This window comes from Globicephala melas, chromosome 6, assembly GCF_963455315.2.
Source record: "Globicephala melas chromosome 6, mGloMel1.2, whole genome shotgun sequence".
NCBI lineage: Eukaryota > Metazoa > Chordata > Mammalia > Artiodactyla > Delphinidae > Globicephala > Globicephala melas.
Genome location: NC_083319.1, coordinates 19,946,785 through 20,205,804, shown reverse-complemented (window position 1 = coordinate 20,205,804; position 259,020 = coordinate 19,946,785). Strand labels below are relative to the sequence as shown.

At 53.1% G+C, this 259,020-nt stretch overlaps 3 protein-coding genes across 7 annotated transcripts; 2 read left to right on the top strand and 1 right to left on the bottom strand.

Moving 5' to 3' along the window:
* The first annotated feature begins 36,408 nt into the window (after positions 1 to 36,408).
* COL27A1 (collagen type XXVII alpha 1 chain) lies at positions 36,409 to 181,000 on the top strand. Of its 5 annotated transcripts, none has more exons than XM_060300574.1 (61): positions 36,409 to 36,500; positions 44,582 to 44,652; positions 48,830 to 50,562; positions 58,388 to 58,441; positions 62,703 to 62,756; positions 72,839 to 72,892; positions 74,398 to 74,451; positions 84,018 to 84,062; positions 84,682 to 84,735; positions 85,169 to 85,213; positions 88,144 to 88,197; positions 89,063 to 89,107; positions 97,038 to 97,091; positions 99,532 to 99,576; positions 107,309 to 107,362; positions 108,024 to 108,068; positions 111,314 to 111,367; positions 112,637 to 112,690; positions 113,327 to 113,380; positions 116,189 to 116,242; positions 116,393 to 116,446; positions 118,056 to 118,100; positions 119,286 to 119,339; positions 121,016 to 121,060; positions 125,485 to 125,538; positions 127,403 to 127,456; positions 127,679 to 127,732; positions 131,226 to 131,279; positions 136,565 to 136,618; positions 137,152 to 137,196; positions 137,281 to 137,325; positions 137,619 to 137,672; positions 138,786 to 138,839; positions 139,702 to 139,755; positions 140,931 to 140,984; positions 142,831 to 142,884; positions 146,926 to 147,033; positions 150,560 to 150,613; positions 150,725 to 150,832; positions 152,275 to 152,328; positions 153,335 to 153,388; positions 156,980 to 157,036; positions 157,226 to 157,279; positions 157,840 to 157,893; positions 158,176 to 158,229; positions 159,041 to 159,094; positions 159,177 to 159,284; positions 160,046 to 160,153; positions 160,983 to 161,090; positions 164,749 to 164,802; positions 165,292 to 165,354; positions 165,742 to 165,795; positions 165,938 to 165,973; positions 166,093 to 166,110; positions 166,343 to 166,378; positions 166,639 to 166,665; positions 169,390 to 169,455; positions 170,328 to 170,496; positions 171,511 to 171,620; positions 177,980 to 178,198; positions 179,018 to 181,000. In XM_060300574.1, the coding sequence occupies exons 1-61, from the start codon at positions 36,445 to 36,447 to the stop codon at positions 179,162 to 179,164; spliced, it is 5,535 nt and encodes a 1,844-aa protein (XP_060156557.1). In that variant the 5' UTR covers positions 36,409 to 36,444; the 3' UTR covers positions 179,165 to 181,000. The 5 variants fall into 5 exon arrangements, 4 of the variants coding, with proteins under 4 accessions (XP_060156557.1, XP_030714768.2, XP_069901794.1 ...); XM_030858908.2 differs by lacking the exon at positions 36,409 to 36,500 and adding an exon at positions 37,663 to 38,181; XM_070045693.1 differs by lacking the exon at positions 36,409 to 36,500 and adding an exon at positions 38,577 to 38,607.
* A 13,238-nt stretch (positions 181,001 to 194,238) lies between these two features.
* Positions 194,239 to 197,845, top strand: ORM1 (orosomucoid 1). Its single transcript, XM_030858387.3, has 6 exons — positions 194,239 to 194,365; positions 194,760 to 194,902; positions 195,158 to 195,228; positions 196,044 to 196,151; positions 196,296 to 196,399; positions 197,700 to 197,845. Exons 1-6 carry the CDS (start codon positions 194,249 to 194,251, stop codon positions 197,763 to 197,765), a joined length of 609 nt encoding a protein of 202 aa, XP_030714247.2. The 5' UTR covers positions 194,239 to 194,248; the 3' UTR covers positions 197,766 to 197,845.
* A 3,364-nt stretch (positions 197,846 to 201,209) lies between these two features.
* On the bottom strand, positions 201,210 to 244,855 carry AKNA (AT-hook transcription factor). The gene is made up of 22 exons (XM_070045691.1): positions 244,717 to 244,855; positions 239,334 to 239,723; positions 235,351 to 236,390; positions 233,558 to 233,632; positions 227,926 to 228,082; positions 227,097 to 227,251; positions 224,114 to 224,173; positions 221,967 to 222,094; positions 221,286 to 221,493; positions 219,850 to 220,004; positions 219,573 to 219,749; positions 218,502 to 218,748; positions 217,528 to 217,634; positions 216,686 to 216,897; positions 214,684 to 214,846; positions 211,540 to 211,716; positions 210,764 to 210,879; positions 209,958 to 210,104; positions 208,415 to 208,510; positions 206,718 to 206,834; positions 206,258 to 206,450; positions 201,210 to 202,328 (listed from the first exon to the last, which is right to left on the bottom strand). Exons 2-22 carry the CDS (start codon positions 239,608 to 239,610, stop codon positions 202,085 to 202,087), a joined length of 4,251 nt encoding a protein of 1,416 aa, XP_069901792.1. The 5' UTR covers positions 239,611 to 239,723; positions 244,717 to 244,855; the 3' UTR covers positions 201,210 to 202,084.
* Positions 244,856 to 259,020: the final 14,165 nt, after the last annotated feature.

Sequence of the window (259,020 nt, the reverse complement as noted above, 5' to 3'; positions counted from 1 at the left end):
CGGCTTTCAGTTGTTCTTGATGACCAAGTCATCCCACTCAGTGTGTGTGTTGGGCTATGTTCTGGTAGAGTGATTTCTCAGATCTGATGGGCCTTTTGAGACCTTGTGTCTGTTTTATCTAGAACATCTACACTTCTCTTGGGACCAGACTTCCGGATAAGCCATCTCATTGCTGCCCGAGATTCCCTTTTGTTTGGCTTAGAATCCACTGAACTCATGGAAAAGAGCAGAACTGTCCACAGGCCCTGCCTGCAGGGACCGTGGGATCCATTAACAGTTTTCCAGATTTTTCTTCCTTTCTAGATTTCCTCTACGCAGGTGACAGAAAGCTGTCCAGTGTGTGAGGCGAAGCTGCACATTCAATTTGAATGTGAATTAAGCACATTCAGAGCACCCACTGTGTGCACCCACTGTGTGCCAGGCCACAAACTAGGTGCTAACGATCCACTGTGTCGTGGGTGTTGTTTGGTTGAAACTAGAGAAGCTGCATCCTCTCCCAGGAAGTCCTCCTGGATTGGCATGGGAGCCCTCCTCTAAGGACCCACACCCTCCCACAACTACCAGCCCCAGGACCTGAACCCATCTAGTGGGGGCAGTGATGGGGCAGCAACATCTGTCTGCCTGGGAGAACTCTAAGTTCTCTGATGGCAGGGACTGGTTGGTGAATCAGGGCATGTCTCTTAAACTGAACTACCCATAGCAGCTGGAACCGAATGCCATGGGAACACCAGTGAGGAAAGTGAATCCTGACCAGAGAGCAAGGGCTGGGGAATCTGGAAGGACTTCCTGGAGGAGGTAGCATTCAGACAGGCTTTAAAAATGGGTAGAAATTGGAACAGGCAGAAGGGAGAGGAAGAGCATTTCAGGCAAAGGGAACAGCACGAACAAAGGTCCAGCAGTGGGACAAGTTGAAGAGCAAACTGTTGCTTAGTGGGATCATACTCAAACTGCCAGAAGGTAGAAATTTCCATGGAAGCCCTGGTAATGGTTCTGGCTAGAAACTCATCTTCACTCACTCTTCCAGATGAGCAGAGCCTGGGGATGATGCCCTAGTGCCCCTCGTAATTATTCAAGCTCTTCCCAGGAAGCCCCACCCACCTTATCAGCATGAGGCCGCTGAGTTCCTGCCTGGGTGGGTGCCAGGCCCCACTGCTGACTCGCCCCTCTGGCAGCTGAGGAGCTGGAACGCGAAGCTGCAGCTTCCACATAAGCCCAGCCGCCAAACCCTCAAAGCTGGCCCGCTGGAGCAGCAGGAAGCACGTCTCCTGAGGCCACAAAGTCATCATTCCCTACTCTGCGACCCAAGGGAGACACACACGCGTGCGTGCACACATACACATGCACACACACACACACACACACACACACACACACACACACACGGAGCCTCAGTGTGTGTAGAGGACAGTGGACCAGAGGCACCCAAGACCCTGCTTCCTCCAGGGCTCTGGGATTTCTGGGAGCAAACACTGTCCCTGCCTCCCTGGGGGAGCGGGAGGTGGAGACACAGCCCGGCCCCCCACCCCAAGACGCTGTCCCTGAAACAGAATCATATTCCCCCACCAAGCCTAAGAGGATTTGATGAGCACCAGTTTCTGGGGCCCTGCACCCCTTCATTTCTGTCAACCTCATCTCTCTGGACCCTTCTCCTTTCCAATTTCCATAAACTAGACCCTGTCCCATCTCCCCAGAATTAAAAGGGGCTGAATTCTCTCAGTCTTACCTCTCTCTTTTGGCACTCCTATTACTAGCTTCATACTAGTACGTCCACTACTACTTCTACCACTATTGCTACCACTGTTTATTAGTACAACCAGCACTTCTACTACTACTACCACCACCAGTCCTTGCAGTACCAGTACTTCTGCTACTGCTACTATTAGTGCTACTGGTACTTCTTAATACTATTGCTACTACCAGTACTGTGACTATTACTATTATTCCTTATATCATCACCTCTACTGCTACTACTGGTATTTATACTACTACTATTTTATGACTGTTACTACAACCACCAACTTCTATTAGCAGCAAACATGATTAATCAAACACAATGGGCCGAGAACTGAGCTCAGCTCTCAATGGATGTAATTTCATCACAGCAACAGCCACTGTGGTATTCATAATCTCCCTACTTTATGGATGGGGAAACTGAGGCTTGCAGAAGCTAAGTAACTTGGCCAAAGTCACAGGGACAGTAAGAAAATGAGACAGGTTCTTGACCAGCAACTTGACTCTGGGGGCCAAGTTTGAGACCTAGACGTCTTCTTCTCCCCGTCCTTTGATGGTTTTCTGAGTACATCTTGGATTATCTTGAAGCCTCAGGAAAGGATTCCCTGAAGTTGAAGAAGGAAAGGGGCCCTTCCCCTCTGCGAGACATCTAGAATGCTGTGAACAAGGTACAGAGTAGGTGCTCAGTGCCTACATCGTTTGAACTAATTGGATTCTCGTAACAACACTGAGGTCAGGACAAGGGTCCAGATGTTACAGCTGGGGAAACTGAGACTCAGAAGTGCTGTGATCTATCCAGAGGTTAGAGTTGGGACTGTACGCCAGAACTGTCTTTTCATGACCTCGAATATGACGTGAACTCTTCCTCCCAGCCATGAACCCTTCGATGTGCATTGCACTTTCCAGTTTACAAAACTCACACATCTATTATGTTATTTCTCACAGTGACCCTCAGAGGGAGTGATCAACTCCGTTTCATGGATGAGAAAGCTGAGGCTCAGATTGCTAAGGCAGCTTTTGAAGCACTCCTGGGGGGTCAGTGGCAAATCCAGGATTTGAATTCCCCACCCCCCAGAGCCTGAGAGTAGGGGCCTCCCAGCTGGGAGAATCCAAGAGGCCTCTCTCGGGACAGCCATCCTGCCTCACTTTGTCCAGCCACTCCAGCCCCTGTGGTGGGTGAGCCCATGGCCCCTAGGGGCGGAGAGAACTGGTTATTTCTAGCCTGGTACTTAAGGGCTGGCCAGGGAGTGGGGTGTGGGCTGGCCAGAGGCTTCTGTGTTCCTGAGAGGGTCTGGCCTTTGCTGCTGAGACCTAGGCAGGACGTCAGGGATTGCTGTCCAAGCCATCTAGGCTAGCCAAAGCTGGGCAGGCCACCCCTCCCCCAAAAGGTAAGATGTAGGTAGCCAAGACACACACAGGCAGCTCATTCAACCCCCTTCAGCTCAGCTGGCCCCGTCCTGGGCCGTGGCCCAGGCTGGGTACTTCCTGGGCTGCTCCCGAGAGATGGAAAGAGCAGGCAGCCATCCTGATAGGGGCCTGAAGCAGCCACAGAGGCCTGAAGATCGATTAAAAGCCAACACGTTATGCTCTGAGCACCTACTCTGTGCCATCCTTCCTCCCAGCAGGTCTGGGAAATTGCCACGCATCACAGATCCCTCTCCCCCTTGCATGTGGAATGCTATTGCCACCCTGACCCCTTGCAAAGCACTAAATACTTCCTGCCTCAGGACCTTAGCATGTGCTGTTCCCTCTGCTGAGAGCACCCTTCCTTTAGCTCCTCACATGGTTGGCTCCTCTGTCTTCAGGTTTAAATTTAAAAGCTCACCTTTCAGTGATGTCTTCCCTGACTCCCCTGGCTAATAAGTTCCCTCCAACCCCCCCACTCCCCCCCACAACTTGTCTCTCACCCTCCTCTGCTTCCTCCTCATAATTTGAATTTAATTTTTAATCTACTTGTTGATGGTCTCTCTCCCCCATAAGGGCAAGGACAAAGTCTGTTTTATTAACCGTCATGTCCCCAAGGTCCAGCAGACAGCCAGACAGTTTGGAAAAACATTCATCACATGAACAAATGGAAAGGAAGTGAAGCCATTTGCCACGTCCTCACTGGGGGCAGCATCAGTTGAAGATGTGGCTCTGCCTCTCTCCAAGTTGCCACCATGCCCCCGTAAGCAAGCGCAGTGATCGCACCACATTCTCTGCAGCAGTTCTTCCTCAGCCCCAGAGGCATGTCCTTTACACGTGGGGCTCCGCGCCCTCACAGGCCCTCCAGCCTCTGTTTGCATATTGCCAAAAGACAGCGAGCTCACCCCATCCATTGCAATATTAGGCGATCCCTTTCAATGCCGTGTGACCTTCCGGATGACAGAACAGGCTGTTCTTCACAAGTTCTCAAATGCTGAAGAGGAAGAATTTCTGTCACTAGCACAAGGCTTTGGACTTTGACAATGCACTTTTCTGTTCGTTCATTTATTTCCTGAGCCCTAACCACGGGCCAGGCCTGTGGTCACCAAGTAGGGAACAAAATAGCCTTGGTGGCTCAATGATGTTTAAGGTCTGTGATGGCCTGTGAGCCATAGAACAGCGCTGGTGGTGGCGGAGGGGCACGTGCCGTAGATCTGATGCTTCTGAAACCTCATTGTGCACGCATACCCCCCGGGGATCTCAAGATGCAGATTCTGCTCCAGCGCATCTGGCCAGAGAATCTGCATCTCTCAAGCGATGCTGCTGCTCTGGTGCATGGACCACACTTTGAGTGACAGGGTATAGACCCAACTGACAAATAAGAACGGTGAGGCCCAGAGTGAGTAAGGGACTTGCCTAGAGTCACCCAGCCCGGCAGCAGGGACTGAGGAGGGAGCGTCCGGCTCCCCCAGCCAGGGCTCTGGAATTCACAGTGCAGGCTGGACTCAGTGTGTCTTTGTGAGACGCGGCATACCTGGACTCACCCAGGCTGCCCGCCCCTGCCCATGAATAGTGGGCCTCTTTCCTTCCTGCACCAGGCTGGCGGGCGCACGCCCACAGACGCCCCCTCCCCTGCACACATACTCACACACACTCACACACCCTGGCCAGCCCGGCTGCCCTCCCTATTTGGGGAAAGTCAACAAGAGCATTTGAAAAGTCTTTCTGTGTGGAGAATCTGTTTGTATAGGGGGAGGAAATGGAGAGCTGGCCAATAGGTAGAAATATTAATGAAGCTTGTTATAAAGGGCCCATTCACGGCTCTCCGAGTAAATAGGGCTCTTGTCGGGCTGCCACGTTATCTGCCAAGTTCAAGAATGTGGTTTGAAAAAATAGAATTTAAAGGGGTGAGGTGGAGCCTTAAATGGCCAGCCTGCTGGAACTGGAGCCAACGACAGGAGGAGCCTCTGCTGAGGGGCTGGGGGCAGCGGGGCGATGTGTCTTGGGGTGAGGGGTGAGGGACTGTCCAGGAGAAGGGCGGGGCAGGAGCCGCTGGTGTGCGGAGCTCAGAGAGCATCCCACCCACCGTCCACCGCCCACCGTCCACTGGCGTGGAAGGCCTGGTGCCGTCCCTGCTTCCCGTTGGTATCTGGCCCGGGGCTTGCTGTTCTTCTGTTCGGCCCCCCACATGGTGATGCGGGTCAGGAATGGGGTGTTTTAATCCCAGCTACCTTAACTCCTCTGGGAATTTTGCCCCTTGGGGTGTTGGTAATGGGGTCTCTGAGTGGCAGGAAGAGAGCTTTTTAGTAACTTTCAGCCGTACTGCAGCACTGCTCCACAAAGCACAGCCATCTTCCCCGCCCCCTAAATTCTACCTTGCAAATTGGTACCCAAACAACATATGAGAAAGAGTATAAAAGACTCAGACCCTCAGTCCACTCAGCTCACACAGGGCAAATGCTGGGCTCAGAGAAGGAGAGTGACCCACTCAAGGTCACGTGGCAAGTCTTTAGCAGAACTGGGGCTTTCTTCCACCAGTTCCCTGTTGCACCAGGTCCCCAGGACTGCGGTTGGTGCCTGGCCCAGAGGAGGTACCTTGTCATTTCAAGTGCACAATGTTTTATTTTTAGCCCCTGACTTAAAGCAACTTATAAACAAGGGTCCTGTCTTATGCCCAATTTGCCCCTGGCCAGCTGTGCGGCCTTGGGCAGATGACTTTGCCTCTCTGAGCCTCAGCTTCCCTTTCCATTGTAAAATGGGGTTATTGAGACCAACCCCTCCTGCTGAGAAGACACAAAGAGAGGATGTTGGTGCGTTGCCCGGTGCTGTGCCGGGCCCTCGGTGGGTGGCCCAGGACAGTGGTTGTGTTTCTTTTTCTGTCCCAGCCTGCGGTACACGAGTAGAGTCTCCAGGAAGACTGTTCCCTGGCCTCTAGGTTTCAGGGCATGGTTTCTTCTTGGGTCCTAGAAGGCTGCCCCGTGCTGAGGGTCATAGGAAGCTGGTAAATTGGGAGTCAGGGGCTTCTGCCACGGGCGATGTCAGGCAGCACAGCCACACCTGAGTGTGAACTATCGCGAGGGTCTGAGAAAAGGCCCTGCAGGAAGCCCTGGCAAGAGGCTGACCTTCCATCCCCTCTCCGAAATGGCTACCCAGAATCCACCTCTGTCAGACAAGGGTTAACCTATGTGTGGGAGAACATTTACATTGGCTTTTCTTTACAAATAAAAGGGGGGAAATTCCTATAAAGCAAAAAGGAAATAATCAATGCAAAAACTGAATGGAAACATTTTTTAAAAGACTCTGCCAGGAGCTTGCTCTGTGACCTTGAACAGTGGGGAACTTGAGGATATTTGGAACGCAGGGCGGCAGCAACACCCCTTTAAAGGAGGTGGTGTGGGCGACCGTCACAAGCACAAGTTTTGGGGCTCACAGCCTCAGGTTCAAACCTGGACTCTGCTCCTCACCGGCCGTGTGACCTTACACAAATGACAGACCTCTCTGGGCTTCCATTTCTTTGATCTGTACAAGAAAAGAGAAGAGAGGGTTAAAGTGTGTGAAGCCCTGGCACATCGCGGATACTCGTTAAATGTCAATTTCCTTTCCTTTCTGGGCCTCTTGGCAGACCAAGGGGAAGCGTCTGACAGGGCTCACCAGCCAGACCTGAGGGAGACCCAGCTCTGCAGGCCTCGGCGCCCGCACAGCAGCTCAACAGCCTGATGCTATGTCTTCACAGCCCTTTACAGTTTGCAAAGCACTTGTCTACTCACCATTAGAGCCTCGCAAGAATCCTGTGAGGTGAGTAGGGCAGTGTTCACTACCCACTGGGCTGGACTGAGAGAGGGTAAAGGACTGGAGCCCAGAGCTCTTGGGCATGGCCCCAATCTGTCTTCATCTCTTCATTCCTTCAGCAAATATTGGTTGAGGATTATGTGCCAGGCACTGTGCTGAGCATGAGGGATACCGTAGTGAGTAAAAATCGATACAGATGGATGGATGACAGCTGGATGGGTGGATGATAGATTGATGGTGGATGGGTGATATTTGGATGATGGATGGGCGGTGGATGGGTGATGGATGGGTGATGGATGGATGAGTGAATGAAGAAAGAGTGGCAAGTTCCTTGAGGACAGGATCCTTGTCTCTTCTTTCCACCACTGTGTCCCCAATACTGAAGATGGTGCCTAGCACCGAGGAGGAGCTAAAACTTGTCACGTGATATCTTCTTTGGTGGTGTGGACACAAGAAACAGGCTACACAGATTTCTAGCTGTGTGACCAAGGGGAAGTTACTCAACCTCAGTGTGCCTCAGCTTCTTTATCTGTAAAATGGGACTGACAATACTTTATAGGTTGTTGTGAGGATCAAATGAGTTAACACATGAAAAGTCCTTAGAACAGAACTGTCTGGTGCAGAGTCAGTACCATGTAAGCATTGGTCATTATTATTTTTCTGGTTTTACTCCTGAATTCCCTTCTGTCTCCTTAGGAAGATGATAAATTCTTTGAAGGCAGGGCTCTGGGTGCCCCACCTGGGAGGCCTCCTAGTAGAAGCGTCTGTTGATGCTGTGCTTCAAAGAGGGGAAGCTGTTGAGTCCAAATCAAGGTCAGAGAAGTCCAGGGTCCACACTCCACCGGGGCCAAGGGTAGAGCCGGCCCCTGGCTGAGGGGGGCAGGACGGCAGGATGGTCAGAGCTCTGGGCTGGGAGATAAAAGGTCACATGTCCATTCTGGCCTTGCCATGGCCCTCCCTCCTGGGGCCCAGCCTTCTTTGAGCCTGGGTTTCCTCTGTTAGACATCCAGGGAGATAATCTGCTGTGAACCAGCTGAGTCTCAGACTGAGGAAACACGAATCAAGCTATCTTCAGTTCCTCATCCTCAATTTTCCTTCCTTTGAACGGATTTTTCCGAATCGGAAGAATTGAGCCTTTGCTGGCCTTGGAACACACACGCACTCTCTCGCGCAGCCGAAATTCTGTGTCAGCATCAGCTAGTGGTTGACGATGGTACCAGATGGAGGGCTCGTTAATGCCACCGAGCAGGGCCCAGGGTCCCCCCGGGTCAGCTCCCCGGAGCACACAGGCTGAGTTTTCTCTCTGAGGGCCGCCGACAATCCCACCTTGTCCTAGCCCTGCGATTTACAGGAGCCAGTGGTTGACACAAGTTCCCGCCCGGCGTGGGCTCGTGGGACCGTGGGCTCCACCAGACGCCAAGAGCCACAGAGAGCGCTCCCGCCCGCCTGCCCCTCACTCTGTAAGTGAGTCACTGGGGTTTGGAGTGGGCCACCCTTGGGGTGGCTCCTTGTTGGAATAAGACAGTCACCTTTGAACAGAGCAGGCAAACATGACATGCCAAACCCTTAGCTTGGCAAAGCTTCTGCCCAGAGGGCACCGAGGTACCTCCTTCTAGCCAAGGAATGGCAGGCACTGGGCTGGCATGGCCCTCTGGGAGCCGTGATCCCAGCTCCTCCAGATTGAGAGGGGGAGACAGAGGCTCAGCCCGAGAGGGGAGTCAATGAGGCCATGACACATAGCTCTGTCAATGGCAGAGCTAGAACCCTGGAGACCAGGTTCACGGGCATCTCCTGCTCCCCTGTGGTTCTTCTGCTAAAGGAAAGGGAGCAGCTGAGGGCCTCCCTGGCTGCTAAAGTTGACTCCTGGCTGGTCTTCTGGGAGCCAGGAGGGTGCCTGGACCTCTGGTTTTAGGGACAGATTCCTGGGTCTCCCAAGTTTCTAGGGAAGCCAAATTGATGCCCCTTTTGTATGACAGGAAGAGAAAGGGATACGGCATGGAAGAAAGGCCTGGGCTTTGCAGCTGGGCACACCTGGGTCCTGATCTCGGCTCTGTCAGGTACTAGCAGGATAAGCACAGGCCACTTACTCACCTCCTCTGAGCCTCAGCTTCCTCATCTACACAACGTGGTAACTTGTCACCTACACGGTGGGTCATGATGTCAAGCGTCTGGCACATCGTAGGCACTTAATAAATGGTAGCTATGGCAATAGCTTAATAAATGGTAGCTATGGCAATAGCAATGAGTTCCGCTCCAAGTGGCTCAGGCAGCCTCAGTGGAGGGCATAACTGGGACAGGACCTGGGCTTTTTAGGTGATGGGGCACTAAGGTGATGTTCAGGCACGGGAGGACTGGAGGACTGTCCTTTCAGCACAGGCAGGAGAGCCCTGGGGCTGAAAGCCTGGGGGCCTGCCTAGGTCACCAGCCTGCAGGAGAATGAGTGGCAAATCTCAGCGCTCTCTTGGACTCAGGCTCCCTATCTGTGCAGCGGGTGTTGGAACAGCAAACTGAGGTCGCTGCTGAAAACTCCAGGTTGGCCCAGCTGGCAGGGTGAGGACGACACCCACACTGGGCCCGCTTCCTGCCTCAATGGATGTTGTCTGAGGAGGTAGAGACTCAACCCAGGGCATCCAAGACAGGAGGCAGGTGAGCGGGCGGGTAGGAAGGGACCGGACTAGGCTGAGCCTGGCAGAGCAGGGCTACTGTGGGTAGCTGTGAGGGCCCCGTCTTCCTGGGCCAGGCCCAGGCACTGAGGACCAAGGGTTCTTGGCAGCAGTGTGGAGAGGGCCTCAGCCCCTCCCTCTGACGCTTAGCGTCCTGGGCTGCAGCCACCCTGGCTCAGGGCTTGGACCCACTCCCCTGTGTTAGGTCCAAGCAGCCTGCAGGGTCTCCAGGAAGCAGGGGACACTCTGGGAGGCCCTAGGCCTAGTGGGCCAGGCTGCCAGAGGCCTCTCTGCTGCACAGTTAAGGCCACACTGCTGCAGTCACCTTCCTACAGTGCAGCTCCATGTCTGCCATCTCCTCAGCTCAAAAACCCTCAATGGCTCCCCAGTGCCTGGAACCAGCTTCATATTCTGGGGTCTCTGTGGCTCATGGAAGAACTTCAAAGTGTCCCAGAAGCCTTGACTTGGGTGCCAGACATCGGGCATATACATTTGTGAGGGGTGAGTTCTGGAGTTTCATCAGATTCACATAAAAAGCCACCGCCCCAAGGGCTGAAGCCCAGGCTCTTGGTCAGCATTCAAAGCTCTCTCCAAGCTGGCCTCAGGTCTCAACATCTGCCCCTTCTTGTCCCTCCACTCCACTCCCCGCCCTCCCTTCCTCGTCTCCCCTTCTGGAAGTTTTCCCGGCTACTGGCCCTTCTCCCAGGCCCCACAGCATCATCGAGGCCCCCTCCCTTACAGCGGTTCTCAGAACCGTCCTCTCCTCCACCCATGGCTTTCACGGGGCTTAGACTTGGCCCCTGCCTGCCCGGACCTTTGCAGTAGCCTCTTGTGTGCTTGCCCTGCCCTCCCCTCCTCCAGCCTACCTGCCAGCCCTGCTGTGTCACTCTCCTACCCAGATCCGTTCTCTGTCCCAGATGAGTTGGATGACAGGGCAGAGGGGAAATGGAGAAGGAGGAAGGGGAGGAGGGAGAGGAAGAGGAGGGAGAGGAGAAATGAGAGAGAAACAGGCAGGGAGAGAGAGAGGCCTTGCACAGGAGAGAGACATGCAGGAGAGGCAGAAACAGGGGGAGATACATGGGAAGAGACTGACAAGAGAAGAAAGGGAGGGAAACAGGATATAGAGACACAGGGAGCTATGTAGTGAGAAACAGAAAGAGACAGAGAGATGCAAAGCAAGGCCAGCAGAGACAGGGATAGAGAAATACAGAGACCGCAGCCAGAGAGGGCTGGAGCCAGGAGCCAGGCAGAGAGAAAAGGAGATTGAGCCCGGAGGTGCCCTCGGCCGGCGCTAGAGAAGTGGCTTTCCAGTGCCTTCCACCCCTGGAGTCCTGCTTCTCCTCCCCGGCTCAGAGCAACTGACCCTCACTGGGGAGCAAAGGAGCGGGGCCTGGTACCCGATCCTGCTGCCTGGTGGCTCCCCACCCTCCCCACACTGGAGGCTCTGGCCTGGCTCCCTAAGGCACATGTAAAGGACTCCCCCATCATCACCCTCCAACTCTCTGTCCCTTAAGAAGTGACCGTGGGCCGGGCTGGGGGTATCACAGCGTTTTAGAATTTAGGGACCTCCAGGTTCAGAAAGTCCAACTGGCTGCCAGATAAGCTGTGTGATACTGGCCCAGGACCTTAACCTCTCTGGGCCTCTGGGGGAGTCAAAGGGCAGATTCAGTGTTGTCTGTGAGGGACATTGAGAGGGCTTGTGTTACACCCTCTCAACCCACCTGCTCCCAACTCCCTCCCAACCCCAGTCCCACTTGAGGCTGATCTTGTTTCACCGTATCTATGACCACTGCTCTGGAAGGCGGGAGAAGAAAGAGTTGGGGTGAAAGCTCTGGCTGTTTCCCTGGGGAGCACGCGGCCCCGGGCTGATCTCACATTCCAGCTTCACCTCTGCGTTGGTCTCCGCCTCAGCATCTGAGATGGGAATTAAGTTACCTGTCGCCAGAAAGAGCCTGGTTAACTGTTCTTTGCCCAGGAGGATGGCCTGGTCCTTGCAAAGCCAGGGTCCTGTTGGGAAACTTGGCAGGAGTATGGAAGAACAACAAAAATAATTGTAACAATAGCTAGCATCCACTGAGCTCTCACCTGCTATTCTGATTAGCATTGTCCATCCTGGTCTCAGTCACAAGACCATGCGACATGGGTGCTCAGATTCTCCCTGCTGAGAGTTAGGGAGATTGAGGCTTGGGGCCAGTAAATGGTGGTGACATTCAACTCCAGACAGCCAGACTTCAGAGCACTCTTGTCCCTTTAAAGGGCATGAAAAGAGTGATGCCCAAGCAACACTGCTATGGGCCCAGCCCAGGGCTGGGGACCAGGAGGCAGTCCCACCTTTAAGTGCTCACCACCCAATGAGAGCAAAGACAGTTACCCAATGGGCAGAGGACTTGCCCCTTAATGAGCACCTACTACATGCCAGCCTCTGTGGAACGCAGCTCAAGTAGAGGCTCGGCACATTGCCTGGGTTTGGATTCGTGATATACGACTTATCAGCTGTGTGACCTTTGGCAAGTTACCTAACCTCTCTGTGCCTCGGTTTCCTCATCTGTAAAATGTTTCCTTGAGTTGTTGTGAGGATGAAACATACTGATTCTTAGAGGGGTCTCAGAGCCGTACCTGGCATGTGCTGAGGGCTTAGGCCTGTTACCCACCATCTTCTTCATCACCATCATCATCTTCTCTATCAGCACTTTTTGGAGACCATCCTGTTTAATCATCCCAGTCATTCTGTAAGGTTGGCATGATTATCCCCATCTTATAGATGAGGAAACTGAGGCCCAGAAAGGTAAAGTGACTTGCAGTAAATTAGTAAAAGGCTGAACTAAGATTTGAACCCAAGACCGTAGAAACATGGCCTGTGTTTTTAACCATCTTGTGTATCAAAGAAAAAACGCTTCCTCTCTTTTTCTCTTTTCCTCCCTTCCGTCCTTCCTTCCTTCCTTCCTCCGTCCCTCCCTCCCTCCCTTTCTTTTCTCTCCCTCTCCCTCTCTCTCTTTCTTTCTTTCCTTTATTCAAGGAATATTTATTGAGCATCTTCTACATGCCAAGTCCTGTGCTGGGGCTGGAATTCCTGTGCTGACCCCGGAGACCAGAGAAATGTTTTCTGCTCCATTCTGACTGGCTGGACCTGGGCCTCCTCCCACCTCCCTGGCTGCAGCTGCAAAGGGAAGAAAGCTTTGATTGGGCCCTGAAAGGTGGGTGGGGGACAGGCATGGGAGGTATCGGTTGGGAGGCAGGCTCCCTGCCTGTGACACACAGCCTCCCTCTGTGTCCCACCGGCTGTGTTTACCTTCATGAGAAAGTGCACTTGTCCAGCCCTGGGTTAATGAGGTAAGACTTCATCTAGTGGATCCTGTGGAAGGATGTCTGGGAGGAAAGGGATGGGCAACAGGGGGCACGGAAAGAGAAGACTCAAGGCCCAGGAAGCAGACGCCTTTACCAAGGTCTGCTTGTGCCTGTGGGGGTCCCTGGGGGGCCGGAGTGAGAGGAGCCTGGACCAGTCCTCAGTCCTCTGCAAGGTGGGGTGGGAGCATGTAAGAGGGGTTGCCAAGTCCTCCAACGTGGGTCGTCTCAGCCCCAATCATCAGCCCTCTGCTCACATATCCCTTCCTTCTAGAACCTTCTCAGACTGGTTCCAGGGCCCTCAACTGGGTTCCCACAGCCCCTTGAGCCCCTACTGATCGCTTGTCACACGGACCAGAACTGCCCGGTTATTTCCCTGCCCCATTCTCACCTCTGGGCTTTAGTGCTTCTGTTTCCTCTCCTTGGAACTCCCTGTTTAGCTCCCTCACCTCATCCAGGCTCTCTTCAAATGTCACCTCCTCAGAAGGGCCTTCCCTGACCACCCTATCTAAACTAGGCTTGTGGTGATTTTAAAAACATGGCTGCAAATTTTCTGACCCTCTTCCTAGCAAGAGGTGGGGTCTCTGTCCCTTCTCTTTGATTCTGGGTGGGCTTGGGACTGCTTTGACCCATAGTGTACGGTGGAAGTGACACAATGGGACTTCAGAGGCTAGGCTGTGACAGGCCATGGGGCTTCTGCCTTCTTGCTGGAACGCTTGTTCTTAGAGCCTTGAACCACCCTGGGAAGCACCACCACTCTGAGGCCGCCATGCTGTGAGGAAAGCCACGCCGCGTGGAGAGGCCATACGGGGGTGATCTGGTCAACTGTCCTGGCCGAGCCCACTTTCCAGTTACCTAAAGCCAAGACACCAGACATGTTATATTAGCTTCTAATTGCTACTGTGTTTTCAAATTACCTCCAACTCAGTGGCTGACGATAATGCAAATTTGTTCTCTTAACACTTCTGGAGGTCAGGTCTCAAATGGATCTCACTGGGCTAAAATCAACCTGCTGGCTGGGCTGCGTTCCTGCTGGAGGCTCTGGGGGAAATCCTTGCCTTTTTTCAGCTTCTAGAGGCCGCCTGCATTCCTTGACTCATGGCCCCTCTTCCACCTTCAAAGCTGACAGAGTAGCATCTTCTAACCTCTCTGACTATGGCCCCTGCTTCCCTTGTCACATTTCTTTCTCTGACTTTCTTGCCTCCCTCTTTCCCTTATAAAAACTCTTACTACTCCGTTGGCCCTGTCTGAGTAACCAAGGATACTCTCACCCCTTCAAAATCCCGAATTTAATCACATCTTCAGAGCCTTTTTACCACATAAGGTAGCATACTCACTGGCTCCAGGCATTAGGACATGCCACATCTTTGGTTGGGGGCAACGGGCACTCTTGTGCCTACCACACACATGAGTGGAGATGCTTCCAGACGAGTCCAGCCCCCACCTGCTCACACCCCCCCACGGCCATTTGAGTCTTCCCAGCCGAGGCCCCAGACCTCAAGGAGCTGAGACAAGCCCTCCCCGCTGTGCTCGGCCCAAATTCCTGACCCACAGAATCTGTGAGCATAAAAATGGTGGTTGTGTGAACCACCGAGCTTGCGATTGTCTTTTACACAGCAACGGGGAACTTTAACAATCCTCATTGTTCTCATCGTGTTCAAACCACTTAGCGTGCTTTGGTTGTTTTCACAGTACTTATAAAATTAGCTTACACGTTCATGGGTTTCCTGATCTATTTTCTGTCTCCCCTAACTGGAACATAAGAGCAGGGGAATTAATACTTGTTGCTATGTCCCCGACACCCAACCATGCCTACCAGATGCTTGTTCAACAAATTCACGTCACCCCCATCAGACTGTAAGATCCCTGAGGTTAAAAACTAGTCTGTCTTGACAAACACTGGTTTCCCAGAACCCCAGCTGGGTCCCAACACAGCGGAGGGGCTCAGTACACGTTGAACAAGTGACTCTCTCTTCTCCATCTAACTCCTTCCTCCTCGAGAATCGTGAAGTCAGAGGGAGTTTGGAAGGCACCTCTGAGTTCCTCTTCCTGGGACTCACAGAATCAATTGCCTACAGCGGCCAGGTGGGAACATATATAAACTGGGCCAGTTGAACTGTAAGGCAGTTGGGAGTGCTGAGGCCTGTGGCCGTCTGGAAATTGCCCTACCACCCAAGGCATTTTTCTAAGAGATGGACACATGAACAACCAATCAAAACATGTCTCATCTTGTTATTTCCTCCCCCTCTCTGGTCCTCCCTCCACTCCCTGCCCTGCCTTGCCCTGTGCCCCAGGAGGCTCACCTCTACATGCTGCACAGCCTCACCTTGGCTCCCTTGCCCCCTAACTTCTGAATGGGTTTGCTTTGTGGGGACACCACTCTCGGAGGGCAGGAGGGGAGAGAGGCTGGGGTATCTGCAACCTCTCTGCCCTGAGCTACTGTAGCTTTGCGATGGCTGCGTTCCTAAGGCTGCACCTCCTGCCCGGCTCCCCTAACCCATTCCCTCCCGTTGCCCCTTCAGGCTGGGATGGCAAGAGCTTCTCACTGCCCCCGGCTCTTCACCAGCCCCGCCGATTCCCGCAACCCTGCCCAGTCCTCTGTGGATGCCTTGTTTTGAGTATTTCCAAGGAGGAGTTCCATTCTATTTTTTTTTTTTTTTATCACTGTCACTAGCAGTAGTATCACTAGTTATCAGCTAGTATTTTTGCCTGGAGCGTTGAATGCTGTCTCAGTTGACCCCTTTAGCAGTGTGCGCTGCCTCCTGCCAGGATCCTGAGTGTGACAACATCTGTAGACCTCACTTGGCCCTGGATTCTGATCCAGTCTCCCAACCGGGCCAGAAGTTTCCCCTCAAGCCCCTGCCAAAGAGTCATTGATTTCTGCTTGCGCTGCCCCTCACCTCCGCCAGGCCTGGCTGATTACCCCCCCCCCCATTTTTATCCGTACGTAGTTTGAAACTCAAGTTCCTTTTCCATGTGGGGTGAAATCTCCCTCTGGAGCTTTTCCAAGGCCATCCAGACCACGTGGACTGTTGTACAGGACAGCCCTTCAAGGGGCTGTCCACCCACTGAGATGACTCTGCTTCAGGTCAAACTCCCCTGGTACTTCTCCTGGGCCTCAGAGGACCTCCCGTCTCTCCCCTGTCCCCATTCCCACCTATGCCCCAACCAAACATACAACATAGAAATCTGTTGATTTTGTTCCTGGATGTTGGAGGCCAATAAGAGGATGAAACATGTCCCCCGCCCCTTGGGCTGGATTGGAATTTTTGGTAACAGTAACTGAGTCACATTTCCATTAACAGAAGACAATTTTCTCATACACTTGGCTTTCATCGATGGTGGTCAGTAAAGTTCCCCATATCCTGATCTTCTTTACATATTCCCCCAAGGTCAAGGGCAAGGCTGCCAGGATTCTATCGTTGTTCATGTCGTTCTGTCATGGCCCAGCCAAAGTTGGGGGGAGTACAGCTCTGGACGCTGGTACCCTTTCTGGGTACCCAGAAGTCTCTATCCCTCTCTGGGCCTCTTTTTCTTCTTTTGAAATATCAGGCATTTAGATTGGGTGGTTTGAAAAGAAAACCAAAGTCTGGCATCCTCCGTATCTGGGCCTTCTTTCCCACAGCACTTTATCCCAGTGGTAAGGGCCCCTTCGCATGTGCAATGATCTGACTAATGCCATCTCCCTAGTAGGCTGTGGGCTCCACCAGAGTAGATACCTTTGTGTATCGCCTGACAATAGTAGGTACTTAGTAAATGTTGGTTAAATGAATGACTGCCTGGTTAAATTTTAAAATACCATCTTCAGTTCAGCGTGTGGAGAGTGCAGCTCAGCTCCACAGATCACCTGGGAACTCCATGGTGGCCCCCAGCCCCAAAGGAAACACTGAAGAGCTTCCTTGAAAAATTTTAAAAAAAAAAAAAAAGGAGTATTCCTTTTTCCTTGCGGCTCACCTGGCTGCCAGGCCCCCTGAAATGCCCCAGGAATATTCCCCCGAGGCTGCCCTGCTGGAAGAGCCCAGCACTCTGTGAGCAGCTGCGTCGGGTTGCCTTTTCTTCCTGCTGCCTCCTAATATTAACCTGGCGCTGGGTCTCCAGCCCCCACGCAGTGATGGGAGGCCCTGGATGGAGCCAGAAAACAGATCCATCTGGAAATAGAAAAATAATGCCAACACTAGCGGTTTTGTCTGGCCTCCCCAGTGGGGTGTGGAGCAGGCCCATGAAAGGGGCTTTGAGGGCCGGTGGGCGGGGGAGGGCCATGGAAGGGAGCGCCTGTGTACCCAGCATCAGCTGGGTACCTGTGCCCAGGCCCCCAGGGCAAGGGACAAGTCTGCAGGGATCAGGGGCTGTGTCACAGCTGACTCTGGGACCAACCAGGACTCCACAGTGTTCCGGCCCGACCTTGAGTCTGCGTGACCTTGAGTGAATTGCTCGGCCTTTCTAGGCCACATTGCCCCAGTGTTTCAAGTGGGGATAATAAGATCTATACCTAGGAATTGATCCCATGGCCAGAGCGCCCAGCCCAGTGCCTGGAGGAGAGAAAGGGCTGAATAAATAGCTCCAGCGGTGACTGTAATTTCTGACTTCAGACCTTGGGTGAGCCCACTGTGCCTCTGTCTTCCCATCTGGGCAGTGGGCCGTGGCCCAGGGTCCTGCGGCCCTGGAAGCCAGTGAGGCGAGGTGCAGCAGCCGTCTGCCCCACGACAGAAGGGGGCATCTCCCTCCTGCAGGGAGCCCACCTGTGTGCACAGCGCCTGCGCACACAACTCAGGAGTGGCCGGAAGCTCCCCACAGCCCGTCGCCAGCTTCCTGGGAGAGCCCGTGAGCATCCCTGGGCCTCTGCTTGCACTGCTTGCTCTTTCCATGATTCGGGAGACTGGACATTGGCAGCAAGGTGCTGCTCTCAGAGACTCAAAGGGCCTGGGATGGGGGCAGAGAGAGCCCCAGGCTGGTCCCCAGCAGCTCCTGCTGCTGGTTTAACCTGTAGGGGGCTGTGAGACCAGGAGCCCCAGGTCTGGGTTTATTTTCCCATGCTTGGTGTGTTCTTAGGCAAGTTATGTCTTTCCTTGTTGATGTTTCCCCTTCACTCACTCACTCACTCACTCACTCACTCAGCAAACATGTATGAAGCATCACCTCTATTCCAGGCTCTGTTCTTGTCATTAGAAAGATCAGTAAATGACAAAGTATCTGTCCTTCTTGGGGGCAGGAGGAGGGGAGGACAGCACTGGAGGGGAAGCAAGCTGGGGTATGAGGAGGAGGTGACAGTGTAGTTTTGGACAGACTGAGTTTGCAGTATCCATGGGACCTCCAGGGAGTTGGCTATATGGACATGAAGCTCACGGGAGCCAACTGTGCTAGAAACAGAGCACTGAAGAGAGGAAGGAGCTGCCTGGCCTCAGTCTCCCCACTTACCCACAGTCCTCTGTGCTGGTGATGATGATGGTGGTGATGACGAGCATTTATTAAGGGCTGACTCCGTGCCAGGCAGGCCGCATATCAAGTGATTTGTGTATTGCCTTTCATTTCATTATCAGAACAACTCTGAGGGGTGAATCTGATTATCTCTATTTTCAGAAAGAATTGAAGCTGAGAGGTGAGTGTCTTTGGCAAGGTTCCCTAGAAACAGAGCCTGAGACAGAGAGACCAGATGTGTGGTTTAGTGATAAAACCTGGAAGGCAGGGAGGGCAACCAGGGGGAGCAGGATGGGGAAGGGAAGGAGTGAGGATGTGGGTTCTGCAGTGCAGACAGCACGACGGGCACCGGCGGGCTTTTGTACCAGCAACTCGAGGAGGCCACTGACGCGCGTTACTTGGGCTGGGTGCATAGCAGGCAGAGGGAGCAGCCTGTAGTGACGTCATCTGAGCTCACCAGGCTGCAGCATCTGGGGGCTTCTGAGGGGCTTCTGGGGCTCACCAGGGGTCTGGCTGAGTGGGAAGGGCCCTCCTGGCTAGAGGCTGAGCCTGTGTCTTCCAGCTCCTCTCCTGGCCTGTCCTTGGTGTGTGTGATGGTGTGTGTGCTGTGTGTGACCATGTGTGTGCACGTGTGTGTTCTCTTGTCTCTCCTTGGCCCATTTCTCCTTCAGTTTCTCTGCCTGTATCTCAGAATCTCTGACCCCTCTCTTGCTCTCTTCCTGTGATGTTTCTTTCCTCCTTTTTTTTTTTTCGACTGTGCCGTGCATCACGCGGGATCTTGGTTCCCTGACCAGTGATTGAACCCGTGTCCCCTGCATTGGGAGCTTGGAGTCTTAGTCACGGGGCCACCAGGGAAGTCTCTCTCCTCCATTTAAGACATATATTTCTCCCGGTGCCGTCTGTCCTGCTCTTTTTCTGTCCTCTCTCTTCTTGTACATGGCTCTGTCTTCTCTCTCCCCACTTCTCTTTATGTTTCCAGTTTCCTTTCTGTCTGCCTCTCTGCATTCTGTCTCTCTTTGTCTTTTCCTGCCTCCATCTCTGTCTCTCTGCCTCTTTCTCTCCTGTCCCTGCCCATGGCTGGGCCTGACACTGAGGGGCTGAGAACTAGGGACACCTGCATCACTTCTCCATCGGGTTTTCTCTTTTCTTTTCTTTGGTTTTTTCTCCTTTCTTCTGTTTCTTTTTCTCTTTTTTCTTCTTTCTTTCTCTTTTCTTTCTGTGAGTTTGGTTTTTAAGATCCCACATAAACGTGAGATCATACAGTATTTGTCTTTCTCTGTCTAACTTATTTCACTTACCATAATGCCCTCAAGGTTTATCCATGTTGTCGCCAATGGCAGCATTTCCTTCTTTTTTATGACTGAATAATATTCCACGGTACATATAGAGATGCAACCACTTCTGATTGGCTTGTGTTCCACCCCATCCCCAGCCGTCCTTGAGCTGTGATTCCGGACCAGAGCCCACGCAGACAGCAGCCTTTGGCCAGCTCTGTTCAAGATGGTGGGAGGGGCTCCATGGAGAACAAAGACAAGGATGATGCTAGACCCCCAGTTGGAGATATGTGGTCATCAGGACCTGGCTCTGTAGGAGGGGAAGCCATGCTTGTATTTTCAGATCGAGAACCAAGGCCTGGAGGAGGTGGGTGGAGGGCTTCGGGGGATTGGTGGACAGACTTGTTCAAGGTCTCATAGTGAATTTGGCAGGTTCAAGGCCAGAAAGGGCTCTGGGACTCCAAGCCCGGTGCTTTTTGCACAGCTGCCAGAGGCCTCCTCATAAGTGTGGCTGTTCTCTCTCCCTAGCAGCTCTCAAGACCCTTCCCAGGGCTGCAGGCAGGGCCAGGGAAGCATTGAGCCAATCAGGCCTCTCCCAAATACCCCGCCCCTTTCCAAACCCCTCCCTCTCAACATAGCCACTCCAGCCAGCTTTAATTTCCAAGACCTCACCTCCTTGCCAACCCCACAAACCATACCCGTGCCGTGACCCATTCCTCTGGGGTTCTGCTCTTATCTTTGTTAGCAAGGAGCCAGCCAGCTGCTCCAATAAATCTTCTAAGGTCAAGTGCGAATAAGTGTGCATGGGACGATGAGCTTGTGAGGTACTAATTGGTGCTGTGATCTGTGTGCTTCTTCCTTCATCCCCGGTTCAAGCAGCCGGTCAGCCCTCAAGATGCTCTGGCGGCTGGAGTTTTGGGAGAGCCGAACGCTGGGGCTGCTTGATGTAAAGTCTTGTGTGAGCTCAGAGAGGAGATAAGGGTCCCAGAGGGGTAGGGAAGAGGCGAGGAGGAGGAGAAAGTTGGCATTGGTGGGTTCTCGGGTTGGTGGGAAACAGATAAAGCCTCAGAGGGGTTGCTCCACGGTGTCCCTAGGAAGACTGGATGCAACACATTGGTTTCTTAGCTTCCTATGTCCAGAACCTGCCACCAGGTCACTGGACGTAAAGGGACATCTGGCACAGACAGTGTGCGCCTCAGTGGCCACAGATGGGAGCAGAAGGACAGAGAGATCTCCCAAAATGTATTACTCTGCATAAGACCCCAGGACCTTTGCATGACCAGAACCAGGATAGGGGGATGTAAAGGAGCCCAGTAATGACCAACACTGAATTTCCTGCCAGTACGGTGATGCACGGACTCAAAGTTGGAATTTAGTTTATTCAAAGAAAATAAAGGAAGGCCATATTTCTTGTACCCTGTGTTGTGGAATGAGATTTAGCCTTTGTGTAAGAAGAATGAAGGATCCCTCTCTCCCCTCCAGCTAACACAGTCTATCCAGAGACCTCTGTCTAAAGGAGCATCTCCTACAGACGGGGTTTCCAACAAGGGTAGGCCACGGAAGGGCGTATTTTGAGGCTGACAGAGTCTCTGAATCACCCAGATATGGATGAAGCAAGCTATGACTGGGTCCAGGGACAAGCCCACCTTCTCTGGTTTCTGAGTCACTGGGGAGCACACTGCCTGAGGAAACAGCTACTGCCTCTCTTTCTCTCTGTCCTGTGGGAATGGATGCTGATGGAGGAGACCAGGGCATTGGCTACCACAGCAGCTTCCTTGTCCACACCTGGTGATGTGGGCTGGGTGGGGCTGGGTGGGATTAAGTAGGGGCCAAGTGGGGAGTTGGCTAGGAGAAGGTCAGAAGGCAGGCCAGGCTCTGGAAGCCTCGGGGCCAGGAATGCTGCCCATCACAGAAAGAGGAGAGGTCAGGCAGCCACACAGGTTGCCTTTGCGCATAATCCGGGCTGGGACTGAATGCCCCCTTGTGTGAGGTCCTTTTCTACGCCGAAGTAGGTCACAGAGTTGAAGAATCACAGAAATCTTAGCCTCAGAAGCATGGAATCATAGAAGCCAAAAGGCAATGCCAAGTAGGATTCCAGGAGTTTAGAGCCTCAGAGCCCTGGCATCGAAAGGCATGAGAAGTCTAACGCTTTGGGCATGAAATTTTATGGCTCAAGTGATCTAGGAACCACAGAACCTCGCACTTGGATGACCCTTGGAGGTTCTCATGTCTGATATACTCCCCGGTGCAGCGTTCCCTTCTAGAAAGTTCTAGAAGGTAGCAGTCTTCTTCAGATAGGCAAGGAGGTGACAGCAAGGCAGGACGGGACACAGGAGGTTTCCATGTGGGATGGTTTTAGGAGTTCTGGGTTGGAATTCCTGACCCAGAATGTCTGTGGCAGTGGCCATCGCAGAGTCTGAAATTGCACCATTATCCATTCTTTCTCTGGATCTAGAAAGTCCTTTGGACTCCAAGGATCTGTTTTGCTGTAAACCACTTCTCGGATCAGAACTGCCTCTCAGGACCTCCTCTACATGGGCTCTGATGAGCGAGGCAACTCTAGATCCAGATGGGACCCTCCCTCCAACCCAGCACCACCTCTGGGTCCTCCTTTTCTTTACATTGACCACCCAGCTCCCAGCAGGAAGCCAGCTGGCTGGGAGAGGCGATTCCAGCAGTCCTGAGGCTGGCCACGGTGTACAGTGTGGTCCCGCCTCTAATCCCACCACCTCCTGGGGGCAGGCGACGTGGGCAGCAGCCTATAATTTGGGGGTGGGAGATGGGACGCCCAGGTCAGCTTCGACCAGGGGGTCCCCAGAGGAAGGGAGTGGTCCAGGGGTTTGGAGAATCAAAGCCTTCCTCTCAGCTCCCTTGGTGACCATGAAGATAAAAATATTTATGGACAATTTTCCCCTCTCTGGGGACGGCCGGGCACAGAACAAGGCTGTTTTTTTCCCTGGCTGTGGCTGACCTCTCAGGATGGAGGGAGCTCAGACAAACACAGGTTGTTTACGGGGTCTGCAGCAGCCCCAGAGACGCATGCTGCACACAGTTTCCCCTTTTCAGCTTCTGGCAAGTTGCACAGAGGAACAAGGGTGGGTTTCTGTCTTCTGTTAGCTTAGTTCTTGGTGGGGCTGGAGGGACTTTTTTTTTTTCCCCTGAGAGATGGGGTGAGTGCGTTATGGTGAATAACATGTTTCCCATAATTTGCCTTTTGAAAACACAAGGAAATTTGCATATGTGGCTGCAACTGCCTGGACAGAGAGCCTTCTGGTCCTTCCTTTCCCCACCGTGTCAGGCTGCTCAAACTCAATAAACACTTGTTGACTGAATGAATGAGTCATAGAAATGGCAAGCCAGAGCTGGAAGGAAGGCCCCCTGGAGATCCTCTGGGCCAAACTGCTCAGGTTTCAAGCAGGGAAACTGAGGCCCAAAGAGGGGGAAGGGATGGAGGCTGCGTACAGTGGTAGATTTCACAGCTTATGATGATGACAGTAATAACAATAATAATTATTATTATTATAAATCTTTTCTGGGCGTTGGATGTTTTCCAATTTACCAAAAGCTTTTCCATTGGCCAGACTCCCAGCAAGACTGTGGAGGAGGCAAGAAAAAGATTAGAATTCTCTGTGTCATGGACCAGAGAAAAGAAGTTCAAAGCTATCAAGCAACTCACCCACTCATCCAGAAAGGGGTGAGGTGGAGTTCAGGAACAATTTCAGGCTTTTTTTTCCATTTGGGTGTGAAATCCACCCCAGACCCAGCCTGACATTAAATCCCAGCTCTGCCACACGTGAGCTGTTGAAACAGCTCACTGCACCCATCCAAGCCTCAGTTTCCCCATCTGTAATTTGGGGCTTGCACTCTCGAGAATGGCACCAGAGAATGGATACAAAGCCACCTTGGAAATTGTTAAGCAAACGGGAGGTCCCATTGCTAGAATTATGATGTGTCAGTGGCTCCTTCCATCCATCCAAGGGAGACAGCATTCTGATTCCAGCTCTTGAGATAAAAATAGCTTTAAGGGGAGGGGAGCAGCTCCCCAGGATATCTGGGCAGGATAAAAATAACCCTCAAGAACAGCTGGCTGCTTTTCTTCACTTTGGTATTCACCCACAGTCTTCTGATCTCTTATTCGGTTTCCCAAGTCGACCTACCATCCTAGGCAAACAATCCTCCTTGTTCTGGGGCCAGGCGGTGGCAAATAGAGTCCAGGCTCTGGGAGTAGAGGCTTTGGAAGCAAGAAATGTGGGTCCCATCCCACTTCTGTTTACAACTCTCTGTGTGGTTCCAAGCAAGTCGCTCTCAGAGTCCTATTCTTCCTCCATACAGTGCTGTCCAATAGAACTTAACTCCAAGGATGGAAATATTCTATGTCTGCACTGTCCAATACAGTAGCCACTAGCTGCATATGGCTTTTGAACCCTTGCATTACTGTCAATTTTCCCCTTTATGTCTGTTAGTATTTGTTTTATCTATTTAGGTGCTCTTATATAGGGTACGCACATGTTAATGAGTGTAATATTCTCTTCTTAAATTGATCCCATCATCATTATATAGTGTCCTTCTTTGTCTTTCTTTACAGACTTTGTTTAAAAGTCTATTTTGTCTGATGTGAGTATTGCTACCCCCACTTTCTTGTCATTTCCATTTGCATGAAATATCTCTTTCCATCCCCTCACTTTCAATCTATGTGTGTTTTTCGCCCTAAAGTGAGTCCCTTGTAGGCAGCATATTGTATAGATTCTTGTTTTTTTATCCAATCTGCCACTCTATGTCTTTTGATTGGAGCACTTGCCTGATGAACCCTTGAAATGTGGCTAGCATGACTAAGAAACTTAACTTTTATTTTATTCTTTAATTTTAAGGAATTTAAATTTAAATAGCCACATGTGGCTAGTGAGTACAATATTGGCCAACGCAGGCTTTTAAATGGAGATAGGATGAGCACCTGCCCCGAGTCCTGTGGTAAGGATTGATAGCCTGTACGTAGAGCCTGGCACGGAAGAGATGCTCACTGCTTGTTTACACCTCCCTCTCCCACACCCCCTTGAAATGTGGATTTTTACAAGTGTCTTGGAGCTGAAGAATCCCCCTTTGGGAACATGCAGCTCCTCTTTGAAGACTGGTGGAGAGGTGAATGGAATGGTGGGAGGAAAGGGGCTTCTGTGCTGGGTGGGCTGGGAGAGCAGGAAGCATGTCCAAAGCGGATGACAAGGCCAGGTCAGAGTTAAGGACAAAAATGACTGCACCTGCCCATTTCTACCTCCACTTTTTTACTTTCATGGGCACCAGTACTCAAAAGGGGTCTATCTTAGAAATTCCTTTTCTTTGCATAGACGTGATTCAGCTCATGGACTCTAGAATCAGATGGTTCCTAGGTTAGAATTTCAGCTCTATCAGTTACTAGCTGTGTGACCTTGGGCAAGTTGCCAGCCTCTCTGTTTCCCATCTGTAAAATGAGTAGAATAATTCCTACCTCTGAGGGTTTTGTGAGCAGTCAGTGAGCTAATGTGTGCAAAGCTCTGTGCAGTGGGTCCAGCACATAACAAGTGCTTAAGAAACAGAAGCCATGGCCAATTTTGTAGAACTAAAGCCCTTTAACTCCCACCCCAACTGGAGTCCAGTGAGATGCCTGAGAAGCCAATGATGGGGTATCTCCAGAAGACCTCTTTTTGGGTGGTCGTCATGGTGAAGAAGGGACCAGGCACAGGAACAAGTCCTTGTACCCTCAGATGGCAGGTAACCCATCACACGGAGCTGGAAGCCATCCTGAAGCATCTAGCATTTCTGTCGATCCTGCCAAATGGCAGTGTCCTGGGACCCAACCAGAGATGGGAACTCTGCTACCTCTCGAGGTAGGTGATACAAACTGATAGAAAGTCTTTCCTGGGATCCAAGGGACGCCTGTCTTTCTGTGATGTCCTGCCCTTGGTTTTCGTACAGTCTCCACTTTCCAAATTCAACTTCCTTCCATTGCTGCCTCAGGTGGGAAGTGTCTGCTGATTGGTCCTAGTGAAAATACCCAGCGCAGGGGCTGGCTCACCCGGATCAAGGACAGGCTTAATCTTTGTTGAGCTGGAGGAGCTGAAACTCAAAAGCTCCAAACCTGCCCCCAGTTAAGAACAGAGGATGTCTTTCATCAGCGTGTCTTATTTTGTGGACAAAGGAGCCGAGGGGCTGTTGTTTTATCCATCTGTTCATCCACTCCCTTGCTGAAAAATAATTATTGAGCACCTACTGTGTGCGAAGGAACACAGAAATAAATTCCTGTCCCCTAGGTTTATAAGCTGGAAGGGAGACAACTGTATCAACGGTGATTATAACGGTGTGGTATGGGCTATCATGTCAGGGATGGAACCAGGGTGAGGTGAGTAGAGCACTTATCTGAGGAACAAAATTTAATGCAATGCCAAAAACTCAGTCATCAAGATAAATAATATTTTACTGTAATATTTTATTTTATTATTATTATTTTTTTGGCCTTGCCGTGAGGCTCACGGGATCTTAGTTCCCCGACCAGGATTGAACCCAGGCCACGGCAGTGAAAGGGCCGAGTCCTAACCACTGGACCACCAGTGAATTCCCTGTAATTTTTTTTTTTTTTTTTTTGCGGTATGTGGGCCTCTCACTGTTGTGGCCTCTCCCGTTGCGGAGCACAGGCTCCGGACCTGCAGGCTCAGCGGCCGTGGCTCACGGGCCCAGCTGCCCCGCGGCTTATGGGATCTTCCCGGACTGGGGCACGAACCCGCGTCCCCTGCATCAGCAGGCGGACTCTCAACCACTGCGCCACCAGGGAAGCCCCCCTGTAATATTTTAAAAAATCAAAATGCATGCAAAAAGATCATGATGAACAAAAGATAAAACTTTTAAATGAAGGCAGGATCAAAATGACTGATTTTTCCTTTTGCCTCAGGCTGTAATATGGCTTGGCTCAGCACTGAATTATGGGGGATGTCGGAGGGCTGCTGTGGGACAGAAAAGGCAGGCCGGTGATCCATGCGCTGGAATGAACTCATATCGGCTTCCCAACCCTGCACTCAGAATCTGGCAGATGCTGAGGATCCGGGTTTTCCCCTCCCTTTCTGGAGAGCCGATTGTTAACTGTCTGCCAGCAACCCACTATATCCAGCCTGCATTGGGGTGGGGGTGGGCCTTTAAGAAAATTTTCCCAGAAAAGGAGATACCTTCCAAATTTTGCAGGATAAGAATCTAGAAAGGGAGAGAAAGAACATCCCTCTAAAGAAGGAACTCCATATGTAAAGCACCAGAGGAGCGGGGGAGAATGTGTATTGTTTTTAGGAAACCGCAAGGAGCACCGTGTAGTTGGAAGAGGTGATGCTGCAGAAGAAGGAAATTTCAAGAAGGCAGAGAAGGTCACAGCACCAAGTGATGCCCCAGGATTGAGCAAGACCTGGGATTGTGCTGGGGGAGGAGACTGCAGATCCAGGGGAAGAGGAGGATGCTTCCTACTTCTGCAGTGTCCAGACTACCAGCCCAAGCAGGAGACCTCAGGGGTGAGCTAATAAATAACAAGATCTCTGGGGGAAAAAAGCCCTGATTTATTACATTGGCCAGTTTCAGAGGTGTAAGTACTCCCACCCTGGCCAATTTCAAGCTGCCAGTGTATGTCACTGAATGTCCAGTTAAGCAGAGATGTTCCGTAGCACATCATTATGTAGTATGTCCACCCTCCGCTTACAACAGATGTCAGTAATTTCAAGAACACAGATAAGAGTAAAATGCACTAAGGTAACTAGAAAGAGATGAGTTTTGAGTGTTAGTTACTTTGTTTTTAATATAATTTGCTTTTAAAATTTTAAGTTTATGCAATTTACTTCTTAATAAGAGCTTGACAGCAGCTCACAAACTTCCTGAAAATTTAACCAGCTGCTGTCCTGAGCCAGTCTGAGTAGGCATGAGCCGGCTCCAGCGCACCAGTGGGAGAAGAGATTTTGGTCCTTACTTGCGGCGTGTCCATGGCGGGGCGGTGCTTTCTGACTCCCTGGGCTTCATTTTCCCCACTTGAGAGATTGGATCGGCTGTATCATGAAGTGCTCCTTGCCCTGACTCTCTGTGCACAGCGACATGGATGCACGCCTCTGGGTGGCTTCCCGGGATGAAGCTGCAGTCCCTGGGACATCAGAGAGTCCAAAGCAATCAAGATTCTCAGATTTAAAAAAAAAAAAGATTCTCAGATTTTTCACCCAGGAAAAAGGACAGCCCGGGGCCAGTTTTGGCCCCAAGGTTTCATGTCTTCACCACTTCGAGAACTACTGTTTTATTCTGAAGGATTGGCACCTAAACCATCTGAGAATATCACAAAAATAATGATAGTAATAAATACAACCTATATTTGTTATACTTTTACCATGTGCCAGACACTGTTCTAAGTGCTTTATATATATTAACTCACCGAGTCCTCATTATGGGCACAAGGTTGGTAATGTTATTATACCAACTTAAGAGATGAGGATGCTCAATAAAAATAAATAGATAAATAAATAAGGACTTTGGGATTAGCAGATACTACTATATAAAAAATAGATAAACAACAAGGTTCTACTGTATAGCACAGGGAACTATATTCAGTATCTTGCAACAACCTATAATGGAAAAAAATCTGAAAACTAATATGTATATATATTCTTTTTTTTTTTTCGCCAAGGAGCCAACACTTTATTTGGGACTGAAGCACTTTAATGTACACCTGAAACTAACACAACATTGTAAATCAACTATACTTCAATAAACTTTTTAAAAAGTTGAGGATGCTACTGCTATCACAATTCAAAAGATGGAGAAATGTACAAAAGAGGTTACCAAGAAGTTAAATGGCATGCCCAAGACCACACAGCTAGGGATTTGAACTGAGATATGATGTTAGCCATTACCGACGTGTTCAACAAGGGCAGCCAGTGAGAAGAAGCATGCTTTTGCAACTCAACACAACAAGCAGAGACCCATTCCCTTGGGGGGAACATCCAGCCAAGGCCAGCTGTATTTGATCGCAGGGACTGATGAAGTGGGAGAAAGGAAGAGTCACCACGGAGGCGCACATTAATAACCCTAAGTTCACAGAAGAGGAAACAGGCTCAGGGAGGAAAAGAGGGTTGCCGAGGTCCCATAGTGCTAGTACAGAGTGGAGCTGTAACGTGGGCCCAGGGGTGTCAACTTGGCCACAGGCTGCAGCCGACCTCAGGTGCTGGGCAGGCATGGGGTTCATAAAAAATCACAACCATTCCCAGATATCCAGATAGGTGAGATTCCAGATAAGAACCTGGTTGAAAAACTGCAGGGACTTCCCTGGTGGCACGGTGGTTAAAAATCCGCCTGCCAATGCAGGGGACCTGGGTTCGAGCCCTGGTCCAGGAAGATCCCACATACAGTGGAGCAGCTAAGCCCTTGCACCACAACTACTGAGCCTGTGCTCTAGAGCCCACGAGCCACAACCACTGAGCCCGTGTGCCACAACTACTGAAGCCCGCGCGCCTAGAGCCCGTGCTCCGCAACAAGAGAAGCCACCGCAATGAGAAGCCCGCACACTGCAACGAAGAGTAGCCCCCGCTTGTCTCAACTAGAGAAAGCCTGCGTGCAGCAACAAAGACCCAACGTAGCCAAAAATAAATTAATTAAAAAAAAAAAAAGAAAAACTGCAGAAAATAAGGAGAAAATACCCCTCAGTGAATAAATTGCCCAGCCCCGGGAAAGAGGAGTGGTAATCACCCACCTCTGATTATCACCATTTTTTTTTTTACCCTTGCAAATGCGTGTGTGCGGGTATTAGTACATAGGGTCCTACACTAATGACAGCAGTTAGACAGGGTTCGAGGGCTGACAAAGTCTCACAGGGCTCAAAACAACAATGCTCACATACCTGCAGTGCCTTGCAGGAGAACAGTGCAATCTAGCAACTGCACTAGGGTGAGAATATTCTTCACAGCCGAAGGCTGCCTCACAGCAAGGGCTCTGGAGAGGTCAGGTGTGAGCCCCAATTGTCCTCCCTTTGAAGGGCCAGACCAGGGTGCACTTTTTCTCTCAGATCAGTGACCACTAACTTGTACATGGAACGCCCCCAAACCAGGGAACCCCGAAATGGAGTGTCAGCTGGGGTTTCTTATCCCCAGCCGGTCGTGTAGGCATATTCTTGCTAGCAAACCAGCCCCAAGGGCAGAGGCTTCGGGGATCTCACCAAGACCGGGTACAATGCATTAGTCTCACTGTTATCAATCAACAACACTGAAACGTGAAATGCCTCCAACTCATGGGGACAAAGTAACACTATTCATCAGTATGGTCATCAGTATGACCAGTGGTCAATGTCCTATAATCACGGGTCCTTAAGCAAGGATGAGAGAAGCATATTTAACAAACAACAATTCAGATAAGCTGAAAGGATGGACCATGCTTAGAAAAGGCTCCACTTAGGAGGACAAAACTTTACTGCCCCAGAGGAGGCACATAAGAAAAACTTAGGGGTTCTCAATGGTCATCAGCTTAGTGTGAATGCTGTGGTGCGTTACCAAAAAAGCTAATAGACACTCGGGTCACATTAATAGAAGCATAGAATATATATCGGGGGAGGTGATAGTCGTGCTCAACTCCATGCTCGTCAGATGCCACCTGGACTTTTGAGCTTTGCTGTGGTCACTTGGCAGTAGTTGGAGGAGATGATGCTGGAAGATATGACACTGGTGCCAGATGAATCGTGCCAGATGAGGCAACGAGAATGCTGGGCCTGGAGAAAGGATGCCTTGGGGGTGGGGTTGTTACTTTCAGAGTGATTTCCTCCATGGAGTCAGGCTTTAGTTGACTTCGGAGCTGCTCTTCTCAACAGCCATTGTATAGGGGCTCTGGCTTGATGGCACGCGTCTGAAGAGCTCTTTGCAGAATTGGTTTCTCGGGTGGAAGGCAGAGTAGCGTGTGTGTGTCTCCTCTGGCTTCACTTTATGATGAGGAGAAGAATCCAGAGGCATTTGCGTCGGTCATCTTTTCCTGGAACTACCCACAAGCAGGAATGTATCACATCGCGTGGTCTGGACATGGGGTGAAGAGGTCGCCAAACTCTTGGAGTGCAGGTTTCAGCTGGTGCAGGGGATGACGACTCCCTAACACAGCTGTCTCTCCAGTGTGTTTGACAGCACATCTGCCACTTAGGAGTTTGCTGAGGACATTGTGGAACTGTGGACTGGACGCATTTTCAACTCTTTCAAATTCACTCAGTGGGCCCCTCCCCAGCAGGCTCTGATTGACTACTCCTTGGGCTGTGAAGAGACCCCCCCCCACCCTGACCTCACCACACACACAGGTCCTGGTATATTGTAATGAGCACTTGGGACCACAGTTCTAGCCCCATTTCTGTCACCTCGCTGCGGGGTGAACTTGGGCAGGACCCTTCCCTTTTGGCGTTTGGTTCCTTGTCTCTAAACTGGAGATGCAGCTATCTGTGCTGTTTCATGGGGTTGTTGTGTGGAAACTTGAGATGCTGGCAATGAAGTTGTTCTGTGCTATTATTGTCGTTGTTGTCATTGTAATCCCCTGGCCTGTCTGGTACAGACCAAAGTTCCTGTTCCCCTGCTACATCAGCTAGGATGCTTTCAGCTGGCAGTGAGAGAAAACCCTTCTAAAAGTGTTTTAGACATGAGGGACACCATTGTTTTGAGAAAGGGCAGTCCAGGCGTGTGTGCCTGATTCAGCATCTCAATAATGTCCCGAAGGACCTCGTTTCTTTCTGCCTATAACTCCTCTCACATCTCAGTGGCTGGTTTGTGGCTTATGTCTACACCCAAGCCACTCACTGGCTTAGTAGAAGCGGGAGTCAACCCTTACAGCCTGAGAGGGATGCAGTCTCCACTGAAGGATGAGGCAGCTTAGAAGTGGGCAGATGAAGATGGAATTCTCTTAGCGAATATGAACCAAACAGTGTCCGCCCCAGTCATGGGAATGTCCTAGCATGATGGTCAACCAGTCTCCAGCCCTGCTTCTGCTCCCTCCATTATTCCCTCCCTCCCTCCCTCCGTTACCTCTCCCTTCCTCCATTCCATCCTTGTGCATCCAGCATTTACTGAGGGCTGATTGTGGGCTGCCACTGAGTGAGCCCTGGGGATTCTAGGGAGATAAGGCGTAGCCATGGCCTTGAGGAGGTCCAGCTGAGTAGGCGCATGAGATAAATATACACCTGATGTGAGATGGCGGGATAGGGGCAGGGCAGGGCACGGCTGTGGGAATCCAGGGGGGGACCCCGTGAAGAAGCACATTCCAGCAGAATGGGTGACGGGTGAAGGCCTGAAGAGTCTCAGCGCTCATCAGCTGCTTGGTCTTCACTCCTGGCTGCAACGATGGCCCAGAACTCATCACAAACTCCCTGTTCGGTACAGCCAATGGTTCCAGACAGATAGTCAGAGAGAGTCCAGAGACCTTCACTTGCCACAGCTCTCACACCTGGAAAGCGGGTCTAATTCTTCCAACGCTGACTGAATGGATGGAAGGATGAGGAGGTAGGTTTGACTGTCCACAGTTAGACATCAGTGTAGGAGGCCTGGCTTCTCACCCCAGCCCCCCCCCCATTGATTCTGTGTGACCTTGAGAGCATCAGGCACCCTGTCTCTGAGCCTCAGCTTCCCCACCTGTAAAATGAGGAAATTGAGTTAGGTGGCACTAGGGGCTCTTCCAGGACTGAATTTCTTTGGGGATCCCATATTTGGGTCAATATCAACCCCCGCAAAATTATCTTTGGACATCTCCCAACCCTCTGCCACGTGGCCCAGTCCTGAGGAAATAAAGCCAGACTGGGGAGCAGGGCGAAGGCCCCGGGGAGATGGTCTGGGATGCCCAGACAATGGGATCACGTGCCCAGAGGATGTGCTGTCTCTTGGACAGTGGCCCAGGAGCTTCCCTGGCTTCAGCCCTCATTCCTCTTGGTGGAATGATTGTTTCTGGGGTCTTGGCAGCCGACAGGCCAGAGTGACGTGGCCCTAAATGCAGAACCCAAGCCCTGGGAGACAGGCGGGCAGTGGTGACAGCCAATACCAGCTCCGGTTCCTCCCCTGGGGAGGAGGACTAGACTGGCATTGCCTGGAGGGGACAAAGGGAGGGGACACTCTTGCAGGCTGCCTCTTTCTCCAGCTTGGAGTTCAGGTCAGTTTACTGAAATGCTTTATCCTGGGTGCCGGGAACACGGCAAGGAACAGGATGGAGTATGACTGGTGTATCTGCAGCCCCTGAAATTGGGCCTGCCGCATGGCACGTGACCAACGAATCACTGTTGATGAGGGAGGATCCTGATGTAGGAGAGAGAGCAGGTGGCTAATCTAGCAAACTTTACTCTCACGCATGTATCCCTCCCTCCCTCCCTCCCTCCTTTCCTTCCTTCCGTCACTCACTCAGCATTTATGGAGTACTTCCTATGTACCAGGCACCGTGTTTCGTGCCGGTGTCAGAAACTCAGCAGGGCAACTGCTCATAGCAGGGACCACAACTTGTATTTACCTGTTACCAGTGCCCAGCTCTGGGCCTGATGCACGCCAGCGTCTCCTGATTGGCTGAGCGACCAGGGAACGAATGACTCTGTTATTAGATGTGTACTCTGTGCACACGTCCTATGGGACATGCAAGCCCGATGTGAAAGGAAGGCCCATCCCGGTGTGCCCAGCCGTGTCAGGCATTGGAAAATTGGGGACTAATACGTGGCATCCAAGTTCTGCTCCCAGTTCTGCGGTACCAGTGAAACAAGAATGAGTTGAGGCAGGACTTCCTGACCTGCGTCATCTGCCTGTCTCCTTGCTCATCTCCTCCTGCAAACACTGGAGAACAGGAAGCACAGCCTGGCGCACAGTGGGTCCTCCGGAAAAGCTTGGTGGATGCATCAGTGAAGACTGATACCAGGGCAGTGTACAACCCTCTTTTTGCAGGCAGACTTCATCTAGTGATTTAGTCAAACATTTATTGAGCCCCTACTAAGTGTCCATCGCGGAGGCTATTGAGATCAACAGTTTCTCTCAAGGCAGATGCGCCCCGGAGAGCAATGGGTCCATGGCTGCTCCGCTTGGGCAGAAAGTAAACTATGTGCCTTGGAAAGTCCTCACCAGGCCGGGAATTCCTATCCTTCTGCCTCGTCCCCAAAACATCTCCATGGGCCTGCAGGCGGTGTCCACCCAGGTCCCAGGCTCATCGCCTTCTGCCCCTTTCTGGCTGTCTGGTGAGCACCCCATCCCTTTCACAGGGTGGGTAATTGCTCAGTCAGTGTCTTCTGGATCCAACTTTCATGAAGACTGTTTGTGCCCAGTCGCTGGTGCTGTGCCAGGAACCTACTTGGCAGGAAGACTGGGTGTGAAGAGGCAGTGGAGGCAGGAAACAAGGTCCTTTCCCTAGAGTTCTTAACAGTGTCCATATCTGCTCTTTTCAGCTGACCACGAACTCCTGGAAGGCCATGAGCCTCGTTTCTCTTCCAACCTAGGGAAACGCAGGTAGCCCTCAATAATTAGTTACTGCATTGGATTGGATATTTACAGCAGTCTCCTACTCCCGAGCTCAAAGGGCCCATGCTGAGGAGCATGTTCAATGCACCTATTTTACAGATGAGGAGAGTGAGGCTCAAAGGGGACACCATCAATCTTTGTGGGCTTTGGGGGGTTTCCCATGGGTCTTTTGGGCTTCTCTCATTAAAGCAAGGCTCCCTGGGGCTCACCATTGCATACTCAGATTTGGGAGTGAGATTTGGAAAGAGCTTAGAATTCAGCCACTGACCTACTGCCGGATCTTTGAGGAAATGCATCCCCTTGCCTGGAAATGTCTTTCTGGCCGGTAAGTTGCACATCATCACCCACACGGTGCAGTGGGGAGAACTGGATGGTTTCTTCACTGGGCTCCCCTCACTCCTCCTCCAAAACCAGCCTGAAATCTGCTCCCACCATCTGGGCCCTTTTGTGACTCTTTCACTTGAGCTGTCTTCCCCAGTGGCTGCAGGTTTATCCAATATACACTTCGGGACCCAAAGGCCACCTCCTCCTGGGAGCCTTCCTTGGTTTCTCTCCATCCGTTAGTCTGCTTGACAATTCAATTCATCTGTATCTCTCTGATAGCATCTATCACATTCTTCTTGTGTTATCTTTATGTGATTGCAGGGGATTCTCTGTGACATGGCAGTGTCTGATGTCTCCTATCCAGGCCCCCTTCCTTGACCCAAGTTGCTGACCACATAACAAATATGTGTGCCCAGAAAGCAGGACTATGTACAAATTTCTTTGTTTTCACTCCATAGTGGCAGACCCTCTTCCTCCAGCTTTGTACAGGGGTTTGCACACTGTAAGAGTTAAAGAAATTCATTTAAATTATTAATGGTTTGAGCATCTATTGTATCCCAGGCTCCATGCTGGGTGTGGGGACACAGTTAGATCTGACCATGACAATACCATGTGACGTGTGCTACAGTACGGGTGTGGAGCAGAGCTTTGAGCTGCACCTAAAAGGACAGAGAGTCTGTGAACAGGCAGAAAGGGGGTTTCGGGGAGAGAACAGCCTGGGAGGAGGCAGCATGGACAAGACCTTGAAATACGCCAGCTTGTCCAGAGCCTGGGTCCAGGCATCAGAGAGAGTGGAGCTCACTGCGAAGAACATGAAGTTGGAGAGGCTGGCAAGGATCTGCTCAGAACCCTCTAGCGGCTAAGATTTAAATCATCATGCTCAGCTGCAAAGACAGGAATCAGACTACCTGGGTTCGAATCCCACCTCCACTACCTAACAGCTTAGCGATCTCAGGCAAATTCCTTAACCTTTCAGAATCTCAGTTTTCTCATTTGTAAATGGAGATAACAGGCCTCCCATAGGCGGTGGCACTTAGAACAGTGCCACACCTGGCTCAGGGGAGGCACGTGAGCTGCAAAATACTGGGGGCTGCCAAAAACCCTTAGTAATGGAGTTTTACATTTAAGGGGGGGGCAAAAAACCTCTAAGTGATCAAGATACATAATATTTTAATGCAATACTTTAAAAATGTCAAAAACATATCCCCCAAAATCCACGATGAACAAAATACCAAAATTGTAAATAAACGCAGGATCTCCCTAGTGCAAGGGATGCAGCTCAAAGTACATCAACGATTATCGGACTGGGAGTTCGCAGCCTTCAAGAGCCGTGGGCTTCTGAAAACCTGAAGAGAACCGGTGGCCCCTCTCCCCCAGAAGAACGCACAAACAGGCACAATTTGTGCAGATTTTCGGGTGTTCCTGCACTTCTGGAGCTCGGCCAGGTGGAGGTTAAGAGCGCAGCTTCAACGTGGACGTGCCGGGATGGTTCCATGCGCCGTCCAGCCGCCTGCGGGTTCCCCAGCACCGCGCTGGGCCTCCCTCCTGGCAGTCACCGGTGCTCTGCCCCCTGCAGGAAGCAGCGCGCGGCTACGCGGCTTCTTTTTCTGGCTTGCTTGGCTCGCGCGTCGGCCCTCCCACCCCCTTCGGCTTGGGACTTTTCCTAAAGTTGCTGAAACCAGACACCTTGCTCGACCGAGCCCGCGTGCAGCTACGGTTTAAAAGGCCGCCTTCAGCGCCCCCTCCCCGCCCCCAGCGAAGACTTCAAAAGGCCCGGCGGGCGCCGCGGCCCCTGCACCTATGAACCGCCCCCCGCGCCCGGAGCCCGTGCCAGAGTCCGAGGACGCAGAGCGGCTGAAGTTCGAGCGCAGGCGGACCGGGCGGGTGGCGCAGCCCGGCGCGCCCATGCCCCTCCCGGTGCCGCTGCGCTCCGAGCGCCCGCGCCCGGTTTAGGGAAGGGGACCCCGCCCCCCCCGCCCCCGCTCCCGCGCCCGCGCCCGGGGCTGCGGGGACCCATGAATACAAATGCCGTTAGGCGCCCGAGGAAGGACCGACCGTTCAGCCTCGCATCTAGGGACCCAGTAAGTGGCCCGGGGCTCCTGGAGCGCTGGGGGTACGGGTGTGTGTATGCGTAAAGGTGCGCGCGTGTGGGGAGGGGGTGCACGTGCGAGGAGTGAGTGTGTTTGTGCCCGCGTGCGATGGGCACTAGCGGAAACCTGTGTGCAAGTGGGGGGTAGCGCGCGTGAGTGTGTGCGCTTGGGCTGTTACGTGTGCACGTGAAGATATGTATGAGAGGTGTGCACGCGGGTGTGTGCGTTGGGAGGATCTGGCTAGGCTAGGCTAGTATGCATTTGTGCGCGTGTAAGCACTCATGTGCATGCGTCTGCGTGTGTGGAGTCCGGATGTGCGCCAGAGTCCAGACACCCCAGGGTGTGTTTGTGTGAGCCCAGGAGGAGTGCGTGGCTGTGCCTGCATGTGAGTGAGTGTGAGTGTGTGTCTGAGTTTGGAGCAAGTGTAGATATGTGTGGGAATGTGTGTATGCACCAGGGAACAAGTCGTGGAAGTGGAGGCGGAGGGGGATTCTGATGCCAGGGCTCGAACTGGGGTTGTGGGTGTGTGAATTTGCCAGGTGTTTGTGGCGGCATCAAGGTGTGCAGTTCTGCGCTCCCTAGTGGGATCTGAGGGAGCCTTTGGTCTACTCTGGGGTGAGGAGGTAGGTTAAGCTCCCATTTCTTACTGCTTGGAGAGGAGAGAGAGAGGTGACCAACATTGAACAAACGCACCCACTACGTGCCCAGGAAAGTCTGTCCTCCAGGGCGCCCTGAATCTGGGAGGAAAATAGGTGTGTGTATGTGTGTGGTAGAACACTGGTTGTTGTTTTCATGAGAGTCTGGACACTGAGTCCTAGTCCCAGATCTGTCCCTGGAACTCCGGGTTCCTTTCAGCAATAGTATCTGTCCCCTTTCCCCCTCTATCTTTGCCCCCAACTCGGGGACCCCCAGTCTCACGATCTAGAGGTCCCGAATCTCCGAACTGTGATCATCCCGCTGTACAGTCTTGGCCAACTCTTTCCTCTCTGTGAATCTCAGTTTCCCCGTCTTTACAGGGGGGCTGGGGTCGTGGAGTGTCTCAGCGGGACAGTCGTGGGCCCGCGGAGGCTGTGTCCCCGGCTGCGGCCGGCAGGGGGCAGCAGGGGGCAGCAGAGGGCGGCCCGGCGCGGGGAGGAGAGAAGGTGGAGAGCCACCGCGGGCCGAGACTTTAAATCGCCTTCATTTCCCCCAAATCCTTCCTTTTCCTCTCCTCCCCCAGGCCGGCGGGGAGGCAGCTTCCACTGCCCTCCGCGCGCCCTCGCCCGGCCTTGCTCTGCCTCCGGGGACCGCCAGCAGCCCGCCTCCAAAAGTTTGAATTTTGTTTTTTTTCCCCTGCTTCTTCTTCCTTTTCGGTGGAAGCAGAGAAGAGCGAGGCAGGGGCGAGCGCGGCGCCGGGACTCCTGGGACCATGGGCCTGGCGCGGGCGCCCGCGGAGCCCCGGCCGCGCTGCCTGCCTGCTCGGGCGCCCCTGGGAGCGGGGCTGCGCTGGGGGCGTGGGGGCCGAGCGCTCTGAGCCCGCCTGGCGCGGCGGGGCGGGGGGCTGGCGGCCCCATGGGGCGCGCCCACACTTGCCCCCCGGGCTCGGGAGCATGAAGTAGGGGCCCGCCATGGGAGCGGGATCGGCGCGGGGGGCCCGAGGCACAGCGGCGGCGGCGGCGGCGGCGCGCGGGAGGTGAGTACCGGCTCGGGGACGCCCCCTCCCCAGCTTCTTGCGGCTCCGGAGGCGGGGGTTCCCCGCCGCGCGGGACGCTTCCAGCGGAACGTCAGCTTCCTGCTCCTTCCTTCACCCCTGCGAGGCGGGCCGCCAAGGGTTAAAGCGGGCAGCGCCCCCGGCCCGGCGAGGGTTGGCGAGAGCGCTGCCCGCCCTTCCCTGCCTGGCGCGGCTGCCCGATCGCCTTGGGGTGGGGGCCGAGCTGGGGAGGGTCCCATGCAGAGCCAGCCCCGGGAATCGGGATTGGGGGGTAGGGGTGGCGCCTGGAGCGGCGGGCGGGCGCGGGGGGGGGCGGAAGGGGGCTTTTTGGATGCTTGGGGGAGGGGGGATCTCCATTTCTGACTGTCTCGGTGTGTTCCAGTGTCCGTGTCCACAGGTCCCGAGCCTGTAAGTCTCCGTTTCTGTCGGTTCTCGGGAAACTTGTCTGCAAATTTCTAGGGCTGCGGGTCTCGGCTTCTGCTGCTGTCTCAGTGTCTGTGTGTCTTTGCACGTCCCCTGTTTCTGGAAATCTCCGCATGTGTGTCAGTCTGTTTGGGTCTGTGTGTCTCAGTGCTTCCCTGCTTGGGGAGGGGCGGGGGGTGGTCCTCAATGCCTGTCCTGCGTGTGAGAGAGGAAAAAGTGAGAGCCAGCATGTCAGGGCATAAAGGGCCCTGGGAGATGACTAATTCGAACCCCTCGTTGCACAGATGTGAGACTCAGGGCCAGAGAGGGGCAGGGAATCTCCAGGGAGGGGCTGGGACCCAGAGGCTCTGATTCCCAGCCTGTGGAGTAGGAGTTGTAAAGGAGTGAGCATGTGCCGGAGGGAGTCACCGCGTGTGGGTGTGGGTGGCAGTGGGCAGGATGGGAGCAGCCCCTCAGGGCCCTGTGGACTCGTGCTTACGGCCCAGAGAAGCGCAGAACTTGCTCCCTGTCCGTCCTGCCCCCAGGACCGGAGGACATTCCCAAGACGCTGGTCAGGGCTGTAGCTCCGCCCTTGGCCACCATGCCCTGCCCACTCTGTGCTGGAATCAGGGGGGTGATGCCTCCCCCTCTCTTTCCCATGTCTTGGAAAAAGTGGGCTGGCTGAGATTCCCCCGCCCCTCACCGCCACACACACACACACACACACACACACACACACACACACACACAGCACCAGTAAGCACACTGCTGACTCATTTTCTCCAGAAGACCCTGTGCCAGGGCAGATGCCAGCGGTTGGGTAGAAAAGTGGTACCAGGCAAGCGCCCCACAGTGGGGCCCAAGCTTTAGGTAAGTGGGCAGTGACACTGCGGCCCAGCCCCTGCCTCCCCATCCACTGCAGTGCCCCAAACCCTGCGCCCTCTGGCCCGCTGCGTGCCTCCTAGCTTTGCTCCCAGCCCAGCTTCCATGACACCGTTAGGGAGCATCCCTGGCCTCTCTTTCCTTCCCCTTCCTCCCTGTACTCAGAACACCCCTCCTCCCTCGTGCTTCCATAAGCCTGCCATCCGCAAGGCTCAGCTCAACAGCCGTCAGCACCCCTGATGCCGCACTGGAGGGGGCTTGCCTTCCAAATGTGACCCACGGTCTGTCCCTCCCCTGAGCACACTCCACCCATTACTTTATTGGCATAGGCTCTTCCTCCCTCTCTGTGTTCAGGGACCCTCTGGATACCCCACAACCTGCCTGGCACACGAAAATGCCATTTCAGTTGATGGCGGAAATGGAAGCAAAACATAAACTCACACCCACGGGCAGAGAGGGTACTTCAGTCAAGCCGTGCAAATCCTGCCTCTGCCCTGTGAGCTGGGGCAGGCACCTTGTCTTTCTGCTTCTCCTTTTTCTCATCCCCCCAAACGGGCATCCTCATTCCCAGCCAGAAGGGTGTTTGTGAGTATTAGTGGGCCTGTGCTTGTAAAAGGCTTTTAGGACGGGGCCTGGCATGTAGTAAGTGCTCAATAAATGGCAGCTGTTACTTATATATCATTATTCACTTCATCTTGAATGGATGTGTGAAACAACTGGAAAATTCTGGGCCGCATCCTATCCAGACAGATGCCCTGTCTGTGTTCCCATGGACGAGGTGTAAGGTGTGAAGAAAGCCTGGGCGTGGCTGTCTGGGCACGTGGGGCCTGGCCAATCCATGGAGACAGGTGGGACAGGTTCGTCCCCCTTCTGTTTCCTGTGGTCCTCTGGCTGCATCCTTCCCAGCTTACTCCATGGGATAACAGCTAAGCCCAGAGACCACGGGGCTGCTTTCCTTGTGTTTCTGTGCCCTGGGTCTCAGCTCTGAGCTCACAGTGGATGTTCAAATTGTGTGGGTCTCTGAGCGCCTGTATGTTCTCAGGTAACAAGGAAAGAGGAAAAACCACGCACACCAGCTGCAGGCTCTGGCCGGCCTCGTGGTCCAGGAGTAACCACGCTAGGTGCATTGGCAGAGGGCTTTTTGCAGGAGAAAGGAACACCTGGGTTCCCTTCTTGGAGGGCCGTGTGACCAGGCTGTGTCTTCAAGGTCAGGCTCCCTAACTCGTGGCTCCCGTTTCGGCCGCCTTCTGCCGTCTCTGGCCGCTGAGCTCTGGTCTTCCCGACATTCTGGAGCCCTGGCTTCGCCCAGCCAAGGCCCACGAGTCAGCGGTGAAAACAGAAGTCTGGAAGAACAAAGCTCTGAGCCAGTGCAGGCACTAAACGTTATTAGCAGTAGCCTAAACAGGATTGGAACGGGAGCAAATGAATCGGCAGGGCCTCCCTCTGGGAGCCAACTTTCCAGGCCTGGAGCTTACTTAGATGGCTGTTGGCTCCCCAGGCTGCATCTCTGTTCCTGTTGGTGAAGGCTGGGACTCTGGTGTCTGGCAAGTAGGAAGTCCCTGTAAGTCTCCGATTTCTTCTCCACGGGAGACGAGTCAAGTGAAAAGGACTGTCTTCTAGGTGGTGGAGTCAGATGATGTGGGTCGCTGACATTGCTGTGTGGCTTTGGGCAAGTCACTTCCCCTCTCTGGGCCTCAGTGGCCCATCTCTATAAAGAGGGGCTGGGACTAGAGTCTGGCCTCTATACTCTCGTGCTATACTTCGGCAGTTTCTGGGTCAAGTGCACACAGAATCCAGGTCTGAGAGGGTCAGTTGCATTTGTTGAGGTGAATGAAAGGGAGACAAATATTTTTGTAACAGGCCTTTTCAGGGCCGAAATTCTCGAGTCAGAAACCGCGGTGTTAGGAAGCTTAATTGAAGAGAAGATTCCGATCCCATCTCCCCTGTGAGTCTTCTTTCTCCTGACCTTTAGGGATGACAGATATTGCCCCCAATACGTCCTCTTATTCTCTAGAGCGTGGCCACCTTGGCATAACCCCAGCAGGAAAAACTGACCGAGAAGGATGTGCGTCGTTCTTGCACCTTCTCCTCTCCACCTGGCCTCTCTTTATCAGCTTGGGGAGCGTCCTAAGAAGGGTGGATGTGACGACACAGGGAGAGACTCAAGGAGTGAGAGCTGGTGCCTGGAAAGGGCTGGGAAGAGAGGAGACCGGAAGGAAATGGAACAGAGACTAGTAAGGTTGCAGGAACACTGGAGAGCTAGGGGCGGTGTCTTCTGAGGAGGCGTTCTCAGGAAAAATGAGTTCCCTGGTCCTCAAGTTCAGGCACTGCTGACCGACGGAAAGTGCAGTGAATTTCCTTATCGCAGACTTCTCCGAGCCTTTGCTATGCAGCTGTGCTTTGGAACTACCAAGACTGGGATGTAGGAGATGGCTCTTCCCCACTACATCTGGCCCCAGTTTCCTGAGTAGCTACTTGGCGGGTGTGGGAAATAGTACTGAAGAGCTGTGTCCCCAGAGTCTTCCCATGGTGACCTTGAGGAAGCACCTCCCGTCCCTAGGCCTCAGTTTTTGTCAAATCAAACAAAGCTGCCTATTACTGTTCATCACAGCTGATGTGTCTGCCAATTTGCTTCAAGCGGGCAGGTCATGCCAGAAGGGTCAGCCTCTACCCTTCTCCCGAGACAAGACCAGGGCCGCTAGGCACTGACCTTTAGTGATTGCTAGTGATGCGCTGGAGGTGAGGCCCATGGAGGCAGGGAGGACAGGCCTTGTGTAAAAGGCATTCTACAGCAGTGGCAGCAGATTGGAGAGGATGAGGAGGGAGCAAGGATTATCTAGAAGCATCCCTGGAAAATGTCAGAGGTGGGGTGGGCCTGCTGGAGTTAAAGCTTTGGGAAGATACTTTGTGAAGTCCAGAGTCCTGTAATACCAGGTAACATTCATTCCTTCTGCAAAAATACTCTGAACACTTACTACATGCCTGCCAGGTGCTGGGAAAACAAGAGTGAACAAGACAGATGTGGTCCCTGCCCTGCAGGGACTTGGGCTAGAAAGGGAAACAGAGAAATAGACAATGACCATACATGGGATACCTGGTGACGTATGTGCGGCAGGCTCTGGGAAATGACACCAAGGCTAGAATCTAACACATGAGTGGAAACTGACCAGGCAAAAGAGTAGTGTCTAGAGCACTTCAGATTAGCATGTGCAAAGGCCCAGAAGTGGGAGAAGGCTTTCAAGGGACCGTCAGCGTCTGAGTGCTGTTTGAGCTAGTTCACCTTACGCTCTAACTCTCAATTGAACAATGCTTAAACAATGAGGGGAGTTATTACCTCCCATATCAAGAGGCCCAAAGGAAAAGCAGTAATAGGGTTGGCCAATTCAGCATCTCAAGTGTCATCAGACACCCACTGTTTTTCCATGCTGCCGTCCTCACATGCTTGTGCGCCTTGTTACCTCATGTGCACAAAATGGCTGCAGCAGCAGGTCCTCACTCAACAACATGCACAGGCCAGAGGAAAACCTTTTCCATGTCCCTTTGAAATTCTTTCTTAGAGGCCCTGACAGGCATGCCTCACACCTCATTGGCCACATTTGGGTCACATATGCACGCCTAAGCCAGTCATTAGCATGGCAGATTCCCAGAGTGGGCTTAGACGTATCCAGATTCATCCAGTATCCTCTGAAGTTCAGGTCTCCCTGAACTAGCAGAAAGGGGGGTGGCTGTGGGTAGGTAACCATCAGTGTCTTCCACAGTGTCCAGGTCAGGATTACCATCGATCCTAATTGCAATTAAATTGGAGTACTTGGTATTAAATCAGAGGGTGTTTTCCAAGGCTCCCAGGGAGCTGGGAAGAACCCGGGACTCCAGACATCCACCCTGGCAGATGGGTTTCCTGGATTACGTGATTCCCCAGAAGCACATCATCCTAGGCTTTCTCTTGAAAATGGATCCTGGGCCCACGTGTCCCAGCCTTTGCCCTCACCACCCACCTGTCGGGGCTCTCTCTGCCTGCATCCTAGCTGGCCGACTCTGGCCACGTGCCGCCCTCCCCTTTGCCTGCCTCGGGATCAGATGCCCTGGTGGCTTCGGGTGTCGCCAGTGGCTGCTCCCACAGGAAGGTGAGATCGGATCACTGCCTCTGCCCATCTTGGCAGGATCCCCTGAGCAGAGCATTAACCCTTCCGGGCCCCAGAGTGCAGGGGCAGCAGGGTTGGTCTAAGAATAAGAAGCACTTTGGTGGCTGGCAACAGGCCGAGCCCTTGACATGCATGAGCTCATTTAATCCTCACGCCTGACTTGCGAGATAGGGAGTGTCAGCCGAGTTGCAGAGGAGGAGACAGACTCAGGGAGGCGGAGGGACTCATCCAGGGTCATACAGCTGGTAAGCAATGGGGCCAGGTCTGCACCCGTGGGGGCCTGACTCCCCGTCGTCTCCCCTTCTCTCCTTCGCTCTCTCCCATTTCCTATCAGCATGAAGCCAGGAGGCAGATTCCTTAGCACACACTGGTCCTGGCTAAGGGGTCTTCTCCCGCCCTCCGCCGTGAGTCTGGAGATTGACTTCTCATCTTTCCTGCCCTTTGCAAAGTTTACCCGTCATCTAAGCAGAGCAGCCTGGTCTTCCCACTGACCTTTCAGCCCTGGCTCTGCTGCCCGCTGGGCCTCAAGATCTCAAGGCCACAGGACAGATGGAGAGACTGAGGCCCAGAGACGGGGAGCGGCAGGGGCTGTTCCCTCGTTGCCCAGTGAGTCGCGGCAGACTTTGAGCTGGACCCTGGGTCTCCTGACGGCCCAGGGCAGGGCTTCCTGCCTACTAGTTCCCGCCCGGTGACCTTGGTTTATTGATCTGTGAAAAGCGAGGTTGTATTTGTACTGTGTAAGCGGGTCCTACCCCAAGAGGCTGTGCCTGGACCCCCGGGAGCGTGGGCTGGTCCGACGGAGCCCTGGAGCCTGTGCCTCGCTTCCTGCCTCCCCTGGGCGGGACTGGGGTGGGACTGGGGCTGGGTGATCCACTCCCAACTCCCTGGCTGGACCTGGACCTGGACGTGAGAGGTGGAAGCTGATGTCACATCTGCTTGTGTCTCCTGGTCTCTAGGGGGTTTCTCTTCACCTGGATCTTAGTCTCCCTTGCCTGTCACCTGGCTTCCACCCAAGGAGCTCCTGAAGGTAAATCTCTCTTCTCTTTGTCCAGGGGGAGACAGAGGAGGACAGAAGGGATCTGAGAATGCAGGGGTAGGAGACATCAGTTCCCCTAATTGGAACTCAGTGCCTCGACTTTCTCGTCAGTAGAATGGAGCCAGTCATTGGCAGATTTCTCTCTGGGCTTGAGAGAATCATGTTTGATGTTTTGTGAAGGGTAGAAAGGGCTCAGTGCAGAAATGTGGAAAGGTGATGCTTTTGTTCCTCTCCAGGGCAGAATGTAAGTTACTTTGGGTCAGTAGGCTGCAGTTGTCCCTCTGTCCAATGGGTACCCCCAAGAAGTGCTAACAAGAGGCACGAAGGCCACCGCCATCACTGCCCACGCCTGTGACCCGCCCTCCCCTTCCTGTGAGATGCCGCTCTTTCCGGCTATCCCTGAGGAGCTGTCCAGAGGGCCCAGGCAGCGGGAGGCTGGCTACACCACTGCCCACGGAAACTGAAACGTCTCCCACATCTGTTTGTCAAGCGGCCACAATGCCACTTAAAATAGCAGCCCCTCCCCCTCCTCCACGCCCGCCCAGCACGGGCAGGCGGCCGGGCACTCCCAGAGCCCCTGTGGCCTGACCTGGCCACCGGGCAGGGATTGGGCTCCTGGAAGGGGAGGGCTGTGCCCAGAAGAGACTCCTGCTGCCCAGCAACATTTTGTGCAAATGTCATATTTTCCGAGCTTGCTCTTTCCCCCACAGAGTAGGTGAACAGCTGTCCAGAGTCCTGAGTCAGGCACTAGGGGGGTGGCGAGGAGAGGCTGGAGCAGTGTGGAGCCCGGTTTACGTAATAAAGGGATCTTGCTGTGGCCAGCTGGCCGGGTCCCTCCATCTTGGTTTTGGGCTGAATTCATTCCCCTGTCCCCCAGCTCCTCTCCCCTGATGGGATTCTGGATGTGTCTCCACCCTGCCTTCCAACCAGTCTAGGGGCTCCAGCGCAGGATAGGATAGCGTAGTGACGAAGGAAGGACAAAGACCCGGGGGCCAGCTGGGCCTTTTATTATAAGCTGTGTGACCTTGGGCAAGTTACTATCGCTCAGTTTTCTGACCCTCCTCTGTAAAATGGGGATAATAAACAGTACCCGCTGTATAAATGATTGAGAGAATAGAGAGAGATAACCCATGTAAAGCACATAGTAAGTGCTCAGTAAATGTTAGTTCTTCTTCTTATTGTTAATTATATACTACCTGACAAGTTTGGGCAAGAGCAGCCCTTCTCTATCCCCGTGGAGCCCACAGTGGTCAGAGGCTCCTGGAGGCTTAGCAGTGACCACCTGTGTCAGTTCCAGGTAGCAGAGTTGGGGACTTGGCCCCTGAGCTGCAGGTAGTGTGCAGGGGAGGCCTGGAGACTGCCTGGTGTCAGCTTAAAAACCCACGTGGAGGGCTTCCCTGGTGGTGCAGTGGTTAAGAATCCTCCTGCCAATGCAGGGGACACGGGTTCGAGCCCTGGTCCGGGAAGATCCCACATGCCGCGGAGCGACTAAGCCCTTGCGCCACAGCTACTGAGCCTGCGCTCTAGAGCCCGTGAGCCACAACTACTGAGCCCATGCGCCACAGCTACTGAAGCCCGCGTGCCCTAGAGCCCATGCTCCGCAGCAAGAGAAGCCACCGCAATGAGAAGCCCGCGCACCACAACTAAGAGTAGCCCCCGCTCGCCACAACTAGAGAAAGCCCGTGTGCAGCAATGAAGACCCAATGCAGCAAAAAAAAACAAAAACAAAAACAAAACCCATCTGGAGAGGATGATAAGGGAAACCTCCTCGGTGCCACCTGGCCCGGCCGGTTGTCATCTTCCCTGAGGGAGCGCAAGCGGCTGTAAGTTGCAGGGTGCAGGGAGAGATGTGTGCAGGCCTGAGAGCCTCTCAGGGGCTGCCGAGGTGGGACAGGGAGCAGTGACTTTCTGTCATTACAAGTGGCTCCTCCCTTTTAAGTTGTTTATAGTGAGAAGTATCTTACGATAGTAAGAGGCTTTCAGTGATTAAACGTATAAAGTATGCTACTACTCACAGTCCTTAAACAGTGTGGTTTATTTTACCTTAGGACTTGGGGACAGACAGGTGGGAGAAAGGAGAAATTTGAAGGGAAGTGAAGGCCCTCGGGTCCTAGGGAAGAATAAGAGTCTTCAATCCAAGCCAACGTGAAACAGCAGCCTACAGCTACAGAGTTCTTAGAACATTCTTAGCACTTTGTGGCCACCTCCAGGTCTGGTTTCCCTTGTCTTTCAGGCAGGGGAACTGAGGCCTGGGGGGCAGGAATAGACTTGGCCAGAGGTACCTGATGCAGGGGTGGGTGAGGATAGATAATAAGGAAGACCTCCGTTTCATCTCCCAACACCTCGATGAGGTAGGCACTCTTTGCAGCCTCGTTTTACAGCAGAGAGAACTGAGGCTCAGGGTCTGGACTCACAGGTGGTCTTGTCTGGCTCTGAAGTCCAGCCTTCTGACTCCAGAGCCCGCTATGGAACCATTATGCTGCCATGTTACCAGCACTCAGGTTCTCAGCTTTTTCCAGCCCATTTATCTCTCTGTCCATCCACCTGTCCATCTCACAGTGGTTGACCTAGGGTCTACTAAGAGCTGGTTGCATTCAGCCCCGTGCACCCCCCTCTTGCTCCAGGTGATGAGGGAGAGAGCATTCCACACTCAGGGGTTAGGATGCTGAGCTCAGAGGAGGTGGCCTGAGGACCTTTCCCAGAACCCAGTTCCAGAGGCAGCCTCTCCTTTCCTGCTGAGATGGAGCTCCTGAGCAGGCTTCTGCAGACACTGGCAGCTCAGCCAACTGGGGGAGGTCGAATGACCCGACGAGAGGCAAGGTCAGGAAACCTTTCCATAAACACCCTGGAAGCCCTCCTTTTGCTCTGGCAAGCCCAGTCGGCATAATTACCAGGCGGATGTGACCTGGCCAGACCACGGTCCCATGTCCAGACGCTTCGCCAGAGGACAGAGTTTGCAGGGATGCCTCGATTACTTCCTCTGCTCTGTCCAAGGCCACACAGGGAGGAAGGGAGTCATTGGAAATGTCCTCTGCCTTCTGTGTAGACAGCAGCTCCCCCAGTCTGCTCCAGCCTGAGAGAGACTTCGGGGGTGGGAAGGAGACTGGGTGAAAACGATGGTGAAACTAGTCAGGTCCCCTGGACAGCCTTCCCAAGCTCTGGTGACATGAACATTCCTGTCGTTCCCTCACTTATGGGCCAGCTTCCTGGAGGATATGGCTTTCAAGGAAGAGAGAAGGGGAAACAAACCATGGTGGGCAGGCTCTTATACCCTTAGTTCTAGCATTTGGTGATTATCGTGATGTTTAATATTAATAGCTCTCCTTCAAAAGTGCTTATTTTGCGCCAGGCCTTTTTTTCCAAGTGCATTCTCATTTAATCTTCACAACGTCCTTCTGAGTTTGGTGTTACTATTACCCCATTTAAAAGATGGGAAAACCGAGGCACTGAAGTCACAAGGCTAGTAAGTCGTGGGATTTGAACTCAGGAAGTTTGGCTCCAGAGTCTGTGTTTTTAGCCGCTACAGATGGTCCCTAACTTACGATGTTTCGATTTTATGATTTTTTGAGTTGATGATGGTGCAAAAGTGAAACCGTACTTCGAGTTTTTGATTTTGATCCTTCCCCAGGCCAGCAATATGCAGTATGATACTCTCTCGTGATGCTGGGCAGCGGCAGCCACAGCTCGCAATCAGCCACGAGACCATGAGGGGAAACAACCAATACACTTAAACCGTTCTGAACCAGTACAACCATTCTGTTTCTCACTTATAGTATTCAATAAATTACGTGAGATATTCAGCACTTTGTTATAAAGTAGGCTTTGTGTGAGATGATTTAGCCCAACCGTAGGCTAACGTAAGTGTTCCGAGCCTGTTTAAGGTAGGCTAGGCTAAGCCGTGATGTTCCGTAGGTTAGGTGTATTAAATGCATTTTTGACTTAGGATGTTTTCAACTTACCTTGGCTTTATCGGGATGTAACTGTATCATAAGTGGAGGACGGTCTGCATATGCAGGATCACGTAGCCAGACGAGGGATTGGTTCCAACTCTGTGCTATCAGCCACAGCCATGGGGCAGCAGGTAGCAGCGGGTGGACTGTCCTCACCGTCTGTGCAGCCGGAAGCAGGCCCTGACTGTGTCCTCTCCCCCTCTGCCCTCCCTCTCCAGATGTGGACGTCCTCCAAAAGCTGGGCCTCAGCTGGACGAAGGCAGCGGGCGGCCGGAGCCCCCCGCCCCCAGGGGTCATTCCGTTCCAGTCAGGATTCATCTTTACGCAGCGGGCCCGGCTCCAGGCCCCCACGGCTGCCGTCGTCCCTGCCGCCCTGGGCACAGAGTTGGCACTGGTGCTGAGCCTCTGCTCCCACCGGGTGAACCATGCCTTCCTCTTCGCCGTCCGCAGCCGGAAGCACAAGCTGCAGCTGGGCCTGCAGTTCCTCCCCGGCAAGACAGTCGTCCACCTGGGGCCCCGGCGCTCCGTGGCCTTTGACCTCGACGTGCACGACGGGCACTGGCATCACCTGGCCCTGGAGCTCCGCGGCCGCACCGTCACCCTGGTGACGGCCTGCGGGCAGCACCGGGTGCCTGTCCCGCTGCCGTTCCACAGGGACCCAGCACTTGACCCTGAGGGCGTGTTCCTTTTTGGGAAGATGAGCCCACACGCAGTCCAGTTTGAAGGTGCCCTGTGTCAGTTCAGTATCTACCCCGTGACGCAGGTCGCTCACAATTACTGTACCCACCTGAGAAAGCAGTGTGGACAGGCTGACACGTACCGGCCCCAGCTGGGACCCTTCCTCCCCCGAGGCTCTGGCACACCCCTCACCTTCCAGACCGACCTTGCCCTGCTGGGCCTGGAGAACCTGACCACTGCCACGCCAGCCCGGGCGTCACGGCCAGCAGGCAGGGGGCCCAGGGTGACTGTGATGCCTGCCGTGCCCGCCAAGCCCCTAAGGACTAGCAGCACAGGACCGCACCAGCCCTTCACGGGTGGAGGCCCAGCCCGGACCCTCCTGCCACCTGCCAGGCTGTCAGCCAGTGAAGGGCTGCCTCCCGTGCCCCCAGCCTCTCCCGCCAGCTCCACCAGGCCTGTCCAGCCACTGCAGAAGAGCACAGCCACCAAAATCCCCAAAAGTCACCCCACCAAGCCTTCGGGCCCTTCTCCTTCGATGGCCCCTGTCAAAAGTCCCCGCCCCACCCGGAAGGCAGCTCCGCCTTCCTTCACAAAGGCAGCCCCCCCAACCAAGAAGCAGGTGCTACCCACTTCCCACCCAGCTCCTGACAAAGTCTCCTGTCCCACAGTGAAGCCTATCCAGAGGAACCCTGTGACACCCAGACAGCCAGCACCCAGCACCCGGCCCCTACCTCCTGCTGCCAGCTCCTCTAAGAGGTCTTTTCCCCCAGTGGCCCAGGCGGAGGCCAAGACGAGCAGTCATGTCAGTGAGCTAGCCCCTGCCCGCACCAACACGCACACACCTCCCCGACCCGCCGGCCTGCCCCCCTCACCTGCCCCCAGTCCTAGAGCTTCCAGGACTGCTCGGCCCCAGGCTACAGCGATGCCTCCCACCCTCGCTCCTGGTTCAGCCCCCAGTGGAAGCAAGAAACCCACTGGACCAGAAGCCGCAAAGAAAGTCAGATCCAAGAGCAGCCCCTGGAAGGCCGTCCCTCTCAGACCTGGGAAGGCAGCCAGGGATGTCCCAGTTAACCATCCGACAACTGGGCCGAGCCCCAGGCAGCTGCGGCCCAGCCAGCAGACCACCCCGGCCCCGGTGCTGGCCCCGGCGCCATTCCTGTCCTCCAGCCCCCAGCCCATGAGCACTGGCTCTTCGTTCTTCCACCTGGTGGGACCCACACCTTTCCTGCTGCTGATGGGACCTCCGGGGCCCAAGGGAGACTGTGGTTTACCGGTAAGACTGGGTGGGGTGTGCCTGCTGCCTGGAGCTTGAGCGGGTGACTGGGGCAGGTAGGCAGTTGCTCCTGGTCGGGGCAGAGGAAGTGAAGCAGCTTAGAGCAGGGAGCTGCTTACAGGCAGGGCCTTGACTCCAACCCGGGTCCCCCATGCCTCCACCTCGGCTGTATTCATGACTGCACATCCTGCCCCAGATGTGTGATCCCCTGGGGTGGGCTTGGGTCGGGTGGCCCTCTCCAGGTAAGAGCAAACCCTGGGCTTTGGTTAACCCAGGCCCCAAGTCCCTCTTTGCTAGCCTCACTGTAAAGGTTGAGCGGCTTAAGGAAAACCACGAACTGACTGGCCCCAGGTTACGCAGTGCCCAAAGGCCTGAGCCCTGGAACAGGGTTCCTCCAGCTCACCAGCTTGTCTGCGAGTTTCAGGCGAAGGTCGCACACGGGTAGGGCTGAGTGTGTTTTCTTTTGCACGTGCAGCATTGTTTAAAAATGTTTAATAAGTTATTAATATTTTTTTAAATGTGAGAGATTTCTTCTAGAAGACTGGGTGACCTCTTTCTTGGAAGAGGGAGAGATGCAGTGGCCCGTGGGCTGCGGCTGTGTCAGGGCTGCTGCCTTAGACAGGACAGGCCCCCTCCTGTGTGTGCCTGTCCACACGTCTCCCGCTTGGCCTTCAAACCCAGTCCTTTCATCTTGTTTCTGTTACCTGCCTGGCTCCTGTAGACATTTGATGTGTGGCTCCTGGTAGAGGAGTTCGGGGTGAGGAGGGTCAAGGAAGAGAGAAAGAACCTTCCACGTGCAGGAAACGGTCTCAGGGTCGATGCCTCCGGCATGCCTGGGACGGTCTCCAGGGGCAGCGACCTTTCTGCAGCTGGAGGCCAATTCCTCCGGGTGGGGAATGATAAGATGGAGTTTCCAGAAAGCTCGGGCCTCTGCTCTGTTCTCCTTCCTTGGAGATGACCACCGTGTGGGTTCCTCCTTCCCGGGGCCGGATCGCCCACCAGGCTCCGTGCTTGGGGTTAGGCTCCCCACAATGTGGAGACAGTGGCAGATACTGGGAATTCCCAGGCCTTACAAACACACTTAATGAGTTTTAATAATCATTAGGAATAATATTTATTCAGCCTGTCTCCAAGGGGACCGAGAGCCCGTTTTTATTATAACCATATTGTAGAACTTACGGAAATTGTATGCATTGCTTTGCAATTATGTCAACATTCTGCTCAAGTCCCGTGCTCTGAACTTGGCAGGGTATGGAGTGGGGAGCTGAGCGAAGCAGGAGAAACCCTTTTCACCCCTCCAGGCTACCCAGTCGAACTCGGGCACCAGGTACCTTTGGCCTGTGATAGCTCAGCTTCCCAAGCTGTGGAGGGGTTGGCCTCACTGGCTGTGAGGTCAAAGGGGGTGAAAGGTCCCCCAGCCAAGTGGAGGAGGCCAATCCTGTCCCCCAAGGCTGTGTGTGACGTGGAATGAGGGAGGCCGTGTCCAAGCCAGCAGAACTGGAGCAGCAGCAGGCTTTCAGGGTGTAGACTCTGCCGCTGGGCCTTTCGGGTGCCTGAGCCTCCTGGGCTTTGGTGATGTGGGTCAGCAGGAGGTGAGGCCTCCCGCCAGATCTGGTCTTGAACTTCCCCCTTTATCAAAGAAGGTGCTGGAGTTGACCTGTTCAGGGGATGGGTGCTCAGGGACCATTCAGTTCACCCTCATCATTGGGCGGGTAAGGAGCCTAGACACTGTGTCCAGAAAGGGCCAGGATTCGCTCAGAAGCCACACAGCACGTGGGAGGCAGAGCTGAAGTGTACGCCCCAGCTCCAGACTCCAAGATCAGCACATTCCAGTCCCCGCCGCACCCCCCCCCCGACCCCGAGTGTCTGCTCTGAGACCCTAGGACTCAGGGCTGAGAGGCTGAGGGCTTCAGCGCTGTGTCAGGCCCTGTCCTTGGTCTCAAGTGAAGAGTTCAATGTCTAAAAAATCTTCTGTTTCTGTACCTATCACGTTCATGAGTTACTTCCACACACGTGGCATCTCCCTTTAGGACCTTGTAGAAACTGATCCAGGCGGGTAGGATGTGTGCACTAACCCCTCCTCTACAGATGAGAGGACCAGGGTTGGGGAGACAAAAGACTTGGCCAAGGGCACGCAGCATGTTCTTGCAGGAGGAGCTGGGATGCAGCTTCAGTGAGGACCATGGCTCTTCCTCCTTCTCCAGCCCAGAACAGATGAGGGCAAGAGGGAAGACATCAGTGTGCCCGGGTGCCATGCTGCCTCATGTCCCGTGCTGTCCCCTAATCCCACCCTCCCCCCGGCTCGGAACCTAGTCTCACTCCAGTAGGAACCAAGAAGCTTCTAGAAGCTTTGTCCAGTCCTCTGTGGCAAACTGGTGGCGAACTGGTCATTTATATTTCACCAGATATCAGAAATTATTAATTGAGGTGGCATCTTTGAACAGCAGTGACAAGAACTCGTGTTTCTTCTGTTTTCTCTTATCCCCGCCCCAAACCCTCAGGTACATTCAGGATCTAACCCCAGCAGAGCAGAAGCTGTGCTGCCCGGGACATGGGGCTTAATTGTCCCCAGTCTGGGCACACGCAGACCTGGGTTTAAATCCTGGCTCCACTCCTTACTAGCTCTGCAGTCCCGACCCACTCTAAGCTTTGGTTTCTGCAGACGGTAATAGCTCCCAACTCCTGTGAGGAAGCCGGTTGAGGAATCTCCAGGGCTGCCTTGGAGTTTTCGACTTGCTGGGTGATTTGGGGAACTTCTTTCCTCTCCCTGGGGCTGTCTCCCCGCTATGACCCAGTGTTGGGAGAGCTCCCTTCTTGGAAATGACTGCAGGACCTTTCAGAGCCCGAGAGGTGTTCAAGGCTGTGTCTGGCCAGTTCTGCATGGTTCTCGAGGGGCACGGGACAGACTGGCAGAGGCTGAGACAGAGCTGTGGGCCCAGGCCTGCCAGGAGTTGTAGCACTGCGGGAGGGAGCTCTGTGGGAGCCCCAGGAGCAGGGGGAACATGGAAAAGCTGAGCTTGGCCCCGGGTGACTAGGGGCGGGGAAGCTGTGGTTCACAGAGGCTGCACAGAAGCTGCACAGAAGCCCCACGCCCAGGAGGAGGCGAGTCAAGGCCTTATTTATTCACGATCAGGCTGCTGGCATTTGCACACCCTTGCACTTTTTCCAAGCGTTACCTCGGGGAGACCCGGCCGAGCGCCTGGCCCACAGCAGATGCTCCATGACTATCTGGGAGATGAATGAAGGAATTTGATCCTTACGGAAAACAGGTTGTCCTGACACGCAGGCCAGGCTCTTTGAGGTTACACAGATCTTTGCTGCCGGTGCAGTAAGGAGGCGCTTGTAGTGCAAGAGCACACAGACTTTGGATTTGGAATGACCTGGGTTTGAACCATTCCCTTATCCAGCCATCTTTTCATTCTTTCAACAAATGTTGAATGAGTGCCTTCTAGGTGCTAGGTGCTGTGTGACCTTTGGCAAGTCACTTAACCTCTCTGAACCTCAGTTTTTGGCCTCTGTAAAACAAGGGTATGGTACCACCTACCTTTCCAAAGTTGTGTGGGTTGTCTGAGATGAGAGGCGTAAAGCACCCAGCTTTAGAATATGGGTTCCAGTGGATGTGTGTGGCTGATTGTTGATGTGCAAATGGTTGAGGTAGGGGCATTGTTGCCCTAAGAGAACCAAGAGGTTCTGGCACAGGAGGGCCTTCATGCCGTTGGCCGTTAGGAATCAGGGCTAGATCTTGAGCAATTCACCCCTTACACTGGTATCATCTAGAATCCAAGAGAACGGAGGGGCATTTTGCTTTGTCTTTGCATATGATTTTTGAGCTCCTGCTGCGTGCCAGGCTCTGTGCTAAGCAGTTTGTGTGACCCCAGGCAGAGAACAGGGTAATCGAGGAGAGTTTAAGGAAGGCATTATTTACAGAGGTGTTGGCATCATCAAAGGAATCAACAGGGGCTGGAGAAGCACATGGGGTCCAACGTGAATTACAAGGGGAGGGGAAGGTGTTGCTAGAAGCCAGTGAGAGTTAAAGCATGAACAGGGGTCTCGGACAGGAGCTGGGACCAAACTATAGCACAGCAAGGAGGGAGCAGGGAGAGAAATACCCCACCCGCCCTCTCCTTCTACTGGAAGAAGAAGCTTCTTGCTGGGGTCTCCCATTGACCAAACTCAGCCAGAAGCAGAGAGCGGGGAAGCCTGGCAGTGCAGCCTGTAGAGGTCAGCTTCCCAGGGCACAGAATGGATCTGGGGAGCAAATGGAGAATAACCAGCACGCGTATACATTATCTTGGGGGAAAAAAAAGGGGGGGTATTGTATTCCTATTTTACAGCTGGGAAAACTGAGACCCAGAGGCATAGGGAGATGAAGTAATCTGCTCAAGGCCTGTCCCAGTAGGCCCTTCCCTAGGACAGAGACTGAGGAAAGCTCAGTGCCCTTTGGGCTAACCTTGGGAATAATCGTGAGCTCAGATGGTTAGAGATGGGAGGGCCTTTTGAGATCTCCTGCCTTCCCTACCAGGCAGCAGGCACTGAGCAGAAACCCAGAGAATGAAAGGTCATTACTCAGGGTCACCTGGCTGTTAGCAGCTCACTCAGGACTGGACTCAGGTCTCCCAGATCCCAGGCCTGCGAAACCTCTCCTTGCCTGCTGCCAGGGGCCATGCCAGCCAGGACTTACTTCCTTCTGCAAGGCTTGGCAGGCGGGCTATTGCAGCTGGACACAAGGGTGGACTTGTTCCGGGGGATGGGGTTCCCCTAGGCCTGACTGTTGGAGGCCAGGACCCTTGGGGGAAGCCCAGAGCGGCTGCCTGGTTGTTTCCATGGCTCTGTTTGCGTGAGCCCCGAGCCCAGGCCTCGTCCACCTCCCCCAGACAGGCCTGCAGCCCCCGCTCCCCTCCCCCTCAGCTCCAGGCCCTCTCAGAGGCCCCGTTGTTTGCAGCGTGGAGTGGAAAAATCCCACCCTGGCCTTGTGAATCATCCCGGAGTCACCCGCTCAGGCTTCGGGCCCTGGAAAGAAATGGCAGCGTTTTTCCACTGCACGGTGAGCAGGCAGGGTCTCGGATCAAGCGAGAAGGGCAGGGGGCACCCAGCCTCACTGCGTGTGGGAGGGTCAGGCCTGCCTGGGGCCGCAGCTGGGCTGCTGGGCTGCCATGTCAAGGAGTCCAGCTGTGAACTGACATCACCAGGCGGGGCCGTGGGTCCTGCCTGGCACTTAGAGTCTGTTTTGCAGATGTCAAGGATGAGGTCAGACTCCAGGCTGGATGCCAAGAGGGTGTGTCCAGGCCACTGCAGTGGTGGCTGTCCCAGGGCCCACCGGGGAGCTACACCCACGGAGACTGCCTCTCCCTGAAGCCCTGCACCATCTTTCACCCCTCCGGGCCTTGGCCACCTTCTCTGGGAGATGGACGTGATCTCACCGTTTCTCTCCCATTGGAAAACCTAGAGGAGGACATCACCACAGAAATTCAGGGAACGCCAGTGTTGGGAAGGTTCTGGGATAGTCATTTCACAGATGCCCACACAGGGGAAGGGACTTACCCGAGTTTGCGCACCTAGTCACGACGCACCTGACCGAGATTGCCTGTGAGGAAGCTGCCCAGGATGAGAGAACAAGTCAAATGATCCTTGGTTGAATCCAGGCCCTACCTGTTAGCTGTGTGGCCTTGAGCAGATCACTTTGCCTCTCCGAGCCTCTCTGTGGTTTCTCATCCGTGAAGAGGGTTCAGTCATGATAAAGGTACCTGCAGTAACGCTTGGCCTCAGCACCCCGCACCTCCCCTTGATTCTGGGTCACCTGGAAGAATAGGGCCGAGGAGGACCTTCTAGGAGGGGAAACCTTTGCTCTCCCCCAAACAGATGCTGGGGAAGGTGACTTAAAATTTTGAGTTGGGGAGTTTCCAGCAGCTTGCTTAACAGAAACAGCACTAACTTGCTGGGCGTTAACTGTGTACCAGGCACTAGGATTTGCACTTTTTACAGATTACCTGTCAGCTAGGTGCTGGTACAGCCTCATTTTACAGTTAAGGAATGAAGCCTTGGAGGCTGGAGGGAGCTGGCCCAAAGCCACACAGCTAGTAAGTGAGGGCGCCCAGTGTGGACCCAGGCCCCTGTCTTATACTGTATTCTACTACTTCCCAGGGAGGAGCAGAGAGTAGGCTCGCCCTGAATCTGCAACCCCCAGAGGTAGATAAAAGACTAGAAACTGTCCACCCAGCCCCTGGGCTCTGGATGGAAGGAATGCTGCCTGCTGCCAGTTTGGCCAGAGGTACCTGGAGGCTCAGATGGCCAGGACTTGCACTAGGTCACGCAGAGCCTCCCTCCCTCCGGCCGGGGCTCTTTCCAGTGACCCTGGGGCCTTGGTACCCATGTCTGCCTGTCTGGATCTCTCTTCTGATTTTTATTTATGGACGAGCAAGCACGTGGTGTTCACAGACCAGAACTGTGAATCAAGGCTGCCCAGCGTGAGATCTGGATTAATTACCAGCCAAATCATACTGGGTTTTCAACACCGATTTTAACTCTGGGCAGGAAACCTGGAATCTCGTTGATGGTTATTTGAAACAAATGAATTCCCCAGGCCTCACACATCCTTGAAAGCCTGGCTTCCTTTGAAGGCTGTGTTCAGTTCTTTACATCAGGCACTTAGTTAATCCTCATTCACTCCTTTGGGGTAGACAGGGCAGTAGCTGTGGTAAAGGAGAACTGTGGAGACTCAGGCTGAAGGCCTTGCACCAAGTCTCCAGCTATTAAGTGGCAAGACCAGGATTTGAACAAAGGTCAGACTGCGGTTTTGTAAGTCTGCTGGGCTGACTTGCTTCCTATGGGAAGGGAAGAGAGGTGAGGCCAGACAGGTGCTCCCTGAATGCCACGATGCGGGGTTAGGCCCGTCTTATGTGGGAAATGGGGAGCCATTGAATGTTGTTGAGCAGGGGGAATGCCTTGGGAAGGTGAACCAGGCTGTGTGGAGGAAGACTGGAGGGGGGAGAGGGGGGAGGCAGGGAGACAAGTGAGCGGGCTGTTGCACGTTCTCAGGGCGTGGTGATGAAGGTTGGACCCGGCTGTGACCGCTGGAATAGGTGCAACATTTGAGTGACGATTGCATACTAGGCATTGTGTTATATGTTTACCATCTCATTTTATCCTCACGATAATCCAATGAGGAGGGCATTATTACTCCATTTTATTGGCACAGTCTGGTTAAGGAACTTGCCCAAACCCAGCTGGTAGGTGGCAGCACTGGGATTTGAACCCAGGCCTGTCTGATGCAGCAGTCTTTGCTTACACCCTTGATGCTACACTGCCGCTCCGTGGTGCAGAGATGCTGATGTGACCTTGGACAAGTCCCTTCTCTGCTGAGGCTCTGCAGATAACTTGGCTGAACTCTGAGATCTCTTGCTGAGCCTTGGGGAGAGAGAGATGACTCATATCCCACTAGTTCCTTTGAGGAGACCATGGTCTAGTGGGAGCAACGGGCTTCTAAGCAGATAATTCCCCAAATATAATACAGTGGCCTTTAAAGCAGAGGGAAAGAAAGGGCTTGGCCCAACTTAGGGGAGGGATCAGGGAAGGCTTCCTGGAGGAGGCGACACCCTAAGTTAGTTGAGTGATAAAAGATGAGCGCTTCAAAGACCAAGAAACAGCAGCTGCAATGGCCTGAAAACCCCAAAGAGCATGCATTCCTCAGGTAGGTACCTCAAGGGATCCCTCTTCTCAACCATAGGGTTTCCATGCCCAGAGCTCTGGATAGGTTTGTTGAATGACTACATGATTCCATTCTCTTCTGCCACTGGGCACTGATGCTGTCTTCTTGCTTTTTATTCAGGGTCCCCCTGGGCTGCCTGGGCTCCCTGGACCTCCTGGTGCACGGGGTCCTCGGGTAAGTGATCACGCGCTGTCCTTTTGCGTTCTGGTAGGCTCTGTGTCCTGTACCCCATCGCCCCTGAAGTCTCAGCTTTGCTGTGTGTCCTCATGCTGCCTGGCACCCATTTTCCACTTTGTCCATTGGAGTGGACGTAGGGCTCTTAGGGGGCACTGTGTGGCCAGACGTGGCATGGGACCGTGAGAACCTCTTGAAGAGTCTATGCTGTCTATTGTGGGTATCACCCTTGGCAGCCTGGAGTGGAGAAGGGGTTTCTGCCCATCCCCTCAGCTGATGGGCTTTAGTGTTTGTCCAGGAAAAAAGCTGACTTGGGAGAGGATGACACTTGCATCCATCTTCCCGTCTCTGCTGGGACAACCTGGGGTAGCGATGCTGACATAGGCAACCAGATGGGCCGTGCCAGGGATGGGGTGAGCTTCCCATGCTGAGAGGTTCAACCAGAGTCTGGAGAATGGCTTGGCAGGGCTTTGGTGGCTGGTAGGAGCTAGCCGGAACCTCGGAGTGAAAAACAGCTCTGGTCTGTTATGCCTGGCATGTCACTTAATGCTGTCTTATTTTGATCCTCTCTCCTTCCAGGACCCCCATGGGCCAGTGTGACCACTCTCATTTTAGGGATGAGAAAACCAAATTACTAGGAAATGGAAGAGCTAGGACTGGAACCCAGGCTCTTAATCATATAATACTGGGACTCTTAGGGGTCCTCTTGGAGAGAAATCTGTCGTTTTCCCAAGAGGGCTCAGACCCATGGCGCCTGGCATCTGTGCCCAGGCTGAATCAGCCTTTCCCACGCTGGGGGCCTGGCGAGGCCCTGGCAGAGATAGCTGCCTGGGGCATATTTTTAGCTCTGAGCCCAGAGGATGGTTCTGGTTATGCAATTACTCGAGCCCTAGTTCCCTCCAGACCTGGCCCTGTGCTCCCTGGGCCCAGGGCTCTGGAATCTGCTGTCTGAAGTGGCATTTCCTCCTGGCTTTGGAGTCTCCATGGGGCACTTGCCCAGAGCTGGGGACCACAGAGGTATCATGGACAATGCTGGCCAAGGGACCTTGTAGCCTGGGACCAGGATGAGGCCCCTGGACGTAGCAGTCTGCCTGGGCCTCCAAACTCCTCCTGAGCCCCTAGCCTCTGTGCCTTTGTTTGGACTGTCCTCTTGACCCGGCATGTCCTCCTTGGCAAATTCCTCCTCCATCCATAGCTCAGATCAAATGCCGCCTCCTTTTCTGATGATCACCTCCTTCCTGGCGCTCCTGCGGCACTTCACTGCCCCTCTGGCTGGCATGGGTCCCTTTGTCAAAGCTCACACTGACCGCTGAACTCTGTCACCTGGGTGGCGTATGCAGGATCTCATCCCGTCTTCCCAGCCTTCCCAATAAGTAAGTTCCAATACTATCCCCATTTTACAAGTGAGGAAACTGAGGCTCAGAAGTGTTCAGTTGCTTTCGATAAGTTCAAACACAGAGTAAATGCCAGAGCCAGGATGGAACCCGGATAGTCTGACTCCAGAGCAGCAGACAGTCTGACTCTTAAACTACCTGTTGCGCTAATTTTTCCATCAACTCAACTGAGCCTCTCTGGGCCAGAGACAGGCGCTGTTGACTTTTCTTTTTCACCCAATGCCTAGCAGAGTACCCTGTGTGCAGAAGGTGCTGAGCAAATGGTTGCCGATGGGTTCTAGTCTGGGAGTCAAGAGCATTTCCCCCAAGAAGCTGTGTGACCTTAGGCAAGTCCCTTCCCTATTCTGGGCCTCAGTTTCCACATCTATAAAACACTGGATCATGGTAAGGCATTTCCATCCAAAGTTCCTACCAGCTCTGAAATTCCACAAGTGAGGGAATGACTCTCCTGACATCCCTCTCAGGCTTTCGGAGTACTCCCCACTCCCTGCTGCCCATCACCCTGTTTCTAGACTGGAAATTCCATAGATCATAAAATGCCAAAGATAATAGAATGCGGGGATTAAACAATCCCAGTTCCTCTGTACAGATGGTGGTTCTGGGGCTCAGGGAAGGTCAGGGCTTTATCTGAGGTCATCCAAAGCTCTGTGGCTGGCCCCTTTCCACCTCTGCATACTCCCTCGACCCATCGAGGGATGCTGGGGAATCCCTAGGCCCTCCCTCCACTCGGCTTTCTGGGCTGCAGCATTTGTAGAGTCGGTCTGCTTGGCTCTCAGTCAACTATGTGATTCATTTCTCTGCAAGGCAGTGGCTGGAGAGGAGTGGAGGAGTGGGGATGGGAAAGCAGGAAGCCCTCACCTTCACAAGCTGCAGATGGGGTAGCCGAGCGCTCTATCCCTCCATCTTTAGGGCAGCTGGGGGCACAACTGGGGAGAGGTAGTCAATCTTGACATTGCCTGGCACAGCCCATGCCTGGTTCTAGGATGCTAGATGTGAAGGTCCCCTCCTCAAACACCCCCGTCCAACCTTTTCCCAATTCAGGCTGAGCTCTAAAGTTAGAGCCCAGGAGCCCAGGCTGGGGTGAAGCTCTGAGGTCTTCCAGATTCCTTAGACACCATGAGTCCCTGTCATTCATGGAACTGATGGGGAGACTGAGGCTGGGGAGGGGGAAGGCTCAGAACTGGGACCATATTGCATCTAGGTGCCAGGAGACAGCGTTTGGTGAAATATTGGGAAGGGGCTGGAGGGTTGATTATTTTGGAGGTCACCCATGACACCGTTATAAATTCCCCAGACTGAGTGAGCCTCTCAACTCTGTTCCTCCTCCACATGGATGGAGAAGGGGAGGGTCCCAGCTCAGGCATGGAGGAAGAGGGAGGTGCCTTGGGCAGAATGTGACAGGCTGCAGCTGGGAAGTTGGCCTTGAAGAGAGAAGAAGGAAGCAAATTCATACACAGCCAGATGAGTCAAGAGGGGGCAGGGACAAGGGCAGTGTATCTAGAGGCTGTTGTAGTAGGGGGCACCCCTCGAGGTCCCTGTCTCCATCCCCAATGCCTCAGATTATTCCTGTTGGACAAAAGACCTCCAGAAAGTACTCAACTCTTAGGACTCTGTTTATATTACTGGGCTGCAGGACGCTAGCCCAGGGCCTTTGCAGAGGAAGTGGACATAAGGCCGCAGCTGTTGTAAGGGAGATTCAAATATGGCCTGGGAAAATCCAGTGCCACGAATAAGCCTTGGACTTGAAGCCAAAAAAACTGGGTCCCGGCCCTCTCTTGGACGCTACTCTGCTGTGTGACCTTGGCCAAGACTCTGACTGTCTGAGTTCAGTCTTCCCAGCTGCTTCGTGGTCCCTGGGGGACCCTGTAAGCTCAGAGCATGTAGGAATCTAAGGGAGAGCTCTGACTACGTGTTGGGGCCACAGGAGGGATGCCCGTTTGTTCAGAGCAGCCAAGTGCTCCCTTGGCTGGGCTCGCAACTCCAGAGGCTCATACGGAGTCCAGTTGGAGTCTGAAGTCTGGAGAGGTTCCCTTTAGCAGGAAGAGTCCCAGAAGGTTCCTTGGAGGAGGTGGCATTAAAGCCAGGCCTTGAAGAATGGGTTGGATTTCAGCTGGAGGGGATGGGTGGGAAAGGCATGCCAGATGATGGGACAGCATGACAAAATGATACACAGGGCTTCCCTGGTGGCGCAGTGGTTGAGAGTCCGCCTGCCGATGCAGGGGACACGGGTTCATGCCCCGGTCTGGGAAGATCCCACGTGCCGTGGAGCGGCTGGGCCCGTGAGCCATGGCCGCTGAGCCTGCGCGTCTGGAGCCTGTGCTCCGCAGCGGGAGAGGCCACAACAGTGAGAGGCCCGCATACCGCCAAAAAAAAAAAAAAAAAAGTGTTACAGAGAGGAAGTATCCATACCAGGCATGGTCAGGGCAGCAAACAGCTAAGTGTGCTCTGAGCCTGAGGAAGCGAGTGTGGGAGGGGCTCATGGGGCCAGGTGGAGAGCGTACAGAAAGGTGGTCACATTCAGGGATTGAGGGCTTGTGCTCTGAAGCCACGCATCTGAGGTTGAGATCTAGCTTTGCCCCTTAGCAGCTGGGTGACCTGAGAAAGTTATAAACGTCTCTGAGCAACAGCTTCCTCATCTTGAAAATAGGAATCGTGGTAGCACCTACCTTGTGGGTTAATAGGTTAAAGTGAGATAATGCGCGGAAAGTGCTTAGCACGGGGCCGGGCGTCAGGGGAGCCTCTCTGCAAGCAGCTGCTATGGCCAGACTGCTGAGACTTGACTAGGGAAGACCCAGCAGATGGGTGGGCGGAAGTGCCAGGCCCTGACCCCTATTTTCCCCTCATCTCTTTTTTCTTTTCCCTTTCAGGGTCCTCCTGGGCCTTATGGAAATCCAGGCCTCCCCGGCCCTCCTGGAGCCAAAGTGAGTGTTTGCTGTGGGGTCTGGAGGGAGAGCCGTGGGACGGATGCTGAGGTTAGGGCTGCATTGGGGGAGCTTCTCTTCTTAGAGGCTCCTGGTGGTTGGGCCTCAGGGTCACTGTGGAGGCCTCAAGCACTCCCTGGAGCCTCCCAGGTGCCAGGCCCTGTACCGGGCTGGAGACACAGTGAGGAGTTAAGAGTTTAGCTTCTGGTGGGGAGGGGTTGAGGGGGAGAAGGGCAGCTGGAACCTAAGGTCCTCAGAGGGAGTGGAAAGAAAGGTCATTTGCTGCTAAATAGGGAGGGCTGTGAAGGTCCAGCTCGAATGTACGTGTTACTGGGTCATAAGACACACCCTGGGGAGGCATGTCAAGTTTTGAGCTCGGGAGGGACGTGGAAAGATCATGTTTGAGAAAGACCCCGGATGCCATGTGGAAGATGGACTGGGGGGTGTGGAACCAGAGCAGAGGCAGGGAGACCTGGGGTGATACAGGCCAGCGTAGGGGTGTGGGAGGAGGGGAGTGGGCACCTTGACAATGTGGAGGTGAGGTAGGGAGGACTCGGTGATGGGCGAGAGGAGAGAGATGGTGACTCCCTGGTGTTAGCCTAGGTGACCAAATTGAGGAGCCGGAAGAAGGAATGTTGCATCTGGGAATCTGTAGACCGGCCCGGTGGAGATGATTCGCAGACATTCTGAAACTCAGGAGACTCTGAGCTGCAGATAGAGCCCTGGGGGGTGGCCAGCACAGAGAGGCCACCTCTGGACTTTAGATGGGACCAGAAACCCACGTGACTGGCGCTCTGATGAGTGTCGGGGGCTCCAGCCCCGGGGTGCCTTGGTGCCTTCCAGGAGCACCAGCAGAGAACAGAGCTGTCCAGGGTGGCGCGTGGAGTGAGAAGCACGAGGAAAAGTACGGGGCCAGCATTATTTAGGTTACAGGGAGAAGGCTCGAGTGATGGCTGGAGAAATAGGAGGAGAGGAAGGAAGACACAGGCTCGGGGAAGCCAAGAGCACAGCAACCGTGCCGAGAGAGTGTGGGGCAGGCCAGGACAGGCAGAGGGTCTGCCCCGCTGTCAGCTGTGGGGTGGCCAGGTGAAGAGCACCCGTGGGCCCTGGTTGGCCTGGGCTCAGGGTCCTTCTTTGCTAACGCATTACAAAGGGCTAGTGGCTTGAGGAAGGCCATTAACTGACTGGCCCCAGCTCATGCAGCGATTGACGGTTGAATATCCTCCAAAGGCCAGGCTTGACTCCTAGGGCAGAGTTCCTCTGCCCACCTTGTCCGGAAGTTTGGGACAAATGTACACAAGTGGCCGTGGATGTATGACGCTGTGGCACCAGAGCGCCAGCGCAGAGCCCTTGCACACGGCGGCGGGAGCCCCTGCCTCCCCCCTGTAGGTGTGTGACTTCGGCCAGGGCTGGACTGGGGTCCTAACTTGGAAGGCGAGCACAGAGGCCTCAGCTGCTTAGGGGCCAGCAGCTGCCTGGAGGTGCTCTGGGTTTTAACAAGGCAAACACTGATGGTAGTAAGCACCGTATATTGGACCCTTACTGTGGGCTAGGCACTCTGCATGCACTTCATGTAGCCTGTCTCATTTGATCCCCACAAAGACCTAATGACCTCATTATCATTGGGTGATAGGTGGAGATATTGCACCCATTTACAGATGGGGAAACTGAGGCTCAGGTGGATTAAGACACTGTGTAAGAAACGGCAGTGGCACCTGCCCCCATGGGTCAGGCAGAGAGGGGGGAGCTCCTTGGAAGACTTCTACTTTGCAGAGGCCTCCGGTCTCCAAGGCCGTGGCGTACATCGAGATGCTGAGGATTGGCCGCTGTTTTGATTGCCAGGTTTGCTCAGGAACACGCCTTTCTTGGCCTGCCCCGGGCCTGTCTGGTCCTCCCTCCCTGCCGCCCCCAAATGTGACCCCCTGCTTCTGTGGCAGATGCTCCGTCAGCTTCTCCCTGGTCCAGGCTGCCCCACACTGCAGCGCCTCAGCTCCAGTCTGGCCTGCAGCCCACCCCCATCCTGCCAGCAGATGTGCAGAGGCCGGAGGAGGACCCACCAGCTGCTGTTCTCGCCACCTTCAGAGCAGCTCTGGGTGTGGTGCGTGAGGTTCAGTAGTCCTGACACTCCTGCTGCCACATGGAGCTGGGACCTGTGGACTCAGGGCCTCACGGATAGGCTTCCAGCTTGCTTCTGTGTAAACGAGTAAGGGTGAGGGTTCCAGAAAACACACTGGAATGGGAGTCTTCTTCTCCCATTAGAACTTGCATAACATGCCAAGGGGAAAAGTCATGCCCTTTACCTGGACACTTGGTTGTGAGTCTAAGGAGTGAGCAGAGGTGGATCCAGGACAGATCGGTTGGATGGGAGGCCCAGTCTGCTGGGCTTTGGCCCTGGGCTGCTCTCAATCTGTGGCTTGACCAGGACAGGGTTAAAGAGAGGCTCTTCCCGGATGGAATTCCTGACTTATCCAAGATTGGAAGGGAATGTCGTGGATCTGCAGGAATAGATGTGATTCTGGGGAGAGGGTCCTCGCTGTTTACCAGATCCTTTCTGGGTCTGGGAGGAGACCCGGTGGGATTGTAGGGCTGGCCTCCTCCAGGCTCTGTGCTGGTTCCTCCTCTTCCGCACGGTGTTGGCTTTGGGAGCTGCCTCTGGGGCCCCCATCCATTCATCTTCCTTCAATCAACAAACATTTATCGAGCACCTACTATGTGCTTTTGTTGGAAAAATCAGCCAAACAGGCAGGGTCTGCGTGGTGGCAGGGAGCCTGCCCTTCGTCCGCTGGGTCGCTGTGTGGTCGTTCCTGTGCTGTATTTATTGAGCCTTTGGGAGCTTATGGCCTTGTGGGTTAAAGATCCCCCTGCCAGACTAAGGATGGCAGAGATTGGTGGATTGAGGAATCAAAAAGGGGAGACAGAGCACTTCATCCCTCTTGAGGTCACAGAGGAGCAAAGACCCAAAGGGCCAATGCCTTACTGGGGTCACTTGCAGTGACCAGCAGTGGCGGGGCTGTATTTCGGGTCCTTGGGTTTGCCAGTCGGAAGACACTTGTCAGGGCTGCACAGCTGGTACAGGCCAGAGCCAGGCTTCAACCCCACATGCCTGCTCCAGAGCCCAAGGCTTTCCCCATGTACCACATACCCATATGCCCCACGTTCAAATCAAGAAGAAGGTTTGTCAGGTCCCGCAGGGAGTCAAGATCAAGGACTTTGAGAATGAGGCAGAGAAGCCAGAACCCTGGGTGGATGGCATTAGCTGACCTTGGAGGCCCAGGGTTGAGTCGTGTGTCCAACTGACCCGTAGTTATTGCTGCAGGAAAGCACGGTGGTTAAGAGCACAGACTCTGGAGCCGACGGTCGAAGTTCCCGTCCCAGCTCTGTCACCTTTTATTTGTGTGACTGTGAGCAAATTATTTGAACTTCTCATGCCTCAGTTTCCTTATCTGGAAAATGGGGTAATAAGAGTAGCTGCCCCCTTGGGTTGTCATGAGGTATAACTGAGTTAAGAGCAGTGCTGGCCTGTGGTAAGTGGTCAGCTGTAGGCCAAGGTGCCCGGCCTACAATGGGGCACAGACAGGGACGGTCGCTGCCGTTGTGGAAATAAGCTGACCACTCCCTGAAAAGGGCTCCACGTGAGAGGCACTGGGTGCTCAGAGACCCCACAGAATGGCGATTAACCTGGTCTGGGAGGTGAAGCCTGCCTTCCCAGAGGGTGGGAAGGTTGAACCAAGGTCTGAAGAGCAGCAGGCGACCAGGCAAAGGGGCAGGAGGAGGCTGGGGAGGGCAGCAGGCCTGGTGGGTGTGCTAAGACTTTTGGACTTTATCCAAAGAGCAGCAGGAAGGCATGAGGTTTTTAGCAGACGTGACACGATCAGATGGGGTTTGTGAAGGCCACTCAGGCAGCTTGAGAATCTTGGTCGGTGGCCAGCAAGTTGAAGGGTGACCAATGGGGAGGCCTGGAGCTGCCCCGATGGTGATGCTGATGCTGAACCAGGTGAAGTCAGATGGGATGCAGGGCCCAGGTGGGGTAAGAAGCTCTGGACCAGAGTCGGGCAGGGCTCCAGCTGTGCCTGTGCTGGGCGACGAGGCACCTGGCCCCACTCTCCCTGGCAGCCGGCCTCCTCTGGCCTGCTCGGTTTGCAGTGAATTACCCAGGATTACTAGGGGCCCTTGGGCACCCAGGGAGAATAGGTGGGCAAGAGGGGCCATGCTCAGTAACCCAAGTGACTGTTAGCAGAGCTGCTAGAAGCTGAGGTGGAGCCAGCCCTTACAGGATTCTTGGGCCTCAGGCCCCAGCCTCCCTTTCCTCTTCCTCTGATGACTGAGGTAGGGCATACTCATTAAAGAAAATGTGGAAAAGTCTAGAAAGTATCAAGAGGGAAGCAGGCCTCTTGCAGTGGCCTTGCCCAGTGATAGGCACTGACTGCATTTTGAACAGCCTGTGGGCCAGGGACTGGCCAACAGCTTTACCTGCTTTGCAGGGTGGATGTTATTACCCCCATTTTACAGATGAGAAAACTAAGGTCCAAAGTGGCTAAGTAACTAGCCTGTTTCTGATAAGTGTCAGAGACAAGATTTGAACCCTCTACTGTCTGACTCCAAAGTCCATAGTTTCAGCTACAAGTCTATTCGCTCCATAGCTCTTTAGCACTGTTGGTTAAGCAATATCTATCTATCTATCTATATATATAGAGAGAGATATATCTATATATTTATCTATGTATCAGTATATATACACACACATATATACACGCATACATATATATACGAATAATTTAAAATATGCCTTGCCCGTAAGTGCTATATAGTGTTTAGCTGTAATTTTATTAACAATTGCCTTCTAGAAAGATTGAACCAATCCATGCCACCGCTAGCATTAGAGGAGGTTGTTTGAAAAAGATAATTCATTATTGTTTTCAATTCACTTCACTGCATTGATCATCTTTGAGAAGAATGTTTTTCTTACATTTGTTTTTCATTTGCATTTCACCATTTATGGATTTGTTTATTTTTGGGGTTGGGATGTTATCTTTTTCCTAAAGATTAATTAATTAATTAAATTTATTTTTGGCCGTGTTGGGTCTTCGTTGCTGCCCACGGACCTTCTCTAGTTGCAGCGAGTGGGGCCTACTCTTTGTTGCGGTGCGTGGGCTTCTCATTGCAGTGGTTTCTCTTGTTGCGGAGCACAGGCTCTAGGCACGCGGGCTCCAGTAGTTGTGGTGCGCGGGCTCAGTAGTTGTGGCTCACGGGCTTAGTTGTTCCGTGGCATGTGGGATCTTCCCAGACCAGGGCTCGAACCCATGTCCCCTGCCTTGGCAGGCAGATTCTTAACCACTGCACCACCAGGGAAGTCCCAGGATGTTATCTTTTGTTATTGACTTGTAAAAATTATTTGTGTTTATATATGAAGGCTTATTAAGCCTTCATCTACCTTACAAGTATTTTCAAATTTATTGTTTGCCTGTTAAGACTATTCATGATGATTTTCACAAGTGAGAGTGTTACCTATTTTTTTTTTTTTTGGACTAACAATAATAACTAACACTTATTAGGAACTTACAATATGTCAGGTAGTATGGAGAGAGCTCTACCATATGTAGAGTGTATGGTTCTTTACTTTAATACTTAGACATTTCTTTCCCATAGTAAGACCAGAGAGGTATTCACTTATATTCCTAGTCATTTTATAATATCATTTGTACTCTTAAAATCTTAAACCATCTGGAATTAATCTTCATGGGAGTGGGTATGAGGTATAACTTTATTTTTCCCCCAGTAGTTCATCATTTATTAAATAACTTATCCTGCACTAACTATTATATGATAGACCAGGGTCTCTTCCAGGCCATTCAGATATGTTTCATTACTGCGTTTGTATATTGCTAGTAAAATACTGTTTTATGACATTTATTAGCTTTATGCTGTGCGTCTCCCTCGTCCACTTTGAAAAAATTGTTCTGGCTATTTAATATGTCAGATAAAATTTATGCCCATCTTAATAATCTCCTTAAAAAACTCCCTTGGGGTTTTTCTTGGAATTGTATTAAATGCGTTTATTAATTTGTGAAGAATTATCATCTTTAAAATATTAACTTTTCCTATCTAAAACCATGGCATATCTTCCCATTTGGCTGAGTTTTTAAAACATCTCATAATAAACTTCTATAGTTTTTATTGCATAAATCCTGCACCTTTCTTCCTAAGTTTGTTCTTAGAAATTTTATATTTTTCTTGCTGTTATGAATGGAATATTTCCCCCATTATATTTTCTAGCTGGCTCTCAGCTATTGAAAAGAACTATTGACTTTGTATATTTGGACTTTTGTGTTTATTTTATAACCATGCCCTTTACTGAATTATTTTATTAGTTCTAACAGTATTTCAGTTAGTTCTCCTGGGTTTTCTAGACAGGCACTCATATTACTTGCAAAAAAAGACATATTTTTGTCTCTTTTTCCTCAAATCTTAGTAATCTTATTTGTTTTTCTTGCCTTATTGCCATGGCCAGAACTTATAAACACATGAAATGGTAGTAGTGATGGTGAAAGAAAGACCTAGTGAATCTTCAGAGGACCTTCCAGGGCTGGGGACAGATCTGACCCAATCCCAACCCTAGAGTTGTCTCTTGAGACTCCATTCATTCATTTTCTCACTTGAGAAATATTTTTATGATGCCTCCCCTGGGCTGTGTACTTGGGATCTTGTGTCTTGCAAAAGACGACTTGCACAGAGGACTTCTGGCCCAGAATTTCCAGTCCTTCATGATTTGTTCCTTCTTTGTCTCAGCCCCTCTCGAGGCCTCATCTACCCAAAGCCTTCTATTCTCTCCACCTTCTCAACCCTACCTGCAGGAAAGGAGCTCATAGTTTCTATCCCTGCTATATTTTGTAGCATTTACGGTTTAGGATATACCTTCCCCACCATCTTCTAGTTCCTCAAGTCTCTGTTAACTACTCCAGGCAGAGTCTACTCTTCTGTACACAGAGAGGGAAAGGGGCTTGTCCAAGATCACACAGGCTCGTTGGCTGGAGAGCTGGGTCTGGCACCCAGGTTCTCATCCTCACCAATGTGTAAACAATTAATTAGACCTTATTATTCCTTATATCTCTTACTGGAGAATTTGAAGGAGTCTGGCTGGGAAGATGGATAGTCTTCTCCATCCCAGAAGTCACATCTTCACTTGACCAAGGGTGCCTTGAGCATTTCTGGAGCCCAGACTTCATCTGGCTCCCTCCTTGTCTTCCTCCAGCCTTAGCGTGTCTGATTTACCCTCAGTCTGGGTCAGGTGCCCCCCTACTTCCTCCTGTACTCCACTTACCACTGGATCATAGTTGTTCATCTGCAGTGTATTGAAATGTAAAGCTCTTAGGCTCTGGAAGCTAAAGCTCTGAGTCTAAATCCCACTTACAAATTGTGTGACCTTGGACCAATCACTTACCCTCTCTGTGCCTTAGTTTCCTCATCTGTGAAATGGGGAGAGTGATCACTGCTACGTCATAGATTTATGTGTTGAAGGCTTAGAAGAGCACTCAGGAAATGCTAGTGCAGATTATCATTACTGGTCTCTGGTTTCTCCCTTGATTGGTCCCCACAGGCATGAGCTGTGTCTTGATCCCCACCGTGGTATTCCTTGTGTGCACTGAAGATGGGACTCATCGTAGATGTTCAGTAAATACCTGTGTTTGTTGATGTTGTACTCGGGCAGCGATTGCGTCCCAAGCACTGTGCTGGCTGCCGAGAATGCAGAGAGCAGTGCATAGTAACTAAAATGCCTGGATACGGACTCTGAGCAAGAGAGCCACTCTGGCATCCCTTTGGGTCTCAGTTTCCCCTTTTGTAAAATGACAGAACAGGATGTAGACCGAGGTGGGCAAGGTCAGGGTGGGGAGAAGCTGCTGTCCTTTTTTAGCCATTGGAATCCTGGGTAGCCCTGGGCCTGACCTTGCACATGGACATAAAAGACATCGGAACCGGGTTTGTGAACAGCCGAGGGTGGGAGAGTGTCAGCAAGGGGCAGCTGTAGCATGAGGCAGTAGATCACAGAGGCGAGTCCTGCAGAAGTGACCTGGAGGGACCCAGGTGGACAGAGTTGGGGTTCTAGCAAGGAGGGGCTGGCCTGCAGCCTGGGGCAGTGGGAGAGCGTATGGGAGAAGTATCTAGGCTCCCCATTTGTAAACGAGGACTCTGGAGTCAGATAGACCGGGAACCTAGTCAGACCTAGTGAGACCTTGCCTCTTATCTGCACGTCACCCCGGGCTTTGACTGAGCCTCCCTGAACCCCGGTCTTGGTCCTGCAGTTCAGTAAGTGGGTGTAAGAGGACTGGTGAGGTGCTGCATTGAGTGGGCCTGGCACAGTGTTGGGTGCATGTTAGGTGAGCAGTGGAAGGCCGCCCTCCCTCTTTAAGGCTCTGTCCAGTTTGGAACGCAGTGATTTCTCATGGAGAGTGACTGAGTCAGGATTTGGAAGGTGTGGGTCCTGACGCAGAAAAGAAACAAATGGGAACTAAAGTTGGCCAAAACAGCCTGCCTGCGTGTCACGTCCATGATCCCACTGGCTCCTTGCCAAGGAACCTGGATGCCAGCGGGTATGTGTGCTCGTGCCTGTGTGTGTGTGTGTGTGTGTGTGTGCATGCGTGTGCATGTGTGCATGTATGAACATGCAGCCGTGTGCATGCCTGTGTGTGTGTGTGAGGCACATGTGTGTGTGTGAGCATGTACCCATGTGCATGTGTGTGCGTGCCTGTGTGTGTGCGTGTGCGCTGTGCAGCCCACATTTTAATGGTGAGGAAACAGAGGCTCAGAGAAGTGAAGTCACTTGCCTGAGGTCCTACTGTGAGTCCGTGGCTTCACCCCAGGACTTCTGACTCAGGACCCAGATGGGGGAGGGAGCTTGGGAGTGAGGGTGAGGGACAGGGATCAGGGCCTCGTGGAAGTTGACAGCAGGGGGACTGACTTTCCAAGGGGCTGTCTCCTGAGTAATTTAATCAGATTGGTTCAAACAAGTGGGCCCACAGCCAGGAACCCTCTTCAGCCCTGTATGAGATGTGGTTGTTGGGCCCTTTCCTGAGCATGTGCTCTTAGGAGCCAGGATCCTTGTGACGGGGACGCCTCCCATAGGCTTGGCACAAAGAATGCTTATCTCTGACTGGGGACAGCCTGCTTGTCGGTGTCTTCCCTACTCACTGCCTATTCTAACTTGTCGGGTCCCGGGACGTCCTGGAACGCAGAGCTGGGAGTCACAAATTCAGGGTCTTAGCTCTCGTCTTAGCTCTGCCGTTGCCTCAGCTTGGGGCCCTGGGCAGTCCCTTTCCTTCTCCCGGCCTCAGTTTCCCCGAATGTGTTCACGGGGTAATAACACTTCCGTTGCTCACTTCATCGGGCTCTTCTGGGAACCTGGTGAAGTGAGGGTTATTGCAAACTGTGAAGGCCTGTACACAGATTAAACGGCTGCTGATGCACTGGTCCTAGATAATTAGAGATGGTGAGGTGAGCATCAGGGGACAGGAAAATCAGAAAGAATCAAGCTTGCCTCTGGGACACATCTCTCAGAAGGTCTCTGAGAGCCCCGGGGGAACACGTCACCTGTACGTTGGGCCCAGGGACCTACAGGTTGGTTGCGGGGGACGCAGTCAAGCTGTATCTTGAGAATGCTTATGGTTTGGCTAATGATGATTGAGAAGTGGTTTTCCAGTTGAGAGTGACTGCTTGAGAAAGGACCCGGTGGTAGGGATGTGCAAGGTCTGGTGAAGGAAGGACTGTGGTCTGGGGATGGGGCAGAGGGACCCCGTCTGTGGGTTGGGCTGGTGGAAGGAGAGCAAAGTCTGGACAGAATGGCTGGGACCAGATGACGGAAGACTTGGGACACCCAAGGAGGAGTTTGGACTTTGTCAGTAGGCATGGTGGGGAGCTATGGGAGGTGCTGGAGCAGGGAAGGGATGGGATTGGAGAGGACCCTGTGGAGGAATGTGAGTGGGGTAGGCGGGGAGGGCATTTAAGCAGGGGACAGGGAGTTGAGCAGGGTTGGTGGGGAGACACCCTCTTTAGACAACATGGCGGCCAAAGTAGAATTGTTTTTGTTTCAGGGACAGAAAGGGGACCCCGGGCTCTCACCAGGAAAGGCTCACGACGGGGCAAAGGTAGGTTTCCAGGGACCCCAGTGCTCAGGGAAGTGGGGGAGTGGACAGCAGGGAAATCACCGTGCTCTGGGGCGCACCCTCCCGACAGAGGTCACTGCGTGACAAACGCTGGAGATGGGAAGTAGAAAAGGATGGGGTCTGTTTTTTCCTCAAAGCCCTTCAGCTCTCCCTACACCAAACCCAAAACCATTCCCTTCTGCCTTCTTCCGGTGTGCAACCAATAAAACCGACAAAAAATGTTGCCTGTGGACATACCTTTGGTGAATGTCCTTTTGCCTAACGCCCTGAGTGGATTTTCTGTAGGGCCTGTTAGGTGACCCTCGACATCCAGAAGCTTCTTGGTAGCACATGCCCAGGAAGCTTCCAACAGACATTCGAAGGCCCCTCTGAGGTTGTTAGTACGAGCAGACAGGTCTTGAACTTCCGGGACGTGGGAAGGCAACGGACTGGAGACTCAGGGCTCCCTAACTCTGAAGGGCTGAGACCAGAAGGATCTCCCATGGAAGAGAGAACGCTTAGGCCAAAGGACTTCATCCATCCCTGAAGCGTCCACCCTGTAAATGAAACAAGGGGCCTGGAGGGAGTGCAGGACCGGCCGGAGCAGGGGAACCCGAAACTCCAAGTAAGCTCATCCAATGTCCCAGACATCCATATGCTGGAAGGAATCCTCGAGTCTGTCTGGCTTCCTTCTGGACGCAATCCAAGAGCCCTCCTGACAGCAGAACACTGCTTCTCAGCCCAGCCTCCAGTGCGCGGGTCCTCAGAGCTGGCAGCTCCGGCTGATTCCTCTGAGGCACAGGTGGCTCATTCACGCACATCTTCATGGGAAGGTTTTTCACTCAGCAAAGTCTTACGGGGTGTAAACATCCACATGCACCCCCATCGGATCCTCACTGGAAGCTTCTAGGCCAGGCAGCTAGGCCTGGCTTGCCCAGGAGAAAGCAGAAGCTGCAGCTGTGGGCAGCTTGCTGGAGGCCACGCAGCTGATCCGATGCAGAGCAGGTTCTGCAGCCGGGCCTGACGACATGCAGGGCCCGGGCTTCTCTCTTCTCCTACGTTGTCTGCTTCTGGGTCTCATGGTGGTGGCAGAAATGCCCCCTACTGGGTAGCCACCATGCCCAGCAAGGGTGGGAAGGAGGGTGTCAGGAATGCAGAGATGGATTCCTGATTGGAACGGGTTGCATGTCCTTCAGGGCTGCATGTCCTTCAGGGCGATGGTTTTCAAACATGGTTTTAACAGCGGAACCCATTCCCCAAATGGTACCTTTTGCCAAAGTCCAACATATAAAACAGATTAAATGGAGTGACTGAGTTAAGTGGGGAGGGGCTGGGTACCCGGCCCGCCCAGCTGCCCTCAGCCTGCTCAGAGGCCCTGAGTCTCCTCTGAGGCCCCTAAGCCTCCATGAATGCTGTTTGCAAACAAGTGGCCGTGGGAGGCCACACTTGCAATTTAATGAGTGTCCGCTCCCGTTCCCCCACCTCACCCCCTTGTCTGTGTTTTTCAGGGCGACGAGGGCTTGCCTGGGCTCTCTGGGAATCCAGGACCTCTTGGACGAAAGGTATACCTTGGTGTCGATGCTTTGCCTTGCCTGGTGGGCTTCCTAGCAAGCGGGGTCTTCATGCAGGAGTGCTGTGTGCCGCCCGCCTGCCCACCTGCCTCTCCCCAGCTCCCTCAGCAGGGGGCCGGTGGCCGGAGGGGAGAGAGGTTTCCGAGGGTCCGTGCTTGCCAGAGGGTGGGAAGCACCTTGGCTTGGAGGAGGTCCCGCCACCATGGTTAAGGAGGTGTGACAAGAAGTGACCCTTCCTCTCAGGGCCCAGCTGCTCCAGGGAGGCCATCCTAAGGGTGCTCGTGCTGGTGGAGGGAATATTGTCAGAGCCGGGAGCCCCCACTGGCCCAGCTCCTCCTCCCATGGGCGGAATGGCGGGGGCCCGACGCATCCCCTCTCTGAACCTGAGCCTCCTCCCATCTGGAATGACCATGAGCCCCCTGGGGCTGTAAACCAGGAGCAAGGCCTGGAGCATGGACGTTCAGAGAGTGGGCTCTGGGGTCGGTTGAATCTGGAGTCTACCCGCGGCTCCACCATTTCCTCGCTGTGTGACCTGGGGCAAGCCTGACCTCTCTGGGTCTAATATCATCCCTCTGATATACCGCAGGCCAGTGTTCTATAGAGGCAGTGAGTTCTCTGTACGTTCTGAGCTGTTGTCATCTGCCCCCACCCCATCACTGCTTCAGTCAGGCAGGGGGAGTTACCTCTAGTTGCCTTTGGGGGAAGGTCTGCCATTTTCCTAGGTGGTGGGTCTCTGGCTTGTAGTGCCCCTAGATTCCTCTCTGGCTTCCCAACCAGGGTGTTCCATCCTTCAGACTCAACTCTAGTTGTGTCCAGGAAGCCCTCTTGGAACCCTGACCTTCGGTCTAGGAGACCCTACTCTGCTCAAGGACCCATAGGCTATCTTAGCTGCGTTATTTCAGCCCCAAGACCAGCTTCACCAACAAGGATGTGTGAATCTGGTTCATCGCTCTCCCTACAGAGCCTAGCACAGGGCTTGCGCATAGTAGGTGTTCAGGAAACGGGGGAGGACAGTGCAGGGCCAGGGTCAATTGCTTTTTGCAGGAAAATACCCCATTGCTGATGGGTTTTCCGTAGATACATTGGCCTAGGGCCACGTCTTAAGCTTCTACCCTGACTCCCAGCTGTGGCCACAGCTGCCGTCTTTCTCGGCCATCTGGTCCTCATCTGGGCAGCTGTGGCTTCTCCTGGCTCCATCCTGCTTGTGCTCTGAGGGTCCCTGTGGCACAAGGGGACTTGGAACATCACTCCCCCCCTTCCCTTCCGCTTCTCCTCCACCCTCCGTGGCCAGAGCAGGCCACACTGCAGACCTGAAGAAGCGAGACCCAGACAGGAGTCCGTGGCTGTCTGAGCTGGGGAAATGTGGTCTCTTCTGCCTCAGAGAACGCAGAGGGACTCCCTCTCCCCACTCACTTCCCCTCTGGGCTCCAGCATTTTCTGATGGATGAGGTGTGGAGGTGTGAGTGGAAAAGTCTCCTTCCAGTCATGGCTCATAAAGCAGCCAGTGGTGGTCTCGCTGTGTACGGGGGTAGCAGTCCAGCAGAGGAGGCGGGAGATGCAAAAACAGACTGGACCGGCTCCTGCCTGGGGTTCCAGGCCTTCCTGCTCTCAGCAAATGTCCAGGGAGGCCGAGATCCCCCAACTCAGGGGAACCAGCTCACCTGAACAGGGAGAGACATCTTTTCTAAATTAAGGAAGAGCTTCCACGTGATAGGAAAGCTATCTGGCAAAGCCATTTCCACCAAGGCCCTCTGGCCCCGGCCTAGGCAAACATGGAGGAGTTTGGTGTGTGGCAGGCCAGTGTCACCTGCTCACAGAGGATGGTGGGCAGAGCATGGGGTGCTCAGGTCCTAAGGCAGGGACCCCTGACTAGAGGTGGGGGTCAGGGAGGAGGACCAATGAGGCGGCAGCCGGGCCTGGAATTGTCACTGTTGTGTCTTTGGTGACAACAGTAGCCACTTTGCCCTGATCCTGTTGGGTGGTTTTTCTGCCTCATCTCATGTGGGGGGGCCTTGAGCGAGAAGGAACATTGGTGGGTGAGAGGCGAGGTCTGTGTCCCCTTTGCTCATCAGCACATTGAATTTTGGTGTCACCTCAGAGTGACACCAGTAACCCTAGTCATTCATTTATTCAACATAACGGATTGAGTGACTATTGTGTGTCAGGCACTGTGCAGACCTCTGAGCTGACACATAGACGAAAATCCCTGTTTCCTCAGAGCTTGCAGTCTTGTGTGGGGAGACAGACAATAAAAACAGTAAAAATACGAGGTGTGTTAGAAGATGAAAAGGGCCATGGAGAAAAGTAGGCAGAAGAAAGGGAGTTTGGGTTGGGAGTTTCCCATACTGACCACCGTGATAGGAAGGTTTACTGTCCCTCATCACATTGTTTCCTAACAGTAACCTCTGGGAGTTAGGCAGTATTATGCCCATCTTACAGCTGAGAAAACTGAGGCCCAAATAGGTCTCATTCATTCATTCACTCTTCCAGTCATTTCACAAAGATATACCCAGGTACCTGGCCGTGTGCTGACACTGGTGTTAAACGCCAGTGAGATCACTGGGGGCTCATGGAGAGTGAAGTCTACAGCCCCAGTTCACAGCCCCGCTGTGCGTGAGAATCAGCGGGGGAGCTTGCCCACCTCCCCACAGGGGTTCTGGTTCAGTTGGTCTGAGTGGGACCCAGGCAGTAGATTCTCACGTGCAGCCACGGCTGAGAGCCACTGGATTAACAGAAATAGCTGTCGGGGTCACTAAATGGCAGAGCTGGGATTTGAACTCAGGTCTCCTGACCCTTAGTCCCTTTCCCTTTCCCCAACACTGATTGAAACAGCTTCTTAAATAAAGTGGGCCCATCAAGTGGAAAAGAGCCTCCCCGCCTGAGAAGGCTTCTTTCTCTGCATCTGCCTGCGATGCTTGCTAAGGGACTTTGCTGAGCTGATTCCAGGTGGGGGAGCAGGTGCACAGACCGGGTCAGACACGCCTGGATGGAATCCCAGCTGTGTCCCTCTCCTGCTGTGTGAGCTTGGGCAAGTGGCCTCAGTTGCTTCATGCAGTGGTTGGGAGGGTTAAATAAGATGCTCTGTCCTCAGCACCCAGCACAGGGCTGGCACAGGTAGATGCATACGTATTTGTTGAATGAATGAATGAATGTGTGATCACGGTGAACATGAAGAAGCAGTGCTGCAGAAGGTCTTGCCCACCTGGTCCCATCACTCATCTTGCTTAGTTACCAGTTAACCACCCTCCACTAACCAGAAGGCTACCAGAACCCTATTTGTACCTTGTGAGGGCAGAATCCCATGCTGCCCCTAATCTAACCCTCCTGCCTTCTCTCCTATAGAGCAGCGCTTCTCAGCTGCCCCCCAGGGAACAGTTAACAATGTCTGGACACATTTTTGGTCATCACAAATGAGAGGGGGCGCTACTAGCTTCTAATGGGTAAAAGCTAGAGATGTTGTTAAAGACCTTACAATGCATGGGACAGATGCTCCACCCAGAGCAGAACCTTATCCAGCCCAAGGTGTCAGCGGTGCCGAGGCCAAGAAACTCTGCTGTATAGAAACCCTCACTCCATCCAATCCTGTGTGCCCTGGGCCTTCTGCCTCCCTGCATTTGCTTCCGCTGGGCCCTCTCCTGGCATGCTCAGACCAGTCATCTTCATGGATCTGTCCCTTGATTCCATTCTCGAAGGCCATCTTCTCCAAGAGCATCTCCCCAGCACCTCCAGGCAGAATTCATACCTCCCTCCTCACACCAGCCCATTTTCTCAGCCTCTTTAGGACTCTGCACTTTCTGGCCAGCAGGCAACTCACTGGTGTCCTTGGCACATTTGTCAGACGAGAGCAAGTGCACAGAGGAGGACCTCTTCTTTATTTCCTCATGCGGGGCTTAGCACAGTGCTGGCCACAGACATCTGCTCCGTCGTCCCTCACCTCCCTGCTTCCTCTGCCTCCTCAGACATCACTAATCGCTCTTTCTTGCCAAGCCTAATTCAGTCTCAGAATCTTTCTTAACACATAACACATTAGACATGACTAATGGAATGAAGTTGGTACTCAAGTTGAAACTTCCTCCTGGCTCCCTCCTGCAACCCTCACCCTGCCCACGAGCCCTCCACATGCCATCTGAGTTGGCCACTGTCTGTGAGATCTGTGCTAAAATGGGAGGGCAGAGGGGGTCATCTGGGAATTTTTGCAGGGAGTGTGATTGACGCTGCCTGAAATGATCTCCTGCCTTTCTGCAGAACTGCCAGTTCTACCTGGATGTAGCGCCCCTACTGAGAACCTTCTCTGGGCTCCTCTGCTGAGCTGCTCTGGGTTTCTGGGGTCCATACCCTCTCCATTTCTGAGCTCCTCTGCCCCTCTGCTCTCCAACGTGGCTTCTCCTTCAAGCCTCAGCTCACCGTGCCGCCTCCCCTGCTTGGCTGTCTGCTCTCTCCTAGCACTCAGTACTTCTTTGTTCCACTTCATATGTGTTTAATGCCCACATCCCGTTCTAGAAGGTAGGGAGTGAGTTTGCTTTGTTTATCAGTGTATTCTCAGTGCTCATATAGGGTCTGGCTCATTGGTGGGGGCTCAGCAAACCTTTGAATGCATGAATAACCAGATGAATGAATGAGCCCTACCGAAACTGTACCTTCCTGCCCTGACCTGCCTCAGGTACCCACTAAGTAGAGTTTGGCGTCAGATGCCTAGCTATACTGTGAAGGACCGTGCTTCTGGATAAGCCACACATCACATTTCAGAATCCTATAATTTTTGAGCCAACAGGATGCTTTGAGCGGCCAGCTGGGGAAACTGAGGTCCAGAGAGGAGCAGGGACTTGGCGAGTATGCTGTCGTGCCTCACTCTGTTTCTTGGCGTGTGTTTCTTCCTCCTGACCCTTTCTGTTGAATGGGGCTCTCGGTCCTGCCCCTAGTGTGGCCTAGGGGCTGCCAGGGTGGTAGAGAAGTCCAGTGGGAAGCCTCACGGAGTGCTGAGTGAGTCTGGTGAGCTCCATTCTGCTGCGAGAGAAGCCGGGACCTCGTGCAGGCCGAGGTGGAGCCTGCAAGAGCAGCTTGCAGGGGGGATCAGCTGAGGTCTAGGTGTACGTTGGTCCTCAGGACCCCCAGGCAAGGACGGGACCCCCCTCCTCTCCCTGCCCAAGGCCCAAATAGCATCTCAGCCGATGGGGAGACTGTCTGCAGCAACAGTGAGGTGATGTCTGGTTTCGCCTTGTGCGTTGTAAGCAGTGATTAATCTGGCTCTCAAACCAAAATACAGCCCGAGTTCTATTATAAACATGGGTGCTGTGGGGACCCGCCTGCCCGGCAGCCAGAGGCCCCTTGCCGATTGCGTGGTCCCTGGAGCTCCCCTGAAGCATCTGCTCTCCCCTAGTCCCAGTCAGGCACTTATCACCCACGGGGATATCACTGCCCGTGGGTCTGTCTACCTTGTGGTCAGTGTCTGCCCCGTAATTACCCAGGGCCCTGTAGAAGGTGATGGTTTAGATTCTTCCAAGTCCTGTCATTTGAAGCTATTTGGCTAGCCCCAGCTTGATAAACACTGTTAAGGTGCCTCCAGGGAACATATGAACCTCCCCCCGCCGCCCCATGCCTTGGCTGTGCTCAGTCTCAGCGGCTCCCAGTCTGCTAAGAGGAACAGGGGTTCAAGGCAGTGTTCAAGGCCCTTCAGGGTTCATGGTTTGGGAAGGACCTAGGAATCGTGGCCTTCTAGACAAAGCACAGCCCAATGGGTCTGGAGTCGTGCGGGACGGTCTGGGCTTGGCCATAACTCGCTAAATAGCCTTGGGTAAGTCCCTTCCCTTCTCTGAGCCGCAGTTTCTCATTCTATCCAATGAGAAAGGAGGTCGTCAAATTGACAGCTTAGGTTCCTTCCAAGTCAGGTAGTTACTCCGGAGTTCACGATGCTGCTGTCATCCATAAGCTGAGACCTGGTGGCGTGTGGTCTGTAAGGTGGTCCTCGCCTAGGTGGCCCTGTGGCTCTTCTAGGGGGGCCTTGGGCCTCAGCAGTGTGTCTCATCCATGAGTTGGTGGTTGAGGACACGAGGATTCACAGCCGGCTTCCTCTGGGAAGCTGTGTGGCCTCAGGGGAGTCTCCACCTCTCTGAGCCTCAGTTTCCTCATCTGGCAAATGGGCATGGCAATTCCTACCTCTCGGGTGATTGCAAGTTGCTGACGAGTTGATGTATTTAAGGCTTTAGTGCCGGGCCAGGCATAGGGCAGGTCACTGTCCATGTCCCCGAAGGTCATTTGTTTCCTTTTAGCTATATCCTGAGTAAAAGATTTACTTGAAATCTCCTTCTGGGATTTCACTGGCTAAAGCGCTGGTTTCTAGCAGGCTTCTTTGTGGCTGCACAGGAAGCCAAAGGAGCAGGTGATGCTCAAGGGCTCCCCGGACCCCTTTCACGCTTCTCTTGGGATCCTTGCTCCATTATTGCATTGGCTCCATTATGGCACTGAGGCAGGCAGAGGATGGCAGAGAGAGGCTCAGAGAGGGCAGTCACCTGGGCTGAGTCACACAGCCTAGAGCTCAAGGCTCCGCCCAGCTCTTCATGGGAAAAGACTTTGCTTGTTCTTCCTCATCTGCAGGCTTCAAGTGGAGAAAGGATGGTGATGGCCATTATATGTGTCCTGTCCATGACACATCCCTGCTCAAAACCCTCCTGTGCTTTCCTATCATCTTACTGCCTGGCATGCTCTGGCTTCCTGCTTCTTCTCTGACCACACCGCCCCTCTGCCCCTTACCGCTCACTCGTTCTGCTCTCGTCACACGGGTCTCATTATTCCTTGAGAGCATTCTTGCCTCAGGGCTTCTGCACCTGCTGTTCCCTCTGCCTGGAATGCTTTTCCCCGGAGAGTCCGCCCTGTGTCCAGCTTCCTCACACAGAGTAGCCTCCCCTGCCTGACCGCCTGCAGTCACCACCCTCCCCAACACTGTCATCCTCTGTCCTCCAACTCTGCTCACTTTTCTTTGTAGAGCTAGTCGTTGCCACACATTATCTCTTTTTAAAATTTTATTTTCAGTGATGGTAAAAAAATACATCACATACAATGTACTATCTGAACCGTGTTCGTGTGTGCAGTTCATTAGTGTTAAGGATATTCACATTGTTGTGCAATCCATCTCCAGAACTTTTTCATCTTGCAAAACTGAAACTCTACACCCATGTAAGCAAACCTCTGCGACATTACCCTTTTATATTTATTTGTCTTTATATCTACTCAATTAGACTGTAAATTCTGTTAAGGCAAAGGATGTTGTCTTCTTGTTCATCCAATGCCCAGAATGGTGCTGGAGCATAAAATTTCAGTAAATGTTTGTTGAATGAATGAATGAAATATAAAGATCATGGTACCAACAGCAGCTAGCCTTTACGGGGCCTTGAATTCATTGCCAGATACGGTGCTAAGTGCTTCACACATTATACCATGTAATCTGTACACCGACCCTTAGAGCCCCATTTTACAAGAAGAAACCAAAGCTCAAAGAGGTGACATCAGTGGCCCCAGGTATCCAGCCAGCCAGTAGTGAAGCAGGATAGGGATCCAGATTAATTTGAAACAAGAGATCTTAACCACTCTGCATGCTGGCTGCTGGCTGTGGCCTGTGCCTCCATTTGCCCATTGGGGAAAAGAACACACGCCCCTGGGTGTGTGTTAGAAGAATCTCAGCCAGCCGTAATGCGTCAATCTCATGGGCCCCAGGTTTGAGATGCAATCATAATGCTGGGCTGTCTCGAGGCGTGAATAGGTGCAGAAAGAATGCTTGTAAATTCCCCAAACCTCTTGGATCAGACCAGCGCTGCTGTTTATGATTAAGAGCGCTGCTTTCTGGGGGTTTGCGGGGGTGCCGAGTGTGTGTGCCTGTGGGTATCTGTGGACATGCATGAACTGTACATGCCTGGGGGCGGGGGACTGCAAGGCTCTCCATGTGGCCTCAGGTGTCAGAAGGACCCAATGGTGGGCGTAAGCCTGCTGCTCCTTAGCAATGGGATTTGGAGCAAGTGGCTTCCATTCTCCGAGACTCAGTTTTCTCCTCTGTAAAATGGAGATGATAACCCTTAACCCCCTTTCCCCACACCTCATCTGGCTGTTGTAAGGGCTAGAGGACTTCATAAAGGTGTAATCCCATGTTATTTATTTATTTGTTTATTTATTTTTGGCTGCATTGGGTCTTCATTGCTGCGTGCGGGCTTTCTGTAGTTGGGGTGAGCGGGGGCTACTCTTCATTGTGATGCGCAGGCTTCTCATCGTGGTGGCTTCTCTTGTTGCGGAGCACCGGCTCTAGGCATGCAGGCTTCAGTAGTTGTGGCTCACGGGCTTAGCTGCTCTGCGGCATGTGGGATCTTCCCAGACCAGGGATCGAACCCGAGTCCCCTGTATTGGCAGGCGGATTCTTAACCGCTTAACCACCAGGGAAGTCCCTGGTGTAATCCCATGTAAACAGCAGTGCGTAGAGGGGGTCCACAGGCATCGCGTGTGTGTGTGTGTGTGTGTGTGTGTGTGTGTGTGTGTGTGTGTAGTCTAGAGTCTCATTTATCAACTCCTGGGGGAGCCCTAGAACTCTTGAGTTCCAGAACACCAGAGCTGAAGGGGACTTGGAGTTCTAACTCCCTCATCTGAGGTCCAGAGAAGGACAGTAACCCATCCAGAGTTGCACAGTAAGTCAGAGACCGTGTCTAGGTCAAGTGTAGGGCTCCCCTTGAGAGGGGGTCTAATGGAGATCACCCCGTCTCCTCCACCCTGTCTGAAATGGAAGCCCCTGCTCCATCTTATTTCATAACAGCCCTAAGCTGATGGAAGCTTGAAGTCCAGGGTTTCCCTTCAGAGAGCTCCTAACGCCTATGAAATGGCTCAGGTGGTCACCCCAGCACCACCTGAAGGCACACACTCGTTCTGACTCTCTTGATCTGGAGACCTGGCTTTGGGGACCATGGGAATTGGACCAGGGTGACAGAGGGTCACGGTCGGTACTGGAATGTTGCCAGAGTCTTTCTCAACCATTGAGTGGCCTCTTTGCCCCTGGAATACTTGCTGGGACCAGTGGGAAGAAGGAAGGCAGCTATTTTCGTTCATACATTTGGTCAATGTGTGGGAGATCATTTCCGTTAGGGGGTTAATGAGAAGGTCCCGACAGAAGGTCCCAGCATCGTGGTGGTTGAGCATAACCCAGACCTTAAGGTCCTGATCAGTCTACCCATCCACTAAGACATCCCTCCACCCCTGCTTCAGACGTTCCCACCTTCGCTCTGGATTTGGAAAGAATGGTTTGATACAGCATCACCCTCTCGCAGTTGCCGTATCCTAATTTAGCTCCCAAACCCTGCCCAAGGAGTGATCAACCCCCAACGTCTTCTGGTCTAAGAACCATTGGTGGCGGAGAGGGAACCACAGGAACCCCGATGTGCATATATCCGTTCTGGGAGTATTTATTGAACACGTCCCCGCCACGGTGCATGCAGTGCTGAAAAGGCAGGCGGGGAGGCTGGGCCTCTGCGATCCATGGGCCCAGATGTGTCTTCCCAGCCTGATTCAGTCTCTTCCCCCCGCAACAGGGACACAAGGGCTATCCTGGACCGGCGGGGCACCCCGGAGAACAGGTGAGGGCTGCAGCCTCTGCCCCACCCTGCTTGCCCTCCCTCACTCCAGCCCCTGCCTGTCCCTGGCCTCCTCCCTGGGCCCAGCTCCATGAGTGAGCTCCAGAGCCAGGAGGTTCTGCCTCCCATCCTGCTGGGGCCCCCACTCTACCCCACCTCTCAGCCAGCCACATCTGCCGCCTGAAAGGGCTGGAGTCCATGCCGGCCCGGTGTTGGCATGAGCCACTCGACTCCAGTTAGAGCCATGAATAGCTGGCCTGTTCCGGGCGATGTTAGGGGATATTATACACGCCGCCACGGGGTTTGCAGGAATTTTGGCTGCCCCGGCCCAAGTCAAGCAGCAGCCGCTGCCAGCATGGGAGAGCCAGCCAGCCAGGCCTCCTCTGGGCCTTATTCCTGGGCTTTGAGCACAGAAGGTTTTGTCCCTCCAAGCTGGTCTGACCGGTTTCTCAGAGGGGTGGGCTTGGGGGCCCAGCAGGCCGATGGCCTCCCCTTCCTCCCATTTCATCTCACATTCCTGCCCTTCTCTTTGTCCATTGTAAGCCCTGGTCCCCCCCCACCCCCCAGATCTGGAGCTGGGCAGGGTCTCTCCTTTCCTTACGTTTCTCTTGTTCCTTTGCAGGGGCAGCCGGGACCCGAGGGCAGCCCAGGGGCCAAAGGTTACCCTGGCAGGCAGGTGCAGTATATGGCTTCTGGAAGCTCTGTGGCCGTGGTGGTGTGGAGCTGGCCACGGGTGCCCCCAGGCAGAGGGAGGTGGCAGGCTGGGGGCCAAGCAGCTACACCTGCTGGGTGGGCCCTGAAGAAAGGGCTGTTCAAGGGGGCTGTACCGAGGAACCTTCTCTGAAGGCAACAGGGCAAGGATGCCAGGAAGAAACAGAAGAAAGAGGAGTTCCGGGGCTCTGGGGGTGGGGCTCCAGAGGCTCCCCCTGAGCCACCTCCCTGGGACCCCAGGGTAGCTGGGGGCTCAGTTTGAAGACCACGAATGTAACCCCACTCCCATTCTACAGAAGGGGCAGCTGAGGGCCAAAGGAGACAGGACTTACCCTGGGTTGTTGGCAGCAGGTAGCACGTCTCCATATGTCCTTGCCCCTCTGTCTTTTGTGTTTCAGGGGTTACCTGGACCTGTAGGAAACCCTGGCCCCAAAGGCAGCCGGGTAAGTGGGACTTGGCAAGCGCTACCCGGCTGGAGCCCGGTGGGCATTAGCTGTCCCTCCAGTGGGCCTGGTGGGAGATCAGGGTTGCAAAGCCTCCACCCAGGGTCTGCTGGGGGCGTTGGGGTCGAGGCCTCCCACCTGAGCACTCCCTGGACCGCAGAGGGGCAGCAGGATGGCCATGTGGTAGGGAACCCTTAAGCCAGCTTGGTCCCCATGGCCAAGTAATTGGGCAGCAAAGGTCTGCTGGGGGCTCAGCCATGGTCTAGCTGCTATAATCAGGCATTTGCTTGCCGTGTCCCCCAGCACATCCCAAGCGCTAGGGAACTAAAGCCTGGGCCAGTTTGTCCGTCACTGGAATCCTCCCTCTCTCCTGCTCTCACCTGAGGACGGGGTGGACCACCCTTTTGGGAGGGCAGTGCTGCCCGATGGGTGAACGTTGCCTGGGCCTGGAGGCTGAAGGAACATCTGCTCTCCCCCTCCATCAAGGCCCCTGGAACAAACCCTGAGTAGCTAGCAGCCTCAGTTTGCCCATCTTTTCAATGGGAGTGATGTCCATTCCTACCTCTGGCATGGTTATGGGGATACCAGGAATTTGGAAGCAAATAGTGCTGAGGAGGGGCCACCCGATGGGGCCTCCTGGGTGGGCTGTGGGGCAGCAGAGAAGGTTTGGGCGAAATGAATGGGGGTAAATGGAGTTTGGAAGACTAAGAAATGATCTGCTGGAATTCTCTCTTCTATATACAAGGAAACTGGGTTCATGGTGGGGATCCGACAGCCCCAGTTCCCACAGCACGCCTAAGGTGGGGATGGGATGAGGACCCAGGTATTTTGAGGGCTGGGCTCTCTGCCTCTCAAAGAACGCTCAGCAAGTGGGTCACACAGTCCTGCGTCAGGCCAGGTCAAGTGTGACGCGTCCTCCGCGCCTGAGCCAAAGCTATTTATGGCTGCAGTCTCCGCCCGAATCCCTGGAACTGATGGGCGGCTGTTAGGAGACCGACTGGGAGGTGGGGAAGTTCCCCAGGACATCATGATGGTGACGTTGATGTTGATGATGTTGATGTTGATGATGATGATGATGATGATGATGGGGCGGGGTGGGGTAGGGGTGGTGAAAGGCAGCACCCGAGGAGGCTCCTGTCCTAGGATGCTGGGCCTGCCTCCTTTCCAGCTGTTCCCACAAGCTCTGAGCCCAGGGAGAAGGTCTTCCCAGTTCAGCCCCAGGTCTCTGATCTGCCAGGAGGACAGGAGGAGCGAGACAGGCTAATGACATCTGGGGCTTGCAATATGCCATGCTGTGGCATCCTGAGGCCACATGTGGGGAGATTGCTGGTCTGGCCCCAGCACACCCGTCTCCAGGGTCACAGGGTCCTGAGCAGCCTGGGTGAGCCGGGGCCACTCAGACTGCCCTCCCAACTCTGCCACCACCGGCCTCATGTTTATGAAGCAGGCAGAGCACAGACTTGGGGGCAGGGTGACTGCCTTTGAGACCTGCTCTGCCATTAACCCGTCATGGGAGCTTGGGCACATCACTGGACCTCTCCAAGTCTGTCACCTGCAAATCTGGGATATAAACCCTTCTCGGAAGGATCGGTAAATGTCACTTGTTAAGATGATGCTGAGAAGGAGGCCCTATGACCTCTTGAACTTCTAGAGAAGGAGAAATGGTTGTGAGCCTGCGATGGTTGCTTGTTTGCGGGAGATAATGTAGCAAAGTGGTTAGGAGCCGGACTGGGAGTCAGATCGCTTGGATTCAAATACCACATTCTGCTACATTCCAGCTGTGTGACCCTGGGCACATCACTTCACCTCTCTGGGCCTAAATGGTCTCACCTCTACAGGAGGCTAATAGTTCCTACCTCCTGAGGGTGTGATGAGGGCGCAGTAAATGCACTAATGCTTGCAGAGCACTGAGAAGTGGGCCTGGCACATAGTTTGTGCTCACTCAATGTTAGCTTTTGTTATAGCTCTGAGTAAGTCATTTCACAAACATCTAGAGAGTACGGTTAGGGATAGGCACCCTGGGCTAGGCCCCTGCTCTTGAGAAGCTCCCAGGCTAATGAGGCCATGAAATGTGGACACCACTAATGAAGATACAGAACAGGAAGTGGTACATCTGTTAACTGAGGTGCGAATATGGCGCTGGGGTGGAGGGAGGAGGTGACTTCTGGTTTGGGGCGTCAGGGATGCTGGCCAGAGGAGAGAGCCTCAGAGCTGGGCTTGAAAGCGTTGGCTGTGCAGTCGTGGGGCTGAGAAGGGCCTGCCTGGCGGAGGGCACCGGGTGGATAAGGGCTGGAGGCGGAAAAGCTGGACTCCACCCCTCACTAGTTGTGCCGCTTTCTCTCCAGAGCCGTAGTTTCCCTTGCTTAGTGGGGGGAGGGTGGGCAGTCAGCAGGGTCCTCAGAAGGGTTGAATACAGTGGCACACATGCTTGCGGGATGCCAGCACGCCTGGGTGACAGCTGCTGTCACCACCGGACGCACTCAGGGGCCCAAGGGTGGATTCGAGCCCCGCGTCCATGGGGGGCCTTCGAGGCCTAGAAGGAGGCACTGCAGAAGCCGAGAGCGCCCGCCAGCGTCCCTGGGGGTGGGTAGGGCTTGGCGCCACCCTAGCATCTAACCCGGCAGAGAGCTTCCTTCCCGCAGGTCCCAGAGCCCCCGGCGCGGGGCGGGCCTCCCCCTGCGAGCGCCCGCGCCCTTCCCTGGCGTGAGGGTATGTGCCTTTGGACTACATCGTGGAAGCCAGCACCATGCAGTCCATGGGCATATACACTTGCCTCAAGGCCTATGTCATCGAGGAGCTGCCGGAGCCGCCAATGCCTCCAGCGAGGAAGAGGAGCCGGGTGCCAGAGGGCAACGAGGGGGGCTGGGCCGGGCCGGGCCCGCCATATCCCACCACTCGGCCCCTCTGACCTCCCCTCTGCTCTTTCCTAGGGCTACATTGGACTCCCAGGGCTCTTCGGCCTGCCAGGGTCCGATGGAGAGCGAGTGAGTATGCTTTCTTTGTTTACCTCCCACCCGGCCACCCCGTCTGCCAGGTGCCAGTCTGGAAAAGTCACAGAATGCCTCCTGGAGGAGGTGCCCCGGAGTTGGATAAAGGGACAAGTCAAGGCAAACGCCTTCCTGACACAGGGAACAGCATGTGCAAAGTCCAGGACATATGCTGACTTGGCGAGTTTAACAGCACAGTCAAAGCGCTGAGTGTGAGGCAGGAATGGGGCGAGACAGGCTGCGGGGGGCACCGGGGAGCAGTTATACGGCACTCAGGGGCCAAGGTCAGGAGAGGGACTCTGTTCTGAGACCGTGGGGAGCTACTGAAGGGCTTTCAGAAAGTGAGAAACGGGCTCATTTCCTATTTCCGATCAAGTGCCTACAAGCTACGGCCCGTGGGCCAGATCCCGCCAGGCACCAGTTTTGTAGAGCTTTCCGGAACACACCACGCTCATCTGTTTATGTGTGTCTGTGGCTGCCTTTGCTCCCACAGGCCTCTGGACCTTCCTCTCTGTTCCCTCCCCGCCTGAGCCCGTATTTGGGAACTCAATAATCTCATCAACAAGCTGGGTAAAGAGGATCTTAGGGAAACAGGAGCATTTATCGAGTGTCTGCTGAATACCAGGGCACTGGCTGCTTTCCTTAGGAATCTCCCCAGCTCACGTCCACGCGGGCCCCGACTCTATAGCCTCTGAGGACCGCCCATCTGGTGTGCAGATAGCTGGAGCTTGCTGTGTTTGTGGACCAGACGCCAGGCCCTCTGTGACGTCCTCTTGTGGGTGAAAGAGGGGCTGGTTTGGGGCAACACTGCTTGTCTCCTGCTGGAATCCTGTCTTGACTTCTTCCCTGTTTCCCCCTACAGGGTCTACCCGGCGTTCCTGGCAAGAGGGGCAAGATGGGTAGGCCGGTAAAGATTTTCCGTGTCTATTATGCAGATTCTATGGGTGAACCTGACCTCCCACTGGCCACGCGGCCCCGTCCACCCGCGGCCTGGGCATTCTTCGCTTCTCTCTGCTCTGCCCTTGCTCTGCTTTGAGTGTGTGGGTGTGCGTGGGGGGCTGTCTGGGCCTTGTGTCCTGCTGCCAGAACACTGACTGGGGCTGGGGCCTCCCGTGGACGCTGGGCCCCTCTGGGATGCAGCCTCTCTGTGCATCCAGCAATTGCCCTGCAATGTAGTTCTGTGTCTGGGGGCGGGGCTTGTCTGGGTCATGAGTGTCCTCGCTGGGGGGCCTGTTCTAGACTGGGTCTAGACTGGGTATCTGCGCTCCTGTGTCAGAGAACACTCAGTCTCCGTGTTGTCCTGGTGTCACCTGTTTTACTCGTGTACACGCAAGGTCAGAGAGCAGTGGGGTGTTGGGTAGGCCCACAGGAGGCATGACCACAAGAGGGGCTGAGCAGGACCCCCGATCCACCAGGTCAGGCTGAAGGAGACCCAGGACTGTGACTGAGGCATCTTTCTTTCTGGCCCGGCCCATGCTGGTGGCTTAAGGCTCTCTGCTTCCGCCCTGCAGTTCAACTCCTAGGCTTAGAACCATCCTCAGCTCCGGGTCTAGGCGTCCCTTTGCTTGTGGTTGATGGAGAAGGGATGGCGGGGGAGGAGGTTAGACGGTGAGAGGCAGCTGGGAGGGAGCCAGGAGCACCCAGGGTGGCCCAGAGGGGGTTGTCTGTGATTCTAGGGTTGGCATGCGTGTTCATGGGCACCTTACCTGTTGTAGTCTAGGGATCTGGGTCCTCTGGGGGCCAAGTGGGGGATTCAAAGAAAAGCAAGATCCAGGTCCTGGCCTCAAGGAGCTGACAGAGGGGGTACCTAGGACAGTCCGTGGCTGACAGCCCCCCTGTGCCTGAGGGCTGATATCTGACACTTAGATGTAGACAAGGAGCAGTACCTGATGCTTCTGGCTTCAAGGCAAGGACTTGCCCAAGGTCACACAGCAAATTGTGAGGGCTGGCTTGGCCTCTGGATCTCTTCCTCAAGCCAGGAGACCTTTGGCAAGGAAACTCATTCATTCATTCACTGAAGTTGAGTGTGTGCCATGGACCAGGCACCGTGCTTGGCGCTGAGCAGTGAACAAGACGAAATTCCCCTTCTCAGGGGCAGACAGACAAACAGACAGTGACTGAATGGGGGAATGGAGGGTGAGTGGTTGAACGTCAGGTGGTGCTGTGTGTTAAGATGGAGTAGGGTAGGGGGACCGTGAGTACTTGGGGTATGGGATGTTGGATAAGTTGGCCCAGGAAGTCCTCCTCTCTTCTTGAGAAACCTGAAAAAGGTGAGAATGGGAGCCATGTGGCTCTCTGGGGAAGAGCATTCCAGGTTGAGGGAACAGTGGGTGCAAAGGCCCTGGGGTAGGAGCGTTGCTGGCTCTGAACTGCAGTTTTCCCATATGAAAAATGAGGATAATAGCTTCTAGCTCGTGGGGTCATTGTGCTTGGTAAGTAGTAAGAACTCAATATAATAGTGGCATTCACTGTTTCCATTCGTAGTTGTTTGGGTGGCCGAGGATCTCTCTGGTCTGTGTGACTTTGAGCCAGTGGCTTTACCTCTCTGGATCTGTTTTTCCAAAGTTTAAGTTGCAGAGTGGGAGCAGTTGACTTACTTAGAATATCTCAGTGGGGCCCTGTCCCATCACCCAGGCCTGCCTCCAGTGCTACCCATGGGGGATTTGCTCAGACTCCATTCTGGGAGCCCCACAGAGGGCCTGGCATTGCCACTTTACAGATGAGGAGACTGAGGGTCAGGGGATGAATGACTTGGCCAAGGCCTTGTGCTTCTGAGAGTCAGAGCTGGGTTAAAATGTAGCAGCCCCTCTTGTCCCAGGGTGTGGCACTAGGGACAGCACTACAGCCAAAACAGACCAGAAAAAAAAAAGGCAACACTTACTGAGGCCCTTTTACCTTCATGGTATTTGAACCACATGTGGTTCTCCCATTGATTCTTTGAGGTAAGATGGATTATACCTATTTTCCACACGAGGAAACCGAGGCTTCAAAGCCATTTGCCCAGAGACCCTCTGAGGACTTGCCAGACTTCAACCCCCCTAACTTACAGCTCATTTCTGCTTCTTTGCTCCGTGCCTTGTGTCTTTAACTTCCTAAGATTCCACCCTGCCCTCCATGATGGGTGTTCCCTGGCAATGGGGTGTCAGGCGTGAGCGCGAGAAACCGACCCCGTTCTGCCAAACAGCCCCATGGCCACGCAATACCCCTGAGGGCTGTGAAAGTCTCCTTGACTCTGGTCCAGCCGACATGGCCAGCAAATGGGCAAGGTCTGCGTCGGATGTGATTTAATTTGTATGGAATATACTTCATATCACTGAGTCCCTAGGGCTTCGTCTGTGCCTTTGCCTGGCCGCCTAGTCTGCTGTGCCCTTGGCCCACACGCTGCTTGAGCAGACTTTAGGGTCATCCCCCTGTTATGTGCTCCTGAGCCCTTGATCTGCCTGATGGGGTTGGGGGCTCCTTGTGAATGGGTTTTCCTGTTGTCAAAGCTTTGGGCCAGGAGATTTCTAGGCACTTACTAACAAGAGGAAATGACAGGAGAATGAGCTGAATTCCCTCATGCCAGATCCCAGCTGGCCTCATTTCTGGCAGGCCTGGTGATGATTTTGCTGGAGTCCATTTCTCTCCAGCAAGCAAAACCTTAGGCCCATGCACACGGCCTGCTGTGTCAGGCTGGGGAGGAAGGTGTGTGGGAGTCTTTTGCTGATGGGAGCTGAGAAAGACAGCAGAGGTCAGAGCACATCAGAGCTGCAGGAACATTCGTGATGATGTGGCCCAACTTCCTCATCAGACAGACAAGCAGCCGTATCTTGGAGAGGCCAGTAACTTGCCCAAGGTCACACAGCACATGGGTGGCAGAATCAGGACTTGAGCCGAGGACCCTTGCTTGTTCGTGCAGGGCGCTCTCCCCATCACCCGTCTCCTCTCTGTGCTCACATCTTCAGCCTCTGAAGGAAAGCTTAGACCGCAGCTCTCATCGCACATCACCCGCTGGAAAGTGAAATGTGTTGTGGTTTCCTGAGGAGGGGACCAGATACAAGATGTTACACAGTTGGCTGGAGTTGAAGGGGTTTCTCCCGGGCTATCGCAGCTCGTCTGGGGCACAGTGCGTGACACGCACAGCTGGGGACCCAGCCATGTCTTTCAGCCAAGGGTCTCTCATGGGGCCTAGGAAGACGCCGCGGCAAATCCTCTTGTCCGGCACCCTGTGGCTTCACTATCAAGCCCGCTGGAATGCCTGGCAAGACCAGCCCCTGCTCACAGCTTCTCTCATGGCCTCTGGCCAGGCCTGCCAAGGCTGGTCTTGTGTAGTGAGTCAGGCGGGCAGACCCTAAAGCTTAGAGCTGGAAAGGTCCAGCCTTGGCTCCAGCTCCCTCGGTGTGTGGCTTCGGGATAACTGGGACTTGTCCGAGGCCACATGCCCATCCGGGTTGGGACAGGGCTTCTCACATGGTTCAGTTTTGACCTCAGGCTCTTTCCACTTCTCAGCCTATGGGGAACAGGGAGCAAAGTGGTTTTCAAATGGGGAAACTGAGGACAAAGCAGATGAAGGTTCTTCTTGGTGGTGATGCTGTGAGCTAGGGCTGTGATCCCCACGGTCCCAGACTTGAGCCGGAGCTGCCCCAGGTCTGCCGGCAACCCTGGAATCCTGCTCTCCCTGCCTCCGTCCTCCTTGCCCGCCGAGGTGACTATTTGTGGGTGGATTCCCAGGTGAATATCAGAAGGCAGGGCGAGAAGATGCTCAGCCTCATGAGAAGAGGGTGTTGGATCTCAAGGGGTCTTTCCCTGTTGGCACACTCCGAGAGCACGCATCTTCTAGAAAAGAATACAGGCTGTTGTCAAGTGCAGTAGGAAGGATGCAGGTCAAACCTGTGCAGGAACCTCCTGACTTTGGAGAAGGTAAACCCTGTAAAGAGGCCTCCAAGGTCCTTCTGCAGACTCTTCCTAGAGGTTGTTACGGATTCCCACTGTTGGTACCGAACCAGCGTGTGATGACGCATTCGAGTTTACCAGAGGCTGGATTACAAATACCTCACCTCTTCCTCAGCCCAGGGGGAGCTGGGCAGGTGGGTTGTCAGGTGGGTGGGACAGGGCTGACCATCTTGCAGGCCGGGGGGCTGAGTCTTCAAGATGTAGCAGGACTTCTGATCCTGGAGGCTGCATGCATCCCTGCCCCTACATCCCACCTTCCGGAGCAGACCGTTGGGTAGACATTGGCTGCAGGCAGGGGTTAGATGAGAGGGCTCTCAGAGGCCCACTCAGCCTCTGGCATCCTGCTGCAGATGTGGTTATGAGGACCATTCCTTTTTTCCTCGTCTATTCCTCTGAATTGCTGTAGCCAAGAGAGAATGTGGAGTCTCGCCCTGGATCCTGGTTCTGTCTCCTCCTGGGCCTTGTTCTGCTCAAAGTACGAGGCATTCAGTTCCCCAGGGGGGCCCGACCTGGCAAAGTGGAGAAACCACGTGGCTGGGGCCCGGCAGGACGCCGAGCCCGTTCCTTAGGCCGGGCCAGCCTGCTGCAGCCAGGAGCTCAGGCCTGCACAGGAAGGTCCTGCTGCCGGCTGGGCCGGGAGTACACGCCATGCACAGGCGGGCACGGCCAGACAGAGAGAAGCAGGCCGGGTGGAAGTGGTGGTGCATGTTCATCTCGGCGGCTGCCTCTCTGGGATCCAGAGGAGCAAGCGTCAGGGCCGAGAGCAAGTGTCAGAACTGGGATGTGTTGCTCAGGGGTGGAAGGATGCAGCAAGCTAGCAGCCTGATGGGGCCTTGGGCAGGTTCTGCGCCTCCAGAAGGAGGTGCTGAATGTCAGGAACACCTAGGGTCTTTCCATCCTAGACCATCTATGATTATTCCAATCATAGATCTGTTCCAGCTCTTTTAAAGCCCTTTTTTCCAACTATTGTGTTCTTAATTACCCTAGAGGTCATCTGCTTGGCTTCTCCGAAGGAAGGGAGACAAGGTGGAGACGGGGATGAGGCCACTGAGCACGTACAAGCAGAACCAGTCCTGAGCCTCAGTAATGCCGTTCCCTCGAGAGACCACAAGCTTGCTCTAGTCTGGTTGTGTATTCATGGTCCATTCGTAGCTAAGAGATTGGGCTCTGGAGTCAGACTGCCTGGGTTCAGATCCCAGTTCTGCTATTCCATAGCTGTGTGACTTCAGACAAGTTCCCTAACGTCTCTGGACCTCAGTTTCCTCATCTCTAAGATGGAACCAATAATAAGCCCTCTCTCATTGGGCTGTTAGAGTTTGCAGTTTCTGTCATTGCTGTCACCCCCCACCCCCACCCCGTCGTCACCCACTGGCTATACTCAGGCTGCATTTTGTCCACATAAGTGCCTCTCTTGGGGGTTTTGACCATTCTGATGGTCTCTCCCTTGCTTATGCCTCAGAGATGTGCCCTCACCTTGCTGCTGCCTCCATGTGCTGCCAGGGACTTGCCCGGCATCCAGCATCTTGGTTCATTGTCTCAGTACCCCAGTTGTACAGCAGAGAAAACCGAGGCTTGGAGAGGCCTGTGGGTGGTAGAGCCAGGATTGTCACTGGGTTGCACTGGTTCTAAAGCCTCACAGGGGAAGCTGGGCCGGCAACTGAGTCTGAGAGGAGTCCTTGAGCCAACCTGGAGTGGCCCTGACTGCAGACCTGTGCGTTTGAACCTGCCTGGTGGCTGCTAGGTATGATTATATTGGGCATCGCAGCCAGGATTGGTGCCTGGGGAATGCCGTCAGGATCTCTCTCTTCCTGGTGGCAGCGAGGCCGGGGGGCGGGCATTCCTGCACCTCAGGGAGCAGGCTCCTCCCTCCCAGGCCTTGTCCAGGGATTGGGCCAAGCTGAAGGATTCTTAGAGATCACACCCCCCCAGCCTGAGCAGGACAGAGGCCCAAGTGAGGGTCTGCCCGCAGTCACACAGTCAACCTGGAGGCGAGCCCGGGCGAGTCTCCAGACATTGAACTTGGAGAGCAGAGCATGGACTCCCCAAATTCTGCCCCTTGTAGGCCACGTGGAGTCAGCCAGGTGCCCGGCTAGAGAGCATCCCCCTTGTCCCCTGAGGGATTGTCCTCTCGTGCCAAGCCCCCAAAGGCAGAGGCAGTAGCTCAATGCCTTCAGAAGCCTTCCCTGCCCACTGCTCACCCAGCTGATGTCTCCTGCCCCAGGAGGTGAGAGGGCTCTCTACCTTACAGTATGCCTGAGAGGGGCTGGATTGGAATTTGCCGGGGGACTCCAAGGATGTGGGAAGAGGCACCTTAGATACGGTCAGATGTGGCCCCACAAAAACTTGATCTGAAGGTGCATGCAATTGCACACGCACACGCACACACACACACACACACCCCTACCTCTGCCACTCTCTAAAACCAGTCAGGCACACACTGGAGCAGCTTCTGCATGCCAGGATTTGCCCATGCTCAGCTCTGCCACAGACTTGCTTTTTGTCCTTGGTCAAGTGACATTTCTCTCTGTGAGCCTCAATTTCCCCATCTGTGAAATGGGACCAATAAATAACCTTTCCCTCAAGGGTGAATGTCAAAGGCAAGTAAAGTTTTGCATACAAAGTCACTGGCTTGGCCCAAATCTCTTTAATATGTCCTCGTTTCCTCCTTTGGGTGTCTGAATGAAGCCACGCCTCCTATACGGTCCATATCAATGCCTGCCCTTCCGGTCCGTGAGGGCTTCCTGGCAGAGGTGGGATTTGAGGGGAATAGTATTCTGGCCAGGGCAAGACAAAGGCCTAGATGCACACACAGTTCAAGGTCTCTTTGCTCAGCCAATGTAGACTTTGTAATTGGTTTGGGTTTTGTTTTTAGCTTTGGTCTTTTTAGTTTAATCTACTTACTGGATTCCCCCAGTAGCGGTAGCGTTAGAAACCAGAAACAAATTATGCTCCATGAAGAATCTTTTCTGTTTGAACAGCTCAGGCATCCACTTGGTCAGAAAAACATGTGCTTTGTTTTTCATTAAATTTCCCTGGAAAAACAGTGATTTGAATTCAAGGAGGGGAGAACAGATTTCCCTGGATTCCAAGCTCGAGGACTTGCTTTTCCTTTTGAAGTAGAATGGAGTTGTTCCCCCTCCTCGGCCACCAGAAGCTTCCCCACAGCTGATGTTTTTCCAGCTGCCTGTGTCCCCAGAGAGCGTGGAGTGGGGTCACGGAGGGGGCTAGAGGGCCAGATCTGTCCGGGCCAGGCCTCCGGGCTTCTCTCAGCTGCCGAACCTCACCTGTGGCCGCGGTGCTGATGTCCCCCATCCGTGTGACTCTGTATGACCTCGACACATACCCTTTCAGAGCCTCATCTTCTTTATCTGCAAAATGAGGATTGTGGGTCCACAGGGTAGCTTTTAAAGAGCACGTCACAAAAATGGCAGAAGGTCTGAGCTGGGAAATGCTGCAGAGGGCTTTCCTGCTTCGACCAATGGGGAAACTGAGGCCCACAGGGGAAGGAGTGACTCTTAAAACTCTCAGCAAGTCAGTGACTGGTCCAGGCCTAGACCCAGCTTCCTGACCCCAGACTCCATCAGGACGGGGTCTCAGCATGGGCGCTGGCATTTCCATGCCGGAGAGCTGGGTACTGTTTTCTTTTCTGAGACTCTGAGGCCATGGGAAGAGGGCTCCCTGGCCATGGGCTCCTCCACAGTAGCTGGTCCTTGGGATGTTCTTTACGGGGAAAGTTTGTTGAGGGCCCGAGGTGACTCGGGACTCCACAGCCTGCCCAGATCCTGGAACCAGGGAGTGAGGTGAGACTGCATGGATGTGTCCTGTGTCCCCTGGGAGTCTGGATCAAAGCCACCCGCTGGTATAAACACTAATCTGCAGATGTTTGCTCTCTCTCATGCCCTCAGGGGTTTCCTGGAGACTTTGGGGAAAGAGGCCCTCCGGGACTGGATGGAAACCCCGTAAGTATTTCATGTCTTTGGGTACAGGAGAGAGATTTGGAGCAAACACATAGCAGGTTTTAGGAACCTAAGCTTTTAGGTCAGCCAGCCGGGCCACCCATGAGCCCATGAGCTGGGCGCTCCTGGACAAACTGCGTGATTTCTCTGAACCCCAGGGTCCTGTCTGCCATGGATGCCCTGTGTACCCCCTGCCACCAGGAGAGCCTTCCAGCCCACTGAGCCCCGGGTCCCAAAGTCCTGGGCTATGTCCCATCCTCAGGGACTCAGGAAGGTTCATGGGTCACTCTCCACGGGGGAAGCCAGAGCTGCTGCCATCTTACAAAGCACCAGAAATGTTTATGGGATGGGGCCTGGGAAGCAGACGGTTTGCAGGCCCTGTATGCAGGGAAGAGCCTAGTTCTAAAGGAATCTCCAGCATAGGCATGTTTATAGCGTTTGTAAATAATCGAGGCCCATGAAGGAACCAGGTCAGCCTGCCCTGGGGAGCTGAGCCCGCCTCTCCCTTCCCGTCCCAGGCTCCAGCTGCTGCGGGGGGAAGATTGTTCTCTGCCTCGGGGTGCAGACCATGTCCAGAGCTCTTTGGAACACCTGCCATGTCCCCCCGATTCTCCTGGGGTTTCCAGCCTGCACAGCTGTGCCCGGAGGTGGCTGCTAGATCCATACACAGCACGTGATTATGTGCCCGTGTCAATTCCACACATGCTCCCTGAGCCCCACCCAGCTGGGGCTGACCTCTGGGCTCCCTGCGGGGCTGAAGCCCTGGCCTCGGAGCCACATGGACCTGGGTTTGAATCCTGCTGCACCGCTTGCCAGGCGTGGAAGCTTGGACAAATCAGTTCACCCATCTGGATCTCGGTTTCCTTATCTGTAAATCACGGGGTCCGATGCCGGCCTCAGAGGACTGTTGCGAGAATGAAATGAGAGAGGGCAGGGAGGTGTTGGGCCTATGAAAAGCGTTCACTGGATGGAGGGGTTGTAAATATTAGGTAATAATGGGGCACGTCTCCTGCCCTGGAGGAGCTCATGGCCATCTCCCTAGTCCATTGCACGAGGTGAATTGAGATGGGTGGGATCAAAGAGGTCCCAGGTGCTAAGGAGGAGGGAGAGAGAAGCAGGGAAGACTCCTGGAGAAGATGGCGTTGGAATTGGGATGAGGAAAGAGGTGGGAGGACACTCCAGGTGGAGGAAAGAGCACTGGCAATGGTACCAGGGTGAGAAACCAGAGTCTTTCCCTCAGTGTATCAGTTACTGGATTAACCACTATAACATGTGACGTCATCCTGGAAGTGCCCTTGGGGAGGGGCAGGGATGTCTTTGTTCTCCTGGCCCAGAGGAGCAGAAAGAGGACCTGATGAGTGACCTTGAACAGGTCCCTTCCCTTTCCTGAGCCTCGGGTCCTTCATTTTAAAGCCAAGGCTGCTTCCCCTCCTCCTCTTCTCGTGGCTGTAGTAATGACCTCCCGTCTGGGATTGCACCAATGAAGGAAGACAAACGCTCTGGAGGATGTTGGTTATTACTAATCACCATTTCTAGAGACACCTTTGCATTTTGAGCTTGCTCTAGACCCCTCTACCTGTCTTTACTGGTGCAAGCCATTGAAGGTCCACTTTTTCTTTTTTTTTTTGCGGTACGCGGGCCTCTCACTGTTGTGGCCTCTCCCATTGCGGAGTACAGGCTCCGGACGCGCAGGCTCAGCGGCCATGGCTCACGAGCCCAGCCGCTCCGCGGCATGTGGGATCTTCCCGGACCGGGGCACGAACCCGCGTCCCCTGCATCGGCAGGCGGACTGTCAACCACTGCGCCACCAGGGAAGCCCTGAATGTCCATTTTTAGAGATTTGAGAAACAGAAACTTGCACACTGCCACACACGGCCACATCTCCTGACTCCCAGGCAAGAGCTGTGCAGCCTCTCAGAGGCCCTGGGAGGTGGGAACCGGAGAGCCTCCTTCTGGTGGGAGGTTGGGGTGGGGAGGTTCTCTGAGGGCCCCCAGCACCTCCTGGCTGAGAGAGAGGGAGGCCAGCCTGGTGGCTCTCAGCTTGGTGCCCTCACCACTGTGTTACTTCCTTGAACTTGACCTTGGGAAATTGCTTAACCTTTGGAGCCTCAGTTTTGCCGTCTGTAAAGTGAGAGCGAAGTGAGATCTGGGTCAGGCATCCCGCGCGTCTTTATCGCCACGATCAGGATTCTGCCCATTCTCACACCTACGATTGGAAGGTATTGGATTTGGAAATCCAACCTCCCCATTTTACAGATGTGGAAAGCTGATGGCGGGGGGGGGAGGGTCTCGTTCAAACTCCAGGCCAGGCTCAGTAGAGTCAGGAAAAAGGAGTGGTCAGCTCCAAAGGATTCCACCAGGTGCCCACGTGGAGGATGGTGTGGAGGGCGTGGCCTGGAGAGAGACAGAGCAAGTAACCACCTTTGTCTCTCTTTCTTTGCAGGGAGAACTGGGCTTACCAGGGCCCCTAGGAGTCCCTGGCCTCATCGTAAGTACACAGATGCCTGGGGACGGGGAGGGCCAGGATGCCGGGTGTGGGGAACAAGCCACAAGTCCCCTCAGAGGAGCTGGGACAGACAAGTCTAGGAAGGGGGCTCAGGGAAGAAAGGCCTGCTGTGTGGCTTCAGATGGATCACCTGCCTTCTCCCAGCCCCTTTCTTCATTAGTTAAATGAGCATGGGTGCTTGGAGCATGGGACTGCCATGTACTTTCACACCTGCTGCCTGTCCATCGCTCCGCAGCAAGGTCTAGGCAGGTGGTAGTGTGCCCATTTGACAGGTGAGGTGCTTCAGGTCCAGACAAAGGAAGTGACTGGCAGAGGAGCTGAGGCTCTGGGCCATGCTGGACAGTCTTCTCCATCCATTTCAGAACACTGACTTTGGAGCCAGACCACCTGAGTTCAAGTCACAGTTCTGCCACATCCCGGCTGTGTGACCTGGACCAATTCACTTACCCTCTCTGAGCCTTAGTTCCTCATCTGTAAAATGGGTGTGGTGGTGGAATCCTCTTGGGGTGCCTGTGAGGATTAAATGAGGCATTGCTTGTACTTCTTCGGCACAAGGTCTAGCACTCAGTAAATATTCATTTATTATAATATTGTTAAATATTCTTTATTGTTACTGCCTCCTGGTGTGCCCGGGACCGAGAGGCCTGTACGCGGGGAGGTCAGAGGCAATCTGACCTCTAACTCCATCCGGTTGGGGTAGCCTTGTGGAGTGGTGCTATTAGCCAAAACAATGGCTCCCTGCTGGGCCTTCAGAGACTTAGTCTTGACCTTGGGCCCGGCCCCAAGAGCCAGTGACAGGCCCGAGCCTGGAAAATGAGTCTAGGAGCTTCCCTGAGGGTCTGATGCCCCCTCTCCTCTGTCCTTGGGGTCATACCTCATGGGGTGTGAGTCTGAGGGGCTTACACAAGTGGACCGTTCCCTAGTTTCACAAATGGGCTGCCAGCTTTGGCTACTCCAGCAACTGTGCCAAGAGATTCTATTGAGAAGGAGGCTGGAGAAGGCCCTGGAGAGTTGGGGGGCCCCATTGTTCAGGGGTGACCAGTCCTGGCAAGAGGGCCCAGAGGTTCCCATGGGCAATGTGCTCCTGCTCAGGTGGGTGGGAGCAGAACCAGGGCAGGGTCGGGGTGGAGGTCAGATCAATCCTGGCCTCTCCTCCTCTGGGCTCTGTGGTCTTCAGTTACGGCCTCACTTCCCTGAGCCTCAGGGATCCACTCTGTAAGATGGGATCTTCACTCCTGCTCTTGTTAGGATCACAAACACACCCGGTCCAGTCCAGTCAAGTGGTTAAGAAGGTAATCCCTAGACCCAGATCACCTGGGTTCAAATCCTAGCTCTATCGCTCATTTAATTGCAATTCTGAGCAATTACCCCTTCCCCCCCACTCCCGTGCCTCAATTTCTTCATCTTTAAAATGGGAATAATATTAGTACCTCACTTGGGAGAATGTTGTGAGGATTTAAGGAAACTAGTACATATATAGTGCCTAGTACATAGTAAGCACTCAAGGAGCACTAGTTATAATAATAATAATAATAAATTTAATAATAATCATAATATGAATGATTTTACTATTGTTAATAATAAAGGACTGTTAACATGTAGTGATTCAGTAGTGGTAGTACTAGTAGTAGTGTTTTACACACACACATAATGTATTTTATGCCTGGTAGCAGCCATCTGGAGTGCTGCATGGAGAAAGATTTCAAAGTCACATTGGAAATTCGTGGGAGAGGGTGCTGCAAATCGGTGATGTCTGCCTTGGCTTGGGGTGAGGAAGTGTCAACACACGAGTCCTACGTTTGTCATCCCTGATGTCCTTTGCTGAGCACCTTCTTTGGCACAAGGCACTGACCTGAATGCTTTGGAAAAAGAAATATCTGCGATGAGTGTTAGAGAACCTGACGTTAATGAGGATCTCAGAAGTCTACCGGTCCAACCTTCTCTAAGCTCAGCAGGGCTCCCTTCTGGAGCATTTTGGTCATACGGTCATTAAACTCCAACTTGAACACCCTGGTGTTGGAAGCTCCCTCCTGTGAAAGCCCGTCGGCGTTCACATTGTGCAGGGGTTTCCTGTGTGTTGAGCCCAGCTCATCTCCCTGCCCCTGGGAGACGCTGTTCAAGACGTGAAGCTGGTTGTTGTCTGTGCTTCCCAAGGCCCCTTCTTCAGGCTATATGATCCCCGTCCCCAAAGCGTTTCTGAAGGGATGTTTGCGTACCTTGGCTGTCATCCTCGGCACGTGTGCCTGTCTGCCATTGTTGGCGCCCACTAGGTTGGATGCTGAGAGGGCCAAGAATATTGCTTGGCCAAATGCACAGATGCTGGAGACTGTGCCGTCATAGCCCTTGGCCTTCCCGACTCTACAAAGCTCTTTCCCACCGATGCTCCCCTTTGCTCTCCACAGTTAGGGCTGCCAGATAAAATATAAGACGCCCAGTGAAATTTGAATTTCAGATACAATATTTAGAACACATTTATACTAAAATATCATTCATTTGTTTGATTGTTTATCTGACACTCAGATTTTAACTGGGCATCCTGTATTTTTATTCACTCAATCTGGCAACCCTGTGCTCAGTATCTCTTAGGAGAGTCCCATTGGGCAGATGGGCAGACTGAGGCCCTAGTTCGAGGTCACACACAGGGCAGGAGAAGATGGAGGCATGATCAGAGGCCATGTCCCCCAACTCCTAGTTCAGGGTACTTCTCTTCCTGCCCCCCTTCTGAGAGGCCTGAGCTAGGGGTGAGCCCTGGGTGTCCCTGCATTTCTCAGGCCCTGCACCCCCTCATGATCCCCTTTCCAAAGAGCTGCTGTCCACCCCCCACACCTCCAGCCCGCCTTTGCCTTATGTCTTTCTCTGGCCACTTTCAGTCTCGCTTCCTGTTTTTAAATCCCCTTTGTTGCCAAGGTGACATTCCTTTCTCCTTGTGCCTGGGGGTGCCACAGGGCTAGACCTGCACCCACCAAATCACCACCACTCTCCTCCAAGCCAGTGCCCTCTCCCACCCAAGGCACCCACTCCTGACCTGGATTTTGGGGGACAGCAGCTTCTGTGCTTGGGGGAAAAATTGCTTCCCCAGAGAGTTGGAGAGGAAAGGAATTTTCTAAAGGGAAGAGGGATCGTGAGTCACCTACGGTTTTCCAGAGGATGTGGGTTTTTAGCTGAGCAAATGGGAATTCCACACAGTGACAATCATGTTAGCGGGGATTCAGATTTATACAATGCCTTCTGTCTAGTCAGCTGAAGCGATTTGCATGCAGACTGAAGTCGAAACTTCCACGGTCCCCCGGGTCCTTGCAGGCGGGAGGAAGGGTGAGGGAGGACAGATTAACATGTATGGAGCTTCTGTCTGCTCTGTGTGTGCTTGACACGCCTTAGGCTGGGAGCCTCGAGCTGCTTGAGGCGGCGGCAGCAGCCTGGTCACCCTCGTGAGGAGGCTGAGTGGAGCCTGAGGTCGCCAGCGAGGGACGGTGTGACCCCAGTCTCATAAGCCGCTGGTGGCCCTCTGCAGAGACAGCCTGGAAACAGCCCCCTTTGAGTAACTGAAACCCTTTGGCCGGGCTTCAAGCAAAGTGTGCCTGTTTCCAGAATCTGCTCAACAGAGAAAATTTCTGTCTTTTTTTCTTCCGAGCGACACAAAGGGAATTTTGGCTTCTCCATTTAATGAGACCCAAAGAATATGTGATCTGGCCAAATGCCAGCATGTGGGATATCGTGGACAAGTCTACCATACTCTGTTACTAAATGATCATCTGGCTTTATTTCTTTGTCTGGAAATCAAGGTCAGGAACCCCACTAGCTGGCATTTACCAACCCCTCGTGTGCTGGGTCCTGTGCTAGGTATTTAATTATCATAGCAGGCCTCTGAGTGGGAAGTGGGATTACAATCGTACAGTCAAGGAAACCGAGGCTCAGAGAGGCTTAAGCACCTGCCCGAGGTCACCCAGCTGTTAAGCTGGAGCTCGGTCTGTGTTCACAGCTCGTGAACTTCACCGCTGCGTCTAGTTCCACACAACTTCTGGGCTGAATGGAGAGAGTATGTTAGAGTGTGGACTGGGCAGTGCCAGCGGCTGTTGTGTGTGAGAGGTGGTGCTTATTAAGACCACACAGGAGCCGGGACTGGCCACAGCTCCCAGGTCCTGTCCTCAGGCTGCTGACCCCCTATCAGAGTTTCTGGAAAGAGGCCTCGTTGCTTTAAAAGGCAGTTCCAGGCAACGCTGTGGCCAGATTTTAACCTAGAGGGTTTGTAAATGAGAGTAGTGTGCAGGTTTCTTTTTCACCCACTGATTTAGCCACTTTTAGTGAGGGCTTCCTCTGGGGCACGGAACAGGCAGTGGCCACATAGGCACCCGCGTCAGTGGTCATGGGTATGGAACAGGCCATGAGCGAAAGCCAGGTCAGGCTCAGACATGATGGCAGGGGCCTGACCTGGCCTGTGGGCTCAGGGAAGTGATGCTGGGGGTGAGGGCAGAGGACAATGTGAACTCAGGGCGGAGCGCTCAGTATAGGAAGCAATGGCCAAGGATGGCCCGGCTGCAGAGGGACAGCAGGGCAGGAAGGTAAGGCATGTGCGAGAGAGGGAGGGAGGGAGCTCTGCCAGCACCCGTGAGGGTGGGTGATGGCAGCCCCCTAGGTTTTCTTTCAGGGGTCCTGGGCAAACGCCAGCCTGGATGCCTGCCGGCACATGGGACGCCGGAGTGGGACTCTTGCCTGTTTTTGAATCTCAAGCCTGTCCTCACACCCTGTCACTTATGAGTGAGCGCAATGAGGAAAGGCATCCTTGGGTCCTTTACTGGAGTAAACAGAGTCAATCCCAGGCTTGTGAGCATGGTCTGTGGGCCAAGACGGACAGACAGACCTGTTCTGGCCCTGCCTGTGTCCCCTGCTTGTTGCATGGTCTTGGGTTAGTTGCTTCACCTCACTCTGAGCCTCGGTTTTCTCATCTGTGAAATGGAATGGCACTAATGATGGTGCTGACCTCATGGGGTTACTGTGAGCAGTTGGTGAGCGTCTGAACAGAGCTGATGAGACTGGGAAGTGTCTGGCGTGGTGCCTGGCACACAGTAGGAACTCCTTCGGTGGTCACAGATGTGGTTGGTTGCTTGTGTTCTTGCTGGGAGTCAACGAGCTGAAGGGCAAAGTGTGTGGAGCAGGGTCTGGGAGTTTAGGCGAACGTGGGAACAGGTTCCAGATTACAGGCATTACTTGCTGTTCTTTCTCGTGGGACGTGATATTGTGTGTCACTTGGCCAAGCTGCCCAACGACAGTATCGAGCGCGGAGCAGACTGGTATCTGCAGGCTGAACTGGGGGGAATGTGGCCTGAGGTTTTCTCTGTTCTCCCCCACATGCTTTTATAGTCCAACGTGGGGATCCTGCCCACATGAAGAAGACCTGCCCTGAGCAAGCGGCCACCTTCTCCCCGTGTGCCCTCCAGCCAGAGCCCCTTTTCCATGGGTTCTTGGGTGGGATGCCTCCACCACACACAGACCCCCCTTGGAGAGGCTCGCAGGGGTGGCACGCACACGCCGGGCTGTGTGATACCTACGTGGGCATCAGTCGGGCCTGTACCGAATTCACCCTCCACACAACAAGCCGCCGTCAGGTCTGGAGCGGGGAAGAGAGAGCCTGTGTTCCCGGAGCTGCTGGCTGGTCTTCTCTGCTCGAGGCCCCGGCCCCCATTGGAGCCAACTGCGCTAGCAGGGCCTAGTCTGTTTATTTGTGCACCACGGGGAACGCTGGGTGGCCACCCCTTGCTCCCTTCCTCCAGGAAGAGAGAGGGCGCGGGGAGCCGCAGCCAAAGCCTCCCGCTGAAATGCTCTTCTCTAAGGGGCTGGCTTTCCTTCAGTCCAGCCTCTCCCTGGCCAGCGATCCTGGCTTCTCCTCTCCGAAGATTACTTCAGAATTGCTTAGAAGCTCTGGGGACAGACTGCCTGGTGTGAATCCCAGCTCTGCCCAGCCCTGTGATTTGCTGAAGCCCTCGCCTCTCAGAGCCTCAGTTTCCTCATCTGTAAAATGGGGAGAGTAGCAGACGGATCATGAAGGGCTGTCGTGAGGAGTAACGGAGTTGAGGCATGTGAAGTGCGTAACACAGTGCTTACCAGCCAGTGTCGTTTGTATCGCTATTATCACCTGTTAAACTGAGAGCCCGCTTTCTTAATAAGATTACTTGATGGGAACTGAAAGCAGAGTTCCTTGGCAAAGGCTCAGCTAGGTTTGGTTTGGCCCAATCAGGTGGGTTCAGGGGGGCGGGGGGTGAGAATCCGCATTGCCTCAGCCAGGCCTTGCCGTTGCCGTCTGTGCACTCCACGTGTTTCCCTCTGCCTCTCTCCCGGGCACATTCCAGTGCACAGGCTGCGCAGGAGTCAGCAGGAATGTGATGTTTCATTCTCTGCCGGCCTCCCTCTGAGCTGTCTCCAGGCAGCTCCCACAGGAACCGGTTCTTGAACCTGGGCACCTGGAGCAGCCTTTGTTCCTCAATGCTTCAGAGCATTTGTCAGGGGCCTCTGTGGAGCCTGATTCAGGGATGTGGGAAACTGAGGCCCAGAGAGGTGAAGCCCATTGACTGGGCTCACACAGCAGCCAGACACTCAGATCGGCCACAGAGGATGGACGAGGGAGAGAAGAGGTTATTTCAGGGGCTCCCTTTCTCTGGGGGAGGGCTGACTGTGATGGCTGTGGCCGAGGGCAGTGGTGATGGGGGAGGGCAGGAAGTGAGCACGAGGCTTCAGGGAAAGAGGGTGGGCTTGTTTAGAGAAAATCCATTCACCCCTTCCCTTTAGACCAGGGTTTCTCACCTCAACGCTATTGGCGTTTGAGCTAATTCTTTGCTGTGGGGCCTCGACGGAGATGCCAGCGGCACCTCTTCGGTTGTAACCACCAAAAATGCCTCCAGGCAGTGCCAGGTACTTTCTACATGTAAGTCAATTACTTCTCCAAACAACTCTAGGAAGCGCAGAGTATTAGTCCCTGTTTTAGATGAGGGAACTGAGGCACGGAGAGGTTAACCCTCGAAATCGCACAGTGAGTGAGCAGCAGAGGAGAGGTGGGACAGGTGGTCTGGCCTCGACATACCCTCACTGCCTCCCGGCCTTTCCCCAGCCCTCAGTGAAGGGCCCCCCATGAAGGGAACGTGACTCTCCAGGGTCTAGGAACTCCTCTGCTCCCGCCTTGAACAGTCTGATCTGATCCGACGCTGGGTCTCCAGCCTGTGGTCCAGGACCTACCCGCTGATCTTAGTGTCCTACGGGGTCCATCTGCACCTCGGGTGTCTGTGATTGACAGCCCCACTCCTTCCTTGCTGCTGTCCCAAGGAGGTGCCCAGCTTCTGGAAGCAGAAAGTTCCTGCCCCTCACGAAGCTAGAGGAGTCGAAGCCTCTGTGTGTGCTCACAACAGCTTTCAGGGCGAGGGATCGTTATCCCCATTTTATAGATCAGGAGATCGGGGTCCACAGAAGCCCAGTGAAATGCCCTGAGTCCCTTAACTAGTATGGGATGTAAAGAATCTAATAGGAGGTGGAGAGGAGTGGTGAAAGGGGCAGCGATCAAGAAGTGAACTTGGGAGAGGTCCTCTGTGAAATTCACTCCAGTACTTCAGTGGAGATGAACGTGCCTAATTACAAGATCAACCCAGGGGGATTGCGTCCTCGAAATCCTTCCCAGGCCAGCCTCCTGTGAGCCACCTCTCATGGCGTCCTCTTCTCTTTCTCTTCCCAGGGCGACATGGGAGCATTGGGTCCAATTGGCTACCCAGGACCCAAGGGCATGAAGGTAAACAAGACCTGTCCCTTAATTCGAGTCTCATCACAGCTGGGCACCCCCTGACTCATTTCAGCCCAGAAGGAAGGCTACCCTGATACGGTGTTGGGGGGCACTCAGAGGGGGGCTGGGGTGGAACGTGGCAGATCAGGGGCTCCGTGCTTCTCAGTCCTGAGAGCCGGTCATCGTCCGCATGTCATTTATGCCAGACATCTTCGTTGGACAGCAGTCCTCCAGCTGAGCATGAGTCAGACTTGGTTCTGGACTTCAGGGCACTGAAAGTCCAGTGGGGGCCGTTACCAGGAGCACAGAAACTCTATATAATGGCAAGCCAGTGAGTTTAGGACATCCCTGAGTGGGATGGGCATGCAGGAGAAAGGTGGGCTAAAATTGCCCAGACCACGTTCCAGGGATGATTCCATTTGGCCAGCAAGCGTGTGACACGGCTCATGAAGCCCATCTCTCCCCATCGGCACCCTTCTCCCCTGGATGTGTCCAGAGCACTGCGATTCGCCAGTCAACTGCCCCTTCTCGTGGTCCTTCAATCCGCACCACTGCCCTCTGGGCTGGGCCCTCCAGCACGGGGTCTCGCAGCAAGCCAGTGGGTTTATGCCAGGGCTCTTGTGGGGTTTTGAACGTCCCTCACAGCTGAACCCTGGCCTCTGTCTTGCAGGGACTGATGGGAAACGTGGGGGAACCCGGACTGAAAGGTGATAAGGTGATCTGAATACTCCCTTATTGCACTGTGTTTTGTCTGCATGCGAACCCCCTCAGCCTCGACGCTGCTGCTGATTTCTTGCCAGGTCCACTCCCCTGCGCTCTTACTGCCTCCCCTCTGGCCCCGCTAAATCTGCACTCCCCAGCTTCTTCCTTGTTAAGTCTGGGTGGGACCCAGGCTGATGGCTCTGGAGGCACGCAGACCTTGGCAGACAGAGTGTGGGGGGCTCTCGAGATCCGGGTCGGGGGTAGGGTAAGGCAGGTCTCCGAATTTGGGGAGCAAAGCTGAGGCCAAAGCCACAGAACACGGGGTGGGCGGGGAGGAGCGGTGCTGAGATGATGGGCCCCAGGGCAGGGCTGGTGGGGGGTCCAGAGACCCCTCCCAGGCATAGGAGGAGACAGATACGCATCAGCCGCCCAGATGAGAAGAGGGAGCCCCATCCCAGGGTCTGAAAATGCAACGGGAAAACCAGGACAGGCCCCTGAGCTCCCACCTGCTTTCCTGCCAGCTGCCACGTGCCCTCCGCAGCCCTGCTGCTGAACTGACCCCGGGCCAAACCAAAGCTGGAGGTGGGTAGATGAGACCCCGGGGCCCAGCATGGGGCAGCACCTGGCCTGGGTCCTGCAGCATCTGAGCCAAGAGACATGGAGGGCAGGGAGTGGTGCCCCTGTGCTCTGCCCTGTGGCCATCTCCCTGCCCTCCCCTCTGCCTCAGGGAGTGTGGGAGAGTTTCTGGCAACATCCCAGGTTCCAGAAACCTGAGCCAATAAGAGCTGCGCAGCTGCTCCCAGGGCCAGGCTGCCTCTGCACCTGTCTTCAGGTGACTCTGCTCCTCCTAAGTCCGAGGAACAGGAACAGGTAACGGGCGCTGGGCCCGCTCTGAGTGCTCTGCGGGGCTTAGCCCGGGCATCCTCCACCCCTCTGTGAGGTAGGAAGCTTGCCGAGCACAGACAGCTGGTAGGTAGTGTCAGGATTTGAACCCAGGCACTGCCGACAGAGACCTCCACCACGAAGCAAGACAGGTCGGAAGGGCAGAGCCAGTGAGGCCCTTAGAAGTCACCTCCTCCAGCGCCTACATTTCACAGCCAGGGAAGCAGACCCAAAGAGGAGAAGAGACGCAGCGAAGGAAACTCAGTGATCTATTGGAGCCAGCCCAGACCCTGGACTCAGAAAGTTAGAGCTGCTGGGCAGAAATGGGCACCCCAGATTGTCTCACCCACTCCCACCCCTAGGTACCTAGCCGTGCGGTGCTCAGTCTTCTCATCTGTTTCCCCCTTTCCCATCTCCTCCCGTCACGCCCAAGCCTCCAGCTGCAGCTCCCTCAGCCTCGCGGACTCAGCTCTGCCCCCTGGCCGTGCCCTGCTGCCTTTGCTAAGCCCCCTCTTCCACGGCCCTCGCTCTGGAGGTGCAGGGTCTTTCTGCTGGAGGTGGGGCTTCCCCACAGCTACCTGTTTACCCTGCGGTGTGAGTCGTCAGCACTCTGGAAATGTTGAAGTCGTGGAGGAGGGGAAGGAAGTGGGGGAAATAGGAGTGTAGGCAGGGAGCTTTTTATAGGCCCTTTGCAGAGCTGGCCTCCAGCTCACTGTTTCTTCAGGAACATGGCAATCAATGTGTTACGTAGAACTCGGCTGGCTTGCTGACCGCTGGTGCCTGGGACATCGAGAGAGGTGAAAGCACTGGGAAAAAAAAAAAAAGAGGAGAAAATTATTTTCCTGCTCGCAGATCTCAGGAAAATCAAATAAGTCTTAAGTGTTGAAAAAAAAGAAAAATAAGAAAAGCAAAAGAAATCTCTTTTCTGCCCCTGTGGCTGGGGCAGGGTCTTAATATTTCGGGGGGCAGGGTTCAGATCATCCCCTCTTCACTCCCACCCTACCCCCTGGCCCTCCCCTGGGGTGATAGAGACACCCTTTCATGTTCCGTGGTCATCCTGCCCAGAATCCCAGATTGTCCGTGACCCAGCCTGGCCTCAGTCCCACTTACAACAACCTGGCTCCGTCTCCCCCCATGGCAGCACATTCTGGAACCCAGGCTTCTGCGCCAGGCCCAGCCTTCTCCAAACCCATTGTGTTGATTTCTTAGGTGCCTTTGAAACTTTTTTTTTAAAACCATCTTACTCCTCCTTTGGACATTTAAAAAAAATGTTCCTTGGTTCCTAAAATTCTGGGATATTGTACAAGATTTTCCAAACTGGAAAAACCAAAGTAAGTTAACATTTTTTTTTTATTTAAAAAAAAATTCTGGCTTTTGTTCTACCAAGGGAGTTCTGCTGGATCATGGCCTTAGCGGCACGACATGAGTTCTCTAAGATTCTCCATTCTTCCTGGGTTTTTCTCCCCATTCCTCCAACTGCTCCCGGGGCTGTGAATGTTTTCTGAGTCCTGGGGCCAATGTACCAACATGGGAAGCTGGAAATGATGAGGGCTGTGTGAGACACGTCCAGCTCCAAGGAGAAACGTCTCCCAATCTGGTTCTGCGACAGCTCATTTACCAGGACGTGGCTGAATACAGGCACGGACTAGAAGAGGCCTCCGACAGCCAGAATCAGTGTCACCAAGCCCACGCGGTGTGTCATCTTAGCAAAGAAACACCCAGACCTAACTCGAGGCCAGTTGACTCGTCGTTTACGCATAGTCTTAACTAGCCAGGTGCTCCGGTTTCTCATGCTATAGCTGATTAAAAGCAGCTAATTAGCAGTAGACCGAAGCAGATTGCTGGTATAGCAACTCCCACGGAAGGACGAAATGACAGTTCACAGCCTGGTGGTGAAAAATATCAAGCCACAGATGCAAGCGCTCAGAACCTTCAGCGGCGCAGGGCCGCAAGCGCTCAGAACCTTCAGCGGCACAGGGCCACTGTCCAGGCTGCGCGCTCCTCTGTGTGACACCAGCTGATGAGGAGGTTGAAAGATCGTGGCACAGCCCCTTTGACCCTCAAGTGTCTGTTCTCCTGACAAGGCCAGCTGACACTGGGCAGTTTAGTTTTCTGTTAGTGGAATGTTCAGCCACCTGAGCAACCCCAGGCAGACCTGCACGTAAGCTGGCTCTGTCCCCGCAGGGCCTAGCTTCCCTACCGGGGGCAGGGCAGGGCTGGGAGCTGCCCTTTGCTCTAACAAGGTTGCTGCTGGGCAGATCGACTTTGGGAACAGCCTCAGCAGAGCTGTACCCTCCCAGTGGGTCTGGACGTCGGGGAGACTTCCAGAACCCACCGTGGTCTCCATCGTAACCTTCTTTGCTGGTGTGTATTTAGGGTGAACAAGGGGTTCCGGGTGTGTCAGGAGATACCGGATTCCAAGGAGACAAGGTAATTGCAGCAGATTTGCCCCCTGCCCCCTGCCCTGCCCTTCTCTGCTCTGGCTTCCTTCCCAGGGCCCGTCAAGGGCCAGGACCCGCCTGTAGGATGGCTTCCTTTCACACAATCCTGTCTTCTCCATCCTCCGTCTACCCTCTCACTGTCTTTTCCCTGGACTTCACAATGGCCTCCTGACTTAGTCCCAGGCCCCAGCCTCTTCCCTCCCAGGCTGCCTTCCTCACCACCACAAAACTGTCCTGAGGGCCCAGCTCTGCTCTGTGCTCGCAGCCCATCCATGGCCCCCTACTGCCCCCAGAGTGGTGTCCCGGCTTCTTGCCCCGGCACCCAGCCCCCCGGCGCACAGGACACTCTGACACTTTCCTGCCCCTCGCCCTTCTAGCCCTGTGCTCCAGCCCCACTGACCTGCCCGCTGCACCTCAAGTTTGCACACACTGCTGCCTAGCCGGGTACACCCTCCGTCCCGCCTGTGCACGGCCCAGCCCCGCCGCAGAACCCCGCGTGGGTGCCGTCTTCTCTACCTGCTCGGGAAGTGACCGTTCCCTTCTCTGCCATTCTCATTCCCTGCCCATCACCTGCGGTAGCACATTTCTCCCCTGGCTGATGGGGATTTGTGCTCAGCCCCCTGCCAGACAGCAGGTTCCCAAGGATAGGGCCCCCGGCTGGCCTGGAGGAGCTCAGCTGAGGGTCCTGCACAGACTGGTGAACATTTAAGACACGTCTGAGTGAGTAGCTGGCCTGACTGGCTGAGGAACCCAGGCAGCCTGCCGAGGCCGGCTCCTCTTTGCCTGTGTCCGGCACCATGTGGCCACATCTGGACCTCACCCAGCCAGTCAACGAGACCCAGATGTTGGCCAGCTCTGCCTCTTCCTCTCCCCTCCCTCCTGGCTGGCCTGTCCTGACCCAGCCTCAGTGTCTCCGGGTTGCGAGGCACGCAGGCCCGGCTGCCTCTCCAGCTGGGCCCCAGGCTCCAGACTTCCCCAGGCATCAACGGTTCTTCAGTGCTTGCTTGGAGGCCCAGGGTCCGGGGTTCCAGGATGACCTGGTGAGGACAGGAGCTGCTGTTTCACCTTTGCATCCCCAGGTCCCAGCCTATAGGGCTGCCAAGCTGGAACTTGCAAGCAGGGAAAAGGACTAGGGAGCTCATCCTCCCCCTAAATGTGGATGTTCTCCAAGCCTCAGGCCGGCAAGGATGACCAAGCAGCCGTTCATCTGGCCATTTCCGGTCCTAACTAACCACAGTTTGCTCTGCATCTCTTTCAGGGGAGCCAGGGATTACCAGGGTTCCCAGGCGCACGGGGGAAGCCAGGGCCTGTGGTAAGTACCTTCTGCTCTGAGATCTCCAACCTCACACTCTCCAAATGGTCATGGAATATGGCCAGAGATGCTTTCACATCCAGGATCTCCTTTCCTCTCGCAGCAGCTCTGGGAGGCGAATAGAGCAGAGCAGAAATGGAGATTCACCCATTTTACAGATGAGGACACTGAGGCCCAGAGGGGCAGGAGTACACCCAGCACCATAGATAGGCATCAGTCACTGGCAGACCTCTGGTGAGAATCAGGGCTCCCAATGTCTCATAACTAATAGTAACATTATTAATAATAGCAGTGGGTGTCGTTGATTTATTGAATGTTACTGTGCATCAGATCCTTCCTGTGCTATACCTCTCTGAAGTCTGCCAACAACCCCAGGAGTTAGAGACTTATTATTGCTCCCATTTTGCAGATGGGGAAAGTGAGGTTCCAAGGTGAAGTGACTTGCCCTGGATCCTGTGGCTAGCAAGTGTAGGAGATGGGGTTTGAACCGTAGCTCCTTGCAGGTACCTAGGCAGATTTCACTCCTATTCTCCTGAGTTTTCCAACCACCCCCAGCCAGCGGGCTAATACAGGAGATCCAGGGAAGGTAGACCCTCACTTAGCCCTGCCTCCTCCACAATCTCTTCTCTTCCATAGGGCAAAGTTGGAGACAAAGGATCCGTTGGGTTTCCTGGGCCCCCTGGACCCGAGGTATGCAATACCCTATTTCTCTGTGTCTGGCTGCTACTGGGACTGGGTGTTGTGCTTGGGAAACCAAGGCTCAGAGACAGGGAGAGACTTGCCTGGGGTCACACAGCAGATGAGAGATGGGGCTGAGAATAGAAATTCCTTTTCTGCCTCTGTGCCTCCCGGCTTCCGTAGAGGCTCTCAAAGGCAGTGGCACAGAAGCTGGCCTCAGACAGCCTCCCCGGCTTCGTAGCCACCTTTACAGTTTCCAGAACAAACGTCAGGAAAACCCTCTGAGCTCTACTGCCTCAACCCTTCACGGGAGCTCCCCACATTCTTTACACTGAGGTTTGAGGCATCCAACCCTTCTGAGCCCTGGAACTTTTCTAACTGCCAGCAGCCACCCTGGAGAAGTGCAGGGCTCACGGCTCATACGGGGGAGCAGGGGACAAGTGTAAAACTCTGGTGTTCAATGGAGAAGGAGAAATAGTGAAGGATGGATAAAGCAATTAACATAACAACTCTAGTTGAGTCAGTAGAACCTGAGAGTTTCTGATACATGTGATAACCAGCACAGGTACGTTAAACGTTCATCCCCTGGCATTTATGTACAAAGGAGCGAGGCAGCTAGTCGAGCCCCTTTTGCTCTCCCCCCACCCCACCCCAAACCCCAGTACAGGGACCAGCTCTGGAGAACAGGGTGGACAGTGCTAGGGCTACTGTCTGTCTCAGGGGGTCTAGCTCAGCCCTAGCCGCCACCCCACCTCTACACACCTCCCTGGCCTGGGGCCTTGCACATTCGTAAGGTCTCGGAGACAGAAGTCTAGTTCTGCCGGGTTCTCCAGATCCTTCCAGAGATCACTCCTGGTATCCGCCGGATGGAAGGGAGAGTGTTTCCTGAAAGCTACAAGTTCTACTTTCTCTGTTGACTTTGGCCATGACACAGTCCTATCTTTAGACGAGTGGACTTGGCCTCTCTTCCATGGACCTGCTTCCTTCCCCTGGTCACTGGAAAAAGACTTTTCTGAGAGTCTGGGTTTCCCAGCAGTCTGGCCAGGGCGGGTGGAAAGCCTGCTGCCTCACATTAGGCACCTCCTCATGCCAGGAGGCCGCGTAGTATCTTTTGGATGAGAACTGATCGAATGGTCACCACAACCAGGGAGGGAGATATTGCTACCACCGTTTACAGATGAGGGAACTGAGTCACAGAGCAGCGGAGTGACCTCCTCAGGGTCACTCTGCTACTTGTAGCAAAGAAGGTCTTTATTTGCTCTTTGGCTCCCTCCTGGGGCCCTGGACAGACGGGGGTGGGGTCTTCCTCCCCCATCTTTGCGTTCTGTTTGGATTGGCGGACTCAGTATCCAGAAGATGGCTCGGCGCAGCTGAAGACACAGAAGCTGACGAGCATGTCAGCGCCTTCCCGGGTCTTTGCCTCTTTTCAGCCACCGACCGTGGGTGCAGCTCCAGCTCCCTAGCCCCCGTGTGAATTAGCTCTTGCACTCATCAGTGGGTCCGAGCTGTGTGAGTGCTAGGATTTGATCGGGATCCTGACCTTCAAGTTCTCCCTGGAGACAGGCCCACCCCAGGCAGACTTGTTTTGTTTTCCCAGGACACAGGACCCAAAACCCTCTGGAATGCAGATTTTTATTGAGTGCGTACCAGGTGCCAAATACTGAACTAAGCGCTGCACTCACCTTATTCTCTTTAAGCCTCGGAACAGCCCTGTTAGATGATTTTATGGTCGCCATTTTAGAGGTGAGGAAGCCGAGGCCCAGAGAGGCTTAGAAACCTGTCCGGGGTCACACAGTGAGTCGGGGCAGAATGGGACTTAGAGTCTTTCAATTTGAAGAAAAAGACATGGGGCTTTAGCTCCATGTGTGTTCGCTCCAAATTCAGGACCGTTCTTGCCTTTGCTAATGAGAAGCGTGAGAGAAGGCTTGAGCTGGAACTTAATGGGAGTTACCAAAAGCTCAAAAGAGGAAGGGGAAAAAGCCACTTACAAAGGCGGAGTGGGGGAGCGTTCTGATCTCAGGGATTCATATAAGAAGGCTTTGGTTTCTGGCTGGCAGAAACCAAAGGGAGTAGTGGGTCTGCCCTGAAAGCAAATGGGGTTCTAGGCTGAATTAACAGAGGTATTACAACCAGAACAAGGAAGGGGATGTTCTTATACTGGCCTGTGCTGGTCAGTTCACACCCAGAGAAGCATGGGTGTCCTAGGGATCAGCAACATTGGAAGCTGGGCAGTTGGAGGAAGCCAGACTGAGGGGCCCTGGGCCCCTGACTAGAAGGGACAGAGAAGGGCAGGCCTTTTCTGTTGGGGAAGGGAGGAGATTCTGCTCCGTGTCAGGAAGAAGCTTCCATTGTAAATGGATGTACTAGTCATCCACCTAGTAAATCTCAGTGGGAATTTCAGCTTCCGACATGAGCTGAGGTTTACTAGATCCGTCCTTTTCGAGCCTTTCAAAGTCACAACAAACCCAGAACACAGAGGATCTCTGCAGTAAAGGATGGCATTTCTCAGAGCAGAGGACGGCTGGCTCTGGGGCCCTGGCTGCCCCAGGCTTAGGACTTGGGAAAGTCTGGATTGGACGAACTTGTATGTGCTTGTTCCCGTGCTGAGACCTTCCTGCCTTGTCTTCCTTAATTTTCTCAGCACCTCTCTGAAGTGTAGGGACTGATTCTTTGTTTTAGAACTGTGATAACTGACGGCCCAGCGTCACATCCCCTGCAGGATGAGATGGAAATCCAGGTCGGTCCCCCTGTAAGACCTGTGGCCTTGGCATTTCCCTTCATAGTCCCCCTGGGTGACTTCTACCCTCTGCTTCCGTTCAGGGATTTCCCGGAGACATTGGCCCCCCTGGGGACAACGGCCAGGAAGGCATGAAGGTGAGTCCCTGCCCAGGGGAGCTCCGGCTGACGAGGATGACAGCTCTTTGGAAACCGTGGGCCTGCTTGCAAGCCAGCAGGAGTCTTGCCAGCCTGTGATGGAGATGGAGGTGCTGCCTCTGAGACCCCTTTTTGTTCCCTTCTCACCAGGGTAAGCCTGGAGCTCGAGGCCTGCCGGGACCCCGTGGGCAGCTGGGGCCAGAGGTGAGACCGTCTGGCCCTGCCCCCTGCCCATCCCTCCCAGCTCCCAGCCTGCTCTCTCCTGGGTCCTGGAGGCCTTAGATGAGGGCCAGGGCCCCTCAGTCAGGAGACACAGGGCCCAGGGCCGCCTCAGGCTTGCCCTCCAGCTCACCCTTTACAGCCCTGCCCCGTGACCTTTCCAGGGTCCTTCTCTGCCCCGGCCTGACTGGCGGGTCACTCCCACCACGGCAACCCCATTGCCCTGGGGTTTTCTCTCTCGGAGCCACCGCCACTGCTTCTGCTCACAGCAGCACAGTTTATTGGGGTATTGATATGGGAGGGAAGGAATCGTCAGCTCACGTGAGGTCCTGAATCTCAGGGGAATAAAGACACTACGTCGGGTTCCATGGTTAGTGGCAGGCAGCATTAGGATTCCAACCCAGGTCTGCTGAACCCAAAGCCCATGGCATAGACCCTGTAACTTCTGGGCTCCTGGGGGCCGCCTCCGGCCTCCCCAGAGAATGACAAGACTTGTGCAGCTAGTAAGTGGCAGAGTGAAGATGTGCTGATTGACTCATTCATGATGAAGGGGATTGACAAGTTCTCTGGGCCTGTTGGAGCATCAGGTGAAGGGCTGTTGGATGCCTCAGAGGCTGGTCCCAGGTTTTTCCCGTGCACAAGGCCCTCCACTGCACACCTTGGCCTCAGGCCTCAGGCCTCAGGTCCCCCATGACACACAGCCCTGGGTGAGGGTGCAGGAGGCCCAGTCTCACCACGACCACAGGCAGGCATCTGGCTGACATGGGTGCCTTCTCAGGCTGGTCTGGGTCTGGCATGCCATACGGGCCAGTCTGGAGGCTGCCTGAGCCTGTGGGAAGGCCTGAGGCATCTCCACAGGCGGGAAGCTGGAAGGAGGGTAGGAGGGAAAGACGGCACCAGCCCCGTGCTTCTGTCTACACTCACGTTACCACGTTACCACTCATATGCCTGCCACTTGCTCATGTCTTCATTGATTCACCTGTCCACTCATACATTCATTCGGTCCTCCATCTCTTCCCTCTCTTGTGCCCACCTCCCAGCCTTCATGCACCACACACCCACTAGACCCTGGGCACACTCATCCTGAGTGATGTCGGGGGCATGGCTTCAAAAAAGAATGAGACATCGTGGCTCTCCTCCAGGAACTCAACTTAGGCTACTCATCAGAGTTTAGTATGATCCTCTCTGCCCTGCACCCTTTTACAGGTGGGGAAACTGAGGCACAGTGAGGGTAAGTTCTTTCACCGAGTAAATGGCAGAGCTCAGAATAGAGCCCGTATCTTTGAGCTGCCGTCTGGGCTCTACTCCCACGGCATATGGTAGGGTTTGGCTCTCCTGCCCAGCACGACCACCAGCCCGAGCGAACCACATTCACGGGGCAGCTGGAGCCCCATTCACACAGAAGCCCCCATGTGGCCTGGCCTCTAGACCTCTGCCCTGGGTGGGGCTAGGCAGGGGCCCAGGTGCACCATTTCTAGGTCCAGGAGAGCTCTCCTGTGCCCACCCCTTCCCCTCCTAACAGGTCAAGTTCTCCAAGGCAACCGCTGGGTTAACTTTCTCCTTTTTGTTCCTCTCTCGTGTCTCCCGACTCTAGGGAGATGAGGGACCCATGGGGCCACCGGGGGCCCCTGGCTTGGAGGTGAGTGTTGCTGGCTCGGGGGAGGTGGGATTTGTCAGTGCTGAGCCAGCTGTGTGCAGGTGGGCAACATCTGGGTGGTGCACTGGAGAGAAGTTGTCAGTGAGGGCCTTGGCCCCCCCCAGGGATGGAGCTAGGACAGACCCCAGAGGAGAGAGACAAGGGGCAGGAAACTGTTCTTGCGCACCTACTGTGTGCTGGTGCTTTGCGCATCCATTTCCGTTCATTTGATTCTCCTGTGAGAGAGACAGTGCCTTTCTTAGTTTCATTCAAGGCCCTCAAGGCTCAAAGAGCGAAGGGCTTAGCCCAGTATCTCATAGCCAGGAAGCGAGGAAGCCCTGCCTGGAAACTGACTCTGCATTCTATCCTCTGCTCCAAGTGGGCTTCCAGAAAGAAGGTGTATGTCCTGCCCCACCTTCAGTCGCGATTGCATGAATTGGCAGGTTGTGGATTTTTTTGGTCTCAGGACCTCTTTACATTCTTAAAAATGATTGAGGACCCAAAATGCTTTTCTTTGTGTAGGTTACATCGATATGAGTACTTAAAACTGAGAAACTTTGGATCAATTCATTCAAAACTAATAACAAACCCGTTTCATGTTAACAAAAATCATCGTTTTTTTAAAAAAATAGCTATATTTTCCAAAGCAAAATCATCTAATGAAAAGAGTGGCATTGTTTTACATATTTTGCAAATCTCTTTAACGTCTGGCTTAATAGGAGTCAGCTGGATTCTCCAGTCTGCCTCTGCGTTCCATCTGTGGTTGATACCACGTGTCGTGTAGCCTCTGGAAAACTCCACTTACATTCATGAAAATGAGTGACACGGGCAAATGACAGCTTAATATTCTTATGAAAATAGTTTTGACCTCCAGTGAAATCTCCAGGGAAAGGGTCTCAGGGACCCCCAGAGGGCCCCGGACCGCACCTTGAGGACCACTGGTGTGAACTCTCCATTCCCCCTGTGTCCTTTATCTTCTGTTCCAGTCCCTTCCTTTTCCTCACTCCTTGAAATCAGGTTTCATCACCCCCATTAGCAAACAGGACCAGCGGGGGAAGGGGGACTTCCCAAGGTCACACAGCTGTAGACCCTCCCTGCCTCCCCAAGGACAGTTGGCAGCCTAGAGACATAGGGGCTCTGCATCCCTGCCCCCTCCTGGCTTCTCTCACTCACCTCTCCCTGTTGCAGGGTCAACCCGGCAGAAAGGGGTTTCCTGGAAGACCTGGCCCGGATGGCTTGAAGGTGAGGGGACCTAGAAGTGACTGGGCAGGGAGGAGAGAACGCCTGGGGAAGAGAGGAGAGAGGGGGAGCCAACCTGTGAGGCCCCAGGATGACCCCTGAATGCCTGGCCTGTTGTGAAAAAGGGAGGAAATGGTCCCCGTTTATCACAAAGTATGTATGGCTAACGGAGAGGAAACAATGGACACAACCTCAGTGTCTCCCAGTGGGGCAGCGTTCAAGCAATGGGGTACAATGTAGCCACCAAAGATGGCGCGCTGGAAGATTTTACAAGTCGGGAAAATGCCTGTGCATTGCGGGGGGCGATGGCGGGGGTGTAGGAAGCAGGTCACATAGCGGAAGAGTGCATTATGAGCCTGTGGCGGGGGCTGGTTACACTTGTTCCCGAAGGCTCAGAGCAAAGGCTGGAATGTGGACGGGGGTTATCTCTGGGTGGCGGGATTACAGGAGATCTCCATTTTCTTCTCTGGGCTTCTGTATTTTCCCCATCACGTACCATAAACATGCATTTCATTTATTAACAGTTCTTTTAAAGTTATCACAAAAGAACTGGCCCCAGTAGGAGAGTGTGACCCTCAACACATGGGCAGCTTAATGCCCTTCCAGGCACTCCCTTTGAAGAGGCTGGATTTCCCCAACCGTCCTGGGCAGGGATCCCTGGGCCAAGTTTACAGCTGGGCCAAGCGCACAGAGGGTGAGGGCAGAGCTGGGGGACCCAGGCTGTCCGTGTCCCCTCCCCTCAGGGGAAATGGCCCCCGTGTCTGTGTCTGTCTGGCCCCTCTGCGGGTCCCAGGTGTGAGGTCTGGGGGAGGAGTTGGGGTGGAGGCTGAGGCTCGAGCCGGGATCACAGTGCACCACATCCAACTGTAAACCAAACTCCTGGCTGGTCCAAGCTCACGTCCTGCCCTCGGAGGTCTCGGCCTTTCTCCCTCAGACCCCCGCTGTCTTTCTGTGGTGGGAGCAGTGACATAGCCTGGGTGGATCTATCCCGTGGGTCTGCTCACCAGTGTGGCTACGGCTGCAGAAGAAGCAGGAGCCGTCCCAGCAGACGGACGAGGCTGCGAATGGCCACCTGGTATGAGAGCTGGAAATAGCCTCGGAGACAAGAGTCTGATTTTCCTTATTTGTAGCTGGGGACGCCGAGCCCAGAGCAGAGACGAGACCCACCAGAGTCACTTGTGAGCTGGTGGCAGAGCTCTGGTGGGTTAGGTCCAGTACTCAGGCGCCCTGACTCCCCAGTTCCCTGCGCGTCCTGCGGTGGGGCAGCCTGGTGCAGTAGGGATGGGGATTTCCATCAGTCAGACCAAAGTTCCAATTCTAGCCCTGCTTCCAGCTCACTGTGTGACCTCCAGAAGGTCACTTCACCTCTCTGAGCTTCAGTTTCTATCTCCACAAAATGGGTTGATGAAGGGCCCAAATGAGATACAGATCTCGTGCCAAGTACTCTGCCCAGGGCCACTCTGAGGGAATGGTGACTGGGGTCATCCCTGGGGCCAGAGGTTCTGTCCCAGTATCCCTTGACCCTGCCACTTGTTTGGAGTCTCCAAGGCCGGACTCTGGAGTTGAGTTTCCTGGTCCATCCCCACCGGTGGGGACTAAGGCCACTCAACTGGGGTGTCCCCCAGGAGGCCTAGACTCCTGTCACCCATGCCAAGTGACCCTCCTCTGTGTCTCTGCAGGGAGAACCAGGCAATCCCGGACGGCCGGGGCCCGTGGGTGAGCAGGTGAGTCACCACTGTCTTGGAGCATATCGCATCCCTTTACTGAGCGCTTACACTGTGGGAAGCACACACACGCACCTCATTCATTCCCCATCCCAGCTGGAGAGGTAGGTTCGCTCATCTTCCCCTTTCATTGACACGGACAGACTCTGGCTCTGAGGGAGGTGAGGTCACTGAATGAGAAAGCCATGAATCTCAGTCACAGCGGTCACGCCCCACGCCCTGATTCTGCAGATGCTCTGGGGGCATTCGCCCAAAGACATTACGTGGCTTTGCTCCCAGAACGTGAAAAGTGGAAAAGCCCTTCACGGTCGCTGTTCGTGCTCAATTTAACGGGGAAGCTTGAAGACCAGAGAAGCAGAGCCACTTGCCAGGGACTCTTGGTCCAGGCATCCCTAAATTATAAAGAAGATGAAATTCAAACCAGTGGGTCTGGATAGTTGGGAAGTCGGGTCAGGGTCTGAAGAGCAGAGGAGGTGACAAGTGGTCATTGAGAAGGAGGTCCAGGGCCCTCGGTGCTGGAGGCTGCTGGGTGGATGGCCGGCCTCCGTCCCCCCTCTGCAGCCCCGTGCCTCCTGAAAGCATCACCTCTGGGCTTGTAGGCCGGGTTGGAAGGTAGCAGTCTCCTCCACTCCTTTAAAGGAGGACCCCACCTTCTGAACCCTGTGAGGAGCTGCCTCAGGCTGGAAGGAGCAATGAGGCTGGGGACCCAGAAGAATTTGTCTCCACCGAGAAACACCATCAATGGCGTGAGAGTCACACGCACGATGAGCTTCCTCACCAGGCCTGCAACATCTGTTGGGGGGAAGAAAGGAACTAAAGCAGGGGGAGGACTGGATTTTTGAAACCTTTCCAGTGTTATTCGAGTGTATTCTGTGGGAAGCCTGGGAGATTGGAAGGGCGGCCGTGGCCTGGATGTATTTCCTCATTGGAAAAAAACAGGCAATACGTTCAGCAAATTTAATTTCATAGTTATGCTCATGGTAGGGCCCTCGGGAAATAGATACTCGGAATCCTAAGATGGCAGGACACGAAGAGTCCTTAGAAATCACTCTATCCTGGGGTCCTAACCTTTTTTGTGCCTTGGACCCCTTTGGCAGGCTGGTGAAGGCCATGGACTCCTTCTCAGAATAGAGAACTTTTAAATGCATAAAATACAAAACAAAGGACTACAAAGGAAATCAATTATATTGAAATACAAATGTGACAGTACGTTAAAATGTGATCTCCTCAAAGATCTGTTTCTTTGTTCTTGCATTAAATAACGAGATCTAACGGCGGGGTCCAGTCATGACCTCAATTTTGAAGTGGTGACAAGCCTTGCCGATACATTTTGAACTCTGCAGCAGTGACGGTAACGTGACACGTAAATATCTGTGACCATTACAGGTGCTGTGGGTGTGTTGCCTACACTCATATTTGCTAAATTTCAACTAGGTTGGTGAAAATAAAAGTTGTAGTTTTTCCCATTCAAGTTTATGGACCACCTCCGCCCCCCGCCTCCTGAAATCCATCCGTGGAGCCTTACGGGGACCCTAGGTGAAGACCCCCTAGATCCTGGTCCACGTTGGCAGGCTGGGATTCATGGAGGAGGATGGGCTTGACTTAGATGACCAAGTAAGGTGGTGGCAAAGCTGGGGCAGGAGGAGTGGCAACCTGGCCCGGGCAGCCCCGGGCTCACTTGTTCAGTAGAGCCCTCAGCTAGCTGCCCGGCTGGCTGAGCAGGAAAGAGAGACCTGTCGAGCCATGAGGCAGGAGCCCAGTGGCTGCCATTAGGCATGCGGGGTACCATGCCTGCTGTTCCCTCGGCCCCCTCCCGAGGTGGGAAGGAGCAGGCATTTCCTGTTCATGGCAGAATCAGAGGATCCCCAGGAAAGAGTATAAGGACCTCCTTATAACCACAGTGTCTGCTGCATTTATCAGGTACCTGTTAGGTGCCAGGCTCTGTGCCAAACACTTTCCTTACCATCCCCGGCAGTTCCTCCAGCAACCCCATGACAGTCGGTAGTATTGGCCCCGTTTTGCAGATGAGGAAACCAAGGCCCTGAGAAGTTAAATAACTTGCCCGAGATCTCCCAGGTGGTAACATAACCGTCAGAGCCCAAGTTGACACTCAGGCCTGCTGGATTCCCATGACCTGCCCCGAAGAGTCTAGAAAACCCTTGACCTGAGCTCTTGCGGTTTTCCAACAGCTAGTTAGAGTGCAGCCAGCCTGCTGGGCCCTGTCCCAGGTGCTGGGTGCACAAAGATAATTACAAGGCATGAGCGTTGCCTTTAAGAAGCTCTGTCCAGGTGGAAACCAGCCCTCTCAACACCTAACCCTGAGATGTCTAGTCCAGCAGAGGACCCACGACTGTCTTGTTCCCAATTGCATCCCCGGCACCCAGCAGAGAGTCATATGAGAGCAGGGAGGGAGGGAGAAAACCCCCATAGTCGACAACAGGCCTTTATCTGTAGACTGCATAAGGACCGGGCCAGCCTCCCCCCCCCACACACCGGGGACTCAGATCCTGTCTGTGCCATGCCCACTGTAGGTGACGATGTTGCCTCCCCCCCGCATGCCCTCTTGCCAGCTGCGAGGAGCCAACTGTGCCCACAGCTGTCAGAGCTGCTTCTGCACCAGCCCTGCCAGGTGGAAGCCCTGGGCCTTGGGGGCGAACTTCCCTGGACCAGCCTCAGCTCCACCCGCGGGACAGGGTGCCAGGATGTTCCGGGACAGTGCCCCAGTGGGGACAGGGTGTCCTGGGATGGGGGCGGGGAATGGGCTGTATGGCCCTTATTCATGAGGATCCCATTTGGTTTCTTCATTGAAGTTTATGACCTGCCTGCCTTCCAGGACCCAACAACTCATAAATTTAAAGTAGCTATGAAATTTCTGTTTCTCTGGGCCAGCTGGGCAGGGGCCTCTTAACAGAGCAGCTTTTATTCCCTTTACTCGGCATCCTCTAAATGTCTGACTGCTCCCTTGTTGGGAGCGCAGGCCTCTGTCTTAACCCCGTGCCCTTTTAAAATAAATTAGAATAGGATGGGAGGGATACTTGGTTATTTTCTGTGACCTATTAGCCACGATCTCATACCTTGAACCTCACCCCTCTCACCTCATACTTCAACCCCGAAGGGTCTGTGAACTCAGGGAACTAGGCCCCCGTGTATGGTGATAGTGTCGGAGTGCCAGGCAGATCTGTGCCCTGCTCATGGCCACACGTGTTGGAGTGACTGACAGGTGCATGGGCTTTGGAGCCACACAGACCAGAGTTGAATCCTAGGCTGCAGCTACGAGACACACACAGTCCCGGTCTGAGCTGCCACTTTAAAACTGTCTCTGAGCCCCGCAGAGCCGACCCTTTGGAACCGGATGCTTTTTCTTCACTCTGGTTGCCTGGGTGGGCCAGCTTCACTGCCTGAGTGTACAACTTCGGGCTTGTTTCTGATCAGGTTCAAGGTCTCATTTCTTTCTGGATACAGTTTGGGGACAGGGAGCACGTTTTATGGGGCAAAGCCACTCGTCCCTCAGTCTTCCCGAATTCTCCCAGAAACCCTTGGCTACAAACCTGGGCTCTTCCAAAGCCACTTTTGCAGCCCTGAACCACACTAGACCCCCGTCTGCTGGAATTCTCCTTAGCAGAGAAGAGAGTGGGGTCTGGGCTGGGAATCGCCTGCCTTCCGGGGTTACTCCTCTAACTAAGCCTGTCGCCCTCACTGAGGATGAGCCAGTCGCCTGCTCCTGGCGGCAGCGAGCCCTGCAGCCACCTAGGAGAATCCTGGAACACAGAGGCCAGTTATCACCCAGTGGAGTTAAACAGAGCAACAGGAACCACAGTGTGTGTGCGTGTGTGTGTGTGTGTGTGTGTGTGTGCTCATTCACAAAGGAGAGGAAGCCTTTCACAAGACAGTAAAAAGGCCTTCACTTCCCAGATTTCAATCAGGTCTTTTTGGCAAGGGCTGTTAGGGTGTTTCTTCTATCCCCGCCAACAGGTTTGTTTCTCTCTTTGAAACAGCCCCAGAGCCCCGAAAGATGGGGACAGATTTCTCATAGGCAGGCCTCTTCCCAGCACCGCTGAAGGACCTTCCCCTGCCCCGCCCCGCTACTCCCCTATCCCACCCCCTCCCCAAAGGTGGCTGCCTCCCAGCTTCTGGTGCGGGAAGAATGTGTGGCTCTCCCAGGGATGCTGGCAGCAGCCCCACCGCTTGGCTCCAAAATCAGAACCATCTGGTGGAGCGAAGGAAGTCAGGACAGTGCCCAGAGAGAGGCAACTCTCTCCTCGGTGGCAGCCCCACGCCGGCTGGGTTACCCGGCACGGGGCAGGAGACACGGGGAGACAGCTCCGGTGGAAGAGAGATGTGGGCGAGTTGCCTTTGAAACTCAGCACATCTCTGGATTCACGTTGCTTCCTTCTTTCTCTTGCTTTTATACACATTTCTTATAGGGACTTCTGGGATTCATTGGTCTGGTCGGGGAGCCAGGAATCATGGGAGAAAAGGTAAGTCGTGTTGGTGGGCATATCTAAGCAAATAGAGCTTGTGTTTCGAAATTTTTAAAAGGTGAAGGGGCCGGTTGCCCTGGGGGTGTCAGACCTCCCTCCCTGGCCTCTCCTCGCTTCCCTGGCCTTCCAGACCCTCAAAGAGCCATTGTTCCATGTCCCAGCATCCCCTGGGGCTTCCGCCATGTCCTCCTGCCAGCATCCTCAAACACAGTTAGATGTCTGTGTGACAGCCATCTACGTGGTCTGGGCCGCTCACAGCTGCGCGCTGGCACTGCGTGGGGCTGGCAACAGAAGGAGGCAGAGTCATCTTTCAAAAAAGGAGCCCAGTTCTTTAGTTGGCCTTGTTAATGCCAGCAGCTTTGTTTTACAGACCAGATAACCAAGGCTCCAATAGGGGAGGTGACTTGCTCAAGGTGACCCAGATAGGAAGTGGCAGAGCTGGGATTTGAACCACATTCAGTTTCCATGGCCACACTTTGCCCCACGTTGGCTCCCAGCCCATAGCTTGTGGCTTCCCATTTCCCATGGGCCCTTGAGGGGAAGGTTTATCTGATTCCCCAGGGAGGCGACCTACGGGAGTTGATATTATTCCCATTGGATAGATGGAAAGACTGAGGTCCTAATCTGGCCCCACCTAGCTTCCCAGGCTCATCCCGTGCCCCCCTCTTATCATTCCCTGTGTCCCAGACCTTCTGGTCACCTTCTCCTCCTCCTTCTCTTTCTCCTCTTCTTCCTCTTATTTTTTTAAATTTAACATCTTTTTGAAGTAATTATATTCACAGGAAGTTGCAAAAAATAGCACAGAAAGGCCCTGTGTAACCTTCACCCTGTTGCCTCCATGGTAACATCTTTGATAACTTCAGTGCAATATCAAAGCCATCTCTGGCCTTCTTTTGTTGCTCGAATGTTCCATGTCCCTCCTCACCTGCAAACCGTTACCCATGCCGTTCCCCTGGCCAGGTACACCCTTCCCATCCCCCTATCTTTGCCTAGATGACTCTCAGTTATCCTTCAGCATTCTGAGGGAAGCCTTCCCCACCACACCCCTGCACTCGGGGGGTCAAATCCCCAGGTGAAACACCTTAGCACCAAGACCCACTCCCTCCCTTCACTTACCCCAGTTTGCATCTGTTTTGGTGATTTGTGTCAGTCTCCTCGTAACACTCTGTCTCACTCCGTGTGAGCAAGGTCTGTCTGTTTCTACCCACCATCGTGTCTTCAGGGTCTAGCATATCACGCCAGGCACATAGTAGATGCTCAAGAAACGTTTGCTGGCTGTGCGGATACAAGAAAGAGGGCTTCACACAAATAGAGCCAGGATCCAAACCCAGAGCCGCTGCCTTCCGGCCATAGCTCCGTCTGCTACACCTGCCATCCCTGCCCGATCTGTCTGGATTGGTCAAGAGAGACTAAGCTGCATCTCTGATTCTCCTGCATCTCATCTGGGTTGGAGCAGGGGGTGGGGAGAATAAAAGAAATGCCTTATATTGCCATCTCTGCCTTAGCAAGCCCAGCCCAGGGGATGCCAGGCCTAATGAGGACCACAGAACGTGGGCCAGGATCAAAGGGGATGACGTGTTCAGCACATCCTTGATCTGGACCAGCCCTGCCCAGGGGAAGACCCCCGTGTGTGTGGCACACCACAGTGGGTGCTGAGGCCTCCTAGGACTTGCTGGGGTTCTTGGCTTCTGCTGACTGAAATCTCAGGACTCCCCCCTCCCCCGTCACCACCCTGGGTGATGTGGCTATAGACCTTGGACAAGTCCCTGCACCTACCTAGTCTCTGGAGTGCCCTCTGCACCCTCCCCCCATAGAGCCACCCCACTGCCGTGACCTCCCTGAATTGCTGTCTCCATCACAGGGTGACCGGGGCATGATGGGACCCCCAGGCGCGCCCGGACCCAAGGGGTCGATGGTAAGGAGCAAGTCTGCATCCCCTTGCCCTCTCCTGTCACAGCCGCGGTGACAGCTCTGCTCTCCTCTGCCTGCGTCCGCGTACCCAAGGTGTTCACGACGACCGGCTCCTTTACCTTCCAGGAGGCCCTGGGATGGGGCTGAGCCGCGGCCGAGGCAGTACTGCAGAAGGAAGAGGCACCTTCCAGAGCTGATTCCTTCTTTTTCATCTCTTTCTTGGTAGGGTCATCCTGGAACTCCAGGTGGTGTTGGGACCCCCGGAGAGCCTGGACCTATGGTAAGCAAAGCCCTCATGTTCCCTGAGCTCAAACCCACTGTCGAGTCATGGTGAGGAGTCCAGGTCTCAAAGTCAGACAGACCGGGAATCCCAGCTCCCCAACTCCCCGGCTGTATTGTCAGGGCAGATCATTGAACTCTGCACCTAAATTTTGCTCATATGAAAAATAGATGAAATGATCACGGTCATGATAGTGTGATTGCACGGGCGAAACGAAACCAGGCAGCTAATGTTCATTACACAGGGATGGTCATTGCAAGGGAGTGTCATGGTCATTGGCACCTCTGTTGCTTTGTTCATGCACTCAGGAAATACTGTGTCCCATGTGCCGCTCCAGGAGCTGCCGTCAGCAAGGCAGAACGCTGTCCCTGCCCTTTAGGAGCTCGTGTTCTGGTGTGGCGGAGAGAGAAGGCAGTAAATAAGTGACAGCTTCTATGGAGAAAGCAGGGAAGAAAGTGGGAACTGAAGGGCCAAGGATACGGGGCTCCTGGGCTTCTCATGATGACAGGCACCAGGGATACTCCTGAGGATCCCAAGGCGGGGGGCTGGGGGGAGGGTGTGGCCAGGAGCACCCGGATCCAGGGGTCCCTCCTACTCCCCCGAGGGTGAGGTAGGGTTGGGGGCTGGGTGGCTCTCACCCTGAGCACATGGAGCTTCTGGTCCCTCCACCTCTGCTGGTGGAGGACGGAGGGAATTGGGGCAGGGCACTCACTTGGGCCAAGTCTGAGGCTCAAGGCTGGGAGCCCACTCTGGGGCGAGGGGATGGGGGGGGGGCTTCGGGCAGGTGGAAAGGGTATGGTGGGAGGGGGACCGGCACAGGCAGGATCCCGGGGCAAGCCTGGAGGGTGATGAGTTCAGGTGCCTTCACAGGCTAGACTGAGGGGCTCCCTGGGGTCTGAGGAAGGAAGAAACGGGAGCCTTCGATGGTTTGAATCCAAGGGAAGTGCGTCCACACCAATTCTCTGAGCCACTTAGGGAAGCAAGGCCAACTCAGTTCCCAAACTTTTCTGTGCACCTGCCGCGTGCTGTGCCCATGCTCAGTCCTGGAGTTGGAAAAATGCTACAAAATAGATCCTGCTCTTAAGATTCTCACTGTCTAGTCCTCTCACTCATTAACAGACTTTTACTGAGCACCTACTATGTGCCAGACAGTGCTAGGTGCCCAGGGTAGGGCCGAAGCCAGAGAACAAGGATGCTAGGGGTCTATCATCCAATTCTAGCTGTGCCCCCGGACCTCAGCCTCCCTGAGCCTCCCTCTAGGCTTTCTTCCTCCCGTGTCCAACCTCCTCCCCATTCCATTTCCTCAGTGCTTCCATCTGTTCAATGGTTTGGCTCCGACTTAGTGAAATCAAACAGTGAGCTGCCGTTTTCAGATCCCAAGGTTGCCATTGACCCTCCTCTGTTGCACTGTGGGGCTGGGCCCTTGGATCTCTTGGGGCTCCTTTCGGACAGCCAGCTGCCCCCAGTGCCACTGGGGAAGCAGGATAGCAGGGAGGTCCAGAAAGCTTCAGAATCAGACACATGTGAGTCAAATTCTGGCTCCCCCTTTACTAGCTGTGTGATTGTTGGCAACATTTATAGCATCTCTGAGTCTCAGTTTCCCCATCTGAGTCAGCATAATACCCCCTTCGTTATGAGCTTGTTGTGAGAAATGAATGATACCGTGCATGATGTAATGCTTAGCAAACTGCCTGCATATACTAAGTGCTTAATGAATGGTAACAATAATAATTACTATTACTATTTGTTAGATATGATAATTACCACTATTATTAGTAAGACTGTTACTATGAAAGTGACATTTCTGATGATACCGTTCACGTCTGATTGGCATTTTCCACTTTTCCAATCACTTTAACATCCATGTTCTCCTACAGTCCACTGAGGTCAGCCAAGGTTATCATCTCCATTATTTGGAGGGGAACAGTCAGGTCCTGGGACCACCAGTTTCTGACCTCCTCTCCCTTTGAGAGAGCTGACAGCAACCCTTTACTGAGGACCTTCCAGGTCATTTCATCTTCCTAGCAACTCCAGGAGTCAGGGACTCTTCTTATACCCATTTTATAGATGATGAAACTGAGGCCCGAAGAGTTTAAGTCACTTGCCAAAGGTCACAGAATTAGTAGGTGGCAGAGTCAGGGTTTGAACCTAGTTCTCTGGTGGAACAGTGTGCTCTTTTAAGCACTCTACGCTGCTGCCTCTGAGTTGAGACTTGGCTCCTGAAATTTCCCAGTGACGCATTGCATGCCTTCTGCAGTCTGAGATCCCTCTATAAAATGGTGCATTCTCACCCAGTCGTCATGTTCTCCCTCAGATCTGTCTTTTTAGGGGGCCGAGCCCGGGTCCACACCCTGCTTGCTCTGCTGACAAGGGGTCAGGTTGGGACCCAGCGCCTCACATCAGCCCTTTAGCAGTTGAAAGGTCTGTGCCCCCTGAGGCCCTGGGAAGAGAGAAATGGGAGCAGAAAGAGGAGTTTTTCCTGAGGCCCCAAACTGAGCTGGGCCTCTCCCTGGTATTCGGAGGGGGGATGAGGCCGTCTTTTCTTGTAAAAGGAGCACGCCCAGTCTGAGAATCCCGCGGAGCTGGGAGGCTCCTGCAGCTGTTGGAGGGGTCCTTGGCCAGCCATGCGGCTAAGACGCAGCTTGACGTGTGTAGCTGGGGGCTGGAACCTGGGGAGAGAAACCAGGCAGCGAGGCGGCCTGCTTCCTCTCTTCACCTTCTTTCTCTCCCTTCCTATCCTCTGTCCTCTTCAGTCCTTCCCTTAATTCCTGTCATCGGCCCGCCCTGGGCCAGGTGCTGGGAATTCAAAGAACAAAACCAGCCCTGTTTTTTCTTTCCCTCCCTCCCTGTCTCTTCTTGTCATTCCTTCACCAAACTGAGATAACCCTGGCGGGGTTTCTTCCCCGGGACAGGCCCTGCTCCCTTCTCTTTGCCTCCCCCACCGACTTCTCCACCCAACCTCTCCCCCTCCCCCCTCCACACGTGCTTCCTGCTCCCCCCACCCCACTTCAGGGCCCTGGTCTGGTTCTGCCCTCTCTTACCCTCCCTGGCTCTTCCTGCCCTGGGCAGACCCTTCTGGATGCTTGCAGGTAATATTCAAGGTCAGGGTGGGGGGACAGAACTTGGGACCCCATATTCTCCTTGCTGATGGAGAGAGAAAAGGGGAAGTGGGAGTTGGAGATTTTGGTCAGGAATGTCCTCATAGCCGCCAGTTGTTGATTTTGAGATAAAGAAGGAAGCGGCTTATCCGTCCAGGATGCCTTCTCCCTGCTGCCGGATCCCCAGGTGCTGACTCCTGCTCAAGGTGGCAGCACGTCCGCTGCTTCTCCTGGGGGACAGATCTTCCCACTAGGCCCAGTCCTTCCATCTGGAGCTGCTGGGCTCGGGAGTGGCCGCTCGTGAACAGCGCCTGTTTGAGGCTGCAGGCCTAGCCTTCGGTGTTGTACCTGCTCCCTAAAAGGGGCCTTCTCCAGACTCTTTCTCCTCCCCACAGGGTCCTCCAGGATCTCGAGGCCCGCTGGGCATGAGGGGAGCAAAGGGACGCCGGGTAAGTGTGGCCCAGCCCCCGGGGGCGGACACCTGCTGGAGAGACCCCTCTTGGTCCTTGCCCTCCTCCCAGCCCTGAGATCTGTGACTTTCACAGATCTCCTCCTCCCAGACCTGGCTCTCCGTGTGGGACCCCCACCCATCTTTCCCAGCCCATTTCTGAGCACCACGCCTTGCCGTCCAGCAGGAACAGAGGGGCTCTGTGGTGCCGATGCTTTGACCATTCGTGTGTTTGCTCATGCATTCATTCACCTACAATTTAGCACCTGCTCTGGGCCGGCCACTGTTGGAGGCTCCGTAGATATCACAAGAACAGAACAGGCAGGACCCTTGCCCGGCTTCATGGCTCAATAGAGTAGGTCAAACAGACAGTACAAGGTCATTAGCACGTTGATGGTGGAACCACAGGCAGCTTGGGAGCCTGGAGGAGGCACCTCGCCTGACCAGGGTACCAGGGAAGGCTTCAAGGAGAGGGTGATGCTTGAGCTGATGCCCGGTTCCAGGCAGAGGGAAAGCCTTAAGGTGAGAAGGAACGGCATGTTTAGGGATTCCCCACTAGTTCAACAGAGGGGCAGGAGAGAGGGATAAGACCAAGAATTAGCAGGTGTCAAGCCAAGCAGGGCCTCAAACACCACAGCTAAGCCTATGGGCTATGTTCCCAGGGTAGTGGGGAGCCGCAGAGGGTTTTATGCAGGGCTGGCCCTGAGCACGGTAGCTAGAGGTAATCACTAGTACTTACTCTGTGCCAAGCACTATCACGTACATTGACTCAGCTACTCTTCAGCACTACCCTATAATGTAGGTGCTATTCTTAATTCCCATCTTACAGATAAGGAAACTTAAGGCACAGAGAGGTTAAGTCACCTGCCTCAGGTTGCACAGCTAGAAAGTGGCAGAACTGTTATTTGAACCCAGGGGATCTGACCCTTTCGCATACTGAAGGCGGGGAGGGCAGATGGAGTGGTTTCCTGCCCCCAGTGGGTGTCCAGGTGCCAGGCCAGGCAGCCTTGTGAGAAGAAAACAAGGTGGCACAGTGGCCCAGGCAGCCCAGGCCTGATATTCAAGCTCATACCAGGGGATCCGAGATGATTATTCTCTTCTTGGCTGAATTTCAGGTAGTTTAAAAATTTCCCCTGAACGAGGTGCTCTGAGCAGTCTGCCTCGGAGAGGCGGGCCTTAGAGGCATTCCCCTGGCCTGGCAGGACCCCTCCCAGTGCCATGTCCTGGTCTCTGCGAGTAGCCGAGACCCTTTGGCAGCCGGGTTGCACCCTGACCCTCTGCACATTCCCTCCTGCCCGGGAAGCCAGGTTGGCTGGAGGCGGAGCTGTGCTGGCCCAGGCCCTGCCCCGCACAGCCTGCCAGATGCAGAGGCTCAGGCCTCCGTCAACTCACTGAGCCCCTCACAACCGTCGGACCACCCTTCCCGGTGGTGGCTTGAAGAATGTATCTCCTGCTTGAGGAAACCCAGGCTCCCAACCACATCAAAGTCTCCGGGGCTGCAAGGGGAGCTTCAGGAACATGAGCCCCGCCCCCTGCTGGGTTTGGCAGGAATGCAAAACCTGTGGGACCCACCCCCTGGGTCCCCTGCCTGACAGGCCACCTTTGGCCACTTCACAGATGGGGTCACTGAGCGGGGCGGTGGTGGGGGGACTAGAGAGGCACCCGCTGAGCCTGTGAAAGACCTCAGTTCTGGGCAGGCCCCCTGTGCAGCTCCTGGCTTGCCCTGGCACCATAGCAAGGCCTTGTTGATCTCCAGGCCTCAGTTTCCCCGCGTGTGCTGTGGGAAATGAGCTTGGAGGTCTGCAAGGCCCTGCCTGCTTTTCTGCCCATGTGCAGGACGGGCCCTGCTGCCCAGCCCATTCCCCCCAGCCCCCTGCCCTGGGAAGAACGAGCACTAAGGGGTCGAGGCCAGGGCCAGGATGGGGCCCCAGACCCTCAGCTCTTGGTAGAGCTGTTGACCAGGGTCTGGGTCCATGGGCCACGAAGAGCTGGGGCTATGGGGTCACACAGGCATAGCAGCAAGTCTCAGCCTTCCCAGTTACCAGCTCTGGGGCCTCAGGCCAGTTTCTTAACCTCTATAAGGCTTGGTAGATGACATTAGGAGCAAGTTGGAAGGAACCAGACTTTGAACCCAAGTCAGCTGAATGCCCAGTTTTTTCCACCACTACCTGTCATTGTTTATCAGTGTGGGAGTGAGCTCCCTGTCACAGGGGGTGTGCAGATTAGAGCCCGGGGCAGGGTGTTGGAGAAGACAATGTCTAAAAGCCCTCTTACCCGGGAGACTCCGCTATCTCCCTCCAAAACCCACTTTGAGGGAGTCGTGAGGATTCTGTGATCCAGGTGCCTGACACTGAACTCTGCTCCTGTGAGTGGGACTTAAGAGCTCGGCAGACCTGGCCTTGAATCCCAGCTCCTCCCCTGACCTCGGGCAGTCGATTCGCCCTCTCTGAGGCCCCAGTGTTGCCTCTATAAGATGGGTCGGCAACAGAACCGACCTCTTTGGATGGCTGTGGGGATAGAATCCCTTTGCCAGCACCTCAAGTGGTAAGCACCTGGAAGGGCAGCGGTGTGTAGCAAGGGCTGGGCACACGTTCACTCCCTTTCCATCCCTTTTTCACAAGAGCTGCGATTGGCCAGATTTTCTGTCCCCTGGGGCTCCTCCCAGCCAAGCCAGACGCCCAACCTGGCTGGGAGGCAGCCCCGCTGTAACTGCAAACATCTTCCCGGGGAGTGGCTACAAGAGAACAGATCTGTGGCTCTGACAGAAACCCAGACCTGCCTCCAGCAGGGTGGGCTGGCCCGTGTTCATTTGGGGAAGGAGGGGGCAGGACTGAGGCACCCACAGGACAGAGGACGAGCTGCAGAGTGGCCCAGAACAAGGGTTAGGCTGTGCACTGCCCTCGTGCCTCTCCCTGCACAGCGGAGCTGGGGAGGGAGAGTGGCTGGGGCCCCTTTGCCTCCTCCTCCTTCCAGGGAGGAAAGGTTAATCCTGTTTCCCCCCAGCCAGCCCCAGCTTCTACCTGAGCTCTCTGGTGGTCCGGGGGATAGCAGAGTCTCCCAGGTAAGAGGGATTTTAGATATTGTCTCCTCTAACACCATGTCCTGGCCCTGACCTGCATACCCGCTGTGACAGGGAGCTCACTCCCACACTGATAAATAGTGACAGGTAGTGGTGGAAAAAAAATGGGCCTCTGGCTGACTTGCATTCAAATTCTGGCTTCTCCACATACTAGCAGGGCACCCACAGGCTATTTCCTTATTTGTTAAATGAGGAAAATAGCTTTCACTATTACTGCTACTGCTGCTGTTGTCGATGTTATTACTATTATTATAGATCTCATAACCTTCCTCCCAGCGAGGCTTTGATTCCCAGGAGAAACAGGGTGCTGTGTGATTCAGGCCAAGCCCTTGACACCTCTGGGCCTCCGCTCCACTCCCAGAGCTGTCCCTTTCCAGGAAGGTTAATGCCTCAGGTAGAGACAGAGGTCAGGGGCCAGAAGCCATCTCTCAGGAGGGCCCGGATGCCCACCATCAGCTCAGCTTCTGTCCCGGCTCTCGTGACCTGGGATGCCCTACATCCTAACCTGTGTCTGTCTCCACAAGGTCCCTGTCCATGAGTCAGGGGCGGTAAGTCTAACACGTGGTCTGACAGGGTCCATCTGAGACTGAGGCCCAGAGAGAGGAAGGGGCTTTCCTGGGGTCACACAGCAAGTCGGTAGCAAAACCAGGACTTGCACCCACACCCTCTAATCAAACCTCATCTTGAACCCGTGAAAATTCTGAGCCTCGTATAAGCTGCCTATTATGAGGAAGGGAATGAATCCAGGTTTGCCAGGCCATTGCTCTGCGCCCCTGCCCCTGGGGAGCCTGCAGCCCCCTCTGGAGGAACCAGATATTCTGAGCACTTACTACATGTCAGGTGCTGAGCTGCCCGTGTGCGTTATCTCCTCCTGCCTTGAGGGGGCGGTTTCTCGTCCCCATTTCAGAGATGGGATAACTGAGGCTCAGCCAGGAGCAGCCACTTGTCCCTGAGACACAGCATTTCCTGAGCAGCACTGTGCCTATGCTGGACCCCTAATAGATTCTGGGCCAGGGCCTGAGAAACTGGGCACAAAGACTCCCAGCCCGTGGTCTCCTGACCCAGGGTGATTTCATCAATGTGGTGCTATTTAAGGCTGCAGCGTCGAGCTGAAGCAGCTGATAAGAAGAATTGTCACTTTTTCTGGTTCAACTATTAATTGAAAATTTCCTTGTTCAATATTTAAATGATTTCTCCATGTTGCTTTTTCTCATCCCTCATATCCCCTATGCCCAGACGCTTCCCTGGCCCCCTTGTGTGCCTGGTCCCCTCGCTCCCAGGCTGGGGCGGGTCAGCCTCCTTCACAGGATCCTCTTTGTCTCCCCAACACGGCCTCTCTGGCCCCCTGCAGAACAAACACCACACTGTTCTCCATGGTGGACCCCAGGGGACCCCATCCCATCTGTGTCTCTCTGGGAGGCCCATGGAGGGGACACGAGGCAGTGGGTAGAACCCTGGAGGGAATACCAGCTGCTAATGTGCTAAGGGACCTTGGACAAATCACTTCCCTTGCAGGGCCTCAGTGTTCCCATCTGTGCAGTGTGGGGAAGAGGGGATTCTGCCTGCCCCAGGGGCCTCTGAGTTCTCAAAAGACCAAGAATCCTGTCTCAGAGGTCAGACCTGAACCCAGAACTCCAGGGAACAGCTGCCCTGTCCTTCCCCCCTCCTCATGTGAGCTGGGCCAGATTAGCTGCACATCTGGCTGGAAGGAGGGCTGTTCCACATATCTGGCCACGTGTAGACCCTCCCCAGGTCGTCCGTCCTCTGCCAGTTTCCCCTAAGGGCTGTGGTCCACAAACTGCTTCTGCCCCACGTGTGCTCTGGGAAGAGCAGGCGACAGCAGTCTGAAGACCTGGCTGTGGGGACTTGGCCTCGTGTCTCTTGGCTCTGCCCTCAGTTTCTGCATCCGTGGAATGGGTTGGCTGGCTGAGCCCCAAAGTTTCTTTAAACAGGGGTTAAGTGCACCACCAGCCCCACTCCAGGATGGCAGGGCCCCTAGCCAAGTCCACCCACGCTATGCCCTGCGCAGAGCCATCTCAGCAGGCACACTGCACTGGGTGACCCACCTGAGGGTGGGGGTGCACAGGAAGTGCGAGGTGGAGGGAGCCCCCCGCTTGTGCAGGGCTCTGGGCAGCCCCGCCCTCCTGGTTCCCAGCCCGAGGGAGACCCCTACTGTCCACTGTGCTAGTCCCTTTTTCCTATTCCAGGGACCCCGAGGACCAGATGGACCAGCTGGGGAGCAGGGGTCCAAGGGTCTGAAGGTACCGACCCCCGTGGCTTTCCCTTCCTCTCACCTCCCGTGCTGGGTCAGGAACCCAGGAACCCCGGCTCACAGCCTCCTCAGGGACAGACCCCTTTGGGACAGCAGGGCATCCCAGAGAGGCTGCAGGGCACGTTCCTGAGAGCTCATCCGGCCACTCTTCCTGATGCTGGCAAGCCCCCAGCATGGGGGCAGGGAAGGGAGAATGAGCGATCAGACTGAGAGAGAAAAAGCACATGAATGAGACAGAGTGAGGAGGAATCACGCATGGCCTCTGACCCCCAAGCCCCTCCCGGGCCCCTGAGAGCCGAGACTGCTTCTGACCCCTTCAGGACCCTGGGGTCCTTGGTTCTCGGCCCAGAGCACCTGGTGACTGTGGCGAGCCCCTCCCCTGAGTTTTCCCGTCTGCACACTGGGGAGGGGGGGATGCCATGACCCCATGGGTTCCTTATATCTCCTGTGGGAGCGGGCGTCCTTCTCCGTGAAGGGTCCTCCCCAGCACCCTCTCCCAACCTCATGCTTTGCTTCCTGCAGGGCCCCGCAGGACTACAGGGCAGACCAGGCCAGCCTGGGCAGCAGGTATGTCAGGCCGAGGCTGCCAGCCCCTCTCCCCACTCCCTGCTTCGTCATACATGCTCTTACAAACCCCAAATGTGCTTCCAGGGCGTGGCTGGCGAGCGAGGGCACCTGGGCACACGAGGCTTTCCTGTAAGTAGCACCGGTTCATGAAATTCTCTCCGTGGGACTTCGCGGGGAGAAAATAACCACTTTAGCCAAGTTCCCATCCTGCTGTGGAAATCCCGAAGGTTCTAGCTGCCCACTCCTGCCCTGAGGACTCTCCAGTATGTCTCCTCCCCTCTGGAACTCAGTCTCCCGTCTGTCACAGGGCAGAGGGTGGGGTCGGACCCTCATTTGCTACGACAGCTTGACTGAGACCCAGGGGACAGGCAGGGTAGAGAAGGCCATGGAGGGACTAAGGTCACCTTTGTTTGTCCCTGCAGGGCATCCCGGGTCCCTCCGGCCCCCCAGGTACCAAGGGCCTCCCAGGAGAACCGGTAAGTGCCCTTGCCCTCTCTCTTTGCATCTTTGCCCCTGGCAGGCTGGTCTCAGCTGGGTCACCCACCCGGGGGTGTGGGTCCTGCAGTCAGACAAGGAGAGGGGCTGGAGAGGGACAGTGCCGGGGCTCTACCGCCCCGGGGGCAGGTCAGGGAGAGAGCACTGGCCAGGGAGGTCAGGAGCTCTGCGTTGAGTCTAAGCTCCCTTGCCTTCCAGCCTCAGTTTTCATGCCAGTAAGATGGGAATAATTGTTCCTACCTTTACACCCTGTTGTGAGGATGAAATAAGAAGATGTGTGTAGAGTGCTTGGCACAGTGAGAAGCGGAGGGAACGGAGTCCTTCAGGTCTCCGAAGGAGGGAGGGCAACATGAGAATAAACTAACACGCTGAGTGGGCACTGCGGAGTCCAGCGTGCCCGGAGTGGAGAGAGCTGGACCTCAGGGAAGGCAGGAAGAGGTCGCAGGGGCCAGTCACCCGAAGCTGCGGACAGAGTTTGCTGTTTGTCCCAATGGCAATAGTGAGCTATTGAGAGGTTTCAAACAGAGGAGCCCTGCAGAAGATCTCGCGGGAAGGGTGGGTTTGGGAGGACATCCCGTGTGTTGGGGAGCCCTGTGAGGAGGCTGTGGAGGGTGCTTCTAGGGGTGGAGAGGAGAGCACAGTCTCGGGCCCCAGGAGGAGGAATCTGGGTGGGGCAGGGGGAGGACTGGAGGCCGCGCTGTAGCCCCACGTCTGGAAGCTCAGGTAGACGCCCTTTTGAACGATGGACTGACCACGACTGAGTGGGTGAAAGGTCATTCCAGGCAGAGGGGACAGAGTGAGCAAAGCTTGGGAGCCCGAAGGCTTCTGAGCAGGGAGGCCGCCCTGGGTCTTAGGTAGGTGACTAGGAGAAGAGGCGGAGGGGTTGGTGCGAGTGCACTGGACAGGGGCTGCGGGGAGAGCTGCAGGCACCAGGACCCTCAGCGAGGGGTGGGTGAGGGCATGGGCTGCAGAGTCCCGGATTCTACGGGTTCTCTCCCTCACCCGCTTCTCCAGACTGCATTATTGAGCCTTAGACCCCAAAGAGGGCCCAGGCTGGCTTCTCCCAACTGTCTGTGTGTCTGTCTATCTTCCAGGGCCCTCAGGGACCCCAGGGGCCAATTGGCCCTCCAGGAGAGATGGGACCCAAGGTGAGTGCGGAGGACCCTTGTTCGTCCCGTGGTGCTGCTGGGGAGGTAATCAGCCCCTCCCGGCCGTCCTCCTCCAGGGCCCCTGTCCTGTGTACTGCAGAGACTGATGGGGAGAGGCCCTGGCAGAGAGGGTAGGTCCACCATGATGCCGTAGGGTGAGGGGCTGGGCTCCCAATCCCGGGGGCAGCGGGTGGGATGCAGCTGTGCCAGGACCGGCATGGGGGTTGGCGGTGCCTCTTTTTCGGCACCATGGAGAGCAGCAATGCCCCCTGCCCCAACCCTGCTGGGATTTCACCCCGACACAGAGGTTTGACTGCAGAAGCAGTCCTCTTAAGGTCATGCAGCGAGGAGCTTGGAAGGGGCCTCAGACACCCGTGCCTCACCCAGAGGAGAAAACAGCCCCAGGGTTTATGCAGGGGCTGCAGCCATGCCAATGGTGGTAACTCAGGATCCCTCCCGCCCTTGTCATCCTGGCCCAGCTGCAGAGAGAAGGGCAGGAATCCCTCGGTCCTGAATGCAGCATCCGTTGGCTTCCTCCTCTGTTGTTACGTGAATCATGAAATTTTCCTCCGCATGCTTGCCAATGGGCTCCTCCTGGGCAAACCACACTCGTGGGGAGGGAGGGGCTCCAGCAGTCTCTGGGCAGCCCCGGCGCTCAGCAGCCTGAGCCCAGTCACCCCCATCTGACTTGTCCCAACTCTAAGCTCCCAGAAGGCTGCAGCCTGCTCCCAGCTCTGTGTCTCTCACGCTGAGTGACCTCGGGCATGTCCCTTGCCGTCTCTGGGCCTGCCTCAGTTATCTCCTCCCTTACAACCAGGGCCCAGCCCTTGCTCTAGGAAGGACCAATGGCATTTTCTTGCAGGGGCTACCAGGTGCAGTGGGAGAACCAGGCCTTCCTGGGGAAGCTGGAATGAAGGTAAGGTGGGATGAAAGAAGAGAAAAATGGCTTGTTGAAACCAGCTCCCAGCTGGCGGCCCCATCGTCTCCGTGGAGGAGAAACAGGCCTTTCTTGTGCCCGGGATAATGGGTTCTCTGTGCTCCCGGCTGGGGAGCAGGGCCTGGCCATGGCCACAGCGGATGGCCCAGCCAGCCCGGAGCCCCCATCCCTGCCCCCTGTCTGGCAGTGTTTTCTCTGGCACCTGCCCCACGCTGGGACGGCCATACCTCCTGGCCTCCTGCGATACCATCTGCATTTCAGCACTGGTGCCCCTCATTACCTGCAGGGAAACAGGAGCCCATGGATCCCTGGGCTCTGGGGAGAGACCCCTCCCTGCGCTGCTGTTGGAAGAGGACCTGCTCCCTATGCAGGCCCCGGAGGCCTGGGACTGTCAGTCTTGACGTAGTTCCAGAATCCTTTGCTTGAATAATGCAGGAAACCAACCCATATATAAAACAGGTAGTAATGGGATGGTTCTGGCCGCGGCAGGGCTGGGGGCCCGGAGCTCTGCCTCCTCTCTGTGCCCTCAGACACCAGCAGGGAGAGAGTGTAGCTTGGAAATCCCCACATGAGAAGGACCCTTCTGGGGTCTTGTGGAGGAGCTGGGTGACATTTATTCTGGTTCATTTAGGGCCTCTTCCTTCTTTGGGTTTCTCTCCAAGGTTCTCAGGGAGGGAGAGAAAAGAAGGTGGTCAGCCTCAGAGTTGCCATCTCTGCATCCGATATTCCCTGGAGCCAAACTACCCAGGTTTGGATCCTGAATCTGTCACTTACTAGCCTCGTGAGCTCGGGCTGGTTGCTTAAGCTGCGGTCCCTCTGTCTCTTCCTTTGTAAAAGGAGATATCTCTCCTGGCAGGGTTGTTGTGACCGTTAAATGTGTGAAATGAAAAGGCACTTAGAACAGCACTATGTAAGTGTGAGCTGAGCTGTGATGGTGGTGGTGATGCTGGCGGTCGTGATCTTGACCTGTCCAGGGCTTCTTGGGAACAGAGGCTCTGGTTGGCATTTTACAATCTCTCTCCGGTCCTGGGGAGAAAGAGCTTCCTCAGCTCCACTCCCCACTCCTCCCACGTCAGAACCAGTGAGAACAAGAAGGTGAGGGCTGGGGCTGGTCCCATGCCCCCACCCATGGACTTGTGTTTGGCTTCTCCTAGGGTGACCTTGGGCCTCTGGGCACCCCTGGGGAGCTGGGCCTCATCGGGCAGCGGGTAAGTCGAAGCAAATTCATTCTCCCTGGAAAGTCCCACCCCTCCCTGGCTGTCTGGAGGGGGGAAGGGCTTTACTCAGCTTCCCTGAGCCTCAGTTTCCTCAGCTGCAGAAACAGACTGAATCTCTGCAGCCTTATCCGGTCTCCCTCGGCGGGCCAGCATCTCCACAATGCAGAGGCGCTCCTCAGAGAAAAGCATTCTGTGGTCAAAATGTTTGAGATTCTGTGTGCTCGGTGTTCCCCCTTACACGTTAGCAGTAGCGTTTTCAAGGCTCTGAGAAGGCCTGCAACCAAGAAATTGGCGTTTGGGGAGGGTTAATCCACAGTCTCCAAACTTATTTGACCTCCAAGTGCTTTTATTGAAAAACACCTCTTACCATCCCTAAAACTGTTCCATGGAAGGTTATCTGAAAGGTTATCTTCCCCTTTACCAAAAGAAACCCACGGAGTTTGGCTTCCTCTGAGAAGGTTTGGGATGCCTCTGTGTCCACCTGTCTATGCTCTGTGCCTGATTTATAAGATCCCTGTCTGAATGGAGACCCCAGGGTGCTGTGAGAGATACAGAGCAGGCATCCTCTAGCATCTTTCAGATGGGGAAGGTGCAGCCCAGGAGTGAGGGGGAGTTAGTGTGGGGGGGCTTGGCTCATGGAGACACCAAGCCCCCAGTCCAACTTCTCATTTTTCCCTTTTTCCAATGCCTCGTGTTACTCCCTGCCCGAAGTTAAGAGGCTCCTCAAATTGAGTTAAGACATCGAATGAGAGGAGAGGGCCACAGGGCAAGAGAGGATGAGCATGGAGCTTGAAGTCTTCCGATGGCAACCTTGTCTGTCAAGGAAGATTGAGCAGTACAGTTTCTTGGAGTGCCATGTTAAGAAGGATCCTGAGGCTCCTTCTGGGCTCACTAGGAAAGAGAATGACGTGCAGTCACGTGATGCCACTGTGTGCCAGGCACGTCACAGCAGTGAGTAACAGAAGGCCCTGTCCTCATGGAGCCACGTTCTAGTAGATAGATTAGTGATGCCTGCCATGGGCACAAGAGGGGTGGAATCTACACACCTGTCCTCCCATCTTTGCCATTCCTGCATCTGATGACTTCTGAGGCCCCTTCCAGCTCAGATGCTGAACAGCTGTGAAAAAGCAGAGAGAGACACAAACTTAACTTGACAGCTGTTTAGATAACTGAGGCATCCAAGGGCATCTTTGGAGCTAGAAAGGCAAGCAGGGAACCTGGCTTAAGGTCAGATGGGATTCAGGGTCTTGGTATCATTCCCACACTTGCTGGCAAGAAAGTCTGAGGGATGGCCTCACTTTCCTCGTCTGAGAACTGAGATTCCACCAAGGCACTCCATGAGGGCTCACTCCAGATTCCAGGAAGAATATATCTAATGGCTACTATCTGTGGGGTGCTTATACTGTGTCTCATAGGAACCCTTAAAAGAAGGGTTCTCATTTTCAGATGAGAAAACAGACACCCATAGGGGCTAAGGAGTTTGCTTGTGGCCAGACTACCAGTGAATGGGAAGCCCAGTGGAGGCATCGAGATCTGTCTGACGTCAAAACCTTTTCAACCAGTAGGCTGCTCTACCTGCCCGTTCCAACCAGCCCACCTAGACACAGGACCAGCACCTTCTAACTCGTGCAGCCCCTACCTCACCCCACCCTGCACACAGAACAGGCTGTGGCTTGGGGGTCTGCTCCACTGTTTACTGGCCGTGCCAGGCCTTCCAGGCCCCTCCTACCTGGAGATCAGGGGTTGGGGTCTTGTCCCAAGGAGGAGGAGGACGTAAAACACACTGGGACCCCCTCCCCAGTAATGCCTCCTCATCTTTCCCCACTACCCTTTCCAGGGAGAGCCAGGCCTCGAGGGTGACAGTGGCCCCGCAGGGCCTGACGGGCTGAAGGTAAGCGTCCTTCTGGTGCAGAGTCTGGGGGGGAGAGAATGTTCTGGAACTGCCTTCTCCCTCTGCCCCCACTGTCCTCCCATCCAAGTCCTAAGTTTTCCCCCAGAAGCACCATGTTCCCATAAGCTCTGAGGTCAGCCCTCCTACTCCCAGGGAGAGCAGGATGGATGGGGGTGAGCCCTGTCCAGCACCCGCCCTCTACCCTGCTCAGGCAAGACCAGGGGCCAGCCCCACCTTCCACTCCTCACTGCCACCCTTCTTGAAACTGCAGCTTCTCTTGGCTCAGAGTGGTACCTGAATCCCTGCTCTGTGCCAGGCCCAGAGCCAGCAGCTTTGATATCTGTTATCTTCCAAACATCCTAAAAGATCAGGAGAACAATAATCACCACCCATGACCTGTAGCCACTATTTACGGAGAACAAGGCACATGTGTATCAGGGACTGTGCTAAGCCCTTTGTATGTATCATCTCAATTAGTGCTATGGGGTAAAATCTGTCTTTGGATGAGGAAACTGAGACTCGGAGAGGTTAAACCGCTTGTCCAAGGACACACTGCTAGTAATTGGCACAGGCAAGACCCAAGCCTCGGCTACCTCTCTGCACCATGCGCCCATTCTAAAGGTGAAGAAACTGAGGCTCAGGCCGAGGTGTATTCATCTACAGTCTAGCGCTATGAGTGGAAAATCCAAAATTCAAACCCAGGGCTCACTGGCACCAAAGCATGTGGGCCTGACTCAGCCCTGATACATTCCATAGATTCATCTGTCAGCCACAGATGCTGGGGCCTTAAGGAGGCACCAGGGCTCCCCTGAACCCCTGGGCAGGTTCACTCTCTGACTTACCAGCCCTGGCCTAGTCCTGGACCATTAGGTGGGTTTTCCCCAGGGCTGACCTGTCAGCTGCCCAGCTCAGGATCCCAAGTGCCACATCCCAGCATTCCCTTTGTTAGCTATTGACTCTCCATGTGACCTCAGATAAGCACCCCTCTTATCTGAGCCTCTCTTGCCCCATCCCCAGACCTCCACCCATGTAATTGCCCTGGGTCCGGGGCTTCCCCACCTCCCAGGATGCCTCTGTGACAAGCCCCTGTCTGGCTTCCCATCAACCTGTGTTTTGCTTGCAAGGTCGAGAGCGCCCCCTGTCTGCCATCTGTCTACCTTCTCTCACCTCCAGCCCTGCTGTATCCCAGGGTGTAACTGGGTCTGGCTCCGGAGACCCAGAGCACTTGATGGCTTCTCCACACCCTTTGCCAAATGTCTGCGTGAGTCGTGATGAATGCTGACGAACATTCTGGCTAAAATGCTTGGTGTACTCACCATCCTTGCATCACCTGCCTTAAGAGCTTTACATGAATTGACCCATTTCATCCTCCCAGTAATCCTCCGAGCTGGGTTCATTACCATCCCCACTCGACAGATGAGGAAACCGAGGCACAGTGCGGGGACCTCCTTCGCTTCTGGGCAGCCACCTTTCTTCTCCTTGGAATCTTTGCTGAGGTGGGATGGGAGGGGGTCTTCCAGACTTGGGTGTCTCACACAGTCTTTCCTGCTCACTTGTCATGGCTCCTTAGCCCTGGCTGCTTCTCTCACTCCCTCCAAAGCCAGTGCCACCCTAGACCTTGGGCCGGAGTAGTCCGGCAGATGTACGGCATCCTCCCAGGTCCTTGTGTGAATCCAGGAGAGAATCTGTTTCCTTTATGGTATGTGTCCAAGCATCACCTTCATGGTGAAAACAACCTCTCGGACATGCACAGCACTTTATAGTTTATGCTGATTATGTCTTTTGAGATAACCAGCTGATGGTGGCAACAGTGGTGGTGATTCCTAGTAATAAGTAATGTTTATCCAGCGCTCGTGCACTGGATGCTGTGCTAAGCTATCATTTACATGGATTAACTCTTTCACTCCCCACAGTAACCCTTTGGTGCGTATTTTGCAAATGGGGAAACTTGCCCAAGTCACACAGCTATTGAGAGGTGGCAGTAAGATTTGAATCCACGAGTGAGGAAGGTATTGTCCCCTGAGCAGAGAACCTTGGAATTAGAAGGAACCAGAACCCAAGGTCTCACCCATGCTCTGCCATGGACTCACATGTGGTACTAGGAAGTCTGTACCTCTCTCTGGGCCTCAGTTTCCCCATCTGTAAGTAGGAGGGTTGAGCTAGGCAACTTGTAAGGCTCCTCTGAGCACTGACAGATGTCCTGGGTTCTGGAATTCCCTAGCCCTCCACCCCCAGACCCCATTCTGCATGGGATCCACAGGGTCGCCCACCGCAGCTGTGTGGGGGCCCAGGCTCTGGGGGTCTGGGTAGTCTCTGGAGCCTGCGCCCCTGCAGGGCCCAGGCTAGGGCCCCTCACAGAAATCCAGCCCAGCCACCTGGAACGGGCTGCCTGCCTCTGAGAGCTAGGAGAGCAGGTGGCCAGGTTGACAGGCCAGAAGGAGAATCCTGGAGCCAAGAGAGTCTGCAAGTGGGCCATCAGGGCCGGCCCCGTCTCCCTGCCAGGCTGAGTTTGGAATCTGAGAATCTCCGTGCGAAGGGACCTCAGACACCAACCTGTCCGACCCTTTCCTGGTGCCCAGATCTGCTCTGCACTGGCCCACACCTCAGCTTGGAGCTTCCCTCCCTCATCTGTGTCATCTCTGGACACCTCTCACTGGGACGTCCTCCTGGACCAGAGCTAGAAACTACCCCGGCCATCCTGCACCCCAGCTGTTCACGCCCAGAACCTGGGGCCCCAGCAGGACCAGCGTGTGGGCTGTGCTTTCCGCGGTCCGGTTCCCAGGCTCCAGCTGCTTGCCCTGTGCACCATGCTCTTTCTCCTGGACGCACACCAGTTTATCAGCGTCCCTCATAAAGTGTGGCACCGGAAAACAAAAATAGCAAAGACGCTCTCTGCCTCTCTGAACCTCTCCTCTGCCCACCCCTTCCTCCTACCCTTTCCTGGGGGCCTCTCTGTACCGTCACAGCTCAGCCACCTGCAGACTGGCCACAAGCCCCAGTGGAGGTGGCCTTGTGATGGGCGCTGCCCCGCTCCTCCCCCACCACCACTGCCCCTGCTGCACCCCCTGCTCTGCTCATGGGGCCGAGGGCAACAGCCCATGCCCCATCCTGGCACAGCCTAGCCTTCCAGAACACGGCCTGGAATGGCAAGTGCTATGTAAGCATTCGCTGCCACCCACTCAACAGGGGGAATGTACCGCAGCCAGCGAGAATGCGAAGGATGCAGGGCAGACAGCAAAGGGAGCGCGTACTCACAGTAAACAGAGTAAGACATTAAAAAAAAAAATAGGTGGAAACATGCAGTGCAGTTGGATTATGCCTTTAAAGCTAAATTTACTAACTTCATTGCTGTGGAACAGTTGTTCCACTGCTCTGAGCCTGGTATGTAGCGATAGAGACGATTACCTTCTACTTATTATTGTAAACTGTTTGTGTAAGTGAGGGTTGAAAATACAACTCAGAAGCATGGAAAGAGTTTGTTCCAAGAGGTAGAATCGGGTGAATTTTTTCCTTTATAAAAATTTCCTTCAGCTTCTTGGGACATCCCTGGCGGTCCAATGGTTAGGACTCCATGCTTCCACCGCAGGGGGCGCGGGTTTGATCCCTGGTCGGAGAAATAAGATCCCACATGCTGCGCGTGGCGCAGCCAAAAAGAAAAAAGAGAAGGAAAAAAAAAGTTAAAAAAATTTCCTTCGGCTTCTTAAGACTCTTATCCTCCCAGTGTGTCTACAGCATTGGGGAGAAATCGTCCTACTCTCCCAACCTGTTTCTTTCCTGTAAACTCCACGGAGTGGGCGTGGTCAGGGTCGTCTCTTCTCTCTGAGCAGCTCCCTCCGTGGCCCAGGCATGGACACTAGAAACTGTCACGTGCTGCGTGCTGTCTCTACCAGGCTGACCCTTTTGGCAGAACCATCGGGGGAACCCAGGGGCGGGTCTGCCGTGGACATCCAAATGGAGCCCTGAGGTTTGGCGCCTCTGATGGACTTGGTGACATTTATTCTCTCTTTCTCTCTCTCCCCTCCTCATGCCTTTTCAATCCAGGGGGACAGGGGTGACCCCGGGCCCGATGGTGAACGTGGCGAGAAGGGCCAGGAGGGACTGAAGGGCGAGGACGGGCCGCCTGGCCCCCCTGGCATCACTGGCGTCCGGGTGAGTGTGCACAGCTGTGTGCCAGCACTTGGGACTCCTGGGTGAGAATAACACTTGGGCCTGTTCAGGCAGTTGGGTGGGAGGTCTTTTGACAGCTGCTGCCAGAGGGTCTTGTGCTGTGATCCTTCCTTCACATGAGAGTTTCACGGAGAACCAACCTGACTGTGTCCCTCCCCGGCCTAACCTTCCCACGCCTCCCGAGTGCCCACAGGAATAACATCGGTCTCCTTAGCCTGGTTGCCGTGCCCTGCACAAACCTGGCCCCTGCTGACCTCGTCCTGCCCACCCCCACATTCAGCCACACTAAACTTAGCAGGAGAGGCGCTGACCCAATTCTCCATCAGCAGCTTGCTGTGTGACCTTTCACTTGCCCTTGCCCTCTCTGGGCCGCACCCTTGGTATGATGAAGGATTTGGAAGAATGTGCACTGAGATCATTTTGAGGTCCAGTGTTGCAGGGGCTCTTTCTCAGTGAACTTTTGAGCATCATGACTGTGGAATGGACAGCAACACGTGGCAGAAATAGCCCTGACCCAGAGGCCAAAGGCTGGGTTCTTGCTCGAGCACCCACTGTCAACGTGACTTTGAGCACATCACTGCCTCTCTCTGAGCCTTGTTTTTTTTTCATCTGAAGAGTTGATGAAACTTTGGATAGGAAAGCACTTTATAAAATGCACCAGAAATATAAAAAATTATCTTTATGAATTTGGAGGAGCAAGTGACTGGAAGCTGGTGGTGGCGGTGATGGTGATGGTGGCGATAGAAGTGATGATGGTGGTGTTAGTGTGGTAGTGACGGTGGTGGTATTATTGTTGGTGATGGTGATGGCAGTGGTGGTAGCAGTGTTTATGTCTGTATTTTGCTGTCACTGCCAGTCCTCATACACTGGAACTGGAAAGAGGTTCGCTGGGGCCAGACTGAGTGTGTGCCAGGTGACAGAGGTGATGAGAGGCCTGTATTTGAGTCTCTTTGGCATCAGGGCTGCAGAACAAGAATCTCCCACTCTGTGGCCTGGAAACAGTGAAGGATTTAAAAATAGAATTTTATGAGCCATCAAAGCCTTTCCAGAAATACATCTGTATGGATGGGGGCCCAGCAAAGGTCTTCATTCTGGCCGCACAGCCTCACCCAACTGGGTGCTCTAGCCCTTATTCAGGGTTTCCCTCACCATCGGGGATGCTCTCAGCTGGAGAGGAGCTGTCAGAACAAGCGGCCAGCCGGCTGCCCGGTCCTGGGGGAGACTTCTGTCTCCCTGACCCTGTAGTGGATTCTTGGTCACTGACTTGCTTCTCCTTCTGACAAGGGATCAGCCATTGCAATCACCTCATTCTGCTGGTAAATGCCACCAGCTCCTGTAATCATGATTCACAACTGCCCAAACAGGACCAGCCTAGGAAAAGGGGTGTCCCAGAAAGTAAGAATCCACATTTCATTCTACCTAGCTGGGTGACCCGTTGACAGGGTCTTCATCCCCCTGAGCCTGTTTCTTTAGCTCTAACATAAATAATCCCTTCCTCCCAGCCCTGTGGCCAGAATTGGATGAGATATGATACGGAGTTCGGACATCGTGTCTGGCTCATCGTTGGGGCCATGATGATTAGTTAGCATTTAATTACTGGAGGAGCAAAAGACCTTGAGATTGTCAAGTCCAATGCTGTCTGGTAGAAACAGAATAGGAGTTGCATGTGTAATTTAAAATCTTCTAATTGTTATATTTTTAAAAAGTAAAAAGAAATAGGTAAAATTCATTTTAATAATATATTTAGCACAATCTATCCAAAATACTAACATATCAACGTGTGATCAATGTAAAAAATCATTAATAAGCTATTTTGCGTACTTTTTTTTTGTAAGTCTTTGAAATCCGGTGTGTCACTTACACTTAGAGCACATCTCAATTCAGATGCTATATTTTCACTGGAAATACTTGAGCTGTATTTAGATTTCATAAAACATACAATTGAAAATGTAGATTCATATCCCAAGTTGTTCCAAAAATGTTAGAAGTTTTCCAGTCATTGAATTACCAGTTTTAAAATTTAAAGTTAATTAAAATTTAATTGATTAAAAATCCAGTTCCTCAGTCACAATAGCCACATTTCAAGTGCCCAGCAGCCACGTGTGGCTAGGGGCTACCATATTGGACAGTGCAAGGTTAGTTCAAGACCTTCATATTAGAGGTGGGGAAACTGAGGCACAGAGAAAGGGAGGGACTTGTCCGGGGTCACGTGAAGACTCAAGCATCAGGATGCAGGGCACTCTGTGCTTGGTCCTTTCAGGGTCACTGTTCTTCCTACCCCTCCTCCATCACAATTAGTCAGTACTTCCTCTTAGAGTGCAATGCTTATTCCAAGGTGAGATTATCACCTCCCTCATCCTATAGCATGTGCCTCTGTTAATGAAGCCAAAGGGATTAAATCAAACCAGCTCTTTAGTGCTTACCAAGAACATAGATATTTTTCCCAGCTCCCTTTGAGGTTTAGGCTTTGAGGGGACTGTCCTCTGCAGGCAGTCTGGATGTCCCTTCAGGTCAGAAACACTGCCTGCCCTACCCACTACATCCCAGCCCAGTGGGGCCTGGGGTTAGGACTCTCTTCTCTCGCTCTTGCGCTCTCATCTCTCTTGCACTCCCTCGCGCACACTTACACTCACTCAGCCCCAGTGAACTGAGTTTCCCTGACAACTGTGGAGACAGTTGGGCCCCCTGGGGCAAGGCAGGGGAGAGCAGCACTTTGGGATGCCTTTGGGGGAGGGAGCAGAGTGGCCTCTCAGAGGGAGTGACCTGGGTGCCCCAGTGGGAGAATAGGGAAGGCTGGCTGACCTTCCTGTCACAAAGAGCCACTTTGAGGAACCCCTCCAGCCTCAACCCCTGAGGGAGGGGGCCCTGTCAGTGGGACATGGCCTCAGGGATTGTCAGAAGTGACACACAACATCTCAGAGATAAGGGCATACCTAGGAAACCTCTCCTGCCTGCCTGTCATCAGTGGGCACCCTGGACACAGAATCAGACAGATCTGCAGTTGAATCAGGGCTCTGCCTTGGACCAGCAGGACCCTGGGCAAGTCGATTCACCTTTAGGAACCTAGGCTGTCACCATATACAGGAGGGGCTCCGAATGGGGCCTGAGGCTCAGGGTGGCTAGAAGGGTGGGACAGTGCCTGGCACATGGAGAGGGCTCAGTGCAGAGAGCTGCTCCCATTGGGACAGCCTGGGCACCAGCAGGAACCATGACAACAGTGATTTATCGAGTACTTATTTACTATGGACCAGGCACCTTGCAAGCATGATACTGTATCACCAGGTTGAATCCTCAGCTCTGTGAGGCCAGTACAACCACTGCCCCCACTTTGCAAAGACATAGACCACAGGGGGTGTGGTCATGCTCAAGTTCACACGGGTATTGAGTGCAGAATCAGTCTGAACCCAGGCGGTCTGCTTCCAGAGCGAGCGCTCCGATACACTGTGGATCTGCCTCCGTATTCTCTCAGTTCTCATCTTTCTCTCTCTTTCCCTCCTTTTCCTTCCAGGGTCCTGAAGGAAAACCAGGGAAGCAAGGCGAGAAGGGCCGCATGGGAGCCAAAGTAGGATTCCCCCGCCTCCTGCTTGGGTCCACCATGTCCCTGCCCTGCAGCCCCCACCCTTCCCTCCCCTCTGCTGGGGCCTGCTGACAGCCTGTCTCTCCTCTACTGCAGGGTGCCAAGGGCTACCAAGGACAGCTGGGTGAGATGGGCGTCCCTGGAGACCCCGGACCCCCTGGCACCCCAGGCCCTAAAGGGTCCCGGGGCAGCCTGGGACCAACGGTGAGAACTCTCTGGGTGGATGGGGTAGGGGTCGGGCATGGAGCAGAGGGGGCCGAGGGCAGAGAGGAAAGCATCGCCCGCCTCAGCTCTCAGCCAGACGCCTGTGTCCACTGTCGCAGCCACTTCTTTGGAATCACGGATCCCTCTGGGACCTACAGAAGCTATAGCCCCTCTCCCTGGAAAAGTACACACAACACAGTATTTCTGGCGATTTGAAGGGGTCTTTGGGTCTTCTGAAGCCCTTTATAACCCCCTATTATCAAGCCCTGCTACTGGGGTGTAGAGAGGGGACCAGACCCTTGGGAGGATTTTTATTGAACAAGGAGTTTTCCCACTGGAAAGAGGTTCATGGGGGTCACGGTGAAGCTGCTGCAGATCCCTGGGTGGCTCTGAGGGGGGCCCGGCCCGTTGCCGGCCTGCCCTGAAGGGAGGGTCCCTGAGGGGTTTTACTGCTGCAGGGAGAGGAGGGCCCCAATAGGAAGCAAGGGAGGGGGCAGACGCGGCTGATGCAGTGTCTCTGAGCTGCCAGTGCGTACCAGTTAACAGCTGTGCTGGTCTGTGGCACTTGTAAGATTCCGTGGTGTAAATGTTCCTACGGTGGCTGATGTCAAGCTGCCAATGCGATGTTTTTTGTTTTTTGGGGTTTTTTTTGCGGTACGCGGGCCTCTCACTGCTGTGGCCTCTCCCGTTGCGGAGCACAGGCTCCGGACGCGCAGGCTCAGCGGCCATGGCTCTCGGGCCCAGCCGCTCCGCGGCACGTGGGATCTTCCCGGACCGCGGCACGAACCCGTGTCCCCTGCATTGGCAGGCGGACTCTCAACCACTGCGCCACCAGGGAAGCCCCAATGCGACGTTATTGAACGCAGACTTGGGAGGGGATGGGTAAGAGAGCTCCATGATCTGGTATAGTCGGCCCCCGAATCCGCGGGTTCCCATCGGCAGAGGGGCCTGGAACCGATCCGCTGCAGATTCTGGATACCCAGGGACGACTGTGTTTCCGCCACACAGATTCAACAAACAGAAATAACCTCATGAGCATAGATAACAGTAAAGTGTAGTAAAATAACTAGGAAGGGATGAGTTTTGAACATTTGTCGTCTATGTTTTTAATATAATTAATTGATTTATCTGTAAGTTCATGTAATTTAATTTTTCACCATGGTTTTGTTTAATAATTGGCTCACAAAATTGGGGAAAATTTAGCAATTGGCTCTCATGAACCACTGGAGCTGGAAGAAGGAAGGGCTGGTGGGGGAGGAATGCTCCGGAGAGGAGGGGACAGATGCCACTTGCTCTCCACCTGACTCTCCGGCCTGGGTTCTGGGCAGAGTGGATGTGCCAGGCTGCTGGGCTGAACTGGGCTGGAGCCTGTGGGAGAGAGTGCCCGCGTTCCTGCCGTGAGAGCGGCGCTCTGTACCAACATGGGTCTTCTCCTCTCGCAGGGTGCTCCAGGACGGATGGGGGCCCAAGGAGAACCAGGACTGGCTGGTTACGATGTAAGGAAATGTCACCTCCCCCTCTCCGGAACTCTGCCCTGCAGGCCTGGACTCAGGCCACCTCGGCTGCCGCGCCCACCTCCTCCTAGCTGAGGGCTCCCCTCGGGCCACTGCAGGCAGATTCATGGTCCCCTTCGCCCCAGGGAACACCTGGGCCCACAGACCGGGGTGGGGTCGAGAACCACCTGTGGGCCAGGCAGGGGTGGGGTGGACAGAGGAGGACCTCCCCGCCAATCCCCGGCCTCGCCGAGTCCTTCCTTCCCGCGGTGGGTGCCGCGCACACCTCGTGTCTGAGCTTCACCGCTGCTCTCTGTGGAAGGGGTGGGTCTTAGCCCATTTTCACATCCAAGTTGGCAACTCCCCCCTTAGAGGCTGCTGAGCCAAAGCCATGTTACACGTCTGGGAGCCTAGGCCTCAGCGAGGCACGGGGCTTGCTCAGAGAAGGAAACAGGCTCGGGGAGGCTAAGGAATGTGTGTGCAAGGCCTGACCCCTTAAGTTTGAAGGTGAGATCCAGTGTCTGAAAGAGATACTGCAGGGAGGGGAGGAGAAGCGGAGGGGAGGAGAAGCATAGGGCAAAGGAGAGGGAGACCGGAGAGTGGGTGCAGGAGCCCAAGGGAGAAGTCTGCATGGGCAGTTCTCGCCCCGGCCTGGGGAAGCCCTCTGAGGCAAGCATTTTGCCCCCTGCCTCTGCCGCATCCCAGAAGACACAGCTGGTTCTCGCGAGATCTGGTCCCAGGTCTGCCCCAAGATGGCGTGGGCAGAGCCTTCAGCCACTCAGGCGGACACCCCTTAGGGTGTGTCTGGGACCGACATGGCATGTCTGGGAGGCCAGGGCTCAGAGAGGCACACGGCCTGCTCAGATTCACACGGCGAGGTGGGACAGAGCCGGGACCTGATCGCACAGCCCAGGGTGTTTCCATCTTTGAGTTCTTGTCCTTCATCACCTCTCCCTCCCGACTCCTCCCTCCCCCATGCTCTCACCTCCTGCCGTCTTGTTTCCTGCAGGGACACAAAGGCATCATGGGACCCCTCGGACCTCCTGGACCAAAGGGCGAAAAGGTGGGTGTCTGGTCCTGGGCGGCAGCTGCTTCCTCATATCCGGGGTTGGCAGGGGCAAGCCCCTGGGTCACTGCGGCTGGGCTAGCGTGGGTTCATGGCAGGCTCATCCCTGCTCACGCCTTGGCCAGCTAGGAGGCCAGTGTCACCCCAGCTGTGGCCGGCAGGCAGGAGCCATTAGACCTACATTCAGCACAGGTATATTGGGTGCCTGGCACCAGAACAAACGTGGACGCAGTTCCTGCCTTCCTGGAGCTTCTGGTTGAGCCAGGGGAGATGGACGTCAGTCATGTAACAATGCCATGCCATCATCTGTGTGAACATGGGCATTGAAGCCTCACTTGTGAACGAGATCACCCAGTGAGAGCCAGGAGGGGGCTTACGATGGAGAGTGAGAAGTACCTGCATTTCGAGGCCAGGAACCGCCCAGGCGGAGGGAAGACGTGTCCAGGTGCCATGCCTTGGCTCCAGATTCGGTAGAGGACAGGAACTGGTAGAAGGAACCTTGCTGATCACCGTGGCCCGCCTCACTATGCAGGTGGGAATGCGGGGGCCCAGAAGTTTGAGGGTCACATTGCAAGGCAGCACCAAGCTGGCCCAGGACCCAAGTCTCTGATTCCTACATTAGTGGCTCTGAGCCCCTCCTTCCTTCCCTCCCCCTTCCCCTGATGGGTCAGCTGGAACGGGCTCCTAGCAGGCGCCCCACTGCTGTCTCTTCGCCCCCCTGCTCACCAACCCGCCTTTCTTTTGCTGAGTCAGCTCCCCACTAACTACATCTCGCTGTTGGGTGAATCACCCTGGCCTGGTTTGCCGTCCAGCTGGCCCCTTCCTCCTGCTTGGAGAACAGATCTGCAATCAGAGTTGGCCACAGGCTCTGACACATCCCACAGGAAGCTGCAGAAAGTGTCTCTCAGAACCCCGAGTCCCTCCTCGGCCCTCACGGTCTGCCGGGGCTGGTGTAGGAGGGATTAACAGGGAGCCTGAAACAAGAGGGTGCCTGCACTCTGGGTCGTCTGCATCCCCAGAAGCAGTTCTTGTGGCTGCTGAGAACTGGACACTAACCCCAGATCTGCCCTGATTCTGGGCCTTGGGCAGGGCCCCAGCGTTCCCCGAGCCTTGGTTGCCTCATCTGTTAAGTGGATGGGTACCTCGGGAACACGAGGCTAAGGAGGACATCGCATACATGTCAGCCAGATGCACTTTCTGACATAAGTATTATTATGAGTGAGAGCATCATTCATCTGCTAACCAACAGGTATTTATGGATTTATAATGATTTATTTAGTATGTCCTCGGCCCTGAGCTAGGGGCTGTGGAATGATGCCCTAAAGAGCTCAAAAGTAAAAATACTCACAGGACTGAATAACCACAGCTGGATGGAGCTTGGCGGCAGGTGTGGGGGGTGGGGAGAGAGCAGGTTCCTGGGGAAGACCCCCGAAGCAAAGCTCTCCAGCCAGGATTTCTCCATAATCATTACCATGACCCTGGCACAGAAGTGTAAGGGTCCCGCTTGACAGGTGGGGAAACTGAGTCTCCACGATGCTTCAGGACTAGCTCAGGATCAGTGGGAGGTGTGGCAGGACCAGATCCAGACTCTGTCCGATGCCAGGCCTTGCTTTTCCAGCCAGAAACAGACACTTAGATGAGCCAATATATTGTTCAACTTGGAATTTCCCTGTGGGGCATGTGTCTGTCTCCAAAGGTGGCGGCCAGAGGGACTGGGGAAATGGGATAAGACTCTGAGAACAAGGAGAGAGATGGGGAATGGGGGGACCCCGCCAGCTTTCAGGTGCTAAAAAATGCATCCCCAAACTTCAGCCACATGTGGGGGAGGGGGGAGATCTGTAGAGCTGGCTTTTGGCCTAGACATCCCCTTGAGTCTTGTGTGGCCTTGGTTAAGACCCTTCCTTCCCTGGGCCTCATTTTCTCCATCTGTAAAATGGGACCAGTGGTCACAGCAGCATAGAGGTGCTATATGGAGTTCATGAAACCATGTATGAAACATACTTCATGAAGTACCTGGCACATGGAACACACTAGGTAAACACTGCCCCCTTCCCCGACACCCCCCAGCCCAGCTATCTCCCTCCACCGTGGGATGGAGCCCCGGGACAAAGAGCCATAGAGAGTGGTCAGGGAGGAAAGGGAATCCCCACTCCTTGGGCCACCCACCCCCCCTTCCCGGGTACGACTGGTTCTAGGCCTCAGGCCAAGTCCCTCATGCCTTCGATCTCTGCCCACAAGAGCCACAGAGGCCCTGGGCCAAGGCGTACAGCCACCAGCCCTCTGGACTGATTCGGGCCTGGGACAGGCTCCAGTCCCAGGGATGGCTCTCCTCTCCCCTGCCTCTCAGGCCTCCCCTTCAATCCCTGCCAACAGCGAGGGGGCTCGGAGGTGCCTTGGCTTGAGCCCCCTGCCCAGAATGCACCCCCATGGGAGGTGACACTAATTGTCTGGGGCTGGAACGTTCTGAGCCCTGAGGTTCTGCCACTTGCTGTCCTGCTTACACCTTCCTTGTAGCTGACACATGGTGTCCAGCCACCTGTCCTGTGGGTAGCCCAGGGCCCGGCGTGGCCTGCCGCGGCCCAAGGACCTCGGCTCTAAACTCTGCTCCTCCGGCGGTCTTCCTGACCACCTCCATGCCACACAGCCTCCCTGCTGTTATTATTATCAACAACAGCAATTTCTACTGAGCCCCTACTCTGTGTGCAGCAGCACACCTTTGCTCACTGGGTCCTCGGAGCAGTGCTGCGAGGCATGACAATCCCGTTTTGCAGATAGGAAACTGTCACATGAACAAGACCTGCAAGTTAGCCGACTGCTGAGTGCCGTCCGGGGCAGCCCAGGGCCTTCTCTGGGGCTCCCATCAAGGGTTGGACGTTTGTCCTGAAGCTGGTTCTCGGCCCACTTTCTCCCAGCAAGGGTCAGAGAAAGGGAACTGTGTCACTGGGGGCTGAATGACTGAGCAGCTCACACCATCTCTTTGTGCCTCAGTGTCCTCATCTGTAAAATGGGGAGAATGATATCACTTACTTTGTAGCGTTGTTGGGAGGATTCAGTGAGTGCCTGTGTGCGGCCGTGGCAGTGCCATGCCTGCCAGCTGTTGGAATTATTGTCACTGCTGAGGACCATGCAGGGACTTCTGCGTCATTTCATGGAATTCCACTCCACTCCGCATGGGTATTGCCATTGTCCCCTTCGCCCCTCCTCACCCTGATTCCGCAGCTGAGAAAGCTCTGAGATGGGAACGGACCTGTTGAAGGTCTAGGCAGCTGGTCCCCTGCAAAGCTGGGTGTGACCAAGGTCTCTGCTTAGCTACCCCATCTGACAGGGGCATCGGCCTGGCGGTGTCCAGCAGCGGGGAGGGTAAAGAGCCCTGTTCTGTGTTCTGCATTCCTGGTTCCATGCCCAGGTCTGCCTTTGACCCCACATCTTCCCCTTCCCTCTCTGGCCTCAGTCTTTCTGTCTGTAACCCTAAGTCGGCTGGACCTCGTCTCTGATGAAGGCCCTTTTGGCCTCAGTGCAGAGTGTCTGGAATTCCCAGAATTCACCAGGAGCAGGAGGTTTGTCCTAAAGCTAGTTTTGTGTCCACAGGGGGAGCAGGGTGAGGATGGCACGGCCGAGGGGCACCCCGGGCCACCTGGAGATCGGGTAAGACCCCCATCCCCACTGTCCATCCCGTGGACCAATGCCAGGGTGGAGCCCCGACCTGGGAGGGGGCGGGGAAACTGAGCAGGGGTGAGGCTGCTGCGAGCTTCATGAGGTTGTGGCCTAGGAGGCCCAGGTGTGGCATCCCCTGCACCCAGTGGCCCATTTTTCATTGTTGTCCTTGTCGTTTAGGGCCCCGTGGGTGATCGAGGAGACCGCGGGGAGCCAGGGGACTCTGGATACCCGGTAAGTGTCAGAGCTCCTACCTGCTGGCAGCATCGGGAGTGTTATAAGAGGGCATTCCTTGGCCTCTGTTTCCTGCAACCTAGAATTAGAACAGCCTTTGCCAGGAAACAGGCCTGTCCTTCCACCATTAGTGCCCAGGCTTTGAGCACAACCCTCCCCCTCCCCGCAAGGGCTCAGGGCGTAGTTCATGCTGAGAGGGGAAGGGTCCGAGATCTTTCCTGAGGGAGGGAGAGGATGGGCGGGGGAGGGAGACCTCTCCCCTCCAAGAACCTCAGTGTCCCCACCTGTGGCCGAGAACAGCTCTCCCAACAGAAGCAGTGTGAACAAGCCACTGAATGAGCACCAGAGCCCCCCTCCAAGCTCCGCCCACCTGCCAGCCCCCAGGCTCTTCACCGCCCCACCCTCATCCTCCCTGGCGGGGTCATTATTTCACCCATTTTGCAGATGAGGGTGCTGAGACTCGGGGACAATGACACATGGCTAGGAAGAACAAGGGCTTTCTGGGGTCCTCCTCCCCCCCCCAGAATGAGCCCCCTCACCTGTCTCTCCTTGACTTCCAGGGACAGGAGGGTGTACAAGGCCTCCGTGGAAATCCAGGCCAGCAGGGCCAACCCGTGAGTGGTGCTTGCTGTCCCATCCCCCTCCTGCCCTGAGGGGGGCGGTAGAGGAGCAGCGGGGTGATTAAAGAACTGGGCCTTTTAAAGCTTAAAGGGACCCTCCCTGCAGGAGCGCCTGGGGCAGCCCATTCTGGTTTCTCCTGCCCTGACCCTGGGGGCACCCCCAGAGCCTGCACCCCCAAACCCCTCCCCACACCTCCCCCCTCCAGGCGGAGACTGGCCACCCTCCCCAGGAGAGAATCCTGGGGCTGCCTTGCGTCATCTCACCTTGGTTTGCAGGGGCATCCGGGACCCCGGGGACGGCCGGGCCCCAAAGGATCGAAAGGGGACGAGGTAAGAGGCCCTGCCGTCCACAGGGAAGGGAAAGAGACTGGCCCAGGCACACAGCACACGGGAGGGAGGGCTGGGGGTGCTGTGAGAAAGAGAGGGAACCACAGGGAGGGGCCCTGCAGGGTGTGGCCTGGCCAAGATCCCTTCAGACAGCCTGAGGGAGGGGGGATGACCAGCCTCATTTATAGGGCCTCCCGGAGGGAGACCACCTGTCAGGTCAGCCAGCGGTATTTGAACCCAGGGCTGTCAAGATCCAAAGCTGGCCTCTCTTTCCACCATGCCGCACTGTAGAAAGAGAAAACTGGGAGAAGTGAAGTGAGGGGGTGTGGAGGAAGACACGGGGCTGGTGATGCCCGTGGAAGAGTTCAGAGGCGGTGGAGAGGAGTTTCATGCCTTGCACCCAGGGCTCCTGCATCCGCCTCCACTGAGGCTGGGCCAAGGCTGCCTTAATGCCCTCAACTTCCCCCCAGGGGTGCACCCCTCCACCCGCAGAGCCACCCCCCACCCCTCAGGGAGAGCCAAACCCATGGGGATTAAATAGACCAGCCAGCCGTAGGCTTCGCTCCCACCAGGAAGTTGCCAGGGTCCGGAGCCTCTGCAGCAGGGTTGCCAGTGAGGGCCCAGGACCCAGGGTTAGTGACAGCCTCGACCTTGGGCTTCTGAGTCAGGCTGCTTGGGCCCATCTGCAGATTCAGATGCCAAGGCCCAAGAAGTGGAGGGGCAGGGCCCGGCCACAGAAGGGCCCCCTTCCAGAGCGCCTAGTGTTCTGCACCTCCTCCAGGAAGCCCTCATCATGTGCCCCTTGATTTTTCAGGGACCAAAGGGAAAGCAAGGCAAGGCTGGGGGGCCAGGACGGAGGGGGATCCAGGTGAGTGACTCCCAGCTTCTCCTCTCCCACCCACCTCCCCGCCCTCCCCAGAAGCCCTCACCAGCTTCTTATTTACCGCCAGGGCCTGCAGGGGCTGCCGGGGCCTCGGGGCGTGGTGGGGAGACAGGGCCCCGAGGGTGTCGCTGGACCAGATGGGCTTCCTGGCCGGGACGGTCAAGCAGGACAGCAGGTGAGCAGGACTTGGGGTTAAGAGACAGTGTCTCTATATGAGATGAGGTGTGTGCGTGGTGGGGTGCCGTAGGCCATGGGCCGGGAGGAGCGCGTTTGGAAACTTGGATGGGCAGAACCAGCATATCCAGAAGCCTCCTGCATGGGCAATGGCCTCATCCCTTGGGACCTGGGACCTGGGACTATGGCCCATCTCACTGTCTCTCCTCCATGCCAGTACCCAGAGGGTCATGCCCTGTCCAGCAAATAGAGCTTCCGGTTTTTAAGACCCTTCCCTTCCCCACCCATTTGTCCCGCTGGTCCAGCCATCCTCACACACAGGCAGTATGACCTCCATCCCTCAGTTTAACCTCCAGCTTCACCCAGGGTTCACCCAGGTTTTTGTTTTGTTTCGTTTTGCTTTGTTTTTTCTTTGGCTGCGTTGGGTCTTCGTTGTTGCACGCGGGCTTTCTCTAGTTGCGGAGAGCGGGGTCTTCTCTTGGTTGCAGTGTGCGGGCTTCTCATTGCGATGGCTTCTCTTGTTGTGGAGCACGGGCTCTAGGCGCACGGGCTCAGTAGTTGTGGCACATGGGCTTAGTTGCTCCGCGGCATGTGGGATCTTCCCGGACCAGGGCTCGAACCCATGTCCCCTGCACTGGCAGGCAGATTCTTAACCACTGTGCCACCAGGGAAGCCCTTCACCCAGGTTTTGAGTCATCCTGCCTCCTTGGCTGCCTATTTCCTGAAACATGAAAAATCCTCCTCTGCCCTCTTTCTTCACAGGGGGAGCAGGGAGACGATGGGGACCCTGGCCCCATGGGCCCTGCTGGGAAGAGAGGAAATCCAGGTGTGGCTGGCTTGCCTGGAGCACAGGGGCCCCCAGGATTCAAGGTCAGACACTTGTTAATCCCCTTACCCGCCCTCCACCCTTTCTGCCTTGGTACTAACTATAATGACACCGACTGCAGTGCTGATGTGAGCGCCCATGTCCCAGGGCCTGTGTGAAAATGGAGTCCTCTTTCTCAGGGGTCCCTCCCCAAGCTTAAACTTGACTTAAAGGATAGTTTATCCAGAGAGCTGTAATACTGCCCCCTACCAGGCCCTTGACACTGTCAACTATTTGTTGAGTTGTCCATGGGCGCCCTCTTGTGGGCCTTTGTGGAACAGTGCATGTTGCTGGCTCTGAGACCCTCCAAGGCATCTTTTTAGAAAGTTTCCTCGAGTGGTGGCGGAGGCAGCCAGGAGTCAGTCTGAGCCCAGGGCTAGACACTGAAGGGAAGATTGAAACGAATGAATCAAACGGGGCTCTCGCCCTCTCTGAGCTTGAGGTTTAGTTGGAGAGAGGTTGGAACCTTCCATAAAGACAGCTGGCAGAGGGAGAGATGGCCTTGGCCCGTGGAGGATTTAAATGAGCAAGGAGGGCCAGCGTGAATGGAAGTGTGGAGGTGGGGACTGCATGGTCTGTTGGGAAGAAACAATGAAGAGGAGAGGCGTGTGGGAGAGTGGATGGAAAGTGGCCCTTGAATGCCAGAGTAAGAAAAGAGACTTTCCCCTTAAGGAGGATGAAGTTTTGAGCACCCCTCCGCCACCCCCCAGGCCTATGCCTGTTGCCCCAGCACCCGGAGATGTTAACTGACCCTGTGGAATGGTTGTTCAGCGCCTCCCCTCTCCTCGAGCCATTTTCTCCCTTTGATTGGTCATCTTGGTGTATTTCTTTAAGGGTGAAAGTGGGTTACCCGGGCAGCTGGGTCCCCCTGGCAAACGAGGGACGGAAGGCGGAACGGGGCTTCCTGGGAACCAGGGGGAGCCTGGATCCAAAGGCCAGCCGGTGAGTGAGCCCCAGGGAACACACGTGTTCACACACACAGACCCAGAAGCCACCTTCCTGCTCTGTGACGAGGGCAGACCAATACCCTCTGTGGGCACAGATACCATTCTGCCTCCCCTGCGTGCGGGCTTGGGGGTGGAAAAAAGCTGAGAAATGAGATATGAGCGGTCCCTTCAGAATGAGGAGAGGTGATTCCAACCGGAACTCTAAATAGCCTTCAACAGCCTTGTATCTATTAGAGAAATTGCATCTATAGTTTAAAAACTTCCCACAAAGGCTCGGATGACTTCACTGGTAAATCCTAGTAATTGTTTATGGAAGAAAAAAATACCAATTCTGCATAAACTCTTCCAGAAAATTGAAGAGGAGGAATATTTCCCAACACATTCTATGAGGTTAGCATTACCTTGATGTCAGTGCCAGATGAGGACATTACAAGAAAAGAAAACTACAGACCAATATACCTCATAACTATAGATACAAAAATTGTCAATACAATTTTAGAAAAATGAATCTAAGAATACATTAAAAGGATTGTACATCAAGATCAAGTGAGGTTTATCCCAGGAATGCAAGGATGGTATAACATTTGAAAGTAAATCAATGTAATTCAGCATATTAGCAAGTGAAAAAAGAAAACCCAGTTAATCATCTCAGTAGGTACAAGAAAAGTAATTGATAAAATCCAACTCCATTTCTGATAAAATTTCTCAACTTGGTAGACCAAGGAACTCTCTCAACTTGATAAAGGGCATCCATGAAAAATCTATATTTAACATCATACTTAATAGTGAATGACTGGGACTTCCCTGGTGGTGTAGTGGATAAGACTCCACACTCCCAACGCAGGGGGCCCGGATTTGATCCCTGGTCAGGGAACTAGATCCCACATGCATGCCACAGCTAAGAGTTCACATGCTACAACCAAGGAGCCAGCGTGCCTCAACTAAGAAGCCGGCAAGCTGCAACTAAGGAGCCTGCCCGCCACAACTAAGACCCGACCCAACCGAAAAAAAAAAAAATAGTGAATGACTGAATTCTTTCTCCCAAAGGGCAGAAACAAGTCAAAGATATCTGTTCTCACTACTTCTATTCAACATTGTATTGGCAGTTCTAGCCAATGCAGTAAGGCAAGAAAAGTAAATAAAAACATTCATATCAAAAAGGAAGACATGAAACTTTTCATCTGTAGACAAAATGGTTGTCTACGTAGAAAACCCAATAGAATCTACAATAAAGCTACTAGAATAAGGGAGTTTTAGCAAGATAGCAGGACACCAGCTCAATATACTCGAATGACTTGTGTGTGCTAGCAAGAAGCAATCAGAATTGGAAATCTAGAGAGCAATACTATTTACAATAGCATAAAAATATGAAATCCTTAGAGATACACATGACAATAGGTGTATAAGACATGTACACTGAAAAACTATAAAGCATTGTTGAGATAAATTGAGGGAGATCTAAATAAATGGAGATATTTACTGTGTTTATTGGTCAAAAAACTCAATATTGTTAAGATGTCAATTTTCCTCATGTTGGTCTATAGATTCAACACAATCCCAATCAAAATCCCATCAAGTTTTTCTTGTAGAAAATAACAAGCTAATTCTAAAATTCATTTGGAAATGCAAAAGACCTAGAATAACCAAAACAACTTGGGAAAAGAAGAACAAAGTTGAAGGACTAACAGTAGTTGATTTCAAGACTTACAAAGCTATAGGAATCAAGAAGGTATGGTATTGCCATAAATATACTAACGGATCAAAGGAACAGAAAAAAGAGTCCAGAAATGTATTCATTCATATACAGACAACTGATCTTTGACATAGGTGCAAAAGTAATTCAGTGGATACGGAATAGTGTTTTCCAGCAATGGCTCCAGAACAATTGGATACTTCATACTGTGTACAAAAGTTAACTCAACGTGGATCATACACCTAAAAATAAAACCAAAAGGGCTAAAACTTCTACAAGAAAGTGTACAAGAAAATCTTTGAGACCTTGGGTTATAAAAAGATTTCTTAGAAATGACACCAAAAGCATGATGCATAAAAGAAAATCTGATAAATTGGACATAATGAAATTTAAAACTTTTGCTTCTCAAAAGGACACTGTTAAGAGAATGAAAAGATAAGACACATACTAGGAGAAAGTGCAAAGCATATGTCTCGTAAAGGATTTATAGCCAGAATATATAAAGAACACGCAAAACTCAATAGTAAGAAAATAAGCAGCCCAATTTTAAAAATTAGACAAAAGGTTTGAGTAGACACTTCAAAGAAGCTATACAGATGGCAAATAAGCACATGAAAAGATCAGTATCATTAATCATTAGGCAAATGCTCCTTATAACCACAATGAGATGCTACTGCACACCTTTGAATTTGAATGGAGAAAATTTTTAAAGACTGATCGTACTGATCCTTGGCAAGGATGTGGAGCAATGGGAAGTCTATACTCTGCTAATAGGAATGTAAAATTGTACAACCACTTCGGAAAACAGTTGAGCAGTTTCTTTAAAAGTTAAGCAACAGGGCTTCCCTGGTGGCGCAGTGGTTGAGAGTCCGCCTGCCGATGCTGGGGACATGGGTTCGTGCCCCGGTCTGGGAGGACCCCACGTGCCGCAGAGCGGCTGGGCCCGTGAGCCATGGCCGCTGAGCCTGCACATCCGGAGCCTGTGCTCTGCAACAGGAGAGGCCACAACAGTGAGAGGCCCACGTACCGTGGGAAAAAAAAAAAGTTAAGCAACAGAGCTTCCCTGGTGGTGCAGTGGTTGAGAATCCGCCTGCCAATGCAGGGGACACGAGTTCGATCCCCTGGTCTGGGAAGATCCCACATGCCATGGAGCAACAAAACCCGTGCGCCACAACTACTGAACCTGTGCTCTAGAGCCCGTGAGCCACAACTACTGAGCCCATGCTCCATGAAGCCACATGCCTAGAGCCCTTGCTCCACAACGAGGGAAGCCACTGCAGTGAGAAGCCCGCGCGCCGCAACGAAGAGTAGCCCCCGCTCGCTACAACTAGAGAAAGCCCGCACACAGCAACGAAGACCCAACACAGCCAAAAATAAATTAAAAAAAAAAAAAAAGTTAAGCAACAACGAACCATATACGCAGGCCTCTGGAATTATAACCTTATCTGAATCTAGCACACTCCACAACATCTGTGTGACTTTGAGCAGGTGCCTGCCCTCTCTGAGTCTTTATTTCCTGGTCTGTGCATAGGCACATTGTGTCTCCCCAGGCTGATGTGGGAACACACATGCATGGTGGTGCATGCAGAGTGCCTGACACAGAGCAGGCCCTCGGTTTTTAGGGGTTACTTTGAGGGGCCCATTCCTCAGTAGAGCCTTTGGGATGGGTTGGGAAGTCTACAGGTCCTTCCACTGTCTTCCTTGAAGACCTGGGACAGGAGATCCTGAGTGCTCTAGAGCATCCCCTGTGGAAGGCCTGAGCTGGCCTCCACTTTCCCATTTGACAGAGGGCACAGGCTCCTGCCCCGCTGGAGTCCAGGCTGACCTGGCGTCTGCTCTGTGAGCCATTCACACTCATCTGATCGCTTCGAGGTGGAGTGGCTGATATCCCTGCAAGAAGGCAGGCCCAGGGGTCCTGCATGACTGCCCAGGCACCCTTCTCATCCTGTTCTCCCCACAGGGTGACTCTGGTGAGATGGGATTCCCAGGAATGGCTGGCCTCTTCGGACCCAAGGTACAGATTCCCATTCTACACTGTTCCTCTTGGGGCCCCATCCATCCACCTGCTTGTTCATTTATTCATTTATTCACTCAACAAATATTTCTTGAGCATTTGCAGGGTGGGCTGGAACACAGCCAGGGTCTAGCATGAACACCTGTGTCTCCCAGCACTCACATTCCAGCAGACCTGGGTTCTAAACCCAGCTCCACAATTCAACTGCTCTGTGCCTCAAGCAAGTTACTCGGTCTCTCCAAGCCTCAGTTTTCTCATCTATAAAATGGGTATAATAACAGCAAAGGGTTGTTACAATTAAGACCAGAGACCCACACCATTTAGCACCGAGCCAGCTCTCTGGCACATTTGTTACTCTTCCTGGAGCCTCTCGGGTGAGGCATCTCTTGACACGGAGGGCAAAGGTTGGCCAGACCTCGGGTGGCAGAGCGCTGGAGCCCTCGCCCAGTGGCCGCCCAGACACAGCAGCCCTTCCTCTGCCTTCTGCAGGGCCCCCCAGGAGACATTGGCTTCAAAGGCATCCAGGGCCCTCGGGGGCCTCCTGGCTTGATGGTGAGTCGTCTCCCTGTCTATCCCAGCAGGGACAGTTATCCGAGGCCCAAGGCTCCCAGCCATCAGCCGGGGGGCCGCCACTCCTCCTGTTCCTTCGGCATCGAGCCCCTCTGCCCACAATCTTCACTCCTGTTTCCATACCTTTGCTCATGCCGTTCCTGCCAGCTGGGCTGCCATCCTTTCCCCTTTCACTGCTCCCCCCGTCCACTGGTGGCCCCCCCCACAAGGCACATAGGACGGGCTCAGGAGACGCATGGCCTGGCCCCCTTGAGGACGTCTCCCTTCCATCCCCTTGGGACACTCAGGCTGCCCTCTACCCTCCTGTCCCTGTGACTGTATTCCCCAGGCTCTGGGACAAGGACACACAAGCCTTTCTCTCTCCTTTAGGGGAAGGAAGGCATCATTGGGCCCCTAGGATTCCTGGGACCTTCAGGACGCCAGGTATGTGCAGGGGGCTGGCCAGGAACACCGCTGGGGCGAGACTGTCTCTGTGACCCAGGGCCAGTCTGAGCCTCAGTTTCCCCATCTGGGACGTGGGGCTTCCCCTCTGAGCCCCCTCTCACTGGGCCATGGTTTATTGCAGGGTCCGAAGGGTGACAAAGGCAGGCGAGGGGACTTGGTGAGTGGATGGGCTGGGGACACTGGCAGGGGGTATGGCAGGGTTGGGCTGGGGCAGGGGGCGGGCATGGCTCAGCCTGGTCCTCTGACTCTTTCTCCCTGCTTCTGTCCCCCCTCTAGGGATTGCAAGGTCCGAGGGTGAGTGGGCTGCGGTATGAGGGCTGGGGGGACAGGGGAGTGGGAGGGACGGGCCCTCTGGTTTCCCCTGCCCATGACCAGGCGTGTCCTTGGGCACGTTTTTCCCTGTGGGCCTCACTCTGCACCTGGGCCACCATCGTGCCCGGGTCTCAGGTCTGCTGGAGGAGGCCCGGGCTGGGTGGGGGGATGAGAGGCCTTTGACCAGGGCCTCATTGTTCTCCTCTTCCTCCAGGGTCCTCCCGGTCCCAGAGGGCAGCCCGGCCCACCGGTAGGTAGCTGTGTGCCCGGTACCCCTTGAACTGCAGGGCAGCAGGTGGGATTCCTTTGAGTGAAACCCAAGGCTGTGCTGGCAGCCTTCACAGGACTGGCCCTGACTTCACAGGCCAGGCCAGGCCTCCGGGACAGTGTGACACAGCCCTGGTAGGGCCAGGCAGAGACCAGCGTGGTGGGTTCTCTCACGCCCCGACAGCCCCCGGGACTGCAGCACCAGGTCCCCGTCAGATACAGACCCAGCCTCTTCTTTTGCAGGGTCCTCCAGGGAGCCCTATTCACTTTGTAAGTTGGAGAACATTCTCTGTTGCCTGCGTGGGGTAAGGCCTGGGGGGTGGTGTCGGGGGCAGGTGGCGGCAGTGGACCCCTCTCTGGCCAAGGTGGCCCTAAACTGCCCACGTCCTTTTGCCGCTCCATACTGGATCCTGGACCCTGAAGCGGCAGAAAGAGCCCCGGGCTGAGAGGCAGGATACCCAGCTTTTAGTCAGAATGCACCCCTGACTATGAACCCAGGAAGACCTCCCACCGCTGGCTCCGGGGTCCCGTCGGTACACTGTACAGATCCGTTGACAACTCTTTAAGGTTCTGGTACCGATTCCAACCTGTGTGTGTGTGTGTTGGGAAGGGGGGTTCCCCGCACCAACAAGCAATGTTGGGGACACACCAGCTGGGTGTCCTACAATTCAACTCAATCCTGACACTACTTGGAGTTAGCATCAGATTCCACAGGTTGAGGGCTCAGTCCTACAAGATTGCTGCTGGCCCCCCCATCCCCCAATCCCCATGTCCCTCACCATCCCCCCCTCGCCGCCCCCCTTCAGATTTGCCAGTGGCAAATCCAGGTGTCACCTGTGCCTCTGGCCAACTGGCTGTAAACCAGAGGTTCCCACCATGCCCTCCTGGGGTTCCGTTAATTTGCTAGAGCGGCTCACAGAACTCATGGAAACACTTTACGTATTAGATTGTTGGTTTATTATAAAAGGCTGTCACTGAGGAGCAGCCAGATGGAAGATGTGCATAGGGCAAGGCACGGGGAAGGGGCACGAGCTCCCCTGTTCTCCCCGGATCTCCGTGTGTTCACCAACCTGAAAGCCCACTGAACCCAGTCCTTTTGGGATTTTATGCAGGCTTCATTACACAGACATGATTGATTAAATCATTGGCCACTGGTGATTGACTCGACCTCCAGCCCCCTCTCCCCTCCCTGGAGACTGTGGGCCGTAACTGCAAGTTCCAACCCTCTGATCACACGGTTGGTTCCAGCAACCACAAGCCCCCATCCTTAGGTTACTTACTGAGCAGTCCAAAAGTCACCTCATTAATATAGCAAAAGAGACCCTATTCCAGGAGATTCCAGGGCTTTTAGGAGCTCTGTGCCAGGAACGGGATTGGAGACCAAATATATATTTCTTATTATAAATCATAATATCGCAGAGTCCTTCCAGCTCAGATTCTGAGTCCAAAGAGGGCCGGCGGGCAAGGTTGCAGGGGGGGCCCCTGTGTTCCTCCCTGGTGGGTACCCTGGCCTGTATGAAAGCATGGCCCCCTCCCAAGCCCTCTGACAATTCCGTCTCCATTTCACCACGGTGATGATTGACTGTTAGAAGCAGGCCCTGACAGCGTCCGGGAGCGGCCAAGGGGAAGGGCTGAATGGGGGGGGAGGAGCCCTCGGGCCGTGAGCTGCTCGGAGCCCCTGTTCTCCCCTCTCTGCTGCTCGCTGCCCATCCCTCTGCCTCGCCCATAAAAATGGAATGACAGCCCTGGCCTCTCCCTCTACACTTTTCCTTCTTTATTCAGTAAGGAAGCCAGCTAGGGGGAAGTGAAGAGATCTAAGAAAAACCTTCTCCCTCTGAAAAAATGGGAAATGAGAGGGTTTTGAGTTTTTTCGAATACTAACTAATATATTCAGTGCTTGTTACATGCCAGACAGCATTAGAAGTGCTTTTCACGTATTAACTCATTTATTCCTCTCAACAGTTCTGAGAGAGTTTTATTGTCATGCCCATTATCAGGATGAGACAACTGAGGCAAAGACAGGTTAAGCAACTTGCCCAGATTGTGCAGTTAGTAAGTAGCAAGGCTGGGATTTGAGCTGGAGAAGTCCCTCCAGAGTCCTCGCCCCAGACCCCAATCCTGCGCTTTACTCACTGTCAGATTCTCCCCCTCACTATTTTCATGGCAAGACCATGGCTATGTTTCTGGCAAGCCCAGTGCCAGGGATGGAGCTACAAGTGTACGTGAGACAATTACAGTGCAAGCCAAAGGGGAGACACGGGGACTGTAGAGGAAGGGGTCCACACCCAGCCTGGGGGCAGAAACGTCAGGAAAGAGTTCCCATGGCAGCTGGCGTCTATAGGATGAGCGTAGGGCAGGGTTTCTCAGCTGCAGCGCTGTTGACATTCGGAACCAGATGATTCTTTGCTGTGAGTGATTGTCCTGTGCGTGGTAGGATGTTCAGCAACATCCTCCACCCACTACACGCCAGTAGCATCCCCTCCTCCAGCTGTGACAGCCCCTGAAGTCTCGAGATATTGCCCAACGTCCACTGGGGGCAGCATCTCCCCTGGATGAGTACCACTGGGATAGTAAATGGAATGGTGGAGGGAGGGAAGAGGCAACGGGAGCAGCATGTGCAAAGGCCCAGTGGCTAGACAGAGCATGGTACTTAGGAACTTAGAAGTACAATAGTGTGTCTGGTGCACGGAGCACATGTGGGAGAGAGAAGAGAGGCGGGGCCAGAGACCACAGCACTCAGTCCAGGTCTTAGAGCCATGCTGAGGAGTTTGGACTTAATCCTGAGGGTGTTGGAGCACTATGGAAGTGCCTGGAGGAAGGGAGCAGAAGGGCCTGTTTGCAAGGGGAAGAAGGACAGAGTTGCACCAAAGGCATGCTGTTGGCCACGATCCCACCGGGGAAGCGGGGGTGGGAGGGCTCTCGCTCAGACCCTGGAGCACCCGCTTGGTGGGTGTGTGGAGACCAGGAGGTACACCCTGTCTTCTCCCCGCACAGCAACAAGATGACCTTGGGGCAGCTTTCCAGACGTGGATGGACGCTAGTGGAGCACTGAGAGCAGAGGTACCACCAGGGGCCCTGCCCACATGGGGTCCCTTCCTGGGGGAAACGGAAGTGATGGCCCATGTGTGGTCAGTGCCCTCCACGTGGCCTGCACTGAGTGATTCATGGCCAGAGCAGGGGCCAGAAACAGGCCTGAGCCCTTTCTCTTTCCTCCAGAGCCCTTTCCTCCTGAGTCAGGAAGAGATGCTCAGCTGGGTCCAGAGCCCACAGCAGCTTCCGTGGTTCAGTCCCACAGCCCGCCAGGAGCAGGAAGTTCGTTGTCAGTCCACAGGCTCTGCTAAGACCCTGGCCGGTGATCAAGTCAGCCCCAGGATATGAGGCTGAGCAGGGCCTCAGGTGTCCTCTAGTCAAGCCCTGTCAGGAGTGCCCTTTGCTTCTTTGCCTCCTTCCCGCGATGGGGAGCTCACTATCTCCCAGCTCAGACCTTCAGACATTTCCATTTGTGCCCTGAGCAGCATGCTGGGGAGAGGTGATGCCGAGGTGACTCTCTCAGGGCTCATGACCCAGGGGGAAGGACAGATGGAAAGGCCCGTTATCTTCCTTCCATTCTGGGGGTCAGTGGAAAGTCCTTCACCAACCCCTTCCCGAGGGATTTGACTTGACTCCTCGCTCACGGGGACCTTGCTGTTCTGCACAGGAACCAGGCTGACCCTCTACTCCTCTCAAGCCTCCAGGCCCTCCTGGCAGATCTGCCCCCACCTGTCCCTGGTCCCCAGTCTCTTTATTTGTTCAGTGGAGGGAGACCCAAGTGTGCCCCCTGCTGGGAACTCAGATGTCTCCTCAGTAGCAAGAACCTGGGGCTGTGGAGGCTCGGACCTCCGGCCAGACCAGGACCTCAAGAGGCCGATGGCCACCCTCTCTCCCCACGACAGGGTTACAGCCATCCGGACCGGCTGGTGCTGGACCAGGGAGGGGAGATCTTTAAAACCTTACACTACCTCAGCAGCCTCATCCAGAGCATTAAGACGCCCCTGGGCACCAAAGAGAACCCCGCCCGGGTCTGCCGGGACCTCATGGACTGTGAACAGAAGATGGTGGATGGTACGAGCGCCGGTGCGGTCTCAAGCGAGGGCTTCCTGCCCCAGGGGTGGGGCAGGGTGGGGCAGGGGGTTCCGGGAGGAGCCGGGGGGATGGTGCATTAGAGCCTCCACTCCACTGGGCCAAGTTTCTGTCCTTGGGGAGGCAGTCATTTATTCACTCAACAGACAGTCACGGAGCCCCACGATGTGCCAAGTGCTTGTGCTTCCTGGGGTGTGGGGATATAGTGGGAAACACAGAGGAGTGGTCCCACCCTTCCAGAGCCCACAGATCTGCAAGCTGTCCCATTTCCGTGCAATGGGACAAGAGCTGTGGCAGAAAAATCCCCCAGGGCCAGGAGGGGACCCCATCATAGCTTCCCTGCAGAGCCAGGATTCCCCCTTTCTGTCCGCACCTCATCCAAGTCTCTTCTCTCTCTGTGAGCTGATGTGGTGCTGTGGAAGGACCACAGTTTTAGAGGCAGAGAGACCGGAGTTTGAAGGTCAGCCCTGCCTCTGACCAGCTCTGTGAGCTGGGCAAGCCACCCTTCTCTCTGCTGAGCAAGAAGGTGGCCGGCTGTCCTACTCTTTCAGCTCTGGGGTCTTTGGCTCCCTTGGAAACCCAAAGGGGAAACCAAGTGCCGGCAGAAGTGCCTGGTTGATGGGGTAGAAGCCCTGACTCCCACCAAGCTCTAGGAGGATCCCTAGCCTTGGCGGCGAAACCGTTCAATTAAACGATCCCTAAATCCGTTGGGCAAGTGACTCAGCCTCTCTCAGCCTCAGTTGTCCCCTCTGTAAAATGGACGCTACCCAAGAGCGACATAGGCAAGGGCTCCACCACGTGGCCCCTCCGGGGCCTCTGCCCAGAGGGTTTCCTTCCATCTCTGCGGCTCATAGAATCCCTTTTCTGCTCACCCTCCCCGACCTCATGTCCAGCTGGGGCTCAGCGGGTCCCAGGGTGTGGGGTCCACCTGCAGAAGCAAGCCCCGGGTTCCTCCCCACATATACATATGCCACCCCCGTCCCCTGCTGCCTGCAGGTACCTACTGGGTGGATCCAAACCTTGGCTGCTCGTCCGACACCATCGAAGTCTCCTGCAACTTCACACATGGTGGACAGACGTGTCTCAAGCCCATCACAGCCTCCAAGGTACCCATCTGCTCCCCAGTCCCCACTGGATGGCCCTCTCTACACCCCCCTGCCCCCTGCCCTGGACCACAGCCCACCCAGGTTTGGGACTGAGCCTTGACTATCTTGCTACATGGCCTTGAGAAAGTCATCTCCTCTTTCTGAATCCCAGTTCCTCATCTGTACACTGGGGATGAATTGTTCAAAATCCATGGTTTCCAAACCCTTCTGAGTTATGTGATGCCAATGGTTCTTTCCTTAAATAGAACTTTCTGCCTAATATCTAAAATGGCGGAGTTAGCCAAGCTGGCCTGGCTTGGACAGCCGTGACCATCAGCACAAAATAAGTCAGTGCGATGCTCAGCTGGGATATGTGTTCCGGGGTTGTATACGCAAATACGTAACTCATGTTTGGTGCCCACTTAGCATGTGCCAGTCTCCGGGCTGAGAATTTTCTCTGTACCGTCACCCCCATTTCTATTAACGACAACCATAGAAAAACTAATTTGTGTGCAAATTAAGTCTAGTTTCAATAAATTTGATTATTTACATAAGTGCAGCAGGAAGAGTGATTGACAGCATAGGCTCCTTGCTGCTTTGCTGGAACCTTTCATAACGAGTCTCAGATTGAACTTTTAAAAGCCTCTCCAGGCCAGGAAGCCGAGGCAAGAACTTACCATCCTTTGCCTGGAATACTTATAGACTTGGGTGAATTCCTCTCTTATTAAAAGTCCTCACAATATCCTGAGATTCCTGTACCTGCCAGGAAGTGACCTTCCTTACTCACCTGGTAAGGCTGCTGGGAACCCTGTAATCAAGGTAACAGACTGATTTTTCTAAGGGGCTTTATTGGCTCCATAAAGTCAACCTTAGTTCCTTAAGTGATCTGGTCATATCTGAGTCTCTTTATGTCTCTCTCAAATATGACATTCCATTCATAGCCTTGGTGATAACCAGTATTTCCAATTGTGTCCTGTTACAAGGAGAATAGATTCTCACTGAACTTATGCAAATAATTATACTGCCATGAGAATACTCACCAAGAGCTTCTGAATTCTAGAAGGATCAGGTGGGAGAAACAGCAATTGTTTCATCTTTGTTCACAAAGGTGTACTTCACCAAATGGCTGTAATGCATTGCTAGCTTAAGAGAAAAGTTTTCCTTAAATGTGGAAACAGAGATTAAAAGAACTGCCAGTGTTTCCAAAAAAGCATAAAAAGTTATAATCATCCCCATCAGTTCGTTCAGTCCTATGTAATTGATCCTCGATCTTGATCTTTTGTTAGTTTCATGAATCCAGTTTTTCCTTAGAGTTCTATAAATTCTTACCCATTCAATGGTATGATTTAAAAGTTATCAGAAACCTGTACTTGTCAGAGTCCTTTCCATGAATCTCCTTGAAGATGAAGCACTTTTGCAAAGGAATAAAACAATAATTATAAATGATAAAAGAGGAAAACAATAATTATAAATGATAAAAGACTGACAAAAGAATGACATTTTAAAATGCCTATGGTTAAAGATCTGATGGGAGTTCATTATGATGCAGTTGACAAGGAAATTTGGTTATTTCTGTGACACACAACATTTTAAGTTGATAGCTGGGGTTATAGATGGATAACATAACATATCAGACTTTTAGGAATTTCATATTATTTCTGGAACACCATATTAATAACATATACCCATTCAAGGATATCCATAAAGAGAAGGTGTATTTCTTATTTGACAATGTTTCCCATGTGATTTAATACATCAAATAAGCCTAATTAGTTTAATGTTTCTCTTTTTATAAGGAAAGAGATGGATCTTTTGAGATGTTCCAACGATCCTCTGGAAAACCCCAGTTACTTCCAAGTCAAAAAGTCTTCATTTAGAACTTGATTTTGGGAAGTCTGTCAAAAATATCAAAGGTTTTGGACACTTGACTAAATAGAATCACAGATCATTATGAAAAAGTGCTTAATTATCTACTTAGCCAAAGTGACAAAAGATTTTAAAAGCAAATACAGATGGTTACATCGTTGTGAGAAAACTTAGCTCTTTTGATATTGAGAAGACTGTGTCTTCTAGGTAACTAAAGACCTCATTAAGGCAACATGAAGCACAGGAAATTATTTTGATAAAACACAAAATCTTTGCTTTCTAGCCAGATTACTTAAAAGGTAAAGAAAAACTTTACATAATCTCTTAACAGGAGCAGACCAGTGCTCCAAGAAAACTTTGTCCTTATAGCAGATGAAGAAAATTACATAAGCACATTATTGATATTAAAGCTTATGTAAAAAAAAAAACTCTAATAGTAACAGTCCAATTTTAGCCAACTTGACCACACAAGGTAAAATTCCTTTTCTCTCTCCTGACAATATGCTTAAACTACCTCCAAAATCTTCATTAGACAGTAGACAAAGTCAGCCATCATCCCAAGCTAATTTTCTTTTGTAATAGAGATAACATGGATTTATTTGACTAGTAAACCCTGTAAAGTTATTTATCTGCAGTATATTTAATGCTGATAACTATAAAGACATACCTATTTTAATTAAAACAAACTTAGACTGGCTTTTATTTACCAAAGATTATCCCAGATCATGTGAACTTGAAAAACATTTGGATTAGTTTCTATATTTCTGAGTTTTAGGAATACCTAATTCATAAGTGCTTTTTTTTTTTTTTTTTTTTTGGTACGCGGGCCTCGCACTGTTGTGGCCTCTCCCGTTGCGGAGCACAGGCTCCGGACGCGCAGGCCCAGCGGCCATGGCTCACGGGCCCAGCCGCTCCACGGCATGTGGGATCTTCCCGGACCGGGGCACGAACCCGTGTCCCCTGCATCGGCAGGCAGACTCTCAACCACTGCGCCACCAGGGAAACCCATAAGTGCTTATTTTTAAGCCGGTTAAACGGAGCTCTTTTACAAATTAACTTTGGCAATACCATTCAGAGGTAGAGAGAAAGAAAAAGTCACAAATACATCCAGAGACTTACATAAACACACAGAGACACTGAGATGCTATAGCTTCCACTCCAAAATTTTAGCCATGAATCAGGTACGACAATATAAAACTTACTAGTCTGTAAATAACGTTTGACTCCAAATTGTGTCTGACAGGCAGAACAAAGTTACCTGCTCCAGTGGCTAATGCTTTTTACTAGTATTTGTGGAGATGACTTTTAAGATGTGTATTTGTTCTGGACAAGTAATATTAAGGAGGCTGTGGACTAGCTTTTGAGTAAGAGAGCTTTTATAGCAGTTTGTATTTTAAGAGGCCTCTTCCCTCTCATTTTTTTTCTTCAGCCTCAGGCAATTGTGGGTAGAGTTTTAGTTACCTCCTGGGGTGTTTCCATTTCAAAGATTTAATCTTCAAGGGACAGAGAAAAAAATGTAAATTTTCTTCCAGGAGTTTTAGTGCCTTTTGTATGGTTTTGGCAGTTCCAATAAAATGTTGTAGTACCACCCTATAATTAGGGGAGTGTGCTCTAAAAATAATTCTCTGCCCATCAACAGGACTAGCATCTTGGCAGTCATGGTAACAAAAAAATAATAATAATAATTCTTTGGGTCAAATGGGGCCTCTTCAGAGTTGAAAATGAAGAGGGGTCATTTAGATCGCCACGACCATGGAAATGGTAAACCCACTGGACCGTGCCAATTTTGCGCAGCAGGAGATGGGCCTCATCTTAATGTTTTCCATTCACTGTGAGCCTTAGCAGTGATCACTGTGATGGAAGGATGCAACCATGCCAGGAGTAAACATCCAAAAAGAGTAAGGGCCCTGGTAGGATACCAGTGGCTCTAGGGGCCTTTGCCTTCCCTGATCCCTCTTCCTCATCCTAGATGCCTGGATGACCCCGTCAACTTTTCCCTCGGCAGCAGGGACGCCTTATAAGGTGTGTTTCTTAGTTCTGCCGAGGCGAAAGCCGAGGGGGCTGAGGAAACAAGCATATAGCCCAGATGGATCTTTAAGAAAACTATGGATTTTAGGGTCTTTGGAGGTACTGGCCAGTCGTTGAATTTTGGCAGCCTTGAGTAACGATTGAGAGCCTGTAACACACAAACAAACAAAAATACCAAAATAGCCAATTAGTTCCCCTCTCTCCTTCCTGCTACATAAAATATTTAAGAAAAATTTGAATTTCAGTTCAAGTATAGTTTTTTATCTCAGTTTCTACTTCCCGATTTTCTCCTGTTATCTTAAACTGACGTGTTGTTACTGGACAATTTTGGATGGCATCACTGTGAACCGTCTTCATAGCTCGCTGCTTTCCTTCCCAGGGTGTTCCAAGAGACCTCTCTGGGACTGAGGTCTGCTTCCACGAGCATGATACGCACGGGGTCTTTGGGAAAAGCCCTTAGGCCTCTAGTGTCATACCAGAGCCTTGGCTTGTTGGTATATCCCCAGGATGCTTCCATGGGGTTTTGCGTTTATCAAGGAGCTGGTGCACCTCCTCAGGGTTCTTAGGAGGTGCTGGCATCCGATTTTTAGGCCATTTATGTTTGCCCAATAATTTTTTTTAACATCTTTTTTGGAGTATAATTGCTTTACAATGGTGTGTTAGTTTCTGCTGTATAGCAAAGCGAATCAGTTATACATATACATGTATCCCCATATCTCCTCCCTCGTGTGTCACCCTACCACCCTCCCTATCCCACCCCTGTAGGTGGTCACTGCCCATTAATTTTTTTAGGAACATCACACCAGGGATGGGACCCATAATATCCCATTGGGTCAGGGATGAAGAATGACAGTAATGAGTGACGTTTTGACACAGAAACCATAGATCTCTTGTGCCTTCCTTCTGGAGGTCCACTGGTTTCCAGTTGCAAGGCTATTTCACTCTTCTGGATTACGACATGTGGTCCAGGCACAACCGCCAACTCAGTGGTCCTAGGTGGAGGTCTCCTGTCCTCACCTACAGGAATATTTCCCTCCTGCCTTCAGCCGAGAGCCTTTCCTTGGGCAGTGACTTAGCCTTGTGCTCCAGTCCACTTTCCTTAACTCTCCCCTTGCGTCATGGAGGATCCTTAATTAATCACATTAATAGTCAATTAAGGCCTTTATAATGAGTGGTCCCAGTGGCTAGTCAGAGCCTATGGCCTTGATCACACTGCTCTGGGGGGATCATTGGATTCTCATGGCAGCCATGACTTTTTGGATTGGATACCATAGCAATATGCAAAAGCACTTAGCAGTGAGACAGACCCCCAGCAAGCAGTGCTCCTTCTGCAGATGGTGATACCCACCTGAGTTAGGTGGTTACTAAGCAAGTTGCAGGTAAAGCGCATCCCATCCATTGATTGCAAGGGCGGTCGTGCAGTCCTGCCAACTACACCAATCGTTGTGTGCTGGTCTCAGCCTATAAATAACCAGTGCTGTGGCTGGACCAGCCCTCGCAGTTCTTATTACGATTGCAAGATGCCTTTCAGCAATAACCACCAGGAAACTTTGCAAAACTAAAGTTTTATTATTTACAGGACCTGCAAATTGCACAGCCCACCTGGGGCCACACTACGGGGTCATGGAGAGAGAGAGAGAGAGAGAGAGAGAGCGTGCGTGGGCCTGGGGTTCTGCTTTTATTGGGGTGGGGGGTGTTAGGGTTTTGCAGGCTCATTCTTTAGTGGTGAATTTAAAATATAAGGGCCAGAATTTAAAGCATGGGGAGAGAAAAAACAAGTAGCCCAAACGGTCAGTTATTGAAATCAATCCAGAGCTTTAAAACAAAGGCGCCTCAGTGCCTGGAGGTGGCCTGACTCTTTATCTGGTCCTGTGGCTGGCAAGGTATTTATTTGAGATAGTCTGTCTTTGAAGTGGATGCCTCTTTGAATGGATGCCTCAGCAATCAAAGCTTAAGTCAGGCACTTGCACCAGAAAAAAAGAGAAAACCCAACTGTCAGGACTTACCGTACAGCCACTTAAGCCCGAAACCCTGTCCTGTTGTTTGTTGTCAGGTCTGCCCTTTCCAGCTGCCTCACCCTACGCCGCCTGCAGCTTGGGACTTAGAAACGTGGGGAAAGCACTTCTCATTTCCACTGCCCACTAAGAGCCTCTCACTCTTGGGCAAGATCCTCTTCCTCTGTGAGCCTCGGTATCCCAGCTCAGCTCCAGAGACCCCTCCCATACGGTGCATCAGGACCCTCGCATTTCTGGCTGGAATCAGGCAGACCTCAGTTCTTTCCCTTCCTTGTTACTCCTTGGCCGTGGGACTGGCTCACACAGACCTCAGTTTTTCTGTCTTGCGAGTGAGTACAGCTCTGGGAGCATGGCTGGGAATTGCTTACCAGGAAAGGGCTTATCCCTGGACCTTCCAGAGGAAGGTAAGGAATTCTGAGAGCTGTGGGCAGCCCAGCCCCACCCTGCCTCACTGCCGCATCTCCTCCACAGGTGGAGTTTGCAATTAGCCGGGTCCAGATGAATTTCCTGCACCTGCTAAGCTCTGAGGTGACACAGCAAATCACCATCCACTGCCTTAACATGACCGTGTGGCAGGAGGGCACCAGGCAGACCCCAGCTAAGCAGGCTGTGCGCTTCCGGGCCTGGAACGGGCAGATCTTTGAAGCCGGGGGTCAGTTCAGGCCGGAAGTGTCAATGGATGGCTGCAAGGTAAGTCTTGGGGCCCCTTACAGGCCCCTCATGCATAGACAGGTAGGAAAACCTGTTCTTCTATGGTAACAATTTTATACTATAGTATATTAGTATGATACATATAATGTTTACCTTTGAGTTTTATAAAATTGCTTTTATTCACTTTTCTCCCTGGGAAACTTCTGAGGGAAGGTCTGGGCTGGTAAAAATTCTACCAGCCGGTAGATGCTGTGCTTACTTCCAAGGCTGCTTATAGAAGGATGCATCTGTACTCTTCCCTCTGCCCCTGCCCTGCCAGGCTAATTTCTTCTCTTAACATTCTGGTTGTCTTCAGAGGCCTAAAACAGGGTGGGTTGTAGGGGAAGAGGGAGACAGAAAGTCATTCAAAAAACCAGTTTCACAAAATTAGACAAAACCAGTAATGCACAGTGTTACTGAGGCTGAGGGGAAACCAACACTCTCACACAAAGCTATTTGGAAAAATTAAAACTAAATGGGTAGAGGCTTTCGGAACAGCAGCTACATGTATATTTCCAATATATATCCAAAGCCTTACAAGTGTACCTATCCTTTGATCCCGCAAATCTTACTTCGAGAATTTGTTCTAGGGAAATAATTAAGAATGTGCACAAAAGTTTAGCTACAGTGATACTCGTGACCGCTTTTCTTTTAAGAATCAAAATGGCGGAAGCAATCTAAATGGACACATACAGGTCACTGAAACAGTGAAATGCCACGTGGACATTAAAAATTGTGAAGAAAGATGAGGGAGAAACGCACTTGATATATGATGAGAACTATGATGGTATACATGTCCCCGTTTCCCTCTACCCGCAGGTCCAGGATGGCCGCTGGCATCAGACACTCTTCACCTTCCGGACCCAGGACCCCCAGCAGCTGCCCATTGTCAGCGTGGACAACCTCCCTCCTGCCTCATCAGGGAAGCAGTACCGCCTCGAAGTTGGACCTGCGTGCTTCCTCTGACCTCTGACCTCCTGACTCCTCTCGGCCTCGAGGGGGAGGGAAGAGGAGGGTACCTAGGGGCAGGTGGGCCCCTAGGAGAGGCAGCTCACCTGCCCAAGGATCCTTGAGCAGACCCCAGCTGTTGTCTGCCCAGTAGAAGAGGCTGAGGGGTAGCAGGGCACGGGGTATCCTTGGGAACGACTCATCCCAGCTCAGCCCCAAAGACCAACCAAAGAGCCAGACAGAGCAAGCCGGGTCCGCAACCCGCCTGAGCCCCGCGGCCTGTCTCCCAGCTCTGCGGCCACCCCCTTCCCTGCTCAGCTTCCTTCCCAAAGAGCCCCACGTTCCAGCCAGCTTGAGGGAAGGGGGCATCTCGTCAGCTGGCCCCTGCCAGGGAGCTTTGATGTGCAATATTAGAGAGGAGACATGAAAAAAGGAGAAAAGGAAAGAAAGAAGTATATATATTTTATTTAAACAAACGCAAAGAAGGTGCGTTACTATTTTTTTTTTTCACCTGGGAAAGAGGTGAGAAGGTGAGAGAGAGCAGCCAGGGGGTGGGAAGTGATGGATGCCGAGAGGGAGAGGTGAGATCCTCGGGGCTGGGGGTGCCCACGTCTGCTACCTCCCACTGTGAAATCGCTCGTAGTGTATGTGATTTTTTTAAGGAAAAAAAAAAACCTATTTAAGATTCTGAAGGTGCTACCAGTTTTGCCACAGACTTTGAAGAAACATTTGGATGTGGGGTATCATCCACGTTTTTCTCTCTCCTCCAAATGACAAAGTTTGGGGAATTCTTAAAATTTTCCTAGCATCACCCTTGTGCTCATTGCATAATCTGTTAAGGAGGGCGGGGGGAAGAAGGTAAAAGGAAAAAAAAAACAAAAAGCAAAGCATAAAAACAAAAAGAAAAAACAACCAGAAACAGAAGTAGAAAATATTTACCTTTTAACTTATGGACTTTGAAATGCTTGTCCTCTTAAGGCAGGGGGAGGCCTGAGGATGAAGGATTTTAGTTTGGCCTTCCTTGGTCCTGGAAGGAAGTTAGGCTTGTCTTGGAGGGTATGATCTAGACTGGAGAGTCCTGACCTTGCAGATTTGACCTTGAAGAAACCAATTAGGAGAACGGCACTGGGTCAGGGCTGGCCTTGGAGGTGGCATGTAAATATGGACCCATCTCATGATGAAGCCACAGACCATCCCCTAAGGTCCTCCCTTCCTGGAGCTTGTCCTTCCAAGATGCAGTCGTCACTCTTGCTTTTTCATCGTCGTTCAGTTCTGCAGAAACCCAGCGCCATTAGCTCCAAGTATAAATGTGGGCTGAGGAGAAAGGCTTATTACGGGAATCTCCGGGTTCAGCGTGGCAGGGCTCTTCAGGGCAATCTGAACTGTCTTGCCTCAGCGAACCAGTCAGCGTCCAGGCTGGATTTTGCAGTCATTTTAACTATGGAATTATTTTTGTAGAAGGGGAAATTTTATGTGAACGTCTATTTGTGTCTTTTTTTTTTTTCTAAAGTGTCTCTTTGGGAATTGCATTCGATTTTCATTATTTAATACCTCACTCTGGCCCACCCTCCCCTCCCCCCCACTTCCTGTCTCCCTCCCCCACCCCGCCCGCCTCCACGCTCCCTGGAAGTGTGTTTTTGTAGCAGCTCGGGCCTCATCTCAGTGCTCGGTCTCCCCAGCCGCCAGTCTCCACCTGGCCTCTGTCCTGGCGTCTGTCTTGTTCTTGGGTTTCTCTGCTGTCCTTGTTCATGTCTCTGTCCACGTGTCAATGTGTTAAAACCCAAGTGGGTTCCGTTTCTCCTTTTCCCTTCTGGATTTTAAATAAATATTTAAAACTGAGGCAATGGAATGACACATCTGTGGCCGTGTGCTTCTTTGAAAAGGCCGGAGGGAAGTTTCTGGCAGGGCTGAGGGGGTCAGGGGAAGAGGCTTAGAGGATGCCCTGTTTATGCTTCTCCCCCCGAAGGAGGGGGGAGGGAGAGATACAGCGCCTTGTGGGGGGGGGGCCTAAAAGTGAGAGAGTGGGTCCTGTAGGGTCCCATTGGCCGCTTAAGACATCAGAAGGGCCTTCTCTTGCAGTTCCGGAGGCTGGAAGTGTGCTGTAGGCCAGAAATCCAAATGTTGGCAGGGCCACGATCCCACCGAGGCCTCTAGGAGAGGTTCCTTACCCTGTCCTGAGGCGCCAGGCGGTCCCTGGCTAGCAGGGCAGCACCTCAGTCTCGGCCACTGTAGTCACATGACGCTCTCCCTGTGTGTCTCTAATCCCATCTATTTTTAAGGACACCAGTCCTATTGGATGAGGGCCCACCCTAATGACCTCATCTTAACTTGATTACATCTGCAGAGACCCTATTTCCAAATAAGGCTGCCTTCACAGGTAACGGGGAAGCATATCTTTTGGGGGGACACAATTCAACCAATAACACACAGGGAGGAGGTATACTGAGGTTAACAGGAGAGCCTATTTTTTTTTTTTTTAACTTGGTAAAATCCACATAACATAAAACTGACCGTTAACGACATTTAGTACCTTCGCGACGTTGGGCAACCATTACCACTGTCTACTTGCAGAACATTTTCATCATTTCAAAAGGAAACTCCATACCCGAGAAGCCATCGCTCCCGGTTTCCGCCTGCTCTTACCTCTGGAAAACCACTAACCTGCTTCCTGTCAATGGCTCTGCCTACTAAGGATATTTCATATAAATGGAATCACAATATATGACCTTTAGTGAATGACTGCTTTCATTTAGCATAATGTTTTCAAGGTTCATCGTTATAGCATGGATCAATACTGCATTCTTTTTTATGACTGAATAGTATTTCATTGTATGGGTAAACCAGATCTTGTTTATTCATTCTTCCATCGATGACATGTGGGTTGTTTCCATCTTTTGGTGATTAAGGATAGTGCTTCAACAGGAACAATTCTTACCCGTGAGATTCTTGAAAGAGGCCCCAACAATACCTGCTTTGGAAGAATTGAGTGAAAATCTGGGAGACAGAGTTAACCAGAGTTAGTGAATAAATATACAAGATAACTTTGCATTTCGGATAAACAAGAAATATGTTTTTAGCATAAGTATGTCCCGTTCAATATTTGGGACATACTTATACCTGCTGGACCTGAAACCCCTATTCCTGACTCTTGGTTCAGAGTACTTTCTTCCTTAGCTTGTTCCTCCTCCCCTGGGACACTGGAGAAATCAGAACTTTTCTGCCCTTCTCATCTAAGAGAAAGAAGAAATCACGAGCAGTTGCGCCACATTTTAAAAACGTGTTGTCGGGCCTCCCTGGTGGCGCAGTGGTTAAGAATCCACCTGCCAGTGCAGGGGACACGGGTTTGAGCCCTGATCTGGGAAGATCCCACATGCCGTGGAGCGACTAAGCCCGTGCGCCACAACTACTGAGCCTGTGCTCTAGAGCCCGCAAGCCACAACTACTGAAGCCCGCGCGCCTAGAGCCCGTGCTCCGCAGCAAGAGAAGCCACCGCAATGAGAAGCCCACACACCACAACGAAGAGTAGCCCCTGCTTGCCGCAACTAGAGAAAGCCCGTGCGCAGCAACGAAGACCCAATGCGGCCAAAAAATTAATTAATTAATTAAAAAAAAAAGCTAGCTGTAAGTTTCTAGGTCATCAGTCCACAGGCAGCTGGGTCTTCTCTACCCTCCCCACCCTGACACCTACCCCAGACAGTGAGCCCTGGGAGCCGCTGCCCTGCGGTGTCTCCAAACTTCCACCCGTGGAGCCCAGTGTTCATGGTCTGGAAGAGCTTGGAGATTCCCATGCCTCCAAGTCCACCCTCCTGTTTGACAAAGGTAGCAACTGAAGTCCGCCGAAGTACCCGAGGTCACCTGGTGAGGCCAAGGCAAAGCTGTGATTCAGCCCCAAGACGGCTGACGGCAGTGTTATGTGCGTGAGGCCAGTGGTCCTCAGTGTGGCGCCCTGGGAGTACCAGCACAAGCAGCACCAGGGGCTGGTGACCAGCACAAAATTTTCGATCCCTTCCCAAACCGACTGAATCACAAACCCCGAGGGGCCCTGCAATCTGCGTTTTAACAAGCCTCCCTGAAGACTCTAGTACAAGCTCAAGTACCAAGAATCATGACCCTGCACTATTTCCTTAATCTGGAAAATGACTTTCCGACACTGAAGAAAAAAAACAACAACAACTTGGAAATGAGATGAGAATGTTCTTTTCATTTCTTTGACTGACAGTTAATCAAAAATGAAATTGAGGCAGCATGGCCCATTTCCTGAATCATTTCCTGAGGTCTGCCGGATATCACCACAGCCAAAGAGTTTGCCCATCTGTCCCATCATGCTTCCCGTTTTGCAGAGGGGAAAAGGTCAATCACTGTAATGTCTGTCTTCCCCATAGGAAGCTCTGTGAGGGAAGGAGATGTAGCTTGTTCTCTGCTGTAGCCACAGAGCACAGCACGTCGAAGGCACTCGATCTTGTGGAAGGACTCCCCGCAAGAACTACCGTTTTTATTTCCCTGACACGTGTTTATCAGCGGCGCCTTCCTTTGGTCAAGCCGTGTGTGGGCACTGGAGTTAGGATGGATCTGAGAGCCTGTCTGAGGGGCTCTGAGTCCGGCAGAGCAGCTAGAGAGGCTGGACCCTGTGTGGTTAAGGGTTAGGAAACCAGGGAGCAGGAGACCAAGTGTGGGGTTAGGGAAGCACAAAGGGGGCACCACAGAGCCTAGTGTCAGCTTGGGGAGGATAGTCAGGAGGTGACACTATAATCAAGGTCCCAGAGAAACAGAACCAATGCGATGTGTGTGTATGTGAGCATGTGTGCGTGCACGCCTGTGTGTGTGTGTGTGTGTGTGTGTGTGTGTGTAAGAGATTTCTTATAAGGAGTTGGCTCACATGATTATGATGGCTGATGAGTTCCAAGATTTGCAGGGTGAGCTGGCCAACTCCAGACCCAGGAGAGCAGATGGTGTAGTGCCATTCCAAAGGCTGGCAGGCTCAGGACCCAGGAATGACCAAAGGCAGGAAAAGACAGATACCCATCTCAAGCAGTCAGGCCAGAGGAATTCTCAGTTACTTGGCCTTTTGATTCTATTCAGGCCCTCAGTAGATTAGATGCGGCTCGCCCACACGCGAGAGGGCTATCTGCTTTGCTCAGTCTACCCATTAAAATGTTAATCTCCTCCAAAACACCCTCACTGACACAGCCAGAACGTTGAGCCAAATATCTGGGTACCCCGTGGCTCAACTAAGTCAAGATAAAATTAACCATCAGGGGCTTCCCTGGTGGCGCAGTGGTTGAGAGTCCACCTGCCGATGCAGGGGACGCGGGTTCGTGCCCCGGTCCGGGAAGATCCCACATGCCGCGGAGCGGCTGCGCCCGTGAGCCATGGCCGCTGGGCCTGCGCATCTGGAGCCTGTGCTCCGCAACGGGAGAGGCCACAACAGTGAGAGGCGCACCGTACCTCAGGGGAAGGGTCAGGGGAAGCCTGGAGTACTGGGCTGGGAATAGGACAAGCACAGGTTTGCACAGAAGAGCAGGGTTTGCACTGGCCAGGTTACGTTTGTGCTGTGATGGGGCACTGGAGTGGAGTTGTCCAGGGGCAGCTGGCTGAGCTGGGAGGACAGGAAAGAGGTCTGCGCACCATTCGGGGCTCTGGAGAGGCAGCAGCTTTGACGACATGGAAGGTGAGAGAGTCAGGAAGAAGGGCCAGAGGGGAAGGAGAAGAGGGGCTATGTTAGAACCATGCTGTTCAGCAGTCTCGGTCCGGTCTCCATCCCAGGAGGCCTCTGTGACCTGGCTGGGGAAGCCCCTGAAGCTGGGCCAGCTCATTCCCAGCAAGGGTAAGTAGGAATTCGTCAGGGACACAAGGCAGCTCTTCCCCAGCTGGCAGCCCCACGGTTCCCAATCTCCCGTTGCACAACCCAGTGTCCAGAAACAGCCACGGTGGACTTCCAGGGGGAACCCCAGGCCTGTGTTTGCTCTGTCCACGGTGAGGCAAGCCCCAGGGACAGTCACATCCCATGATGACCGGCAGCCTGGTGCTGGGAAAGTGAGAGCGGGACGGGCAAGAAAGGGAGAGGCTGGCAGGTGGATTCTGGTCTCAGCTTCCTGCCTGTGACATGGCCTTGAATGGGTCATTCTCTCTCTCTGGGCCTCAGTTTTTCTCCCAGGAAAATGGGAGTGACATGTCCTTCCCTGCTTTCCAACCACAGACCAGGCCATTGTTCCATAATAGTTGGACGAACCGGGTGAAATTGAATGATACTCAACTGCTTTCTGACCTATAAAATCCACAGTTTCACAAACTCATAGACATGGAGGACAGACTTCTGGCTGCCAAGGGGTCGGAGGGAGGGAGAGGGATGGACTGGGAATTTGGGGTTGGTAGATGCAAACTATTACATTTAGAAGGGATAAACAACAAGGTCCTAATATATAGCACAGGGAACTATAGTCAATATTCTGTGATAAACCATAATGGAAAAGAATATGAAAAAGAATGTCTGTACGTGTATAACTGAGTCTCTTTGCTGCACAGCAGAGATGGGCACAACTTGTAAATCAACTTCAATGAAAATAAATAAATAAATAATTTAAAATCCACAGTTTCATATGGTTCAACCCTTAATAGCACCTTTCAAAATAATAGTGGCTGCAATGTCTTGCACGCTTTCCATGAACCAGGAGCCGTGTTGAGTGTAATCCGTATTCATCTCACGCACAACCCTCAGGGGCAAGTTTTATCACCCTGGCTCTTCCGATGGGGGAACTAAAGTCCAAAGAGGTTACATAAGTTGCCCAAGATCACAAAACAGGATGTGAATTTGAACAAATATTTTTTGGTATTTCCTCAGCCCAGACACAAAGTTCCTAATTTGGACTGTTTGCTCTGCCCGTGTATTTTTGTGGTGGCTCACGTAGATAAGATCACGAATTAGTTGTCAGACACAGAGCTTAGCCCTGGCCTTGTATAAAATGGCCAGAAATCTGTATAAAGTGGTTTTCTCAGAAAGTGAATCATTTCAAAATGGTGCATTTCCCTAATTATAGAAACCTCATCTTTTCACCCTGTTACCTTACCCTCCTGGGCCACTGGTTTTCTCAAGTATCTAATGGGGAAAATATCCTATTTTCCTGAATCTAATATAGACATAATTTTGCATTTTGATGTCTTTAGAAGTAGGATGTAACCTGCAATCACTGAAGTATTTATATAATGCAGGAATCTGTCTTTCCTTCCTCACCACCCCAGCTTGTCATTAAACAGATGATGATGGTTATTATAATAGAAGGACCCTTAGAAGCAAATTTGTTTCATCTGATATTTAGTTCGTCTAAGTGTGAACTGATTGACTATGCATAACAATCCAATGAAGTGGAGTTTATTATTATTATCCACATTTTACAAGTAGGGAAATTGAGGCACAGAGAAGTTAGGTAACTTGCCCAAGGTCACACAGTTAGCAAGTGGTAGAACCAGGACAACTCTTTACCAGCGTCGTACACTGCCCTGATTGCTTTTCTGTCTCTTTCCTGCCAAACTTCTCTTGACATTGTGCCAGGGACAGATAGGCAGGCTGGGGAGGGCTGCCCAAGACTTCAATTCATGGAGGTACTAAAGCATCCTTAAAATGTAAGAAGATAGAGGAAATTGTACTGTGTCAGGGTGAGTGCTGGGTGTGCTTGGAGAAGCTACTTGGCTAGCCTCTTGGGAGGAGAGTGAGAAGCCCCTCAAGGGGCAGCCTGAGGCTGAGGACGGTGAGGACGACTCACTGCTTCCCAGGAGAGGAACTCCGCTTACTCACTGTAAGGGAAAACTTTCATTTCTCTCTCCTCTGCTCACTAGACTTCTGGCCACCAAGCGTGTGGATTTTCTCCAACACCAAGTGGTTCTCTGACTCTCCAGACACCAGCTGAGTGTCCTAGGCCTCAGTTCAGTGCTGACACTGTTACTGAGCCACACTTGGGTCTACTTGCCCCACATGCAGCAAAGCCAATCTACTGACACCGGGCTGTGGTGAAGCAAAGTCCAGCGTTTATTGCAGGTGCCAAGCAAGGAGAATGGGCAGCTCATGCTCAAAAGACTGGAACTTCCCAATGGCTTTCAGGCAAGGGTTTTAAAAGAAAGTGTTAGGGGAGAGGATCTTAGGATGTATGATCAGCTCGTGGACCTTCTTCTGATTGGTTGATGGTGAGGTAACAGGGGGATGTTTCAGGAATCTCTATCATCAGCCTTCTGGTTCCAACTGGTTTGGGGTCTACATGCTTGTGGTCAGCATGTAGTCTCCATCCTCCACCTGGGTGCAGGCTTTAGTTTCTGCAGAACCACTCAAAGATATGTATCCGATTGTTATCTACATCCCTTCAGGAGGACTGCTTGAGCCTCCTCTTTGGAACTCGGGGAAGGCTTAGGAAGGTCCTTCATTTCAGCAAGCAAGAAACAGGGGACAGGGCTTCCCTGATGGTGCAGTGGTTAAGAATCCGCCTGCCAATGCAGGGGACATGGGTTCGAGCCCTGGTCCGGGAAGATCCCACATGACGCGGAGCAACTAAGCCCATGTGCCACAACTACTGAGCCTGCGCTCTAGAGCCCGCGAGCCACAACTATTGAGCCCAAGTGCTGCAACTGCTGAAGCCTCGCCCCTAGAGCCCGTGTTCTGCAACAAGAGAAGCCACTGCAATGAGAAGCCTGTGCACCGCAGCGAAGAGTAGCCCCTGCTCGCCACAACTAGAGAAAGCCCACGCACAGCAACGAAGATCCAGTGCAGCCAAAAATAAATAAACAAACAAACAAACAAATAAATAAATATTAAAGGAAAAAAAGAAACAGGGGCCATGAAGAGGCTTTTGTACCGAGCAAGACCCTGCAGGGTCCTGCTCAGTTTCAGTCTCCCCTTTTCTTTGTTACTCCTCAATCCCAAGGGGAACAGGGGCTGCACAGAAAGGAAATAAAATTTTGGATAGAGAGATTAATCATAAACTCAGTAAAGAAACTCGGTTTTAGGGGCACACGGTTTCAGCGCTAACCAGAGTTGAGTTAGCATCAGATCCTGCAGATTAAGGGCTCAGTCCCACAAGACTGTCCCCATTTCAGATGCCAATCACAAATCCAGGTTGTCACCTGTGCTTCTGACTGACCAGCTGTAAATCAGAGGTTCCTACGACCCTCTCTCTTTGGGTTTGGCCGTTTACTAGAACAGCTCACAGAACTCAGGAGAATCGTTTACTTACTAGATTCCCAGTTTAGTATAAAAGGATACAACTCAGGAACAGTCAGATAGCAGAGACGCATAGGGCAAGGTATGTGGGAAAGGGTATGGGGCTTCCAGGCCCTCTTTGGATTGCAGTAAAATAGAAATGAAGTTTTTCTTCTCCTGAGAACAAGGAAAGTAAAGGGAACAGAGAAGAAACATAAACGGGCCTGAAAGAGTTAATCACTCCTAGCTTTACTTGAACTGTTACTAATCTCTAGTATCTGTAACTAGATCTGTCCTTCACAAAGCTAGCCTCTATGGGAATTACATCCTTCACAAATCACTTCCTAACTCTCTGTGTGAATTATGTCCTGCATAAATCACTCCCTAACTCTCTCTGTGAATTCTAGTGTTTATTCTCCCTACACACTCTTGTAGCAAATCACCCCTTGTAGCTGTTTGCATTTCAGAAAGAAGGTCACAGGCTGATAACCCAGAGTTATCGGATTGCCTGACGCCAGCGGTGATTGTTTTGAAATAATGCAAGAAGAAGAATGCAAGACCGTCACCATTTTGATCCTTATCACTCACTTCGGACTGTGAACTCCACCTGTAAGAACCCCTGTAATTCCCCAGGAGGGGGGCACAGTTCTTGAGGCTGTGTTTTCCCCTTTTGCCTGGCAAAGGAATAAAGCCACCTCTCTTATCTTCCAAAATCTCTGTCTCCGTAATTCTGTTCGGCATCGCGCACAGAGAGTCGTGATTTTGGCAACAGGATTGGCCACCTACTCAGCACCTCCACATGTTCCCCAACCTGGAAGCTCTCCAAATCCCATCATTTAGCACTTTACTGAAAGCATCATTACGTGAGCATGGTTGATTAAATCACTGGTCATCATTAGTGACCAAGTCAATCTCCAGCACCAGTTCCTTTCCCAGAGGTGAGGGGGTGGGGCTGAAAGTTCCAACCCTCTAATCACAAAGTTGGTTCCCCTGATAACCAGCTCCCATCCTGAGTCTATCCAGGAGCCCCCACCCAAGAGACATCTTATTAGCATACAAAAAGACAAGTATCACTTTGAAGAGCCCAAGAGTTTTATGAGCTGTGTGCCAGGAAAGGGAGGTAGAGACCAAGTATGTATTTTGTATTACAGTAAGTCCCCTACATATAAATGAGTTCTGTTCCGAGAGCATGTTCGTTAAGTTCCATTTGTTCGTAAGTCCACAAAGTTAGCCTAGGTACCCAACTAACACAATCGGCTATATAGTACTGTACTGTAATCGGTTTATAATACTTTTCACACAAATAATACATAAAAAACAAACAAAAAATAAAGAAAACACTTTTCATCTTACAGTATGGTACCTTGAAAAGTACAGTAGTACAGTACAACAGCTGGCACCCAGGGGCTGACATCGAGTGAACAGGCAAGAAGAGTTACTGACTGGAGGAGGGAGAGGGGGTGGGAGATGGTAGAGCTGAAGGATCGTCAGCAACAGGAGACAGAGGGCAAGCTGCAATGTCACTCACGCCTGACATGGATGGAACGCACGTTCGCATCTTTGAAAATTCGCAACTTGAAGGTTCATATGTAGGGGACTTAGACTTACTGTATATCGCACTCACTGTCTGCGGTTTTGCTTCAAGAGGCATGCAGGTTAGGCCAGAGCTGAATTGCTCTGGGTAAAAGCAAGACGGAGTCCTGCTCCTTACCGACCCTCCCTGTTCACCCTTCCCCCACATAGGCAACCCTAGCATTTCTTCGCACGAACAAAGGAAGGCCCAAAGACCATTGGTCTAAATAACTAAACGTTATAAATCAAAAGTTTTAAAATAAAGCTGACTCTTTACAATTTAAGTTTTGGAAATTTAATCAATGGATTAAGTCTTGTTCAAAAATTTTATAAAGCTGTAAATTATTCACAATGCTAGCATTCAACCTCTAGCTGCTGATTTCAAGAATCAGATTCACGCCTAATGGGTGTTCCATCTACCTACACATGAATTTAACAGGAATACGAATGATTTCATATTGCCAAGTACCTCTCAGCTACCATGTGCAACTCTTGCAAATACTGCCTATTTCTAAATCAGGAGGGCCTCCCCAAATACACGTTGCAAAAAACCAAAAAATGGATTCTCAGTACTATTGGGAAGCAAGAGCTAATGTGGCAAGAACTTACTGCCTTGACGCTGAGAGGGAAGAATGAGAAAGTTTACTGCCTTTTCTCTTTCTGTTGTTGAACCCAAGTTCGTACGCCCCACGCACAGTGAGGCCAAAATGAAATGTCAGAGTCTGGAGCAGGGAAAGGTTTACGAATCGAGGAGGTGTCAACACAGAAGATGGGAGACCTAGACTTGTCTCAAATCCATCTCATTAGCTGGCTGGGGCACAAGGTTTTTAAAGGCAAGGAGGGTAAATGGGAGAGGGTTGTTTTTTTTTTTTTCTTACATCTTTATTGGAGTATAATTGCTTTACAATGGTGTATTAGTTTCTGCTTTATAACAAAGTGAATCAGTTATCCATATACATATGTTCCCATATCTCTTCCCTCTTGCATCTCCCTCCCTCCCACCCTCCCTATCCCACCCCTCTAGGTGGTCACAAAGCAGCTAGCTGATCTCCCTGTGCTATGCGGCTGCTTCCCACCAGCTATCTGCCTTACGTTTGGTAGTGTATATATGTCCATGCCTCTCTCTCGCTTTGTCACAGCTTACCCTTCCCCCTCCCCATATCCTCAAGTCCATTCTCTAGTAGGTCTGTATCTTTATTCCTGTCTTATTCCTGTGTCTTTACTCCTAGGCTCTTCATGACATTTTTTTTTCTTAAATTCCATGTATATGTGTTAGCGGTTGTCGGATGCGTGATCAGCTCATGGACCTTCTTCTGATTGGTTGGTAGTGAGGTAACAAGCGGATGTTTCAGAAATCTTTATCATCAACCTTCTGGTTCCAACTAGTTTGGGGTCTATGTGCTTGTGGTCAGGATGTAGTCACCATCCTCCACCTGGGTTGGAGTCTTAGTTTCTGCAAAACAGATCAAAGATATGCATGAGATTGTTACCAACATCCCTTCAGGAGGGACGAGGAGTCCTGTGTCTCTACAGCCCTATGATTAACTGCTTGAGCCGGCTCTTTGGGACTCAGAGAAGGCCTAGGAGACTAAAGCCTCCCCTCCCCCATTTTGTTTTCTTTCTATAAAGAAGAGACTTGTTTTGTTTTTTTCCGTTTTTAACCCAGGAGGGCCCCCGCAGGGTCCTGCCCAGTTTCATTACCTCTAAGTCCACTCAAGTCCTCCCTGAATTCTGAAGTGGTGTCTGTCTACTTTATCAGCAGTAGCATCACCCGCAAAGCCTCAGGACCTTTGGATATAATGTCCAAATGCCTGATATTTCAAGGATAGAGTACAAGATGGGAAGCATTTTTCCCCTGGGGTCTGAACACGGTTGGTTGTGACGAGGGAAGTTTCGGGTTATGGGTCACCCTGTGCCAATACCAGGTACCAGACCCCAAGTGACAGAGGTGCTTGTGTGTTGCTGAACGAACTTTGCATGTGTGCGTCCTTGTATGTGTGTGTCCGTGTGTGTGTGGTATGTGAGGGCCGCTAAAGCTCTGGGTTGCAGGTAGGAGCCCCAGTGGCCCAGGTCTAAAGTGGCATCGTCCCCACATGGTGTTCAGCATCTCCATAAAACAGTGTCTTGAATCTGTGCCCAGTCCCATCATCTCACACCTGGACCATGCCACTGCCCAACTGCTCTGCCAAGTTCTCCTGCTCTTGCCCTCCCCATCCCCTGACTAGTCTGACTAGTCAACCCCCCTCCACCTCACTTAAAATTTTTCCGTTTCTCCCCAACACCCCCAGACTCCACTGCAAACTCCTCGGCCTGGCTTCCGCGCTCTGCAGCTCGGGTTCCCATCAACGTCCCCGAGCATCAGCCCCCATCGCTCCGACCCCATCACAGGCTCCAGCCACACAGAGCATATCCTGGTCCTTCACATACCACACTCTCCCTCACCCGCACTCTTCCCTCTTGAAGAGCTCCAGTCATTTTGCAAGACTCCAATTAGAGCAATGCAAAGTCAAAACACTAACTGAGCTGGCAAAAAAAAAAAAGAAGAAGAAAAGAAAAGAAAAAGAAGGGAAATTCCAATTCTGACAAGGACGTAGAGAAAGAATCATTTCTGCATTGCTAGACTGGTGCAGCATTAAAAATCGTTAGTATTCTTTGGTTTATCACGTTTTTGTTTTCTCTCTTTTGGGGGAGAGGTTTTTGAAAATCAACTTAATTGAGGTATAATTGGCTTACAGTAAAATGCACACATTTTTGGTTTCCAGTTCAAAGAGTTTCACAAATACACATACGTGTGTAAACACCACCACAATGAAAATACAGAACATGGTCATCTACTTCAGAAAGTTCTCTCATGCCCCTTGGCAGTCAGATGACAAGGCAACCACGGATCTGATGTCTACCATTATAATTCGTTTTGGCTGTTCTAGAACTTTGTATAAATGGAATCATACAGTCCGTGCACTATTGAGTCTGGCTTCTTTGGTTCAGCATAATGTTTTTGAGATGCATTCATGCTGTTACATGTAACCGTAGTTCATTCCTTTTTGTTGCTAAGTAATATTCCATTGTATGAAAATGCCACCGTTTGTTTTTCCATTTTCCTGTTGGCGGATATCTGAATTGTTTCTAGTTTGGGGGCTATTTTATTTATTTATGTGTGTATCTGGGGGGCAATTTTAAATATTGCTAAAGTCTTGCATTTTAAAGACATATGTTTTTCTTTCTCTTGAAAGAAATTTGGATGCTCTCTGACACATATCATCAGAGGAAAAATCACAATATAATATGCTATAGACAGCTATATTTCAATAAACCTGGAAAAAATAAAATAAAGTGCTATAAATATAAAGGGAGGACATGCTCAAGGAAGTTAGAATCCAAGAAGTGAATGAAAGGTTATGCATCCATTCAAATTACAACTGCTGACTATACTGGCACATGAAAAAGTATTCAAAATACATGAAATGAATAAGAATACAAAACTGTAAGCTTATCATAATAGTACTTTTGGAAAGTATTTATTTATTCGAATACAGATTTGACCCCGTCATGTAGAAATGCAAATGGACAATGGAATTATTTATGCCATGGTATATACTGAGCGTCTAGTACTTGCTGGGCACTGTCCCAGGGCTGGGAATATATGGGTGAAAAGAGAGGCGAGCTCATATAGCAGGGGGTGGGGATATCGCAGAGATAATTTCCTGTTTTAGATACTGAGAGGTGATTCAAGTAAAACATTTACTGGAAATAGACATTCAACTTAGAAGCCCCTTTCTTCTGGAAAGGTCCCTGCCTCCAGGACCGGGTTGGGGGCCTCTGGACTTTTGCTCTTTCACAGGTGTCACAACACTCAGTTGGAATTGATCCCACGTTTGCCCTCACCTCCCACCCCTCAACCCCTCCCCCGCTCATTCCCCCCTCCCCTAGCTCACCTGGGAACTCTCTAAGTTGCCTTCAGCCCATGATTTATGGCTGGGTCCTTCTCAAGTCTTGGCGCTTAGTAGGACAGGAATTGAATGAAAACAGGAGAGTTTGCCGACAGGCCCCTCTATCAATATCTAAACACATTAACTAATATCAGGCCGGCCCACATTCACCTTGCTTTTGAACAGCCAGACCTTTGGACCCTTGTAACTCCTCCAGGTCAGGGACCCAAATTAGACTTGCGGGCTTTACCTATAGCTGGCTTTGTGGGATGGAGGGAAGGTTTTGTGTAAGACCTTTTCCAAGAGCTCACCAGATTGTGTCATAGCTTGCCTCCAGGGCCCCGCCCACAGCTACTTTAAAGGTCACTGGCACCCTCCAGCCACCAGTCTTCCTGGCGGCAGGTGCCTTGTGGTTTCAGCATGGTGCTGCCCTGGGCCCTCGCCGTCCTGAGCCTCATTCCTCTGCTGGACGCCCAGAGTCCGGCGTGCGCCAACTTGACGGCGGTGGTGCCCATCACCAATGCCACCCTGGACAGGGTGAGTGCCCAAGTCCCTGAGTGCCATGGGCAGCTGCTTCCATCTCTGGGCTTCCCTTTGCCCTCCTGATGCCATCCTTTTCTATCCTGGGTCCTGGGGTGAAATTCTGACCAGCCTCTGGAGGCATTTCTTTGCCTCCAAACTCCGACGCCTCTTTGCAAGGTTCCTCAACAGGGAACAATTCTGCACTGGGCAAGGAGGGGCTGCCCAGGGGTGAGGGTGGGGTGAGGGGAGATGTCTGGTCCTCCAAGTGAGCTCTTGCACGTCCACTCCTCATCTGGGGTCCCAGTCTCCTTGTTTGTAAAATGAGGAGAGAGATCTGCTGAGTCTCATCCCAGCTGACTCTCAAGGATTGAGCTCCAGCCTCCATCACCAGTTCCTGGCTTCTCCCCAGCTCTCTGGCAAGTGGTTTTATATCGGCTCAGCCTTCCGAAACCCCGAGTACAACGAGTCGGCTAGATCGATCCAGGCAGCTTTCTTTTACTTTGAGCCCAAGCACGCGGAAGACAAGATAATTCTCAGAGAGTACCAGACCATGTGAGACCCCACACACCAATTCACCCTCAGCCTCAGCTTCCGGCTTCCATTCCCAGCTGCAGAAAAACCTTGAGCGAGTCCATCTTCCCTCCCGGCCTCAGCCTTCCCGTTGATGGACTAGGCGGGGGGAGGGGGGGGGATGGGGGGAATTGACTCCAACTGCCACCTGACTCTTGGCCCTCAATGACTGAGATGGGTGACCGTCCACTTCTTGACCATCTTACTGCTTTTCTCCCCTCTCCTGTCTGACTGTAGTGGGAACAAGTGCGTCTACAACTCCAGCTCCGTGACGGTCTATCGCAAGAATGGGACCTTGTCTATATACGGTGAGGCCCAGCCCTCAGGTGGAGGGCTGCTGTGTGGAGTGGGGAGATGGTGGGTTGTCCAGCCTAAAGACGGGGGCCTGGACTGAGGCCCTGGGGGCTTTGAACACAGAGAACACAGGACAGGCCCACCTTTTATATCTCTGTGGCCCCAGTGCCTGCACACAGCAAATAATCAGTAATAACTGCCAACATGGTTGAGCTCTTACTATGTGCCAGGCACTGTTTGAAGTGCTTTATATGGATTAATCCCCTTAATACTCACAAACAACCCTAGGAGGACATTACAGTGACCAGATGAGGAAACAGAGACGTCAAGTAGTTTCCCCGAGGTCACACAGCTTATAATTAGAAATAGGATCTAAACCCCAGACTGGCTCCAGTCCTACCTCTCTGTCTACTACTCCTTATCTTCGGGGAGCTAAGGGTGGGAGCCTGCATTGGGCAGGCAGTGACTTCGCCCATTTCCCCACCATCACTGCAGAGAGGGCTCCTAGTAGGAGCACACAAATGCTGACGGAATTGAACGGACACCACTTTGCAGCCCCAAGCCTCCTGTCTGGGCTTGATTTCCTCATCTGTAAAATGGGGAGAAAGGCTCTAACAGCCATGGTCCATGTGAGGCTCCTATGATTCCACACATAGAGAGTGCTCAGTGCAGAGCCTGGCACACAGGAGGAGCGAGTGACCAGTGGCCTAAGACAACCCCTGGTCTTCACTGGTTGGCTGTGTGGCCCTGGGCACACCCAGGTTCCTCCCCCGTGAGACAGGAACTGTTGTGCCGCCCCCGTGGTCTCATCAGAGGCTCTCTCCTCCAGAGTCGGGTAAAGAACACTTTGCTGACCTGCTGCTCACCAAGCACCCCAAGACCTTCATTCTTTCTGCCTCCTGGAACGGCAAGAAGAACGTGGGCATGTCCTTCTATGGTAAACACCTCAAACTCCCACTCCACCCAAGCCTCACCCCAGGACCACCACTACTCGGGCGGGACCCCCAGCACCCCAGCCCTCCCTGGCCTCCCACTTAGGTCCCCCATCATCCTCACCCGGCCCCCTTGCTCCATCCTGTAGCCGACAAGCCAGAGGTGACCCAGGAGCAGAAGAAAGAGTTCCTTGATGGCATCAAGTGCATAGGCATTCACGAGTCAGAAATCACATACAGCGATGAGAAAAAGGTAAGTGCAAGGAGGACCGGGCAGTGGCCACCCTGAGGGTGGTCCCACCTTGGGCAGCCTCAGAGGCCCAGAGAGGGAAGCTGTCAGTCAAAGCTGCACAGCGAGGCAGGATATCCTGTTTAAGCACCTGCCTCACTGCAGGGCCCCCGGGTGATGGACGCGTGCCCAGGAGGGAAGTCACTGGGAATCAGGGAGGACGCCTGGAGCAGGTGGGGAGGATTGTAAAGGCTAACAGGAGGGGAAGAGCATAGCCAAGGTGTGGTGAACTTGGGAAAGAGACACGCACACGGGGAATGATCACTTACAGCTGTCTGCCACACCCCCAGTGTTCTAATATCTGTGTGATGGGGAATCAGTCTTGTGGTTTTAGGTGTCACCCAAACTGCAAGTCCAGGGCCACCGTCCCAATTTTTGAGCATTATCTGTATAATCTTCTTAATACTTTCCTTTAAACCTGTGTTGAATGCAAGGCTTTACATGGTCTTGTCCTGTGTAATAATATCTGAAATCACAGAGCTGATTTAAACTGGTTACGAAAACCAAAAACTGGTTACACGTTTGTGGATACATGTGAAATACTTTCATGATTATTAAAATAAAAACGTCTCCATCTAGACAGATTTGTGCCACCAGAGGTCATTTCCCGTGACCACCAGTGGCACAAATCATCCCCTGCTTTCGGGAACCCCGGGAAAAGGCGTATGAACACAGACACTGGAGTTGGTCCCGTGGCCAGCAGCCTGCTGCCCCCGTCCACTGGCCGGGGGACCTCGGACAGGCCGCAGGTCACCATGACCCTCACTCTCGTCATCTTCAAAATGGTGTGAGGGGGCTTCCCTGGTGGCACAGTGATTGAGAGTCCGCCTGCCGATGCAGGGGACACGGGTTCGTGCCCCGGTCCGGGAAGATTCCACATGCCATGGAGCGACTGGGCCCGTGAGCCATGGCCACTGAGCCTGCGCGTCCGGAGCCTGTGCTCCGCAACGGGAGAAGCTGCAACAGTGAGAGGCCCGCATACCGCAAAAAAATAAAAGAAAAAAAAATGGTGTGAGGAATCCAGGAGATCAACAGAAGGGCATGGCAAGTCATAAGTGCTCAGACATGCCAGGTGTTAAGGGTTTGAGCCTCCATTTCAGAGGTGAGTAAGCTGAGACTCAGAGAGAGAGAATCACCCAGAGAGAGAGGGTCACCCAGCTGAAGCCCTGCTTGGGCTGGAGCTACAGTCCAGAGCTTACTTCCCTCTTCCCCCAGAAGACCCCCCGGCCCCCCCCCCCGATCATGTGTTGTCTTCTCCCACCAGGATCTGTGCGGGCCACTGCATATGCAGCACGAGGAGGAAAGGAAGAAGGAAGAGGAAGGGTCCTAGCATTGGGTTAGGACCTTGGGGACTCTGCGGGCCCATCCTCAGCCTCCGGCTCACCCTTCGTATCTCAGCTCTTTCCCTCAGTTGCATCAATAAAACGTCTGTTGTGGTACAGTCAGGTTGTCATTTGCTTGTTCGTTTGTTCATTCGTTCATTCATGTTGTGCCCGCCTCAGTTGAGCCGCGGCCGACCACTGCCCTGAGTTGATCCTTGGTTGGAAGGGCCTTTGCTATCATTCCCAGCACCTGTGCCAGGATGGATGACTATATGCACTGAGTGCTGTGGGAGCCCAGCACAGGGAAGCTTCCTTCTCCAGTGGGGAAGTCTGGGAAGGCTACCTGGAAGGGGCATCTGAACCACTCTAGAAAGATGAGGAGCTTGATAACACCTGCTGTTCCCACTGCAAGCCAAAGATCTGTTTAAGGAACATCGAAGCGGAGGCCCCTGAAGAGGAGTTCAGGTAAATAGAGCGTGATGAGGACCCAGGAGTGTGGTGCTGAACACAAGGGCCCTTATTTATTATTTATCTATTTATTTATTTTTAAAAGATGAATCAGTTTGGTTTTATTTTCGCTCAATTCATGAGATATCGTCAAAATTTCACCATTCATATCAAAATTTCTCCCAGGTGTCACCAAGAAACTGATGATCAATATTTTTTAAAAGAGTTTTCAAGAATCTTATCAGATCATATCGCGTTTCCTAAAGTAAATCCTTTCAGGAATGAAGGAAAGTTTCTCCTCTTAAGTACATGAAATAGAGTCCCTGTCACTTGATTATGAAGGTCACAGGGGTGCCCTGTTACCAAGTCAGGAAGCAGGCTGGCCCACGCACGGCAGCATCCCCAAGTAGCTGGGTCTGGAGGGAGAAGGAAAAGGAAACCAAACCTTCATCCTGAACCAATTAGGGTGCTTTCCACAGAGCACAAAATTCCACAGTTTTCTGCTTATCATCTTCATTTTGGTCTTGCTTACATACAAAACAACCACGCTCGCCTGCCTAGTCTTCATCTGTAAGTAGATCCTCATCCGTCCTTAAATCAGGCGAAGTGAATTGCGGACACGTCCGAGCGTATGGACTGTGCCAGGCTTGTGCTCACCCACAGAATTACCTACCTAGAGCCCAGGGCTCCATCAGAGAAGGGAGTCTGCCTCAGCAAACAGTGGATACAAAAAGACAGCAGTCTGAGCAGAAGGAAAACACTGAGCTTATTCTACCTCAAAACATCACTGGGGGGGCTTCCCTGGTGGCGCAGTGGTTGAGAGTCCGCCTGCCGATGCAGGGGACACGGGTTCGTGCCCCGGTCCGGGAAGATCCCACATGCCGCAGAGCGACTGGGCCCGTGAGCCATGGCCGCTGAGCCTGCGCGTCCGGAGCCTGTGCTCCACAACGGGAGGGGGCACAACAGTGAGAGGCCCGCATACCGCAAAAAAAAAAACAAAAACAAAAACAAAAAACATCACCAGGAGTTAAAATAAAAGACGCGTTGTTAGTCAGAAGTCCATGCAGGTGAGACAGGAGGGAGACTCGTGTAAACACGAGCACGTTTGGACCACCGTTCATTTCTTTCAGACTCAGCTGTATGTTTTCAGTTTTTCACCCAGCAAGGCTTGCCCAGTTTGGACACTGTTGAGGAGGAAACTGGTTTTAACGTCAGCACGTCACAGACAACCTCCCTTCCTGACGCCCCCTACTCCCCACGTGTCCCCACGTGTCTTCTTCAGCTCTGATCTAAGCCTGGGCCCCTGGGAAGGGCATGGGGCTCGTTCACACTCGGGAACAAAATGGAAAGATCAGTCTTCACTTTGCGAGGGAGCTGGGACGATCCTGACGAGAGTGGACATGGTGGGATAAAGGCATGGACAGGGCAGGAGTGAGGAGACCGCAGTTGGGGAGCAGCTACCCTGAGGGCACCTGGTGAGCCAGTGAATTGCAGCAGAGGCCACAGGCCCTGTGGAGCGGCTCTGGAGGTCCTGGTATGAGATTGCAGGGGGACTCTCATCCGAGCTCCCTTTACTGTGTAGGGCCCTTATTTAGATGTCAGCCTGGCCATCTGGGGAGGCGAGTTAGGAGGGCCCAGACCGGAGGCAGGAAGACCTACACGGAGGCTGCTGTGAGCATCCTGGAAGAGGCGGGTGTCTGGGCCAGGGCAGGGGCAGGATGGGGGAGACTCGGAGGACTTGGGGCCAGGCCAGAGGGGCTGTGTCTCCATGAGGTGTCCCCAGAGTGCCCACCTGACACCCAGGAGGAAGGTAGGATACCTAGGGTAAGGTTGGTCCCTCGAATCCAGCCATCTTGCAAATGTGCTTGGAGCCCTCGCCATGGGGCCACGTCTGAGGCTGGCCCACTTAGAGGCATAAAGAGGACTGAGCGTCTGAAGCCAGGATTCCAACAAGGAAGGATGGTCTCCTTCCAGACACAAGGGCTTTGTGACGGTCACGTGAGGGAAGCAGCACCACACAGGTGGCAGAGAAACTGGGCTGAATGATTGGAGTAATTCTATGTGCAAGCGTCCTAAGCCATTTGGAGTGACAGGACCATAACCCTGGCTCCTGACACCCAGTCCTGTGGCTCACGGGCCAGTGTCCTCCAAAGAGCCACAGAGCCAAGACCTCAGCATCCTTTGTTCAAAGCTGCAGCCATGCTGTGCCCAGGGCACTGAGGCTGGAGACACTGCTCTGCACCCCCCCCCTCGGGCTCCCCCTTCCCATCCACCTTCCCATGAGGTTGTGGATCTGGAGGCTCAGAACCAACAAGAAATCTCCCATCTCGGCAAGATGCTGTTTTCAACTCTCCTGAGAAGGATCAGCTGGAAAATGAAATAGAAATGAGTCCTGGAGGGCCGGGAGAAACAAGTGAGATGAGAGGTGGGGAAGACTGAAGAAAAGGCCAAGGGAAGGGGAAGCAGGAGCTGGGGAGGAAAAAGTCATGGAGGTTTAAGGAGGAAAGAACAGTGACAAAGTATATGGACTTTGGAGTCAGACCATCGTGAGTTCGTGCATTCGGAACCTCGGTCTCCTCATCAATAAAATGGGCGCACAGTGGGTCACTTAGCTCAAGGATTGGCATCTAGGAGGCGCTCAGTAAATGGCAGCTGTGGTTGCTGTTTGCTGCCAGAAGGAGCACTGGAAAGAGAGTCCGGGCTCGTGCTCTTGCAGACACCAATTTGCTGTGTGTCACATAAAAGAAGCCTGGTCAGACGGCCTCTCCTCGCAGGCCCCTGCAGTGGAAAGCTTTATGGTTCTGAGGGGGAAAGCTGGAGAGACAGAAGGCACTGAAGGGAGGTAGGCAGGCAGTCTGGAGATGTGCACCCAACCGGCCCCTCGGGGGAGGGCTCCGCTTGGCACCAAATCTTTCACCCCACAAACTTGACTTTAGAAACCACAAGGGGATGACACACACCACAGATGTGGGCGGCTTTGGGAATGTTTTTGGTTTTGGCTTTCATTTCTTAAGATCAATATTCACTCTTCTTTATTTGCTCTCATAACGAAAATAGATTTTTTAATGTCCCAAATATACAAATATCACTGACGCACACACATACCAGAAAAGCTGAAGTCTGAGCTGCTACAAGGTCAGGGAGCAGGAGATGGCCTGGCCTCATGGCCACAGACAAGGACCTGGCAGGAAGCTGGCCGCTGGCTCAATTCCACGGGGGTCCCAGGGTAGAGCCGGGGGTCTCGGGATGAGGTACTGAGGGGGACCATGGTGGATGGCTTTCTGGGCCCTCCGGGGGGTGTCTCCATCCCAGCAGACCCACGGGAAAGGCCTCTCAACTATGGAGAAGCTGGGTGTGTGTCATCCTGAGATATCCCAATGGCCTCAAAGTGCCCCACTGACCACCAGTCACCAGGAGAAAGGTCCCCACCACGTCCTTCCCAGAGACACCTACTCTGGAGTGGCTGGTCACAGGTGGTGGACAAGTTTTCGCCAGAGACCCTGGCCCTGTCCCTTCTTATCTGGCCTCCTAAGAAGAATCCAAGACCAGGAAAATGCTTCAGTTTGAAAAACAGGAATCTGTCCATCCATATATAAAATACATATTGTTAGCCAGAGATGGACACATGCAGGACCAGGAGCCTCCCAGAGATGGCATCTGGACAGATGGTGGCCTCAGTCCCAGCACCTCCTTCAGGGCTGGTCCCTAGGAAGTGACTTCTCTGGAGGACCAGCTGACACCCTTTCCGTTCTGGAAACACGGAGGCTGAGCAGGCAGGGCCGGTGCGGAGGGAGCCCTCCTCACGAGGGTCTGCGGGGCTTCCAGGGCGACAGGGACTGCCCAGCCCTGCCCACCGTGCGTCTCTGAGCCTTGAGCGCAGTCAGAAGAGGCAGGAGCCCCGCAGGTCGCGGGCCTGGCGCAGGTCGGCCGACAGGGAGCGACTCATGAGCTTGGTGGTGGAGCGGACGCTCTCGGCAGCCTGGACCGCTCGGCTCAGGGCCTTGTTGAGCTCCTCCAGGTCCAGCTGGATGGAGTGGCGGGGTCTCCCGGCCGGCCGAGCGGAGACTGCGGGGGGCCACTCAGCAGCTGCTCGGGCTGAGGTAGGTGCTGCAGGCGCGTAGTACCTGGGGAGAGACGCGAGTGCGTTCACTGACCGCGGAGAGGGCTGGGGGCTTCTCAGCCCCAGCTCGGCCCCTACATTCTGAGTCTCAGTTTCTTCACCTCTAAAATGGGAAAAAGGAGCCCCGCTGAGGGATGTGTTAGAGGGGTGAAGCAAGGTAAACGGGAGTGCCTGAACCAGAACAGTCCCCAAAAAATGGTCTGTTTCATCTACCCGTTCATTGAACAAATGCTAATGGAACATATATGTGCCAGCCAGTGCACTAGGGCCTGAGGTCATCACGGTGAATGAACAACACGGACCCCGTCCGCCGCCTTCTTGGAGCTTCTAGTCTGAGAGCCTGGGAGAGCAGGCTCACCCCAGGCTCTGGAGCAAAGCCCCTTCATCAGAGAGGTCATGTATGGAGCCCTATTTGTCAGGTGTGGAGCGCTGGAGAAACGTGATAATAATAATTAGGATTCTGCAGGAGTGAGAGGGTCTGGCTCCACTCATCCCCCCCAGCCTGGTCCTGCAGGAATGTATGGTGTTGTTTAAAAGTTCTGGGGGGCTTCCCTGGTGGCGCAGTGGTTGAGAGTCCGCCTGCCAATGCAGGGGACGCGGGTTTGTGCCCCGGTCCGGGATGATCCCACATGCTGCAGAGCGGCTGGGCCCGTGAGCCATGGCCGCTGAGCCTGCGCGTCCGGAGCCTGTGCTCCGCAACGGGAGAGGCCACAACAGTGAGAGGCCCGCGTACAGCAAAAAAAAAAAAAAAAAGTTCTGGGGAAAACCGGCTGAGGAGCCATGAGCTGAAGCACAGGTTTCTCCAAGAAATGACAACTGCATTCCTCCAAGGATGCCAAGTTTAGGGTTCAAAGAAACCGATGCTGGGCAGGAAGAGGGCGTGGCACCTGTGGAGTAAAGTGTGTAGGAGAGAGAGGGACAAAGAAGCATGTTCCCTAAATAGAGCACGAATGGGTTTAGGAGAACTTGGCCGGACACATTCACTGGTGTTTTGCTTGGCACGCTGTAAACTCTGGTCTTATTCCTGACCCTTCACTTTCTAAATTGCATTATTGCACAGTGTGAAAAAAGGGCTTTGCTAGGATCTGAACAGATGTCTCTCCAAACAAGATGTACAAATGGCCAACAAGCACATGAAAAGATGCTCAACATCATTAGCCAGCAGGGAAGTGCAAATCAAAACCACATGAGATGCCACTTCACACACTCCCCACCCACTGGGTGTCCTCAGAGACACTCACTGCTAAAAGCAAAAAGATAGCAATGGGCGTCTGTGAGGATGTGGGGAGACAGGAACCCTCAAACACTGCTGGTGGGAGTGTAAAATGGTGCCACTACTTTGGAAAGCGGTTTGGCGGTTCCTCAGTTAAACACGGCGCCTGGCCTGGGGCTGGCATCCTCATCCTCAGGACCCGTTTGCCAGGCTCTGAGATAAGCCCTTTACCAGCACTGTCTTGATTACTCGGTAGGTACTTTTATACTTATCTTACAGATGAGCAAAGTGAAGCTCGGAGAAGCTAGGTGATGCAGGAAGCTCCCCAAATCCTGGCCACCCGCACGACCATGAACAAGCTACACCATTCTCAAGGGGTCCGTTTCTCCATGGAAAACAGCCATATTTAGCTACCTCCCAGGGTAGATGCAATAGGAAAATTCAGGTTAAAAGCTCTGTATGCCCAGTGCGCTGTCAATGTCAGCTACTGAGGACTCCGCCAGAGTCAAAGAGCTGGAAGGAGCAGTACTGGATTTAAACCCAGAGCTAATTAGCTCCCAGGAGATGCTGGTACGTATCATCTGAACTGAATGAATGGGCTTCTTGAATCCAGTTCCCTCCTTAAGGGCAGACTAGCTGGTGTAAGTACTGGGTTCCCACACACCCCTGCCTTCTGATAATTCTGACAACCAGCTTGGCCTGAAAGTTACCCCAAACTCCCCCTAGGGCAGAAGCTACAAAACAGAACAAACAACAACCAAGAAACCCCCCAAAACCAAAAAACTGGCTAGAAAGCCTCTGGTGCAGAGGCTATAAGGTGGCTGGCCAGCAGGCGACAGCACAGGCCCATTCAGCTTTCTAAGGGTTCCTGGCCTCAGCCACTGAGCACGCTCGGTCCTGCTGACCGGCAGCTGGAGAAACTTCAGGGTGGCATCAGCCCCAATTCCAGTAGCATTAGAAGCACTGTGGTTACTGGCCACCTTCTATGTACTATGGGCTTGCTATGCATCAGTTCATTTAATCCTCACCACAACCCATTTCACAGAGGGAAAAACTGAGGCACAGGAGCAAAGTGACCTGCTGGCCTGGTCTGTTGGGCACTAAAGCTCAGGGTCTTTCCCCTTCCCCACGGCCTGTCCAGGCCTGAGGACACCAACCTGGCTAGTTCTGCCCACAGGTCTGAGCCTGGAAGGATCTGGAATGGCCTCAGAAGTAGAGACCCATGGCTACCGTGGACGCTCAGAGCTTTCTCCTGGGCCACCAAATTCCAGGCAAACCCTTTCCTGTCCAATGAATCAGAGGCCTGAGCATGCAGTATGGCCTCTCTTAACTGCTGGAGCAGAGGGTTCCTTAACGACCCACCCCGTCTCAGCTGAGAGGAAAGCAAGAAACGGCGCTGTAGGCAGGACTCCTCATGGAGCTGGATGGAGCCTGGGCCTCTGCTCCTGCCAAGCGCCAGCCCTGATGGAAACTCTGGCCTCTTGCTGCTCACAGACACAGGCTTCTGACAACACACCACTGAAGAGGACCCCCGACCCAGTCATTTTACAGTGAGGGAAACTGAGGCATAGAACTAGCTGATGACAGTCAGGAGAAGGAGAAAGATCTCCTAATTCCAGGGTCCAGGCCTTTTTTTTCCTGCACAGTCCCATCATATTGAAGCCACCTTTCCTCATTTTTTCCTCTTACTAATGACAGTATTAACAGCAGCAGCATTTGCTGTGATGACAAAAGCTGCCGTTTATTCAGCAAAGAGCATTTGCTGGTACCGCACTACGAACCCCACAAACAGCTCGTGGGGCTCTCGCCACCTGCCTCATTCAATCCTCATACAACTGTACGTGACTGAGACTCTGACCCCATTTAACAGATGGGAAAAGCGAGGCTCAGAGAGGAAGTAGCTTTACCAAGGCCACACCACTTATAAGCGGCAGACCGGATTCCAGTACAGCTCTGACTCTAAAACCTGGACCATTTCCGCCTTAACTGCTGTGCTTTTTCTGTCTTGACTGATGGTACATCCAAATCCATGTGAAAAGTGATTGCTCCTCTGGCCATGGACCTGACCCGTATGCCTATAAACTGTCAAGGCCATCGGGAACAAGGAACGTCCGAGAAACTGTCTCAGCCAGGAGGAGCCTGAGAGATGTGACAACTAAATGCATGAGGTAACTTGTGGGGTGGGGGGGATCCTGGAACAGAAAAAGCACTTCAGGTAAAAACTAAGAAACCTGAACGAACTGTGGACTTTAGTTAATAACAATGTATTAATCATGGTTCACTAACTGAACTATACCATATCAAGGTGAGAAGTTTATAACAGAAGAAACTGTGTTTGGGGGGTGGTATAGGAGAACTCTCTGTGTTATCTGTTCCATTTCTCTATAAATCTAAAACTGTTCTAAAAATAAAGCCTAGTTTTTGAAAAAGTATTACTTGCTCTCTGAGAAGTCCCATAAGGAGATGGAAGATGGTTAAGGTCCTAGGTCCCCCTGAGGCCCTCTGTCAGCCTCCTTCACTGCTGGGTCCCCAGGGCCAAGCACTCTCACTGGTGTCCAGGGAGCATTCAGGGTTTGTTGAGTGACTGCATGAATGTTGGCGGGGGGGAAACACAGGACTACTCAGTGCCCGAGTTCTCAGCTACCCAACTCAGGTCTGAATGCTAATTGTTAAGCGATTCAGACAGAAAGGCTAGGAGGGCTGGAACGGAAGGTTCTTACACAGTGGCTGATGGATAAGGCACGAGGGGAACCGAGGAGACGTAGGCAAAGGCAGGAGGGGCTGGCGCTGAGGGCGCGGCAGCCAGATACCACAGTGCAGGAGGCGGCGCGGGTGACGACCCTGTCCGCTTGCTCCTTTGTTTGGGGCTGGAGGTAGAAGATGCGTTTCTCCTGGTGGCGGCCATTTCCGGTGCTGTCAGGGAGGGACACCAGAGAGACACAGTCTCACCACTTGGGAAGATCCAACAGAGAACAGAGGGTCCTCCCAGCCCCACCAGCCCCATTAGAGCTGGACACGGGGCCGGCCATGCCGGGAGTGCCTCGCTTTGGGGAAGCCAACGCTCATCCAGTTTGCTCCATCCCAGACTGCGCAAGCTGCCACCCCGGCTAAGTGCCCCCTCCCGGGGCCCACGCCGGAATCCAGGGGAGCTGGGGGAAGAGACGGAGCATCTGTCCCTACCAGAGCCGGCTGAGTCTGGGCCCTCCCCCTTGGAGGAGGACCCAACTCGACCACACAGCGGACATCGCTGGGTCTCAGTGTGAGATGGTCCCAGTGGGTCCTTGGTGCCAGCATCACCTGGAAGAGGAGGCAGAGACGTCAGGAGAGGATCATGTCTAAGTCACTGGGCCCCCACAAGCCTCCCGCAGCACTGAGCTTCCCTCAGGGACCACTGCAGAGGAGACAAGTGGCCCCCACTGGGTGACAGCAATATTGATGGTAACCATGACATCGAGAGGCATCTCCTGAGCCAGGCCCTCTGCTCAGGGTCTTCATGCATTAGTTGATCAAATCCAACAAGCCACTGGTCTAGCTACCATCACCACTCCCCCATTTTACAGATGGGCAAACTGAGGCTGCAGAAGGTTGAATAATTTGCCAAGTCTCAGAGCTGGGAAGCAGTGGTCCTCTGTCTGATCTCAAGCCTGGTTCTCCGGACTGGAGCCCTTGTACCTACGGGTCATCCTCCACAGTGACACAGGCCCATTCTCCAGGTGGGACCAGCCCACGACGGCCCCTGGGCACCAGGGCGAGTCAGTGGAGGCCTAGTGAGCAGAAGGAGAGTGGGCATCCTGGTTCTCTTCCTGTACAAATCCTCAGCGCCACAACTGGGAGAATTCCAGGGTCCATCTGCTTCTCCTTCAGGCCTCAGCTCAGCGTCACTCACTCTGGGAAGTCCCACCACCCACCGGGCTGAGTTATGTGCTCCCCCACCCCAGTTCTGACCATTCTGTTTCGTCTGCTTAGCTGAAGAGTTTGTTAGGGACAAGGCCCAGGGCCCAGTATGGGAAGGTGCTGAATAATGAATGAGTGGTAGGCTTGTTGGGACTCTAGCAAAGGCACAGCCATCTAGTGGTGAAGAGCCAGGGCTTTAGAGTCACAAAGACCTGGGTTCAAATCCTGCCTCTACCACTCGTAAGTTGTGTGCCCTTGGGCAAGTTACTTAACTTCTCGGAGCCTCAGTTTCTTCACTCATATAATGGACATAGTCATAAAATGTGCAAAACCTACTTCATAGGGTTGTGAGGATTAATGTTAGTACAACCCTTAGCATGTTGCCCTGTATATAGTAACGGCTTGATAAATGACAGCTCCATCATGATCATCATTATTGCTTGAAAGGGCCTCAGAGACCATCTCCAAACCTTTCATTATGGATGTGGACCTGAGGCTCAGAGACGTTAAGGAACTTGCCTAATGTCACATAGCGTGTCGGTGGCAGAACGGGGACTAGAACCTGGTGTCCATATTCTCAGGCCACTTCTCTCCCCACTACTCTTCCCCTAAACTCTTGGGTTTGGGGGAAAGAGTGAGGAGTGGAGGGAGGACAGAGGGGAGATAAGACAATCAATGCTGCCAGCCCCCCCTGCTGCTTGCACCCCTCCCCGCATCAGGACCTTCTGGAATCATGTTCATGTCTTCTCTATGTCAAGGTGAAGGAGAGTGGCTTCAGGCAAAGCACCTGGAGGAATAGATGTGAGGGCAGGACTCCCTGGGAGGGCTAAGAAGACCAGAAAAAGAATCTCTTTCCCTTGTCTGGATCTTGACCCGCGCACAGCTCAGGGTGGCCCATGTCTGGCCCAGCTGCACCCCCAAGGCCAAGGGCAAGAAGCTGCAGCCTCGTAGCCTTGGCCGCTTCTTCAGGTACCATCCCCTACCTGGATCCTCTGTCCTAGCGGGTCGGCAGTGGGGACAGGAGACTGGGCCACTGCCTCTTGGGACAGTCTTGGGGGTCAGAACATGGTACTCCTGGCCTGGGGAAGAAACCATGACAGTCAGTGTCAGTTGGGCGTGGATGCAGAATGGCGGACGATTTAGAAGAAGGATCTCTCTCCTCTTCCTCCAAATGGTTTAACAGTCTCCCTCTCAATCTTTTTCTCATGCACACACACACACGTGCACACACATGTGATATATGTGCATAAATATGTAGCTATGTAATTGGGCATGTACATATACACATATACATAGAAACACTTTTATTTGTCTGTTTATTATAAGCTCTCATCTCAGATCCTATTTAGGGACCAGCCGCCTAGTTCTCGATATACAGAAGCAACCAACAAATGCAAGCTCAGTCAGGATTGGAGAGCAGGCCGGGAAGACAGGACAAGCAATGACACAGTGTGACGCTACTCCCGCATACCCCGGCTTGCTGGTTAGGATTAGAATGGCTTAGGCATGGAGTCAGTGGTGTTTTCTCTGTGCTCCAAGCAGCTGGAAAATAGGGATAGTCATACTGTGGGTTTCATAGGCTTGTTGGGAGGACTGAATGGGGTCATATCCGTGAGGTATCCTGCCCCATGCCTGGCAGATGTCAAGTGCTCAAGGTTATCAGAAGGTTGGACAGGGTCTTGGGACTGCACCCAGCCCGGCCATCCCGTGCCTCGTCCATCCCTGAGTCTCAGATAGGACCTTCAGAATGTTGCCTGATTAATACTTTTTTCTCTCCCCTCTGCCGTGCAGGGTCCCCACTTTATACTCTGTGTGTGTTGCATTGGGGCCCCTGGACGCGCTGCTGCTTTCACTTCTAACCCTCGGCTTCTATCTGCTCAGCTGGGAGACATTGTATCTCATTTCCTGCCTTCTCTGCATCGTATCTGAGGTTAACAGCCCTCCCTCCCAGTGAGGTATGGGTGAGAGCCACGTCTATAATTTACTTACTATAATTCACACATTTACTCTAATTGCTTATTTGTTACTGGTCTTCCCTGCTATGCAGTCGGATTCATGAAAGTAGGAGCCGTATCCGTATTTGTTTTAACGTTAAGCACTCTGAAATCCTACTATGTGTCACCTCAAGCCTTACTATGTGCCGGGTACCCAGTCGGTGAGACACGGGGCCCCCTGGGGAATCAGAACCTTAAGGCAGTCCAGGAGTGATTCTGTTTTCACCCTGTCACCCAGGTCCTGCAAACGTCAAGCTCTCCTTAAACCGCTTCATGAATGACCAGCTGAATGGGCTTCCCCAGAACCAAGCATGGGCCCCGTCAAAGGGGAGGCCTCAGAAACTGTTTGCTGAGTGAATGAATGAACAAACACACCCAGATTCAAAGAGACAATACTCCCCGATGTTTCTGTATCACACAACTCATAAAAAAATGATAGTATTTCAATGGCCCACTGGCTAAGTGGGAGAGCTTTCTCAGGACAGAGACCAACCTGGGGACCATGCCCACCCAGCGCCCCCTCCTGGCCCACCTGTGTATTGGCCCCGGAAGGTGACCCTCTCTGGCCGACCGGTGCTACCCACTCCTCTCCTTCTATTCCGAGCTGCCTGTGGACTGTCCTCGGTGGTCTTGCCCCTCTCAGAGAACAGCCTGGGGGAGGCTGGCTCAGATTCGGAACCTGAGGTGGAAAGAGGGGCATCAGAGGAGGAGGGGGTGGGGGGGTCACATAGTTTAGGGAGTGGGTGGATCACGAGTTCAGGCTCTGGGGCAGGCTTAGATTTTAAACCCAGCTCTGCCCCTTAGTAATCACAGCTGACACATCTGGACCCCTGGCCTTGCGCTAAATGCTTGGCATGCTTCATGGCACGCACCCTCACAGCAACCCCAGGAGCAGACGCTATTATCACTGCACTGTTAGCTGTCCGTTTAACTGTGCAGGGCAGGTGAACAACCTGGCCAAGGCCACACAGCTAGAAAGGAGTGAGCTGGGGCCACTGATTCCAGAGCCATATTCCTTCAGGCAAGTCCCTTGTGCTTCCGGGCTTTGGTGTCCTGATCTGCAGAACGTGGATAATATGACCCATCTTGCAGTGACGATTAAGCAAGATGATACACATACACAAAGCCCTTACGGAAACCGCAGCTCACAGTACGTGCATAGCATACTGCTGCTGTCATTAGAAGTACGTGGTATTTCAGAGCCCTACAACTACCTAAAAAAGACACCCGAAACCTTCTGCAAGTTTCCTCTAGGGCTGTTGCTGTAGTCCCCGACCACTTAGCCAGCATGCCCAGACTGTGGCCTCCAAAAATCAGTCCAGGCGGGTGGTCACTTACTCAGGGACAATCGAGGCACCTCCCGAGGCACCAAGGAGGACCTGGCTTGCCTCCTTCCTGCGGGGACTGCTTGCTCTGCGCCCCCAGGCTCACCAGACAATCTCTCTGTGGATTTACTAGCAAAAGGGAGAGAGAGAGAGATGACATCACTGGATGAGGTCTCATGCAGCCTTTAAAGATGATCAGTGAGAAGCCCAACCCAGAGAAACGCTTATAACATAAGGAAAGAGGAGAATACGAAAGTCAAAACCGAAGACTCTGGAGTCAGACTCATAGAAAATGGCTCTGAGCCTCTCTGCCCCTCAGTTTCCTCATCTGTCAAATGGGGATAATAGGAGTAATGACTTCAGAGGGTTGTTGGAAGGACTGATGAGACAATGTCCATTAAAAATGTTAACGTAGTGCCCTCCAATAGAAATACTCAGAAGTTCGTTAGTTAAAGATGATTTTATAAGTCATCATAAGTGAATAGCTGCTGAGTGAGTGGGTGAGAGGGTGAGCGTCCTGAAAGTGTTCTAGCTCTTCACTTGGGTGATGAGTTCAGGGATGTTCACTGTATCATGCTTTATTATTAACACATATGTTTAATATATTCTTCTATGTATCAAATATCACATGGTAAAAAAAAAATGTAAGAGTGAATGAATGAGTGAATAAGCGAGAGAGGGATGTGGCTGTGCCTGAGTCCACATGTCTGGGGAGAGCCAGAGGTTGGCCAGCTTGACCCTCTGCAGCTCCCACCAGGGCACAGGGGCGGGAGTTTGGGGTTCACCCACCTGCCATAATGGGACCCCCAAGTGGCTGAGGAATCAGCTGGCTGGTCCCGGGCCCGGGTGGGGTGGTCAAAGTTGGACGCTGGGCGCTTCGGGCTGCCCTGGAGGTGCTGGTGCAGGCTGTCCTCCAGCCGGAGCCGGAGCCGGGAGACCTCTTCTTGCAGCTCACGGATGGCCTGGCTGGGGTGGGGGGGTGGCGACAGGAGAAAGAACAGATGCACAGTGAACATGGCTGCAGCCGCCGCCTGAGTGCTGCCCGGATGCCAGGTCTTCGTCCTTTTCCAGCAGGCACCGTCCAACTCTGCTGTCGGTGGATTCTCCAACTTCCCTGTGTGTCCGCTTTTCTTGCTACACATCGTGACACCCCTCTGAGTTCGTGTCCCTCCCTAAGCATTTGGTGAGCAAAGCAGAACCTTCTTTGAGGTTTACCCAACCTAGCATGCAGGGCCTCTGAGTAACTATTCTGAAACACCAGTGACAAATTCTCAAGATAGAGATGAGGATGCAGAGAAGAGAGGGCATTGGCTCAAGGTACACTTTAAAATTTCAATTCGGACCTGCCTCGGCCCCCAGGCTGCCCTCCCCTTCCTCAACCTCTGTCTGTAGAAACCCTAACTATCTATCCAGGCCTGGTTCCCTCCCGCCTTTGCTCAGCCACCCCTCCTGGGTTCCCCCGAACATTTCCTACATTGTTCAAGCCCATCTCCCTGCTCCTGGCGGAAGATGCTTGTTTATCTGTCTCCTCCACCAGACAGTGAGCCCCTGGCAGGCAAGGAGTGGGCCTCCCCATCTCACAACCGCTGAGACCTCATAGATGCTCAGAGAATGGCACTGAGCTGGCCTCCAGGCTCCCAGAGCAAGCAGAGTAAATGTGTGTGTGGAGAAGGGACAAAGACACACGGTGCTTCCCATCGCCCACTGAACGCGAGCAGGCTGGAAGCTGCAGGGGTGCCAGAGGCAAGGCTGCTGTCATGCTGGGGAAGCCCCCAAACACAGCCCAACCTGGGACTGGCGCGGTAGCTCACGAGCCACCAGCATCTTGGGAGTAAATCCTGTTTGCATTTCTCCCCGATCGGTCCCTGAATCTCTAGGGTCTCATTCTGAGGGTGTCGCTGGCACTGCAGCAGCCAATTCTACCCAGACACTGCTACACACAAACCCCCCTACACACGGGGCATCAGAGCCCGGGCTGGGCACGGCCGTCCTCCAGGCTGAGGCAAGCTCTACGTCTACTGTTCGGACCAGCTTCCGGGGTGAGGGCTCCCCTCAGGGTTAGTTCTTGCCTGGTGGCCCCTGGACTCTTGGGGGAGTGTCTCCTGGTGCCGGCTTCAGCAGACATCAGTCTTCAGATGGGTGCACAGAGGAGGCGGGAGACCTCCCTCTGGCCATGGCCTGGCGCTGTGTGCGTCTAAGGGCAGTTGGTTCCCCTGGCAATTCCCAGGGCAACGCTTGTTGGGGTTTCCAAGGCAAACCATGAGGGTGGCGGCTGCAGGAGAGTGAGAACTCCGGTCACCAGTTAACCCCTGAAAGGCAGGGCTGAGGCCCCGTGATGGGTGCAGGACTGGGGCGGCTCTGGCTCCCTGTCCAGGCCAAATGCCGCTGAACGAGAGCCTGGGATTTGGAATACCCCGTTAGGCGTCACTTGTCCTCTCTGGCTTGTTTCTACCAGGATCTCGGTCTTCCTGACCTAATCCTTTAGTGACTGAGTGCCAGCTGGCACCTATAAGTCATCTTTCCCTGCAATTTTACTCCCCCTTCCTAGGTTCCCCATCTCCGCATCAGCATCCAACTGGTTGGCCAGCCAACAATCTGAGTCATTCTAAACCTTTCTCTTTCCCTGAACACCCCAAAAGTTAACCAACTCCCAAGTCCTGTGGGCCCAATGCCTAATTATCTCTTTTCAAATGCACCTCCCTTCCCTCCCCACTGGCCCCATAACCTCTCTCCTGGGTGCGGCAGGCTTCTCAGCAATCCCCTGGCCTCTATTCTCACCCTCACAGTGGTCAGAGAATTCTTTCTAAAACGTAAACCCAACCACGCCTCTCCCTGGCTTAAAGCCTCCCTCATTGTCCTTAGGTGAGACTTTCTACATTCATGAATATTCAGTGAGCACCTTTCCTGAGCAGAGCCATCACCCAAACTTCTAACCATATGTGTCTGAGGCCCTCCAAGATCTCCCCCAGGTCTCCCTGTCTTCCTCTCTGCTTTTGTTGTTTCACACCCCACCTCATACTTGAGGATCCGGCTATAATAAACATTTGGTGCCTAAAAGGTGGCAGGCACTCTCTCACCTCTAGGCCTTTGCACATGCTGTTCCCTCTGCTGGGATATTCTTTCATCTCTCTTCCTTCCGGTCTCAGCTGAGATACCACTTCCTCCAGGAAGCCCTCCCTGAAGCCTCTGACTGGGCTAGATGCCCCTTCTCTGTGCTCCCACAGTCCTTCAGCCCTGTGCCATCATACTGGGGGTGCAACCACCTGTTTTTGGTCCGTCCTACAAGATGGTGAGCCTTACAAGCTCAAGGACTGTCTTGCCCACTATTGTATTCCCAGGGGTTGGCATACTGTAGGTAAATAAGCCTCTCATTCCCCTGTAGATATCAGAGGAGACTGCAGGAGTGAACTTACTCAACTCAGGCCTGGAAGCCAACACCCCACCCCAACAAAGGCCTGTGACTGATTATTGGCCAAAAGCTACTCAGAGGAGAAGTAAGAGGACTGACTAATCTCTTTTCCCATTTCTGTTTAATGAAGCAAGGAGAAAACTTTCTCAGTAGAAAAACTGCACTTGGATTAAAAATGAAAAATTGAAAAAACTGTCCCTTCTCAGTTCATACGATGAATGCGTAAACTGCAGAAAACACACCCCTGGGAAGTGCAGACCTGTCTTGGAAGGGAAATGTTGGGGGACAGGCAGAGGGGTCTTAGCACCAGCAAGGCGAACCTCTAGGTCATTTCCCACCAGCTGGAGAAGCGTCCTCAGAATCTAGATCCATGACATCCCACAGGAGCAGCCCTGAGCTGGGAGGCAGGATGCCTGGGTCCGTCTGGCCTCAGCACAGCCACCACTGGATGGAGACCCTAGAAAGCCCGTGCTTCCCGGCTCTATGATGAGCTTGAATCCGCAGCGCCCAAGTATGCAACTTACTCTCGCCCCGTCCTGGTGAGGAGGAAGGTGGAGGTGGTCTCTGCGGGCCCATGGGGTGGAGCGGCGGCTGCAAGGGCCAGGGTCGGGGGTGGGCTGACTGTCGCGCCATGGGGGAGCTGCTCAGAAAGCTGCTTTCGGCCCTTGAACTCTGAGCCAGGGACCACTAGGGAGGCAGAAAGGGGTCAGAGTGAGTTCACACAGAGAGGACCCTTGAAGTGAGAACCTGTGCGGGTGGAAGGGTGCTGGGGGGGAAGAGATGGGGCCCGGCTGAGGTCATGAATGAAGCTCCTATCGAGGTCGATGACCCTCAAAACAGGAAGAAGATGTGGGTTTTGCTGGGAGCAAAGCGGGCCTGCAGAGCTGTTTATAACTAGATTTCCCTCCCCCATCCACCATTTCGGCATCAGATCCAAGTCTCCAGGGCCTTCCCCCTACAAAGAGGCCCCCGCTCCTCCACGAGGGCCCCCAGACTCTGCATCACCAGGGCGCTCTGGGACTGGCTTCGGAGCCTCACCTCCCTCTGAAATTAGTCACACCTTTGCCTGTGTGCATGTTTCTTGGGGGAGCATTCAAAACTTTAACTAGCCTCTCAAAGGGATGGGTGACCAGAGGTTAGTTACAAATCACTCATCTGGCCCATGCATTAAAACAATGAGCCCTTGGAAGACTAATCAGCATCTATAAAGGAGCAAACTATCGATTCATGGAGCAATCTAGATTAGTCTCCAGGAAAGTACGCTGAGTGAAAAAGAAGCCAATCCCAAAAGGTTACATATTATACGATTCCATTTCTATAACGTTCTTGAAACGACAAAATTACAGAAATGGAGAACAGATTAGTGGTCACCAGGAGTTAAGGAGGTGGTGACTGTGTCTATAAAAGGGCAACATGAGGGACCCTGAGACGGTGGAAATGTTCTGTGTCTTGACTGAATCCACGTCAATATCTGGTTGTGACATTGCTCTACGGTTTTGCAAGATATTATTATTGGGAAAAACTGGGGGAAGGATCTCTGTGTATTATTTCCTACAACTGCATGTGACTCTTTAATTAATTAAACTTTTAACTAAAGTTAAATTTCAAATTTTTAAATGGTGAACCTTAAGAGGCAGAGCTAATCTGAGAACAGTGGTTACCTTCGGGAGGTGTGGGAGTGACTGGGAAGGGCTTGAGGGGGGTCTGGGCTTCTAATCGTGTTGAGTTTCTTGGTCTGTGGTCACTTCGAGAAAATTCATCAATTTATATTCTTTCCTGTATGTTTTATTTCAATAAAAAGTTCACAAGCATTTTTTAAAGGTAAAAAATGAAATCACAGATTTTATAGACACAGTGTTCATGACACGGTGTTTAGTGAAAAAAAGGAGGTTACTGGGACTTCCCTGGTGGTCCAGTGGTAAAGAATCCACCTTCCAGTGCAGGGACGTGTGTTCGATCCCTGGTCGGGGAACTAAGATCCCCACATGCCGGAGGGGGGGGGCAACTAAGCCTGCGCGCCACAACTACTGAGTTCGTGCGCCTCAATGAGAGAGCCCACGTGCCGCAAACTACAGAGGTCACATGCTCTGGAACCCGTGCACCACAACTAGAGAGAGAAAACCCGCACGTCACAACTAGAGAGAAGCCCACGCTGCAACGAAGACGCTGTGTGCTGCAACTAAGATCCGATGCAGCCAAAAAAAAAAAAAAAAAGGAGGTTATTAAACATTCACGTATAATATCCCATTTCCGTTTTAAGTATTTGTAAATAAACACACACACACTGACAAAGAAAACAGCTCACAGGTTCTACACCAAAATGTCAGCAGTGACGGTTTTTAGCTTATTGTTTTTTCTTTTGTTCCCTTTTGTCCACCTTACCTGCAATTTCAAATTTTCCTACAGTGAACCTGTAAGATATTTTGCATCTAAAGGGTAATGCAAGTTTTCTTACGGATTTGATTTTTTTAACCCATGCAATCCAGCCACCCCCAGGTTCTGGCCAACCCAGATGCATCCACTCACCCATCTCAGCCGCCAGTGCCCGCTCCAGGCAGAAGCTGGGTGTCCTCTGCCCGAGAGGACTGTCCTGGCCAGGTGGGAGCCTCTGGGCTCGGCTCCTGGGTATGATGGGCTCAGAGGCTCTTCTGGGTACCGGAAGACCCCTGGTCTGGCGGTGGGAGGTTGCATCTCGGGGCACAGACGGAGTGAAAGACTGGGCTAATGTCCCTCGGGTGCTGGGAGACCATGGAGGGAGAGACACGCTGAGGTCACACAGACGGAGGCCACAGTCACCGAGACCCTCCACATGCTAAACCATGCACTCCTGACCTTTGCGACTTGGCACCCCTGGCAGTACAGTATTTCTGAGGATGCACCCCCATTATACATGCATTTTCTTTATAAACTGCAGAAGTGTACATCTGCCTACTCACACAAAATTATAAAGCTCAACTTAGTTTTTAGATAATATACAAAGAAATAAAATTTGTAACCCTTCCTTCCCAGGCAGCCCTGGGTAGCCCGAGGGGCCTACATCCAGCTTTGGAGACTATCACTCTACCTGGTGGCTCTGTCACGCCACCCTCCCTACAGACCTTATTCATTCATCATTTCATCATTCATTTGCCCAACAAATATTTATTTCCCAGTCTGTCGATGATTGGCGGAGTGACACTGGGCAAGTCGCTTTCCCTTTCTGAACCTTAGTTCCCCTCTATCAATAAGACAGGGGAAATGAACCATCCTTGAGGGGATGAAGTGTGGGCTCTGAGAACGCCCAGGCCATCTGTCCCTGTTCTGAGCTCACAGGCACTCTGATTCTCAGGCTATCTCAGGTGTGTACACTGATGGGGTCCCCAGGATACCTGATCTGGGAGAACCGGTGCTCTGGGGTCTGAGTGAGGGGCGACACTCTGCTGGTTTCTGAGCCCACAAAGCCACTGTCTGTCTCGGGGGATGCCATCCAGGGCTCCTGAAAGAGACAGCGTCCCTTTAAATTGGAGAAATGTGCTTGAGGCACACTGGGAAACCCTTCCCAAGTCCTGGCCTGGGCCTTACATTCCAGAGGCTCACAGACAGGGAGGCTGGCCCAGATCCCAGCAGCCGGGCCCAGGGGGTGAGGGTCCTGCAGCACGAGCACCCAGCCAACCTCAGGGACTCCACGCCCCGAGAAGACCCTGAGTAAGTCCCGCTTCCCTGAGAAGTGGGAGCCAGGGCCCTTGGGAGAGATACTGAGATATCCTGAGTTGAGAACAGAAAGAGGAGCAGAAACGTCCCGTGGCGGGAATGGGATTCTCATGTCCACACGGCTTCCGGGCTGGGCCTGGAACACCTTGGTCCTACCTGACTGCAGAAATGCCCGGGCCTGATGAATTGGGAAAATAAACTTGATCAAATACGCACACCTCCAACACACTGCATCTAATGCAAGGTGCAAAGATGGCCAACAGAGAGACATGTGTGCCTGCCCTCAATGAGTTCATGGTCGAGTACAGACTCCTTACCATGGGCTCATTGGGACTACAGGTGTGTGTGTGTGTGTGTGTGTGTACACATGCATATGTATGTGTTTTTCTATGGGAGGATCCATCACATAAGTCACATTTCCACAGTGATTTGTGATTCCTGCAAATCGCAAGCTCTCAGAGGAGAAAGGGGAGCTCCTGGCGGAGGGACGGGGGTGTGGGGAGCTATGGCACAAGCCCTGAATGTCGGGCAGGACTGTGACTGGCAAGGGCAGGAGGAGCAGGCATTCTGAGCAAAGGCCTGGAGGCAGGAGGCTCCAGGAGATGCAGGGAATGGCCCTGAGGCTCAGCCCATGCCCCGTGCAGACGCATACCTCCAGGTGGGGCCCGCCAGCTTGGCACGGAGACTTCGGGGGAAGGCGCTCAGAGATGCCACTTCCCTCTAGGCTGGTCAGACTGCTCTGGTGGGACTCCGCAGACTTGGTGCCCTGAGGTGGGGGGGGCCTGCTTGGGCCTGAAGGAGCTGCCTCAGCTTTGTCCAGGCCCTGCAGGTGCCTGCCTCTGCCCACGGATGCGTGGAAGTCTGCTGGCTTCACAGACGCCATCTGCTCCACGGTTTCCCTGGCAGGGAAGGAGAGGCACACTGGCCCTGAGCCGTGGCATGGGCTGGGCAGCCCTGTCCCGGTAGCCACACAGTCTAGGGCACAAGCTCTGGAGTCAGGAACCCCTGCGTGCCCACGCTGGTTCCGCCACCCTCTCGCTGTGTGACCTTGGGCAAGGCACCTCCCCTCTCTGAACCTCATTTTTCTCAACTGTAAAATGGGGATGCCTACAAAACCCACCCTATACAGTGCAGCAGAAACTGTGGAAAGAGATGCGCTAAAGCATCCTTTCCCAGGCTTCTGGAATTGTCTTCCGTCTTGCCCTTCCAGACATTTCCATCAACTTTTTCAATCTACTCAAAAAGACTTTATGTCACTGTTATAAACAGAAGACCGGTATTTTGTGTTACAAATAGAAACTAACTTTGCACAAGGAACATGAAAACAATATTATCATAGTCTAGATAGATCCTGTTGCTTAGTAAAGGCTCTGGGCCTGACGCCTGCTTGTTTTCTCTCTCTTTCTCTCTTTTTAAAGGAAGATCAAGAGAGGCACTGAAGACATAATAGCCCTAACTGAGATTCCTCCTTGATGGCCATGGAATGTCTGAGACTGACAAGGAGAGTAATGTTATTTAATGCTGCATCTGTCCTACCAGAAACCTCGTCCCACAACACCCAATCATTTCAAATGCTATCAATGGTGCATGTTGCACGTTTTAGAGAGACACTGAGCTACAGGTCAGGAAGGCCGTTTCTGAACTGTCTAGCTCACTATGACAATTTCCACCCCTGCGGTTTCTGAGCTGGTGTGGGACAAGCGGGGAAGGCTCATTGACATACTCGACGGGGCCCCCGTGACTTCTCTCAGCCTGTGCTGGGGGCTGTCTGGTGGGGAGCCTGGTGGCCGCTGCTTTTCCTGGAGCTGAAGCTGGCCCCTCAACTTCCAGGGTGTGGCCCTGCCCCTCCCCCTCCTCCTCCAGCCTCAGGGCTTCTGGGAGAGACTTCACACTGAGGTACCTGCAGAAGAACACAGAGGGGCGTGACTTCTGCCCAGCAGGGCCAGCAAGGTCCCACCACTGGACCCACCACCCTGGCCTCACTTCTGGTGGGCACTCACCGCTCTAGGAGGCCGTGGAAATCGTGCTCCACCCGCAGCTCCTTGTGCCCGAGCGGGGTCGGGAGGCCCAGCAGCCTGTCCTCTACTTCATTGCTGGTAGCGCTCAGATCCAAGTTCACGTGCAATGGGTGGAGGCCAGCGCTGATGGCGTCAAGCTGGGGCCAGAAAGGAGGAGGGGCAGAGATTCAGCAGACATCTGAGACCACCTTTTAAGGACCCACCTTATGCCAGGCTCATGCTGGGTGCCAAAGAGTAAGAAATAGGTTAAGTTCACTAACCTATCATCCTTTTATGTGTGCACAAGTAGGGACTGGGTCATGCGACCTTTGACACTGACCGCCGTTGATGGAGCCCCTGCTACGTGCCAGGCGCTGTACAGACATCACTTCACAACAATCCCACCAGTACCTAGGTTATTACAACCCATTTCACAGACAGGTAACTGAGGCTCAAATGATTTGCCTAAAGTCACACAGAAGTGAGGGGCAGAGCCTAGATTTGAACCCAGATTTCCATTCCAACATGGACACCCAGCCCCTCAAAACACCTTCACCATGGGAGCAGGGGAGCCCCTCAAGATGATGCACTCGAGATGACTGTGTCTCATGGGGTTGTGACGTGGGCTAGAGAGAATTCTACAAAGCCCCTTCCATGTACAGCCCTTCTCTAGTGTCGTCACCTCTGTGAATAGTCCCCATATTCACCCAGGACTAAAGGTTAGAAGCTTGGATGTCATCGTTTGTTCCTTTCCTCTCATCACCAATCCAAGTCCAGTCAAATGTACCTGCTAAACCTCTCTCAAGTCCATGCACGTCTCTCCATCTGCCCCACCACCTCCCCGCTTCGGACCTACCTGCAAATCCTCTGGTATCTTCTCCTGCTGAAAAACCCAGCAGAGTTTAAGACCATCCCCTTGATGTGACCCACACATGTACATCCTGAGGCCCCTGCCTGCCTCCCCAGCCTCCTCCCCTCTCCTGCCTGTCTCCCCTGCCTCTTAGACCCCTCCGCAGGGTCCATACTCTAACCACAGGGCCTTTGCACAGGCTGTTTGTCCTGCTAGATGGCTTTTCTGCACCTAGTAATTCCTACTCACCCTCAGATCTCATTTAAACATTACTTCCTCAAGGAAAGTTTCTCTGACTCCCTAAACTCAGATATGTTACCCTGTTATCTACTCTCATAGAACCTCATAATTCTCCTTCAGAGCACTGATCAAAATTATAGTTAAGTAACTGGGTAACTAGTTCAACTAGACAGAAAACTCCATGAGGGTACAGGCCACCTATTATTTCAGTTGTTTTCTACTGAATTCCCACCACGTGTCATGAGTCTTGGCACATGGTACCAACTTCTCAGACATGTCATGAAGAAGTTAACGAATGGAGAAAACAGTGAATGAAGGAACAGTCCAATACGGTTGGGCAAAGAGGTACCTCAGGGCAGAGGGTCTGGATGGCGGGCGTGGGGGCTTGCTCCAAAGGAGGGGGCAGGCCCGTTGGCTGGAGCGGGGAGGGCACAGCTGGGGAGCTGTCCAGAGCCAAGTCTGACCCGGCTGGCTCAGGTTCCTGCTGGTTCTGGTCTATGTGGTCCTTCAGCTCATCCAGGCGAATTCCCAGCTGGAATATCTCTGCCTCCAGCTCCCTGGAACGAGGAAACATCAGGCAGGTCTGGGAGGCTGTGCTTCAGAGCAGAGGCCCCAGAGATGCCCGTGGGGAGTGCATCTGACATCATAATCTAGATTATGTGGAGAGCAAAATCAACAAGGTGAAAGTGGACGCCACTGGGAATAAGGAGGCCTCAGCCTGAGTCCCCTTCTGCCACCATCTGGCTGCAGGAGCTTGAGTAAATCCCTGCCCCCTCTGGCCTCAGTTTCCCCAATGTCCAATGAGGGGCTTTATAACTCTTATCTCCAAGGTCACTTCTCACTGAAGGGAGTTCCAAAAGGACACAAATCTCAGCCTTCAAGTATCCCCCATCTGGACATGTTGTTATTCGGGATAGGACTTCTCCCTGTTCCCCTAGTGTGTGAATTATGAGGACAAACTGTCCCCCTCCTGGTGGGAACGCAGGGCCTGACCCTTCTGTCCTTGGAGGCCTCTCTCCCCAGCATGTACCTGCCGGGATCAAATCTCCCGGGCGTCCCCGTGGAGCCGGCAAGCTGCTGGGCCAGGTGTTGCTCCCTGCAGGCCTTCAGATATTCCTCCTCCAAGGCCGCGTGGACAGCCTTTAGCTGCTGGAAGACCTGAAACCAGACAGGCCAGGAAGACTTGAGTGCCCAGCCCCCGTGGGCTCCATCCTTGCAGACACAGTGGACGAGACAGCTCTTTGGGGGAGGGGAGGGGCGTGGGACTCTGGGACTGCGGAGGCCTCCAGGCCCCGGAATATCTGGAAGGCTGGGGTTGGTACCCTCTGGAGGCTGCTCACTCTGGTCAATCTCCCTGCCATCAGACTGGTATGGCAGAGGCATGGCTTAGAGCCCTGGCACCAGCCCCGGAGGGTACCAGTCCTTCCTGGGTAGACCTACAAGAACCCAATGTTCCCTGATGGTCATAGTGTCAAATATGCTGTCACTATACCCCCATAAGGACCTAGTACTTGAGACACCTCAGATCCTCATCCTCGATTCTCAGAACAGTGGATTTTGGAACATTAGTCGTTCTTTTCCCAAATCCTTATAGATTATCACAACAGATGGTATTATCATCACCATCACACTGTTGATAATGATAACTAACATTTATGAGCACTGAGGCTCTGGCTAAAGCCCTTTGCATTATTCATTTAATCCTCAACATAACCCTAATGAGAGGGGTAATTTATCATCTCCATTTAAACGGGATGAAACTACAGCACAGAGAGATTAATTAAGTCAGTGAAGGTCACACAGTGGGTGAGAAAGTTGTAGAGTCGGGATATGAACCCAGGCCCTCTAGCTCCAGAGCTCATGGTCCCAACGATTATGCTAGGTCCCCACGGTAAACATGATCGTAGCTAACTCATGGGAGGTTAAAACTATGGGAGGTGGGCTCATTACCCCTGGCTTTTTATCATCCTCATCTCACTCACCCTATGCTGACAATAGACTGAGGCCAAGGACAACCTAGAGTCTAGCCCCCAGTCAAACTTTATCTTCCAACAGCTCTCAATCTCCCTGCATATGGGGGAATCAGGAGAGGGGGAAGAAAAAGAATGGTTTTGATTTTCAAGGTCCTTGATCATCCACTCAGTGAGATAATACAGTCCATATCACATTTTGTAACTGGAGACTGTGTGTAACGTCTATATAGTAACATAATGCTTAGTAACATAACATTAACAGTAAAAGCTATCAAACCAACTGCGTTGCATTTGCCCTACTCACCCTCCCTCAGCTCTTCTCCCCACCCGGCTCTGCGCCTGGGGCATCAGCTGGTTTCCCCTGGGGCCTGTCTAGGGGAGGCATCTATTAGAGGTCACAGGGTGGGAGGAAAGAGACCTGGGAGGGAACTGCTCCGGGCAGGCGCTAGTCCCTGGGCTTCCCTGTCCCTGGTCGGGCTCCCTGAGGCTGCTGCCCACACCCCAGCTAACAGTCCCTTCACTGATCCCTACACCCGCAGCTTTGAGAGCTCCATCTTCTTGGGACCCTGGCTGATGCATCAGAAATCTAAATTTTATATATGACCACAGTTACCTAGAAATACGAGAGCCCAGAAGGAAATAAGCCAATAATGGTTAGATTAGGGGTTTCTTTCCCTTTTCCCCCCAGTTTTCATTTTAGCAATTACTTTTATAATAAGGAAAATTATAAAAAGAAAAGGCCTTTTCCTGGTTGCCGACAGGCAATATAATCCGTGGGAAGCTGTGCAGGGCAACGATTAAGACCCTGGACTTGGGAATCAGACAGACCTGGGTCTGGGCTGTGCCGTCTACTGGCTGTGTGGCCTTCCAGCTGCCTCTCTGGGCTTCAGCTCATCCCAGTTAAATGGGGGTGATGACTGTGACTGCCTTGCCGGGTTTTTATGGTGATAAAATGAAATAATGTACATCAAGGGCTTACCACAGTGCCTGGCACACCAGCATCTTTGCTTAATAAATGGTGACTATTGTGATATAATGATCATTATCATGGAAAGCTAATCAGGGGCTGTTTGTTCTAAAAGGAGACACGATGTCTGGGATTCTCTGGTCTGTCTTACAGCAAACGAGGCTTCAGAGCCTGTGCCATGGGAGACAGAGCAGCTGTCTTGGCAGCTCCAAGGGCATCTCTTGAAGTGGGCAGTACCTTGAGTTGGTCCTGGGGTGTCAGCTGTCCTGCTTGCAGCAGTTCTACAAAGGACTCCACCTGGGAATTGGAAAGGGAAGGAAACACGCTCCATTAATTCAGACTCAGAAGGTAAGTCCTACAGACTCCCACACTTCGCCACAGTCACACTTTGGTGCGGAGAGCTGGGCCCTGCCTTGGGATGTGGGTTTTCTGACAAGCACGGAGAGGCGGGTGCCAGAAAAGCTCCACCACTGGCCTGAGCCATGGCAGCCTTGGGAAGAATCAAAGTGGAACCTCCAGGAATTTATTGACAGCAAAGCGCACTTACTCCTGTGCATGAAACCTACGGCAGCGTGGTGGGCATGGGGCAACAGGAAACAGTCTGAATGCCTATCTGTGGAACGGTATGCAGCCATCCAGAAGATGAGGGCACGTGTGTGTATTCTCATGTGTAAATGCCTCCAAGACCTACTTTTCAGCATCAAATCAAGGTACAGGACAGTGCTTATGGTAGGCTACCATCTGTATAAGATACGGAGAGAACAAAGAAGGAAAAATACAAACACAGTTGCTTATGTATTATAAACTATCTCTAGAAGGTATATTATAAACTGTCTCTAGAAGGATGCAAGAGACTAAAATATTAATTGCTTCTAGGGAGGAGAACTGGGTGGTGGGCAGGTACAAAGATGGGAGGAAGGTTTTCTACTATATGTATCCTCTGAACTTTGAACAAAGTGAATTTACTGCCTACCCAGAAATATTCAAATTTGGGACATTAAAAAAGTCAAGCTAGGGCTTCCCTGGTGGCGCAGTGGTTGAGAGTCCGCCTGCCGATGCAGGGGACGCGGGTTCGTGCCCCGGTCCGGGAGGATCCCACGTGCCACGGAGCGGCTGGGCCCGTGAGCCATGGCCGCTGAGCCTGCGCGTCCGGAGCCTGTGCTCCGCAACGGGAGAGGTCACAATAGTGAGAGGCCCGTGTACCACAAAAAAAAAAAAATTTGCAAGCAAAGTTATTAAGTTTTTATATTCAATTACTGCAAAATTTGAGTCAGGACATTCTCCCTGACACCACATTTGAAAATAAATTTTAAAAAAAAGTCAAGGTACATTATAGTGTACATACTCATGTGACCATTTCTATAAATGCATGTGTGTGCATTAAACATTTTGCATGAAGCAGAAGGGCAAGAGGGGAAGAAAAGATTTCCCTGAATATATTCTTTGTCCTGTGTGAGGGTCTTTACCATGGGTATCTATTACTGTTACAAAAATTTTTTTAATTAGAAAAAAATGGCAAAGACAATTTGGAGATTTTTAGCATTTCTAGGAAAGCTCTAGATCAGTGCCAAAATATAACATAGAAATTTACCTAATATAATTACATTTACATATAATTTATATAACATAAAATAGAAATGTAATGCAAGCTGCATATGTAATTTAAAACTTTCCAGGAGCCATACTAAAAATGTGAAAAGACACAAGTGAATTAATTTTAATAATATATTTTATAAACCTAAAATATTATTTTGACATGTAACCAATGTAAAAAAATATATTGAAAATTTTATAATCTTTTTGTTGCACAAAGTCTTTGAAAGGCAGTATGTGTTCTACACTTACAGAACGTCTCAATTTGGAGTGGCCACATGTCAAGTACTCACTAGCCACCTGACCAGTGGCTCCTGTATGGACAGGGCAGCCTGGATCATTAGGGGTCAGCTGATGCCCCAGCTGGTGCTCAATGTGGTGAGCTTGGCTTTGCTTTACTTTAGAGCACACAGGACAAGGAGGAGAAACATCTCTCCAGTTACAGGACCCAGAATGGCGGTGATTGGCGGTGATAAAAAGGAATAAAGTTCATGCTGCTACAACGTGGATGAGCCTTGAAAACATTATGCTAAGTGAAAGAAGCCAGACACAAAAGGACAAATGCTACATGAATCCATTTATAGGAAACGTCCAAAACAGGTAAACCCAAAGAGACAGAAAGTAGATGCACAGCTGCCGGGGCCTGGGGGAAGGGGATGGGGGGGTGACTGCTCAATGCATAAGCAGTTCCTTAGTGGGCGATGAAAATGTTCTAAACTTGATGGTGTTGATGGCTGCACAGCTGTGAATATACTAAAAGCCACTGAAGCATTAACTTTAAATGACTGAATTGTATGTTATGTGAATTATATCTCAATAAAGATGTTACAAACAAGAAAGAAGGAAAGGAAGGAAGGAAGGGAAGAAAGAATGGTGGTGTTTCTTTGAAAGAATTTGTTTTATGGACATGGTGATGTATGTATCGCATTTCCCTTTCTGCATTGACAGCTAGGAAGCTCAAAACCAAATGTGAATCTGATAAAGCATTCAGGGTCCAGCAGAGCATTTTGTTTCTTCACTTCTCCCTAAGTTCCTTTTATTTTTTTCCTATCTTTACTTCCCCTTTGCCCCAGTTTCCTCACTTCCATTTTCAGAATGTGGTTACAATGCATGTATTTTCTAAGCTGCTTTAAAGTACTTTTGGAATAAGGCCAAGTGTATAGTTATAAACAGACCTGCAAACAATTCATAGTTATTTGGATGAAAATATAAAGGCCCCTTGAGAAGTGACTGAGGATTGATTTCCATAACGAAAGGAACTAGGGAAGTGAGGTGATCGATCCTAAAGAGGAGAAGGTAGAGTGGAGGTTCCATAACCCTTCCAGAATCCTGAAGAAGCAGGGAGTCTCCCCCAGAAGTGAAACCGGAGGTAGTTTCAAGCACAATTGGAGAGACTTTGATGAGACACAATGCCAAAAAGGGAGTTAAACCTAGCACTGGGTGAGAAGGAGGAGGCTGGAGCTAGGAGGTCCCTAAAACCAGGGTCAGGGAGGCTCTGTTTCTAAGTTAGCTCCATTAGGGGAATAACGAGTGAGCCTCGTAGACAGCCCCTCATCCAAGCGGGCAGAGGCTCCGCTTTCTCCAGGTGAGTCCCATCTCTCGTGGGCAAAGCTGGGGTTCCACTCACCTTGGCCAGGAACCGACTGGCCTGAGAAGTCAGCTCCTGGGCCTGCTCCGCTGAGGGCTGGTCCTGGGCGATGCCCGGGTCGTCCGGAAGCCACCCTAGGGCGGGTGTGCTGGGGGGCGAGGAGGGGTTCAGGTCTCCTTCAGCTGATGGCCACCCTGGAATATACAACCACTAAATGCTGGGGCCAAGAACAGTCCTTCCTGGGGCTGAGGGACAGTTGCTGAACCTCGAATCCACCACCTCCATCCTCGAATGAAAACTCAGCCATCTCACAATCATGCCGTCTTCACAGCGACCTGAGGGAGGGGCCTGGGCAGTGTTGTCCCCATTTATAGGAGAGAACAAGGTGTGGGTCAGCCCCGGATGACACAGCTAGAGCCAAGCCAGGCCTCTGGGTTTCCAGTCAATAGTGTGGGCTCCAACTCGGAAAGATGTGGGTTCAAATCTTGACCCTCCCCCATAGCAGTGTGACCTTTTACATGTCCTCACCTCTCTGAGCCTCGGTCTCCTTGACTGTCAGTGGGGTAACACCAGTGGGGACCTCACCGGGTGAGGGCTCTACAGTGACGATGCTCTTTGTCATACAACTCGTCCGAGATCACACAGCTGCTAGGTGGCAGAGCTAGGGCTTCGCCCAGGCTGCTCTAGCTCAAAGCAGACACTTTCTACATCTCCATTTGACCTCTTCAAGTCACAGGGCCCAGAGAGGGGCCTCACCCCCCTCCCTCCCCTGGCCTGAAGCCAGTGCCACCCCAGGGTGAACCAAGTGTCCCTAGAGCAGGGTTACAACAGAGGAGCCCTTCAGCCACATCTCCTCTCCCAGACTCACCTGAAGCCTCAGAGGTCTGCAGGCCCTTGGCGGGGCCTGGCCACCGCTCTACAGAGTGGGGCTGTGGGATGGTGAAGGACAAGACCTTGGTCCCCTGGGGCATCGTCCCCGTGTGGATGCTGTGGCTGGGCTGGGGCGGGTCCAAGTACAGGTTCACCTTTAAGGGAGGAGAGGCACAGCAGAGCCAAGGGTTGGAGCCAACCCACCCAAAAGGCCTCACCTTCATTCATGCCATCATTCAGGTGCTCAACAAACATGCCTTTGTATAATAAATAATACCTTTTAGTGGAACCCTTGGGTGGGGGCCAAACACTGGGCCAAGGGCTTACATATCCTTTCATGCTCTCTTTATGGCAGTCCTGAGAGGGAGGGACCATATGCCTATCTTACAGAAGAGGGAACTGAGACTCAGAGAGGTTGAGTCACTTACTCAAAATCTCCAGCTGAAAAATCCTCGGGCTGGGATTATAACTCTGCTTTGACCCCAAAGTCTATGGTTTTCCATATTAATGATTTTATTAATAATATTTGTTATAATATACCATAATAATATTGTAATAAATCTAATATTTAACACAGAACAAGTATAATTATATTACAGTAATATAATTAATATTTGTTATTAATAAAAATATTTCCAATAATTATCATTACATTGATAATAACTGCAATTAATGACTGTTTGAGTGAATGAGTCAATCAACAAGTAAAGGAATTATCTCTCAGTTGTAGCACATCTCCAACATTTGAGGATGGATTTCATATGGTAAATAGTCTAGTGTTTGGGAGAGAAGTAGAGAGTCAGGGAGATGGCCGAGGAAGACCTTCTGAAGTTGAAGACCCAAGTGGTTTAAAACAGGGGTTGGCAACTATGGTCTGTTTGAGTGAACAAGGTTTTAGTGAACACAGCCGTGCTCGCTTGCTTTTGTATCGTCTGTGGTTGCTTTCATCCTGTAACAGCCGAGATGAGTTGTTACCGTGGAGAATAGATGGCCCACAAAGCTGAAAATATTCACTATCTGGCCCTCTACAGAGAAAGTTTGCTGATCTCTGGCTTAGCGCGTGAGCTCTGCAGTGCCTGGGTTCACACTGAGGCTCTACCACCACCCTCCTCTGAGTGCTAGAGCAGCTGACTGAACTCACCTGTCTGCACGAAGTGAGGGCTCATTAAATAGCAGCCACCACCCCCACATTCATCATCATCCATATTATAACTATTACCATCACCATCACCATCATCACCATCACCATCATCACCACCATCACCATCATCATCACGACCACCATCATCACCACCATCACCATCACCACCACCATCACCATCATCATCACCATCACCATCACCATCACCATCACCATCACCATCATCACCATCACCATCACCATCATCACCACCATCACCATCATCACCACCTTCATCATCACCATCATCACCACCATCACCATCACCATCACCATCATCACCACCATCACCACCATCACCATCATCACCACCATCACCATCACTATCACCATCATCACCACCATCACCATCACCATCATCACCACCATCACCATCACCATCACTATCATCACCATCACCATCATCATCACCATCACCATCATCATCACTATTACCATCATCACCACCATCACCATCACCATCACCATCATCACCACCATCACCATCATCATCACCATCACCATCATCACCACCATCACCATCATCATCACTATTACCATCATCATCACCATCATCACCACCATCACCATCATCATCACCATTGTCATGTATGTGGCCATCATGCAGGCAGGTCCCTAAAAAAGCAACTCTCCTATGTTGCCTCAGTGTCCCCTGGTCCTCATGACGTCAGGCTGCTTATCTTACTGCCCTCTGCTACCTTAAGGTCAGGAGTGGGCAGCTCAGGGTGGGCTCCCAGGCCCACAGAAGGCAGCCTCTCCCTGCTTAAGCTGCTCTTCACGTCCTGGCTGTGGCAGAAAAATCTATTCCAAAGTGAGGGACAATGGCTCAGCCGTGGCTGGGCCCCTGCTGCCTCCCCCCCTCTTTCAGGCCCAGCCTCTGATGAGAACAAAGCTGGATTTTAATAATCCCCTTGGCCATCTGCTCAGGCCCGCCTGTGGGGACTTGCCCACCAGCACCCCTCTCCTCCCAAGGTGACCCAAATCTGGGGGAGGCCCGGTCCTCCTGCGTTCTCCCCCTGCCCCACCCATCGGCCAGCCCCAGCCTGGGTCCACCAAAGGCCCAACCTGGGGGAGCAACAGGAACAAACTGCTCTCAGCACCTCTGTTTACACAGAGGGACCAAAGGCCTGTGCAGAGGCCCGGGAAGCGGGGAGCTGGGGTGAGTGTGGGTTTGCCGAGCTGCTCAGGCTTGTCCCTCCTGGACCCGTCTCTGGTGGGCAGGACTCACCCCCAGGGCCCCCGTTTAAACCAGGGTGTCCCACGGTGCTCGCTGAGGCTGGATTGGCTCCCTCAGGGGCGTTAAGCAGGGAAGGGTAGATGAGTGCGGGAAACACTGGGTTAAATAACTGACTAATCTCAGCACAGATGGGTTCCTCACAGCCTTTAAAATGCTAATGGGCTTTATGAATGGGGCGGGGAGTGGAGAGACTAGGAAATGCTTCCCCAACTCCTCCAAGCACACAAACCTCCCTGGCGCCTCTCCTCCCCCCCCCCCCCCCCCCCGCGCTTCTCCTCCCTCCCCCACATCCTTACCCTCCCCTCCCCTCCCCCCTCCCACTCCCACCCTCACCTCCACCAGGCGGCCATCAGAACACACACTTTAGGAAAGGCAGTTTTATGTCATCCCCCCTGATTCTTTCTGGGGTAATTTCCGGTCTCAGCCCCTCCAGATCCCCCTACAGCTGAGGTGGGGGACAGCAGCTGGAGGGAGGTGGCAACACAGCTGCGAATGCAGGACACCCCCATAAACTCTGGCCCTAAGCTAGTCACCGAGCAGTGATCCTGACCAGCCCTGGCTCCCTGCCCACACCCCAGACGGGATCCAGTAGTGCCCCCCGGCCCGGCCCTGGAACTCCCTGGTCAGCTTCCCCAGTGGCAGAGCTCACAATCGTTTAGTCTGGATCTGTTAAACCTAAAAAAATAAATAAGCTGTTAAACCTAAAAAAAAAAAAAAAAAAAAGGGTGGGCTGTGGGCTACTGGGCTCAAACCCCAGCTCAGGTACCTACTTGTTGAGTGATCGCTCTGTGCCTCAGTTTCCCCCATGGTAAATGACTGAGGACAGTGGTCTGTACACATCATGTTTTACTATTGATATTATCACTGTAACATCATCATTCTGCCTTGTCATGCCTCTGCCACATACCATTGCCAGGGCCCGAGCTGGGCACACCCAGGCACGGGGAAAATAGTGCCCACTCTGGAACCAGGCAAACATAGTTTAATCCCTCACTTGTAATCCCTCACAAGCCGTGGCATGTTGAGCAAACCACTCCACCTGGCTGAGCCTCAGTTTCCTCTTGTGAAGAGGGTCAAATGAGATGACTCTGGCAGTGTGCTCAGCCTGGGCCTGGTATCTGTTTACTGCTCAGCAAATGCCAGTCTCCTTCCCCTGGTCCCCACCCACTGCTGCTGCCCTAGAGCCAGGCCCGGCCTGGGTGTTTAGGGCCACATCCCCAGCCTAGGGTCCAGCCCGCCCCCTGGGGGCTCTGAGCAGAATGCAGTGGACCCCGGGGAGGTCACATCAGCCAGCTCAGCCTGGGGGAGCAGTACCGCTTCCGTCTCTGTGGACTGGGCTCCCTGGCAAGGGCTCTGAGTAGGAAGCTGCTCTGGGGTTTCCCGAACCTTCGGGGGTAGAGTCTACAGAGCTCCGGACACAGTGAGAAGCCCGGCTGGAATCTTGGCCCCCTTGGGCTCCGTGGAGCCCGGCAAGGCCCCTCCCCATTCAGGCTGCACGTCCTCCTCAGCCCTGCCTGTACTGCTTCCCAGGGCGCGGAGAGGATCGTCCTGCTTCCGGAAGAGTCCAGCTTACCTGTGCTCACCCTTCTCTTGAGGAGAACCCTCAGGCCAAGGAGTCATTTTTCCAGAAAGCAAGACCAGGTGAGCTAGTGCTGAACCATTCCTGGCCTCTCCAACCTCTCCTCCTCTGCCCCCTCACACACGCAGGGGTCTGGGTCACCAGCCAGGCCGGCGTAGGTGCACGTGGTGAGTCCCCACTGGGACAAGGGAGTGTCCGGGAGACGCACACAGCTGTGCCCCCATGGTGTCCCCCTGCCTGGCACACATGGGCACCCAGTGAACACCTTCATATTAATACTATTAATCATAATAATATTCCCTAACTCTTAGGAGGTACCTGCCAGATGCCAGGTACATACGTTCCATACACGAACTCATTCCTTTAAATAAGTAAAGCGGGAAGGAAGGAAAGGAGGGAGGGAGGAGATATTCCCAGCCTCTGACCCTGACCTTGACCTTTGGCAACCTATGCCCCTCCTGGGGTCCTGATTCTCCGATCTGTGAGACAGGGGAGCTGAGGATTTGGACCCCATGACCAGTTCCTTTCTCCTCGGACCTTCTAGGAGCCTGCGGCCATGAAAATGTGGTTTCCCCAGAGAGGATGCCTCAACCAAGCCCTCTACCACCCCCATCCCTTCGGCCCCTGAAACTGCCTCCGAAATGTGGAAGAAGCCGTAAGACCTGGCGGGGGGGGGGGGGAGGAAGGGGAGCCCGTTGGCTCCTAGGAGGCCCGATGAACCCCCTTTTACAGTTGTGCCCAAGGAGGCCAGGATGGAAAGGAGCTGCCTGGGTCAGGAGGTGCGTATGGGGACGCGGAAGTCCTGCTCCTAGAACAGGGCCCCTTCTTTCGTTTCCTCATCGTGGCTGCCTCGGCGACACTTCACAAAAGAAGCGTCGCTAGACGGTGGAGAGCAGCGGCCTGGCAGGAGCAGGGGTCTCGGAGTGTGATGGGGACAGCCCGGGTTGGGGGGGGGGGTCGTGAGAGGGAGGGTCTGCGTCTCTGCACCCCACCTCCCACCCCTCCTCCGCTGCTGCCTGATGGGGCAAGAGGTGGGGAGAGGTAAGCAGGAAACCAGGAGGGGCTGTGAGAGCCCCACTTCCTGCCTCACCTCAGAAAAGGGGAAGGGCCCAAGTGCAGAATTCACAGCTTCCCCTAGACGGGGTGGAGCCTGGGCAGGATGGGGGTGGTGGATTTCCCCTCTCCCCCCTCCCCCGGCCCCACACTAGACATTCAGTGAGGAGAGAAGCTGTGGGTGAGAAGTTGGGGCAGGAGAAAAAGCAGAGGTGTGATCTGGCAAGTATCAGCCTCAGGGGTTGAGCAGAAATTCTGTGCTACTCCCTTGGGGCTCGAGAGCCCAAGTAACTTCCTTAAGGTCACACAGCTAGTCAGTAATGGAACCAGGAGTTGTGCCCAGGTGGTCTCACTCCAGAGCTCATCTAGAAGCAGAGAGCTTCCGGTGAAAACTCCTGGGCACCCTGGATTCCAGCATTCAAGGACTCAAAGTTCATCAACAGTAAAGGAGATTGAGCCTGGAGAGGGCAAGGTCACTGCCCCAGGTCACAGAGTGACCTTGTGGTAGAACAAGGAAGGCCCGGGTTCCTCTATCCCCAGGGTCTCCCGAGCGGCCCCCTCCACCCCACCGGGCCCAGTACCTTGGCTCCGAGGCGCAGCTGGTCGATGGTGTTCTCAGCCTCAGCGTACTTGGTGAGGAGCCTGTGGTAGTCCTCCTGCAGGAGATGGGGGTGTGCAGTGAGGTCACGCACCAGGCCCCTCACTGTGAGACCCCTCGCAGGGAACCCACTCCCCAAAGGGGGCCTCTGGGTGCCTCGGAGTGAAAGAACTCTGTAGTGGTAGCTCAGCAGACCCCTTCAGGCTCACGTGCAATACAGACCCCCACGGCCAAATTCCGGGGGGTCGGGGGTGGCAGGACAACTCCTCCACCATCCCTTCTTCTACATCCCTGACAGTGAGTCAGGGATGGGGGCCTTTGGGCTGGTCCGCCTCGATGCATAACCGTAGCTATTTGCTTATTTGTCCGAATTCCCTGCCCTCATCTGTCTTCCCCACTGCTCTGTTCCCAGGAATTAAGTAGTATGTGCTTAATAAGTATTTTTTAATGGCTGATTGAATCATCTAAGCGTCTGGAAGTAGAAAAGTAGAAGACTTGAAAATCACGGTTGCCTCTACTCAGAGTCACGATTTGCCATACACAAAACTGAAGAGCTTCTTAAAACAAGTCATTACGGGGGGAAAAGCAAGAACAAGTGTCACTGGTCGCCTTTGAAGGAGGCCAGGGAACTGATGCGTTGTTCTGAACACTGGTAATTAGAAGGGCAGAATCAAGCATTTCTCCTGTCTTTCCCATGTGAACGAGGCCTTGGTAACCAAATAGTTGATGAGGGCAAGTTTCACTTCATAGAAGATTTCCCGCAAATAAATGCAGAAGGAATGCTAGCATTAGGATACTACCACTCTGTCCCCCCCAGTGAAAGCCTGGATCAAGGCAACGACCATCAGGGGTCCTTAACACCACAAACGAGACACCAGCAAGCAGTTTACACCCCCTGAAGGCACCACCTGTGATGGGCTCTTGCCAAAAAAATCCCTACCGGCACAGAGCTCCTGATCTGGGGAGAAATAAACAGACGACGACAACTCGAAAACGCCTCTGCCTCTAACTGGGCAAAACACAGGACACAGAGAAGACAACGCGACACGTGAAGAAACATCAGAGAGTGTATCAGCAAACCGCAAAGTGTGGGAGACTCTACAGGACAGAAACCCGTTTCCTTAACAAATAAATTACAAGGAAGAAGGAGATTTGACAAAGAATGCAAACAGAAAGGCAGGGTGGGGGGGTGGTGCGCAGAGACTTGAAAAGGCACATCGACCGCGTGCAATATCTGAGCCGTGTTTGGATCCTGATTCGAACCAACCAAAATAAACAAGCCATTTATGAGACAGAGTGGGAGACGCAAACACTGACTGGACGTTGGTTGATATTAAGGAATTGGTGTTAAGTTTCAGGTATGCTGAGAGTAGGTTATCTTTAAGAGCGATTCCTTATCTTTAGACACACACTGAAATATTTGGGGGTAAATGATTTGAAGCCTGAACATTGCTTCAGAATACTCCAGTAGGGTGAGAGGAGGAACAGGTGAGGCCATAGATGAAAAAGGTTGCCAGGCGCTGGGCGATGGGTCCATGGGGGTTCGTCATACTATTTTCTCTCTTGTATATGTCTTGAGTTTTTCATAGCACGAGTTAAAAGCAAACAAACACGGTCTACCCTCGCAGCATGAGTGCAATCACTGCTTTTTTGAGCCAAGGGCTTGGGACTGTCCTCATCGCGGGGGACCCCTGGCCGAGCCCCAAGGCCCCCCACCCCGACCAGCCTCCAACCCAGACCAACAGGTGCCTTGGTGTAGAAATGAGTCGGGCTTACCTGGAGCTGATGGACCAGCTTGGTGGCCTGTTCAGGTGTCTGAAATTCTTGGGGTAACCTGGTGGTGGGGTGAGTAGGAGGGGGGTCCTCTCCCGGGCAGACTTCTCCGCTGTTTAACAGCAACTCCCGCACAATCTCGGCAGGTGACTTGAAGATCAGTGGCCTGGCAGGGCCCTCAGGCAGCCTGCTGTGGCTCCTGGCTTTGGGGGGGCGGTAAGTCTCATCTTTGGGGAACTTCACTCGGGGTCCCACCTTGGAGAAATCAGGGAGCGGGTAGTTCAGCTGCCCCCGGCCGTACTTGGGGGTGTCAGAAGATGAGTGACCAGCCAGAGTGGCTCCCGGCCTGGGCGGCGGCCTGTCCTGTCGAGCTGGCCTAGGTGGAGGCTTCAGGGCGCTGATGGAGCCCGTGAATCGGGAAGGGAGCGGCTTAGGTGATATGCGTGTCCGCTTCCAGGATTGGTCCCCGGGTTGAGGGCAGGAGAGGCTGGTGGTTTCTCTCCTCCATCTATCTGCAGGATACTGGACGCTCTGGGCTGGAGGGGCTGAGGACTCCTGGAATTCCGTGGCCGTCGCCAGAGTAACGCTTCCTCCAGTTCTATCGTTTGGGTTTAGGAGGTGGTGGCTGGAGCTCTGGGGTGACGTTTCTGCCAGGGCAGCGGGCCGGGGGACATCAGTCTCTCCTTCCCAGGTAGAATCCAGACTGCCACTGGGCTTGAGGTTCACAGTTCCACTGCTCCAGGACCTGGCAGACTCAGAATGTTCTCGAAGTTTGTCTCCACTGGCTTGTTCGTCAGAAGCCACCCAGCCTGTGGGTTGACCCCAGCCCAGAGCCATGGGGCTGGTGTTCCCATTGCCCCCCGAGCTGAGATCAGTGTCATACCCCAACCTTGGGGAGCTCTCTCCAGCTTCCTGGACCTCAGGACCACCCAGGGCCTCATCTGGCTCCTCTTCAGTCATGTCCAGTTGAGGATACTGCTGCGGGGGCCAGTTGAGTGGCAAGTTGGAACTCTCTGGGCTGTCCACATCCTCTGCTTCAAGCTCTGGAAAGAAGGTCATTGCTTCGTATACGCCAGGTCTGGACTCACTGTGTCACACTACCTAGGCCATCTCACCCCTCTGGGCTTTCATTTCCTCATCACATGGCGACGGCAAGAAGCCCAGCGATCCCCCCATAGGGCCAAATACTTTTCGAACACCTCCTCTAGTTGTCTCAAAGGTCCTCCAAACTCAATCCTCAACCTGGTTGTCCCCCTAGCGTTTCCTGTCTCAGCAAATGGAAACATCATCCACCCAACTGCACAAACCAGAAACCTGGGAGGCATCTTTGCCATCTCCCTCCCCCATCCCCCCGCCATCCAACCTGTCACCTGGTCCTGTCCTGATTACCTCCTATGGTGCTCTCGAACTCACCTGCTGCTCTAGAGTCCAGAACCACCAGGTTTGCCCAAGTCTACCTCCTCTCTTGCCTGGACCACTGTAGCAGCCACCTAATCATCTCAATCCTCACTCTTATTCTCCATATGAAAACTCTTCACTGTCTTCCTGTTGTTCCCAGGAGAGAGCTGAACCTTTAATATGGTCCTAAGGTCCCTGTCTCCACCCCGCATTAGCTCCGTGGTTCCCCTCAGTCTCTCCCTGCTCTAGCCGTGCCACATCCTCTCCTACCACAGGGCCTTTGTACATGCTGATCCCTCTGCTAGGGTCCTCTCTCCCTCCCTTTGTCTAGTTAACTCCTATTTGTCCTTCATACATTAACTCAACCTTGACCGCATCAAGGAAGTCTTCTCTGATCTCTCTAACTTAGGTCAAAAGCTCTCTTTTATAGGGTTTCATATGACTGAATACCTCTACTTTGAAATATTTATTACAGCTGCAGTTTTCCATTTATTTATGTGATTCTTTCATTAATATTTTCCTCCCTCACTACACCGTAGGCTTCATGAGGGCAAGGATGCTCTCTGTTTTTATTTATTATTGTATTTGCAGAGGAGGTGCTCAATATTTGTTGACTGAAAAGAAGGAAAGAAGAAAGGAGGACAGTAAGGTATGCAAAGCTCCCAGAAAACGGATAGTTGTTATAATTATTAGACAGTAAGTGCTCAAGAAATATCCATTCATCCATCCCACTCACCCATCCACCCACTCACCCATCCAACACCCACTCACCCATTGATCCAACCATCCAACCTTTCAATTGTCCATCCATCCACCCACTCACCCATCCATCACCCACTCACCTACCTATCCATCCAGCTATCACTTATCCATCCATCTATCCACCCACCTATCTGCCTATCCACCTACCCATTCATTCATCCATCTGTGCATCACCCGTGCAGTCAGTGCTTATGGAGCACCTCCTCTGTCCTAGACCCTGTGTCAGCCTCTGGCGCAGATCCAAGGTTTCATGAGCTACAGTCTGGGTACCACCAAGCACAGACTCTGCTCTGGCCAGATGCGCCTTTGTCGTAACCCTCATGTCACTCTTTGCTTCCCCATGCCCTTTCCCCTACCCTTGGCACCTCTGCACCTTTCATCTCCTTAAAACCTCCTTCAGCGAGTCTCTCTCGTTTACAGCAGCGCACTTGAAGCCCAGGAAGGTTAAGTAACTTGCCAAAGATCATGCAGTGGTTCAGAGCAGTCCTGGGCTTAGAAGCAAGGTCCCAGCTACGCAGGCAAGTTAGTCTCTGCTGATGGGGGTCATGCAGTGGGATGAAGAGATCGGGCTTTGGAACCGGGCAGACCTGGCTTCAATCCTGGCCCTTCTGATCCCTCATAGGGCACCATGAACAAGTAGCTGACCTCTGTGGCAATCTTTACTCTACCTGGAGGCTATTCTCTCCTACCTGGAAGAAGGTGGTGAGGAAAGGTGGAGATAAGGCTTGCGCCCTGCCCAGCCCTTTGCCTGGCACACAGTAAGGGCACAGGACATGGCAGCAGCAGGGGGTTACCATGTGACCTCAGGAAGAGATGCCTCTGCCCCTTCATCCCAGCGCATCCCTGTCACCATTCCCTAAGGAGAGCTCGGAAATAGCTCCTGAGTGGGTAGCTGTGGGCAGACCCCACTTTAAACAGACCTGGCATGAGGAACTTGGGGTCACTGCACAATCTACTATCAGCCTGACGGCTTCTCTGACATCCACAGATTCTGATCCCAGAATCCTAAGACAGGGGCGTTTCATTCATATTCGAATGCAATAATCACTATGTAATCAAGCTCAAAGGTGTTATTACTCCCATTTCACAGATGGGGAAACCAAGATTCAGAGAGGAGAAGGGACTTGTTGAGCCAAGCTAGGAATTTAGTCTCAGTTGTTCTTAATGCAGAGAAAACAGTTATTTTAGAAAACAAGGGAAGCCATCATTCTCGTTGCTAATTGGGATTTTAAAACATCGTAGAAATGGGCAGAACCCTTGGACCAAGCAATTTAAAATATCAACGTTATTATCAAATTAAGTGTGCGAAGATATACTAATGACATATCTCTGCACTATTTATAATAGCAAAAACTGAGAAACTACCTAAATGCCCAGCAGTAAGAGGCCCAACAAATTACAGAATATTCACACCACGGAATTCCTAAGCAGACATTAGAAATGACTTGTGGAAGAATATTTGATAAGCTGGGAAAGCGTTCATGTCTATTAAGTTACAAAAAAGCAAGTTACAATAGAGTTTGTAGAATACTGTTGCATATTCATGCTACGTATACACACACACACACACACACACACACATGGAAGACAGCAGCTATCTGGATAATAAGTAATTTTTAGTTTTTTCTCCTTTGGCTTATATTTTCTGATTTTTCTGCAAAGAACAGTACTGTTTATATAATTTAAATCTTAAAAACATTTTAAATTGTAGGCTTCGTAGATTTTAACTTAAAAAATTTTTGAAACTCTCTCTATTCCTGCCTCCCGCCAGAAGGGGGGAATGTTTGGGGGACACCACTGTGGGATTGCAGGGGAGTCGGTCTCACCCTCTTCTGCAGACTCTCCTGATTCAGGATCTGGGTGCCCATCAGGCTGTGAGTCCGGGCCCCTCCACTCCAGTGGCTGCAGGCACTGCTGGGCCAGGCGGAAGTCCTCCAGGAGCTCAGGGCTGGTGGCACTGGGAAAGGGCGCCTCTTCTACCAAGCTGCACGTGCCGCTCCCATCAGCATCCTTTCCCTTTTCAGCCCAGGCCCAGCGCCTCCGCCGGGGCCCCTTTCCCAGGCCTGACTCGGCCCAGTGGACCTCCGTCCCGGAGCTGGTCATTGGGCCTGGCCTGAGTTTCACCTGGGCCCCTTCATCTTCAGGAGATGGAGCTGCCCCTATGGGCACCAGGGTTCCCGCCGGCTCCTCTCAGCACAAGCCATCCTGCCTGTGGCCTGTCGGGGACACAATCAAATGGAGAGCATTAATCCTTGAATCACCTCCTTTCTTCAGAAGCAGAAATTACCAGCAGGAACTCTGGAGTCAGAAGCCCTGCGTGACCTTGGCCAAATCACTCCACCTTGGATTTCTTCATCAGTAAAACTGGGGTCATAATTCCTCTCTCTCTCAAGAGTTTTATAAAATTACCTGAGATATGGGATAAGGAGGCCAGCGGCCAGCACACAGCAGGTGTCCCATGTGTGCTGGTGCCTGCCAGCCTCCACACGTGGGCGCCGGGGCACAGGCCCTGCTCACGTGAGAACTGAGGGCCCAGGAGGAAGCAGACAAACAACCTGGCACCTAGAGATCAATGTGAGAGCGATGGGAAAGCACGAGGAGGGGCCCTGGGGGTGCAGGGCAGGCCCAGGAAGTCAGGATAGGTCCCATTTAGGGGCCACGCACTCTGGGAACCTTCCTGACCCGCTCGTGGGTAAGATTTCAGATCGTGAGTGGGGGACCGGTGAAAAGAGCATTCCATTATCCAAAATAATTGAAAACAGGTACTCAGACGAATACGTGTACACGCACTTTCCTAGCAGCACTATTTGCGATCGCCAAAAGGTGGCAACAACCCAGACGTCTATCAGTGGACGGATGGACAAACAAGTTGTGGTCTATCCGCACGGCGGAATACCGTCCAGCCACTAAAAGGAGTGAAGCACTGACACGTGCTACAAGGATGAATCTCAAAAACGTGATGCTAAGTGAGAGAAGCCAGACACAAAAGGTCACATACTGTATGATTCTAACTGTACGGAATATCCGTAACAGGTAAATCCCATTGCTGACTAGTGCTTTAGCTGGGGGAGTGGGGAGAGGGGAGTGACTGCTCGAATGGGCACAGGCGTCCTTTTGGGGTGATGAAAACATTTTGGAACTAGATAGAGGTGGTGCTTGCACAACTTTATAAGTATACTAAATGTCACTGAATTGTTCATTTTAAAATGGTTAAATTTTATGTTATGTGAATTTCACCTCAATTAAAAACATTTTTCAGGCAGGGGTTCCATCAAGTACCAAGGCCTGGAGGCAGGAGGGGGCGGCATGTAAGTGGTTTCCCGATGGCTGTGCTAGTGGGGGCAGGAGCTGGGGCTCTGATTGCAGAGAGTGTGGGCATGCAGACCACGAGAGAGCACGTCGAGGTGCAGTTAGAAGTTTCTCTCTGGCTGCCTGGGGAGAATGAACCAGAGGGAGAGCCTGGTTGCACAGGGACCTGTGGCACGGGAAGGATGGCTGCAGAAGGGCTCCTCCCCGCCTGCCTTCTATCCTCTCCTCCTTTCCCTCTCTCCCTTCTCTCCCTCCCACCTCCTCTCCCCTCCCGCTACGGCCAACACCCCCAAGCGCTTCCTCTGAGCCCTGGAAACACAAGGCTGACAGAGCAGCGGCATGGTCCCACCCAAGGAGCTCATGCAAAGCACCCACTCTACGGGCAGGAAAACTGAGGCCCAGAGAGCAGAGGGGCCTCGGCTGAAGCCACACATGGGTCGGGACAAGGCTGGCATGAGAGGTTACCTTGCAGCTCGTGTCCCGGCTCTTCCCTCCGTGCCGTGGAGACAATAACTCCAGGCCTCCCAGGACAGACACGCCCTGTGTTTGTCCCTGCAGCCTCGTGTGCGATTGGGTCTTGGTCAGAGCCTTGGTTCATACCGTTGGGAAAAGTCAGCAGGCAACTATTTCTGGATAGAGAGTGCCCCAGGGATTGGCTGGCACCTTCTCAAAGGCTGGGGTAGGAACGGGGACTAACATTGTCCCCACTCTGGTCTCAGGGGCCTCACCCTCTTCCCCTGACACAATCTTCCTCCCTCCTCCCTGAATTCCCCCCAGATCACCCTGTAAGCCTCCACATGACCCCGCCACATATGCTGGGCCCTCGCTGTGCCCACCCAGGCTAGAAGCTTTACTGCCTGTTCTCGATCTGCCCTCACCCCAAACAGGTAAGTAGGTCATAGGAAAACTATTCTTCAAATGAGAAAACCAGAACTCAGCATGGAATAGTTACTTGACCAAGTTCACCCGGCTGGTTAGTGACAGCAAGATTTGGACCTGTCGATTTTGGCCCAGTGAGTGGTCTCCAGTGTTTTTGTTTTTTTTAATCACACAACTCATCATTAAAAATATATTTGCTCACACACCTAACATGTATTTCTTATAACATCATCTGCATGCATTCTCACACGAATATATTACGTGTTAGAAAAAATATATCTAAAATTGAATTTTTAAAAAGATCCAATAGAAAATAAATATTGTAAAAGGAAGTTCTAATCCTTGCTTTCCACACCCTCTCGGGGCGCCTGTACCCCTCTTGGAAATCCCTGCCAGCTTGAGTGCTTTTAAGAATCCTCTAAGAATGCAGATCCCTAAGGTCAACCCGAAGAGAGCGGGACTCCATGGCCCTGGGACGGGGGCCCAGGAGTCCGCATTTTAAACCAGCGCCCCGGGCAAGGCCCACCCTTTGACCTTGACTAGGCCTTTTGGGCCCTGCCACGATGGCAGGTGTGGAAGGTGCTAAAGGCCTTGCTTTTCTCTTTCTGAAACCTCTGCCAAGGAAGTGGCTGGGGGAGGCGTGTGGGGTTTTTTTGACTTCTAAAGGGCTTTTTTTCTAGCCGTGCCACAGAGCAGCCCGTCCAATCACAGAGGCCTCGGGTGCACAAAGAGGAACATCCTGTCTCCTGGGATGACTCAGTCATTGCAGAAATCTCACTGTGACCAGGGAAAGCCTCTGGTTGGAGGCAGCTGCGGTCACTGGCTGGAGTTTTGCACATGTTCCCCAGGCCCCCAAACCTGTGAGCCTCTCATGAGCAAAAGCTCTGCATTTCGCGCACGCCACAGCCCTGGGTGCCATGGAGTCCAGGACAGGTCGGTCAGCCATTCAGTCAACAAACACACACGAGTGCCAAGCACGTGCTGAGCTCACGCTGGGACAAGGACACCTGCTCACTGGGCTGCTGTGAAAGAGAAGCAGGCAGGGTGTCTGGAGACCAGCTTCTGGCCCCGGTGCTGCTCATCCACCGTGTACTGCTGGGCTTAGGTTTTCCTCACTGTAAGATGGAGAAAATGCCACCCGCTCTCGCAACCATGGGGAGTGGCGCCCCGTTAGGGTGGGCTGGGAGGTAGGGGCGGGGTTAAGTGAACTTTGAGGTTCCTGGTTGACTTGTTGGCTTCTGAGGACCACAGACTCCAAACAGTTAACCCCCTCCTCCTGCCTGAGGTCCCAATTCAGAGTAACAAAGATATATATTGAGCACCCAGTGGGTGCAAATTAAGAAAACCTATGACCTCCTACTGTGTGCCAAGCACCACAAGACACGAGGAGTACAGACCTGAGTAAAAGTGTTCCAAAATTTCAGATGGGGGGGTGGGTACAGGATTACTGTCGAAGGGAGCATTAAGCTGGGCCTGAGAGACAAAGAGGATTTGGGGGAGAAGAATGAGGAAGGGCATTCCAGGCAGAGGGAACAGCACAGGCAAAGGCACAGAGGTCTGAAAGTATGAACAGAACTAGACAGAGAGCTATGGCAGGGGTCCCTGAATGGCGGCCAAAGACAGGGTGGCTCTGGACAGCCTTCTCGAGGGCACAGGGCTGCTCCCGAGGGGCAGTGGGGTTGGGAGGCTGAGCCCAGGAGAGCCCCGTGAGCACTAAGTCCCTTCAAGGGCTGGGCTGTCCTTGTGGGACTGCTTTCTCCAGGGCTCAGGGGCCCTGCCAGCCCCGGAGAAACCAGCCCCACAAGGAGGCACCACCCATTCCCCGTCCTTTTGTACATCTCCTCCCTCCATCCACACCACCTCTGCCGCTGGCTCTCTCGAGGGTCTGCGAGACCCTTGTGGTCTCTTTGTCCCCTTCCCGAGTGGCTCAGCCACCGCCAGGGGGCTTCGCTGCCCCCAGGTCCACAAGTGGAGACCCTTCCCTTTATGGCTCATTCCCCAGGTTCTCCTCTGCCAACTTCAGCTGCGCAGCCCACTTCTGCTCCCTCATGCCCTCCCAGGCCCCTTACCATCCAGCAGAGCTCTCCGAGGCACCACCCGCCTTGCTCCCACCCAGTCCCTGACATCTCTCAGATGTGGAAACTGAGCCGCAGAGAGGTGGCCGCCTTTCACAAGACCTCGCAGTCCGGAAGCGTGGCTAGGGATTGAAATCCATGGCTTGTGACTCTGAAACCAAGTCCATCAGACTTGGTGGGGCGGCGAGAGGAAGGGGAAGGAAGACCCCCTTACCAAGTGGCTGGGCCCCTCCAGAAAGGCTGGGCTTCTGAGCTCAGAGCCCCATACTCGGCAGTCCTCCCCGAGCAGCTGGTAGGGCACAGACCTACTGTTCTCAAGGGGTTCCCGCCAGCCGTGTAGAAACCAGTTCCCGCCAGCCGTGCAGCACAGCCACTTCCCCCTCTGGACGTACCCTGCCCCCAGCTCTCTCCGGTGGAGGCAGCAGAGGCCGAGGAGAAAGAGGAAAGGTGCCCCTTGCTGCTGCGGACTCTTGCCCCGCCGGCCTGAAGGGCTTGGCCGGGTCTGCCGGCCCATCCCTGGCTCCTCTCCTTGTCCTTACTCGGCAGAAGGGGCCACTCTTTAGTGGGGACCCCCTGCTGCCTCCTGGCTGCTGCACACCCGTGCATCATGTCTGAAGCCCCTTAGCAGCCCCTGGGGCTAGCGCGCCATGTGCAGATGAGGACACCCCGGGCACAGAGAGGGACCAGCACTTGCCCGAGTTCACAGAGATCAGAATCAGAGCTCTGGCTGGGATCCAGCATCCTGAGGCTTGAGAAAATCCCCCCAAAATCCACCCTTGCCCTGGGGGCCGGGCTCCCCTAAGCCAGAGAGACGTAATACAGCTGCCACAGCTGCAACTTCCTGGCTGGGCTGGTCCAGCCGCCCGGACTGTCCCAGAGAGCCTGTGACTGGCCCTTCCAGGGGGAAGGCGGCTCCCCCAACCCCCGCCCTCCTCGGCTCCCTCACCTCTCTCGGGCTCCACCACCATCCTGCTGGCCCAGGCTCAGGGGACCTGCATGTGGAGTCTTTGTTCCAAACCTGGGGAGCCCCCTGCCTCCATGGCGCCCTGGCCCGCCTCCAGGCCGCTCTGCCAGCCCCAGTCGCTGCTCACAGACTAGCATCGCTCCCCACCTCTCCCCGCCCCTGCTGCGGCTGAGGCCGCCTCGCCTCGGCAGGAAGCGCCCAGCCTGATTTCCTACAAGTGTTTGTCAGAAGGAGGGGGTTCGTCTGCATGCAGAGTGAGGGGGAGCAGAAGAAGCTTAACCCCTTGCAGGCCCTCTGCAGGTCGGCACCGCTCAGGAAAGGACTCATAGAAACTTCCAGTGTCCGAACTTGGGACCATCTCAGCCAAAGTACAGAGCGGGGACAATAAAGTCCAGAGAAGGTCAGAGGCTTGGCCAAAGTCACACAGCGTGCTGAGCCTAGAAGGAGGTCTCCAGCAGCCTCAACCCTTTGAGGGTCTTCTCCGTAGCCCCTACCATCCAGGGCGTGAACTCGATCGAGGATCCCTCTCTCACTAGGGCAGTGCCCATCTGTACAATGGGAGCCCAGACTGGATGCTTGCTTGGCACCCTTCCAGCTCTGACTCTCTGTCCTGTCTGCCAATATGCGACTAAACACCTCAGGAAGGCTGCAATGATTCCTGCCATCCCACCCACTGTCCTCGCCCCAAACCGGGCCTGTAGTTAGAGTGGGATTTTCCAGGCGGCATGGAGGTGGGGGACTGGCTGACTGAACTGAATTTCAGTGGCAGGGCACAAGACAGGCCAAGCCCTGGCTCCACTCGAGTGGAGACACCGACAATAAACAAACAAACATGGAGAGAAACAGAGTGGGTGAGATGGGCTGCTTTCGGTAATACTGATGCCTAGGTTCACCCAGACTCATAGACTCAGTCTTTGGGCATCAGCGATTTTTTTTTTCTTTCGGCCCCGCCATACGGCATGAGGGATCTTAGTTCCCCGACCAGGGATCGAACCCGTGCCCCCTGCATTGGGAGCACAGAGTCTTAACCACCGGACCACAAGGGAAGTCCCCATCGGCGATTTTAAAGTGTCCCAGGTGACTGGGATGTGTGGCCCTGGTAGACAATCTGTGGGTCAGAGAGTACAATGGGTTGGGGCAAAGAGTTTGGGGATGGCCAGGAAGATCTCTGTGAGAAGGTGGCATTCAAACAAGGGACCAGACGGAAGAGATGGGGAGGAACAAGCCACAGGAAGGGCAAGTGCTAAGGGCAAGGTGGGAACCAGCGGGGCTTTCCCTGAGAACAGCAAGTGTGTGTGCCCCGAGCAGAGCGAGCAAGACGGAGAGGCAGGAGCAGGGCAGAGGGGTGGCCTGTGCCCCGTCCCTGCACACTGTGGCTCCCAACTCCGGCCCCGCCCAGGATCCGGGGATTCTGATTCAGGAAACAAAAAGAAAAAGGAGAAAATCTGGCCTCTGTATTGTCCAAAAAGCCCTCCAGGTAATTCTGGTGAGCAGCCGGGTTTGGGAACCACCCGTGTAGGAGAAAAAATTGCATTTTACAGTCAATGCAGACCTGGGTTCAAATCCCAGCCCCACCTCTTGCTAACTCTGCGACGTTTGAGGCTTCACCTCTCCAAGCCTCAGTTTCTTCATTTCTATAACAGGGATAAGAAGAGTAGCCACCGCACAGCACTGCTGCCAAGATCCAAAGAGGTAACACTTACAAAGTGCAGAGCTGGGGGTCTGGAATACAAACGAATGAATGAATGAATGAATGAATACTCCCAAGGTCAGTTTTTGAGTATCTGGCGAAGCTAGAACCGGCGGCCCTCATCCCAGTTATCACCCCATCCCCTTCCCTGCCTTTTACCCTCATCTGGGTGGTGGGACTCTACCCGCAGCCCAGCCAAACGTGCAACAGAGCCAGACCCTAATGAGGCCCCTCCCTGCCAGCTCTGGTGACCATGTGGGCCATTGTGTGAGGGGCGGGCTCCCCTGACACCCCGTCACTCACTCACCCTCCCTCCCTGGCCATTAACCCAGGCAGCACTGCCATCAATGTCATGTGGCTGCTGATGCCAGGCACGCCCCATGGCCCCTGGATAACCCCGAACCCAACTTAGGGGCAGCCGCCAAACCCCAAGGGAAACAGCCTTCTGTGCACTCTGTTCTACCTCCTTGACACCCACTTCTTACCAACCCTCCTCCTTGCCTTGGCTCGTGTGGTACCCCCTGACGGCACCCCATCTCCACCCATGGCCAAATTCTATCAATACTTAACCAAATTGAGCTTATTCGTTATATTGCTACCCTCAAACCCACCCTTCCCCACGAAGCTTGGCCCATCTTTCACTCAAGGGCACAGGCCAGAACCGACCGTCATCCTGGATACTCCCCTCTCCCTCACATCCCCAAACCAATCCATCATCAACTCCTATTGATTTTATTTCCGAAATCTCACCAGAATCCATCCCATCTCTGCATCCCCACGTGGCCTTCTGCAACGGCCTCTCCTGGAAAGCTCTGAGGTCCCTCCAATCCATTCCTCACACTGCACCAGGGTTCTTTCCAAAATGCAAGTGTCCAAACACGGCCCTTCTGTGCTTAAAACACTCTGCTAGTTGCCCACTGCTCTAAGAAAGAAGATGAAACTCCACACCCTGGCCGCCGCTCCGGTCTCTTGGCCCTCAGCGTGCTCAGGCAATACGGGGCCCCTTGGTGTCCCTGGGACAAACACCCGGTGCTCGCCCTCATCACCCAACCCCAATTCTTCTCCCTGCTAACTTGCAGGCAGCTTGCAGATCCCAGCCCCATGTGCCCTCCTCAGGGACTTGCCATTTGGAATTAGATGGCAGGTCTGTCTGCCTGACCACTGGGAGCTCTGTGAAGTGCACCGTTACATCCCCGTGCCCAGCACAGGCCATGACACACAGGAGAAGCACAGTGAACACATGCTGGATGATCTACTGAATCTAGCCAGTCACCCCAGCCTGGGTTGTGGCCCTCACATCAATCCAGTGAGGGTGATGTGACATCCCCATTTTACAGGTAGGTAAACAGAGGCCCCGAGAGCTGCAGCAACTTGCCCCTAGTCACAAAGCTTGTGAGTGCTGCTGTACATTCAGACACAAAAAGACCCGAGTCTTTTAACGACCATGCATGGAGATTATTAATAAACTGGGCACCAGAAAATCAGGAGTGGAGTTTATTACCAACAAATTGCAATTCACTAAGCCAATGTTCTGACTTCATAAGGAGACTCTGGCTCCTCACAGAGCCTTTCAGTTTTCTAAAGTGCTTTCTCATCCTTCACAGCACTAGATGCTTGAGAATCACTTTGGGAAGCAGGCAGGACAGGGGTATGATTCCATTGTATGGGTCAGCAAACTGAGGCCCACAGATAGGGAAGAGATTAGTTCCTGGTCACCCGGGAGCAACAAAAGAGCAAACAAAACACCTTGGCCCCTACTGCCAGGGCTTGAGTACTTCCATCAGAAGCATGCCTGGAGCGCCGCGGCTGCACAAGCCAGCCAGTCCTCACCACAGGAGCCCAGTAAGCCCTCGGCCATTTGTTCCCCCAGCCCCTGGGTCATGATGCTCTAACACCGCGGTGGCCATTTCTCACCCACTTTCCCACTGCCCACCCTCCCTGCTCCCTCCCTCCACTGTCATTCTTAAGCCCCTCCTAAGTGGGGAAGGTGAATCTCTTTCTTAAAGTCTTCCCGGGCCAGGACTGGGATGGGCATTGCTTGCTGATGTGATGAGCCCTGGACAGTCACTCCTTCACACGATGTCCTGAGGTCCAGGGGGTACAGTGGAGCCACCAGGCTTCTCAGCCATCCTGGGGGAAACCAGGGGCTGGCGACTTCAGGATTCATGGGGGCTGAAGGCTGTTATTTCACCCTCTGCCCCTCCTTGAGCTCCTGATATCTCCCTTCCCTGGGAAAGAAATGAAAACCCATCCCAAGGTCACCCACTCCTTCCTGCCCAGGTTGCTGAATTTACCCCCATAGTTAAAATCCACGGGGATGTGGGGGTGAGGAAGCAGGGGAGGATTTCAGGAGTGAACCCAGAAGAACCTGCGGAAGCCTGGCTTGGGAAGTGGAGACCCAAGTTCCAGCCTGAGTGATGCTGGACAAAAGCTTTTCCCTCTCGTAGCTTTGGAGCCTTGAGGCTTAATGAGATTCTCTCTGAGGTTATCAGAAGTGACCTTCTAGCATAAAATCTCCTGGGTTCTTGATTCCACTTGCCCACACAGGCAGAAACACTGTGCTGATGGGAGTCTGCGGGGAGCAGGTGTTCAGGGTACATGGGCTTTGTGAATAATCAGAGGCCTCCAGGTTCTCTCTTGAAAGCTGTGTGGCCTTAGGCAAGTCACTTAACCTCTCTGTACTCCAGATTCCTCATCTGTAAAATGGGGCTTTACAGGATCCTTGGTCAATGAGGCTATGTACCTAAAGCCCTGGCCAGTGCCCAACTGGCACAGAGCCCATGAATAAATGACTTTGGCCATGTTCATGAAACGCCCATATGGCCTGCTCCCTGAAGGACTGAGTTTAATTTTCCTGGCTCTCCTAATATCAACCACAGCTCAAGCTTTGAGTCCTTTACACAAAAGGGGATGGCCAGCCCTCCCAACCAAGTGGAGAGAAATGCTGCCATATCCCAGTGATTCTCCTCCCTGCGGCCCCCAAACCAGGTCTGGGGGTCACTGACCCAGCTAGAAACTGTGTCTCCACCTTGAATCATTAAGGAGGGGAGGAAACAGGCCTTCCTCAGCCAACTGAAACATGGGTTATGAGGAGGGTGTGGTCATATTGAGGAAAACACACTCGTGCTCACACACTCGCACACATACGCACCCACACTCTCAAATTTATGTTCCATGGAAAGAACCAAAAACAACGTGCATGTGAAGGGAACGCGTTGCTAACAGCGAAACTTTATTGTGCGCCTATTCTGTAAAGGCCTTTCTATAGATGAGAAACTCATTGTTTAATCCTCATACCAATCCAAGGAGGTAGGAGTTATTATGCCCATTTCACAGGAGAGTAAGCTGGGTTTGAATCAGGCTGTCTGAAACCAGACACTACGATCTTAATCACTTTGCGACTGAATCTTACAGTAGGTGGAAAAGTTGGAAACAACCTCAATGTCCAATAACAGAGGATCATTAAAATAAATGATGATATTTCCTCTCAAAGGAATATTAATGCAGTGATTAACAGTCATACTGTAGAAGACAACAAAGTGATATAAAAAATTGTGATATGTTAAGTGAACAAGCCAGTTATAAAATAATGTGTATCTAGTGTGAGTCCGTTAAAGAAAAACACAGTAAAATGTGGAGGAAGAGAAGGGAAAGCGGAAGGAAAAAAGAGAGAGAGTTCCTCCAAAATGTTTACAATAATTATTATGAGGTAGAAAACTAAGGCAAGTTTACTCTTTTTCCTTATGTGTGTTTTCTAAAAATAACAGTTGTTTTAAAAATAAGAGGAAAATGAACATTTACTATCTTGAAAGAACGAAGCAAGACGAACAAAAGCCACTGCTGCACGCCTGTGCAGGGCTTCATTCTGATGAGACCTAGGGCCTGGCCCTCCTCGGTTTCCCGCCTATGAAAGCTGGGAAGAGTGGCTGGGCTCTTTGAGGGCCTTGGCAGCTCTGACATTCTGTGACATTCCGTATCCCCATCCCACAACTTCTCTCTTCCTCTTTTTAGACTCTGACACCATGTGTTTTTTCACACGGCACATATAGCCATTATACAACATGTAGGATTATGTGAAGATCACAAAAAAGGAAAGGAAGCAATCCCTGCCTTAGCCACTCTTAACATCTTGGGACACGGCATGTGTTATCTGATTGGAGCCTCATAATCGGGCATTTAACAGATGAGAAAAGGCGCAGAGACATTACACAATTTGCCTAAAGTCACACAGCACATTAGGGGCAGAGCTGGATCTGCACCCACATGTAAAGCATTACCCTCGGAATGAATCCCTGATTGGGGGGTGGGGGGCTGAGTGCAGCCTCCTGAACCCTGAGGTCCCTCCCGGTCCTTGGTCCTTGGCTGTGGTCCCAAGACTGAGAAGACTCACAGCTGGGCATCCAACTCTGGCTTTGCTCACTGGCCCCTCCCCCACAATAGGCTCAGCTTGGAGTAGGGGGTGGGAGGAATGCTGGCAAGGATCCAGGGGGCTGGTACAAGACCACTGCTGAGAGCAGGGGGTCTCTCTCTGCAGCCAAGCTGGAGTTTGGCTGACACTTGGCAAGGAAGATCAGAGCCAATATGGGACTGTAGGCTGGAATGGAGGAGGGACTGAGAAAGCAAAAATGTGAGGGTTTGGGGGCAGAGAGGCCTGGGTCCAAATCTGGTGGTTCTGACCTTAGATATGTTTCCTAACATATGTTCTATATCCTCATCTACAGACTGAGGGTAACACTGTCCTCAGGGACACGCTTGTAAAGTAATGGGATAGTGTTTACCAGTCTTAGCACACAGGAGGTGCTCAGAAAATCAGGGGTGCTGTTAGTCTCCTCCTGGCTCCCCTGATCAACCGGGGCCTCTTCCCGGCCACCATGCCCCCAACTCATCCTCCAATCCCTTCAGGACATGCTGCTGGATAAACCTTAGAGCATCATTCTGACCAAGCCTTTCCCTGCTTAAAGACCATCAAATTGGGCTGTCGTCACTTTCACGTTAAAGGCTAGACATTTTGGCCTGGAATTCAACAACCTGTTCCCAAGTCAGAGAGCTGCTGCATTACACAACTCACACCACAGACTAGGAGCCTCATCTCATAAAATTTTCCTTCCAAAATCCCACACTTCAGGGGAGCTGTAGTGGGGTGCAGGCCTTTTGGCCTGGCTCCCTTTGGTCTTCCTGTACCACCAGGAACCCTCCAACTTCTGGCTGCCATGCAGAGCAAGGCTCGTCTTCCATCAGCCAACACCCTTCACATGCAGCTCTCTTATTAGAAAAAAGAAAGAGAGAAAGAGAGAGAGAGGGAGAGAAAGGAAAGAAGGAAGGTAGGAAGGGAGAAAGGAAGAAAAAGAAAAAGCTCTGAATGTGGCATTTACTAATTTCTATAATGTAAATACCCTTATTATGGTCAGTTTCAAGCTACCAATATCACTGAACACAGCCCTGGGAAGAGATGCACACAATCAGCTCTCACCAGATGACACACCCCTGCAAATCCCAAAGTAATAACAGACTAATCCCAGTGAAGAGCTGTGTGACCTCAGATGAGTGACTTAACCTCTCTGAATCTCAAGCTTCTCATTTGTAAAATGAAAACAACAATAGCACCCATCTTATGGCAATGATGTGAATACTAGGTGATCAACAACAATGTACTGACTACCTACTATGTGTAGGGCTCTGTACTAGGCACGGGGAGGGTGACTGGGGACAAGATGGACAAGAGCTCCTGCCCTCCCAGACCTCACTCGATGCAGTAAAACCCCTGGCATAGTGGCTGGAATATAGCATTCCATAACCATTAGCTATTATTATCAACGGTATTATTGTTGTTATGCCTTCCTTTCTGTGGGCCTCAGTTTCCTCATCTCCAAACTTAAAATGTAGTCTAGAAACTTTCTATGATGCCACCTCACTTGAGCCTTAAAGTGGCATTAGCATTCCCATTTTACAGAGGGGAAAACTGAGGCACTCAGAACTGAAGCCAGGCTGAGGATTCAATCCAAGTTCTTCTAACTCTCAGCCTCCAGATCTGTCCCACCTCCTGGACCGAGGAAACATAAAAAGGACTCGAAATTCAGCTGGTGACTCAGCAGGATGCTTAAAAAATAGTCTTTCTTCTCCATTTCATGGGGGTAAATTGAAATGTCCTTCGTGTGCACCAGTTTCCAAAACACCCTCTCAGCATGACAGCCACAGTGCCGGGACCATTCCCAGTCTCTCTGGAAACCCTGGCACTTCTGGCGGACTCTGCAGGCTGATGAGAGCTGATGAAACCCCCTTGCAAGAAACAACCCAAATCACATGTTTCAAATGCAAACCACTGGACTTTGGGTCTTTGCCTAAAGTCCTCACATGGGCACCTTCTCCCTCCTTCTGAAGAACTGAGACCGCCCTTGGGAATAAACCCAAATAATCCTCCAAAGACCATGGGGTCCATCCCCTATTGGTAAGTAAGCCAGACTTAGGCCCCATCAAATGGATAGGTAGAAATTCTGTTTCTTGACAAGACAAAACCAACAGCCAAAAAATAAAACCCACCAACTCCAAAGGAGGTGCCTCAAAATTTCTCTGTGGAAGTCCCTATACGTATCTAACCTCGGTCCTTCATGCTTCAGTTTCAGTCATTTCCTCTCCTTCTGTTCTAGAGGGCAGAAACAATGTCTCTTTTCACTGCAGCCAATCTCAGCTTCTCTTCTCAGCTCCAAAACAGCCCAGGTTTGCTATCAGCAATTTTCCTTTCCAACTTTTACTGAGAAGCAGAAGCTTTCCAAACGTAGGTAATGATCCGCTCCAACCTGTCATTTCTTTCAACAAAAGCCAGGGAAAGGAACAGGGAAGAGTCTTGTCCAAAGTCACGCAGCAAGAAGGCTCTGGCTCTGCCTGGGCCAGACCCATCACACAGGGGAGAGGCCAGCTCGGCGGCCGCCCCGCTGCGCGCCCCTGGGCAAGTCTCAGACCCTCTTTGGGCCTTAGTCTCCCCATCTTCGTACCAAGAAAGGCTGGCCTTATTCCTGCAGTTCGTTCCAGTTCCTACCACTGTCGGAGCTGCCCACCCTCATGCTGGCCCTTACTCTACCTCCGTACCCCTGCCAAAAAGATGAAAAGAAACTTGCGTTAGGCGTCCGGGGAGGGCTCACGGCTCCGAGTTGTCAGGCTACGCAGGTTGTTGCCGGGTGAGCGAATATCACACAAATCCCACGACAGAGAAGTGCCACCTCCCCTGTAACCACAGCTACCCGGGCCACACCTCCAACCCAAACACAGCCCGAGGCCCAGCCAAGGACCACCTCCGGATTCCCTCGGGACCCCTCCCCTCCCGGTGACCAGCCCCAGCTGGGGAGAGAGAGAGAGAGAGAGAGAGAGAGAGAGAGAGAGAGACAGCCAACTCCCCCATTGCGCGGAGGTGGAAACTGAGGCCAGAGAGTAGAGACTGCGCAACCCATAGGCCGGCAGCGTTTGGACTCGGACCCTGATAGCCCGTCCAGGGCTCCCTCCTATTCCCGGGGCGGCAATCCGTCTCCTTCCCGTGCTCAGGGGTTTCCACGTGGGAGAGGCCGAAAGCTGCGCAGTCCCTGTGGATCGGAGCCCACCCATGCTGTCCACTCTCCCTCCCCATTCCGCCGACAGAGAAACTGAGACCCTGCGAGGGGTCAGGACCCGCCCCTGACCCACCGCAAACCCCTCCCCGCGTCTCACCTGCTGGCCGCCACGGCGCGCGGGTGGTTTCCCGGAGTTGAGCGGCAAACAAAGGCCTCCAATCCGGGCGCGGGGCGGGGCGGCGATATTTTGCATAATCCCGGAGGCCGGCCTGTGACGGCCAGGGCGAGGCCCTGGGAGGCGGGGCCTCTGGAAGCCCCACCAATCGCAGAAAGGCGACAGCCCACGTCCCGCCCCCAGGGGTTCGGACGTAGATCCAGGCTCCAGGACTGAAAATCTCAAATCTGGGAGATTGCGTGTCCTTCTGGAACGCGCCCAGTGGCAGACGGGAGGCCTGGAGTTACGACATTTGTGCAGGGTCGCACAGAGCCACAGTGAGGGAGAAACCATAAACTTTGATAGCCGAAACTACTACTTCATAACAGTAGTAATAAACTTTTCTGGAGCACTTACATGTCAGGCACTGTTGTAAACTCTTACTATGCTCTATCCTCTCGTAAAAGGTAAGTGGGTATTATCACTACCCGCCAAGTGTATTCTACTCAAAACCATCATTAGACAAGTGGGCAAACGCAGGCCTGGAGAGAGATGAGAACTTGCCCTAGGTCCTGCAGTGAGAACAGCACAGAAATAAACCATTGTTCAGTGAAAGCGCACCGTGAAGGGTGGCAGTGTAAGGCGTCAGACTGGCCTAGGCTCTCGCCCTAGTTCTGCCAGTGGCTGCCACTGAACTTCAGGTAAATGGGATTCTTAACTCTGACCTCACAGGATTGCTGAGGGGAGTAAATAAATAGCACCAGGCCTATAAGAAATAAATCAATGACACTAATTTAAAGGGCTCCTGGACCAATCCTATTTCACAGAGGGGAGAGGGTGGAATAGGCCCAAAGACAGGAAGTGACTTGCCCAAGGTCTGGCATCCAGCTGTGTTGCAGCCCAGTTCTCTTTCCTCGTGGCAGAAAGCTCTTCCCAGTTCCCCAGGTTGCCACTGGGTCCCTACACACCCACACACTCTCCAGCGTTTATTGTTTGTAGATTTTTAAAAATATATTTATTTATTTATTTGTTTTTATTTTTGGCTGTGTTGGGTCTTCGTCGCTGTGTGCAGGCTTTCTCTGCTGTGCAGGCTCACTGCTGTGTGCAGTGAGCGGGGGCTACTCTTCCTTGCGGTGCACAGGCTTCTCATTGTTGTGGCTTCTCTGCTTGTTGCAGAGCACGGGCTCTAGGTGCGCGGGCTTCAGTAGTTGTGGCACGTGGGCTCAGTAGCTCTGCGGCATGTGGGATCTTCCCTGGCCAGGGCTTGAACCCGTGTCCCTTGCATTGGTAGGCAGGTTCTTAACCACTGTGCCACCAGGGAAGCCCTGTCTGTAGATTTTTGATGATGGCCATTCTGACCAGTGTGAGGTGATACCTCGCTGTAGTTTTGTTTTGCATTTCTCTAATAATTAGTGATGCTGGGCATCTTTTCATGTGCCTCTTGGCCATCTGTATGTCCTCTTTGGTGAAATGTCTATTTAGGTCTTCCCCCCATTTTTTTTTTTTTTTTTTGCAGTACGCGGGCCTCTCACTGCTGTGGCCTCTCCCGTTGCAGAGCACAGGCTCCAGACGTGCAGGCTCAGCGGCCATGGCTCACGGGCCCAGCCGCTCCGCGGCATGTGGGATCTTCCCAGACCAGGGCACGAACCTGTGTCCCCTGCATCGGCAGGCGGACTCTCAACCACTGTGCCACCAGGGAAGCCCCCCATTTTTTTTAATGGGTTGTTTTTTTGATATTGAGCTCCATGAGCTGCTTGTATATGTTGGAGATTAATCCTTTGTCCGTTGCTTCATTTGCAAAAAGGAACGAAATTGGGTCATTTGTAGAGATGTGGATGGACCTAGAGTCTGTCATACAGAGTGAAGTAAACCAGAAAGAGAAAAATAAATATCGTATATTAACACATATATGTGGAATCTAGAAAAATGGTACAGATGAACCTATTTGTAGGGCAGGAATAGAGACATAGACATAGAGAACGGACATGTGGACTCGTTGGGGGGAAGGGGAGGGTGGGACGAACTGGGAGATTAGGTTTGACATAAACACTACTGTGAGTAAAACAGATAGCTAGTGGGAACTTGCTGTATAGCACAGGGAGCTCAGTTTGGTGCTCTGTGATGACCTAGATTGGGGGGAAGTGGGGGAAAGAGGTCCAAGAGGGAGGGGATATATGTACACATATAGCTGATTCACTTCATTGTACAGCAGAAACTAACACAACATTGTAAAGCAATTTTACTCCAATTACAAAAAATGATACAAATGAACTTATTTACAAAACAGAAATAGACATTTCATAGACATTGAAAACAAACTTATGGTTACCAAAGAGGAAAGGGGGGGCAGGGATAAATTAGGAGTTTGGGAGTAACAGATACACACCACTATCTATAAAATAAACAACAAGGACCTACTGTATAGCACAGGGAACTATATTCAATCTTGTAATAAAAAAGAATCTGAAAAAGAGTATATATATATGTTTACATAACTGAAGCACTTTGCTGTATACCTGAAACTAACCCAACATTGTAAATCAACTATACTTCAATTTAAAAAAAATAAAAATAGATAAATACGGTGATAAAAAAAAAAAGATGAGAAATCTGAGGCTCAGAGAAGTTAAGTGACTTGCCCAAGATCACACAGCCAGGAAGTAGTGGATGTAGAATTTGAGTCCAAATGTCAGACTCTGAGGTATGGACTCTTTGAGGTGTGCTTTGTTCTCTGTCCTTACGATCCTCACAGTGGTCTACTCCATCCCTCACCCTGCTTTCTTCCAAGCAGAGAGGGTGCCAAGTGATTTGAAGGCCAACTCAGCACTTGCTTGGGCAGGCCCTATTGCAAACCAAAAACTTGCCCTCTTCCGTCTTCTCCATCTAGCCGCAGACCCTGAAACTGTCTAGTCATACCTTCTGCCTGCCTCCAGCTCAGGCATTATGAGTAAAGATGTTGTGGCCAGGTGGACCTCTGGCCCCTCCCTCTCCCAATAACCAAGCTGCCTTAGGGCATTGTTTTAGGTCCCTTCAAAGGCAACAGGACAGGACACATGCTTATCTTGGGGCTTCACGTTGTGAACCTCAGGTAGCTGTGGGTCCAAATTTGTCCACTATCACTCATAAGGTATGCAACTTGGGGCAAGTAACTTGGCCTTTCTAAGCCCACTTGCAAAGGAATTTTTTTAAGCTTAAAGTTCTACTGGGAGGGGAACCCTCATACCCAATGGCCTACAGCCCCGGAGTCAGACCCAGGAATTTCAGAACCAACAGTTCCAGAAACTCATTCTTGTCCTTTTTTCAGAGGACAAACTTGGAAGGGTGGGCAGCAGCTGCCAGGAGCTCCCCGACCCCTGGGGTTGGATGGAGTGGGGAGATGGCTGGTATAAGACACCGGAAGTCACGAGTTCATAGGGCAGGCCAGTAACTGGCCTGAAATTCACACAGCAAGTCAGTAATAGACGAAAACCTCTTGATTCAGAACAGATGCACAAGGACTTGGGCCTGGAAAAGCTGTGGTGTTTATGAGGTCAGATGGCTCCTTTGTTCACCAGCATCCCAACTGCAATCGTCTCCCTGGGGCTGACTCCAAGCCTGGAGTCTGGGCCCACACGCAGCATCCCAGCCTCCACCAGAAGCAAGTAGCAGTATCCCCATTGTATTTATTTCCTGTGGCTTCTGTAACAGATTGCCACCAGTTCATGGTTTAAAACAACACTAATTTGTTCTTACAAAGAGAGGGCTGAAGCCCCAAATCAGTTTCACCTTGCTCAAGTCGAGGTGTTGGCAGGGCAGGTTCCATCCGCAGGCTCGGGGAGAATCCATGTCCTTGCCTTTTTCAGCTTCTTTATAAATGGCCACCTGTATGCCTGGGCTCATGGTCCCTTCCTCCATCTTTGAACTGCATCCCTCCAACCTCTGCTTCCATCATCACAACACCTTTTCCTCTGCTGTGCCAAATCTCCCTCTGCCTTCCTCTGATAAGGACCCTTGTGATTACATCGGGCCCACCCAGATAATCCAGGATAACCTCCCCGTCTAAATGCCTTGATCACATCTCCCTTTGCCATCTAGGTAACACTCACACGCAACAGGAATCTGGATATCTTTGGGAGCCATTACTCAGCCAACCACACCCATTTTCTACATTGGGAACTAGGGTTTAGAAAGGTGAAATCACCTGCCCGTGACCGCACAGGAGTTGGAGTCTGATGCCAGGAGATCTGGGGCCTGACAAAGCCCTCTTGCAGCCGGATGAGGGTTATTCCCTGCAGGGGTACTAGCGCTGGAGAGGAGCATACAGAGTCCCACGGGAGGGGCTGGGGCTTTGGGGGAGACTGGCTGCTTCAGAGGTCCAGCGGAATCCAGGGCTCTGGCCTCAGGTGGTCTCCTTAAGCTGGGGAGGGGACAGGAGCAGCTAAGAGCCAGATGTGGTACAAGTCTGGGGAATCGACTGCCCCCAGCCCACTTCTGGCAGACCCCTGGACACAGGGCTGGACAAAGCAGGGCTTCTCAAAGTGTTCTTGCGCCACAGTAAGACTGGGGTGAAGGAAATGGGCACTGGGGCTGGCAGCGGGGCAGTGTAGCAGACCATTTTTTGGCCCCCTCCCCTCCCCGCTCCCTCCATGGGTTTTTGCTTCTTACACCCACTGCCCTTGGCTCCTGGACCAGCGTGGTCTGCACAGATAGAGGGTGGGAAGTGATTGGGAATTCACCGCCTCCCCCCTCTCCCCCCAGACCTTGTCCAAAGACTGACAACTTGAAAGCCCTGTCCCCTTGCCCTGAGTGGGGACAACTCTAGACCAAGCTTACACTCCAGTGTCCCCCGTGGGATCAGGCTGCCACTGTCCTCCCAGGACTTTGCCTGTAATCACATCCTGCTTGGCTTCCTTTCCTTCCCTTCT

Excerpts from the sequence above, each read along its gene's own strand:
- ORM1 (XM_030858387.3), top strand. The coding sequence starts at position 194,249 with ATGGTGCTGCCCTGGGCCCTCGCCGTCCTGAGCCTCATTCCTCTGCTG. Across the intron at positions 195,229-196,043 it reads TGGGACCTTGTCTATATACG|AGTCGGGTAAAGAACACTTT; the intron begins GTGAGGCCCAGC and ends TCTCTCCTCCAG. Across the intron at positions 196,152-196,295 it reads CGTGGGCATGTCCTTCTATG|CCGACAAGCCAGAGGTGACC; the intron begins GTAAACACCTCA and ends TCCATCCTGTAG.
- AKNA (XM_070045691.1), bottom strand. The coding sequence starts at position 239,610 with ATGACCAGCTCCGGGACGGAGGTCCACTGGGCCGAGTCAGGCCTGGGA. Across the intron at positions 227,252-227,925 it reads GCAGACCTCTGAGGCTTCAG|GGTGGCCATCAGCTGAAGGA; the intron begins GTGAGTCTGGGA and ends TGTATATTCCAG. Across the intron at positions 220,005-221,285 it reads TCCAGACCCTCTGCCCTGAG|CTTGACGCCATCAGCGCTGG; the intron begins GTACCTCTTTGC and ends TTCTGGCCCCAG.
- COL27A1 (XM_030858908.2), top strand. The coding sequence starts at position 38,117 with ATGGGAGCGGGATCGGCGCGGGGGGCCCGAGGCACAGCGGCGGCGGCG. Across the intron at positions 38,182-44,581 it reads GCGGCGGCGGCGCGCGGGAG|GGGGTTTCTCTTCACCTGGA; the intron begins GTGAGTACCGGC and ends CCTGGTCTCTAG. Across the intron at positions 139,756-140,930 it reads CTGGGGAAGCTGGAATGAAG|GGTGACCTTGGGCCTCTGGG; the intron begins GTAAGGTGGGAT and ends GGCTTCTCCTAG.